General features: G+C 37.1%; 1 long non-coding RNA gene across 1 annotated transcript; it reads right to left on the bottom strand.

Moving 5' to 3' along the window:
• Positions 1–55,221: 55,221 nt before the first annotated feature.
• On the bottom strand, positions 55,222–238,180 carry LOC129145592 (uncharacterized). Its single transcript, XR_008551370.1, has 5 exons — positions 238,103–238,180; positions 202,660–202,769; positions 98,805–98,921; positions 75,057–75,130; positions 55,222–55,296 (listed from the first exon to the last, which is right to left on the bottom strand). It is a non-coding gene; the product is annotated as an uncharacterized LOC129145592 (long non-coding RNA).
• Between the last annotated feature and the right edge of the window lie 50,178 nt (positions 238,181–288,358).

Genomic DNA, 288,358 nt, shown 5'->3' with positions numbered 1-288,358 from the left:
AACTTTGTAACATTTGATACAGTTGATTCCTCTCTGTTTTGGAATATTTTTTCCATAAGTTTTTTTATATATATATATATTGCTCACTCTATTTTTTTCTCTTATATCAGAGGCTGTTTCTTCTCCATCCCCATCGCTGCCTTCTCTTTTGATCAACATCTAAATCTTAAAGAGCCCCAGGCTTAGGTTATATTCTTCTTCTCTATTCACAGTGTATCACAAAGTAAGATCACATAACTCCATAAACTTAAAATTCCACTCTATAATATCAAGTTCTTAAAAACATTTTTCTAGTTCAGTTGTTTGAGTTTTAAACTCATATGTCCAGTGAATGCGTAACACCACCTTTTGTTTATATGTGAGAGCTCAAAATCAATATATCTAATTCAGAGTTCTTGTATTTAACTCACAAAGCCTTTTTATTTTTTGGTCATTGTTATCCACCCATTGCTAGGAATCTTTATTGTATGCTTTTCCTCACTAGCTCTCCACCATCAACAAAGTTTACAAACCCTATTTCTATTATATATATATATATATATATATATATATAATCTGTTTACTATATACCATCTACATTTCTATAACTGAACTACCACCACCTGACATATGGACTATTGAAATTGCCTTCTACCTTGGTCTTCTTACTCCGCACCACAGTTCATTTGCCATTGGTTGTACACAAAAGTTATAATAATCTTTTGAGATAAGAGCACTTAGTATATCAACCCCACCCCCCATTTCCACATACTTAAATGACTTACTCTCCAAATTAAAATAAAAAATTTTCTTCCATAGACTAGAGGATATATATACATATAATCTACATATATAAAAACATTTATCCACACCTGTAATAGATTTATATTACAGCAAAATTACATGTAAGTAGGCCAAATGAAAATATTAAAGAAAATGTTTCCTTATTTCAAATAATTCTTTACTTCAAATAATTTTGAGTGCACAAAAATTATGTTCTTTTTGTTTTGAAATAGGTGTGGAAGAAAATCCAATTTAAGTCTTTTTTTTTAAAGATTTTTAATATTTATTTATACAAGCACTGGGTACAATCAGAAGCACAGGAAGGTGAGAGAATTCACCAGAGCCAGAGCGGGGAGCAGAACAGACAGACTGACAAAATACACTGCTGAGGGGAACAGTGGGTGGCAGGAGAGGTCTGCGCGCCATGTGGGACCCTCGCCCTGTGGCTGGGGATTGAACCAGCGCTGCACAGGCTGCAGGCAGTTTCGCAGCCCAGCGCTCAACCGCTGCGCCACCAGGGAGGCCCCCAATTTAAGTCTTGAGTGAACTAGTCTAATGGAGCATGAGGGTATAAAATAGATCTGAGGCATAGAGCAGGGGATGGGGAGGGAGGGAGGGAGGTCAAAACAGGAGAGAAGAGCACAAGGGGCAGGGGAGATGTATCACAAATGCTGTTGTGGTGGGAGAACTAAGGGAACTATACCTGAGGTATAGTTAGGTATACTGTCCAAGAATTAACAACAATGTAAGAAAATGTCAAAAATTAAAAAAAAAAATAAAAAATAAAAAGGAAGGCTGGGGGACAGAGGAGCTGGAGTACTGATTGTTTACAATGACAAGCAGTGAAATCTTGCCTGAGGTCATTGAAAAATATGAGTAATTGGGCATGAGAAATTTCTCACTTGCAGCTTCTATAGGTGTTTAAATTGCATTTACAGTATGAACATAATTGTGTTTATTTGCTCACCAACTTAAGACTTGCAAAAATTGTGGTCTAGAGACCAGTAAGGAAGAAACTCAGGTCACCAATGAGAATGCCTAATTATATTTCAGGTAGAACTCTATGGCTATAAAAACATGTTAGAGATTAATAAAATGTATTAAGAATAGTAATAACTACTCCTCATAAGCAGGCTGTTAAGTGCTACCCATTCTACAGGTACAAAGAAGAGGGAAGCTGCAAATAAGCTGAAGACAGGATCATACAACTTGCTGTGTACATTTAGAGCCCAGCTTATTTTGCTGATCATTTCAAATTGTTGTTCAATCTCAACATGGGAATAAATAGCTTTAAAGGGTTTCTCAAGTAAGGACACATAAAATGTCTGCTTTACAGTAGTTGGCAAATAATAATTTCACTCTCAGAAAAGCCTTCAGCAAAAGAGCAACTTAGCATATAGACAGTCTCCCAGTGACCTGCTACTTAGCTCAGAATAGGTTGGGTAAAGCATCCATGCCAATGAAATCTGCCTCAGATCTAAAACTTCCACTCTATTAATTCTTTTTTTTTTGGCAAACACAGAAGTGAAAGGCAGAGGGAAGAAAAGCTGAGAAGACAGTGAAGTATGAGAAACAAAGAACAGTGTGTCTCTTTATCCAGGACTTCGTCACAGCCTCCCTCATTTCCTGGGTATTGTTATCCAAGAAGCCAGGTGAAGTGCTGTGCAGGCAAATACAAGATTATCACAGACAATGAGTAGTAGAGCATCGGAGTTAATCTATGTGAAATGGATCAATAGTGTGATCCTTAAGATAGAGAAGTGGACACATCAAATGAGCTTTCTGTTTGCTTTGTTATTTAGGCTTTGAAGCTCTATTTTTAAAATATCACTTTGTCTTGCTTCTTAAAGGTGTTCATGCAAGTAAAAGACCATGCATTCTAGTCTGGACTAAATACCCCTGGGCCTAATAAAGGCAAGTCAGTACTAATTCGTAGCTTGGCTTTTTTAGACACAAAGGCACAGTTTGAGATAGACTGAGATGTACAGCTCTTGTTAAGTATCAAATAGAAGCTGATTTTTTGGGATATTCTTTGGAGATGTGTTTGGACTTTGAAAATATTTCCATTTTAACTTCTATAATTCCACCTCTCTTTGGGGTACTATCCTGAAAAGAAGAACCATATTTCTATCATGCACTCATTCTCCAACAAGCTGATTAAATTCATCTAGATTAAGCACATTTAACTTAGACATTTTGCAATTCAGCTCTGACAGACTCCAACTGGAAAAAAAATGTCACTCATTTTATGTGTCTCTATACCTTTTGCCATAAGTTTTGAATCTTTCGCTAGTCCCTTTGTGACTCCATCAAGCAGATCATGCAACTTGTAATCTGTAAGCATCTGTTCACATTCATCAGATTAAAACTGATTAGAGGATACAATGAAATTACAATTCCTCACATAAAATTTGCTATAGTTCATTAGGAAAGTAAAGGTGAGCATGCACTAAAGTGAAAAGAGATCTTGAAATCAAAGCAGATCTCCAAGAAGGCCCTTTTCACCTAAAATTCCACTAGTATTTTACTTAAATCACTGCACTGGGAAGCCACAGGTTCCATTCTGGTCTCAGATCTGCCATACCTGCCTTTCATCAGCTTAATTTTTTAAAGTCTTAAAGAAAGATTCAGCCATGACTTTTAGTAATCTACTCAATCTTTGAAGAAAATTTTAGTTATTATAATGGCAGAACATTTCAAACAACATATTTAGTAACTTTATTCCCCTAAAAATCATTAATTAAAACAGTGGTTCTCAAAAAGTGATATCTTAAATAACATCAGCACCACTTAGGAATCTATGAGAAAGCCAGGTTCTGGAACCCAATGGAGACCTGGTGAATAAGGAGCTCTGGGAACTGAACCAAACAAATTGTCTTTAGCAAATCCTCAGGTGACCCAGTCAAGTGTGAGAACCACCAGTCTATGACACAGGACCATGTTTAGCTGCAGGGGATGATTTATGTTTGCTTTCATTTTTAAATATATTTCTTGCATTTTCTGAGGTATTCATTCTCAATGGAAGCCACATTACCCCCAAGGACAGAAATTTGTTTTGAAGGGAAGGGAAGGAATAGGAAAAAATCTCAACTATTAAAATAGTCAATGTCCTCAGATGGCCACAATACATAAACAGATATAGTATATCTATGATATGAAAATTTTATGAGGATGGCAAGCAAATAGAGATGTCTAAAAAATGGGGTCAATAGAAAGAAAAAATGAATCTGTAATCTATGGAAACCCTTAATTAAAAATAAATGATATTCCTGAACGCTTCTCTTCCAGAGTTCATAGATTTGGATTTCTGTCAAGTGTCCATTTCATTAAATAAAATATATGTTAAATATATTTCAAAAACCATGTACATATAGATGTATATATGTATATAATCAAATTATCCCATGTTAGTAAGTCAAAGATCTGAAAGATTGAATTAATGAATCCATTCATTCCAAGTGAATGTACTGAGTTCCCAGTATATAATTAAAACTATTTCAGGCACTGGTGATTAGCAGCGAGCAAAATGGACAAAAATCCCTGCACTTTTATTTTTTTTTTTTTTTTTTTTTTTTTAAATTTGCCAAATAGGACTTTATTCATCTTTTCTTCTCTCTTACCATTTGTTTTTGGTGTGTCTTTTTTATGCAGATTTTATTATTTTTTTTTTTTTAATAAATTTTATTGTTATATTCCCCATACAATTGCAGCCCCCCATTCTGACCCAATCCCTCCCCTCCCACCCCCGCCCCCCTAAAAGTGTCTCTGGTTCATAGTTTTTGTTGATTTTGATTTTCACTTTCTTATAGTTATTCATTTTCCTGGTCCCTTATTTAAGTTTTCTAGATTCCTGCTATGAGTGAGACCATCCGGTATCTTTCTTTTTCTTTTTGGCTTATTTCGCTGAGCATGATCCCTTCCAGCGCCATCCATGTTGCTGCAAATTGCATGTGTTTATCTTTTTTGAATGCTGAGTAATATTCCATGGTATATATGTACCACATCTTCTTGATCCAGTCATCTATTTTTGGGCATTTGGGTTGTTTCCAAAGCTTAGCTATTGTAAACAGTGCTGCTATAAACATAGGGGTGCAGGTGTTCTTTGGAATTGATGTTTCTGTGTCCTTTGGGTAAATACCTAGGAGTGGAATTGCTGGATCATATGGAAGCTCTATGTTTAGTAGGTCCAGAAATCTCCATACAGCTTTCCACAGTGGTTGGACCAGTTTGCACTCCCACCAACAGTGCAGAAGAGTTCCTTTTTCTCCACACCCTCGCCAACATTTGTTGTTGCTAGTTTTTTTAATATGTGCCATTCTCACCGGTGTAAGATGGTATCTCATGGTAGTTTTGATTTGCATTTCCCTGATGACAAGTGATGTTGAACATTTTTTCATATGCCTGTTGGCCATTTGCATTTCCTCTTCAGAGAAGTTTCTTTTAAGCTCTTCTGCCCATTTTTTGACTGGATTATTTTCTTTGTTGTTGTTGAGTCTCATCAGCTCTTTGCAGATTTTTGTGATCAGTCCTTTATCATTAGTGTTGGGTGCAAAAATGTTCTCCCAGTTGGTGGGGTTTCTCTTTGTTTTTGTTATTGTCTCTTTTGCTGTGCAAAAGCTCTTTAATTTGATGTAGTCCCAGCTGTTTATCTTTGCCTTCACTATCACTGCTTTGGGTGATGTGTCTGTAAAGATGTCTTTGATGTGCAAATCCCGTAGTGTTTCGCCTATATTTCCTTCTATATATTTTATGGTTTCAGGTCTTATGTCTAGTTCTTTAATCCATTTTGAGTTGATTTTTGTGTATGGTGTGAGGTGGTGGTCAAGCTTCATTCTTTTGCATGTAGCGACCCAGTTTTCCCAGCACCATTTATTGAACAAACTTTCTTTGCTCCAATGCATAGTCTTTGCTCCTTTGTCAAAGATTAGTTGACCATAAATCTGTGGGTTTATTTCTGGATTTTCTATTCGATTCCATTGGTCTGTATGTCTGTTCTTGTTCCAATACCATGCAGTTTTGATGATTATGGCTTTGTAGTATAGTTTGAAGTCTGGGAGTCTGATGCCTCCATTCCCTTCTTTTTTTTTTCAGGAGAGCTTTGGCTATTCGGGTTTTTGGTGATTCCATATGAATTTCATCAATAATTGTTCTATTTCTTTGAAGAATGACATTGAAATTTTGATTGGAATAGCATTGAATCTGTATATTGCTTTTGGTAGGATGGCCATTTTAATAATGTTTATTCTTCCAATCCATGAGCAGGGGACGTCTCTCCATTTCTTTGTGTCTTCTTCTATTTCTTTAACAGTGTTTTATAGTTTTCTTTGTATAGGTCCTTTACCTCTTTTGTTAGATTTATTCCCAAATATTTGATTTTTTTTGTTTCAATAACAAAGGATGGTCTTTTTGATTTCTTCTTCTTCAGATTTATTGTTTGTGTATAGGAAGGCTACTGACTTTTGCGTGTTGATTTTGTATCCTGCCACTTTACTGAACCGATTGATGAGTTGAATTAGCTTTTCTGTGGAGTTTTTGGGGTTCTCTATGTATAATATCATATCGTCTGCAAATAGTGATAGTTTGACTTCTTCTTTTCCTATTTGGATTCCTTGGATGTCTTTCTCTTGTCTTATTGCCCTGGCTAGGACTTCCAGTATTATATTGAAAAGCAATGGTGAGAGTGGACATCCTTGTCTTGTTCCAGATCTTAATGGAATTGCTTTCAGCTTTTCACCATTGAGAATGATACTGGCTGTTGGCTCGTCATAGATGGCCTTTATGATGTTGAGGTATGTTCCTTGTATCCCCAGAATTTCAAGGGCTTTTATCATGAATGGGTGTTGCACTTTGTCGAAAGCTTTCTCAGCATCTATTGATATTATCATATGGTTTTTATATTTCTTTTTGTTGATGTGTTGGATAACGTTGATTGATTTTCGGATGTTAAACCATCCTTGTGCCCCTGGAATGAATCCAACTTGGTCGTGGTGAATTATCTTATGGATACATTGTTGGATTCTGATAGCTAAAATTTTATTGAGGATTTTTGCATCAGTGTTCATTAGGGAGATTGGCCTGTAGTTTTCCTTTTTTGTGTTGTCCTTGTTCGGTTTTGGTATTAGTGTAATGTTGGCTTCATAAAACGTGTTTGGTATTGTCCCTTCCTTCTCAATTTTTTGGAAGAGTTTGTGAAGGATAGGCACTAATTCGTCTCTGAATGTTTGGTAGAATTCATTTGTAAATCCATCAGGTCCTGGGCTTTTGTTTTTGGGGAGGTTTTTTATTACCATTTCAATTTCGCTGCTTGTAATTGGTCTGTTTAGGTGTTCTATTTCTTCTTTATCTAGCTTTGGGTGATTGTAGAGTTGTAGGAATTTGTCCATCTCCTCTAGATTGTTAAACTTGTTTCCATATAACTGTTCATAGTAGTTACTGATTATTCTTTTGATTTCTGCTGTGTCCGTTGTGATTTCTCCTCTTTCATTGATGATCCTGTTTATTTGTGCTTTCTCCCTTTTTCCTTTGTGAGCCTGGCTAGGGGTTTGTCTATTTTATTGATTTTTTCAAAAAACCAGCTCTTGGTTTCATTGATCTTTTGGATTGTTTTTTTAGTTTCAATTTCATTTATTTCTGCTTTGGTTTTTATTATTTCTTTTCTTCTACCGGTTTTGGGGTTTTTTTGTTGTTCTTTTTCTAGATCTTTGAGCTTCGAGATGAGGTTGTTTCTTTGCGTTCTTTCTTGTTTCTTGATGTGAGCTTCTATTGCTATATATTTTCCTCTTATTACTGCTTTTGCTGCATCCCATACATTTAGGATATTGGTGTCCTCCTTGTCGTTCAATTCAAAAAATTTTTTAATTTCTTCTTTGATCTCCTCATTAGTCCAATGGTCTTCCAGTAGTGTGGTTTTTAATCTCCATGAGGTAGGAAAGTTCCTTGCCTTCTTTTTATGGTTTATTTCTAGTTTGATGCCTTCATGGTCAGAAAAGATGGTTGATATGATTTCAATCTTGGTGTATCTGTTGATGTTTGTCTTGTGCCCCAGTATGTGATCGATCCTGGAGAATGATCCGTGTGCGCTTGAGAAAAATGTGTACTCCGTTTTTTTGGGGTTTAGTGTTCTATAGATGTCTGTTAAGCCTAATTGCTCTAGGTCCTTATTTAGAGCTTTGGTTTCTTTACTTATTTTTTGTCTTGTTGATCTATCCATTGTTGATAGTGGTGTGTTGAAGTCTCCCACTACGTATGTGTTTTCTCTGATGTCTGTTTTCAGAGAGGACAACAGTTGTCTGATATATTTTGGTGCTCCTTCGTTTGGTGAGTATATGTTAATGAGTGTTATTTCTTCTTGAAGTATTGTCCCCTTGATCATAATGTAGTGACCATTGGGGTCTCTTTTTATCTTTTTGAGTTTGAAATCTGTTTTATCTGATATAAGTATAGCTGTTCCTGCTTTCTTTTTTGGTCCATTTGCTTGTAGGATTGTTTTCCATCCTTTAACTTTGAGCCTATTTTTATCTTTTGTAGCTAAATGTGTTTCCTGGAGACAGCAAAAGGTTGGGTTTTGTTTCTTAATCCAGGCTGCCACTCTGTGTCTTTTTATTGAAGAGTTTAGTCCATTTACATTTAGAGTTAATATTGATATGTTAACATCTGTATTTGCCATTGTGTTTGTCTTTCCTTTGATTTTATTTATTTATTCTTTTAATAACTTTTTTTTTTTTTTGGCCTTCTTTCATTGTTATTCGTCCCTCTGAGGTTCTGGCTTTAGGACTCCTTGTAGTATTTTTTGGAGTGGGGGTTTAGTTGCAATGAAATTCCGGAGTTTCTGTTTGTCTGGGAAGGTCCATATTCTTTCTTCAAAGAGGAAGGAGAGCTTTGCGGGATAGAGTATTCTTGGTTGCATCTGTTTTCTTGGAGTCTGTTGACTATGTCCCTCCACTCTCTCCTTGCCCGTAGTGTTTCTTCGGAGAAGTCTGATGTCAGCCTGATTGGTTTTCCTTTGAATGTTATCTGTTTCTTCCCTCTTGCCAGCTTCATTATTTTTTCCTTGTCCGGGATTCTTGGGAGCTTTACTATTATGTGTCTTGCTGTATTTTTCCTTTCGTCGTAGAAGTTTGGTGTTCTTCTTGCTTCTTGTATATCAATTTTCAGCTCCTTCTTCACATTTGGGAAGTTCTCTTCAATTATCTCTTTGAATATTTTCTCTGTTCCTACATCTCTCTCCTCTCCTTCTGGGATTCCTATAACTCTTATATTTCCTTTCCTCATGGAGTCAGATAGTTCCCGAAGTCTTTCTTCGTTCTTTTTCCTTCGTACTTCTCTTTCCTTTTCTGTTTTGGTTCTTTTTATTTCTGTGTCTTCAAGATTACTTATTCGTTCTTCCATTTCATCTATTCTGCTTTCATTGCTTTTCCCAGAATTCTTTAGTTCTTCCATTAATTCTTTGATCTCCTGCATTTCTTTTACTTCCCTCTTTAGGGACTCAATTTCTTTCTTCTGACCATTGTTTTCCCTCTCTAGGGACTCAATTGCATTCTTCTGATCGTTGATTATTTTTCCCTTATCGTTGTTTTCCTTTATGACTTCTGTCAGTTTTTTAATCACGGCAATTTTAAATTCTCTTTCTGGAAGGCTCAGAAATTCTTCCAAGTTATTGTCTTTGCAATCTGGGGGCTGGCTTTCTTTTTGTGGTGTGCTTTTTCTCTGGAGAGTTGCTAGGTTGCGTGTGGTTCTTCTCCTCCCTACTGTCTGTTTTCTAATTTGCCGTATGCGTTGGGACACTGTGTTGTTGGGACTGGCCGGCATCTTGGGTGGGCTTCTCTGTTCCCCTCTGGTTCTTCCAGGAGTCATCTGTCAGTTTCAAGCAGCCTTTAATGGAGAAAGGTCCCTGTTCTAAAATGCCGATGTGGGGACACACTCCCCTGTGCGCCTGGTCTGCCCCGGCGGTGGGTTCCTGCTCCCCTCTGGGCTTGGACTGCAGGCCAGAGGGGGTCTGGCGTGGGCGAACTTCCCCCGCTCACCTCTGGCTCCTGAGGAAGCCTTCTGCAGGTAGTCTTTACTGAAGAAATGTCCCTGTTCTAAAATGGTGATGTGGGACACACTCCCTGCGCGTCTGGTCTCAGGCACACTCTTCTGCGCGCCTGGTCTGCCCCCGCTGTGGGTGCTCGCTCTCCCTGTGGGCTCAGACTACTTGTTCGGAAGGAGCCAGATGTGGGCTAACTCCCCAGCTGGCCACTAGCTCCTTCAGTAGCCTGTGCTGGGGTCAAGTCGCTAGGTGGCGCCAGAGATCTCTCCTGGAGCCCTTGGGGAGCTGATTTTCCACCCCGTGGGACAGGGAGCAGAGCGGGGATGGTAGGGTACACCTCAACGGCTTTGGGGTGCTGTGTCTGCCTTGTGCCCCACCGTCGTGGGGAACCCACGCCCCTAATTTCGTGCCCCGGGTCTCAGTTCCAAAGCCCTCAGTTCCAGGACGCGGGCTGTAGCCCAGATCAGTGGCGCGGGAATGGCGCCTTTTGAATCCCGCTCCCCTGCCTGGGCGCCTTGTTCCTGCTCACTCAGGGAGGGCCTCCGCCGTCTCCCCGCAAGCCTAGGTCGCAGGCGGGACCTGGGCAGCTGCGATCCGGTCTGGATCCGCGCCACTTTCCGCGCAGGCTTACCTGGCGGGCCGGGGCTGTGTGCTGGTGCTGGTCTCCTCCTGGGGGAATCCCTGCACTTTTAGAGTTCATAGCCTAACAGGCAAATATCACAAACAAAATAAGCAGTGAAGACACACAGATTTTTAAATAGTAACTTGCTAAGGAAAATAAAAATAAGAAAAGAAGGGCCAGTGTTGCTGGAATGGAGGACAAGGACAGACAACTGACTGGAAGATTGTTTAGATTGTTTAGGTCTGGAGGGTGGATTCTGTGGAAGAAGCAAGAGTATTAGATGCACATCAGTAATGACAAGTTGGTAATCAAAAACTCATAATGGTTTGTTATGAAGCAGTATGGTCTGCTTGAGGGACAAGGAGTAGATAATAACAGCAAATGCTATGGAGCAAAAGGAGGTTATATTCAGAGAATTATGTTGGGATAAAAATGTAGGAGTCTGCAAACACAAATAATAATTGACCTCCTAAAACAGATAAACATAAAAGTTGTTTAAAGCATGAGAGTAATATGATTCAAAGGGTATGTAGAACAAACAAGAAAGAGTAGTCAAGATGTATTAGAAAGAAGGGAGGTAGGAAAAAGAGTGAAATGAGATCACACAGTCTATCAGACTGTATTATGTTCCTTAGAGGGCAGAATCTAGAGTAGAATTTCCCACAACCCATAGAACTATGATCAAAGGTCATAGGTGCACAATAAATACTTGTCAAAAAAATAACCCATACAAAGATAGAAGGACTAGAGCTACTATTTTAGCAAAGGAAATGTGGCTAACAAATCCTTATAAATCAGTTATCTAAAAGACTCAGTAAATGAATATGGGAAACCAAGACCCCAATGTCTTGTATGTGATGGTGAATTATAAAGAGAGTATGAATACATTAACCAAAATTGTGACTCTTAAAGGGAGACTGGACAAAAACAAATTTAGGGTATCTTCATTTTGAGGTTGTTTTAAGAGCACCAAGGTGGAGAGTCCATTGGCTATCATTGCAAAACAAATGCTAAAGAAAATAAAATTTAGGGATTGCCTGCCATTATAAATCTGACAAAATGAAAAGTAATCTTCCATCACTTTCAGAAAATCTTTTCTTCTTCCTGACCTCAGTAGCATTTATAAAATAGAACCTCCTTAACATAAAATTTGGGATTAAAACTATGGTTTTTTCCTAATAGTACAAGGCCAGGGTCCTGAAAATTGTGGATATATTCATATGTGGAGGATACAAAAGGAAAGAGAAGGGGTAAAAGAAAGATCAGATATGTAGGCATATCAGAAAACTATCCTATCATTAAAGAAGAGAGTTTACAGAAAAGGAAGATGATTGAGAATATAAATGCCAAAGACAATGAAAAAGAAAAGAACAAAATCACGTCACAGGCAATTGCTTATTAGTCACCAGGGATCTTTGTAAAACCAGCAAGTGATTGGACAAAAACAGACCTCAGGGTGCAAAGGAACATACAGCAGGATTGAGAAGCCTTATTAATTATTCTGATTTCTTAAGCAAGTATCTACTATCTATCACTTCTTTTGAGTCTTCACTTGACATGATGATCATGATGATGATAAACAAATAAATGTATCTTAGAAAATAGTAAAAATTATATAAGATATGGGATGTCACTTCAGCTATCTAGCAACTTTATTTGAAGTCATTATTGACTGAAATTAGAGAACAGGATTCCTAAATTCCAAATAGTATGACTTTGTTCTGTTTGTGTCACCACCTTCTATGATTTTTACATATTCAATACTTCATATCCACACAGTGATGAGCAGTGTTTGCATTTGACTGACACAAGATGGTAAGTGCTTTGGAAGTCATTATCCTAATACAAAAAGACTTTGAATAATCCTTCAAAATGTCAAGACATGCATCATATAAGCAATTGTTAAATATTTTTTAAGGGAAAAATTTAATTTAGCATGCTTGTGATATTTAATCCCACTCAGGACAGCTAGGGAAAAAAAAACTAATACTCTGATGCACCTAACAACCCACATTGTCCTTTCCGAGGTCAGAAAAAGCTCCAGGCAAAATTATGTTGCCCTGAAGGTTCATATTTGATAGTCCTAGCTCCCAGCTTTCAAGATTTTGCTCCCTAGCTTTGGTCCCCTTTCCTTTTTTTAACCTATGTGCTCCCAGTTTACTCTTAAGTATTTTAGGGGATTTTTGACTGATAATGATTTAAAGTGTTTTTTTCATAGAAAGTGCTTGCATTTCAGAAAGAAATGCAGGAAGATTAAAGACTTTGAGATCCCAAGTGCATATGTACAATGATTTAATCTCAAGCATTTGTGACATTGTTGGGAAAGAGATTTGGAACAGTGAAGACTTTGGATACCCCCAAAATCATATCTTATAGGTGTCTTGAGTCTTCCTGAACCATCAGTTAGCAGACTAGAAATTGTTAATATTTGGGGGACAATATTTCACTCTCACCTGACCTTGAAAATGATTGAGGCCATCTTTCAATAACTAACTCCAAACAGCTCAGCTGAGTTTACATAAAAAGTAATTTCCACCTCAGGGGATGTCTATTAAAAAATTAAATTATTTCTTTCTATAAAAAGGAAAATCTACAGCATTCCCTACTCATTCAAAGGTTTAGACTTATTTCATTATAGTAGGCATTGGAATATATTCAACAGAGTCAATGGTATCTCTTGTTTTACCTTTCAAGGAGTTTCTGGCTTCTTAGATACCAAGGAATTAATTTCCATCATGAATTTCCTGCGTCATCGGTAAGAGCGAATCATGTACAAGGTTGATGCAGCATCAACAGAAAGTTTTATAGCTTTAATATAAAATCCTCAAGTTGTCCTTACATCTTTCTGGAAAAATATTGTTCCTTAGACTTTTTTTACAGGCAGTGTAATAGAGTGGAGTATCTGTTTGAAAATACTGTTACTGACTTGCTGTCACTTCATGCAGTTGACTAAACTTTGTCTGGACCTCAGTTTTCTCATTTAGTAGGTTAAAAAATAAATATTCATTAGAATAAAGTTAAAGACAAAAATGACTTTTTTAAAATGATACATGAGTCAGGCATTATCCCATTTAACAAGTAGAAATATACAGAAAGGAGTTGTATAAAATGAAGCTTTCATAATCAAAAAGAGGGTCATCTTTCCTTAGCCTAGGGGTCTTATCATACAGATTAGCTCATAGAGCTGATGGGGAAATTCTAGATTGATAGGTTTAAAATTTCATTTGGAGGACATACAAAAACTACAAATAAGTTAGGTAGTAAGCCTTGATGGAATTTTGGGTCTGGTGCTTCCTTTTTTAACAATATTAATTGTTAAAACCTCCTCAATAAAAATAAGTGGAAAGATGGAATAAATGCTCTCGATATTTTATTTTCTGCCCATGAGAAAAAAATTTCTGAAATTTAACAGTTCTAACAATTCTTTCAAAAAAAAAAAAAAAAAAACAACTCTGGAGATCAAGTGTCAGTCCTCTTACTCACTTGTTAATCTTTTGTTCAAGAAATGGCTGTGCTCCTGGAAGCAGTTTGCTATAGCCTACCACTGCTAGTTGAGTAAGAATGAAACCCAGTTGGCCCTGCATACCCAGGTCTACATCCAAGGATTCATCCAACAATGATGGGAAACTATGCAGATAGGCCTTCAGTGGTTGTGTTTGTATTGAACAGGTAGAGATTTAATTTAGTTCACTATTCCCCAAACAGTAGAGCATACCAACTATTTACATCACATTTTTCTTACATTAGATAATTAAGAAATCAAGAAATTACTTAATATGCATGAAAGCATCACACCATTTTGTATAAGGGCCTTGAATATCTTCAGATTTTGATATCCTTGAGGGTCCTGGAACCCATCCTAGATACAGAGGGACAACTGCAATTACTGTATCTCTAAGGCAAGGCTAAGGCAATGAAGTAAGATACTATTCCTAATTTAGTCTTCTTTTTGAAGTGGCCTTGCTTTGACAGAGACCTAGAATATACAAGAGCAGAACAGAATCAGGATATACTGTAACTGGGTAAATTTGTTATGTCATGTCTTCATTTTCTAATAATCTCTCACTATTATCATTCTTCTTCCAGGTGTCAAACACCCTAAAGTTTCTTCCCTATATGCACATCCATTCCCCATCCCACTCCAATGCTCAGCACACAGAAGTTTCTCCATCTAGACCTGCCAGGAAATGAATAATTCCCTTAAGGGGACCACCTCTACATTTCATTCTCTCTAGAATACTGGTTAGTTATACTTAATGGTAAATAGGAATATGCTTCCAATATAATATATATGGTGAATATTAGAATGTCTTATTTATTCTCCCTCAAATGCTACAATGGCAGCTGTGTATTGCTTTAGAGCAAATGATTCAGTTGTCAAAAGACCTAACAGTGTGGCTAATGTATTTTTTTTTTCCGACTCAAGTGCTTATTTGTATGGGCTTATTATAGTACTATAAGAGAAAATTTCTCTTCTAGGTTTATTAACAGTCTGTGCACTGCCTTACCCTTCAGTCAAACTAAACTAACTTAGATCCTAACTTTGACCTTAACCTTGACCTAACCCATAGCTATGAAAGCCATTTAAAAATCCAGTTTTCCCATATATTCATGCTCAAAATGCATCTAAAATGTAACTTACCATATCTATTTCATAGGATGAGACACTAATGGAATAAAAAATACATAAAACATTTATCAGTGTAATGGTAACCATTATTACACAACTTGCTATATATTCTTTTTTTCACTAGCTATATTTTCTCTTCATCCTGTTAAACTAAGAAAATATTTTACATAAATATTAGTCAAATTAATAATGAATTGAAATAACCCAGATTAACATTTGTTAATTGGCTATTTTAAAAGCACAGAAAATGACGTCCTATATGGGAGATGGAAAAACAAATACACTAGTCCAAATAAATATGAACAAAGCTAAGATTAATGTAGAAATTTCACCATGTCTCTGGCAGATTCTATGGAGAAAACACACAAAGAGGTAGCTGTCTTTGCTATTTCTGGATCAATTTTCTTTTCCAAAGAAATCCTAATAACTAAAAAAAAAGTGTTATAGACATGGCTGCTTTATTTTTGCAATAATTCTGTGCCTTTACATTTTTACAGAACTCAATCAACTTTTCAGCTTTTCTCTTAAAATCCTTTCCTTTTCCCATTAGTCTGTTAATAATCGTTGCTTTCCTGGCATCCCATTTTGTCAGGTTATTATGCATTCCTCAGCATTGTGAAAAATGAAAAGTGGAAAAATCACATATTTTTCAGCTGACTTAACACTGCGTAAAGTGCTGAAATTATTAATTGAACATCTTGATTATAAATTAGGTGGAAATAATGTTGAAGAAGCAGCCCCTAGTCATGTAGGATTATTATTAGGGCTACACACTGAATGATTTGAATTTCATTCTAGTAGTAGTAAATATAGTTAATACCAGTGAATATGAGCTCATAGATTTTGGCTGAATATCAACCAAATCAAGCAAGCAATTGCCTCTGCAATTTTGAGGTTTACATCCTAAAACCATGTGACTGCTGCATCTTTACCCCTTTAAATGCTTGAGAACTACATCAAGAGTTTAGAGCCAACCTAATAGTTATCTCCCTTCTGGAAACATTTAATCCAAAATCTCAACATTTTTAAAACCTCAGTAAAACTCACTCCACTAATTGGAAAGTGGTGATAATCCAAAATGAAGCCTAGTGGATATTCACCTTTAATAGTACTATGAAAAATGTGTTCATCTCAGGCAAATTAAAGAGTCATTCACATTTTAACAAGGTTTAACTTGCTAAAGATAATAAACCAACTTCAACCTCAGAGTAAAATTTACTGGCATATCAATATTTAAAGGTTAATTACAAGCAACTTTTATCTATTCTTTGAGATAGGTCTGGAAGTTCTCCATCTAGAAAGATCTTGTACAGTATTTGAGATTTGGCTGAGGTAACAAATCCCCAAATGGCAATGACTTAAACCAATAAGCTTTCAGTTCTTGTTTGCATAGCATTTCTGTGTGGCTGTCAAGAGAACCTCTCCTGTGTGTCATGTGGAAACCTCTGACAGTTTTCTGTCAGTTGCACTAGGTTACAGTATTCAGTTATTCCACTAAACACTAATCCATGTCCTTTGTTGTAAGGTACTTTGTAGATGGAGTTAACATCTATACCCAGTTAGGTTTAAGTAAAGGAGATTATCTTCCATAAGGTGGGTGAGAATCATGCATTCAGTAGAAAGGCCTTAAGGGCAAAACAAAGATTTTCGTGAAAGGAGAGGAAAATTTGCCTCAAGCCTACAGCATCTGCTCTTGCCTGAGTTTCCAACCCGAAGGCCTGCATTACTGTCTTCAGACTTGCCAGCCCTGAAATTCAAGTGAGCAACTCCTTAAACCAGGATGCCAGGTAGATAGGTAAGCAGGTAGGTAAGAAGGTAGGTAGGTAGGTAGGTAGGTAGGTAAATAGATACATAGATAGATAGGCAGACAGATAGGCAGACAGATAGGCAGGTAGGTAGGTAGGTAAGTAGGTAAGTAGGTAGGTAGGTAGGTAGGTAGGTAGGTAGGTAGATAGGTAGACCAGCTGGTTGGTAGGTAGGTAGGTAAGTAGGTAAGTAGGTAGGTAGGTAGGTAGGTAGGTAGGTAGATAGGTAGACCAGCTGGTTGGTAGGTAGGTAGGTAGGTAGGTAGGTAGATAGATGATAGATAGATAGATAGATAGATAGATAGATAGATAGATAGATAGATAGATAGGCAGACAGATAGGCAGGCAGATAGATAGCCTGATAGAGACAGATCAGTTCATGTCTTAACTCTTCTACCTCTTCAGTTTCCTTGGAGAAAACTGACTGATACAGACCACCCCAAATCCTTCCATCTGTTGTCCTTTCATTCTTGCTTTTTTACTAGGCAGAAAATACACACACACACATACACACACAAAGGGTCACACTCAAAAGATTTATAGATCTGCAAACAGCACATCTATTTACATTCCTTGTGAAAGAGTCAGTCACCTGACTGCCTAAATGTTAGGGAAGCTGCATTTAGAGGGATCCCTGAATAAAAAGGTTTTGTTGAATAGCTAGTAGTGCCTACCAAAATTTGCAGTAACTTGATTTACAACAGAATATTTATCAAATTGAGGTTCTATTAAGTAATTTTTAATTTTCTGTTTTATTATTCAATGAAGATTTTGAAGTGACTCATTTGGATGGAGAAAAGAGGAGGGAACATCAGTGTAGGTGGCAAGATTAGAGAAAATTTGAAGAAAGTGAGAAGGGTAGGGGGAAGAGGGACATGTAAGATATGAAGAAGAGATGCAACTCTCTGGAAACTATAAATTGATGCTTTTTACTGATCTGTCTCTGTTGGCAAATCATTACTTTGGTGAGCCAACATCACAGATGATAGTTGCATATGTTAGCTTCAACAACAAAAGTTGGAAATACTGATCTGAATTTCAGAGTAAGTGAAGGGACACAAAGAAACAAGGCTCAAGGAATATAATCACTTCAAATACATAGTGAAGAATTTGAAATTTACCATTCTGTCAATGAAGAGTTAATGTAAAGCTTTTACACAGGGCTGATGTGATTAATCTCAATGTGAGGCATTGGGCTTACCAGGCAGCTTTATTTAAAATGGATAGGATGATGGAGAAACATGAATTAGAATGGTTAGAAATAAGATTGCAGTAATTGTATAAGGAAGACTTAATTAGCTAAATTTTCATTAGTGGCAGTGGAATTAAAGGAAAAGAAAAAATGGGTAGAATATCATAACAATAGTATGGACAGAACTTAATACCTCATTGCATATAGAGATAAGAGGGAGAAAATTAAAAAGTACTGCCTAAGTTTCAATTCTGGTGAGGGGAGGTGGGTATGGCATAATTGAAAATAGGGGTTCTTTGCCTCTAACTTTCCCTCAAGAGATAGTGCAAGTGCTAGGTCCTGCTTGTAGTACAGAGTGCTGTGGGATCCCAGAGAAGTGGGTAAACCTTACAGAAATGCCCACTTTCCCTTGCCATCTTTTGACCTCTTATATTACTATCCCCCACTTCATCACTCCAGAAAGACATTTAATGTTCATTAAGGAGATATAAATAGGTTGCTCCCTTATCAACCCAGCAACTGGGTCAATTTCACACTGAGTCATTAAATGTCTTAAGAACTGGTAATCTATCATGTTTTAATGACAACTTTAAAATGGTATTTCAAAACCAAAAGATTTATATCCCATTAAGAGATGATTGTAATATACTAATATAAGACTTGACTCACCCATTGAGAGCTGCATTTTATGGAGGAAGGAGGGGGTGGTAACTACCTTGCAATATTGGAAACAGCTGACCATTGTGGATATTTAGTATAGAGTCAACATTCACATAATGAGTTGTTTGGCAGACGCATAGGTAGCTGATATATGATAATTTATGAATATTTAAGTGAGACATTTTAACCCAAAGGAGCACAATCAAAAACCAACCAATCAACAAACAGAAAATAGCAATTGCTAGTTGCTAAAAAAGTAAATTAAATTCATATATATGTGGACAAAATAGTTACATATGCAATTGATAGGGAAATATTTATCACACGATCTGTTCCCATGAAATCCTTTCTCTTCCCTTAGGGACTACAATGAATGAACAAAGACATTCTCAAAGACTGACTTGCTGACAGTCATGAGATTCATTTTGAGACATAGATATTGTATATGTATTCTAATAAGAACCCTCCAATATTTAATATATATAATAAAACTCTCTCCCTTAACTGTTCTTGTCAATATTGCTATCAATCTGTCACTATTTTCTTTTCTTCTACCAAAGTGCAATTGCACATGGGTGTAACATATTATATTTATGAGAAAATTCTGAGTTTTCAGGAAAATTATGGTTCTTCCTTTACTGTTTAACTTTCATTGATTCACTGTAACCATTACAAACTTAATTTCTCCTTGACACCCAAATTACTAATTTTTTCCTACTTTGTGCTAATCTTTGCATCAGTCTGATTAGTCTCTTCTTGGTGGGTGACTTGCCCTTTAAAGCAGGGCAAGGATTTGAAGCTTTACTTCTTATTTTTCCCTCTTTTTTATAAGTCTTCATTAATGACTATACTGTTTTGGTGCCTTTAGTACATTTTTTACCAGTCCAACTGTTGGATCATATGGATAGGGAAACTGTGGTATCCAGGTAATAGTTCCCTATATACTGTAGTGACTGTAGTGGTGTCTCATGGGCACACACACTTCTGCATGCTGTAAAACAGGGTACTCCTTTTAACTCAATGTCAAACCTTCACACAAAAAGGGAATTGACTAGGATTTAGGGTGTCTTGGTCTCTCCCTTTGAGGGTGTGATTCAAAACCTATCTTTAATTCACAGTGTCTTGTTTTATCATGTATAAAATAAAAAGGAATAAAATGTACAACTCATACTACTTCTGGACAAACTTGTTTGTTTCTCTTCTCAAGAAATGTTTTCCTATTCTTGATTATGGAGGGATGAATAAGATAATTTACAACATATGTAAAGTTTTTGACTTATGCTTAAATAGGTGATATACCTGAACAAGGGAAGGTTTAATAATCTTTAACCTTCCTTTTATCCTAGCATATACTTGAAAATTGAAGTAGGGGGAAAAAAAGTTTCATGAAATGATTTAGGTTGTGGACATGTAGCTACAATTCAATATTTGTAAGTGATAAGCGAAGAGGATAAGGTTTAAAATTCAAAATTAACTAGTAATATGATTTTAGATGATTAATTTAAGCTTTACATTTGAATTTTTTTTTTTAAATAGAGGCATGTTTTTTTATTTATTTATTTGTTTGTTTGTTTTGTTTATACATGCACTGGGTACAGTCAGAAGTGCGGGAGGGTGAGAGAATTCACCAGAGCCAGAGCGGGGAGCAGAGCAGGCAGAGGGACCGAAGTACACTGCTGAGGGGAGCAGCAGGCGGCACAGAGGTCTGCGCGCCATGTGGGACCATCCTCCGGTGGCCGGGGAGCAGCCGGGGATCGAACCGGCGCCTAGAGGCCGCGGGCAGCTTCGCAACCCAGCGCTCAACCGCTGCGCCACCAGGGAGGCCCTACATTTGAATTTTTAATTTTAAATAGTATGCTGCCAAAATGTATTCTAGTTGCAACATTTAGTATGTCTACAAAAATTTACATTACTGATACCAAATAAAATTTTAATGCCATTTTAATTGAAATATGTGTGTATATGTTATATCATATGATATATTACAGCATTCTCAAACTGTATAGGAAAAAATACCATTTTTTCATACAAAAGCATTGAACCAAGAAGTAAAAGAAATGACTCAAGCATGCAACTATGTTGTGATTGCAGTAAATATAATTCCCTACCTATCTTTTACTCCCTCTGTTTTTGTCTGATTCATTTTTCTACACCAGAAAAGAAAGTTTGGTAAATTCACCTAAGAAAGTGAACTCTATAGTGATTTGTATTTAATTCATAGTTCTGATTTAGTAATCAACTAATTTTATGCATCAAAGCTAACTGTAATCTCTGGTGTTTAGTCTTTAAGTGGAGATGCAAATGAACAAAAGAAAAAAAGTGATAGTCATGGCCAAATAATGATCCCAGTTTCTGATCACCATTTTCTATTTGTGAGTATGTGACTGGAAAGAAAACAGAATCATTAAACTGCTAAATTGAAAACCAAGAAAATCAATTTTAATTGTGCATACAGAATTATGCATACTGAAGAACAATGAAAAATGTGTATTGCTGAAGAACAATGCCACAGGTAAGTATTAGGTGCTACAGGTAAGTATTATGTTCTAATACTTACTTGAAGTATAAATAGCTAATCATATCAGTTAAATTTGACAGCATAAAACTGACATAAGTTACAGAAATATCACTCGTACTCTTTCTTGTATTTTTTTAATGTCCAAATTAGAAAATACTGCCAAATATATAAAGGACACCTTAAAAATTCAATAAAACAAGACAACTGAGCAGAAAAATGAGCAAAAAATGTGAACAGGCAATTAACAAAAGGACATTTAATAGACCAATGTAAAGAAGGGCTAACTTTATTAGACATCATGGAAAAGAAAAACAAAAACCATTTATGATGCCACTAACCATTTGCCAGTAGGCCTAGAACAACAGACTGACATACCAAATATAGGCATGGATGCAAATCAAGTAGCATCCTCACACAATGCTAGTGGAAATGTAAGTTAATACAACTGTGTTGGAAAACTCTTTGGCAATATGTAGTAAATGTGAATTCATGCATATCTTACAGCTATAAATTTTACTCTTGGGTATATATATCAAATGACATATTAAAGAGGAATGACATATTAAAGAGGAATACAATGGGGCCTCCCCGGTGGCGCAGTGGTTGAGCGCTGGGTTGCGAAGCTGCCCGCAGCCTCTGCGGCGCCGGTTCGATCCCCGGCTGCTTCCCGGCCACTGGAGGAGGGTCCCACATGGCGCGCAGACCTCTCCTGCCGCCCGCTGCTCCCCTCAGCAGTGTACTTCGGTCCTTCTGCCTGCTCTGCTGCCCGCTCTGGCTCTGGTGAATTCTCTCACCCTCCCACGCTTCTGACTGTACCCAGTGCATGTATAAACAAACCATCAAATAAATAAATAAAGAAATAAAGAAATAAAACATGCCTCTATTAAAAAAAAAAAAGAGGAATACAATGGACAATTGCAATAATGAAAAACTAGAAAAAACTCAATTATCATACAATAGGACACTATAAATAAAATGATCTTACAAAACTACAAGTAAAACTATACTTTTTTCCAAGCAAAATGTTGCAAAAATAAGCTAGTCTCAAAAAATAAATGATATGATTCCATTATATAAAACATCAAAAATAAGCAAAACTAATGTACAGTATTAGATGAATAGAGGGTATACCTAAAGGGAAAATAGGGACAGGAGAGGGCATGAAGGATCACCTGAATTAACAGTAGCATTCTATTTTTCTGGATGTTATTTGCATACTCTTGTCTATGTATATTATACTTCAATAAAAATCATACATTCATGTATACATGTGTGTTGCACATTTTTTAAGATATTCAAAAGTGCGCATTATTAAGCACCTAGAACTTTAACATCAACAGAGAGCCATAATTCGTTGGTATGTAATTAAAATGTAAGTTGAGATCAAATCAACTAACACGAGCTATGGAGATAATTTTTATGCCAATCTTTGAGTTACTAGTATCCTTTACAGTTTCATACTATTTTTTTCAAATGTTAGGACTTGTAACATCAATTAATTTCTTAAATTTACTTAATCCATTTCCTCCTGCATCAGTTTTGCCCCTCTACTCTGCATCATTCACATCTCTTTGGATGTTGCTGAGGAGGACAACTTTAGCAAAACAATGCATTGTGGAAAATAAGCAGCTATAGGCTTGTTATAAAAAAAGTTTAATGTAAATTAATACTTTCAAAATAATCCAGCTGTGGACAAAGTCAAATTTGGGGTGAAAACATAGTATTAAATAGAAAATCAGATATTACACGCTTTCTCATGGGAGCGTATAATACTACCTAATTTTAAGAGATCGAATATAAATTTAATTAAATATTTTGATTCAAAATGGAAAATGTTCATAAAATAGAAAAGAGAAATTATGAAACCTGACTATGGAAAACATGATGATCAACATTCAGACAACTACAGACCAAATAATTGGCTTCTTAAATAATTTTTTTAAGATTTTTTATTTTTATTTATTTATTTGTTTATTTGTTTGTTTGTTTGTTTGTTTATACAAGCACTGGATACAGTCAGAAGTGCAGGAGGGTGAGAGAATTCACCAGAGCCAGAGCAGGGAGCAGAGCAGGCAGAAGGAACAAAGTACACTGCTGAGGGGAGCAGCGGGCGGCAGGTGAGGTCTGCGCAACATGTGGGACCCTTCGGTGGCTGGGGAGCAGCTGGAGATCGAACCAGCACCGCAGAGGCTGCGGGCAGCTTCGCAACCCAGCGCTCGATCGCTGCGCCACCAGGGAGGCCCTTCTTAAATAATTTTCAACGGAAAAAATAATGAAGGAATGATTTATAGATGGGAAAAGGACTACATACATATCAGCTATCATGAGAACAGACTTTCCTTGAATTTGGATAAAACATTTAAATGTTTATTAAGATAATGGATATGATTACATGAAAGACATTAATATTTTAGGTAACATAAGTATAGCATAATTATTAAGATTTTATGATCCCTTATTTGCATATATATGATCAGAATATATATATATGTACATACATAAACATATTAGCAGATGATATACTATGGGATAGGGAAAGGAAAAAGCATGGTATAGAATGCAACAGGATTGGATGAGTTGATGTAAGTTGATCATTAGTTAAGTGTCCATGGTTACTACTAATACTATTCTCAATACTTTTTTATGTTTGAAACTTTGTATTTGAATCTATGATAAACTTAGAGAATGATAAAATTAAATTAAACTAAAGCACAGCAGTGGATCCTTGAGTGAATGTGAACTTATATGGCATTATCTGGATATATCATTATAGTGGTCAATATATGAAGACATAAATTCAATTATAGAACAATGCATAGATGCAAATCTTTGATTCAAAAACAACATATCTGGAAAGTGATTATTCATAAAAGTGAAGAGGTGAGACAAGGACAAATGAACATCCACATGGTTGCAAAAGCCAGGAACAAAACAACACGTTCCTCACTTTAAGCCTTTGTGGATTAGTCACAATATCAAGTTGTTGGAGAGGCACTTTAATTTGATACCTTTTGTGCTTTGGGGATGTTTTTGCTGGGTTAAAATTGCTGCTGTTAGAGAAATCAGTGTCAACCATGAAGTTATGCTGACCCTTAGGGCAAAGGTGAGATGAGAGGGTCAGGCTGAGAAATGAAGACAAGAGTGGAAACGAGCAAGGAGGGAAGCAAAATGTCAGAGAAAACTTTCTTTTTTTAATGAGCTGGATTTTCTTCCTTGTGCCCAGGAAGGCATGTTATGCTTTGTCTCTGGAGAGGAGTAGAGAAGTGCCTCTTGCTGCCCTCTGCTAGTATTCTGATCATCAGTGTCAACAGAGAAGCCCCACTAAGCCTTTAGTAGCAGAAGAGAAAGTGAGCTGATCCTGAGCTGCCCAATTACAGTTTATGGTGCCTGGCCCCCAAGGAAGCAAAAAATGAGTGAATTCTTTCATAGTCTGAAAAGGCTCACTATTTCCCAGATATTTTACCCTCTCAGAAGTATCCCTTGTAAGACTATTTTACTGAGAATCAAAAGATTTTGGTTCTGGTTTCAGATCTGCCACTTTTGCAAACATTTGCCAAGTTTGTATTCTTTCATTATCTCTGGTAATTATCGACAAAATTTATCTACAACCCTTTAGAGACTGAGTGACATCAGAGGGATAGAGAGAGAAACACTAAAATCATTCTCCTATTTGTTTAAGCTGTACAAAGTTTATTTGGTTCTATTATGTTTTTGTTTGCTTACTAGTTTGGCTTAGTCTTTTTTGTTGTTCTTGTTTGTTTTCCACAATTACCTTACCTATTAGATATAATGGAGCGAACAGAAGGTGATTTTCTAGAGAGGGTAGTAGACTATTGGAAATCTTACCTTGTGACTACAGAAGGTAAAAAAGAGCTTCTCTAGTCATTTCAATGCTAGGTGTTCACAGACATCTTGATCCCTGTGTACACCAGTTCTATACAGTGAGTGAGACAAAAACTTCCAAAATCACAATAATTCTGTCAATGTCACAGAGGTGATATGAAACAAGAGGGAAAAGAGAACATTACTTGTCTTCTGGGAATAACTGATGTTTCCCAGAACAGAAGTCACTTGGTTTGAGTATGAGAAATAAGTAGGGGTTATTTCTAGCTTGTTCTCCAATCCCATTGACAGATCCATTAAAGAGAAATTTGATTAAATATAACTGAAAGCTAACATCAATGTTAGTTTAAACAAAGAGATGTTCATGTTTCTCACAATAGTTTATAAGGATCAATCAAGAACAGGTTCAGTGGTTCCTAGTCACCAATGCAGGATTCTTTTTTCTACCATTCTCAGTGCTTGACTTTCATCATTAAGTTCACTTCATAACACCATATGGCTACTGAAGACATAGGCCTTTGGTTGGGACAACAGAAAATAACAGATAAAAGAGGAAATAAGGTGCGCCTCTTGGATAAGAAAATGTGGACTATGGGACGGGAATCAACTGATAGGAAGATGAGAGCATAGAAGGTACAAGAAATGAAAGAGAAAAAAAAATAAGATAGTGAGGGAAGAAGGAAGTCAGTGGTTATAAAAGCAATGCTGTGATTTTAGAAAGAATGATTCATACAAAGCAATATATTTCCCCAAGGTAAAACAACAACAAAACCATAAGCAACCAGTATACAATAAACTATATAAAATGAAAGTAGAGTTTTTCATTAATTAGGACAATAATTATGTCAGTGATAATTTCAATAGCAGTGTTTTCCTAAATTTATTTCCCCCAAATGGAAGTGGTCCAGAAATCCTCATTCACCTAAAAGGAATTGGACTCTATTTTGCCTCTGAACTGAAGAAACCGTTCAGAAACTTGGCCTGTGTATTTATGGGTTGCTTTGCCAATGTGCAGTGGCAATATCTTTTGAGACACTCAGCAGGGTTGACTTTGTCAAGTGTAACAAAGAATATTTCAAATATTGGGGGCATGGAAAAATCTTCAGTGTGGTTTGCCAGGTGCTGTTCCATCAATTTTTAACACCCATTTTTTTAAGAGACATTTAATCTATACTTATTTCTTACTGCTTTACTTTTTAACTCATCAAAATGTTATATTTCAAGAGCTCTTTGATGTGTACGATAGCCTTGGGCATTTCCCCCCTTCTTCAAAACAGAAAGTTATGTTAGCTAAGGGGATAAAAGAGGAGAGAAAACACTTGAATCTTGAAAAGGATTTTGGTTCTGGTTGCAAAAACTGAACACAATTGAACACAATTATCAAGGAAAACAGGAAATTGATGAGTGATTTTTTTTAAATATAATCACAGATGCTGCATCAGAAAGTATTATGGATGATCAATTCCATCTTCCACTTAAAGGATTTAATCACTGCCCCATCCCCTCACATCAGACCTCAGTTTGAATACCTTTGATAACAAGAAACTCAGTGCCTGCTAAGACCAACATATCATTTTTTCCCAAAATAAACATCAAATGTTTATAATGAACTCCTTTCCACTGTGTGGTTTCTCAACATCCCTCTCTCTGATGGGTGTTTCCAACATTCCTGTCTTAGCATTCCCTGGATTCCTCTCTTTAAGAGGAATATCAGGAGGAATCTTTCTGTCAAGAGGAATCTCTCATATCAAGAGGATTCTGTCTCTGAATACTGTTCCTAGCATGCCCATTCCCCAAGATCCCTCTGTCTTACCTCCTGTTTCCCATATTTCTCTCTGAGGCTCTGCATTCCTCTCTCTTAAGTCATGTTCTGAGGATTCCTCTCTCTCCTGATGTGTTAGAGAACGTCTTCCAGAGGAAGTGACTCCAGGTTAACCCTGGAGCTGTACCCAGGCAATAGGAGGCTCCTCATTTACTCCCTTGTACTTGGAATGTACATTCTGTTCCCTCTTTGCACAGTGGGAACTGTTTTAAGGACAGTCTGGAGTGAACCCTGTCTTAACCTCTTCCACATAAACTTTGTCCATCAAATACACAGACTTATTTGTGTGGCTGTCCCCAAAGTGGAGGATTCTCTGTAATGTTCTTAACTAAGTAAAGCTATCACCTACCCTTCTGGTGTAACCTGCTTCTTTCTTTGGTGTCTTTGCTCTGAGACCAATTCAGTTTTCTAATAAACAAGAGTTCCCAGGATGCCTCTCTCTGACAGGGGTTCCCAGATGCCTCTCTCTGATAGCATATTCTCAGATCCCTTTCTTTGATGATTGTTCCTGGTATCTCTTTTTCTGAGTGATTTCTGAAGCACTTCCTATAAAAATGTTTCCATTTTCCTTTCCTCTGTGGGTGTTTCTGGAGTTCACCCATCTATCTCTAACGTCTTTCTTTTGGTTTTAATATACTTTGCTGGGTCACACAGAATCCATGTTTTTCTTCTGTTACATAGCAGTGTTTCAAGTATTTGAAGACAGTTACATCACCTTCCTGATTCTCATGTTCTTGAAAAATAAAACGCCAAATTTGTAAAACTACTCATATGTCAATGTTTTATGTCTGTCCAATACTTAAGTGAATCCTCTCTATCCATCAATATTTATCAATATTACTTTTGAATTTTATCATGCACAATTAAATTATATAATTTAAATGTTTGGCACCTGTTAAGAGAGTTCAGTTGATGGAATACAAGCTGTTGGGGTTTTTGTTTTTGTTTCTGTATTTTTACTTTTTAAATGCAGATATTACATTTCTATAATTATCAATTCAGTCTAAATTCCTCCATATATCTCTATGTATGTGCCGACATACCACATATCAAGAAAGGGACAAGAAAAATAAGTCCAGTGGGCCTCCCCATTGGCACAGCAGGTTGAGGACAGCACTGTGAAGCTGTCCGCAGCCTCTGCAGCACAGTTCGATTCCCTGCCAGCCAGGAAGATTCCCACATGGCCTGGCAGACCTCTCTTGTCATGCCTGCTGCTCCCCTTAGCAGTGCTTTTGGTCTGTCAGCCTGTTCTGCTCCCCACTCTGTCTCTGGTGAATCCTCTCACCCTCCCACGCCTCTGGCCTGTACCCCAGCTATTGTATAAAAAAAAATAAGAAAAATAAGTTCAGCATATGGCATTAAAGGACTGCTTCCAGAATTTTACTTAAACCTATAATATACAAAATTCAATAATTAGAAGATAATGGTTAATAAGGAATACATATGTGCATAATCACATCTATGTATATACATGTTTGTATATGCGTACATAGAAAGTTTGAGTCTACAGATTCAGATTCATATCAGCTTGAATACCTCTGATAACAAGAAACTCAGCTAATGTCTTAAAGTTACTACTATACAATTATACTATACATTCACCATTTTAGTGTATCAACGTTTGAAATGTTGGTCTAAGTGTTGGGAAAATTTATAAGGAAAAGGATAACTAACTTACAGAGATTTATAGTACTCATCACACTGTGTTTACTTATCAGATTTCACAGATGCCTTGTGCACTTTTCAAATACAACTTTATATTCTCTTGGGTTAAGTATATGTTAATAGGATTCTAAAGTTTTTTTGTTTTTTTTTTTTTTTAGTATGTCCTTACTTTTGATCCACTCATAACCACTGCTGAAATCATTTTTTAGAATCTTAAATCGTACACAGGAAGTCTTCTTGAATTTCCTCAGATGAAATTATTCTTTCTTCCAGATATCCCCATAGCACAGTTTATTCTGGTTATCATATAAGTCAAATGTGGTACAGTGGCAGGAAGCTTATCTTACTGTGAAAATGACAGAATTTTGAATTCAGACACCTGCATTAATAACTAAGTAGCTATGTGCAAGTTACTTTAGTGTGTTACTTACTTGGTTTTCTGTAAAAAGAGAATATTATCTATGTCTCAGGGGTGTGGGTATGTGTGCGTGCGCATATATACCTGTTTATTATATGTGTGCTATAAGGTGAGGGAATTAAAGAGAAAACACGTCAACATTTGTCTTTCAAATGCTTGATGACAGCTATGTTGTCTACCATAAAGTATAGTCCATCATTATTTCTCAATAAATAATTATGTTTTATCTTTCCAAGCTCAATTAGTAGTTTGTGTAGTCATAGTAAGTCTCAGTATTTTTCAAGCAAACTGAAAAGTTGGTCATTCATTGAGTTATTGCCCTTTGACTATTTTCTAAATTTTAATCACAAATCTGACCCATTGTTCCTCTTAACCAAAACAATAGCAAAAAGCAAACTAACAAAACACTACTTATGGCTATACTGTCATCATGTCTACCCACCACAACTCCTCTTTATACCTTTTGACTCCACAGGCTTTACAGAAATTAAAATCAAATACTCCTAGTACTTTAGTAATATGGTTCACATCATTGCATAGATATTTAATCTCCAAGTTGCATATAATTTCAAATCTCCAGAGCCAATAATATTAAAATAAATGATAAAGGTATTTAGCAACATTTTTTTTAGTTTTTTTTTTTTTATTTCAACATATATGGCAAGAAAAATATTGGTGTATAAAAATCAGAAAGGAAAAAAAAAATAGTCAGCTTTTAGATGAATCAGTTATCTTTCAAAAAAGTAAAAATTATTTATTGTAAAAAAATAATAAGGTGTCCAAATGCAGAAAATTAAAAAAAATGTATTTCTATGTATTGGGGATAACCAATTAAAAATATAATAAAATTATATTTCAAAGTGCTCAAAAAAATATATAATAAGTATATATATATATATATTTTAAGAGAGTGAGAGAGAATAAATTTAAAATACAATGCTAGAAAGATGTCAATTCTTTCAAATTAATTTATAAGGACAATGCGATTTTAATAAGAATTAGGCAGGCATTTTTTAGAAGTTTAGAAGAAGTTAGAATTGTTTAGAACCTGAAAATGGGAAAAAGAACTTGGAAAGAAAACTACTATATTTTATTTTTTTATTTATTTTTTAAAGATTTATTTATTTTATTTATTTATACAAGCACTGGGTACAGTCAGAAGCGCGGGAGGGTGAGAGAATTCACCAGAGCCAGAGCAGGGAACAGAGCAGGCAGACTGATGAAATACAATGCTGAGGGGAGCAGCAGGTATGGCAGGAGAGGTCTGTCGCGCCATATGGGACTCCCGCCTGTGGCTGGGGATTGAACCGTTGCTGCAGAGGATGTGGGCAGCTTCGCAGCCCAGCTCTCAACCGCTGTGCCACCAGCGGAGGCCCTATATATATATATATATATTTTTTTTAAAGATTTATTTATACAAGAACCAGGATACAGTTAGAAGAGCGGGAGGGGGAGAGAATTCACCAGAGACAGAGCAGGGAGCAGAACAGGCAGAAAGACCGAAGTGCACTGCTGAGGGGAGCAGCGGGCGAGGCAGGAGAGGTCTGCCACGCCATGTGGGATCCGCCAGCAGGCTGGGATGCAACCAGCACTGCAGAGGCTGTAGACAGCTTCACAGTGCCGTGCTCAACCCGCTGTGCCACCAGGGAGGCCCTAACTACTATATTTTAAACAATTTATAAAGCTACAAGACTTCACACATGTATATACGATGGGAACAATAAGCTAAAAGAGCTGATAAATGTGTATTTGGGACCAAAAAGATGTGACTTAAGATATTTACTTCCAGAGAACATAATGCAGATGCCCAATGATACACTATGGGAAGTGGAACAAAGAGAAAACATTTAAGATTTGGGGACAGAATTCGGGGCATGTGGTAAATAAATCACAATAAACAGTATCTAACAAAAGTGATTAAACTTTTAAACTTGTCAAAGATTGGGATATTTGAGTTTTGCTGAAAAATAAAGTATTTTGGGGACAGAATGAATACTCTGAAATGGAATAGAATGATTTTCATACTGAAAGACAAGACTAAACAAATTACAGAAAAACAAAAATAAAAACAATTTGCCCACTCTCATTTATGATGGTGCAATTTAAGCCTCCTATATGTGTATATCAAATTCTCTATAATAAGCTCTACCCTTTTCATAAATAAGATATGTAAAAAATACTTTACAAGAATGTTATTTCTGGGGGTCCTGATCAAAAAAGCAAATCCATCTAACAATTTTAAACTTTCACAAATAGACAGATAAGGAAATACCTGTTATGTTCATAAAATAGTATCAAAGGGAGATAAATAAGCACTTGTCAAGCTTTTGCAAAACTATTCACAGAGTTGTCACATTTGGGTAAATGAATTAGAAAAGTGGATAAAGGAAGAATGCTTCTCTGATACATGCATTTATTTATTAGGCTAACAGAGAGAGCTAATCTCAAGGGATTCACTTAGTAGTAGAAATTATTGCAGAGCAGAAAGCTTACATAATCCATTATGAGTCAGAATTTTTATCAAACCACCTAATTAAAAGTCCTTTCTTTCTTAAACTGCTTAGTGAGGAATTGCATCATGACTCCTGGAGTGAGTCAGGGGTTTAGAGGATTTAAGGATGAAGTAAGCCAATGCATAGCATGATATATCTTCTGCTATCCTACACGTCCTCAGAAGTCAAAATTACACAAACATTATTATCTATGGCAATAAAATGTAGAAGCATTGCCAACTATCAGCACTTTTAAAGGAGACGTCCTTTTACTGACTTTTTCTCCCTCAGACACATATGTGTGTGTGTGTGTGTGTGTGTGTATATATATACACACACAGTGTATCTATACACACACACACACACTCATATTATAACTTCTGCCTACTATTGCCACTCCTCCTCCCTTTTCATTCCCCATGATTCATCTCTAAAAGCTAAAGCGCACTTTTTTTGTTGGTAATTCTTTTTGGTGAAATATATATGTTGATGTGTGAGCATGAGTTCATATCTGTTACTCACGCCTACCAGGCAGCCATGTTGCTCTATGAATGTGTAGTCCACTGTGTCTAGCGGCATGGTCCTCCATCACATTTTACCTGGTCACTCCCCAGGCTGTGTATGCTCTCCAACCTCCCATTGCCATGTATAATAATGATGTCCCAAGTATTTGCTTGCACATCCCACTTGGAAGCATGTGGAAATTTCTTGGGAATACAAATCTTTATGAGCCATGCTGCTAGCTTACAAGTCATGCAGATCATTTAACACATTCCTTGCAGAATGCTTTCTGGGAAAATTGCAACTGTGCCTGCATTTATTCTAATTCACCTCAACCTGTCTTCACTTATTTCCAAAATGTCTGGGAGGGGTCTTTTCAAAATTGGCTCTTTGGGGTCTTAACTGCGTGGCTGTCACCAGTGGGATTATCTCCGCCAGATCCTCTCCCACTTAGGAACTGACTTCAGAAGGTGGCAACTATTGAGGCAGCTCTCAGGGTGCCCAGACCCAGAAGGTGAGTATGACCCATCTCAAAGTAAAGACCCGTTCAGCTGAGCAGCACCACATGTTTCCCCCAGGGCCAGGACAAGAGCAGGAGGACCTTGAGTTGTTTCTGGTAACACCAAGAACCCCTATTCAATTGCAGAAAGCAAATAAATACTTTTAAAGGGATTCAGGCTGGCAGGCACAGTCCTCACTTAGCAACACTACAGCACCTTTGCATCCTCCATTAAACCTGGATCCACTGAACACACAAACAGACAAACATAACAGCTTTTCCCAGAAGCAAAGTGGCTATTTTGATAGTATTTGTTTGGTTGTTAATGAGTTTGAGCATTTCATCACATGGGTCTGCTTTTAGGGCTGCCTCTTCCCACATTACATGTTGTGACTTCTGTGATTTTTATTTCGTGGTGTATTTTTCTATTTTATTTTTAGCAACTTCTTTGTATTTTAGATATGAGTGTCCTGTTATTTTTAGAAGTGCAAACTATTTTCTCCCAATTTCTTATCCATTCATAAACTCTGTCCATGGTGTTTTCCATTGAATAAAAGCATAAACTAAGAAAAGCTTTAGGACCAATTATGGTTTAAAATTCTGGAATTTTTAATAAGTCTTTCCCCAGAACAGTATCACAAAGATGTTTTTCTATATTTGCTCCATTTTATTTAGAAGTTTTATTTTTTGTATATATCTTTAATTCACCTGGAGTCCATTTATAAATGATCTTTCTTGATACCTAAATTTATTATGGATATATAATGAGATATAGAAACCTCATTTGTCTTCCTTGTTATGTATCAGTTTTACTATGTATTAAGTTTCCAAAGTTCCCATATATAAGTGGTCTGTCACTAAACTCCCTAATCATTTCTCTGGATCTATTTATCTGTATTTGCACTAATGCCATATTGAATTGTATTGCTACATCATTTTAGTATAATTTCTGATAAGCAATCTCCCTAACCCAATTTCTACATTTTCAAAGTTAACTTTATTCTTCTATTTAAATATCAGAATGAGTTTATCAAACTCCTAGAAAAAAATCCAATTGAAAATTTGATTGAGATTACTTTTAACATCAAGGTTACTTATTAGAACCAATTAAAATGTCTTTCTATGAGTAGGGAATTAATTTTGACAATCTTTTATAACTTTTATTAGAATAGTAACATTTTTCTCTATAGAAATTTTTACATATTGTTGAGTAGGATCGATTGCAAGTAACTGATAGTTCATGTTGCTTTTGTAAAAAGTCTATTTTTGTGTGCAATTATATCTGGTTTACCCATCATTATAGCAGAGACTACAATATTCAATATTATGTTATGTTAAACAGTGATGATAGCTTCATCTACATATTGCTCCTAAACTTGAGAGCACATTTAATGTTTCGTTTTTTTTTTTTAAAGATTTCATTTATTTATTTATTTGTTTGTTTGTTTGTTTGTTTATTTATACAAGCACTGGGTACAGTCAGTAGCACAGCATGGGAGGGTGAGAGAATTCACCAGAGCCAGAGCAGGGAGCAAAACAGGCAAAAGGACCAAAGTACACTGCTGAGGGGAGCAGCGGGTGGCAGGAGAGGTCTGCACACCATGTGGGACCCTCACCCAGCGGCCGGGGATCAAACCAGCGCTGCAGAGGATGCGGGCAGATTTGCAACCCAGCACTCAAACGCTGCGCCACCAGGGAGGCCCCACATTTAATGTTTTCTTTTCATTTTTTACTGTAAGTTTTTGCTATAGAGCCCCACACATTAAGTATTCATTTCTAATCTTGTTTTTAAAGTTTCTTTTTAAATCATAATAAATGCTGAATTTTTAAAGTAAATATTAATTTAAATATAACATTTACAAGAATGGATAAATCACATGAATACCTAAAATGTGAACACCTCAAGAGCTTTATATCTATTTTATTTTTAAATATGATTATTATTGGAGCAATTTTAGATATGAAAAATTTCAGTGATAATACAAAGAACTCCCGAATGCATCTCTAATTTTTAGATTTTAATTATTGTGAGACATTTTTAAAATTAAGAACTATTTTATTGCATAATTTTAAATTAGATCCAACCTTTATTTGTGTTCGCCCCTTACAGTCATTTTTTTTCTTTTTATTTTCTAGATCCCATCCATGATGGGATTCTTCTAGATAGTGGTTCTTCTTGCTTTACTACAGTTAATGATTTTCTTAGTCATTCCTCAGTTTTCAGGATCTTGATGACTCTGAGTATTTTTTCAGTTATATTGTTAAATTTTCCTTTAGTGTATTTCTTTTTTTTTTCAAGATTTATTTATTTATGCATACAAGAACTAGAGTATGGGCCAGAGGTGTGGAGGATGAGAGGATTCACCAGAGACAGAGTGAGATGGAGTGGGGAACAGAACAAGGGGATCTGCTGAAATACACTGCTGAGGGGAGCAGCTGGCATGACAGGAGAGGTCAGCTGCACCATGTGGGTTAGCTCCAGGTTAGCTCCCTGGCCAGTCATCAACTTCTGCTGCAGTGGCTGGCCATAGCACTGAGACTTTAACCCCTCCACCACCAGGGGGACCCTTGGTTTATTTTCTCATGAGAGGCCTGGGTTAGTTTTGGGGCAAGAATACTACAGAAGTAAATTGTTCTCATCACATAATATCTTGTATACATAATAACTACAAGCTGTCACTGGGGATAATAATTGATCATCCAGTTAACAATCTATTGCCATGTTCTCCACTGTTATTAAATCCCTCTCCCTTCTCCTTTGCTCAGTTTTATATCCTATTTTATATCCTCCAAAGGAAGACACTAAGTTTAATTTTATTTATGTATTATTTATTTGTAGTGCTTTCTTACTTTCTCGTCCTAAAGCTTTTCCTAGTTCATCTTTTATTTTCCCTGCCTCAGCTTTAGCATAAGTGTTTACCATTGATTCTTTGATGTGTAGAATGGTATTTCAACATCCAGATCAGATACTAGCAATGATTATGAGATGCTCAATTTTATCAAAAGCTTATTCTGCACTTAATGAGATAATCACATAAGTTTTTAAAAGTTTATTCTACTATCAGGACAAATTATACTGATGGATTTTCTTTACTGAATCAGCCTTACAAATTTTGTATGAACAAACCTTGATTACAAAATATAATTTTAATATTTAGTATAATTTCCATTCTCTTCTTAAGTAAAACAAGCTTACATTTTCATTTTTTTCCACTGTCTTGAGGCTTCGTCAATTAATCCTACTTCTTTGGGATCAAACCAATACTGACCACACTCACAAGTCAGACATTTACTCTATATTTCCTGAAATATATATATATATATTATCAGCTGTATATGAATTGATAGGAAAGAGAGAATGTTGGTCAATATTTTGATTTCTTAACACTTTTCACTAGTTTCCTTTCTTCATGTTGAACATTTATTTTATTCTAGGAATTTAACATAATTTTAGGAATTCAAATGTAAAACCATGAAAAAAATTTTATAACAGCTCTCTATTCTATGACATGTGTAGTAAATTCATTTATTTTTCTATTTTGCTTATACTTTAACTTTGACCTTCTTATTCAATCTTATGTGAGTTCTATTTTCCTAAATTTTTTCAAATGCCAATATTTTTTGTTAATCTTCCCAATATTTTGATTCTTTATTATATAAACTTATGGCTTTAATCTTTATTATTCATTTTTTTCTCCTTGCATTAGCATTACTCTTTTCTCTAGCCCGTGTTTGAATTAGACACCAATTTCATTTTTACTTTCTCTTGCCCCTTATGTTTTTCCATCTCAAAGTTTTTGCTGCATTCCACAAATTTTGAATGTTTGTATTTTATTGCCGTTTGTAACTTTGTATTTCTTAATTACTTTATAATTTATAATTCAAGAGTAATTTAATTGTATGCCATTTAGTTTCCCCAACATATAGGCTCTATTTAGCTCTTTTTTGCTATTTTCCATTGTATTGTATTATGATTACACAATAATTGTGATATCATTTTAAATGTTTTGCGGCTTCCTTTGTAGCCTACTATCTTGCCTTTTTGGTAATTGATTCATAAGTATTTGAAATAAATATGAATTATCTCAATTAAGTGTATTTTATTTGTATCTATAGCTATAGCTCATTTATTGAGTATATTAATATTCAGAACATTATCTTCACTGCTTTCTTACTAAAATGTAGGGTCAAAAACCTCTTAGATTCCTGAACTGAGCCATTCTCAAATCATATCTATTATGCCTGGAGAGTGCATTTTTCCTAAAGTCATCCTTTTTAGAATGCTGATTTCCTGTTCTAATATGTTCCAATCATAGAGTCTCCCTGGTGCCACAGCGGGTTGAGGGCAGTGCTGTGAGCTGTCAACAGCCTCTGCAGTGTGGGTTCGATTTCCGACCAGCTAGGAAGATACCCACATGGCCTGGCAGACCTCTCCTGCCTCGCCCATTGCTCCCGTCAGCAGTGCTTTTGGTCTCTCTGCCTGTCCTGCTCCCCACTCTGTCTCTGGTGAATCTTCTCACCCTTCCGCGCCTCTGGCCTGTACCCCAGTTCTTTTATAAAAATAAATAAATCTTTAAAAAAAGTACCAATTATATTCTAGGAATATGCTCAGTTTTATGGAATTTCTTATTGAATTTTGATGTAATTTTTAACTTTTGTGATTTCTGTTTTCTTATGTATTTATTAAATTTATTAAATTTTATATTTTGCTGATATTTTGGTTAAATATAAAATTATTGCTTCATAAAGTGGTTCACTAAGAACATTAAAAGCCTTGGTAGGTTCATTTTGCATATTGCATACTGATGGAATGTCAATTAAAAAAAAAGTCTTCTATCATATGAAAGTTATTGTTTGTGGTTAGATTCAAAATGGCCCCCACCTCTGAATACCCGGAATCAAGAATATGTTGCTTTCAAAGGGACTTGAAGATGTGATTATATTAAGGGTATTTTTTTCTGTTTGTGACTTAATTTGCTCTTTTTTCTCATTTCTTAAGGTGGAAGTTGAGATTATTGATTTGAGACATTCTTGTTTTCTGAAATAATCATTTATTGCTATACATTTCCCTCTAAGTGCTTTAGTTGTATAACATAAATTTTGATATATTGACATTTTGTTGCTTATTAGTTCAAAATGCATTCTAATTTTCCTTTTGACCTTATTTTTGACTTCTGAGTTGTTATAAATGTGTTATTTAGTTTATAAATGTTTCATATTTTCCCATTATCTTTCTGCTATTCAGATCTAATTTAATTCATTGTGGTCTGAGAACATACTTTGAAAATATGAACACTATTAAATTGATTGAGAGTTGTTTTATGGCAAAGAATACAACTCTTAGTGGACACTGCTTGTGCATTTGACAACTCTGCTGCTTTGGAATGAAGGTTTTCATAAGTGTCAATTAGTTCAAGTGGAAATGATAATCGATTCAAATTGTTTATATTCTTATTGATTTTCTGACTACTTGTTCTTCATCAACATACTATTTCATCTTCCAGTTATTTTCTTCCCTTTTCATTTTGCATGCTTCTACTACTGTCATCAAGTTGTCTACTTTCTTCCTTCTTTAGCTAACTTGCTGATTAATCCTATCCACTATATTTTTTTTATTGTAAACATTGCAATTTTTATCTATTGGTGTTTAATTTGTGTCTTTACATACGTTCCTTATCTCTTAAATATATTCAAATCTTCTAATTTCTTGAACATATGGAATGTAGTTATGATAACTATTTTTATGACATTTTCTATCAGTTTTATCATCTGTTTAATTTCTGGCTCAGTTTTGATGGATAAAATTTTTCTTCCTTATTGATTATATTTTCCTATTTCTTTGCACGCCTGGTAATTTTTTATTCAATGTTAAACTTTATAGACTGTTACCTTCTTGAGTGCTCAATATTTTGTTTTTGTAAATATTTTTTGTGTATGCTAGATACAGTTATTTGAAAACAGTTTGATCCTTTTTGGTCATGTTTTTTTAAGTTTTGTGGTCAGTAACAAAACAGCCTTTACTTTAGGTTATTTTTTCCCTTCCTGTTGCAACAGATACTTCTTAATGCTCTAGAAGCTCCTATGAATTATGAGATTTAATCCTTTTAGATACAAAGAACAGTCACTATGCCCAAACTTGTGCCTGCCCTGTTCCATCTTGTTGGTGATTCTTTCTCAGTTATTCTGGAATTCACTCATACATGCTCTGAACTCAAGGTGAATTCTCTTTAAATTTCCAGAATTTCCTCTGTTTCATTTTTTTCCTCTTTCGTAAAACATTCTTCACCCCCTAGTTACATTTGCCTCTCTGAACTCCTAGGTCTCTTCAAAGAGACAACTAGCCATTGTCTGGATTGTTCCTGCCTTCATGACAATCTGGAAATTTTCTCCAGGCAGTAAACTGGAGTGATCATAGTGATCAACTTCCTCCCTTCTTCAACTCTATCTTGCATAGACTGCTGTCCATTGTTGCCTGATGGCTAATATCTTGAGAACAGTGTTTTCTTTTTTGTTTCTCTTATTTTTTTGTTATTTCAGATGGAAGGGTAAATCCAGTTCCTTTTACTCCATTTTGTTTGAAAGGGAAAGTTCTGAGCTGAGTATTCATAGAAAAAAATGTTTAATTTACTGATGGCCAAATCCAAGTTACAGTTTTATTAAGGGTCACAAAGGCTGCTATTCATATCATGTCTCCTACCAGCATAATTATAATGCAAATCAAGATGATACCTCATCACTCTTACCTGACTAATTGAGACAAGGATGATGGTGTTATAGTTAATTGACCTTAAATTATCTTTTATCTAAACCATTCAACAATAAAAGCCTTATGTAGATCATGGGTTATCCTTCCCTTTGACTTATCTGGTCAGAGAAAGTAGAGTCATTCTATCATGACCAGTGAGGAATCTTCCCATTACATTATGGACAATTCATTCAAAGGGCTACACCGTATTGATTTTTTTATTGTCAATTTTCCACATTTAAACAACAACAAATGTTTCTCGTTACTTCTTTTTCCTCATCTTTCACCTAATTGTGTATTCCCACCTGAGGGAAGAGATACGACTAGAAAAATAGGAAAGTATTTTCAGGGAGTTAAATAGTTATAGAGAGAAAATCCAAGATGTCAAGAAGAAAGAGAGAGCTGGAGAGAAGAGGGAGCTTGAGCTCTCATGTGAAGCATTCTCTGAAAGGTTAGGATCTCTAGAACTATGTGGGAAATGCCCTCCAGAAAATGCATAAAATAGGTAAGAAATTGTGGGTAAAATGTCTATTTCTTAGAAATAAATTAAGTTTTAATACAATGGTTGACACTGGTGATCTTTCTTGGTACCTGTATAAACAAGCCATGTGTAACATCATAGGAAGAGATTAATAAGATAATCAAGATATCCTAAAGCAATCATTCTCAAAAAGTACTCACTGGGCTAACTTTGGGGATGAGGTAACAACTCTGCATTTTAATAAGTTCTCCAAATTATTTGGATAATGTTATTATCACTATTATTATTAGTATTACCAGTTAAAATATATATACTCAGTATTCAAAAAAAGAGAGGAAATCTGAGATTAGATTATTCTGAAAAGTGCTTATTAGACTCTTCTGATAAAATTTCAGTGAAATTTCTTAACACCCATATAATTCCAACATTTGTTACTTTGTTTTCTTTATTGTAAATCTTTTAAACAAAAAGAGTTGGGCAACTAAAAATATATAGGTATGGATAGTCTGGAAATTATAGAGTAAGGTGATTCTGGAATCTAACTGTTCCGAGCAGCCCCGATATAGAATGGGTTGCCTGGCTGTGGGTCCTCACCAGCACGCTTAAAAAGGGACTTATTAATACTCTGCTACAGACACACACAAAAGGTTAAGAAAAGGTTTATTTACAAGGGAAAGGGAATTAAGGAAATATACAACTCAGGAAGAAAATAGGGAAATAAAGTCTTTAAAGCGTCCTACCAGATCCACAGACCTGGAAACCCAAAGGCACTCTCAGAGCTGGCTGCACACTGCGAGTTGGCAGGGAGCTAAAATCGGGGATCCCCCAAAGCCCACGTGTCTGGTTTTATACCAAACCTGGCCGCTTAACCCCACTCTCAGGTTCCAGCAACCTTCCCTTTGGTGGTGATAGGATTTGTAGTTCCCGGTGTCTTTTGGCTTTGGTCTGGAGTGGGGGTGGAGTCCACAAAGCCTGTATGGAATTAGCTTTAGGACATCCTTTTCCCCCTAACATATCTAGAGGGGGAAAGCTTCCTAGAATATATCAAAAGTGTGGACAATATAAGGGGGAGGTAGATACTGATATGGAAAAACTTAGAACCAATGATAGTTCACTAAGCATGGTTCCTTGCTATTTTTATGACTGACTTTGTTTTACATATTTCAAATATATTTTTCTTACTTATATTCAAATTATGTCTATGTAAATAAACAGTTTGACTATTTTAATTGCATTTACCCTCATTTTATTGCTGGGTTGGGTTTTCTAGGAATCAAAATTTGAGATAGATATTACAGTGCAGAATCTTTATCAAGGGGATTAGTATTACTTGTGGAGGGCCAAAAAGGAAAACAAGAATGGAAGTTTCACCTATGATGCAGGCCTGGTGAAGTCTTGGGAAACGCTGTGATAAGATTTGGAACAAAAATGGTCTTCCAGATTTACCATTATTTAGTCTAAGGGACCCAGTTTTAGAGCTCTTCATCAGTAATTACATACAGACTCTCCACCCTGACAGGTTGTCCTCTGTTGCTGAGTCAGTCCCTTGCCAGATCCAGCGACCATGTCCTTACTGAAAACATAACCTTGTACTGACCAAATTATAGACATTTTTTATTGTTTATATTCTGCCTCAGTCCTTTAGAATAAGGCTGATACAACTTGGAGCATTAAATATGGTCTCCTTGTAACCACTAAATCACTGAAAATGTTTTCAATTATTTTTAATCATCTGAAGATGCTTTCCTTTCCTCAGGATTAATTAGCAATTTAGGTTCCTATGGGTCATGTATAAACTCCATGTTCTCATAGCTTGCGTTTGGGCAAATTATTTAACTTTTCTGGGTCGCAATCATCTTATCAAGAAAATGGGAATAATTATAAATTTTCATAAGACTGGTGTGAGGATTAAATAAGATTGTCTTTTAAGTACTTTACAGTAAGCCTATATACTAATGGTGTGCACTAATGAAAAAAAATGTAACATAACTGCCCCTTCCAGAACCTGAAAAAAAGTAGAATTATTGGAGTAATACTGAGCTCAGTTACATATAAAACAAAAAAATATAAAATTCACATATGGTCTATGCTGTGTAGGGTTGATAGCTTCAACACGACACTACAGGAAATTAAGACTACTGCCTATTGTCTGCCTGCAGAATGACCACCATGGCTGAGCTACTAACAAAGCTCATAGCGCACATCATAAGGAATAGATGATGCTTTTGGCCTCGGGGATCCTTCATTTCATGTGCTAGTTGGACATTAAAGTGATTTTTTTTAAATATAAGAAACAGAACATTGCAAACAAAGTTGAAATTCCTTTTATTACTTTCTCCTCAGGAGGAATCACTGAGATAAACTTGCTGTGAACTTTTCCAGTGTGTTTTTGCACTTTTAGTATATGAACATATACAAATGCTATCTTGTATTGTTCTGTGCTTTAAAATTTATTTTATTCATACAATGTGCATTATTTAGCAAACTGAATTGTTGCTTAGTATTTGGAGATCTCTACCATTCATCTTGATAGGAATACACAGTGTTTATTTAAAAACCTGCCATATGGAATTTTGGGCTTCTGGCCCAGGTTGCAAGGACGGAAGAAAAGTTACTCTAACCCTTGCAAGGGAGAAGAGCCAGACTAAGTCCAAATTCATGGATATTTTGAACACTCTGGAGAGTCAAAGTTTGAGAGCAAATTATAGTCCCTAAATCTAAAAAGAGGCTGTGCCTGTGGAGACCAGTGTTCAGACAGAAAAAGCATTTTCTCATGTTGGGCAGAAGAAAGAGACACTGGAAAGAGTTACACCAGAAGAATTTATGATCTGGTGAAGGCCAAGTATGAGTTGACATGACAACGAAAAAATCTGAGTGACAGAAGTTGGGAGGTTGACACCCTCTCATTTTTTTTTAAGATTTATTTATTTTTATACAAGATTGGGGTACAGGCCAGAGGCATGGGATGGTGAGAGGATTCACCAGAGACAGAGAAGGGAGCAGAACAGGCAGACGGACTGAAATACACTGCTGAGGGGAGCAGCGGGTGAGACAGGAGAGGTCTGCTGTGCCATGTGGGAATCCCCCTGGTGAGCCGGAAATGGAACCTATGCTGCAGAGGCTGCAGACAGATTCATAGCACTGAGCTCAACCTACTGCACCACCGGGGAGGCCCGGTCCACACCCTCTTTGAGGCTATTTCTCCACAAATATTGTCAGGCAGGAAGTTTGTAAAGACCCTAAAAAGCATTCATTGTGGTGCAGAAGAAGCAGAGATTCTGACTAGTTTCTTGCCCCAGGTCCATTATGAAGGAAAAGTCAGCTTTTAAACTATGAGGGAAAAGTAACATGTGAAGCTGCCACAAGGATATCATTGGTTGAAAACCATTGTAGCTGGGGAAAAAAAAAAATCTAGGGAGTTGGTGGAGGTGAGGAGCAGAATAGTGAGCCAGACTCATAACATATCTGGGGAAACGGTAGGAGAACGGAGATGGCCACTGCCTAGATCCAAGGGCACACTGCTTCCCTGTGAGAGGATTAATCGTAATAACATAATGCATTCCCTCGAAGTTTCTACCACCAAGCTAAGAAGCTTCAAAAACAGCAGAATACTGTTGGAGACAGGAGGCAAAAAACAAACAAAAAAAAAAGCAATGAGACCCACTTAGAGTTACATCACAAAATGAAAACCTAAAATTCAAATTTAATTGGCATTGTTCTGATTAACCATTGAAGCTAAATATTACTAATGTGATGAAAGTTCTTAATGAGAAAAAATGATATTTTTTTTAAACTAGGGGGAAAAGGCATTCCAGATTTATGGGACAATATCTCATATCTAATATTTATAGGATTATATTCTCAGAAGAAAAAAAAAATAGACAATAGGTCAGAAAAAAAAATCTGAAGATATATTATCTTAGAATTATCCAAAATTAATAATAGACACCAAGCCACAGATCCTGGAAACTCAAAGAACACCAAGCAGATTAAGATAAATAACCATCCCAGCCACCAAAAATACCTCCTAGCAATACTCATTGCTGAACACAAAGACAAAAGAAGTATCTTGAAGACAATCAAAGGAAGAAAGGGGACTTACATTCTTACAGCAAGGCAAGATTTATAGCCGACTTCTTATCAGAAACCAAGCAAGACAGAAGACAATGGAATATTGTCCCATTATCAATTTATTTTCTCAGTTCCAAAGTGGCCTGCAATTTTTGATGTATGAAAATAGAAATAGGCCCTTAATTTTTGTTTGTGTTTTGCTCATTTGTGTGATGCTAAATTTTGTTAGTAGAAAGCATTCCAATGAATTATTTTAGCAGCCCCTGGCAGGGTTCATGGCTTCTCTTGTGTTCATTTCCTAAAGTATGTGATTTCTCAATTTATATGGCTGCCGATATGGATAGTGCTCAGTTCAGCAGCAACCAATGGCCTGGGGAGTCTCCAAGCAACTACCTTCAGTGGGTTAAGAGGAAAGTGCTCTCAGTGACGTATAATGCTCTCACAGCCTTTTCTAGTACCTTAGAGGCTGTTTTCGCAAAGTCCAGATAGTTCACTTCTATTACCTTCTGCAGGGTGCACTGTAACAACTTTTCTGACCATCAGTCAAGGCCATGACCTCTCCAATATGTTCTAGATCTTAGTCCTAAGTGGAAGACTGTTCTTTGGGTATTTTCTCTCAGTCCCAAGGATAGAGGGTACCCCTTATATTTGCTATCCATTCTTTACAAATGTCTTAGTTCTTTCTAGTCAAAGCTTGTTTCTCTTTGTTAATTCTCAAATTTACCTCTTGATATTACTGTGTGTTTTCTGCCTTGTTATCATTTCTGACTGATAAAATATAGATTAGAGTGAAGTGGTCTTCCACACTAGCTCTCCTTCAAGGGAACCCCTTCTGTAGTTTGTCTTTTCCATATTAAGTCTTTCACATTCAGGGGTTCAAAAAAGTAACAAAGAAACAGACAAAATCGATAGTTCAGAAGTGGATTACATTATTTCTTCCCACAATTGAAGGTACAGCCTAAACCCAAAGGAAGCTGAAAAATAAAGCATTGCTATATTCTTAGGATGAAGGGATGGGCTTGGTAAGTATCTAATCTGTCTTTGCAGCAACATATGAAACTTCCTATGATCTAAACTGAAGTATATAATGCCTTGCTCCACCACATACAAATCTTCTCACACTTTTATATTTCTCAATAAATGTTATAATCCTACTCTCACCCTATCACTGGTGTCCCATCATACACAAAGACTAAAATTTAAAGCCCTTTACATAGCTTACCTGTAGTATGACCCCCAGTTACATCCCCTAACCCTTCTCACCTGTTTATTCCACTCTAACTACAAGGAATTCTTGCAGTTTCATCTCTAGAACTGTTTCCTTGTTTCCTATTCCAGGAATGCTCATTTCTCTATTATTTTTTTTAAAGATTTATTTTATATTTATTTATACAAGCACTGGGTACAGTCAGAAGCGCAGGAGGGTGAGAGAATTCACCAAAGCCAGAGCGGGGAGCAGAGCAGGCAGAAGGACCAAAGTACACTGCTGAGGGGAGCAGCGGGCGGCAAGAGAGGTCTGTGTGCCATGTGGGACCCTCCTCTGGTGGCCGGGGAGCATCCGGGGATCGAACCAGCGCTGCAGAGGCTGTGGGCAGCTTCGCAACCCAGCACTCAACCGTTGCGCCACCAGGGAGGCCCTCTCTATTATTTTAAAAGGCAAATTTCCTATATTCAGACTCAAATTTTACCATCTCAGAAAACCCATCATGGCCAACAAATCTAAAATAGCACAATCCATTTTGATTGATTTATTCTTTGTCACATCACTACTTACTGCCAGACATTACTATATTAATTCTCCAATTATATTAATCTCTTAATTACCAGAATATAAGCTCCATGTAACAAGAACTTTGCTTTCTGGTTTTCCACTGTAAAACCAGGGCCTCTAATAGTTCTAGGAAATAAAGTGCTTAATTAATATAAGATGGATCAATGTGTGAATGTTAAACTTGAATAAAGAGAATCTGTCAACTATATTTGAAGGGTGAATGTGAGATGGAAAAGGAAATAGCTTTGAATCTTTTATGAACAAGGAAATAATACATAGCACATTTGGGAAAGTGTAAGTGTTTCAAGAAGGTAGAAAAAATAGAATGTGAAAGAACTAATGATAGAAGATGAGAGCTGTGGCATAGACAGGAGTCAGCTGCAGAAGAGGGGGGTTTGAATATTTATTATTTGAATTGCATTATACTAATGGAAGAAGTCCTTGGAAGTTAGGCTTTTGTAGGGAAGTTTCTTGATTCAACTTAGGAGGATCCTTGGCTTTAAAGTAAGAGCAATTTAGAAAGAATAGAAACTGAAGGAAAAAGACACCAATTTTAACCAGTAGCCTGGGTTAGATATGACCAGACTGGACTAAAATGATAGTAGTTGGAATAAAAAAGAACATGAATTTCAAGATATGGTTCAGAAATGAAATCATCAAACTATGTTTTGTGGTTGTTTTTCACATAAAAAGGAGAAAAAAATTCTAGTGATCTTCAGATAAGGCAATTTCAGACAACCCTAGTTAAAAAAAGTTTCCAAATTTTGCCCTCCCTCACATAGAAAAAAATAAAAAAATATTCTCTTTAAATATGATAACTATCTTGGTTGAAAATAAAAGTGATTTTCTTGGAGTCGTGAAAATGAAGGCAGTCATTCCATTTATTATTTTAAAAGAAAGATGTCTAGTGTTTTTCGCAGGTCAAGGGATGACCTTCCCAAGGACTCCCCAATAATCCACACCTAGCTACTACCTAAAGTGGTCTTAGAACAATATTCACAAACCCTGGAGAATAAAACAGATAAATGTCTGCCAAACACTGGGAGCTGTTTAAATATTATTATAACATGCAATGTAATTATAACAATTCAATCTTCTGGAAAATGCAATAACCACTTTCCCTGCTTGGTACAAGGAAAGTGAATGTGAACTGTCCAGGTTGTATGACTTTTTCTCTGGTATTCTGCCAAACAATGAACTGCTACTACATAAACTGCTGGGGATAGATTTTTAATTGAATTTTACATTCATAATTCCTATTTTGTTTTTATACACACACGCACACACACACACATGCAGATCAGAAAACCAAAGCAAAAATAAGCCTAAGGAATTTGTTATCTTTATAAGCCTAGATAATTAATTAGACCTTGGGAGGGAGTTGAATAGATTTTGAAGCCAATTGCATCATTTAGAAACAGTAATCAAAGGTGGCTTCAATATCAGGATCTTTTTTTCTTACACTTCCAACAATGATTGTTCCTCCTGACTATAACACTGGCTATGAAATTTGTGGAGCTCAGTACAAAATGAAAGTACAGTGCAAAATGAAATCTCTTGTTAAAAAAAAAAAAAAAGGAGTTTCAAATAACAACAGCCAAACATTAAACCAAGCATGGGGCCCATCTAAGCATGGAGTCATGTATAACCCCACAAAACCAGTCCTGTTCCCATGTTTGAAGAAAAATGAGTCCCTGACTTTAATCACTATTTGAAAATTACTGACAAAACAAGTGAATTTTCTTTTAAGTTTTGATAGCTTATCCTATAACTTTGCTTCTCCAGCCAGACTGACTATGTCTCTGGAAACACAATCTGATTCTAACATGGTTGACCAGAAACTTGGACATTTTTCCACCTCATTCACTATAAAAACAAACTTTAATAGTTTCTTATGAATTGAGTCATGTAAAAATATTATCTCTTTAACAAGACTCAAGGGATATATAGATGCCATACTGAGATATCCATGACCTCTTTCAAATCATCGGAAGAATTTGACCATTGCTACTTGGTCCACAATTATAATGGATGTGAGCAGTCACTCCAGCTAAAACATTGGTCGATTAAGCCGGTAGGTGTTAACAGTCAGATAAGCCAGTGTTGTATTGAATTTGCCGATCAATGCAATCCAAATGCCTAATCTAGCAATCCTTTGTTATGCCAGAGTTTGTGAAGTCATTGGCTGCTGCAGCAGCTCCACATAAGGAAGTGTGCTTGTTGAAGATGTCCTTGGAGGGGGCATCTTTTCTTTACACAGTCTTTCCCAGTAGATTGAGTTCCTCCTTGTCTCTTCCCTCTGGATTTATTGTGATTTCACAGGATACCTGGAGGACTCCACTTCCATCTGTATCCTATGACATAAAGTCCTCATTTTCCTTTTCCAATTTTCTTCTTGCCATGTCATTCTTTTCCATTTAAGCCTCATATAAGTTCTACCTACATCACCCCATTCAAGATAAACACAAACAAACACACACACACACACACACACCAGTCCTATAATAAACTCAATAGTTTAACCAGAATTAAGTATGTGAGTAGTTGAAGAGCAAGAACATAGAATGATATTCAAATATAACTTTCACATAGCCACAGAGGACAGCAGATAGGTGTAGCTTTTATTCAGCATGAGCTAAAGTAAAGAAAACTAGTCTATGGAGTTATATTTCTGCTCCTTTATTATTGAAACTACAAGTAGCAGCTTTTACCACTGTTATTTTCCTCTAATGAACCTCATTTAACCAATATCTTTAAACCCTGGTCTATTCAAGGAGAGATGAAGTGGAGATGTGTCAATGACTTAGTGTCTTTGAGTGTCATTGATCAGATGTCTTATTTTTTAAGTCAATTTATTCAAAAGTTTGTATTATGCAGACCTAAGTTGCTCTAATTCTCTGTTTTCTGTTTCAAAATAAAGTTTTGTTAACTTCACCCCAACTCTGAGCCATTTTGTCCTTCAGTTACAAAAGTCAATCTCTATGGTCCATAACTGACATTTCTTTTTCAAACTAGTAAACAATATAAAATAATCACTTGCAATTTATGTTCATTGTTCCCTATTCAAAAATAGGTCACAACATCATTCACACTTTAAGATAAATCAAACATTAATTATTCATAAGAGAGTTATGATCCCTGTTAGTGTGCAAACCAGTTCCTTACAAGTAAATCACTTATTTAATTTTAACTTATATAATAATTGTTTAAAAAGATTTGCTTGTCTCAGTTACTGAGATTTTCTTTTACCCTTATTTATGCAAACTATCATTTGTATATATTTATGTGTATCTATCAAATAAAATTCTTTGAAAATATAAACCACAAATCTAATTACATCATCATTTCTGTAGTCATGCATATATATGCAAACACCCTCAAAACAAAATGGAGAATTAATTCAATCTCATGTTTGTTTCAAATAAATCTGGGCACAAAATGTAACATCTCTTTCATATCTCAAGTTCTGCTAATTTTTTCAATTTTGGTAGTAAAGGACAATTTCTACTTCTTTATCTCCTTCTTTTTTCCCAAACTAAAATGGTGTGGAATAAATGACAGATAGGATAGAATTTATTACATCTTCTGGTTCTCAAAATCACTAGGCAGATGAAAATATCTACTCAAAAACTGATCAATTATAATTGAAAAAGTCTCATATCACTTTCTTTAAGGTAAAGACTATGTACTTAGTTGGAAATCTAAGATCTGTAGGAGGTTAAGTGACAGATAAAGATGCTATTGTACAATAAATGCTAATTTATTCTGTCAGCTAAAATGGTATGCTCAAAACTCCTTTGTTGCTTGCTTATCAAACATTCATGGAAGTTGTCTTCTGTTTATGTTTTGATAACTAGCCTGTTGATTTTTCTGTGGATACCATTATTTATATTTTTTTCTCAACTCTATCAACATATTATTTCTATAGCATTATAACTTAATTTAATCAATCAATTGAAATAATTCATCTTTCATTATTATATTAAACTTCCTTTATCAAGAAAAACACTCATGGTCATTTTCAAGACCTATCTTCATTTTATGGCTAAATATGTTGGGCTAAGCTAAGTAAAAATAGTTAAATTTTGTCTACATTTGCCTTACATTTAATTATTACTTTTGACGTCTGCTATGTTTTTAATTAGGACAATTCCCTGATTTTATGTTCATACGTGACATGTCAGGAAGAACCTACTTTAATCTGTTTGAACTGTTCTGAAAAAATACCATAGACTGGGTGACATTAACAACAAAATGTGTTGCTTATAATTCTGGAAATTGGGAAACACAAAACAAACTGGTATCTGTCTGGAGAAGGCCCACTTTCTAGATAGTCCCCTATTTGTGTAAATTCACATGGTGGTAGAGATGAGAGAGCTCTTTCTAGTCTCCTTTGTAATAAGAATACTATTCCCATTTGTGATTCAACCCTTATCACCTAATTATCTCTCAAAGGCACTACCTCCAAATTCTATCACCTTGGGTTAGGAAATTCAACACATGAACTTTGAGATAAAGGGAGGTAATAAATATTTATATCATAGCAAAACCTGAAAATCAAAAAACAAGAATTAAAAAATATATAGTCTCTTTCTGGGTTACAGCAGAGATTAGGTCTATGACCAAGGGTATCATGTAAAGTCTGAAATTTAGGCCCCATCTCTGACTAAAAGGGAAATTGGTACCGATTTCACTAGCTGGATGTGAAGAAGATTCAAGTGAGGAAATTATATTAAAGTGCTCTTATCAATTCTAAACCTAATATAAATTGTCTCCAAGAGGGTAATAATTAAAATATAAAGAGGGGAGAAATGGTTGTTCAGGGGAAGGGGACCAGCCATAACCAAGATTCTCTATTAAACACATTAGCACATATCAATCTAACTGACTACCTGTCCTCTCAAAAGAGGAGAGAAAGTGATTCCAAGGTCAACCAATGCATTAATAAGAGAATGAATTTAATCTTGAAAACCAAATCCAGAGCCACAAACCATGGGTTTGAATACTAGCCCTATCATTAACTGTGTGACTATATGCACATTAATTAGTCTCTCTTTGCCTCATAGTACCCATCTATACAATGTGGTAATAGACCTATCTGGTAGGTTTATAGGAGAATGTAATGAGTTGATAAGCTGAAAATGCTCCTAATAGAGTTTGACACACAGTAAGTGTTCTGTGCTGGTCATTATTATTACAATTAGCACAGGTTATGATTACCCATTAACACACAACATGCATGACATCCGGTAAAGATAGTGATACACAAAAATCAGACCACAGCTAATGGGGTAGCAAATAAAGAGACTGTAAAGACCACATTAAACCAGAGGGAAAAACAATTGTTGATGTTTTCCTGTATTACTTTTTTTCCAATGTTGTGGGAATATTTCTTTTAGGTTGACAGAGCTTTAGAGACAGCACAGATCTAGACATTAATGAGAAAAACTATTGAAACTATTAAATGATTATGAATACCAACAATTTTAATAGCATTTTGTCATAGAATTGTGGGAGTGGCTGTTATTACTTGTTCTTCAAATTCCAAAGTTCAAGAACTAAGATTTTTCTGCTCAATGTTATTTGACCTGTATAAGTGATATAGTAAGAAACACAAAATAAAACTTCCAAAAATTGCTGAAATATAATGAAACTTTGTGGGAGTTTCTGAAAGGTACATCAAAGAGGGAGTTAAATTCTTTGGTACTGGACAAACATCCCAAAGACCTTTTCCACCTTTCCCCTGACACTCTCCCAATCTACTTCTCATAATTCCCTTATTTCTTTTCTCATCCCCAAAGTTAGTTTTTCCTCTTCCATGTTCTTTATAATCTAAACCAACATAACATTTATCACAATTTTCCATTTTATCTTCTAATATTCTCCTCAAATGATGGAAGACAAAAGCTGTGAAAATATAGGTCAGTATGTAACAAATTGTGGAGTGATTGAGTTTAGAAGTACATATGCCTTTCAGCAAAGACTACTTTGGCCTGGATGCTTGGAACTACAATAAAACTCAATACCTGTCCCAGGGAGGAATAGAATGCACAAGTGGATTAGACATGAACTCAGAAAATTATTTCATATTGCAAAAAGTTCATATTTCAAGAACTAGGACTTCCTAGGAGTTAGTCTTCTATCTCATGTTAGATTCAAGCACTTTTTTTCACATCTGGTTTCAGCGCTCTGCCCTGTTTTCCAGCTCTCTCATTTCTTCCTCTCAGATATGTTACTGAGTCCTCACCAATTATTTGGACAAGATCAAAAATTCTAAATTCCTCTTTCATTTTCAACAGTAATGTGTTACATTTCCTTTTGGGTGTGTTAACTATGAAGGGATCATCCAAAAGCTATCTCCTACTCATTGGACGTTTTTCTTTTTAGATATAATAGCAATAGATTACTTATTCTTATAGTCTTTAGACATATCTGAAAACCATGCTTTTATATAAGATTCTGCAAAAGAACATACTAAATACCAAAATTGTTACAAAATTAAGTACAAAAATTATCTTGGTTTTGATTTTTTTCATTATAAGGTATTGTAAGTCCTTCCCCTGGAACTATATATATATATATATATATATATATATATATATATATATATAGAGAGAGAGAGAGAGAGAGAGAGAGAGAGAGAGAGAGAGTATCGTTCAGTGACTTTACACAAAATTTGAGGAAGGAGGAAGGGAGAAGTGTGAAGAGAGAAATTTAAGAAATCACACAATGACCAATACACAGAGAAACACTTTTGGGAAAACTTAAGATCTCTTACTTCATGCACAAAACATTAGGTCCTATACAGGAAAGGAATTATACCCTAATTACTAGCCTTTGGGCTCTTCCTAACAGAAGAATAGATTGTCCTACGTACCTCACTTTTGGTGCTTTGATTGAATTTAGTTGAATTAACCTGAATGCTTAGTGCATTCTGAATATTTGTTTTCATTTAATTTTCAGTCAAGAGGCTGGACATTGATTTCCTCTTGCATTTTATTTAAAGTGAATTCATGATCATGGATGAGAAAACCACAGCCACAATCTTTGCCCTGAGCACAAACCTAAGTAAAATCAAAGCATTTCTGAGAGTGTAGGTTGTTCAGTTAAATTTGCTTTAAAAAAAAAAAAATCATCAAGCAATTGCTCTGCTGAAATGGATCAGACATGGAGGCAGAACTCGGACGAGAAACTCTCACTGCACCACCTTGTGCAGTATAATTTTCACATCAAAGAACTTCAAAATAGGATTTTCGGAAGTATTTTAACTTTTAGCTAACTGAGTCAAATCCTTTCTGAAACGAAGCAGGTTATAAATCAACTACATAAATAAATATACCTCCTGGTAGTTTCCAGGTATCACATAGCAAGGTCCATTCTATCCCCACTGCATCCTCTGCCGTTAGGCTCAGTGCTTTCTTCACATCACAGCTCTACCCTTTCACAAAACTATGGATATATGTGACTCTCTAAACAAAAGAACTTCCTTAGAGAAGGACGAGCATGTGCTATGTATTGAAGTTCTAAAAAAGAGGTGCAGGAGCTCAGTAGCACTGAAAGCTCAATGTGAGGAGGGGGGCAAGTATTAAAGGGAAATGAGACCAGAAGAGAAAATTCCGATGAATTTAAGAAGAGTTTCCACGCCACTTTGAGGACTGTTTCCAGTGCACGATGCCATTTTAGAGGCTGGTTAATTCACACTCGGTTTACAGCTTGGCAATGTCACTAGTTACCTGTGACATTTTGTAAGAATCCCTTAATTATGTTAACATCAATTTAAGCTCTTTATGTCCATGATTTATATGTGCATACATATATGTATATATCATTTATACTTTTCCTTTTGAAAAAAATATCATATATAAAACATATATGTGTATAATATATTGTTACATTTGCCTACACACACACACACATACACCCACACATTCTGAAGGAAAATAATGAGTAAATTCTATACAACAGATTCAATTCCTAATAGTTATATAGAATAGAAGTTTCTCTATGATTTCTATATTTTCCAGTTGGATTTTTCACAAATTTATTAGTCCCAATAAATTACTCAATTTGTGCAATCTCTTAGGTCTTATGCTTTTTCTTAAACTATTCTAACCCCATAATATCTATTGGAATCATGGTTATTCGGATTCCAGTTCAAACTCTCCCTCCTCCAAACATTTTTCCATGTATTCTTACAATGAATTTAAATTGTCTTTCCATAAAGTCCTAGAGCAGATGACATTGTTAAAATATTCTGTCTTAAGCCAGAGCTCTGTGTGAGTCAGTGTGCTTTACTCGTGTCAACAACTATAGAAAGGGATAGTTCTACACTCGTATTTCCACACACTTCCCCTAGTGTCTCTAAAATATTTTGTACATAGAAGTTGTTCAATAATATTTTGTGAAATTATATTGAATGTATAATTTAGGTCACTGGATAGAGGAGGGTATAATGTTACTTACCAATGGTTAAATATAGGAAGGGTTTAACCTAAGCTAGATTTTATTTCATAATTAGAAAAGCATAAATAAATAGTGGCTATGAGGCAAGAAAGAAATTCTCAACAGAATTCAAGAGGGAAGATGGGTACATAATATTTCTGGAGATTTCTTCTGATTTTATGAACTAATAAATACTATATTACTTTATCAGAGTCCATCTTCTTCATACAATATGAATTAGGACAAGGTGGCATACACATAGAGTACCACATGAGAAGTCTGAAGGTCATGAATGTAGGAGCAGGTCTTCCCCTCTACTAAAGTTTGACTTGGGCAGGTAACTTAATCCCTTGAACATCACGACTTTTTCCATAAAAAGGAAAATAGAATAATATCTGTGCTTACCATTTGATAGGGCCTTTGAAAAATCAAAAGAGATGAGATATTTAAAAAAGAATCACAGGTTTTATTCCAACCATTATTTTAGCTTCTTGAATATATGTAGTATAAATCATATTCCATAACTATGTGCATATATTGTTTTCTGAGGGTAAAAGTCCATTCTCTTTTTTCAATTCCAATTCTCCTTGTAAAATGTAGCACAGTGCTCATATTCTCTAGGATAATGTCACAGATGTCGACCCTTGCTCTGTGCTCTACCATATCCCTTCTTTTGTTGGATCATAACCCTTGATTTAATTTTCAATCTCCTTCATCATGATGCAAAATCCTTAATTACAATGAATTAAGCCTAGAAAACCATTGAATCTTCAACACTTTGGTTTTCTTAAAATGTTTAGTGACTGAATAAACTTTGACTAACATCTCAGACTTGACTCAAACTCCTAGGAGTTGGGTACAGTGACCTCCTAAAATAAAGGAAGTTTAGACATAGTCTTGTTTACCGAATGTCATGCTTCCGTTGGTAACTTAACTTTTCTCAAATGTCTCCCTAATCATGCTTCAATGTGATAATATCCCATTTTTCTTCATCAAAACTGCTTTAGTTGTTTTACACACAATAGCCTCCCACAGTGAGGAGGTGACTAAATATTAATGGTTGCTTAAGTTTCCTCTGCATCATTTTTTTTCAAAAATGCAGAAATATCAAATGAGATATGCCAGAAGGATAAAATACATTATTAAGTGCCATTATTGTCATTGTTATTATTCTCCCATTGAACAAGGAGATGAAAAGCTGAATTGCACACCATATGGTAATTGCTTGGAAGATAACCACAACTTACGGTCACACCTTCAGCATCCAACGACATTGTTTGCTGCATTTCAGGTGCCAGTGTGGCAGAGGGCCAGTCCAGGAAAGATGAACTGGCAGAAAGAGAATGACAGACATTAGGCATAAGTACTTTTCATGTCAAGCCTTTGGCATGTTCATTGTCGAAAAAATCTGTTCTCATAAATGCTTTCCAAAATATGCAAGTTATGATATGAAGGCATATGATAACTTCTGCCATCCACAGTTATGTTAATATGAACTATCCTGGGAAATGCCAAATCATAGCCAAGATAATGGGTGATTCCAGATGTCTGTCCAATGCCACTCCTACTACCTAAGGGAAATTCAGGAATTAAAAAAGGAAAGTTTAGATAGAAATTTTCATTGTGCAATAATATTCTCCATCAGCAGTCGATTTGAAAGAGATAAACAGCACTATCAAATGAATAGTGTTATTCAATTTGTTCAATGTTAATTCAAATATTTTGTTACTTTATCAAATATTTACCAAGAAAATTATTGGGTAAATATTATTTTCCATTTTTTTTTCCAGATAAAACATCCCAAGGAAACAGAGAAATGAATTGGCCAAAGAGACTTAACTGGATTTTAGTAGGACGAGAGCCCAAATCTGCTGCCTATTATCAAGTCAACTGATCATTAGCAACTTTGGCTATGCTAACAAGCTATTACTTATTAATTTTTTATTTGAGAGCCAGTTTGGTTACTCCTAAATTGTTAAATTTTAAATCTAACAAGTAGTATGCTTTTCATAAAATATAGTTATGGGTTCAAGCCACATCTTCTTGATTGCTAGAAAAAAATAAATAAGACTGAGTCTCAGAATTTTCAAAGAGGAAAAGATTTAGTCTAGAAATGTTCCAAGGCCTGTATCACATGCCTGTATCACAACTATTTCTCCAACAGATATCTTTGACATAGTGCACACACCGGCCTTTTAGGAATCAGCAAATCAAACTCTTCTCTGTATAGTGAACTAGCCTTTCAAGATGTAACAGAGAGCCTTAAATGTAAAAATACTCTTGGAATTTATTCAGAACAGTAGAAATCACAATCCAAAAGCACAGCTGAATATTCATGGAGCGTTTTCATTTATCCAAACTTATCCTTGGAAAACACAATTTTGGAACGATCACCATAATATCTTGGGCAGCAAAATTACTTTATATATAAATGTTTGCTTCTATCATAACCATTGTTGTGTTATATGTACACACAAATACACATGTGAATATGCACATGAGATTAAAAACATATTTAGAGGTCTCATCGCATTTTATGAATCTTACATTATATCTTGAGTACGAAAATTTTACTAAAGGAGAAAGAAAAAATAAAATATCCATGTTGTGGGGGCATTTATTATTTAATATAACTGTTGATTTATATGTAATATTATTATTATTTCCTCTATGAACTCAGAGCAAGACTGGGTACTGTGGTTGTTGGGGCAAGGGGGTGTTACTTAAGGATTGCATACTTCAGTAAGGAGAATCAAAGCAGATTTACACGAAATACAACACAAGAGTACACATCTGAGAGGGCACTACCAGTGTTTTAATAAGTAACAGAGAAAAGTAGGTTTATTAGTGAATATGCATGTATGCTAATGTATAAGCACATATGCAAATAGCTCCTGACAAATCATTGAGGCCAGCTACAAATTGCCCTCCAGCTGCCTGGTCTTTGGGTTGCAGGAATCATTCCATAGCTACTTACCAGGATGTAGTGAATTCCAAGGCAATAATGTTCCACACTCTCTTAGAGCAGCCTTGCTCTGCTTGTTTGGGCTACTGTAGACCAAATTGTGTAGCTCCACAAATTCATGTTGAAGCATTAACCCACATTGTAACTGTTTATGGAGGTAAGTTCCATAAGGAGATAACTAAACTAAAATTAATTCATGAGAGTGGGACCCCGAGTCATTAAGCTTGGTAGCCTTATAAGAAGAGATGCCACGTGAGCCGATCACCATTTACAAATGAGGGAGAGAATTCTCATCAAGCCCTGAACCAGCCAGCACCTTGACTTAGACTTACCAGCTTCTGAACTTTGAAAAAGTAAATCTCTTGCTCTTTAAACCACCAGCCTCCACTATTGCTGCAGCAGTCCTAACAGACTAAGATAGGTTTTGTGAACAGGGCATGGTCAACTCATAGTCTATAATAACACTTGCTTCCTCTACATCAGTCAGATGGACTGGTTGTGAGAAACCTTTGGTTTTACTCAGATGTCAGGCAGATTCATATCATAGGCCAGTGAGTTTTCTGAATCCCCCATAAATTGCATAGCTCATCCCTCTGCTTTTTGAAGTTCTTTTGTAAATGGCACCTTCTTAGTGGGGACCTCACTGACCAACTTAAATTACAGCCCTGTTCAACACTCCCTATTCATTTTCCCTGCTTTCTCCTGTACATTTTTATCCTGTATATTTTACTTGATAATTTTGTTTATTTTCTCTCTTTCCTCACTGGAATGAAAGTATTAAGATAACAGAGTATTAATTGCTTTGTTAATTGAAACGCCCTCAGTACCTGGCACACTGTAAATGGTCAATAAATATGAATCACATTGAATATAATGTTATCATAGAGCTTACAAAATTCAGAAGGGGTAAGAGGAGCTTATTAAAAGCTGAAAACAAATGGCAAATGTGCAGATGGGTATTACAGTTTATGGCTCATTCCCTGATTCAACAATAAATTCTTGAGTACATACTATATATCTGGTACTGGAATTAGTGACCTTTAGAAGCTCAAGTCACAGAGGGCAGAGAGGAAAAGAGGATGAGAAAAAGAGTACGAGAGAAAGAAAACTAATGGAATAAGAATAAATGCAAAATAGATAATACTATTCTCACTTCTCATTCACTAATTATAAAAAAAATCAGTCAAAAGACCACCCTTTGCTATTATTGGTATCTTTATACAATTGTATTAAAAAAATAGACATTGTTTGTGGAGAGAGTGGCAAAAAAATGAAAGGAAAAAAGGGAAAAGATGAAAAAAATATTTAGATCACCTAACAAATTCAGATTTACTTCTTGATAATATAGAAAACCATAGCTAAAACTACAGGGAAATGTTTTGGGGGCGTGGGAAGAGGAAACCCTCAGTTATATAGATTAAGGAGCAGTCATAATTACCAGTCAAAATTAATTTAAAAAGACCACAGAAACCAAGAGCAAAATGAAAATCAGGTATAACAAATCCACGAGAGTAGGCTCCACCAAATGTACACAAGGAAAGAGTTTCCAGAATTGGAAGTAAGGTCATGAAGGAGAAGTGGATACTCCCAGAATTTAATTTTATTCACTTTGGAGGAGATAAATTAGGATTAACATAAACAGATCTAACATATATACTCTCCTTCTCCTTGATATATCTTTGTTGTTATTCTTTCAATCCTTGTCTTTCTGGGAATAGAAAACTTTATGGAGATATAGTAGGAAGAAAAGCTGCTTAATGGGGCACACTATAGCAAACATTATTGATCAATTTTGTTTTACTTGTAAGAATGATTGAATGTTCAAGTAATTGAGATGTCATTTTGTAGCTTGAACATTTTATTTTCTAGAATGTGTGTTTTCTCTGAGAGAATTTATTTGAAAGAAAATAAAGAACCAGAGATGATGTATTGAACAGGAAAAACATACCATTTGACAAGAAGATTTGTCTGGGTCACCCTCTTGATTTCATGGAACAATTTTATATCATCAGTAGTGAAATTTTGCCAACTCAAGGCTAAAGCAAAGATTCTCTTCCAGGGTCTCCCATTCCTGCTTCTTCCTAAATTTTTTATTCTAGTCCTTCAAACAAGTTCTTTCTGCTTCCTTGGGTGCTTTACTTCTCAAAACTTTCTGTAATAAAAAGGTCTAACAAACTCCTTTGCATTAAGGTACAAATGAATAGCTTTACCTAAAATGTGAATCCTCTCTGACTACACATTATTCACCTGTAAATATACAAAACAACCACCCCAAACTGCTATGAATTTTAAGAGTGAAGAAATAAAGAAAGTGAAGGATGATGCTCTGGCAGAAAGCAGAGTTGAGCAGGGCGAGGAGACTCACTCTTCTGCTGCAGATGTGTGGGGTTAGCAGAGACTTACAGATGGCTGCTGTTGCCGGAATAAAATTATGCAAGAATATTTCAACCATTTAATATAAGTAGACTGTCTCTTTCTTCAACATTGTAAAATTCCAACTGCTTTATATTTGTATATAATATGGAGGCAGTTGTTTGAAAAAAATTAAAAAAATAACAATATTGAACACATGTCTGACTTCAGATTGAAGACGAATAAGCAATTACTATGAGTGTGGTTGAAAGGGATCTCATTGAAAATTTCACCCTCATGTCTCTTTACCAAATTGTCTCAATTATATATCATTCCCTTCATGTTACATGACTTTTTCTAGTTAAATTGGAAACTTCTCTGAAAAGTGAAACAGTAAACCCAATCAACAATTAATACAGTGATCAAGGTTCTGGTTCAGTTCCTTTTTAACATAACCAGCTAATACCAGCTTCCTCAAAAGGAAATTCACAGATGAGAATATCTGAGAGGTTTAAGACAATTGACATTCTGGGCTTAGTTTTATAATCATGGGGACATGAAGATATGGGGACTAAGGAAAGAAGTAACACCAAGACAAAGGATTCTAACAAAGAGCAAATGGAAAAGAATGCTGACCCCACGATAGGATCAAGTGGAAACCATACAAAATGAAAAATGATATGAACTAGTTACTATGAAAATCCTAAACTTAATGTCAGGAAATCTGGGGCCAGATACATATACATTTAATTAGACCTTATAAAATACATTTTTTTTTAATCTGGAAGAGTAGATTTGCCCAAATTTCTCAAAATACTAGTGCTATTAAACTCCATATATGGAAAGAGAAAATGAAAATCTTAATGACTTTTCAAAGTATTACAATTATATTCTATATTATTATTTTTAGCACTTTACAACAGTTTTTAGAAAGTCCCAAGAACAGGATGGTCTTTCTTAATAGGAAGAAATGTGATACACTGTTTCTAAGGCCAAATTCTTGAAGCATGAATGACTAGTGGTCTATGTTAGCAAAATTTGCTGGGCTTGCAAATAGCATTCCTGCCTTTTCCCTCCCCTTTACATTTCCATTTATAAATGTATATAATTTGCTTGGTAGAATGGACCAAAGAGTGTTTTGGCAAAATTCCTAACTCTTCAGAAATGCATCCAGTTCCCTAAGAGTTTAGCTGAGGTCAGGTAAAGTACCAAATTGGTTTAGTTTAGTGATCAAAATAAATAAATAAATTTAGTAAGTACATCATTCAGCTTGATGTCCAATTTGTTATACATCATGGTCATATGAACACAAAAGCAATAATTTAAAGACTCCAATAAATACCACTGGTCAAAATGGATAAAAGAGTCAGCAGAAAAAGAGATTTCCTATATCAGCAATATTTCATTTCCTCTATACTGAAAACAGCTCAGCTCTATTGGGATAAAGTAAAAAATGGCCTTGAAAAAATGTATTCCAACTTCAAGAATAGTTAAATATTTAAAATGTAACCATAGGGTAAATAGAAAATAAATTGTTTTACTACAATAAATAAAGTAACTTAAAATTAAAAGGATTAGTTGCTATTGACAATGTAAGATGGTAATTGAGGGAAGAAACTTTTTCCCCCCAGTGGCAGTCATATAAGAATTTTAGTATACAATTGAAAATACTTGAAATTTGTCAGTCAAATTTTTGAAATTAATAGTAAAATTCATACTAACTTCATCAAAAACCTTATTAACTTTTAAAGTAGAATTTGCTAAGCTATACTTTGTATTTAACTGCACAGTGTATAAATATAAATATTCATTACTGCATCTTCATATTCTTAGTATTTAAGTAGGGACTGGTTTTCCTCTATTGTTAAATTGCTTTGAACTGTGACTATGTTTTGAATTCTGACTAACTCTTCCTTCAAGCTGCAGTTAATATGTTTACCTCTAGCAAAGTTATTCAACTTCCCATTTCCCTACTGAATTTGTTACTCTTATATCTCATAGACTAGAAAATTAGATTGAAAATGTGTTACATATGAGTATAATATTAAACATTCTTTGAATATCATCATGATCTGAGGTTAACCTACCATAAATAAAAGGGTATAAACACTTTTTTGATGTTTACTTTGTATGCTTCAGGTTGAGTTTCTGATTTTTAGAGAATGCAATTTATTTACTAAGAAATATTTAGAAAAGTGGGAAAAGTAGATTTTCATTTCTCATAGGAGTAGACTAGGTAATTCAGAATAAAATTCAAACTGATTACAATTAGAAATACTGGGCACAATTTAAATGTACATGATGTGCTTATGTTTGTATAAAGCACCAAAGAACTAATAAAATTGTGATGAATTACAATCGGTACCAGGGGATAATGGAAATAGTGGTAAAACATTGATTTCAGCATTTGTCTCTACTATTCCACAGAGGTGTATAGGTTCTAGTTTTGAAACCAGGTGGTGGAGAAGTACTTTTAGCACTCAGAGAAGTTAGGGATATAAATATTGATATCCATTGTCCTCCAAAGAGATTATCATGATTCCTCTTTTGGCTTGGGATACTACAAAAGAGCAGTGTAAAAGAAGTAAGAGTGAACCCAAAATGATAGATTTTTGTTCAAAGAACTGGAAATTTAACAAAAAAAAATTTAAATCATAAAACTAAAAAAAAAGCAATAACTGAAAATATAATCTCAGGAAAGTGTTTAGAAAATAGATATGAATGAAAAGATAGTCAATGAGAAAATAATAACTAAAATGAGTCATACACAGAAACAATAAATTTAAAATAGTATAATATGGGTAGAAAATGCAGGAAGGAAATTTTAAGAAAAAACTAAAATCAGGAGCAGAAAAGGCTTTCTAAACAGCTTCCCATAAATTGGCATTCAACTTCAAAACAAACAGCAAAAGCCAAAACATAATGAAATGACATTAAAGCATTAACTTCCTACCTAGATTTCAAATCCAGCAAGACACATTCTTGCTAAGTGAAGGAAATTGACACATGGAAGTGGGGAAGATACTGGGAAAAACTGGTCATCAGATTTGCACTAAAAGAAATACTAGCGGGGGCCTCCCGGGTGGCACAGTTGTTGAACGCTGAGCTGCGAATCTGCCCGCAGCCCCTTCAGCGCTGGTTCGATCTCCGGCCACCGGCACAGGTCCCACAGGGTGTGACAAACCTCTTCTGCCGCCCACTGCTCCCCTCAGCAGAGTATTTCATCAGTCTGCCTGTTCTGTTCCCTGCTCTGGCTCTGGTGAATTCTCTCACTCTCCCGTGCTTCTGACTGTACCCAGTGCTTGTATAGATAAATAAATAAATCTTTAAAAGAAAAAAAAAAATACTAGTGGTTTGTAGGCAGAAGAAAATCATTCTGAATGTATGCTAGAAATACAAGAAGAACAAGGAAGCTAGGAAATTGTGCAAAATATTGACCTAATAAAACAACTTTTGAGCTCACAATGGAGATAGATTTAAAATTCATGATCTACAACCATAGAATATATATATACACATGAAATACTGTTAAAATAAAGCATATTGTTCTTAAAGCCAGCCTCAGCCTCATCAAAATTAAAATAATTGGGATCATGCAGAGTTCATTCTGTGACCACAATGCAATTTAGCTAAATATCAATAATAAAAAAAAAACATACTGTAGAATCACTGTGTTTGGATTTAAGAAAAGTACTTATTAATAATTCATAGTTACACTGAAGAAACCAAAATGAAACTTAGAATATAGTTATATTTAATGTATCTTAAATGTATCTAATGAAAAATTTCACAGCCTAAAAATTGTGGTATACATCTAAGCATGTGCTTAGAGGGAAATTTATAGCCATTAGACTAGGGATATAATCAGCAATCTATTATACATTTTTAACTCTTCATTCACATATAATTAGCAAGAATCAGAGCATACATTTCAAAAGTAAAAAACATGATTTCAATACAAATGTAGAATGAATAAATGTCAAATATTTCTTAATGCACTGAGTAATTGATAAAGAACATTTGAAAAACTGGATACTACAAGTAATTAAAAATAAATATTAGAAATAAAATTTCTAGGTTAAACACACATCAATGACCAGCATAATAATAATCTTTAATGTTTTCTTTCATGCAATTTGTCAAACAAATACATAGCTTCAAAAGGTTTGGATTTCAGCTAGTAAACAAAACAAAGTAAAATTAAAGGTACATACTTTGAGAGAATTAAATAATTCTTAGATGAGTGTGTTGAAATTAAGCCCCAGAATAACATTGAAAGCACAAGCTCTTTGCTTTTATGTCTTATAGCCAAGCTTTGGATGACTTTTCTTGACACAGATATTTGCAAAATATAAAGTGCTATGGCAGATGGAACAAAGAAAGCATAATCCTGCCTCAAGGCATTTTAGTTGTAGTTCAGAAACCAAGAAAATAATTAAATACAGAGCAACACAAATTGTTTTAAATATAACATATATTTAATAGTTAAATTATTCAGTTTCAGTGAAAAGAAATGGGAAATCTTACAGACAATCAATGAGAGGGAATTTTCAGTTATTCACAAACTTACATAGATGAGTTAACGAGAAATTAAATCAAAGTGTTCAAATCTAAAATACCTTCCCCTACAAACTTTTCATCTTGCACTTCTACCATAGATCCTCTCTGTTAGGATTGAAATTCTAGAACATTAATAAGAAAGCTATATAATTAATTTTTGATATTCTTAGCACAATTCTTGGTTTAGAGTAGGTGCTTCACATATATTGAAATAATCATTATTATTTACATATGGCCCTCTTTTATTCTTATATCTTCACTTCCACACATGCTAAGTTTGTATTACATAGCTAGTTTCTTTTACTGTGGGAGAGACACTATTCTGAGGGATTTACATGTGTTAGCTTATCTAATCTTCCAAATAACCCTGAGATTGGTACTATTTTTCACTCATCATAGATGAAGTTTAGTTAAGAAATTCAATCAAAGCTATATATACCTTCTAATGGGAAAATCAGGATATTCCCTCAGATATTCTTTTTCCCACACATTTAATTATTTGTCATGGCCTTAAATGCCATCATATGACAAAATGGAATAAAGTAGATATTGAAACCTATTTAATGCTATCCAGTATCCTGACAGAAAGTATAAATAAAACTTAAAGCAGGATGTTGACTTGTGACAGATCAAAGAAAAAGGAACGGGATAACCTTAAACCTATTACCGCCGGTTTCAGTAGGGTTCCAAAAAGTAGCATATAATGCATAAGTTATTACCTCTTCTTCATAATCAAAATATTTTCTAAATTTGAAGAATACTCCAGAGTAATCTAAACAGAGGTAGAATAACTCCAGGGAGAAGAGACAGCCTGTGTAGAATATTGGAGTTAGAAACAGAAAACAGGGAGGATTCCAGAAAAGAAGGCCAGTATGCATGAGCACAATGAGTAAGTAGAATCCAGAAAGAGCAGGTCAACCCAGAAAGTCAGGGGATTAAATCTAGGCTAATGAGCTCAGTATTTACCCTAATGGCAGGGGAAAGACACTAACCTAGAGATAACTTATGTGTGTGTGGTTGGGGGGGTCATATTTTGGGGAAAAACATGTTAGGAAAATAATGGATAACAGATTGCAATAGTCTATTTGAGAAATTATAGCAAATTGGACTAGAGCAGTCGCTGGCATGTCAAGGAAGTTGGGCAGATTTAAACCTACTTCAGATAAACTGATAATCCTGGGTTTAAGAGGTCCAAAGAAGTTTATAAATGGATGTAGAAATTGAAAATTGAGTTGAATCTTGAGAAACAGGTAGGTAAAAAAGTAAATTTTTTCATGGGATGTTAAACATGTCAAGTAAGTAAAACAACTTATGAAAATACATACACTTTGGAATGTCTAAGGCCATGTTCTAGAGCTAAAAAGCAGAAGTGTTATTTTCTTCATTTAACTTGAAAGTGCTTGGCATTAGTCTACAGTTTGTGAACATTAACCTAAAAAGATTCCAACACAAATTTGGTTGTATCAAATAATCATATTTTCACATAATATTATTGTAATTTAGATGTAAATACAACAAGTTTTAATTATCATCTATTATTTATTAGATTTGTGATCTCAGAAAATTACATAAAATCCCTAGTATATGTCCCTAGATATAAACTTTTTTTTAATCTTTAAAAATGAGATAGTGGGGGCCTCCCTGGTGGTGCAGGTGGTTGAGCGCAGTGCTGTGAGGCTGTCCGCAGCCTCTACAGTGCCGGTTCGATCCCAGCCGGCCTCGGAGCAACCCACATGGTGAGCAGACCTCTCCTGTCTCGCCCGCTGCTCCCCTCAGCAGTGTATTTCATCAGTCTGCCTGTTATGTTCCCTGCTTTGTCTCTGGTGAATCCTCTCACCCTCCCACACATCTGGCCTGTACCCCAGTTTCTTGTATAAATAAAAAATAAATCTTAAAAAAAAATGAGGTAGTATCAATGCTATCACATGTAATTGGTGGGCAAATTAAATGGGATAATGCATACTTGATGCAGTGCCTGGCTGGAGAGCATGCTCATGAAAATTAATTATTACTATTACTATGATTATTATTAACACACATACTATTATATATTATCTTAAACCATTTAATTTGAGAATTTATGAAAGGAAGAAATATTAGATTGTTAGAATCAACATTTGCCGGCCTCCCCTGGTGGCACAGCGGTTGAGCGCAGGGCTGCGAAGCTGCCTGCAGCCTCTGCAGCACCTGTTCAATCCCCGGCGACCAGCAAGGGTCCCACATGGAATGCAGACCTCTCCTACGGCGCCTGCTGCTCCCCTCAGCAGTGTATTTCAGTCAGTCTGCCTGTTCTGTTCCCTGCTCTGGCTCTGGTGAATCCTCTCACCATCCCACACTTCTGACTGTACCCAGTACTTGTATAAAAAAGAAACATTTGCAAGAGGTGGAGTTTGAGTTGGACACGAAGTGATGAGCATGATGGGCGCATTAGTACCTAAAGGCATCAAATCTATTGACGGTATTAACATATGATCTGGACCTTCTAACTCTACCCCACGGCCACCTATCATGTGAACAACATTCATACCACTTTCTTTGTTGTCATTCTCTGTCTTTCCCCCAGGTTTTCTTAGTGTACCATATGGACCCAGTAAGTCTCATGATTATTCATTCAATTTCAAAAATACAAAGTATCAATGCCTCTGAAACATGGAGACATAAGAACTAAAATCCTGATTCCCTTGTTTCAAGGAAACTTGCTCAAATTCATTCATGTTAAAAAAGAAACCACTATAACCACAATAAACACAGAATGATAAAGACAAAATTCAGTGCAATCCCATGGAAAAGAAATGTAATGATGTGAAAATGCCAGGGATGTACAGTGAATGGATAACAATTTTGAACATCTGAATCGTATGTTTCATACAGAAAAATAGATTTAAAAGGGAAGAGTGTGTGGTGGTCACTAAAAACATTTCTTCTTTTCAACAGGTGATTGTAGGACTCATCACAGAGTAAATTGAAAGAACCAGAGCTGACACACAACATTACCTCCAATGAACCTTGAACAACACATCGCAGGGAGAGCGTAGACAATGTTAACATAAAACTATAAAAGAATTTCTTTCCCTGCTCTACTTAGGCAGTATTTGGGAACATTAGTTTGCTATTGGTACCTTTGGCAATCATCTTCCTTATAGGAGACAACTGACACCCAAGGAAAGAAGCTCTCAAATGACTTTCTAGCCTATAGCTTGATAATTTCAAAAAGTTTTGAGGTTTGTCAATATTCCAAAAGACACATACATATATATTAAAACAGTAAAAACTGAGTGTGTGTATGTGTGTGCTTTTTTTTTTTTTTACCTAAATTTTTCTTAGGGCTTTACGCACAGTGAAATAGACATGATCCCTTTTCCACAAAGATGGCTGCCTCTAGCACCACAAACAAAAAATGCAATTAAATGAAAATCTAATTTTCAAGTACATCTTGCAATTTATTCGAAGTGGAGAATAACTCACATTATGAGTTTTCAGACTCCAGGCAGAGCACATTAATGCTGCTTTCCTTTAATAATCCATTTTGAAAACTTGATTTTTATTTTATTTTATTTTTAGAAATGCTTGGGGACAGGAAGAAGTCTATAACTAATATGACCAGGTATAGCTCCTCTTTAGAATACATTACAAGACCAACAGATCCAGAATACAATCCTGGAGCAGGCTAATCTCCACTCACTTTTTGTTCCTAGCTTTCACCCTGATAGAATAGGATGTGATTTAAACTCTGCCACTTTAAATCAGCTTTCAATCTTGCATCTAACTCTTCTCCTGGGTTTTAGTGCCATATTGCAATGTTAAAGTGTAAAACTCTGCATCTGCCGAGGCATTTGGCTGGAAAAGCAAGTATGTCAATGGCCGTCCCTTGCTGCCATCACACATATGGAATTTCTGTGTTCAGTCCTGCCATCTGGTCGTTAGGTCTAGATTCACTCTTCATTGAATAAGGACCATCTACCATATCAGTGCCTCTTACAATATGCTCTCCGTTCCATGGTGTTATTTTGCAGCTCCTCTCTGATGACATTCTCTCTTTCCCACAACCCCATCTCCCCAACAAATGTTCTACAACGAGCAACCTTTAATGCCATTTGGAAACAAAACAACCTTCCCCCCAAACAGTGCACAATGAATCAATGTAATTGGAACAACAGCAATCAAAATTTCAAGTAATTGCAAATACAATGCTAAGAATTTCAAAATTGTGGTTGCTATAGACTATACAATGAATTATATGAGATAACCTGTAGACACAAGACAGTCTTAAAGAAGAACCAGTAACATTATGAAGAAAATACCGGTTCATTATCCCTGCTATTCCATTTCCCATATTTATGACAGATGCTAGCTTGGGACTGGATAACATTTCCTCTTGTATCACAAAGGCATGGCCCCAGGATGGAACATAATCCCTACAATATTCACTCTGTAGCTGCTGAACTAGCCCCACCTTGGGGAGATCTAAATACATTTCCTCCTCAAACACTTCAGTTTGGGGGGAAAATGAAGTTCTAGACTAGAAATAAACATCGACTTAATTTGAAAGTTTAAAGGAAAGCCTTCAGCGACCTCCCAACATGATTTCCAAGATAATCACAGAGCTGGGCTGAAACTTCACTAGCTTGATAGCAATAAGAAAAGAAAAGGAATTTAAAACCTGTAACCATATTGTGCAAGTAGGAAGATGATAGCTTAAAAGTGGCTTAAAAGAGAATTGTGTATAAATCAGGATTAAATTTCATATTCTGAATCTTTCCTAAACTCCTTGCCAACTCCACCCGCCCCTCCAACTACCAGACTACCCACATGCCCCATCAAATTTAACTAACACGTGTTTCATTCTATCAGAGATCTGCTAGGGCACCTGCTTAACCTTTATTATACATACAAAACACCTGAAGTTCTCTTTTCATTACCAAATTTGGGATGGAACTCAAGAGTCTGCATTTCCAACAATCTCTTAGGTAATGCCAATGTTGCTGGTCTGAAGAGGAGTCCTAAGTTTATCCAAATGTCTCTTGTTTCTAGCCCTCTAATCTCCCTTACATATGGGAGAAAGAAACTTCATAAAAATTTGAGTTATGTTAATTTAATTTAATAAGCATCTTCTGTATGTCAGGCATGAACTATTTTTCATCATTTAAATCTCACAAAAATCCTGGGCAATTATTGTCATTTCCCCACTGTATAGGAAAAGAAATCTGAGATTGGCAAAAGTAGAATTGAGCCAATTTCTGCCTGACTGCAAATCCTGAGCTATTTAGTCTTACTGTGGGTTAAAAAAAAATCATTCAGGACTGAGTTATCATTACTCCTATTTAGTAGTACATAGCTGATCATATATATATATATATATATATATTACACATTTAAATTGAAAAAATCAAAACAAAACATATTTATTAGAAATGCATTTCTCTTTATTTTCCCTCCATTGGAAATGCATTTCTCAAATGTTTTGGATAGAATATTTTTTCAGTGAGTTTATAACCCCCTGGATAAATATTATTTTGTGCTAGAAAGCAAACAAGCAAACAGAAAACCTCCCAAAAGGCCACGCAAAAAAACAATGTGTTTAATTCTACCCAAACAGGGAATCTTCTTATTTAGAGAGAAACTCCTTGGACCTCTGGAATGTTTGTGCATATTATTCTGTTCTTTTAATTTCTGCATGTCTGAAACCTAGTACAGTACCTATTACAATCTAGGCATGTTTGTCAAAATGAAATAAATAAACCCACTAAAGGCAAGTTGAACCCTTAAGGAGAAAGAAGAGATGGAGTGTGATTGGTAAAAGCAAATATTCTGGAGTCACAGATGCTAGGTTTGAATGTTTGCTTTTCCATTTACTGGTTGTGTGAATTGAGCCAGGTAATTCTTTGCCCTGAGTCTCAATTTCCTCCATCAGTATACTGTGAAAATATCATAAATTGCAGGGAGTTATTGTGATAATTATATTAAAATGCAAAGTTCTTAAAGCCATGATAGCATATATTACAGCTTCAGTAAGGCATGGTTTTATTATTAAAATAAGGGAGTAGCCTTGTTATGGAATAGTACACTCTGGGGTATGGAAGGACAGGGCACTGATTCTCAAACTTGCTGCACATTTAATCATCCGGAGAATTCTTAAATCTATCCATGCTGGATAATACTACTAGAGTTGCTGATTTAATTAGCATAGGGAGTGGCCTGAACTGGGCATCAGTTGGTTTGAAAATTCTCCAGGTAATTATAGTATTTTTAAATCATGATGCTTATGCTGCATTCCATATTAATTAAATCAGACTCTCTATGGGTGAGACCTAGATAATAGTATTTTTAAAGCTCCCCAGTTGATACAACGTAGAGCCAAGATTGAGAACCACTGCCTCACAAAAAATCTTCCAGGGGTTGTAAACCCTGTTGCAAGTTAGGATCATTTCAGGAAACAGAAAAGACTGACATGAGACCCCAACCTAGAGCAATTTATGTCCCAACTCTGGACTTGAGACTCAAAATGAGGTAGTCAGTAAAGGTTCCTGCAGGTGATTTTTAATTTACAGCCAGCTTCAGGACCCAGTATTCCAGAGATTCTTAAACTTTTGTACCGGTAACAACCAGCTAGAAAGGCAGGTAAGACATAAATAGCTAGACTCTACCACTGCAGCTTCAAAATAAGTAAATCTGGGCTGCAGCCTAGAAATTTGCTTTTCCAGAAAATTTTCAGAGATTTTGTTGCAGATGTTTCTATTAAATAAAATGTGTTTCTTGCAGTTTGTTTATACCTGAAGCAGCATATCCCTTCATATAGCTCTTTCTCTGCTCTCATATTTGGCAAGCATATTCCCTATATGTTTGTCATATCTCCCTACATGCTTGGTGGGGTCAACTTGGTGTTTTGACCCCCACTGTTCTGTTTTATATCAAACAATAAAAGCATTAAATTCTTTCTTGCTAGTTTGTTTTTCTCTTGATCTTGATGTTCACCATTGATAGTTATTTTCTCATGTAATCAATCTCATGTCTACTTTTCTCCTATTTTCTCTTTTCTTTTTAACCAAGCAAACATTTAAATGTAGTCCTAATACTATGATCATAGTGATCTTTCATCATTTATTCTTCCACTAATTTTTTCATTTGTTAAAACATTTCATGAACATGTTACACACTTTTAAAATGATGAAATACTGTGCTATGTACTACGAAAGTACAAATAAAGTACAAGAGGGCCCTTGGCTTCAGGAAGCCTGATATCTAATTGTAATTCTGCAATGCTGTTCAGGTGAGCAAAGCCAGGCAATCTGGCTGTTCCTTTCTCTGTAACTCTATGACCGTCTTGCATGCATCATTTACATCAGAAATGTTCTTGAAATACAGTAGAAGCTACCAGAGTTGTTCTTGAAACATGAATCTGAGTTTGCCAATTATAAAGTGATGAAATATATTCACACTGAGAACACAAGAGTAAGCATGGGGGTACTGTTAACTGGGTGTCTGGTATGGTTTGAATGGGGAGAACGATAGAAAGATGGGAGAGTCAGAATCTAAGACTAGGGCTATTAGGTAAATCTGTCCTAGATATAAGCTAAGGTGTTTGGACCTGAACCCACCTAAAATAAGGATGCATTATAAAGATTTTAAAATGGATGGTTAGTGTAATAAATTTTATGTATTAAAAAGACATGGACAGAGACCAGATTGGAAATGGAATAAATGAATCCAGTATATATACTGGACAACTCTGGCAAGAGTCCTGGAGGAAGAAGACCAAGACCTACACAAAGGTTGCAATGTCAGGGAGAAGGGCATCAGAGACATTGGGGAGACCCTCTGTGATTTGTGGGCTCTAGCTTCCCCTCCCCTGCCTCTGCCTAAGTTCAGAGTGCTTTGTGGATTCTTTCTGCTTAAGCTTTGTTTTCAAAGAGAGTCTTTGAAAGGCCAGGACTCTACTGAGGGATGTGACTGACTAGGACAAGTCCTGGTGCAAGGAAACAAGAGTTATGAGTGGATGCTACTGAGACCAACCCAGGGCAGTGAGTGCCTGACTTAGCACTAGTATGGCAGGTTTGAGAAAATCAGAAAAATCCAAGATTTTAAGAAAATCTGGAGTTCACTGGAGTTCATGATTCAATCATATGGTGGGGGAGTGAAGTACAAATAAATCTCATACATGGGTTTGGACTGAATTCTTATTTCAGTTTCCTGAAATTGTATGAAAAAATGTTAGTATAAGGAAGATGACCACACTATTCTATTCTGGACTCTTGAATTTTAGTCATCCATGGAGATTCAAATGAATGTGTTTAGGTGAAAAGCAGATGCATATGACAAAAGTCAAATGAATGTCTAGGAGGTTTAGACCTCCTAAAATTTTGGAATATATGTTATTTGTGCATTACAATTGCTTTTTACAAAAATACCATTTGAACACACTTCAAACCTAATTTATTCTTTATTCTAGTGTATAGCCTTTGCTTTTCTATCAATTAAAAAAGCTATAAATTATATTTTAAATGATTTATGAAAAATGGAACCAAATTTCATTGTTTATAAAAAATGTCATATGGAGTTATTCCGATCTAAATTTCTAAATTCCATAAACCAATATATTTTTAAATATATTTTAAAAGATTCTTCCAATGGATGAAAATTAACTCTGACTTATTTTTTTATTAAATTGATTTAAGTGATTCTAATGTCTTAACAATTTTAAAATTATTGCCTTTCAGTGACTGTTCTCATTTATTAGAAGGTATATTTTTCTGCAATAATTTTCCTCGGTATACATTTGAAAAACCATTTAGCATTTTTCATCTTTATCCCAATTTTATTAGCATTATCTCACACTGTTCTTTTCATTTTTCTATATGGCTGTTCCTAGATTTGATTTTGTGACATATGTCACTAATATATTAGGTTCAATTTTCAAAGCATAATCTCTAGACCAACAGTTTTCTAATTACATTTTTTGGCCAGGAAAGCATTTATTTGAACAAAATCATATGCTTAACTCTAAAATATAAAACAAGTAAATGAAGTTGTTTTGCTATAGAAGTTGAGACCAGCTTACTGCACATATCCCCACTCCTTTGATCCCACTGCTATCCAAGAAAGCTTCTAGGATTCCCTAGAAAAATTGTTGCTCACAGCATGAAAGTAACTATTATATATGCCAGTTCCTATCATCATAAGCTTTCAATTTTAGTATCTGCCATTGATAAAGCTCCAATATCTTTGCTTATGAAGCATTATCTGCCTTCATTTCCAGGAATAAAAGCCAGAAAACTGAAAAATGAAAAAAACATTCCCAATAACCCCCTCTACACACATATTATAGGCATTTGTTTAGTTTATCATATACAATGAACATTAAGAGATGGATTTATAGTAGGTACAGGTTCTCTTATTTAATACATTTGAGACCATATTTGATAATATAAGGTTCTGATAAGCTGGGAATCATGGAAATGATATGTCTATTTCTTTCACACTTTCACTTTAAGCATGTATGTATTGGAATCATTTACCAATTTCTCAAATGTAGAGCCAAAACCTTTACGTAGATTTTGAGTTTTCTAATTGAAGTTATATCTTTGTGTGTGTGTGTGTGTGTGTGTGTGTGCACGCGCGCGCGTGCGCGCACATGTGTGTTACCACTCACTACTCATTTTTGACAATTACTAGTGCTGATTTCTTTAAAATGGAGAGGAAAAGGTGATTAGAGTTTTTCCTTTTCTTATACAGTGTCTCTCCCACAATTAGCTAGACATGGGTTTTTTGGGTCAGATTTGCAGATATGGAGTAAAACTGCTATAATTATGACTTAGCATAAATTAATGCAGCACAAACTGAATACAGTGCTCATTCAGGGAAAATACTTGGCTCAATCCTTACTGATCATGAGCACCATAGGCACAAGGCATGCCATGGACATCAGTATCAATGTTTCCGTTTTTGACTGATGGACATTAGTTGTTATTCTAGAGTTGGTTAAGTAGCTTTTACAGTACACACAGGAATACCATATATCTAAAATCATTGATAAAAATGAGTGAAAAGAAAATTCTCTAGTCACAAAGTATACTGTGCTGAGCTTTTGGGTTGCAACAGGTTAAATGACATTATAAGTGATATCCAGGCATAAAACTATTAGAGTGGCAAATAGAGCACATGGGTGCAAAGTTAGGGTCTTGATCTGGCTGTGAGTTCTGACTCTTCCCATTCAACAACTGTGAGACTTTGTGTGATGCACAGAACCTCTCTGAGTCTCAACTTCCTCATCTAAAGGATAATTTTATTATCTACTTCATGGGGTTACTATGAACAAAATACAGGATTAAGTCAATGGGGACAGACAGGAGGAGGAAAGTGCCAGGACCAGGGCAAGATGAATTGTTGGTGCTTCTGTGGCAGAGCTTTCCTGTGAGCATTCGTTTTGGAATGGACTCACACATGCACCCTCGACAGCAGTCCCTGAGGACAGGGGTATGAACCAGTGACTATCTGAATAGAAGTTTTGAGTCAAGGTGGAAATATCAACCATGTTTACCAAACGTCTAAGGTGCCAAGTGTTTCACGAGAGGTGAATGGTAAATATCTGTAACAACCTGCTTGAGTATATAAGTTAAAAGTATGTCCTGATAAAATAGTATCCTAATTCCAATTTTATGTGTTATCAATCTCTATTTAGTATACTCTTCCAATAACCTTATTTTTTTTTAATTGAGGGTACCATGGATATGTCATTAAAATAGTTATTGGGGCCTCCCTGGTGGCGCAAGGGGTTAAGCACCACACTATGAAGCAATCAACAGTCTCTGTAGCACCATTTCGATCCCCGGCCAGCCAAGGAGCAACCCACATGGCACAGCAGGCCTTTCCTGTTTCGCCTGCTGCTCTCCTTGGCAGTGTATTTCAGTCAATCTGCCTATTCTGCTCCCCACTCTGTCTATGGTGAATCCTCACCCCCCCCCCACAATTTCTGGTTTTTACCCCAGCTCTTGAATGCATAAATAAATATTAAAAATTAAATTAATAAAATAAAATAAAATAGTTATTTAACAGACTTGGTTATTTTAATGACATATCACTGACAGGCAACACTATGTTATTAGGTTCAGTTGTACAACATAAAGATTTGATATTTGGATATATTGCGGAATGATAACTGCAATAAGTCTAGTTGACACCCACTATTTCACATAGTTATAATCATATAATAACTTACCAAGAAAATGAAGATACTCTTAAAAGACTGTCTGAAGGAAGTTTGAAGCAAGGAGAAAAATCCACAAGGAGATTCTGAAAGTAAAATTAAAACAAACACGACTGAAAATAGAGTAGTATTGAATAATCCATGGTTCAAACATGGGTAAGACTGATATTAGTAATGTTTATTTTTTTTATTTCATTTTAACATACTTCAGACATATGTTACCACACCCGCTACCAAGGCACCCATAGTACTTCCCTCCCCATCATAGCCCATTACACCTCCTCCCTCATTGTTTCTCCACCCTCCCTCTTCCTGTTTGGAAGCTTCAATTTTATAATCAGATTTCTTGGATTTGTTCTGGGTTTGGGTATGTCTGGTCCTTTGGATTTTTCTTTCTTTCTTTCTTTCTTTCTTTTTTTTTTTTTTTTTTTGCGCAATGTATTCCACATATAAAAGAAAAAAATCTGTTGTTTGTCTTTCCCCTTCTGGATTATTTCACTTAGTATAATTCCCTCTATTTCCTTCTATTCTGTTGCAAATGGCAAGCATGCTTTTTTTAAAGCTGCATAGTATTCCATTCAGAGAGCAAATTAAAGGAAAGGTTTAGCTGTCATTCTGGCACATCTATTTTGTAGCCTGACTTTAAATAAGATTAAAAGACTATTTTTAGAAAATTAGAACATTCTCTTGACCTCTACTCACTTATCTTTTCCCCACCTTTCTCAAATCTCTTGCAAGTGCTGATTTTTTTTAACTGTCACCATGTTTTTGCCTTTTCCAGAATATCATAGTTGGTATTATACATCATATGCCCTTTCCATAATGGCTTTTTTCACTTAACAATATGAATTTAGGGTTTTTCCATGTCTTTTCAGGGCGTGCTAGGACACTTCTTGCTTTCATTGCATAATGGTCCCTTGTAGACATACACAGAGTTCATTTATTTTTTTTTTTATTTTTTAAAGATTTATTTATGCATACAAGAACTGGGATACAGGTCAGAGGTGTGGTGGGGGGGGTGGCGGGAGGGTGAGAGGATTCATCAGAGACAGAGTGGGCAACAGAACAGGCAGATCTACTGGAACACACTGATGAGGGAAGCAGTGTGGGGGTCGGGAGAGGTCTGCTTTGCCCATATACAGAGTTTATTCATTCACCTGTCGAAGAGTGTTTTGTTTGCTGTGATTTTGCCTACTTAATTTAAGTCATGTATATTTATGATCTTCTACTGCCTAACACTAATGGCAAGATATTCCCTTTTAAAAACAATCTATGTAAAATCAGTTATTTTAACTTTCAAATATATTTGGATATCAAAATACTGTTCAATACAAAGTATCTCACAACTATGCTTAAATCATTTATTTTTGAAAACAGTAATAATTGAGTAATTGTTACAATGTAGGCTATCTATGAATATAGATTTCTACATAAGGACATAATTTCTATGACTCAACAAATATATTGGTAAAAATATGCATATTTTTAATCTTCATGTTCAGGAATTTGAGTCTTTAGAATGGAGATAGAGATAGCAACAATTTTTTAGAGCTGTATGTTCTTTTGTCTTCATATCTTATTCTTGGTTTCAGTTTATATTATTTGAAATACGATTTGATTGAGTGATATGTAAATCACATGCCTAAACTTGCTCACCCATCACATTTCCTAAAAAAGAAGCTAACAGCTTCCTGATTTCCTTTAGACAATTAGCTATTTTGCATAGAACTAGGAGTTAAGTCTCAGCACTCACCACTATAGCCTGAGTTTGATCCCTGGCCACCAGGGAACTAACAAACCTGCCTGTTTTGCTCCCCACTCAGTCTCTGGTGAATCCTGCCCCCTCCCCACCTCACACCTCTGGCCTACACCCCAGGTCTTCTAGGCAAAAATAAATTAAAAAAAAAAAAACTATTTAGCATGCTTCCAAACTGTGAATGTTACTGCACTCCTATAATATTTTCAGTTCCTTATTTCCCTCATTTTTTTAAAGAAGTATGTATATAAAAACTTTTATTGTTCCAATTTTGATTTTGTGAGGCCCTAAATCTTTATCTGACAATTCAGAATTTTTAAGGCTGCTTATATGACTCCTCTTCACAAGTTGGCCTTTAGAATCATAAAAAACAAAGAAGGAACGTTGCCTCCACCTTCAATGTGTGATGGCCACTCTATTTTCTCCCACAACCTACCACAGATAATTCCTTAGACTGTGGAAAAATTGAAGCTGCTAAACATCTTTCTTCTCTTGTTGTCTGCCTTAGATTTTAAATGCATGTAACATAATTGGCAGTAACAATGTATGTCTTCTGTGCTGGCTAGCAATCCTCAAAGCACATCTCACTAATTCATCACCATCCAATCAATAATGGCCCCTGCTGAGAGGGGACAAGAGAAGGATGTCTTTCTTTTTCTCATAAATATTTGAAATTGGCCTAATTATAATGTCCTATGCTTGCATGTAGTGACAATGCCCTTCTGTTTAGACGAGCAGAGAGATACACAGGTGGAGAAGTACCTAGCTAGGCAGATTAAATAGAAATGTTTCACTGAAGAGTGTAACTGCAGAAAAGATCACCAACCTATATACCAATTGCATAAAAACAAGTGCATGAAACAAAGGTGAGACCAGGCAGAAATCAATTAAACAGAACTTTGCCACCTTTCCACTGACGCATATGTAGTTATCTCCCTCTTGGTCTTCTTTTTGTTCTCTGCTTTTCTTCTATTTGTATCCCTATTTTCTCCTTAAGGAAACTTCTTTGCTCTCCTCTCACATTTCTGTTTATTTCCTTCCTTCTTTTTCTATCTCATTTTCTGCATTCTTTTCCTTTTTCTTTATTCTCTACTTTTAGATTTGGAAGTAACACAAGAAGGATAGTGATTTGGGACACCTAATCTTGCAGCACTAAGAACCATAAACTTCAAGGGGATTAGCCTGTATGTGTGCAAATGATTAGAAAAATATTACAATTTTCCAGGCAGGAGATAACGAGGTTCTGAAATGGTGGTCATGGGAAAGGTAAAGAGAGGATAGATGTGAAAGGTGTTGCAAAGATAGAATTGACAGCTTCACTATTATAGGGGAGACTAGAGCACACCTTCAGAACAAGCAGGGAATCATTTGCACATTATAACCGTGAATTTTTCAAGTGCTAATTCGGTCATTGCAATGTGAACTTCAGCAATCTGCCCTTTATATGCATAACAATATCATAAATAAATCAGGGGAAAGCTAATGAGAAAATATATATCAAAGAGCCAAGTAAGCTCCATGCAGAAAATCAACAACAGTTTGTAATTCAGTTCAATCATGTGCTGGGTAATTGCATATTATGCAATCCAAAAGCATGTGCACTTTCTATTGTAAAATCAGATTGCGTTCTGAATGTAGGCTATCTGTGAACGCAGACTTCTACACAGGGCATGGTAGCTTTGCATGTTGAGATGTGCTGAAATAAACACTTGAAAATAAAAAAAAGACACTTCTCTCCCATGACCTCTTTGGAAAAATAATACCATTGGGCATCACGCCTTGGAAACCCACATGGCACAGTTAATGAAAAGCCAGGAGTTTGGAGAGAATATTGAATTTGAAAGTCTCTGAGAGTGTTCCCCAAATGGGCTGTTAAGTCCCTGTGACAGAGAACATTAGTGCTAGATGATGACAGTCATTCGATTCTAAACACAAACCATATTGTCTGTGATTAAAGGCAGATGCTGGAGGAGGGCGTCCAGGGCATTGAGGCCAGAGCTGCACTAGAACTAACACTTGGCCATGGCAAGGCTATGACCAAATGCAGTAATAATAATCATCATAATAAAATAGACAAAATTTGCCTTCTTCCACATCTTGAAGGGTAGAGGGCCATGACTTTCCTGAAAGCTTAGAGTTCAAATTTTCCTCACATCTGGGCAAAGATACCAAGCCTTTTATATTGCTTTTATTCTGTAGCTAAGATGACCACAAAATAAACACACACCCTGCACACCATAACCACAAATGCATAACAACCATTTTAAACACATACATGAGTAAGGGTTGGTTTATCTGTAAATCTGTTAAATAGGAATTAGGGAGTATACAGCTGCTTAATCTACTTTTATGTCCCCTTTAATATGGAAAAAATACCTATTTTTCTATATTGACATTTTTTACAAGTGCTTGTGATTATTTTAGTGAACGATTGTTCGTTTTTTAAAATTATCAAGACAGCTTCATTGTATCACTTATGAAACCAATCATATTAGATTTATTAAAACTATTCATACACATCTCACAACTCTCTTGCTGGACCAAAATCACATTGGTAAAAGGCTATACCCATTTATCATTAATTAAATATTTATTTATACATCTAGAATTTTTTATACTTTTCATATCAACTTGATGAACAATTTCTTCAGTCTTACAGTGTAGGCAACTGAGGTTACAGAAAGGTTAATATTCCCAAAGATACATAGTTATTAAATAGCAAAGCTGAAATCTGAAAACAATCTGACATCAGAACCTATGAATTTGAGGAGGAGCATGAGGGAATGGAGGCAAAGCTTAAGGGATCTAAGTAGGAGGGATCTAATTAAACCATATTGCTCAAAAAAATTAGCTTCCAAAGGACTTCAAGTTCAATATAACTGTGAATCAGAAGTGTTTCTCCCTCCCCATGCAGCACATACACCCAGGGAATTATAAAAACATAAAAATAAAGGCAAGATGAAATGAAGTTTGATACTGAGAATAGGTTGGGAAAATCTAACATTTTTTTAATATTCAAGAAGAAGAAAGAAACAATGGAATAAATTCAGTATTTTATGAGACAGTGGCTAAAAGTTTTTCAAAACTAGTGAAAGACTGGGCCTCCCCAGTGGCGCAGTGGTTGAGCACTGGGCTGTGAAGCTGCCCACAGCCTCTGCAGCACCGTTTCAATCCCCGACCACCAGTGAGGCTCCCACATGATGCGCAGACCTCTCCTGCCCGCCCGCTGCTCCCCTCAGCAGTGTACTTCGTCAGTCTGCCTTTTCTGCTCTCCTCTCTGGCTCTGGTGAATTCTCTCACTCACCCCCGTGCTTCTGACTATACCCAGTGCTTGTATAAATAAATAAATCTTAAAAAAAAAAAAACTAGTGAAACATTGATTCCACAGATTCAAGAAGCCCTATAAATTCTAAAGTGTGTAAATAAAAAAGCAAATCTACACACATCATATCAAAATTAGAAGTAAAGTAATTATTCAAGAAAAAAATATTTCCTTCAAGGAATGAGTTATAAAGATAATTGGATTTTCTTTAATGTATGGAAGCAAGAAGATGATTGATATTTCCTGAATATGTTGAAAACTTCCTTTCTAGAATTTTATACTTATTATAATTACATACAAATATCACAATTAAAAAAAAAAAACACTTCAACGCAAACAAAAGACTAAGAAGGTTGGTCATTAGCAGGTCTTGATTTAGGGAAAAATAAAAGTGGGTGTACTTTAACATGAGCAAGATGACCCTTCAGAAACAATGTAAGAAAGAATAAAGAGGGCCTCCCTGGTGCCTAGGGGTTAAGTCTCAGTATTATCAACAGGATGGCCTGAGTTCAATACCAGCCAGGGAGCTAACCCACACCTCTCCTGCCTCGCCTACTGCTCCCCTAAGCAGTGCAGTTCAGTAACTCTGTCTGTTTTGCTCCCCAGTCTTTTTCCGGTGAATTCTTTCACCCCCATACCTCTGTTCTTCTATGCAAAAATAAATTAATTAAATAAAATTTTTTTAAAAAGAAATAATAAGGAGCAAAGAAAAACTTTCTGGGAAAAGCCTGAAGAAAAAAACTACACATATAAGAATATCATTGGAAGATACAAAAAAAAAAAAAAAAAGACCTAAATTATGATAAATTGGGAGTAGATAAAAGTAATTTATGGAATGATTAAAGTTTTATTTAAAAAAAAGGACTCAGATATTACACTGCTATAAATAGGTACAAATGTCATAGAATTTAGGGCAATACCTAAAAGAAAAACAGAATACTATTTCTGGAAGCCTGCTCATTGAGAGAGTATGGAGTGATGGAGAGAAAGAAGTCAGAAAAGCAAATATGTTCTTCTTGACTCTGTTAGTCTATAGGGAATTATGTGAAAGCATATTAAAATGTAGCATTTAAATATAAGTTCACTTATCATCGGCACAGTAATTTCAACTATAATCAAATTAAGTCAAGTCTCTTGCATGTCTGAACATCTTGCGAGACTCCTCAGCAATTCCTGGTGCTTTGTGTTTCTGTTAGATTTAGTGACCCATTTCCTGATGTAAGTATTCACCAGAAAGACAGTCTCTAGAATGTTTGGAATTTAGGAGGTAATATAGCAATTTTTCAAGCTCTGATCATTATATATATATTTTTTATTCATTGAGTCAGTCATTATTTGGGGGGAATTAAACTCCTTGCACCAAGCTCTTGAAAATGACTCCAAACTGAATAAAGGGTAAAACAGAGGTCTCATCCTTGTTTAGCATCTCTGCAAAAGCAAAGTGTTGTGTCTGGTTTCCATGTCTAAAAGCAGTTATTTCATATATTGTACTCAGCCATTTAGTTGTTCCAGAATGGGAGGGCTGATATCATAACCACTCTAGTTTCATGGACAAAAACCAACTTTCTTTGTACTGTTTTATTTTCATGTTTCACTTAATATACTTGAATTTCTTTCATCTAATCACCATGCATATTTATATCTAACCATAAAACCTGTCATATAATAGAAGCAGCATTAGCAACTAGTTAAATTAATGAGAAAATACATATATGCCAGTCATTAGGCTAAGCATTTTTTAGTTATTGTGCCATTTATTTCATATAGCCAATCCATATAATTTGTTGTTACACATCAGCTGACCATCTCTTGCTTTTCTAATTAAAATTTTATTGGAACGCAGCCACACCCAGTTGTTTACATAGAGACTTCAATGGCTTTGACACTCTAAGGGCAGAGCTAAGTAGTTGGAACAGAGAACATATAATCTAGAAAGTCTTTATTAACAAAGAAATAACCTATTCATTTTCTGGCCCTTTATAGAAAACAGTTGATAGACCCTAATGTATGCTCTTCCCCGGAAAAGGAAATTGAGGCATAAAGAGATTATTTCATTTGAACAAAATGAAATTAAAACATAGACCAGTCAGAACCTAAAGTCCTATTATTAACTCCTATATCCCATGACTTCAGACAATATTTTTCTGTCTAGATTGTGATTCTCTAACATTGCTTAAATGTTGAACTCAAAGAAGCTCAAACTGTTGAAATAATTGATAACCTCCTTTCCCTCCCAAAGATTATTTATTTTTTTCTCCTATTCTACTTGGTTTTGGTCTTTTTAGACCAACTATCCATATCCTTTCCAAGAAGCCTTCTTTAATGACCCCAGCATATATTTGCTTAATTCTTAAAAGTTTTGGTAATAATGTCACTCAACCTAAAAGATAATCAAAATCTACATAGGTTATGTTTGTATAACAACTCTTCCAGAAAACAAAACACTTTCATTAATTCATCTGTGTCCCGATAGTATACACTAAAGTTCATGGGTATAGCTTATTAAGTAACTTATGAACATGCAAACCAATAGTTAACCATCAATCAAGAAATGTTTTTTTAAAAGATTTATTTTTATTTATGCATTCAAGAACTGGGGTACAGACCAGAGGTACAGGGATGAGAGGATTCACCAGAGACAGAGTGGGGAGCAGAACAGGCAGATCTACTGAAATACACTGTGAGGGGAGCAGCAGACAGGAGAGGTCTGCTGAGCTATGTGAGTAGCTCCCTGCTGGGGAGCAAACTCGTGCTCATGCCACAGTGGCTGGTGAAAGCTTGATAGCACTGAAACTTTACCTCCTGCATCACCAGGGAGGCCCCAATCAAGAAATGTTGATGAAGAATCTCCAATAACACAGGACTAGAAATGTGTTGGTAATATAGTGTTGAGATGGATCAATTTTGTTTCTCTATTCATGTAACTTCATAGTTGAGTATAAAAGGAAGAATATTAAATAAGAAAATTAGGGTTCAAAGAAAGTTAAGCCATCTTGTGTCCCTCTGTAATTCTCTCATATGTCAGGTGCTCTAAAATCTCTTCTTTCCCATGCAAAACTCCCCATGAAACTATCTTCAATCCAATAGCCAGGCTTAAAATATGCTTCCCTCGTTTTCAGTGGCAATAAATTTCATTTCCTGTTCCAAGAGTAAGTCTGCCCTATACAATATAAATCAGGCTTGCTTCACCTATTTCCCCAATTCTCCACTTCACCAAATTCCACAATCAGCAGAATACAAGTTTAGAAACTGATGAGCAAGCAAAAATGGAATTTGCTTTGGTGTGTGAAAAGAGATAAGACTGTAACCATATATTAATTAATTATTTTACTCTGTTTGGAAAGAATAATCCCTGTATGTTGGTTATTGCAAAGGGACGTAGAGAATATTTGTTAATGTATAGCTGTTAGTCCGATGTTAAGAAAATACTTACTTTAGGTAAGGAAGTAGTGCTAGATTAAGAGAAGAGGGAATGTTAAATGTTGACTAAATAATTGGGTGTAAGTTCTGAGGCTAGATGTATGAATGCCAGAATCATTAACATAAGTTCTAACACAATTTTGATAATGCATTCATAATCTGAGAGTGTAAAATGAGAAGGGAAAAGGAATTAGGACATGAAGAAATGTATGTAATAGTTGAGTAGAAGAGAAGAAAAGCAGCAAAAACAAAGCACAGAGATATGTAAACAAATGAGTCCATGGAAATCACAGGGAAGGTGGTTCAGTAAGGGAGGGACAGACATTGCAAACACAGTGTATGAAAGGATGAGAGAATGAGAAACACCCAACATCCACACATACACGTGTGTTCTCTCTCTCTCTCTCTCTCCCTCTTGCTTTCCCTCTCTCTCTACCTCTCTCCTTAGTCCTTAATTTCTTAGTTCTTAGTTGAATATTTTCTTTGTCCAAAAATTCAGACTTTTAGGGAAGATTTCAAGAGACACATTTGGTATTACCTTCATATCTTTATATACTGCTAAGTGTTTTCAAACAAACAAGCAAAAAATGACAAATGAAGCACCTGAAAGAGTTGGAAACATGATTCAAGTGAGTCACACTTGCAAGAAAGTGAAGTAGAAGTTTGAGGACATTCCTCTTAAAGCAAGAATAACAGTTCAGTATGATAAACACAATATGTGGTGAAATGAATTTTGTTTAGGTTGTTGATAGTGATTTTGATATTGAAGAACTTGGACAGTAAATTGATTAGGGAGAAGAAACTCATGATGACTGTAGTTTTAATTGTACACTGGCATTTTTAAAGATTATTTTGGTCTCTGCTGTGAAATAATGCTAATGGGAACCTCTAAATTACATTATATAATAAAACACCTAAGCACTAATTTTCAAATCTGATCATCTGACAATGTCTGTGATATTTCTTTCAGTGAATACTATTCCATCTTATGAACCACCATTAAAAAACTGATATGCTCATGTGTCTGTTTATAAAATGATATCAATGTAAGTATGATTGACTATTTGCTTCTTTTTTTTCCTAGTAGGACAAGTTATGACATCAGGTGTTAAATTAAGATTTCTAGAAAAAATTAGATTTTGAGAAAATGCTGCCTACTGACTTCTTTGCTTTTGAAAACTATCCAAACTTAAATTTGGTGGGGAAACATCTGGATCAAAATTATATAGCCTGAATTTTTTTAAGGTTCATTAAAGGACATTGCATTAAAGAAGTAAGTAGTATTACTTACTGGGAGGGATATATTCCCTCCTATTATATGCAAAGGTACAGTTTCCCTCTACACACAGAGAAGAAAGACGGAGGCTTTTATCGTGTGATCTTCTGCAGATAGATTTCCCAGTCTCTACCCTGAGCAATGGACAATTTCAAACAATGGTTCCCCAAAAAGCATCATGTGTTGAGCTGTGTAGGTCCAGCCTTCATGAACCTTTTGCAGTAGACAAAAGGAGAAGACATTCCACTATCTCATTCTTCTTTTCTATCAGTCTTCTCAGATTTGTTCCATGGAGTATGAACCCTGCCCTTCTTTGTAGCCTTGGAAGAAAGGAATGGCAACAAAAAATGTATTTAAAGAAGAGTAGCTGGGCCTCCCGGTGGCGCAGCGGTTGAGCGCTGGGTTGTGAAGTTGCCCGCAGCCTCTGCAGCGCGGGTTCGATATCCGGCTGCTCCCGGGCCACTGGAGGAGGGTCCCACATGGCGCGCAGACCTCTCCTGCCGCCCGCTGCTCCCCTCAGCAGTGTACTTCAGTCCATCTGCCTGCTCTGCTCCCCGCTCTGTCTCTGGTGAATTCTCTCACCCTCCCGTGCTTCTGACTGTACCCAGTGCTTGTATAAATAAATAAATAAATCTTTTAAAAATAAATAAAGAAGAGTAGCTTTCCTCTATTTCCCCCTTTGAGACTAAAGCTTTATTTACTTTTTGTACTTTAATTATATCTGCATTTACTTATTTCATAATTGATTTTACAATTGTCTCACATACCCAATGTATCCCACTGTGTCAATGCCCATAAAAACCTCTGTGTAGATTGGTGGGATTCCCTTGATGAAGTTACTGAAGTTCCCATTTACAGATGCCTCCAAGCAGCCAAGGAAAACCACCACCATCCTCTAATAGTAGTCATAGGGCAAAGCCAGAAAGGTGAGCTATGCTTGTACAGAGGAGATCCAGTTTTCTCAGTGTCTGTATTACTAGCAAAGAAAAAATTTCTTCTGTGCCAATTTTGAAATGAATTAATTAATTGAAGACCAATCTTGGGTGAACTTTTCATTCCTTCATTTTCTATCATTTTTCTGCACAATAGTGCATGTGGGGAGACCCTCGGGGAGCAATAAGACACTTGGATCAGCCAGTTGTAGATTAAATATAGACTCCCTGTGGCAACTCTTATCTCCTGCCTTCCCTCCTGCTTGCAAAGATGCAGAGATGGGATTATTGCCACAGCTGTGCTTCCTAGAAGACTAATCAATGCGACTATAAGAAAGCCAGAAATGCTGCGGGATTTCCAATTTTTAAGGATTTTTTTTAAATGAGAAACAGTTCTGAAAGTTATAATACAGTTAAATCCAAATGCCCATTAAAGGCAAATTAAGTCATAAAAATTGACCTATTGTCCTGTCTTGGGTGCATTCAATCTGGGATTGCTAAGACCAGTCTATAGGATACCAAAAAAAAAAAAAAAAAAAAAAACAAAGGTCTCTCCAGTGGCACAAGGGGTTATATCTCAGCACTATGAACGTAACTGCAGCCACTGGCCAGGGAGCTGACCCATATGGTGCAGCTGACCTCTCCTGACTTGCCTGCTGCTCCAGCAGTCTATTTCAGTAGATCTACCTGTTCTGCTCCCCACTCTATCTCTGGTGAATCCTCTCCTTCCCCCACCTCTGCACTACACCCCAATTCTTGTATGTATAAATAAATAAAATCTTTAAAAAAAATAAGCAAGCCAAGTTCCCAGAGAACACTGATTCTCTACCAGAATCTTGTTCATCTGAGTCAAATTGCAGTTGGGTCTCACTCACTGAAAGAAGCATGGTTACAGCAATGAGACATCAAATTCACTTTTGCTGCCTCTTCATGAAACTTCAGTTGAAGCCTAATGTCATGGAAGCATTAAGGACAAATTCCATACAGTACAAAATAATAAAAATACATGTAGAAAATGAAGAAGGAGCTCCAGAGAAGATGTAGTGTGAATCACTCATACAGTAAAAATTAGAATTCTGTCTTCTTGTGGGGAGTCTGTAACCACCCATCTTTATAACAAGGAGTAGGATCCCATTATTTGACAGCATGCCCCACCCCATGGAAAGGTAGAATGAGGACATCCTGAGCAAATCAAGCTGAACTTGGGAATAAGCAGTTGGACAACAGTTAACCCAATTATCTCTTCCAGTCTACATCAGTTAATGTATATTTATTGAAAATCTAAACATGCCAGAAACCATGATAAGCATACTAGACTTGATCCTGTCTTGTTGGAGCTTCTTATAGTTGAGAATATTATATTAAATATTATACATGAAAATATGCATGTCATAGATCCAATCTAAGAGAAACAGATCCCAGCCTATGGAAAAGGTTGTTAAGTTTCCTACCAGCTTTTGGAAAAGGTATAGGTGCCACATGGTTTAGGTCAAAAACCAGACAAGGGGTGAACTCTGACAAATTCATGATGGATCAGGGCACCTTCCTGTGTGGAAATACATGCTAAAAGGCTGCTTGGGGTACTCAACTTGATGAAGGGGCCATTCAAAAACCCCCTTCACAGTTGTTTTTTTACCAGGCATCTGTCTATTGGTAAGTGTAGAAAAGAAAATTTGAGGTCCTCAAAGCTCACAGTCCCCCACCCTCATTTGCACAATTTGTCTTGATATTATCAAAAGAAAATATTCTATCTTGCTATGATTATGTTATACTGAGAAAAAAATAAGCAGCATATAGCTTAGCAAAAAAACAAAAATAGTGAATTTAGGACCCCACTGGTTTTAATAGAAATATATATGTTCAGGTTTTTATTCATTTATTGAATTACATTAATGAGGAATATGGTATCTTATGTATTTCTAAACAACATTTATGGGGAGGAAGATATTCACTATGACACCTTGCTCTGTACCACGAGAATTCAGGGGAAGGCAGTGAAAATGGAAGATTGTGAAAAGCCTAAAGTGTGATAAGGATAAGTTGGAATTCAGTAGGGCTGATTCAAGCCTTTAATGAATGTATCACACAGAAATCAGGACATTTAGTCATGTATACCTGACCCAGGGGTCAGAGAATATAAAGGAAAATTAAGGGAGAATGCAGAGCAATTCTGTCTTAGTTGCTGTTGTTATACAGTAATATTACAATAAACTAAATGACTTATATACACAATGGAATACATACAACTCAAGCTGTAAGAGGAAATGAAATCTTGTCACTTGTGACAACAGGCATAGAACTGGGGTAGGGGGTGTTGTTAAGTGAAATAACTCAGAAGAAGAAAAACAAATACCAATGATTTCACTAATATGTAGAGTGTAGAGAAATAAAACAAAGTAATAGACAAAACTAAACCAAAACAAACCTCGGATTTATGACTACAGAATTGAGACTATTAGAAGAAGGGAGAATAGGAACAAAGGGAGTGGGGGCCCAGTGGTCTATGGTGGAGGACAATAGGTATTTTGGTGGTAGGTGAGATGTAGTAACATAGATTTGAAGAGGTGTCAACCTATTAGCCTAAATCATATATGGTATTGTAATCTAATGATACATCAGAAAAAATAAAATGTAATATAAATTCAAATTAATCTATAATGGGTTGACAGTTTTACACACATACAAACACACATTTGTCAAAGATAGCTAGTAAGCATAAGGGAAATATTTGATGTTCTAGCATGGTGAGACTAAGATGATTTAATTGTGTTTTGTAAAAAAACAAAAACAAAGACAAAGTAAGACATATATTATACTGTCTGTGGTTCAGTAGTCTTATAACATGTTTTATTTTACATCTTTGTTTCAGAATCTCATACAGATGTCATACAGAATTGGCTCGGTCTGTAGTTACATCTGAGGTTCAACCGTGGAAGGACTATTTTCTCACTCCCATGACTGCTAGAAGGTTTCAGGTTCTTCCTGTCTATCATAGATTACCCTCAACCCCTAGACAGTACCCTCATGCCTTGCCATGTGAGCTGCCAATGTCTGGTTTCATCAATCCAGTGAGGGAAACAGAAAGAGAGAGAGGGACTAGCAAAATTGATGTTATATTTTAATTTAACATAACCATGTAATCACATATATGGAATCATGTACATACCATCCACTTTGCCATATTCTATTTGTTAGGGGAAAGTTACATATCCCACCTATCCTAAATGGAAAGGAGTATACAAAGGCTTGATCACCAGGAGGTGGGAATCATTAGAAGCCACCCTAGAGTATTTCTGCCACAATGCACCATCTAGTCCATAAAGATCTATGCCTCATATGTATGTCATGCTGATTTTTCCCAGAGTTTCTGAGTTTCATCCCATTAAAACATTCGCTTATAGTCCAGACTCCTCACCTAAATCAGGTACAAGCGAGGATGAGACCTCTGGAACATAGTGTCTGGAATGTAATAAGACTTAAATTTAGCTTACTATTTGGTTGTACATATTTTGAGCATTAGGTATAGAAACTTCTAAATTTCCTTGGTGATAGCTAAGGCTGACCACAACTACCCCATGTAATTAAGTTTGAGATCCTGGAGAGCAGGACCCTTTTATTTAATGTTGATGTCTCCACTAACTTATTCATTGAGTTGCAGTCTTAACAGTTCATAGATATGTAGATCAACTAATGACTGTGTTTGAATAGATGATTTGTAGATCATAGTCAAAAGACACAGTTGACTTGAAATTACAGCTGCAGTTCATAAGCCCATTTTTACTTGATATTCTGTTATATTTTTCTTGCTTGGTTGATGTCTGATATTTACTAAATTTCTTCCCTGAAATTCAAATCCCAACCAAGGCTTAAATGATGAGAAAACATCATGCTCAGTTGATTCCTCAGAAGTGCTATTAAGTTCTCTATTTTGAAACATTTTTCTCTAAAGGTTTTGTGCCTCTTGCATCAAATTAATGCACTATATATGAAAAATATCATTTACAAGGCTTGAGAGTACCAAGTCAGCTAAGCTAAGGTCTAGAGAGTATCTCACATAAGTATGACTTGGATTCTTTATTTCATTAATCATTCCTTAACTCAAAATGTATTTACTGGGTGCCAATTCTGTGCCAAAGTCTATGCTGGACACGAGGGATATGGCAGTAAAGAGATCATACCAAACTCCTCCTTCATGGAACTAACATTTTAATAGATCAGAGACAATAAAAAGATGAACCAAAGAACATTTGACATTGGGATAAAATGTCTGAAGGAACCAGTAAAATGTACTGAAAGAGATATAAATACTTCTAGAGATGATGATTGAGCAAAACCAAATAAGGAATAATATTTATGCTGAATGAAATATCAGCAATTATAAAAAAGTTAATTATATATCAAGAATGAACATACTGGGCTTTGGGTAGATATCTCAAATAAACCCATTTTTACATTGACAGTCAATCTATGACAAAGGGGCCACAAAAATACACTGGAACACAACATCCTCTTCAATAATGTGCTGGGAAAACTGGACAGCTCCATGCAAAAGAATCAAACTAGACAGTTACACTTCACAGCATACAGAAAAAAGCAACTCAAAATGGATAAAAGACTTGGATGTAAGACCTGAAACCACAAAATTCATAGAAGAAAACTTAGGGAAAACACTTCATGACCTATACTCTAGGGCTATCTTTAGAGATTTGTCCCCAGCAGAAATGAAAACAAAAGAGAACATAAACAACTGGGACCACAGTAAACTAAAAAGCTTTGGCACAGCAAAAGAAACCATGACAAAAACAAAAAGAAACCCTACTCAATGGGAGAAAGTATTTTCATGCCATAACTCTGACAAGAGAGTAATATACAAGGTCTAAAAAACCTCATAAAACCAACAGAGACAGCAAATAACCCAATCAAAAAAAAAAAAAAAAAAAAAGGCCAGAAAAACTAAACAGACACTTCTCTAAAGAACACATACACACTGAAATAGGAGTATGAAAAATATGTTCATTGTCATTTGTTATCAGGGAAGTGCAAATCAAGACCACAATGAGATACTATTTCACACCTGCGAGACTAGCTCATATCAAAAAGAACAGAATTGCGCCTCCCCAGTGGCTCAGTGGTTGAGTGGTGGGCTGCAAAGCTGCCGCAGCCTCTGCAGCACCGGTTCAATCCCTGGCTGCCGGCGAGGGTCCCACATGGTGCGCAGACCTCTCCTGCAGTACCCGCTGCTCCCCTCAGCAGTGTACTTCGGTCCATCTGCCTGTTCTGCTCCCCGCTCTGGCTCTAGTGAATTTTCTCATCCTCCCACACTTCTGACTGTACCCAGTGCTTGTATAAATAAATAAATCTATCTTAAAAAAAGAAAAAAAAAGACCAGAATCAACAAGGGCTAGTGAAGGTGTGGAGAAAAAGGAACTCTTCTACACTGGTTATGGGAATGCAGACTGGTCCAGCCCTTATGGAAAGCAGTATGGAGGATTCTCAAAACATTAAAAATGGAACTACCATAAGACCTAACAATTCCACTCATAGACATCTACCTGAAAAATTGAAAACACTAATTCAAAAGGAAACATGCACTCTCATGTTTAGTGCAGCCAACAACCAAATTATGAAAATAACCTAAATGCCCCCAAACAGATGAATGTATCAAGAAGGTATAGTATAGGGGCCTCCCTGGTGATACTAGGGTAAGCACAGCACCATGAAACTATCCACAGCCTCAGGAGCATGAGTTCAATCCCCAGCCAGGGAGCTACCCACATGGTGCAGCAGACCTCTCCTGTCTCACCCGCTGCTGCCCTCAGCAGTGTATTTCAGTAGATCCCCCTGTTCTGCTCCCCACTCTGTCTCTGATGAATCCTCTCACCCATCCACCTGTGGCCTGTACCCCAGTTTTTGTATTTATAAATAAATCTTAAAAAAAAACAAAGGTGTCAAATATATGCACAGTGGAATATTACTCAGCAATCAACAAAAGGCATGCTATATAGCAATATGGATGGATCTTGAAAGGATAACACTAAGTGAAATAAGTCAGAAGGAGACTGATAAATGCAAGATGTGTCACTAATGTGTGGAATACAAAGAATCAAAACTAAGGGTCACATATAAAAGCACAACCTGAAACACTTGAAAGCTAACTACAGACCTGAATCACCCAGTGAGGGAAGCAGATGAGGGCTGGGTAAGAGCAAGGAGATAAGGAAGAACAGTGGGCTATGGTGGAAGACTATGGGTGATTAGTGATAGGGGTGCTATGGCGGCAATACCTAGTAAGGGTATCTTAATGTTAATTAAAAATATTTTTTAAATAAAGCAGAAATTTGTTATCAAATTATAAATTCATTTGATTTAGTATTTACTATTTTTACTTTTTTTAAAGATTTATTTATTTATGCATACAAGAACCAGGGTACAGGCCAGATACGCGGGAGGGTGAGAGGATTCACCAGAGACACAGAAGGGAACAGAACAGGCATACTGACTGAAATACACTGCTGAAGGGAGCAGCAGGCAAGTCAAGAGAGGTCTGCTGTGCCATGTGGGTCACCTCCCTGCCGGGGATCGAACTCGTGCTGCAGTGGCTATAGACAGCCTCATAGGTTGCATCTTAATTAAACCTTTGAGCTACCCCATTTACTATTTTTACTTTTGGAAGATAAAATTGAAGTGAGCAAAGTACCTATTCAAAAAATCTTATGCTTTTTCTTTAAGTTAAATTTGTCTTACAATTTGTGAGGAAGAATTAAGTCTTTTATATGTGTTGCAAATTAATACTCTTACTGAAAATTGTTCAGTTTTGTATTTGATTACTTTTTAATAACTTCAAAAGTTTTCATGGATATTAATACTGTGTATGTTATAAATATTTTAAACTAGGTTGTTGTTTATCTTTCATTTGCTTGTGATATATTTTATAGTGAGATATTTAAAATTTTATGCATTAAAATATATCAATCTTTTTTTCTTTCTGGCCTCACAATTTTAAAACTTGTTTGGGATGACCTTATCATCCTGACATTCAAATATATATATGTTTTCTAATATTTTTCTAACACTTCCATAGATTTCCATATTTATCTTAATTGAGAAAATTATTTTTATAAATGATGAAGGGATTTAAGTTTATTCATTTTTCCTAATGTATAGCTAATTTTCCTGACACTATTTAAGTTGTTTTGTGTTGTTCTTCATATGATGTATTATATAAGTTCTGCAATATTTCGATTGTGCAGGTATTTTATATATTTCCTAGATGTTACATTTCCCCATGGTCTCCACAACTCACACTTAAATTGTACTTGCATAGAAAATAATAAATATTTTCTCACTGACAGAATAACCAGGTTGATTAAATTTTGGATATTAATAACAATAATGTCTCACATTTATATAACCCTTTGTCATACACAAAGCATTTGCACACATATATATTTAATTCCCATAACCACTGTGAGTTAAATGGGGCGGGTATTATATTCTTCAGTTTACAAATGAGGAAACCAAGGCTGAGGAAATGCAGTAATTTGTTCAAGGTCACATTGCTACTGTGAGATGAGTAATGATCCTGAAAAAAATTCCATATCCAGAGCTTTCATTCCCTTTCCTATTCAAATCCACTCAAAAATTATTCATATTTAGCCATTTGTTCTGTCAACAATTGAGGACTAAAGCTAAGAACTTTAGTTGCCTATCCAATTTCCATCTTTCACTTCATTTCTAAAAGAATCTCCATTATGATCAGGTACCTACGCTTTTCAAGACATAGCTCAAAAGAGTGGATTACGATGAGTTCATGTTTCGCAGTGACCATGTTCCCGTTCCAGGTAACTGGTTCTGTACTGGTATATTATTGCATTTGGACAATGCTTTATATGGGGAAGTGCTTTAACTAAAGGTCTTCTGAGTTCCTTTCACTATTCCAATGAAGAGACACGGACTGAAAGTCCTCTCTTTCTCCCCAGTATAGACCACTGTTGATAAAACCCCTACAGCCAATATAGCCATCCTGTGGCTGGACACTGGAAGCCACATGGAAGAAAGCAGAACAAGAGAATTCTGGGAGGGAGGCTGGGAACCTTTGAGCTTTTGTGATAAGAAATACAACTCCTAGAGAGCATGCCAATCAGGATCAGGGTTTCCTATGATTATAGGCAGAAGCAACCTTAACCACTAACAATGATCAGTGACTGTGCAGAAACAGAGAGATTAATAATACAGAGAACACCTATGTGACATGTTTTCAGAATCAGCTTTTAATCTGAGCTACTGAACAGCCTATTTACAAGTTCTGGAGCTGCCAATCCATACTAATTCTAGAAGTAGGGGATATGTGAGGATACCTATATATTAGTCAAATTTTGAGATATATATTTCTTTGAGAAATACATATTTAACAGAAACCAAAGTCTTTTTTTTTTTCCTGCAAGGGTGAAGTCTGAGCAATCAAAAGAGGACTTTCAAATCTTAAGACCCACTGTCCTCTAGCGAATGGAAGATCGGGTGACAGACTCGAGTGAAATCACAGCTCTTAGCTACGTGATCTTTGGCCAGTTCCATATTGGCTTTTAACGTCAATTGTCCTGCCTTCAAAACAAAGTCAATAACAGTAACATGTAACATGTATGTGTTGCCATAGGGTTGGATAAGATGGTATATGTAACATGTTAGGCAGAGCCTGACCATAGAAAACACCCAGGGAGTGAAGTTTCTATTCCCACCTTCCTTAAAATTTTAACAAGTAGGCTAAGGGGCTTGCTCTGCAATTTCTCTGAAATCCCTCAGGGAAAGGATCGATGTACACAGTGCAAGTATTTCCTGAGGTGAGGACTTGTAACAGGCACCCAGAACCCAAAGGCTACACATTCTTAAGATCAAAACTCAGTTGCCAGCAGCCCCACTAAGACCTGGTCCTGCTCTGAGGATAGTGTTTTCTCTGCTCAAGGATTTTCCCAGGTAAGGTTTGCCCAGTGTTCTCTCTGCTTCTGCATGTCACCGGCCGATGTCCTCTCGCCCCTCAGAACTGCCTCCTATTATTACCCTCCTGCTACCCTTTCCCCTGGTAATTGTCGGCGATGCCCTCCATCTGCCCTCTCCCCCGGGCTAATTGCCTTCTGTTTCTACCTCCTCATCGGTCTCATGCCTGGTCTGCCCTCCTGTCACCCCTCTTACCTGCTAACCTCTGCATGATTTGCTGCCTGGACTTAGGCAGCCTGGGCCTTTCTGCCCTTCAGACTGCCTGCTGCCTGCTGATTTCCTGAGCTGCTTGCCCCACCTGCTGCGTGCCTGGGGTCACCTTCCTGCTGCCTGCTCCACCTGTCCCAGGGCTGTTTGATTTCGCCCCCTGAAATGCACAGATGGGATCTCTCCAGCATCTCTGTGATTGTCTAATGGAGAAGTGAGATGCAAATGACTGTGTAGAATAAATGGAAAGGAAGAAAAAAATGAGATCAAACCAAAGCAAAACAAAATAACTCCACAAACACCCAGAGAGGTCTGAAGAATCTAGAATAATTGAACTAAATAAATTTGTCTGTCTCAAAATCCAAGACATAGATGAAAGATTAAAAGAGGGTAAACATACTTGAGAACTGGTTAAAATGTGCTTTCCACTGTGTAGGAAGCAGCCAAATATTGCAAGTAAGTGCCCAGAGGGTAAAGGTTTCCTCTTCCATGTCTATCCCTGAAAGGATCAAGCCTTGGTGATAGGCAGACCTGTTCATAGACAGCAATTGCATTTCACTGCTTGGCATATTGTAATTGAACACCAGAGACACTTACACCTGCTCCTGAATATCAGCAACCTCTACCTGGTTTTTAGTCTTCCATATCTATTTTAGAATCTTTCCTAGCACTGAGAATAGGAACTACTTTGGAGAGTGGCACCTTCTCTGATTTTCTCCAATTGTTTGTTTAAACTGCCACTAAATACTCACAAATTGGGCAAAATGATAAGTTAATAGAATCTTGTTGAGCACTTTACTCTCAAAGACAGAGTTCAATTTAGAGAAGAGAAATAGCTCTTAGGTCAAAACTCAGTTGTGTCATCCAGAATCCAGAGACCTTCTATTTTCAAATGGGAAATCACCACAGAAATCAGATGTCAGACTTCTAAACTCAGCTAAGAACTCAAGTTGAGGTAAGAAGGGGTGACATGAACACAGCTTTGGCTATGGTATCTAAGATTTGTTCTCCTTCTCCAAGCTAAAGAGTAGTTCTTCATTTACAGCCCTCTCAAGCAGGAGCTTTTTAAAATGCCTATGATTTCATTCCCACAGGTTGAACTATCAGTTACTGTCAATTTGTCTAAAAAGCTCCACTCTTCAATAAAATTTGTTACCTCCAATCAGAAATAGTGTTACCTTGTTATTGTTCTCAAACTCACAGTCAGAACAATAAGGTGATCATCACATTCCTTAGTTTTTAAAGTCATTTTTTCCCCTAAAAAAAAAAACATTCTTTGAGGCCTCCCCTGGTGGTGCAGTAGTTGAGCACTGGGCTGCAAAGCTGCCCGAAGCCTCTGCAGTGCCGGTTCAATCCCCAGACGCTGGCGAGGGTCCCACATGGTGTGACAGACCTCTCCTGCTGCACCCTCTGCTCCCCTCAGCAGCGTATTTTGTCAGTCTGCCTGTTCTGTTCCCTGCTCTGGCTCTGGTGAATTCTCTCACCCTCCCACACTTCTGACTGTACCCAGTGCTTGCATAAATAAATAAATAAATCTTTAAAAAAAAAAAAAAACATTCTTTGTATGTTAATAATGTTAATGAAGGCAACTGACCCCAGTCCACCTCCTTTGGGCCTCAGTTTCCTCATTTGTAAAGCATAATAAAGAGCAAAGAAAAGCAGACATTCTCTTGAGATTCTACTGAACTTGAAGATACTGAACTCCTAAGGCTTAAATGATCAAATTATTTCTGAACATGTCATGATCCCCATTGACAAAGATGCATTGTCAACATCTGCTGGGCCAGTTTCCTAGTTTTTATGGCCCTAGAATGTAAGGAGAAACAGCACTAGAGGATCCAGTCATTTTCTTTGGAAGATGAATATGTCTAAAAATCAATCTCCAAGGCTATAATGAGAGACACAGAATCTGTCGATATGAATCACAGAAAGTATGAGGTGAAGGAAATCTCAGTGATGCCGATTCCTACAGCTTTAAAGTAAGGAGCTTTAACTCCTATGTTTTTATGGCATTAATCTGCTGACCAAGGTCTCAAAAATGCAAGTGACTTGCTGAGTTAGTGACAGAGCTGGACTAGAGCCATTGCTTTCTAGTTTTGATCCATATAAGACTTTATATTTATGATCTTTACATAGAATTTTTAGATCACCCCCTTCATTCAACCCTTGATATTTGGGTGGGTGAGAGTCATAATTAATGCAATAAATTAAAAAGTCTTGCTGATTTGGCAGATGTGGAAAAAAAAAAAAAACATTTTGGAATTTTACTCCTTGGCTTAATTGAATAAATGTGAGATCAGGTCACAGTCCATATCATGTGAAAAATATGAGTGCTGATGTCTTCAAATTGACAGAAGAATCATTTACCATCTATTCCCATCTCATAGTAATTAAGCTCATTGCCTCCATTGCTCAGCACCATTTCAATTTTCCACCACAGGTATTTTTAATTGCCTCTATTCTTAAACTAAAGAAGAAAAAATAAAATAAGGAGCCAATAGCTTACTCCAGTGAGAAAGTGAGAGAGAACAAGAGAGAAAGAGAAAGAGAGAGAGAGAGAGAGAGAGAGACACTTAAATGTGATAGATTTCAACTCAAATTATTTTTAAAGAAATTTAAAGATGCTATTAGAGGTTCCTAGTCCCACCTACTACAGAAAATCTTATTATGATCACACATTCTTGAAACACCATTATAGTGAAAACAGTGCATAATGTAGGTTAATTTATAGGTGGTCAGAAAAAAATAGACAAATGAAACTAAGTTTATTGGACTTACTACAGTAAGGGAAAATACCAACTTTGTAGCATCTCAAATAGAAAAATTAGGCAGAAGTAATTATAGGTGCTTGACTGGGCGGTTTTGAGGGGAAGGTGGCCTTCAAAGTGAGCTGGCTAGAATTGGGCAGAAATTATGACATGATATTTTTGGATTGGTTGGTGCAGAGAGGTGAGGGTTTTGAAGTGAGGCTGAATAAGTAGATACTTTAGTCAGGTCACAGTTTTATTACTAACCCTTAATACAAGTACAGTGGAGGCCATGTGGGTGGGATATGAACTATGCTATCTATTTTGGAAGGCAATTTGCCAGTATTAACAAAAATTTAAGGTTTTGAATCAACAGCTTACATATTAAAGATATATTCTGCATCACATAATCACAAAATACACAAAAACTTCTAACCACAATGTGTTTAGTTGTAAGAACCTAAAAACAATTTAAATGCCTATTGACAAGGCATTGGTTAAATTAATGTCAGAAAAGACATATCATTTAATGATACAAATGAAAATATTAAGGTAGATTTTTATGTAGTGATATGGAAAGATATCTAAGCTTATTCTTCCCTTAAAAATACTATGAAGACGGGCCTTCCTGGCAGTGTAGAAGGTTGAGCACCATACTGTGACGCTGTTGACAGCCTCTGCAGCATGAGTTCAATTCCCGGCCGGCTAGCAAGCAACCCACATGGTGAGGTAGACCTCTCCTGACTCACCCGCTGCTCCCCTCAGCAGTTTATTAAGTCAGTTGGCCTGTTCTGCTCCCCGCTCTGTCTCTGGTGAATCCTTCTCACCCTTCCGTGCATCTTCCTGTACCCTGGTTCTTATATAAATCAATAAATCTTAAAAAAATACTATGAAGACATATGAAACACTTATGGTTTCTCTCTCCTTCTTTCTCTCCCCCTCCACACACACGTGTGCGCACACACACACACACATCTGTGTAAATAGTTAAATGATTTTGGTATCCAGGGTGATAAGCATAATGCAATATTCTGAAATAATTGGGGGTGTCTCTATGGGGAAGAAGTGTAGATTTTACACTAGTTTGATAACTACTTTTCAGTTCTTACCTGTTTCATGGACATGAATTGATTTTATAAATTCTGGCAATGGATCTCACAGTAACTCCAGAATGACTCATTAGCTTCCATTTTCTGATGCTCTGTTTGCAGGACCTGTAACTGGACCTGGAAATGAAATTTGTGAAAACTGAGATAGATTGTGAGTATAACACACCATATTTCAAAGCCTTAGTATAAAGAAAATAATATAAAATATTTCAATAATTGTAAATTAACTATATATTAATATGATATTTTGGCTATCTTGGATTACCTAAAATACATATTAAAATTTGTTTTAGCTTTTCTTTTTTTAATGTAGCTACTAAAAAAATAAATTATACTGGAGCTTATGTTTGTGACTCACTTTATATTTGTATTGGGTAGTACTGCTCTAGATCCTGAAATAATCTTTTTTTTTTTCTTTTTCAAGAGTACCTAGCTGAGAGTGTGTCGCTATCTGAAAACTGAGCTCTCTATTCTTCTAGCTTCCTAGATTTCTCACACCCCTACATTTTCTCTCACTTAAAACTAAGAGTTATGTGATAAGATAATTTATCTCAGTTGGGACATGGAGAATGAATATAAATCTGAGATTTCAATGCTGAGTGATGGACGTATGTCAGTGTATTAACAAATAACCAAGTAGAAAATGGTTTGAGGATGAAGGCAACCTGCTTGATTTTAAGTGCATATGTCCAGCAGGTATTCTACACAGAAAACGTTCAAATGGTGATCTAGGATGACAAGACTTCCAAAGTTAGTGTATGTTAGAAAACCATCCAATTAAATGCATTTTTAAATATTCTGTTCTTAAAGTTTGCCAGAATTCATTTGACTAAACTGCATTTAAAGTAAAATGTTACAGCTTTGGTACACATTTATTTATGTCTTTTATGGATATTAGAAAGTTGTTAAGAAAGTAGATCCTAAGAGTTCTCATCACAAAGGGTGGTGGGACAGGAAAAGGGAAAAATGAAGAGTTTTTAAATAAACTAATTTTTTTTTCCTAATAAGATATATTTATTATTTGTTTAAAGATTTATTTTATCCATTTATGCATATAAGAGCTGGGTCAGATATGGTAGGCACACTGAAATTAATAACAGGGATATTTTTTAAATTATGATTAATATGCTAGAACTTTAATGAAAAACAGACTAGGACATATAATAACACATGTATAAGTAGAGAAAGGAAATTCTAAGAAAGCATCTAAAAAAAAATACTGGAGGGCAAAATTACTGAAATAGAAATGAAGACTGCCTTTGAATGATTCATTATAAAGATGGGATATGACTGAGAAAAAGACCTTTCAGTTTGGTGATATGACAATAAAAAAATGCAAAACCAGAAAAAAAAAAAGAAGAGAAGAATGAAAAAAAGGTACAGAATATCCAAAAACTCTGGGGCAATTATAAAGTATTTAACATACACATAATATGAGTTCCTTAAGGTAAAATAAAGTAATAGAAACAATATTTGAAGCACTGAAATCCATTTCACCAAGTTAATGTTAGACATGAAGTCACAGATGCAGAAAGTTCAAAGAACACCAAGCAGGAAAAATGACAAGTAAAACTACACCACTTAGGTATATCCTATTCAAATATCAGAGTGTCAAAGATAAAGAAAAAATATTAGAAGAAGTCAGTTGAAGGGCAGGGCAGAACTTACCTAGAATCATATTTATATTATAATCACAGTGTAATCAGTTGAGATGAATATTATAATCCTTAAAGCAAACACTAAGAAAATATTTTGAAATAATAATATCACAATCAACAGGGGAATTAAAATGGTATATTATAAAATATGTATTTAACATCATGTTAAATATGTAACAAATAGATATTTAACAAAAATGGCAATAAAAAGAAAAAGATGAATAAAACAAATGAGATAATAGAAAGCAAAGAACAAAATGGCAGCAATAAATTTAACCATAGAAACAGTCACATGAAATGTGAATGAATTAAATACAAAAAACAAAAAGCAAAGACTGTCAGTCTGAATGAATAAAAAAGACACAATATTAGTTGGTCTCTATAAAGATCACACCTCCCATTCAAAGACGCAAATAAATGAAAAGCAAAAAGATGTAAAAAAGTTAACACAAATCATCACCTATGAAAACTAAAAGGGCTATATTTGTATTATACAAAATTTAGTTGAATATAAGAACTAATTACCAGAAAAAATATATAAATTTTATAATGTTAAAAAGTTTCAAGTATCAGGATGATGTAATAGTTGCATTTACACATTAAGCCATAGTGCTCCAAAATAAAACCAGCAAAAATTTCAAGAAATGAAATTATATAATTCAAACATATTAGTTTGAATTTTAAATAACCTATTTTCTGCAATGAATCTAGAAACTAAACAAAATTATTAACAAACATAAAGAAGAATTACATAACAGTATGAACCAAATCTTAGCTATCTGCAGAAAAGTCTGCCTAACAACAGTGAAATGTACATTCTTCTCAAGTGAACATGGAAACCACTCAAGGAAGGATGAATGTATAAATAACTATAACATATATAGTATATATTTAGATGAATTATATAGAATGTGTATTTTTTTGAATTCCACATATAAGTGAGATCATATGGTGTTTGTCCTGTCTGATTCACTTATCTTAGGATAATGTTCAAGGTCCATTCATGTTGTTGCAAATGGTAAACCACATTTTTCATGGCATAATAATATTTCATTATATATATATATGTGTGTATGTGTATCCAATCTCACATTACACATAAGTCTGCTATGAACTTAGTCTTTCTATAAACATATATTTTATTGTAGGTTTGTAAAAGCTTTTAAATAAATCAATCCAATGCAAATATCATCTATAGGTGAACAGTTAACCAAATCATGGCATATTTATCCACTGAAACACTATTCAGAAAAAAGAGTAATGAAGTTTGATAAATCTGAGGACACTGGGGAATCTCAAAATAGCAGTGGCTAGGTGAAAGAACACAACAAAAGTACCTACTGCGTAATTTAACTTACATAAAATTTAAAAAATATAAAAACTAATCTATAGTCATAGAAAGAAGATGACTTCTTGCCTGGGAGTCAGGGATTAAAGAGGATCAGGCGGGAGGGATTACAAAATGTCATGAAGAAACATGGGGTGATAGATATGCTTGTTATCGTGTGTTGATGATTTCACGGGTGTACGCATATGTCAGAAGTTATCAAATTGCAGACTTAAACATGCAGTTTATTGCATGTCCTTTATATCAATATATAGTTGTAAACCGTAAACATATGTATATACTAAGGAGAAGTGAATATTTAATTCACGATTATCACATTATTTTGGAAAAATCAATATGTCAAAGGAAGAGAAAGCATAAGGACGAGAGGAAAATTTCTTCATATCTAAGAGAAAAGAGCGGAGGAGGCTGGAGAAAAGAGGGTGATAATATAGGTATTCAGTGTTTGACATGTACAAATTATTAGGTCTTTCTGTCTAATCATCTGTTCCAATTAACTGGAAAAACCTCAAATTCAGTGAGGTTCTCCAAATAGCAATGGGAAGTTGATTACAGAAAACCAGAGTTACTATAAACAACTACATTGTACCTATATAAACCAGCTTTACATCAAAGATGTGTTAAAAGGCATATAAAGCAATATAATTCCAATGTATCAAAACATTTGGATTACTATAATTAATATAATGAGTAGTTGCCTCTAACTTATCTTACTCTAAAGTTTTTACTTGCTGCAAGAGAGGGGAACTGGCATTGGATATTGATTATTTGTCCTTTGCATTTGTTGACTTTTGAGGATATTCTTCATTACACATTTGGGTCTCAGTTTCTCCACTTGCAAAATTAGGTCATAGAGATATTTCTGTGCAGCCAGGTTATTGTAGGATAATGAATTACTTGATAATTCATTGTGATCTTTGGCACAAGTACAAAGCATTATTATTGTTATTAAATATTATTAGCTAGGGTATGGTGCTGGACTGATAATTACTTCAAGAAACACTTCATAAAATGCTAACTATAAAGTGTACATAAATTTATATATCCATTAATATCAAACTTGATATGAACAAATATTTTGGAAGCCTGCCAATGTTATCCCTTTCATAGTGTTAGTAAATTTCAATTTATATTCAAACCCATCCCCTAGGTCCTTCACATGCAACTCTCTTCGATAACCAATTTAAGTTCCTTGGGTTGAATAAAACTAATTCACTTACCTCTTTCATTAGAAGGCTAACAGCTTATGATTCAGTATTAAAAGGAGTTAGGAGGCCACCCCTTCCCCGCCATTTCCATACTACAGTTATGTTAGCTTTACATTGTAAACTTTGGTAAGAAAAATGACTGTAGAAATTAGGGAAGTGGGGAATTAAGATTTGGGAAAGTAAATAAAAACAATTTAGATATTGCTATGTTAACATAAGGGGTTGCACACATATTGAAATTGCCAAAAATAGTGCTCATCAGAAATTAACGTTATTGTCATTTCAGAATACCTATCACCAATGTTGCCCTTGGAACTGTGAGGGATCAACAGGGGGAAGAGGGTTGGGCCGCTGTGATAATTATTTGTAATTTATCATTTACATGTGTCTGTGTATGATTCAAAGGTCTGGTGTCTCATTTGTGAAGCACTAAGTGAGCCCTGTTGGCTACTGACCGTGCAGACCATTCTAATATCAAGGCTAATTCCCTATCTCTGCTCTCTTTATATTCTGAAGCATCCCAATTCTACAGGAAAAAAAATACAAGAACAATATAATGAATATTTCTATCTTATTCCATGATCCCCTATTCGATAATATCTTGCCACATTTGCATGTAGTCAACCTCTCTGAATTTACAGAACCATTTGAAAATGTCACATATAGGGCCTCCCCTGGTGGTGCAGTGGTTGAGCGCTGGACTGCAAAGCTTCCTGTAGCCTCTGCAGCGCCCGTTTGATCCCCTGCTGCCAGGCAGGGTCCCACATGGTGTGCAGACCTCTCCTGCCGTGCCCGCTGCTCCCCTCAGCAGTGTACTTTGTCAGTCTGTCAGTTCTGCTCCCCACTCTGGCTCTGGTGAATTCTCTCATCCTCCCACGCTTCTGACTGTACCCAGTGCTTGTATAAATAAATAAATAAATCTTTAAAAAATAATAATAAAAATAAAATAAAATGAAAATGTCACATATACTTCTAAGGTTTGTTACACATTCTGACCATGAGCAGATACTCTTAATAATTAAGGCAAAATTTCATGACCCCTTCCAACCCCCTACAACTGAGGAAAGAAATGAGTAAACTTAGGGCTTTTATTTAGACTGATGATGTGTGGAAATATCCTAAGAAGCCCCTGTAAGTTAAGACTGCTGTCTCAGTGTGTAGAAAGTTTCATTCTCAGATTTTACTCTTCAGATGGGCATCTACAATAGGGTGTCCCTTAATATTCCCTACACCACACTTCTGAGAGTGAAAGCAGGTACTGCACATAATTCCTTTAGGTCAACAGGCATAAAGTAGGACTGTCCGAGCATACTGGGTCCTTGGTCATTCTACCTTGAGTGTACAATGTAAGTGCAGATGTTGATGGGTAACTTGGGTATGAATTTAGGCACTTCATTTATCTGTAATGACATAATCCCAAAGGACAACAGGCTGCTCACCAGCTCAAGAATTTGGGACACAACATCCTGTCTGGGTCTGAGTAATCCTCCAAACAGTGTATACTAACAGTTTAGTCTTTTAAAAAGTAAGGGAATTTATTTAATAAAAATAAATCCAATGCAAGTAAGATATTCTTTATATCAACCATTAAATGGTGATGTTTAGGGTCAGCCTGAACTTGCGGGACACTAGAATTGTACGACTACTGCCAAGCCTCTAAGTCATTTGCCATGAATCCATTAGAAAATAGCTTGAGAAAGGACCAAAGTTCAGGTACCTGATTGCTAGACAACCTAAGAATCTTTATCGCCTTACTGGGTATTTCTTAGGAATGTGTTTATGTAAATCCAGCTTTATTTTTCCACTTGAATACAATTCTGCAAATCAAAATAACCATTTCCTCTCAACCATTGTTGGATCCTGCTCCACTCTGTAAGTCACTTTACCCCCACCAGGGCAAGAAATTTGGGAAATACTGTGTTACCTCCCAAAAAATAACAATATCACAGTAGTTGGCAAACTGAGCTGAATCATCACTAGCATCAAAACATCAGAAGAAAGTTTAAAAAAAAAAAAAGCATAAAAGAAGTGGTAAAATAAAAACTATCTGAATCCTTATGTGCTCCATCTCAAATCAGTATGGACTGGCTGGCTGAACAGAGAAGGAAGTTGGAAGCATGAGTGCATAACAGCAGCAGAAAGAACTAATGACTGAGCTTCTCTCTGATCTCAAAGAGAACTTCCTGTCAGGGTGAGAGCATCCCCTTGGCTACTGCTCAGACCACTTAGCCAGTGAGATCCGTGCCCCAGTGAGCATAAGGAAAGAAAGGCCAGATTTCCTAGGAAATATAAGAAACAGACATAAAAACACTTTTAACAGAACAATACAATAGCTGGTAGCATGGTGTCATGGTGTCATGTAAATATCCAGCTGAAGAAACCACTGAGCTCTCAGCTACTCAGGAAAGCTTCGAGGATGTGGTGCAGGTTAAGCTGAAGCTTGACATGTGGAAAATAAGGGTAGGTAATGGGGATGCTCAATCTCTGAAGGAAGAAAGTAACTTGAAGACATGGAGGCACAATGCAATTCCACAATGTGTAGAGTAGATGAATAAACCTGCATCATATGGTTTATCAATTGCTTTTATCTATATCATCTCATTTAATCAACACCATTTTCAGAGGTAAACTGAGCAATATCATTTCCAAATTATAAGTAAGGAAACTTAAACATGGTGAAAATAACTTTACTTAAGTTCCTTTGAGCTTTAGTGGCAGAGTTGGATTTACTAGATGCATGCTGGGTTTTTTGTTGTTGTTGTTGTTTTTTCATTTACTTTTTTTAATTTTTTAATTTTTTTTTATTTATACAAGCACTGGGTACATGCAAAAGTACGGGAGGGTGAGATAATTCACCAGAGCGGGAAACAGAACAGGCAGACTGACGATACAATGCTGAGGGGAGCAGTGGGCAGCAGGAGAGGTCTGCGTGCCATGTGGGACCCTCACCCGGCAGCCGGGGAAAGAACAGTCGCTGCAGAGGCTGCGGGCAGCTTTGCAACCCAGCGCTCAACAACTGTGCCACTGGGAAGGCCCTAAATGCATGCTGTTTTATTTGAATTTTACAGATGAAGAAAGTGGAATTCAGAAAAATCAGCACTCAAGTGACAGAACTCAAACCAGAAGTCTCAGATTCCATAATGCAGATTTCCTTATACCCTATTGATTGAAGAAAAAGAAAAGGAGGGTCAAAGCATCTATTTATTTTCATTTCTTATCTTTTGCATTTTTATTTAACATTGGTTTATAACATTGTGCATGATTTAGGGGGATAGGTGCACAGCTTTACAAATGTATGTAACAGCTCCACATCCACCTCCAAAGCTCCTATAGTACTTCACCAGAGACTACCGGGCCGTCTCCCCTCTGTAATCCCTACTTACATTTTCCCACTTTGGTGGCCTCAATTCTGCAGTTATATTTCTAATATTTGTTTTGGTTTAGTTTTGTCTGTCCCTTTGTTTGGCTTCTTTTTCCACATATGAATGAAATCATTATTTTCTTTGGAAAAACAGCAGGAGTGGACTTGATGAATCATATATCAACTTTTAGTATTTTGGGGAACCTACAGGTTTTCCATAGGGGCTGGAATGACCTGTTTTCCCATCACCAGCACAGGAGGGCTCCTTTATTCCCATGCCCTTGCCAATACGTGTTTCTGATTTTTTTTTTTTTAATAAGTGGTATCTAATAGTGGTTTTAAATTACATTCCCCTGTCTGCTGACAAAAGATACAATTTTTTTTTTTTTTATATGTTGGTTGGCCATCTGTATGTCTTATTTGGAGAAGTCTTTATTTAGCTATTCTTTTGATTGGGTTCTTTTGCTATTGTTGTTGAGTTATAGGAGTTCTTTGTAGATTGTGATGTTAGCCCCTTGTCAGATGTATGATGCGTAATTTTTGATAGAGTGTCTTTTTATGTTAATGAGAGTTTCTTTCACTATGTAGCAACTTTTTAGTTTAATACAGTCCCATTTGTTTATAAGGAGATGACTTTGAAAAACCCATCCCAGAGCACTTACTGAGGGGAGGGAAAGGAAGGACTTCAGAATCCTTGTTTACTATAAAAATAAGGTGTGATTTCAGGGAACACAAAAAACAGGCAAGCATCTAGGGCATAGATCAGAATTCCTTAACTTCTGTTCTTGCTCTAACTTGTATTCATTCCAAGATGCAAATATTGCATTTATTCTTTTCTCTCTTCTTCCTCTCAAGTTCTGTGCTTATTGATTCTTCCTCCTTCTACTCTTTCTCTACCCCTCAGGGTCTGGCTCCATGAACGCTGCTCAGAATGCTTATTCATCTTTGCTAACCTGAGCTTCTATGGCACTTGCCCCTGAAACACACATTAATGAGGCATCATTCTGTGTACATTGAAGAGGACCCATGTTCTAGTATTAACCTTTGTAACAAAGAAACATACAACATTGTTGTTTGGTATGGCTGAGAGCAGACTTTTGTTCCCAGTCCTCTTTACAGAAATCCAGGAGTCATTTCACTCTCCAAATTTTCTGCCTCCTGACTTCTAGTGATTGTTATTTCATGTTTTAAATAATTTTGAAGATAGACAAGTACATTTTGGAAATGTTGGTTCCACATTTTAGAAGTCTTCGAAAGTGAAGGAAGGCACACCAGTTTCCTGCATGTGGGGGCCTGAAATCTTGGCTCACTTGAGTCCACCTTCCCCTCAGGCCTAGAACACAATTGAATTTACATCCAGCACCAGTTTTGACTTCAAGCTGGGAGAGCACAGGTGTTTGGAAGCTGAATGCTTTCATTTTTTCACATGCAGGGAATGAACAATATCTCATGGTCCCTGGCACCCATCATCCTGCCCCTCCTAGCACTGAAGGAATCAATCGGTGATCACAGTGCCTTTTGGCTCCTTTCTCTTCATCCTTCTGGTTTAGATTAGACACCTGCCAAGTCTCTCTTCATTTGACTCTGCTCTTTGAAACTGGCAGAAATTTAAATATAAGATATTCATGCTTTATTTTCTAATCACTGTTAAGGGGATGCTGTTGTCCTGGTGCCATTTGGGGCACCAGCTTGGGTGTGTGTGTGTGTGTGCCCTAGAAATCTGCATTTCCAATGAAGCTTTGTGGTTTGGTGGTTATTTTTGAAATAAGCAGTTGTGATTCTAAAATTGCTCTTCAAAAGCCCTATTAGAGTTGTGAGTTGCTGAGTGTAATGTAAGGAATAGGGATATGCAGTCAGCCAAAAGTGGAGTCAATCTTACTATTGTCATACTATGTGACTTAGGACAAGTTTTTATTTAAACTTATTGATGCTATTATTTCCTTTTCACTATATGCTAAAATCATTTTTATATTTAACCATCAGAGAAATCTGATATTTACATCATTATTATTCTCAGTGTACAGATTATGAAATGGAGACTTAGAGATTTGAGGAAATTGTGAAAGAACTATATCTACCTAGTGTCAGCCAAAATATAAACCCAAATGTAAGTGATTTCAGAATCAAACTCTTAAACAGTATCCTAAATTATTTTCACCAATATGTAGCAATTTCTCCCTCACAATAAGGTCTAATTTCCATCTTCTCTCTGTCTAACTTTCTTGTTAACTATGCATTTTTCATCTTTCTTTATGATGCTACAATTTAAAGAAAGCACTCCTTTATCTAAAAGCATTTATTTTCTTACTTTATTGAGTAGCTTCTAGTCTGAGACACTGTACTAGGCATAAAATAATGAACAAATTGTTACTTCTTTGTAGAATAAGATTACTTTTTATTTGGGAAGACAAATAAGCATTAAGGGACAAGTATTTTTGATGACTGGTAGTTAAGGGGGACTTCTGCCTATTGTGCTTTAGAGAGGAGTACCTAACAAAGAGTGGCAGAGAATGGGGATGGGGGTTCTCTAGAGGAGGTCAGATTTATAAAGTATAGCACTGAGTTGAGAGAAAGAGAACAGAGTCACCTGAACAGCTACAACATTCAATGAGCCATTTGCTTTCTAAGGTACTTGACTTTAACACTCATTTGATTCAGTCACCTTGTTTCACAATGGATTACTTTCCTTATTTTTAAAATTTATTTTTATTTATGTATGCATGCAAGAACTGGAGTGTAGGTCAGAGACAGAGTGGGGAGCAGAACAGGCATTTCTATTGAAATACACTGCTAAGCGGGCCTCCCCGGTGGCGCAGCGGTTGGGTGCTGGGTTGCGAAGCTGCCTGCAGCCTCTACAGCACTGGTTCGATCCCCGGCTGCTCCCCGGCCACCGGAGGAGGGTCCCAAGTAGCGTGCAGACCTCTCCTGCCGCCCGCACTCCCCTCAGCAGTGTCCTTCGGTCCTTCTGCCTGCTCTGCTCCCCGCTCTGGCTCTGGTGAATTCTCTCACCCTCTCGCGCTTCTGACTGTACCCAGTGCTTGTATGTATGTATGTATCAATCAATCAATAAATAAATCTTTAAAAAAAAAAAAAGAAAAAGAAATACACTGCTAAGGGGAGCAGTGGGCAAGACAGGAGAGGTCTGCTGTGCCATGTGGGTAGCTCCCTGGCCGGCCATTGAACTCATGCCACAGTGGCTGGCAATAGTGTGATAGTGCTGAGACTTTAACCCCTGTGCCACCAGAGAGGCTCCAATGCATCATTTTTTGTGTAACTTCTCTCTCCCACCATCAGAGAGATGCCAATTAGCATGACCACAGTGCATTTTGGCTCCTTTCACTTTATTCTTCCCGTTTTAATGGGAGCAAAAACCAAGGCTTAGGACATTTTTCATTCTTTGGTTTCTGACACTGAGGGATCAATGGCTGTGAATGATGATGGGGTGGTGATGGTAGTGGTGTAAAGAAGGAGAAGGAAGAAGAGGGGGTGATGATAAGGGTATGTTGAAATGAGTAATGTATTGGGACAGATGCAAAACTTTAAACAAGATATTGAGTGCTTCCGTTTTCATGTCTAGAATGAAACTTTAAAGGGCCACCGCAGAGACTGAAGTATCTTCCACTCTTTTACTGCTCTTCTCTTAGACACAGAGGCATAGTTCTGAAATTAGTGACTAAAGGGCTGGTTTTGTACAGTCGGCACAAGAGCAAAGACAAATTTTTAAGCACTGAAAAACACTAGGAGTTAAGTAGTTAACCCACTTAAAGAAGCTCATATGTTACTCATGGTATCATTTCCCTGTGTTTCTACTCTATTCTTCTTCACTTAGGCAGTAACCTCTTTTCCTTTTGTTGTTGTTGTTTGTTTATTTTTCTTACTGGAATAAAGCAAACATAATAACATTCAATTCAATAATTAGGGCACTACATCCCTAAAAAGCTGAGTACAAATTCTTCTCAAGTGTACATGAAACATTCTCCAGGATAGATAACATGTTGGGTCATAAAACAAGTATCAATAAATTGATGAAGACTAAAACTATAGCAAACATTTTCTTTGATCACAATGGTATCAAACTGGAAGTTAACCACAATAAGAAAGCAAGGAATATCTCTAATATTTGGAAACTGAACAACATACTGCTGAGTGACTACTAGGTTCATGAAGAAATCAAAGAAGAAAATAAAATATGTTTGGAGACAAATGAAAGTAAAGATTTATGCACTCCTATGTTCATTGCAGCACAATTTGCAATATGCAAGTTATGGAAGCAACCAAAGTACTCAATGACAGACAAATGGATCAAGAAGATATGGCACATATACATGATGAAATACCATTCAGCAATAAAAATTAAAAAAAAGAGAGAAACTGCAATTGTCAAAAACTTGGATGGAATTGGAGGGAATTATGTTAAGTGAAATAAACCAGAGGTAGAAAGACAAATGTCAGATTTCACTGATATGTGAAATACAGAGAAACAATACAAAGGAGCAGACAGGACTAAACCAAAACAAATTCTAGAAATGACTACAGAATTAAGGCCACTAGACAGGGAGAGGGGTGGAAATAACATTGGAAGGGGGGTTAATGGCATACAATAAAGAGATATGGGTGCTCTGGGGTGTGTAGGGTGTTGTGATGTACACACGAGGGGGTGCAAATCTATTCTTCTGAATCACATATGGTAACATAAACCAATGTTATCTCAAATAAATCAATAGTTTTTTTTTAAACCTATGAAAATTATGAATTGGTGATGATATAAATATGAGTAAGTTAACTGAATGAAAGTGATTCCTATGGTAATTTAATGTACTCTGCTAAAACATGTTTAAAACTCAAATAATGATATTTGAATGCTAGACCGGAGAGATATATTTATTTTTCAGTGGCAATTATGAAAGAAGATTTTATGAATTGTAGGAACATATTAGCCATTTAAGCCTTCACCACACATACACACCAAACTATTTGGAATAAGAATCAAATTCATAATTCATGTTCTGTAGTAGTAGCATAAACCCTGAGATATACTCAACTCTGGTTACACTAGATTCTGCACTTTCATACTAATGTTGTTCATTAAAAACAATAGCAACAAAAACATATAACTTTATCCACTTACTTTGTAGAGGGTACTACATGAAGATATTTATGCAGCTATGCTTAGAATCTTTCTAGAACACTCGCTATCTTTCTTCTAGTACAGATACTATCTCCTTTAGGGTTTAGTTCACAACTATGATTCTCATTGTATCTTCTCTTGATTCCATTTATTTCCAAAAACTTTTCCATGTCAGTCTTGAATATTTATGAAAATTGTTATCTACATCACTCATTTGACCTTTCAGTGTTTTTTAACTGAGTCATATCTTCCCATCCAAACTATAAGTTCATGAAGGTCAGAAAAAATAAATTGTAAATATGGTTACAAAATATGAAATTTTATAAACTATTTTGAACATCAAAATGTATTCTTATTTATTTCATAAACATATATCTTTTTATTTGCATTTATTATTGTATACTGACTTGGAGATAAGAATATGTGGGGACCATAACGGATAACTCTTAACTCCTCATTGCAGTTAGCAGAGCATTTTGCAATGATTCTTATATAAAAAGTCAGCTACCTGCCTTCCATGGGCCAAATCCAGATGTATACATTTGTTTTTATTTTGTCTATACCTGCTTTCTTGTTGCAATGAGAGTTGAATAGTTGAGACAGAGACAACATGACTTATAAAGACAAAAATATTTACTATCTGGCCCTTCACAGGAAAAGGTTGCTAATCTATACTCTTAAAACCTATCTAGCAAAATGATCCAGATGAGTTGTCCATTTAGTGGTGCTACTAAGCTATATTTTTTTTTTTTTGTAAGTGAATGACTTGATTTATGACTGTGACTATGTGTGTCTATATCTCTCTTTATTTTTGATTAAATCAAATGAAATGGACATGATTACTGGGTATCCTTCCAGTGGAATACTGAACACTGACTAACAGACTCAGGGTTATCTGAATTTATAGGTGACCATTGCTTTGATCATTTTTGACTAATTTTATAATTCTGCCAATTGTACATAACTAATAGAAATGCAAATGCATTTGACTCTAAAAATGCAAAGGAATTTTTCCCAATGGAGAGATAATTGATTATCACTTTTGGCAAAGAAAATCAATGCTAAACAGTAGTTTAAAATTATTTGAAAATATTCAGGAATTACTGTAATGGAGCAAAAGAGAAATTCCTGGTTTAAATTCCCAATACAACATAGACAAGTGGCAATATTTAGCCAGGAACTGGGGTATGGGAGGGTAGGGACAGCATTAGTGGGTAGAAAATTCAAAGAGGAAACAAGGAGGTTAGGGGGGGAATAGGAGATTCTGGCTAAAACTACTTGATAAGATTTTGTTCAGGACTTACCTAGGTGATCAAATGGCAATGGTGAGAATCTTCTCTAAACTGATTCAAGATTCTTGCTAAAATCGGGGCCCAGATGCTGAACAATGATAAACAGTGAAGTCCAATAGTGAAGGGATTAGTGGAGTCTGATTCAAGTTTGGTGGTGACAGTTTTTGTAAATTCCCATAGAGAACACCTTACACTTATTAGGCCATTATTTGAGCATCCCTGATTACCTGTATCTACATATGAGTGTATGAGTGTGCGTATCAGATATGTATGTGTATATACACATATACATACATACATTCATATTAGATGTTCCCTTGAACTACTTTTAGCACCTACCTCACACTCTCATTAATTTATGTGTTGAATAAAATTTTTGACAAGCGTTCATTTTCTACTTCTATGAGAGCAATTGTTTTGCCTTTTATCATTTTTTAATCCACTATAACACAGATAAAGGAATACAAAGATAGGTTTTTATGCAGTCTTTTCTTGGTTGTATAAGTCTGCTATCCATCATTTTCATTTTGCAATTGGATTTGAATTTAGGAATCATTTATTTCATAGACTGATTAATCATCAATGTATACTTTTGGTTTCCATTGCAATTAGCTACAGTTTTCTTGAGTGATTTTCAATAAACTATTTGGTGTTTATAAAGGTGGTTCAGTACCCAAAAAGGGTCAGATTGGATTTTCTCCAAGTTTCTTCAGCTTTTCCTTGCAGGGAAGGAACCATGGAACCTGCCCTTTTTATGGAGCTACTCTGTAAAACATTCAGTGCAAGGACGATGTCACCCTTTTCTTGTCTGTCATGTCAAGTCTCCTACTCCCAATCTGATTCACCAATTCTAAAATGCAGAATAAATATTCCTTGTCTTCCCCTTTATTCTTTAGAATTTATTGATACCTTTATTTAGGTTTTCAGGTCTAGTCTCCCATCCAGGAATGGATACCAGGCTGCAGTGGCAGCGCTGAGTCCCAGCCACTAAACCACCACAGGTTGGTGCCTCATGAACCCATAGTAGGAAATTCACTAATGCTCAGGCAAGCAAATGAAATGAAGCAGATTTGTTTGGAGGAAAAAAAAAAAAAGTTTATTAAGGAGAAAAGGAACAGAAATAAAGCAGGATTCCCAGGCTGGGGGGACCAGGCCAGGGAGCGGCAAGGGTGCTAGGTGGAGTTGTGCCTCAGGGAATATAGACCTTTTTTCCTAATTATTCTATAGCTCCACCAGTCACTTTGCAATTGGTTAGCTCTCAGTGGTCTCATTCACTCTGCCTTAATGTCAAGGTTCCCAGAACTAAGCCTCTGTGTCCCGGCCCTTATTTTAGCATACTTTTCTTTATCATCCTTGTTCTAGAATGTCCTGTTGCCCCTAATCCTGGGGTGTTGTTAGATTATTCCCTTTGAAATTTGTTGCTCTTACATCTGGACCCCTCCTTAGTCCTCCCAGGCCTTTCCTATTCTTTTTTTTTTTTTTTTTGAAAACTTTTTTTTTTAAATTTATTTATTCATTTACACAAGATCCAGGCTACAGGCCAGATATGCGGGAGGGTGAGAGGATTCACCAGAGACAGAGCAGGGAACAGAACAGGCAGACTGACAAAATGCACTGCTGAGGGGGGCAGTGGGCATGACAGGAAAGGTCTGCTGAGCCATGTGGGACCCTCGCTGGCCGGCTTGGATCCAACCGGTGCTGCAGAGGCTGGGGACAGCTTCACAGCACGGCACTCAACCACCTGCGCCACCAGGGGAGGCCCAGGCCTTTCCTATTCTATTTTGACTCAAGAAGCTCTCCACTTGCCCTATTACTCATTATGACCATGTTAATTTTCCATATGCATGTTATAAATTGATTGCTATTCCTTTGATAACCATCTGATGTTATTTGGATTACTGGTCTAGCCTGACAAGAACCCAGAGGGGTACGGGTGATTTCTTTATTTCCTGCCAATAACTAAACATCTTGCAGTGACATTGTCACCCTTAAAAAAATGCATAAACTGGGCCTCCCTTGGTGGTGCAGCGGGTGAGCACCGGGCTGTGAAGCTGCCTGAAGCCTATGCAGCGCCAGTTCGATCCCGGGCCCCTGCCACTGGCCTCTGCCGCCGGCTGCTCCCCTCAGCAGTGTACTTTGGTCCCTCTGCCTGCTCTGCTCCCCGCTCTGGCTCTGGTGAATTCTCTCACCCTCCCATGCTTCTGACTGTACCCAGTGCTTGTATAAATAAATAAATAAATAAATCTTTTTTAAAAAATGCATAAACTTAGAGCTAAATCCTCTTCTCGAGGTAAATTTCTAGGAAACAAGTCTGCAGAAAGTAGATCAATCTAGAAAGAGGAAAAAGTGGGACACAAAGAAAAATTTTCAAACTTTGCATTTTTTATACACAACTATGAACAAGTTCAGAGGTATCTCTAACATGGGGTGCAGGATGAAAAAAAGGAAGATGAGAAGACAGAGTTGATGATAACAGTGAATTTGTCTGAGAACCTGGCTGGTTTCTTCCCTCTTAAAATTCATGCTGGAATTCTGCTTATTTTAATGTGCCCTTTTTTTTCTCTTTCAGCTTGGATAATAATAACATCAATATTTTCTTTAGGATGTTCTGCCTCAGAGCATGATAGAATGTAAGGCAATTGGAAGTCAAACTGAGGACCCCTTAGGTGGCCTTCAAGCAACTTAACCAAGTGGGAACCAATGTTACTGTTTCCCCTCAATTATGCTTGTTCTTTTTTGTTTTTCCTTTTCAAGTCTGTTTTGGATTGTAGAACCTTGAATTGGAAACTCAACATTAGCAATTCTAATTCTAAACTGAGCTTTTTTAATGCTAAATACTTGTGGATATCATTTGAGAAGATTGTCAAGTTAAACAATGTAGATTTTTCATATATACAGCAAAGTGACTTTGCAGATATTACTCTGTTAAGAGCCAAGCCATGATATTCATCTTGTGCTTACGCATTAAAATCCAGAACCAGCAAAGTATTTTGTAAATTCAGCATTTAGTTATCTCTTACCCATTAAGAGGAAGAAAAGCAAACATTTCCCCCTCCCCAATACTTTTATTCATGCCTGAAGCTAAGCAAGGAGAAAAGGAAAAGGTTTTTAGAATTACAAATAGAACCTTTAAATTGTAGAAACTTGCTAATTTCATTTATGAAAGCACTGCCTAACTTCTGCTTTCTCTCTCAGTTGTTATTCAAATATCTGTCCCTAGCTAAAGAGAAAGAGAGAGAATAATCCTACAAGGAATTTAGTGAGTTTTCTTTTAGAGATCAGACATAAATGCTGCATATTTGAATATGCAAATTTAATAGAACAGATTGCCAAGAAATGAAAAATGGCTGTATGTTTAGCCCTAGGAAGTTAGCCCAGCTTAATAGAGCTGACAAAGAGTTAAGGAGTGCCCACTTGCAAAACTCAAACCAGGAGGAAAGTGCATATAATTTGCTTACCTTACAGGAAGAGACTCTGAAAAGTAAGCTGGATTGTAGGTACCTAAAGTCTCCCAAATTAGCCAGAACACTCTTCATGAAGCCTCAATTTCCTTCTGTATAAAATAAAGAGGTCTTCTTAAGTGATCTCTGAGAGAATTTCCCCCTTGGAACATTGAAGACATCTTTCTAGTGCATCTAATAACTTCACACTATAGGGAAAATATCTCAATCCATAGCAGAGCACATATGAGTTATACTGTCTTGTGTAATCTGTGTATAAATAGGGATATATTCACCTTATAGTGAAGCAAAGTCTGCCACCCCACATCGTGTTTTTGACAAGGGTTTTATATCACGGGAAAGGTTCTGAAAATTGTGTGGAGATTACACTTTTGTGAAAGACAATTACCTGTAGAAAGGAAAATCCTCTCCCATAAGGGCATCTTCCTCACTGTACCAAGGGAGACCTAATTTCTTACAATATTCAATGGAAAAGGCAGTATTTAAAGTTGCATAACAGTCATTCCTGTTATGGCAACTTCCCTAATTGACCTTCCCATTTCTTGCTCCCACTCTTTGTCATAGCTTTTATTCAAGATAGCTGAAGCTATGTGGGCAGCAGAATCAGTGTTTCTGGGTCTCTCCCATGTGATAGAGGTCAAGAATAGAAGAACTGGAAAGGACATGCCATAAGACTAGAAATCTGCCTGACACAATGCCAAGAGCTGGAGTTGGGGGTAGAAGAGATTCGCAGAGCCATTGACCCAGCTATAGAAAACAACATCCTTCAGGGCCAATGCCTAGGTTACAAAGCATAAGATCCAAGCAGATATCAGACTGCTGTAGGGAGTGTCTAGAGCACAGGCCCAAGGGTAAAGATGTGGAGATTGAGTGCACTGTGTAATTTCCAGTCCCTTTCAGATTCTGCATAGTTATCTAAAATCAGCAACAAACCTAAGGCTCACAAGGAGTGAGCCCTCCCAAAGAGAGGACCTCTATATCAGTGCAGTCTCTGCACTGGCTTTGGGACAGCAGTCCCTCTCTCACCTGTGACTATGCAGGTGTTTCTTTTCACCAACTCTCTCCCTCTGCAGGGCAGCAGCTTCCTGCCTGCCCGCCCATGACCTATACCTGCCCGGGCTTCTCTTCACTGACCTCCCTCAGGGGAGGCAGCTTCCCTCAAGGCCACCTGCCTGCACCCATGCAGGTCTCTCTCAGCAAACCTGTCCCTTTCAGGGCAGCTCTTCCTGCCTGTGTCCATGCAAGCATCCTTTACTCTCTGTCCCTTTCCCTAATAAACTTGCTCTTTAAATATAACATCTCTCTGTCATGGAGAAATGAGCCATGTGCATCTGAAAGGGGAGCGCCAGTGAAATCTTTCCCAGAGTGAACCCAAGGACCCCACACTCCAAACCCACTGAGTCCAAAAAAACGACATCACAATGTATTTAGGAATATAGAAGATATGCACACTATTGTTAAATTTCTTTTTTACTTTGCCTCTTATTAATCTGCTACTTATTTTGTTATTGGCTAGCCTGGAAGCACTGAGATGGTATAGGATACGTTCCTTTGAACCCCAACAACTTATACCCCTATGGCCATCATTCATATATTAAAATCAGTCTTGTATAATTTTCCCTTTTTAAGCAGACCTAGTGAGTTTAACTAACAGAAGTGGGATATTCATCAAATTAATTCATATTTTAAGATCCCATGGGTTCTCTATTTGGCTGCTAACTAATCAAAGTTTGGGGTGTGTGTGTGTGTGTGTGTGTGTGTGTGTGTGTTTTGTGATAAGGCTCAGCCACCTCCTATTTGGAGGTTTGAGAAATTGAAAATTAGTTGCTGTTTTGGATTTACAGTAATCATTTGGGCAGGTTGTCAATATCAATTTCCAGCCTACATGACTCTTCCATACCACTCTAGGAAATAGGTCAAAACACTCCTTGGATAGAAAATTGGGCAAATAAACCAGTGGTGGCAAAAATAAAATAAAACAGACCCTAAATCAGTTTTAGGTGGAATTGAGTCATAGGGTAAGCAGACAGCTTCTAGGGTCAGAATAAAATAGGAAAAGCCTCAGAGGAATAAGGAAGTCTCCAAAGATAAGGGCAACAAATTCCAAAAGGGACTAATCAAACAGCCCCTGGACTAGGGGTAACAGGACATTCCACACAAGAAAAATAAAGAAAAAGGACCCTAATGTTAGGGGGAAAAGGATGTCCTGAGCTAATTCCATACAGGCTTTGTGGACTCCACCCCCACCCCAGGCCAAAGCCATCAAGACATTGGGAAAGACAAATCCCATCACCACCAAAGGGAAGGTGGCTGGGACCTGAGGGTGGGGTTAAGCAGCCAGGTTTGGTATAAAACCAGACACGTGAGCCTTGGGGGTGCCCCTTTTGGCTCTCCGCCAGCTTGTGTCTCTCAGCCAGTTCTCAGAGTGCCATTGGGTTTCCAGGTCGGCGGATCGGGTATGACACATTTAAGACTTTATTTCCCTATTTTCTCCCTGAGTTGTACATTTCCTCATTTCCCCTTCCCTTGTAAATAAACTTTTTATTAACCTTCTGTGTGTGCCTGTAGTGGAGTATTAATAAGTCCCTTTTAAGCGTGCCGGTGAGGACCCACAGCCAGGCAACCCGTTTTATATCAGGGCTGCCCTATAACACTAAGATAAGGGGTTGAGACGCAAGCTGTAATTCTGGCACAGGGAGATTAAGGCAGAGAGAGTAAGACCACCCAGAACTAACCAAGCACAAAGAGACTGGCGGGGGCTTTTGAATAATCAGGGAAAGTAGGTGTCTATTCCTTGGAGCATGGCTTCACTTTGCTTCCTTACCCCTCCTTGGCCTGGTTCCACCGACCTGGGAGTCCCACTTTATTTCTGTTCCATTTCTCTTTAATAACTTTTCCTTATATCTATTTCTCTAAACAAATCTGCCTCTTCTCTCTTGCTTGCCTGAGAGTCAGTAAACTTCTTGCTCTAGCTCATTGGACACCAACCTGCTGGTCTAGTGGCTGGACTCAGCACTGCCACTGGCAGCCTGGTTTCCATTCCTGGCTGGGGAAGTAGGCCTGAAAAAGGGGTATTAGAATGGCTTAAGGAAAATAACAATTTTTCCAGGACCAGTTTGAAGATCGAGAAATATAGTCATATTTTGATAATATGTTACACACCCTGACCTACCAGGTATACTATACTTTCATCCCTGTGTAACTAGAGAATAGCTTATATGCCACTTCTTTAATTCCAACATTTTTCAGGAGGGCATAATTTTCCACCCCACAATATGCCTCTTTGGCATAAGGGTTATTTTCAGTTGATTATTTTAAGAAATAGGCAATAGAAGCTTTGGAAATAGAGAAGAGATAACTCTTTAGAAAGGGATATTTATGGTAACAAAGGCATATCCATCTGTAAGTGTGTCTCCTTGTAACAGAAGAGAAGGGTAACTACATTACAAGAAACTCTTACCAGTGGAAAAAAGAATTAAACATTATCTGCATAAGAAATCTTACTTTTGTTTATAGTACTTTTCCTGACCTGCATTATACTTTTTTCCCTTTTGCCTTTAGCCAAAGAACTTATTTAAGCCTGAAATCTAAGCTACCTCTGAGAATTACTCATTTTTCTCTGGGTAGTTTCCCTTGCGTACATGAGATATACATATGTTAATAAATTTCAGTTTCTTTTTTTTTTTTTCTTGTTAACCTTTCTTTTGTTACAGGGTTCCATTAAGAGAAGGGAGAACATTATAATGAAAATTGCTTTGTCCCTCCCCTACAATTTGATGAAGATAGTTAGCCGAGAGACATGGGAAGCAGCTGCACTCGCTTCTTGGCCTTGTACTAGGATCAGGAACATGGGGAACATGCAAGGAAACACTTAAAAGACATGTGGGTGAGAGACCCATGGAGAGGATGACCATGCAGCCTTTGTCTTTATGTTTGATTTTGCTTGATAAAGAGAGCAGATGCAGGCCCCTCATAAACCAAGCATCAGGGAACCTGAGATAAGCTGAATCAGAGGTAAAGCTTAAAACAGTAAACAACTTCAGCAGATCCCCTCCAGCAGAAGAGACCCCCTCACGTACACCAAAACTTCCAGCAGTGGCCAACACTATAAAGGTCCGTGCTCGCATTTTGGGGCATGACTCTTTGTCTGCAGAGAGTTGTCACCTCATAGACTTTCAATAAAGCTTGCTTCAGTCTGATACCCTTGGTCTCCTCTTTCTTCTAACACTCTCTTCCTTCTAGATTTGTCTGGTCCCTTCTGCCCCTTCCCTTTGAGTCCCACCAGAGGGTGCCTTAGGCTTGTGGCAGGCTTTCAGTCTCAGTGCCCCTGCTTTGGGACAGCCTTGTTTGTCTGGGCATTTGCCCTCAAGGGATCAGTAGCTTTGGGTGCTTAATTGGAAACTTAACTATATTCTTTCTCTTCTCTTTATGGCACATTAAAGTTATTTTCTATTGAAAGTCTTACACACTAGAGTATTTTTTTTATATATATACAATGGCAGAGGTCATTTAGAGCAGGCAGGTTTGGGGGAACCAGGCTGCCCCTCATTCTGCCCCATAAATATTAGACCTCTCCCTCTCCCTCTATCCTGTTAGTTAGATTTTTTTTTCCTATTTGCTGCATCAAAGGCCTTTTTGTTTGCATTTGTGGTGGTGAGTGACCAGACCCAGAACTAGTGAGAGGTTCTGATACAGTGACAGTTTTTAGTCTCTTTACCTGGGAAAGTAATGATATTTTTATGATCTTCAAGAGCACAAAATGTGGCTTTAGAAAACCTGCAGACCAGTTACATTTCAACTCTATTGAACAGAAGCTAAAAGAGGGAATTAGAGTGATCTGTGATATAGTGAGAGAGTATTGCACTGTGCATGAGGGCAGTGGGAGTTTTAAGATACAGGGACGGGTTATAGGGAGGAGCTTGAGTTAGGCTGGTTGCTTCCCCAAAGCCAGGTAGATTTGGATTAAAGGGAAAATTGGGAAGAACATCTTAATTCTGTAGGTTGCTTTGGGCAAAGTGGTGTTTGTGAATTGCTCTTCTACTTATACCATTCTCAGAACAGAGTTAGTTCATTTTGGGAATGAGTCTGACCAGAGTAGAATAAGTGTACATATTTTTTATATAAGGCAACAGAATAAAGGCTGCGCTCCCTTCTTTCTCTCTACCTGGCATTGGATAGTACTATGCTTATTTGAACTTCAAGTCACCTATAACCAAAAAGAAAAGAAAGGAAAAAAATCTTAATCAACTGTTACAAAAATAAGTTTTCTAAATGAAGTACTTAACCAAATATCAAAACTGGATTTCTAATATAAAAATCTATGAATATTTAACAGAAACCCTTAGCTCTCATGTATTCATGTATATTTCCATATACAATTTAAGCAACTAGGTTCTGGAGCACTGAAGAGAAAAAGACCTAATTAGCAGTCATCTAAATTGGAGAAGAAATGTAAAGGAAAATCTAAATAATTCTAGGATCACATTACCTTTGAGGAATAAATTGAAACACAGTTTAAAAATAGTCAATTTATAAATATGATGCTATGAAATACTTAAGTTAGAGAACATTACAGGAAAGCAAAATGAATTTACCTGCAATACAAGTACTGTGTTTTATGCTGTGTTTTTCTCATTTTGAGAAACTTTTGGAAACCCATGAAGTCTTGAAATCCAAGACACTGGAAACATATCAAATTAATGCTTAAAAAAAGGGATACAAAAGCAACACAATCAATCCTTCCTAATAATCCATCAATGATGTGAAGATCTGTTAAATGACTAATATAAATGTAAAAACCAGCATTCCTTTTTCTTGATTGATTTCACACTCATGTTTCTCCCCATAATCCATCTATTGACTTACCCTTAGATTTTTCATGGCACTAGGAAATACCTTTGTTATTATATCCCAAAGTTTGTCTTCCTCTAGAACTTTTGTCCTTCCCTAGGGCTACATTGTTCTCTAATCCCCCATTCTAATTTCTTTTTTTTTCTCTTTTCAGGGATTTTACAATGTTACAAAAACATGTAGTTTGGGACACAATGCCAACCACTAAGAAAACTTTAAACCTAAGCCAAAAGGAATTATTGAATCATCTGGCAGGGTTGGTTTAAAAAATTAAGTGTGTGTATGATAGACCTTATACTAAATGTCACACTAGAGGACCTCTTGTTGGTGTGTTCAACTCTCCAGTTCAGGGGAGAGGCAAAATATTACTTCCACACAGCCTTTTAAAACATATTGGAAGGGCCTCCCCGGTGGCGCAGTGGTAGAGCGCTGGGTTGCGAAGCTGCCCGCGGCCTCTGCGGTGCCGGTTCAATCCCCGGCTGCTCCCCGGCCACCGGAGGAGGGTCCCACATGGCGCGCAGACCTCTCCTGCCGCCCGCTGCTCCCCTCAGCAGTGTACTTCGGTCCTTCTGCCTGCTCTGCTCCCCGCTCTGGCTCTGGTGAATTCTCTCACCCTCCCGCACTTCTGACTGTACCCAGTGCATGTATAAACAAAACAAACAAGCAAACAAATAAATAAAGAAAAACATGCCTCTATTAAAAAAAAAAATTAAAAAAAAAATAAAACACATTGGAAGATCAATTTTAAGTAACTCAGAGTTTTAAATTATTGAACATAGATGGAATTTTTATTTTAAAATTAAGACAGATATCTTTCGAATACAACAACGTGACTGACAACGGTGGTAGCACAGCTAAGCTTCCGCTTGCACCTCCTCCATTACTTCTAATTCACACACTTTCTGGAATTTCTGTAACATTCAGAGAAAATCATGGCAGAAAGTTTCAAATTCTGTACATTCACCACTGGGGGGATGGACAATAAATACTGTACTTGAATAGACTCAAAGGAGAGAAGGGAAAAAAAAGTATATATATATATATACACACACACACACAAAAAAGTATATATATATATATATACACACACACACATACACACACACAGAGTATATATACAATATTGTATACATATGTGTGTATGCATGTATATGTGTGTGTGTGTATGTATGTATGTATTTGTGTTGGATAGTTTTGGAAGTGGGTCCAGGAAGTTCCACAGTGATTGTCACTAGAAATTGTCCTCCACAAATGATTAAATGATAGTCTTTTTCAGTAACTCAAATCATTAAAACAAAGTTCAGTCATCCAGTTTATTTAAATGAAAAGCAAATGAATATAAAAATATTTGTAGCCTATTTTGTTGCAATTTCCCCGCTGTTTCAACACTTGGGAATCTATGGTCACATTTTGATATTTACCTTCCTCAACTCTAATGGGCTTGGTCTTCTAGACCTTTAATCCTCTATAACACTGTTAGCCCAAAATTATAGGATTTCATTTGTAAAGGTAGTCACTAATTGTCTTGCACTTAAGAGATGGTCATTTTCAAGCATTCAGTTTAAAAAGTTTAAATGGGGCTTCCCTGATATCACAAGAGGCTAAGTCTCAGCACTATCAATCTATCAGCAGCGACTGCTGTATGAGTTTGATTCCCAGACCTTTCCTGTCTCACCCGCTATTCCCCTCTGCAGTGTATTTTAGTAGATCTGCTTGTTCTGCTCCCCACTCTGTCTCTGGTGAATCCTCTCACCGACTCCCCACATTTCTGGCCTATACCCTGGCTTATTTATGCATAAATAAAATAAATCTTGAATAAAAAAGTTGAAATGCATCTGAAGGTATTAATATTTAGATTTTCTAAGCATCAAATAATCTTTCCAATGTCAAAGATTCTGACAAATTTCAGTTGAAATTTCTAAATGTTGAGAATGATCAATTAGAGAAATCTGTTATAAGAAAAAACTCTCATGAATCAATTCAAACCAGAATAATAAAAAAAAAAAAAACTGTTTCACATAGGACATATGAGTTAAGCTAATGGACATACACCAAGAAATGAAATACAGCTAAACCACATTAAAAAAAAAGAAAATACAGAAATCAAGTGTAGTATTTGAGCATGGAAAACATCTTTGACTTTGATCTTTGCTGACCACTTTCCCTTACCCCAAACCATGAAATACTTTTGCTTAAACAATAAGTTTTGTTATTATTGTATCATATATACTCTTTGCATAAGAAGGAATCATCTGTAGAAATAAACAAGACTCTTCTGTCAGTTTGGGAGAACAAAGTGTTTGCAGGGCAGGATAGAAGGGCTCACTAGCACAGATGACAGAGTTATAGTCTATGAATTCCCCACAGCAAAACTAGACCAAAAAAGGATAGGAGGAGTGCTTAGCCCACCTGCAAAGGGACAGATTTATTCAGAAATACTTCTGCTCACCTTTGAAAGTACCTTTCTGTACTCAAATATTTCTTGTAAGTAGTCTCTCCCTTCCCAATCAATCCCCCTGTGCCTTTCCCTTTCTCTCTTTTTCCTGTCCTCTTTTCCCTCTTCATACTTCTCATCCTTATTTATCAGTTTTAAATGGAAGGAATGGAAAATGGAGAAAGAAAAACATTTTATGAGTATTATGATCTCAGCCTCATCAGATTTCAATTTACTTTGATTTAATTTAGAAATTAAGCTTTCTTCTAAGCTAGCCAGGAACTGACAAATGTGTTGGATATGATATCAGGAACTACAACTTCCCCCAGTGCTCATGGAGCTGCTTGGAATTCTATCTTATGACAGCATCATCCCCTGTTTACCTCTGAAGTCCATCTTTTCCTATTTATGTATGATGTCTCTAATCTCACAAGAGATTTCTCTCTGAGCATGACCCATCATGGGATGATAATCTATCACTTTGGTTTCTCAAAATTGAATATGACTGGAACTTTTGAAGTGCCTTTGTTCTATGATCTGTGATCTAAATGTGTGTTTGAGTGCCAGACATGGAAATTGGAGGTAATTATGTAACCATTTGACTACTCACCTGAGATCATGGTTAAAATTTTTTCTTAAGAGATACCTAGTCAGGGCCTCCTAGGTGACACAGGGATTAAAGTCTCAGCACTATCAAGCTATCACAAGCCATTGCAGCCTGGATTTGATCCCTGGCCAGGTAGCTAACCCACATGGCACAGCAGACCTTTCCTATCTATCTTGTCTGCTGCTCCACTCAGCAGTATATTTCAGTAGATCTGCCTGTTCTGCGCCCCTACCCTGTCTTTGGTGAATCCTCTAAACCCCCACACCTCTGACCTACACCCCAGATCTTGTATGCATAAGTAAATCTTTTAAAAAAAGGAGATACCTAGTCAAGGAATTTATTATGATTGGCCCACAAGAAATATCTACTTCACATTCCTATTTCCTTATTATATATTTGCCAGATAGCTATCTAGCCTATATTTGAATATTCCAAATAATGGGAAGTTCATTATCTTTGATGTAGTCTATTGCACTTGAAAATATTCAAATTATTCAAAAGTTCAGCTGAGCTGAAATCTACTTACTGGTAAATTTGATCTATATATCCTACTTACACCCTCTAGGGCAGTAAAATCTCATTATAAGTTAATATGACAGAATTTCACATATTTGAAAAAGCTGTTTTCCCCCAAGTCTTTCCCATCTAAAGTAAATATTTTAATTATCATTTCTTTGGACAAAAGTAAAAATACAGGTTGACCCACATTTTATGTATAAGGATATTGAGTGAAAGAATCATGTATAATTCAATGTACTCATAATCACAAAGAACTACAGTCTGATACAAATGCCTTGGTGCATTTGATGGTAGGAGCCCTGATAGCAAATCCTGACAGAGTCATGTGAAGGTAAAATAATTAATTTTTTTATCCATTTGGCATTGAAAAAACAAAGATAAGATGGTTAACTAAGTGGTTCAAGGTCTTCCGGATTTTAAGAAAGTGGTAAAATCAGATGGCACAACATCGCTAAGGAAAACCTTAACCTCTCCTAGGAGGGCTTTCACAACCTAGCTTGCTTCCCTAAGTTTCCCTTCCAATCTTATGCCTCCCTTGTCCTTCCCTCTCCTGTTCTCTATACTCAAGACAGAATACATTTATTTAAGAACCTATAATAGAACATATGTTCCCTTTGGGCTAAGCCATCACACATGATGCTGCCTCCTGGAATATTCCTCCATACAATCTTCACCTGAACAACTTCTACTCACATTTCAATTCCTCAGATCATCTCCTTCAGAAAATCTTGTTTGAATGCTTGGAACTAAGTTGAGTGTCTCTACTATGTTCTTTTCTTGCATCCTATAGTTCTCTCATGGAAGTACATATCCATCTTTTTCTTATTTACAGGTCATTTTTTTACAAAAAAAGATTTATTTATTTATGCATACAAGAGCTGGGGTACAGGCCAGAGATGCAGGGGATGAAAGGATTCACCAGAGACAGAATGGAGAATAGAACAGGCAGACTGACTGAAATACACTGCTGACGGGAGCAGTGGGCGAGACAGGAGATGTCTGCTTCGCCATGTGGGTTTCTCTCTGGCTGGCCAGGGACTGAACTTGTGCTGCAGAGGCTGCATTTTGCTTCATAGTGTGTGCTTAACCCCTTGCGCCACCAGGGAGGCCCCCTACAGGTCTGTTGTCTCCACTAAATATTAAGTTCTATGCAGGCTGGTTTCCAACTGTTTGTATACTAAGAACCTAATTATAATGTTTAGCATATAATAGTCATACAAAACTATCTATTTAATTAATTAATCAATCAATCCAAGGATCAAGAAGACATACCTGTTTCTTAAAGGCTTTCAGTGTGTGTGTGTGTGTGTGTGTGTGTGTGTGTGTCTGTGTGTGTGTTTTGGATAGGACTTTGACTCATAAGCAAAGTCATATATGCAACCAATCCAAATTATAAGAGAAGTATGAGCTTTACTATAATAGACAGCATTAGGTACATTATGTCAATAAATGCTTTAGATAGGCAGGAAGTGTAACAGTTGCGAGAAGTAAAATAATACCTCATTTGTCAGATGCCTTAATATTTAGTCATACTTTTGTTTGAAAAAGTTAATATATCTCCAACAATAACCCCTTCACTAACATTTCCAGAGCAGAGAACAAATGGCTTATGGGTCTCACTATTAGGGCTGTCTTCATGCTGGCCCTGAGCTATTGCTTCTCTCCAGCTGAAATAAGACTAAGCACTTCTCTCCTCATGGCACCTCTACCTCACTGTTTACTAGTCAAAGTCTAGTCATACAGGAAGTACCTCTCTTTCTCTACTTGATCAAAGCAGTATGAAAGAGTCCTGGAGCAATTTAAATTTCTGATTTCTGAGCATTCTATTCAAAGGATGAAGAAAGCAAATTCAGGTGTTTCCCTCCAGGCACCCTTCCCACTGGAATAAACTGCCACCTTCCCCAATATTAAGCATGACTTGATATCCACAGCCCCTTGATTCATCCATTTCCTGGGTACCGCCTGGGACTCCACTTGAAGATGGACATTCTTCGGAAGTGTTTTGACAGATGAAAAAATTCTATGACTAAATTGGTTTTCCTAATATTTGACATTGCATTATAATCTGCTATATATTTTTTTCCAAAATAAGATGCAAGCAAAGATTCATGAATCATCTAGACCAAGCCAACAGTTATGCCAAGCTGACTCTGGGAAAGTTCACTTGCATTTCTGGCAAAGAGTGTGTCTATAATGGAATCCTCAATAACTAAATCAACATTTCCAGTCAGCAAATGTTAACACCCACATCTTACTTTTTCCACCCTGTCTGAGCCCCCAGAGTGGGAGATAAAGGAGGCAGGCTGTATGGCTGTTTCAGTGTTAAACTACTCTGCTCTATCCACTGTTCTTTGCTGGTTTGCCATGGCATTGAGGGAACTTCCTATGTGTGAAAACCACTGAGGTTCTGACAGGAGGGTCCATATGGTGGGACTGGTTCAATCCTTCTACATAACCAAATAGTAGCTTTTCTATCAGCATCCTTGCCTTCTTAATAAAACCATCCTTTTTTGGCTCTTGGTCAAAAATGTCTTCCCATATCACTTGCTCTTCCTGGCTTGCCCCAATAGGGATGTCACCTATTCTTAGCATCCTCAATCTTTTGACCAGTTGTAATACTATCCCCCAAATGCCATTGCTAACTATTTTTGGGTATCTGGTATTCACCTCTCTTTCTCTCTGATGAGAAAATACCTTGCCTTCCTCAAATATTGCTTTGTTATAACTCTACCTTTAGTTTGTCACTATTAGTTTTACCTGTGTTTTCCTTCTCAGTATATTTGGGTGACTGATGTCTGATTTAGACATCATTCAAATAAATTTCATTGAGAACAACTGCCCCTTCTACACATAAGACCTGTTGTCAGGCATTCATCACTAGTGGTTTTTTTAAAATTTTATGATTGTTTTCTCTTTCAAAAACAACTTAGCTTTCAAAAACTTTTTTCTTATTTTACAAGTCCATTCATATTATAACTGAGAAAAGCTGTAGATGGAAACTTATAAGGGTTCTTGATAGCAGGCAAATCATTGAATATAATTTTTCACATGGAATTTGTTAAATATACTCATACATACACAACATCTTGGTTCCTAATGCTTAACATTGCATATCTATCCTGTACTTATAATCAAGAAAATTGTCCTAAAAAAAGCACTGAGGAAACAACTCCAAAGTACAGGATAGAGTCCTATTCTTCCCCAAATCCTTTTATTATTTGTTCATCTTAACTACTTCTAGCTTGAACTTTGATGATATATGAAGATGTAAAAATTTCTATAGTTAACAGTTGCACTCATTAACTCCCATCTCCTCTACTCTCTATCTATCTATTGATTGATTAATCACCTGCATCACACATTTTTGTACAGACCACTGGGTATGTGGTAAAGTCTCACTGTGAGTGAGATACTTCCGTTCTGTAGAAAGAGTGTAATTGACCCATATGATTTGGGTGACCACCCATCAGATGGGAAGCCTCTGAATTTCCTTTCTTTGCTAAATTCCAAATACCAAGAACTGAAACTGTTAGCAACTCTTAGCAAATGACAAGAAAAGATCAGTAATAACAGTCTGAAGCTACCACAAGCTCATCCCATCTGACACATATCTATTATTAGATAAATCCCCTGATTAGTAAAAGTGTGTGATTGTTACTTTGTGTTTTAATAAACTCATAAGAACAATTAAACATATGTGGCTTCAATAGAGAAAGTTGAGAGATAACGAAGACCTGGAATTTATGTTTTCGTTGGTCTAATACTGAGATAAGAGAGGGTGTTTTGTCTGGGAAGTAGTAGAGATCATATCTAACTTGTTGAACTAGATAACAGCTTATTTGAGTTTTATTTCTTTAATTAACTTTAATTTTTTTTTTTTTTTGCATAGAAAAACTGGTGTATTAGCCAGAGGTGATGGGTTTGGGTGGAGGGGTGAGAAGATTCACCAGAGACAGTGAAGAGCAGAACAAGTGGAGTTACTGAAATACATTGCTAAGGGAGGCAGCAGAAAAGACAGGAGAGGTCTGCTGCACCATATGTGGCATAGTTCCTTGGCCAGGGATCAAAATCAGGCTATAGTGACTTTAGCACTAATACTTAACCCCTAGCCACCAAGGAGGCCCCTTACTTGTGGTTTTAGCTTTAACCCAGCTAAGAAGATATATATCCCTCAATATAATGACATTTCAAATTAGTTATTTTGTGTTCCTCTCCTTTCCTACTGCCAGATATCTTAATGCCACCATATTACAATTTTAACTCTTTAGTACAGGAGAATCTTAATTTTATCTAATATTGATTTTTTTGCATATTCAAGTTCCCTCCAACAATGCAGAAATAATAAAAAACTATAAATTTGGGGACTATTAAACTTGTCCTATATAGCAAATATGAACTAGTCTCGGAACATTTTGAAGATCAATCTGTATCCACTGATCTCATATAATGTTATATATCTTGCCATGTCAAAATAGCATTATTATCAAAAAGTAATATCTATCCTGGAAGTATAAGGACTGTGACTATTCTGTTAATATGTCTTAAGACATCTGTTTGAATTAAGAGTTGCCAATATGGAGAGAAGAAACTATTCCCAGAAATTCACAGTCCAGGGTTTAGTTCTATATCCTCTCCCCTGGGCAACTCATTTATCTATTTTAGGTCTCAGTTTCATTATGAAAAATAAGGGACTTCATATATTTATACTAGGTTTTATATACATCTGAAGTTATGTGATGCTATGATTTTTTTTTTGGTCAAAGAGACTTCCTATTTTTTATGACAAATGAGATCACAATCTTCAAAAAGTTGCTGAGGACAGCCTTTTAATTTCAATTTTGAAAGCAATATAATTGAAGTCCAGCAAATAGTGTTGACTCACGTAAGTCACACAGCTGCTTTAGCACCATGACCACATTTAAGAAGATTTCTGGATTTTACTGACATTAATATGCAAACATACAAAAGGCAGGTCGAGACAATGGGAAAATGGCAAATAATTTAACTGCAGCAATGATCATTTTTGTTTGTTTTCCATCTGAAAAATCAAGGTCATAATATCACTCCAGCTGTTTTCCCATGTTAATGTTAGATCCAAATGACTCGATATACAGTAAAGAAGTATGAAAGCTGAAAAATGTTATTCAAATATATTAACCCAACTGCATACTGATGGTGAAAGCACCAACATCAATTTTAACTGAGATGTTTTATTTGACTCTATACATTCATCATTATAACTAATTTCTTTCCTATATATAAAAATCAGATTATATACATACATACAAATATGTATACTATGCATTTATATTATATATGACTATATAAGTTTCACTTGAAGTTTTTTGGTAAAATTAAAACTCAGATTCATTAACTCATTCAGCATATATTTATTCAGCACCCACTATCTGTCAGGGGCTACTTAGGGTATTAAAAACATAGAAGTAAATAGTCCAGGCAAGCTTCTTGTGCCATGAAATATGTAATTTAGGGAGGATCAAGAATAATAGCAGTTAGTAATAATTTCTTTCAAGAAAAAAAAAAACAATGGGGTAGTTAAGGTATAATGGCTGAGGTTTTAAGTGCAGTGAAATTGGGGGAGAAGCACAATTCAGGCAAAAGGAAGGTGCATTGCAAACTATCTAAGAAAATAAAGACTGTGTATTGTGAAAGAAATTAAGTAGAATGTGAACTGAGGAGAAATTGTTGGATTTAATCATATGGGGGTAATTGGCAATCTTGACAAGTATAGTTTAGTGAAATTTTTCACTAAGCTATACTTGTCAAGATTGCCAAATTGGCTTGGAGAAATTTGAAGAGTTACTCCAAGACAAGGAAACAGGTTATATGGATAGACATTTATTTGCTATTATTTTGGAAGAATGCATTGCATTGTACTAAATATATAGTGATTAGTAATCAGGTTGATATAGACATCTAAAAAATAATAAACAAGTAAACTTAACCTACCAGGAAAAGGGACAAACTTTCAGGAATAAGATAAATATACTAGGTGAATTATATACAGTGTGATAGCTACAGTTAACACTGTATGATATACAGGAAAGAGAGTAAATACTGAGCATTCACAAGATTATTTCTTCCTATTTCCTTTTCTTTTTTTCTTCTCTGTATTATATCTATATGAGAAGATGAATATTAGCTAAACCTAGTATAGTAACCATTTCTCAATATATGTAAATCAAACCATCATGAGCTTTATACCTTAAACTTACACAGTGACGTACATCAATTATTTCTCAATAAAACTAAAAAAAAAATTACTATAATGATTATAAAAACAAAGAAATGAGTTATGTCCTTAATTCTTCTCCATTTAATAGCTATATCAATATGCCAAGTAACTCATTTTATTGGTGTATCTATATTGTTTAAAATCTAACAAACAACTAACATAAAAGAAAAAGCAAAATGATAAAGGGTGACATAAAATGAAAATACTATTAAAATATTCATGCAAACAAAAGCTACAGGCAATTAACACAAATGTTTGTTCTGAACATTCTAGAATTAGACAAAGGGGGAAATTCTGTGGGATATATATCATGCTGTGGTTTAAAAAAAAAAGATTATTTTTTTCCTGAGTTTATCCTTGCCCTAAACTCAGAACATATGAAAAGAACAAATGTGGAGATCTTATTGCGATGGTCTCAGGGGTCTTCATGAACCTATCCCTTAACAATAGAATGCCCGAGTGATGTGGTTAAATTATCTTTATAAAGAAGCTGGGGAGTCTTTGAGAAGGGTGTCCATGATGAGGTAATAATAGGATAAAGTGATTTTTGATACGCATCATCATGAGAACAGCTTAGTTTAATAGACAGGTAGAAACAAAACGGAGAAATTTATTTATTTATTTATTTATTTTAGAACATATATTCTTTTTTCAATTTTTTATAATTTTATTTTTTATTCCCTATACAATTGCAACCCCCTTATTTTGACCCCAATCCCTCCTTTCCCCGCCCCCCATCCCCCATAGAGTGTCTCTGGTTCATAGTTGTTTGTTGATTTTGATTTTTTTTTATTTTTTCTTTCTTATAGTTATTCTTTTTCTTGGTCTCTTATTTAAGTTTTCTAGATCCCTGCTATGAGTGAGACTATCTGGTATTTTTCTTTTTCTTTCTGGCTTATTTTGCTGAGCATGATCCCTTCCAGCTCCATCCATGTTGCTGCAAATTGCTTGTGTTTATCTTTTTTGAATGCTGAGTAATATTCCATAGTGTATATGTACCACATCTACTTGATCCAATCATCTATTTTGGGGCATTTGGGCTGTTTCCAAAGCTTAGCTATTGTAAACAGTGCTGCTGTAAACATAGGGGTGCAGGTGCTCTTTGGAATTGATGTTTCTGTGTCCTTTGGGTAAATACCTAGGAGTGGGATTGCTGGATCATATGGAAGTTCTATGTTTAGTAGGTCAAGAAATCTCCACACAGCTCTAAATTGGAGAAATTTATAGGAAGCAATGGTTCTACAATTTGTTGATGGCTTGCTGATGGAAGAGTTCAAGTATATTGGATTGCAGAATTGGAATCCAAGGAAATCTGACTATACAGAGGTAAAATTTAATGGGTATTATAATGCCAATTCCTAAAACTTTGAACCAATATATAGATACACAAAGCTAGGACTAGTTAGAGATGGGGTGGAGTAATATATAGCATTAGGGAATAAACTCGGTAAGAAGTGTCAAAATGTTAAATATGAAACATCTCCCAAATCACAAGTCAAAAAAGGTTTGGATAACAACCCTATAATAGTAAATAATGAATAATAATCCTATTTTATTCTTTATTTATCTGACTTTTATTTGCATGTGTAATGTAATTCTGAGTCCTAATTTTTTAAAGATTTATTTATTTATGCATAAAAGAACTGGGGTGTAAGCCAGAGGTGTGGGGGGTGAGAGGGAGTGGGGAGCAGAACAGGCAGATCTACTGAAATCCGCTGCTGACGGGAGGAGTGGATGAGACAGTAGAGGTCTGCTGTACCACATGGGTTTCGATCCCTGGCCGGCCTGGGATTGAACTCATGCTACACAGGCTGCCAATTGCTCCATAGCGCTGTCTTTAACCCCTGTGCCACCAGGGAGGCCCCCTGAGCCCTAAATATTAAAAGAAATAAACTAGGACTTGTCCAAATGATGGTTGTTGGAAGAAATTGAACTCATGACTTAGGATATTCACTAAATGACAAGGAAATGTTTAACTTGGAATAAGGAAGAATTAGTATACTATTGTGCGTTATCAAGATTAGTTTGCTTCAAAGAGTTGAGAAAAATTTAGTTACTACCTTTGACCACAAGAAGTCTGGTGCATAGAAGATAAAGAGATTAATTCTAGCTCTGAATGAGGAAACTAGTCAAAGGTATACCGGCAGACAGATTGCTTTTAGAAATGGGGGATCTTTTTCCCACAGGTCCTGAATATATGGTAGAGTAGAAAAAAAAGTGGTTAGACTAGAAAACCAAATCAATCTTTATTGTTTTCATCAAATGTAGATTAACTATTTTTTTTCCAAGAGAAAAAAAAATCCATACAGGAAGAAAGTGAAACCTCAGGAATCTCTAAGCAGAATTTAAAGATGTTTTATCAGAAACTTATATTCCTACAACCTCCCAAAGGGAGGCGATTTTAATTTCTACCATCAAATTCTGGCATTTTATCCTAAAAAGCAGGATATGTGAGCATCAAAATACTCACCAATACCGATGATATCCTTTAAGCAAAACAGTTCGTAAAATCACTTTGGTTTATTCCTGATGAAATATACCAAACTGAGTAAAGAAAGATTATTATCCATTTTTGGACAGTACACATTGCATTTGCTACCCCTGCTTTGATCACCTGGCGGTACTGTTCTTTCATTTCTCTCCCAGCAAGCCTGGCTTTCTGTAGGGCAACTGTTGGGTAGTACAGCAGCTGATCTCAGCTCTCAGAGGGTTCATGCTGAGCAGCTGGTAGGATTTTGCTTTAAACTTGTTTGCACAGAGCTGCTGTGTACAGCTGTTTACCCCATCAAGTTTATCTCCCAAACACAGCACAATATAATTTATTTTTATAGGGAATTCTTCATAATAGGGGATTGCAAATGGCTTCTCAGGGAGAGTCAATCATAGAATAAAGAGGAACAGAAGGATTGAAGGGGAGTTGTAAAGTGAGAAAGTGACACAGGAGAGGTGAGTATTCCAGGAAAGTGAGAATTCCAGCAGGCAAAAGGAAATACTGCAGGGGGAAAAAATGGGAAAGGTGATGCATGGTGGTGTGAAAGAGTGAGTCAAAGTGGCAGAGACCCAGGCATCAGAGGAGGGAGGGTAATGAGAAGCACCTGTGAAAAATTCTCAACTCTATATTCCCATTTGTTTACCTTAGGGCTGCATCGACCAGTACCAAGTGAAGAATAGACCCAAATTTCTAGATAGTAGACAATGTTTTGTTTATCAAATGCATTTCATCATGTAATTGACAGGAATGCTTGTTAAAATACACAAATGCTGACTTGCATCCCAAATCTACTGTGATAGAGTATTTAATTGAGAGACCTAGAAGACTCTATTTTGAACAATCATTCTGCGATTCATAAGAACTGTCCAATATGAGAAACAGTGGTTGAGGAATGTGTTTGGTTGCAAGTAACAGAATAGCTACCTGGCAATAGCTTAAGCCTAAAAGCATTTATTAATTTTATTAAAGGAATCTGGAAGCAGTTAGTCACTGACATTTAGTACCATAGTTTATAAATGTCATTAGGGACCCAGCCTTTTAATAGTGTCCTATAAAACCTACATTTCCCTGATTAGTACTCTGGTTCCAAGCCACAAATTTGTGAATGCATTATAGCTTATTGATAATCGAGATTTCCGACTCCAGTGTGAGATTAATTAAGTCACATGCTTGAAAGTAAGACTGGATTTTTTTTTAACAAATAAGTATGAATTTTTCAAAACTTTGAATGAACTGACACTATGTTATGGTTACCCAGGGAAGGTAAAACCAATCAACCTCTATTTTATTTTATTTTATTTCCATTATCAACAACTGAAAGAATTATCTTCAAATGAAAAAGAGTAGCATAGACTTGATTAAGAGAAAATTGAAACTCAGAAACTTTAGAAGGGGGTTAGGATGATTGCTCTAAATAATTTCAAACTTCCAAGATATAGTAGATTATATCATAGGAAAATAGAGAAATCTATAAACAATCAAGGTAAAGTATGTTGAGGGGAAAAAGAGAGAATTAATAGCAGAAATAGAAAAATAGTCCATTAAATAAAATCTTCTTGGAGCTTAGTATTTATCATTCTTCCACTGAAAAAATATTGACCTAAACATCTAAGGGAGATTAAGATAAAGATGGCACAAAAGGACTTAGTAGAAAATGGTGCTTATAAGGAATCAGGGTGAGTTCTTTATGAAGATTTTACATTCTTTCACCAGCATTTGTGATAGGATCTAGACATGCTTGGAGAAGATGCAGCTAAAGTAAGTCATGGAAGAGCATGGAAAAGGCAACCAAGAAATAGCTCTTTAAAAAAAAAAAATGACCAAGAACTAAATGTTTATTTTCTTAGGTATTTGATTTTTTTTTAAAAAAAGAGTTAACCTGTTTCATCTGTATATAACTAATTAATAGAGCTACATTCTCTTTAAATATTATGAATTCATTAATTCATAATTTATTATTCCTCAATTGTTTAGCTTTGCTACAAATTTTAAAGCACTCCTTATAGAAATCTTTTGTCTTCTAATCTATCCGACATATGAACTCCAGATTTTAGAATCATTATAAAGTATGGCCTCTGAGTGAGTGGGGTACTTGTGCCATGAACTTGGGCAAGGGTGTGTCTTTTGTAGGATCTTAAAATTCTCATTTACTTTTTCCTAAAATGGGTGATACTTTCCCAGGGAGCAGATTATATTTGAAAATATTCATTGCATTACCCTTGAAAATGTTTCCATAATAATCTGTAATCTGATTGATTGTTGAAAATTATAAGTCTTTTTTTTTTTTTATAGATTTATTTATTTATACATACAAGCACTGGGTACAGTCAGAAGCATGGGAGGGGGAGAGAATTCACCAGAGCCAGAGTGGGGAGCAGAGCAGGCAGAAGGACCAAAGTACACTGCTGAGGGAGCAGCGGGCGGCAGGGGAGGTCTGCGCGCCACGTGGGACCCTCCGCCCGTGGCAGGGGAGCAGCCGGGGATCGAACCGGCACTGCAGAGGCTGCGGGCAGCTTTGCAACCCAGCGCTCAACCACTGCGCCACCGGGAGGCCCTGAAAATTATAAGTCTTGTTCTGACAGGACTTTGTCTTAAAATAGCAAAAGTCTGAAATGTACAAAAACACAATTTTTATTTTATTTTATTTTATTTTAAACACAAAATTTTATTTTATTTTTTTTTTAAAGATTTATTTATTTATTTATTTATTTATTCAAGCACTGTGTACAGTCAGAAGCATGGGAGGGTGAGAGAATTCACCAGAGCCAGAGCGGGGAGCAGAGCAGGCAGAAGGACCGAAGTACACTGCTGAGGGGAGCAGCGGGCAGCAGGAGAGGTCTGCACGCCATGTGGGACCCTCGTCCGGTGGCCGGGGAGCGGGGATCGAACCGGTGCCTCAGAGGCCGCGGGTAGCTTCGCAACCCAGCGCTCAACCGCTGCACCACCGGGGAGGCCCCAAAAACACAAATTTTAAATTAACTATTTATTTTAAATCAAATTTATCAAATATTTTATATATGCACATTTTTAAATGTTTCTATTTCTTTTTTTTTAGATTTGATTTTTTTATTTATACAATAGCTGGGGTACAGGCCAGAGGCACAGGAGGGTGAGAGGATTCACCAGAGACAGAGCGGGGAGCAGAACAGGCAGAGAGACCAAAAGCACTGCTGAGGTGAGCAGTGGGCGAGACAGGAGAGGTCCGCCATGCCATATGGGAACCTCCCTGGACAGCCAGGAATCGGACCCAGCACTGCAGAGGCTTCGGACAGCTTCACAGCGCTGTGCTCAACCCGCTGCGCCACTGAGGAGGCTTACATACATAATTTTACTGGGAGAGTACTTAGATGTATGCATTGGTATGTATAGGTATGTGTAGGAGAGCAAGTGAGATTAAAAGATAGATGGATATTATTTATCTTTGCTCAGTATCAGCTCGGTTATCTTTAAAACAATTAGGCAGCTATTATTTTAATTAGGTGAATGATGAATTAATTACCTTTTTTTTACTCTTTTAATAGGAAGCAGTTATATTCTATTTCATGAAAGCTTGTAAAGGACTAAATTGGTTATGACAAAGTACTCCTACTTTAATTCAGGAGTCCATTAATAAAGCATGTATGTCATTTAAAGAATAGTGGGGGGCCTCCCCTGGTGGCGCAGCAGTTGAGCGCTGGACTGCAAAGCTGCCCGCAGCCTCTGCAGCACTGGTTCGATCCCTGGCCACCAGTGAGCGTGCCACATGGTGTGCAGACCTCTCCTGCCACGCCCGCTGCTCCCCTCAGCAGTGTATTTCGTCAGTCGCCTGTTCTGTTTCCCGCTCTGGCTCTGGTAAATTCTCTCACCCTCCCGCGCTTCTAACTGTACACAGTGTTTGTATAAATAAATAAATAATAAATCTTTAAAAAAAAAAAAAAGAATAGTGGGATATACGGTAAAACTTAAAGAAGGACAATGAAGCTTAGTATGAATGTACCATCCAAAGTCTAACATTGGTACTATTTGCATGTATTTTCTTCTGTTCTTTCTGCAATGACTATAAAACTAATGAGTTTATGCCACCGATGCTATTTTATCATTTGCTTATGTTTTTACTTCTTTTTTCTAAATTTTAGGGTAGCCAGTTTTTCTGGAAAAATATTAAACAAGGACATCTGGGCACCAGTTGTTTGCTCTCCTTTAGTGGGTGATGCCTTGCTGACACTGAGTCCAGAGCAAAACCAATAGGGCCGTAGATGTTGAATATTACCCTAAATAGAAGGTATAAATTATGAATCTAAGTGCTTCTGGAATTGGACAGAAACCGGGGTACTATAAGTTAGTGGAAAAGCAAGAATCCAGCCTTTGGATCATCATCAGCAGAACCTCCCTGGGAGGAGAATGCCTTCGGCAGTGAGTTTCCTTGTAGGGAAACCAAAGACAGGAGTAAACTGCACTAAGGCATGTGAGCCTCTCCTCTGTGCTGTCACCTCACTGTCCTTCAATCCTGCATCCTTGGGCAAATAGATTACAGCCTTAGGGCAAGCATAGACATTTCTCAATTCTGCAACCCATATGCAGAGCTGCGGAGCGTACCGTGAACATGGATTTCTGAATGTGCTTATGTGTTTGCCTTGTTGAAGAGATGCATACTACTGCTAGATAGTCATGCCATTTTCAGGTTTTCTTTATTACAAATAATTCTGTGTGAAACCTTCTTGTACATATATTTATGTATCTGCAGGGTGCATGCTTATGTTTGCAATTGATTTTAAATTTTAAAATGAGGCATGCTCATTTTAAATTTTGATACACACTTTATATTTAATTTGTACACTATCTTGAAATAACACAGGTTGCAAAATCCTTAAAAGAAGATGTGCCTTTTGGTATTGCACTATTTAAGTGGTATATAGTTAACAAAGTCACATTTAATAAAACTTAGATGAACAAGCTGAAATCTTCCACATTATTATTATTCACCATGAAAGTCCACCATTTATTTGCATTTTAAGTGCATGTGTGACACATCTCTAAGCCCAATTAATCAGCTGGCATCTTTGGTTAATGTTGATTTTAGTTAAAATGTGAAATTCTCTCATAATAGCACATAGGCAGACAAATAGAGAAACATGTTTAGTGCCATGCAAATTAATGCAAGGTCAAAGGCAAGACCCACAAAATAATTAAACCAGGTTAAGGGAGCCATGCTTTGGGAGACTAAGAATTTTAATTAAAACTGTTATTGAGTTCAAATGAGGGGGTTCTGTCTGTAATTAGTGAGTAATATCTTTCTGCATTAATCAACGTCACCAAAAACTGCCTAAATTAACACTTTGCTTTTCCTATATTGCTTCAGGTTTGTGGGGTTAGTGGGGAGTAAGTTATATAAAAAAGTAATTAAGATTAGAAGGACACTTTTAAAATCTTGCTTTTCTACCTGATTTAATCTCAGGCACCATACTTGACAGTAGTGAATTAACACATATTTATTGAATACTGACTACAAAAGAGTCAGCGGAAGAACTACAAAGGCAGTTCAGCTGCCACTTACAAAGGACACATGAAGTGTTAGGCACCAAATTAAGCACTTTAGAACCATCGTCTTCTTTTCTCCTTTCACAAAAATCTTTTTTATATTTGAAAACACCTTTAAAAAAAAAAAAGAAAGAAAGAAAGAAAGAAAGAAATGAGTGATTTACCCAAGGCTTTAGCAGAAAGTTTCAGTGGACAATAGGAAAGTGAGATTGGGAACCTGGCTTGGTTTTGCATTGATCATGGGCTCTGTCAGGACATGCTGGTTTGTCCCAACCAGTCATGGATGAGAGGGAGGCCTGACCGTCCCTCCCATCTGGTGCTCAAGTTCAGATCAGAGGATGCCGCTGAGAGCAAGTGCATCTGAGAGCAGGAGAGGACTGAGGTGAGTGCTCCCAGATGAAGCCTACATTTATTAGACAAAAGCACACATCACTTGGGGAACATTGAGTAATAGGTGGGGGAGAGATCTGGAAACTGGTCTTCACAGACACCCCATGGAAATGTGAGGCCAAGAAAGTGAAAGTGGTCTCTAAACAATTTGGATTCAAACTCAAGTCTCCTGCACTGCTGGTAGGAGTGCAAACAGGTCCAACCACTATGGAAAGCTGTCTGGAGATTCCTCAACCTGCTAAAGATGGAGCTTCCATATGATCCAGCAATTCCATTCCTAGGTATTTACCCAAAGGACAAATAAACATTAATTCAAAAGGGTACCTGCACCCCTATGTTTATAGCAGCACTATTTACAATAGCTAAACTATGGAAACAACCCAAATGCCTAAAAATAGATGACTGGATCAAGTAGATGTGGTACATATACACAATGGAATATTACTCAGCAATCAAAAAAGATAAACTCATGCAATTTGCAGCACCATGGATGGAGCTGGAAGGGATCATGCTTAGTGAAATAAGCCAGGAAGAAAAAGACAAATATTGGATTGTCTCACTCATAGTAGGAATTTAGAAAACCTAAATAAAGGGCCAGGAAAAAGACTAATTATAATAAAGTAAAAATCAAAATCAACAAGCAACTATAAACCAGAGACACACTAGGAGGGAAGTAGGATCAAAACAAGGGGGTGGAATTGTATGGGGACTATAACCAAGATGAAAATGCATACATTGTGCAAAAATGAAAAATGATGTAAAGATATATAAAATTTAAAAAATTAAAAAATAAAAACCTCGGTGAACTTCAAAGTCAATGGTTTTCTAGTACAATACTTCCTGACTGTAATATCACATTGTTCTCCAGCCAGAAGTAAATATCTGTACAAATCTTATTCCATATCCTTCTGTTATATTATGCACATCATCTTTGACCCTTTGATTAGGACTCCCTTTGGGGACCCAGTTTCACAATTGCTGGGTCAGAGGCTGAGGTGTTTGGAACAAGTTAAAATAAAGAACTGTAAAGAATTATAGAGGGCTGAAGATTTAGGATTCTCTTACTGACAAAGTGTTCTTGAAGTCCTAAAAGCAAACACAGTTGCTTCACTTTGCAAAGTCATTCCTTCTTCATGCTCCCTCTCTCATTTCTTCCTTTTGTTCCCCCCACATCATTCTCATCCCTTCCCTCCCTAGATCCCTCCCTTTCATCCATCCATTCATACAAATGTCCATTATGTCTGTTGTGTGCTGGGGTCAAAGCATCTATCATATTTCTAACCACCGCAGTTCACTTTGTCATGAAGACCTTTGCTATTTCTCCTGGATCCTTTCATTTTCCTCCCCACAACAATCTTACACTTGGTAATTCATCAAAATATTTGTTTCTTTTAATAACTGTTAAACTGTATCAAGCCCATTAAAAGGAACTGCAATAAATGGGTGAACATCAGGTCATTTTCCTCCGCTGAAAATCCGTATTAATACTCTGTAGGAATAAGATGAAACTCCACCCTGAGAAGCATTCCAATCACTTTGTAACTTTGAGAAATTTTCTGTTTTGCTTTGTTATGACAATATTGTGTTATGTGGCATTTATGAAAATAATTTTGGGGACAGATTTTGGAGGAAACTTATAAACTGATAGTGACAATATCTCTCTGCTTCATTAAGGCTGTATTTCTTCCTTTTTGTCCAGGAAAACTGCTCCTATCTCCAAAAGCACATTTGAAATTCTTCTGCATTTATACAGCTCAACTACTGCAGGATACACACACACACACACACACACACACACACACACACACACACATTTTGGGGGTGGGGGAAAAGACCAAGTGGTGAAAAGCATAATACATGAAAGAAGAGTGAAATTTAAAAAGAAGGAAAACAACCTGAGAAAGGAAGCAGCAGAGAACAAGGGAGCATGAATGCACAGTCAGCTTCTGAATCGGGAAGTCTGAAAGAGCAAATAGCTTCTGAAGCAAATACACATGACACTGCTATAGATTTCTGGATAATTAGGCATGAGGAATAGTAAATGATATATTCACCTACTGCATTTATGTTCTTTTTAAGGTACCCAGCTATTTTTTTTTAATCCGGTAGATGGTTTGAGGCTTCTGAAAAAGATAACAGAGATTTTGCTAAAAGAGTTTTTGGCCAGCCACAGGTCAATTAATTTGACTGCTGCTGTTGGCCTTTAAGTTGCACTAAGTACAGAACATAAGGTGCTGAAGTTTTAAAGGGCTCAGTTATTTCTTCCCTTAAGTTTAAAGAACAGGGCCTCCCTGGTGGCGCAGCAAGTTGAGCGCAGCGCTGGGAAGATGTCCACAGGCTCTGCAGTGTGGATTCAATCCCAACCAGCTGGCGAGAATCCCACATGGCATGGCAGACCTCTCCTGTCATGCTCATTCCTCCCCTCAGCAGTGTATTTCTGTCATCTGCCTGTTCTTCTCCCTTCTAGAACAGCTGGGAAGGATTAATCATGCTGTCCCTTAGAGAATGGTTGATATCAGAATGGGAAGGCAGTTGGTTGGACAGTTAGGGGACCCCCACCTCATGCCATCTGACTTCCTTACACATAGTAGCATAAGGGGTGAGTCCTGTTTCTTTTGTGAAATGGTCATTGGGCATTTTTCCCACTGTGTCCTTGAAAGAGGATACTGATTAGGTGATCTTCAGAATGAGCACTCTATGGTATACTATAAAACAGATAATAAAGAAAAGAAGCACATCTTTATAAAATAACTATTATTGTTCATTAGTGAGATACTCTATATCCTTGAAGCAGCTTCTATATACCCTTAACAACTGGAGTGAGGACCTAAGTGCATAAAAGAGAAGCATAAATGTCTTGAAATGTCACAGATAAAGAGGGCAAGGAAGCTAATACTGTTCACACACAGAACAGGAAGCAGAAGTCTCCCTAGCATTGAATATATTTAAGTTGTCATAACTTCCAGATTAAACTCTCATAAGAAGAACCTAAGCAGCACATGAGACAAGGGATACTAGATAATGCTAAGGAATCGTAGACAAGCAAGTGGAAATCCTTACTGTTTGCAACAAGTTCCATCTAGTCATTGTCCTGGGAGACCGATAAGGGCACCAACCCGAAGACCTGGTCTACATGTTTCTGTTCAGTGACAGCAGACAGTATGTAAGCTGATTGCTTGTGTTCCATGTCTTTGTGGGTGATTGGGCTGGGAGTGGAAATATGTCAACACTTCTATGAGGACACCCAGGCATTCCTTCTGCTGACTGTTCCTCGCCTCCTGCTCATCCAGTCTATCTTCCCTGTTGCTCAAGACTTCCTGGCACATTTTCTAAGGTGTCTCATCCTGTTTTCTTTTTCCATGGTTCTGTGGACTCTCTACATGAACAGAGACCATCCCTTATCATAGGAGAGGGTAAGTGCTCCTAACACAGAGTGCTGATCTTCTCTTTGCTCTCATTTTTTTATGGTTTTGAATAATGTTTTAATTGACAAACTAATTTACCCCTTATATTTAACTTCTTTTTAAAATTTTATTTAATTTTATATATTTTTACATCATTTTTCATTTTTGCAAAATGTATGCATTTTCATCTGGTTATAGTCCCCATACAATTCCCACCCAACCCTTATTTGACCCTACTCCCTTCTCACCTCCCCCCACCCATACTGTCTTTGCTGTCACTGAACAGAAACATGTAGACCAGGTCTTCGGGTTGGTGCCCTTAGCGGTCTCCCAGGACAATGACTAGATGAAACTTGTTGGAAACAGTAAGAATTTCAACTAGGCTCTCTGACTGTTCCATGCTTGTCTAAGATTCCTTAGCATTATCTAGTATCCCTTGTCTCATGTGCTGCTTAGGTTCTTCTTATGAGAGTTTAATCTGGAAGTTATGACAACTATGACATAGTGTGTCCCTGGTTTATAGTTGCTTGTTGATTTTGATTTTTATTCTTATGTGTACAAGTATATATGCATTCACTCATTCACTCAACAGACACTTACGAGAGCCTGTCACGAGGAGGTGCAATTCTAGAATCTTGGGTTACATCAGTGGACAAAAAAGGGAAAATCTTCATCTTGAGGAGTTGATAGTCCAGCACATGAAAAAGCCATTAACAATAAGTATATGACAGAATCTGCATAACAGCGAGATGAAACATTCAATGGAAAACAAAAGGAGAAAATGAGCAAAAGGAAGAAGTGGCTGCAGGTTGCAGAGTGAATAGGGTTGTCTTTAAATGTCACAGATAAAGATAGGACAAGGAAGCTCATACTGCTCATACACAGAACAGAAGCAGAAGTCTCCCTAGCATTGAATATATTTAAGTATGGTGACACTCTAAGATCAAATTAAAAGGATTTCCCTCTAGCAAGACAGAATACCACTCCTCAAAAATTTCAGAACTTTAACTTTTCCTGTGTACTTTCTATGACATTTCTAGAAGCATTTTATATAGATTATCTCAGATAGCACACACTATACTCAACCCTTTCAGTTCAGGTTTTATAGTATTCACTTTTAGAAGGGGCATATGAAACTATCCAAGGTCATAAAACTAGTGAAGACAGCACTATATAAATGTATATCCATCAAATTTTAAAACCTTTACATATTTGTTTTTGTCATTCTATACAGCTCTCAGAAAACAGAACCTGAAGTAGTCTTATAAACCACCTCATCTAATCACTATTTTACTTATTCCCAGAATTCATTCCTTCAACAGCCATATGCTAGGTTCCTTACAATCTTAAGGCATTGTTCTACGAGCTAGTGATTCACTGATGGGATATTCAGACCTAAAAGTTAATAATTACAGTGAGATGATCAGAGAAGGAGAACTACTTCTTGGGTACTATGATCTTGATCTTGAATCTATTTTCTGAACACAATCCATGATTTTTTTTTTTTATTCTTTTATGCTTTCCTTATTCAGTATATTTGCTTATTTTATCCACTCTAAAGGCCTAATTACCCATTTGATAAGTACCTTAAAAACCTTATTACTTACTCAATTGTAAATAAATGGAACAATATTGCTACTGGCTCCAATGAAAGTAAACAAACCAAAAAGGAAATGGATTACTAGGTTACGTAGTTACTAGGTTATGTAATGAGAAGGACAGTTTTGAAGTCGCCTCTGGCTCACTGGGTCCAGCATCTCAGACAATGTCCTCATGACCCATCTCTCCTGTTCCTTTTCTCATTCTCTTGATCTTGCTTCTCACCAGTCAGTCTCTCTGCCTGGTTTATCTCAACCTAGTTCAATTACCTCTTGTTACATACAACAAAGCATTTCCTGGACAGTGGGATCTAAGATCGTCAAGGGCTCTGACTTGACCTCCTTTTAACACATTGACTCCCAAAGTAGGGTCTCTGACTTTTCAGTACTGCATACTGAAAAATTTCCAAGGATGGGCACTGCAAATCCTAGTCTGGCCAGGTGAGTAAGACACTATGCATGGCCGGGCATAGATCATCTGGTCAATGTGAAAGCAGGGACTGTGGGAATGAAATTCCCACAAGAATTATGCAATTAAACTTGTAGAGAAGTTTCTCTTCAGGAAAAGGGAGCATGGTAGAGAAGACTAAACATTAAACAACTAATAAGGTCCACCACAAAACCATCTTAAATGCCATCTTCTTTATAATTATTTTAAACCTCCTAACATGTATAATCCTTCTTTCCTCCAAATCCCAACACGTTGGTCATCTCTAGTTTTGTCTCTTACAGTATATTTATTCCAAACAAGTGATGTTGTTTTACATGAAGTCCTACACCAGATTCATCATTTAATTCTTTGAAAACCATGAAAGAAGCCTCCCCACCCGACCCCCAACCCACCCCCACCAATGCAGTTTCATTAATAAGCACATGCTAATGGAAAACAGAGATAGGAGCATGAGCTTATAAAGCAGGACATGAACTCTTTTGTTGATCCACTAACACATTTATTTAAAAGTCTTCACCGAAGTTCCACCATTTTCCCGGCATTATGCTAAAGCTGATGGAACTACAACAACAAAACCAGGCATATTCCCTATTCTCTTGGAGTGTGCACACCCAGGGGACTAGACATTCCAAAAGAAGTAAACAAATACAAAATGCTGAAGTGTCTTTAGAACTAAGAATAAACTTCCTAGACTGCTATGTGTAGAGTAAATAAGACATATAAATTGGATTGTGGATTGAAAGAAAATCCAATTGAGTAAGAACAATTTGAACTGAGCCCCAAAAGCAGAGTAGTGAACATGTAGGGTAATAAATAGGAAGACGGTGGTTAGGTGAAGAAAGAACATCTTTAAAAGCTTACAGCCTTTCAGTGTTTTAAAGGAATCATGGGTGGTTAGAAACTTTGGAAGTAGGGCCTCCCCGGTAGCGCTGCGGTTGAGCGCTGGGTTGTGAAGCTGCCCGTAGCCTCCGTGGCGCCGGTTCGATCCCCGGCTGCTCCCCGGCCACCGGAGGAGGGACCCGCATGGCGCGCAGACCTCTCCTGCCGCCCGCTGCTCCCCTCAGCAGTGTACTTCGGTGCTTCTGCCTGCTCTGCATCCCGCTCTGGCTCTGGTGAATTCTCTCACCCTTCCGTGCTTCTGACTGTACCCAGTGTTTGTATGAATAAATAAATAAATAAATCTTAAAAAAAAAAAAAAAAGATGTTTAAAAAAAAAAAAGAAACTTTGGAAGTAAAATCAACACTTTGTTTACTATTATATTTTTTTACCCCCCCATGTGATGATTTTATCTAGTCTTTCCTGGGTCACCCTGAGAAGGAAGTACCCTGTGGGACATAGGAGAGGACAGCAAAGTCAACTAGATATCTAATTTAGTTATCTAGAACTGGAACAAATTACTAGTCATGTTTGATTTTTTCCTTATCTATAAATTGGGGATGATTACTAACAGTATATTTCATGATTTGCATGACATAGTGGATATAATTTTAATATATCTTAACTAAGACACCAATGCAAGTATATGGATTTGTTTGTTTTGTGTATCCAGGTTGTTGTTTTCATATACTGAGCATTCAAGCTAACCCCCTGCACACCTGCACGTGCTTACTGTCTCTATGTAAGAGCCCTCAAAGCAACACCCCTGGTGTTCCAGATCTACAGAAATAGAAGCTTTCTGTGTATATGTGTGTGTGTGTGTGTATGCAAACATGCACGCAATGAGTGTATAGTAGATGTGATGAGAGCATATGCTGCTTGTATGGTGTCTGTGGGATGTGGCTGTAGTGTGTGTGTGTCTGTGGTGGGGTCGGTATGAGATACTGATACTGGAAGATACATGCACGCTGAAAGTCAGAAATCATCTGAAAATATCCTGAGGGTTCCAGAGAGGATACATCACATAGACACAGAGATTGCTATATTTAAAATAAACCTAAATCAATGTTTGATACTTTGCCAAGTGTTGAAAGTGTTGAACCAGAATACCCTGGGGAGGGTAAAATGGGGACCCTGCTGACCAAGGTTGGTGTCACCAGCCCTCACAGGCTACAGATGTCTGTCTGAAAGGCTTCAAAGGAAAGAGATAGGTCATTGTCTGGGGCAGGCTCTCTCTCCAGGCCAAGGATGGGTCACTGGAAGTTGGGGAGAAAAGACTAAGTGCTTGGGAACACAGCCGGTGGGATGCCAGTCATGTGGGAAGCAAGTATATAGCTCAGGTTTGCTGTAATCACCCTCTACTCACTGTGCAGCAATCAGGAAACAGTTGTGTTCTGGTTCTGCACACCTTAGAAGAGGGGAGAACTACCTATGGAAAACTAAACGAGTCACAGAACCCAGGCAGCATCTTCTTCATTGTGTATCCCCTGGATTGTGGGGTGGAGGGGAGCCTTAAGGGGGAGTAGTGACAAGCATGGCCTCCTGAGTTTTCTGGACATACACTGCACTAACTGAACATCCAGGAGTTTTAAAATCCCAAACTCTACCTCAAAGTTCTATTCACCATACACTAGAGTGAGTGTCCAGATCTTCAGGGATAGGGGAGAAAATGAAATGTACTTCTTCTGTACAGGAAACCCACAGGCTGGCTGAGAAAACAAAGCCCACTTAGAAGAGAATTTTGGGAAAGTGTGATATTGCATTAAATTCCACTGTAGTTTCTCAGATTTAAAGTATGGAGATGGACGAAATCCCTAAGAACGACTATAATGAAGATTAAGTTTGACCTTAAATGGTATGCATTCCATACTTAGGAACATGTGACCATTTAAAAAAAAGGTGCTTTAGGGACTCTAATTAAGGTGTCTGGAACTTATGAGATTTCTAGAAACTGACAAAATTGATGCTTAAGACAAAAACAGTAATTGTAGATCCAAAATCCAAATATTAAAAAGTTGAAACTATAAATATTTCATGACATCTATAAGCCATAACTTCCATAAATAAGCTGCATTTCAACTCATACAAATGTGGTGTTTGATGTGGATGTTTTCTATGATGAGCAGTGAGACCTCCAAAGGAAAGTGTTGAGGACTCACAAAGGTCTCAAATCATCCCTATTTTAAAAGACATAGACTCCAAAGAAGTATCCAGAGATCATTTCTCTAGATACTGTTTATTTAGTCTAATTTAAAAAAGAACTTTCTATACTGGGTTTTCCATAGCCCTGAGCATCACAAAACCATAAGGTACAGGAAATAAAAATTCTACATATTTAATTGGAGATAATTTAATGCAACTCTTGGAATAAATCAATCAGATTAAGCAGTATTTGAGGGTTTTTCACAATGAGAATGTAGAGTCTATTCACATATTTATATTCATACTCAAAATGATATAGTCATGTGTTATTTGCATTAACACATTGTCCAGCAAATGCTTATGATTTGTAGTTAGTCTATATTTTTGTTTTTGCTTTGACTGAAAGAGAGATCAACACAGCAGAAATGTTTGTTAGTAACTCTGAAAGTTGATCAAATAGTGGGAATCTAAGGTATGTGGACAGTTATCAGGTATGTCTGTCTACCTGTTGACAACTTAACCAATAACAGGCATAGTAATTTAGAATGCAGGTCTTACAACCGCAATCTATCAAGTAGCATCAATCATTACCCATGTTTAAGGAAAAACCTTAAGAAAACAAGAGAATGTGCCAATATTTTTTTTTTCCTTTTTACAGCTCCAGGTGTCAATTGATACAATATAGCTGCCTGTTATGTCATGAATCTTGATTTGCCAAGATCTTGTTCTCTTCCAAACATCAAAAAGGTGTAGTATAAAAGTCTGATATAAGACAGTTACATAATTAAAAGAATAAATTATTTCACCAATTTCAGCATCATAATGTAACTACAATGGACTCAATCACCCCTATGTGGGGATAAATCTTGTATAATATTTAAGTGAATATACATTCAATTATACTTCTGGATTTATTTACATCAGCACAAGTCTAAATAGAAAAGATCCTAGCTAACTTACTAAAATACAATCTAGCGGACCTAATAAGCTGTAAAATGTTGTTCTGGTAAATGTTGTGTTAGGAATATGAGGGTTACAAACAACAGAAGAGCTTTCAGTGATATATATAAGAATTGTACTAGAGCCAAGATCAGGAAATTAAAAAAGTACACATGTATACATTGCTTTTAAACTTTAATGTGTTTTCAAGGCTATTTAACATTTGCTCTTTGTGCAAATTCTCTATTTTATCAGAAGTGGTATAATACTTTTACTTAACCTTGGCAAATAACAAACTGAGTCTGAGCAATAAAATTGAGGTCAAGGTCACAGAACTAGTTTTAGAGGAAGAGCTAGTCTCTTAAGTGCCAATCCCAGCTCTTCAGATAATGTCCTGATGTTCCTGAGTTCCACGGGGCAGTAATTCTCTTTTTTTGATATTATGTGTCCCAAGAAAAACAATTTAAATAGATTGAAAGGAGTCTGTCACACATAAAGAAATGTTTCTTTACTACAGGATTGTTCACAATCTTGAATACACTGGAATGTTGGTAAATTTCTAAGAGATAATCAATTATCTAAACAGTTATTCTAACAAAGATCCCTTTCTAGATAGTCAACATTTTTTGAGAAACTTATTATTCCCTATGGAATCTCTACCAATCTCAGAAGAAAGAGGTGCCTATCATAGCTTTTACTCTGTCTTGTATTATTGATAATAGTATTGATAAGGATACACAAGCATTTCAAATATTGTGTCTTCTCTCAAAAAATTTGCAAAAGCAAGTAAGGGATGCCTAATGCAGTTTGTTTAAGAAAGCCCGGTTAGTGGTTCAGACAGATGCTTTCTGGAATAACAACCAGTGAGCTGTGACTGGAACGCTGTGAAATGTTTTGCACATAAAATGAATCCTTATGCATAGAAAGTCAATATCTGTTGTGAGTGGTTATAGTCTGGTGGTTAGTTTGAAGGGCTGGGAATTACAGAAACTCATTCCAGCTGAGACTCTCCTCAATGAAGTAGTGGCAAAGAAGTTTACACAAACTCAAAAGTGTTGTATTGTGGCTTTGTCCCTAGTAGGTACAAAAGCATAGGCCTCTTATTTGGAACACATGCAAATGCAAAAATATTGACTTTGCCAAAAAGACAGCATGGCTTCTCATCAAAGGCAAATAATTAGAGTCTATATTTCATTCTGCATAGGGCAGGGGAAATGGTAGCCATTCTAAATAAAAAGTCTACTTCATTAATTAAGTAAATGTGAGCTTCCCTGTGTTGAGACAGAAAATACGCTATATGCATATATGGTTCTCTTATACCAATGAGATATATTTTAGAACAGAAGCCCTGACAAGCAGAGGCCGCAGGGTCTTCCTAAACCATTACAGAATGCATTCTCATGACAGGGGCAGGAGAGCTTGCTGTGGCCACAGGATCAGGCACCATTTTCCCTGACCCTACTTCTATGCCACCAACACATCATCTCAGAGACCTTGGATTTCAACTCCTGGCATGCTATGAACCAGACTTCCTGAGTGAGGGGCACCTGGGCATAAGACAGAGCAGTGGGGAGAAAGAAGGATGGAGAGAGAGACATGTGGGTGAGAGACACATGGGATTCTGGTAGTTTTAGCATTTGGCAGAGCAATGGCAGTCATTATCTTGGCCTCCTGATGCATGGATTATGTGGTACATTTTTTCAAAGATTTATTTATTTATATAAGAAATGGGGTACAGGCCAGAGGTGTGAGAGTGTGACAGAATTCTTTAGAGACACAACAGGGAGCAGAACAGGCAGACAGACTGAGGGGAGCAGTGGGCGAGGCAGGAGCAGTCTGCCGCGCCATATGGGTATCTCCCTTGCTGGTAGATACCCTCCTTCCTGGGAATTGAACCTGCGCTGCAGAGGCTGCGGACAGCTTCACAGTGCTGCACTCAACCTGCTGTGCCACCAGGGAGGCCCGTCATGTGGTACATTTGGATCTTGAGGTCTCTCTTTCTGTCCCAGCTCTCTGGGAACTGCCTAGCCCCTTTCTTGTGGTTTCCTGTGGGAAGTGACTTAGACTCAGCAAGATTTTGGGTCCCTGCCACTTTACTGTGAACTGAGACTGTTCAGCACAGTAAGAGTTTCCTTTCTTTCCCCTTGTATGCATGGATGACTGGGCCCTGTTAGAATGGAGAAAAAAATTTTTTTCTTTTTTTTTCCCCTTAAGAGTTTGGGAATCCCTGAGGAGCCCTCAGTGTCACATGGTTTCAACATCAAATTAAGTACTAGATTCAGCTTATTCGCATGAAGGCAGCAAATTGATATTATGAAACTTTGAAAGTCAGTAAAGAAGAACATCACCCTGTGGAGCTACTCAAATGATGAGCTTAATTTTTTAGCCATGTTAGATATATTAGAATTATGTGCTTATAAGTAACCAACTCCATCAAAACTTTTAATACGTGATCCCAAATATAGATCCTCATAGAATTTCATACATGGAAAGACAGGGGTTGTTGCCTTCTTTTTGTATCCCTTTTATGTAGTCTTTCCTATAATTATTTTCCTTTTCTCTCTGAATTTCTGCTATGTTGGGAATTGTATTTTTCTTACTTTCATCCCATCCCTCCCATCCACCCCTATATTTGCTGATGTCAAATGGTCAACCCTTATTGGGTTAATAACATGAGAAAAATGCCTGAGAAAGTAAGGAGTTAAAAATATTTTTAAAAAGTAGGCACTTGTGACTTCCCTGTGAACATGTGGTCATATCCTATTTCTCTTGTAACCCACATATTCACTGACAGAGAGCCTTATCTTTCCCCATTATTAAATGCAAGGTGTTCTGTGGTCCTAAATCAAACTAGCATAGAAAAATTAAAAAAGTCACAGAACTGGAAAGTAGATCAGTGTGCAGAAACTTTAGGGGACATCAAATCTAGTGCAAGGATGCAATGGTTGAGTATGGAATCTTGACTCAGGGCTGTGTTAGAATTATGTTATTTCCTAGTTCTGCCATCCCTTTCCAAAGGACTGTATTTTCTTTGCTCTGGCTTCATTTGTAAAATGTAGATAATCATAATACCTATCTCAGGAATTCCTTGGTCATCTGATATGTGGCAAACGTCGTAAATGTTAGTTGTTATTATAAATAGCAACTATTGTTATAATGGTAATAATTGAAGTATTATAAGAGGAAATGGAGGCAGAGAAAAGTTAAGTGATTTTTTTTTTACATAAAAATAGGAAGGGCTTGAGCAAGTTAATTTCAAAAGCCATGAATCATCTCAAACCTGTATCTGAGTGGTATCTATGGAATTTCTCCATCCATTTCTTATATTCCAAGGCTGCACCTGAGTTGTACATTTGCCATCCACTGGATCTGGGATTTCACTGTGATAGGGCGGGAGGCCCTCTATATGTATATAAATGAATGCAAACCAATTGCAGAGTTATACACTTGTCAGAGGGCTATGAAATCAGGGATCAAATGAATCATAAATTTGTACCTAAAGGACTTAAAAAAAAACACATTATACCTCATATTCTGATGATAGGAAATGATATCTGAGGACTTTAGAGTTCAGAGACATGAAGATAGTAGAATTGAAGAGTAAGTTAAAATTATAAAGAGAGAAACAGAAAGAAATGATGTATATTTTAAGGTGCCAAATCAGCAAAGCAGCAACAAATACATGAAAAGAAAATATAAGAATTTCAGATAAGCCAGTATTAGTCTGTGTTTTTTTAATTGCAAAACTTGAATTATATATGTAATATAATTTTGCATATAAACTTTGTTTTAGCTAGTGGTGATTGTTTTACTTAAGACCGTCATTTTCACTTTTTTTTCCTACTGCTATTACATGAAAATCTGCTAATAAAAATTCTGTTTTCATTTCAGGTAACTGTCAACTGAGGAGTTAAACAGTAACATCTACTTATGTCAATTTGGTAGTAACAGTATTTATCCTTTAATGTCCTGCTAATGAGGCAGAGTAAAAAATATCCAGCTAAATATGTTTAAAATTTATTTAATCAGGAGTTTACATATTACATTTACTTTTTAAAAAAATTGAAAATTAACTTGCAGTTAAAGAATAGACATGTAAATATTAAGGATTTTTGTTATTACTCTGGGTTCCACATATTTTAATATTAAAGCTATTTTCTGTCATCACCTGTATTATTCTAGAATTTACACTCTCAACAGAGGTACAAATTGGTTCTTGGGGATGAAATAAGTCTTATTTTCTATATAGCAATTACAGATATATAAATATATATATACACACACATAGTACATACACAGACATGCAGCACATTGTAAAATGAATATCTCCTGGGAAGAACAATTAAGAAAAAAAAATGTCTAAAATGGTGTCATGGAAGAGTAGAGGGAAAATGAAATAAAAAGATTAAGAACACTGGTGTAAATTTTTTTTTAATTAATAAATTTTATTTTTATATTCCCCATACAATTGCAATCCCCCCATTCTGACCCCAATCCCTCCCCTCCCCCCCCACCCCCAAAAAGTGTCTCTGGTTCATAGTTTTTGTTGATTTTGATTTTCACTTTCTTATAGTTATTCATTTTCCTGGTCCCTTATTTAAGTATTCTAGATTCGGTGTAAAATTTTATAACTCAAACTTCTGTGCCTCCCTGTTTTGATTCACAAAAACATTGTACTCAAAATTCCCACTATTCTGCAATTACTTGATTGTTCTTAACCCATCTCTACTAAGTTTTCCAGTGTTTAAAAATAGAGCTTGGGGTGGAGGAAATCTGAGTTTGAATCCTAGTTGCATTAAGTTCTAGTTGCATGCTCTGATGCAATGTAATTAACCTCTCTCACCTTGTTTTTTCTTTAAATCTGTGTAATGAAATAATAATAGCACTGAGGACCTAATAGCGATAAGAGTTAATAAGGAGCTAAGGGCCAATTCTTTAGCTTAGGGTTTGACATAGGTTGGGCACACTGGACAAGGGTAGATTTGTGTGTTATAATTGCTCTGTGTTCAGATTGCTATTTGCACATGGCGGTTGTTAACAATCCTATTTTTGAAACCCAACAAAAACTAATTTCCCACTGAATGAAAGGTGACTTCATTTTATAATGTGCCCCCCCAATCTAATTATTGTCTTATTTGGATGCAAACACATTACAAAAAAAACAAAAAACAAAAAACACACACACACAAACACATGAATGTGTGTATATGTGCATAGGCAGACATACACATATCTCTGCATATGTACATAATACTTAATATGAAACAAAAAGTGATCAAAGCAATAGAGCACTTTAGACCAAAATGATTAAAAAGAAAAAAAAATAATAAGCATTGTTTAAAAAATACCTGGGCATAAAAATAGAGTTTACTGCCTATTTTCTAATTCTGAATAAGGGAATAACATGGAAAGAAATAATAATCATATTTCATTAGAGCAAACACTACAAACATTCAAATTATTTAGTCTTCTAGGACTTTTTTCTGTAACCCATATTCCTTCTTGGCATAAGTTTGGAACTTGAACGAAGCAAAACAAACAACAAAAATAGCCATTCATCAAACATTTATAAAGTGATCATGTTCTAAAGTGACTTTAGAAATGACATCTTCTTATATAGTTAATTCCGCTATTTCTTTCTCATCTCCAGCACTGTTTATTATACCTAGGGTTTGCATAGCATTTTTTTTTTTTCTGGCAAAGTGGCAGATGAATGGAGAGAGATAGAAACTGAAAAAGGCTAAGTGGTTGAGAGAGGAAGCTAAACTCAGAAGACCTGAGCTGGAACAAAGCTGAAGTTTTCACCTTCTCACTTACAGTTCTAACAAAATTCAATCCTTCATTGACTGTTTTATTTTTTAAAACACTAATTAAACAACAATATGCAATAAACCAACAAGTATTTTAATTTTAGACACTGCATGGCTTATGAACAGCTAAGAGAAAAAGCATTTGTTATGTAGTGTTATTAATTGTTGATTATTTGTTGTGACCAGATCAACAAAATGCTATTACTGTAGACCATTCCCCCTGGGGTACAAGAATGACTTTGTTATGCAAAATGTTTCTCTGTAAAGCTTTATGCCAGAATCAAATTTTACTATGACAGCACTTTATTCTACATAGCTAGCAGTACAAAGCCTGCTCTTTGACCTGTACTGAAACATGAGGGGAAAAATATATTTTTTGCTCCCCTTATGACTCACTCTTAGAAAGAAAAAAAAAAAAAAACAGTAAGGTATGTTAGTGGAGCTCTGACCTAGGGCCTCAAGTTCCAGCTTCACAAAAATCCTTACAAAGCCAACTTACTGTATTGTGCTTCCATTTCTGCATCTGTATAATATAAATAACAGTAATTTAACAACTCCCTAGATGTATTGTAAAGAGCAAAAACATTTAATAAAAAATGGTTTATCCCAAAGTCAAAGTATGTAGTGACAGACATGTGTGAGAAGCTAAAAGTAATTCTTTTACTGAGCAATGAAATGGATGAAACAAGGGTAAGGACCAGGCTGCCCATCAGAGATGATACTGAAAATACACAAGAAGCACAGCTGCAGCGCAGACAGAATGGATGCTGGGAGACCCGATCAGTAGGAATCATCAGTATTCCAGCCCTGGCATTTTTGCCATTGTCGCTAACTCATAAAGCACATATTCTCAACTTCCTTGAATAATCAGTCCCTCTAGACATCCCTGTCATCCTCTCTCCTTTGGGTGGGGGTGTCATCTCCTTCAGTGTCTGCCAGACAAGAGAGCTTATTACATTACCCTTATTAAATTTCCTTTTGCTCTTCAACTCTCATTGCCTATGCCCTCTCATTTCTATCAGGCTTATAACATTTAATTTCTCTTTTCCTCTGCTATTATTGAGTCCAATTTTCATCCCAATTGTGAAGCCAAAGGATGTAGCTTCCATTCCGGTGGGAGTTCTACATGGAGGCCTGTGGAGTGACAACCTGATTTATTAATATCATTACTGATTAATCATTTTAAGCACAAGAAATATGTTGAACACTCATGTTTGAACTTTCCAAGTATCTATGACTTCTGACTTAAATGAGGCATGGTTTTACTCCTGATTGGTAAAAACTTCTTTTTTATTTCCTCTTATCAAATATTCTTCAATTTATGATCATCCACTGGTAATGTGTTCCATAGCAGACTGAACTCTTGGTTGGTCCACATTGGAAACCTAAAATAGTCTTTCCATATCCTCTAGATAAAGGTAAAAATTGTCAGGCTAGCTTTCTGGGTTCTTTGCAATCAATTCAACAAAACAACAATAACTATGCATGAATCTAGAAGAGATTATTTTGCAGGTTGTCTTTTATTCATTTTAGCATCTTTTCACATGCATTTTCCCTAATCATGTTCTCTCTTTTCTTAAAATCCTATGTACCACAAAAGCACTATTAAAATCTCAATTTGCCTTGTTATATTGAGGTTTTTCTCTTCCTGTACATTTTTTTAATTTAATTTAATTTTTAATTGTATTTAATTTTTTGTGTAGAAGAACTGGGGTGTAGGCCAGAGGCGCAGAGGGTGAGAGGATTCAATAGAGACAGAGTGGGGAGCAGTGGGCAAGACAGGAGAGGTTTGCTGAGCCCTATATGGCTTAGCTCCCTGGCCGGGGATTGAACTCAGGCCAATGCAGTGATAATATTGAGACTTAATACCTAGGCCACCAGGGAATCCCCCTGCACATATTTCTTGCACTACATTCAGTACCTAGTCACTTACTGTCCTACAATATTATCTAAATTGTCCACTGGTATTGCCTCCCTCACGTAATACTGCAAATTCTTTGAGATCAGAAACCATATAGTGGAATAGTCTTTTCTCCTCTCTTACAAGTCTCACAGAGATGAGCACATAATAGGCACAGGATACTGGACACTTACCAGAGTGCAATTAAGTGTGACCACTAGCCCTTGTGAAGTGCTTGCTTTGCAGGCTGGCTCAGAATCCTTAACCAGTAGACTGTTTTGCTCCATCATCACTATAGGTTGATTCACTGAATCTTTTTAAAATATGTATACACAATCAATGGGCTTAAGTGAGGTTATAGTTGGAAATCTTAACTTCACATCAAAGAGCCTTTCGAGTATTGAAGGACGGGTTTCAAAGATCTTATTAACACATTAAAATTGATTGTAAAATGTTGTGTGCATTTGATTCTGTCCCCTATCCTTCACGTGTCCCATGTCCAATAATTCAGTTTCAAAATAGGAGTTTATGACTTTCTGAAAGATTAGGAACCTCCACACTTAGCCCAGCAGGAATATTGCCAAAGCCAACCATTGCTTAACTGGGTAGAGCCATCAACATGCAGCAAATTAGATTGAAAAGGACTATTTCCAAGCTCTACCCTTATTTTTTAGTGAATTTAAACTGTTATATCAGGTAACATCCCTATACTACTCTTATAACAGGTTTCTATAGTGGTCTAGGCAGAGATGTTCTTATTTGCTGACTCTCCTTCTTTTTCCCACTCCATCACTCCCCAAAGCTTATCAGTAGAGCTGTGCCCCAGGCTGAGTACTGGTGGGGCAGAATGCCGAAAGCAAATCCAGAATTAAGGAGCTCCATGGGGAATGGTCCTAGGCAGGGGAGCAAGTAAACAGGTCTCTGATTTCCCCTGTAGCAACAATCCCGTTTCACCACCAACCTTCTGGGTGAAAAGTGAGGCTCAGCGCGAATTAGTATCTCAAAGCAAGCCTGCCAACCAGGTTCACAGTAATTGTCTTCCCTACTTGTTTTAGGAAAAGAAAACCTCATTTGATTTTCCCTGGACTACGGCTCTCATTCTGCTCCTATTCGCCCGGGCTAATGTAGTCCAAAATTGCTTTTTTTCTCATACTTCTGATGTTTGTCCTTTACTTGGCTTCCCTCTAGGTTAACTCTGACTTTCTGAGAGTCTAGGGTAGGGGAGGAATAGATGCTTTATGCTAATATATTTCTATCTTTCTTTCCTCTTACAATGGCAAATCCCAGTTCTCAGGAAAGCTTTTCCACAAGGCTTTTAAACACCTGAACTGCTCCTTTGAGGATCAGTGAATGTAGAACACAGCCTTAGACTATAAAACATGGAAGTAGAGACAAAGTAAAGTTTGCAAAATGTGTCCTGTTAAACTCAGATTAGGGTTTTAGTTGCCCTTAATCACACCTAGTCTTCATTGTACCTCTAGTTCTCAAGACCTTATCTGCTTTCTGGTCTGAGAATATTATGTCTCATGAAAAACCTGACTAATTCCATATCCTGCCACTAGCAAGGCCATAAGAAAATATTCCAGTAGAACATGTTTCCAGGATCCTGTGGTCATATACACATGTTTTGTAAAGGGATCAATAGATTGAGAACTCCCCAGATCTACGAGTCTGGATTTTATAATTTCTCTAGTCACCCTACTATGTGACATATAACTGTTACAGAATGCATCCTGAAAAGGTGGGGGGAACGAGAATGGGTGTCATTTCCTCTTCCCTACTTACAGGCAGTTGTCCCAGCGGGCAATGAATTAAACCTCCTGAATGTGGGGGCAGCAGGGAAGTAAAAAGGAGCCATACATGTATGTGAGCAATGGAAGGAGAGACGTAGGGGTAGCTGCATGTGGGGAGGCTGCTCCTTGTCCTTGATGGTGGGGGTTTAGTGTTATAGCAGAGACTATGGCAGCTGTTATTTTGACCTCACAGTGGATTACAGAGTACCTTTTCAATTCTAGGTTACTTCTGTCACAGCTCTTTGGGACCTGCCTAGTCCCTTTCTTGTGGAGAGAATTTATGGCAAACTGTTGGGCCTCAGCTGCCCTAATTTGGGCTGAGTCTTTTTGGCTGGATATTTGCCCATGAGGGAATGGGTGATTTTGGGGGTTTGACTGGTAATCTGTTATTATCTGAAGTCCTTCTTTTCTCTCTCTTTATCTCTCTCCCTCCACACCAATTAAACATCTTTGAGTATCTAAGAGTCTTTTTCTTTTGCACACGGATGGTCAACCCCTTTTAGAATGGGCAAAATGAGTTTTTACCCTTTATAGTTTGGGGTCCCTGGATACCCCTTGGTTGTACAGTTATAATTCAGAGCCACCTTTGTAAAACTATGTTTAAAATGATGTTTTAGAGAAAAGCAGAATCTCTATGAAGGTGAATTCTTGCTTTGATCTATGGTTAGCTAGACATCAAACACAGAACTATTCTTATTTGCTTCTCCTGGCCCTACTTAGTTTTCCCCAGTAGATGCCAGGCAGAGGCTCCAGGACTCATCTGGTAACTTATTATAGTTTGTGGTATTTCAGCCATTTTTACCTGAAAGATATTTTCACACTTCAGAAGATATAGAATTACCTAAAATATGGGCAAGTTTATAATTAATAAGATGATAAAGGAAGTAAAATGTGTATAGTGAGGTAATACTATGAGATTTACAAATGTGTTCTCATCAGATCTCTTTTTAGGGTAAATATGCAAGTTGAATATGAATTGTGACAAATCAAACTAATATATATTCCATTTTTTAATTGCAATTTATTTCTTAAATAATTACTGAATCCTGACTAGCATGGTATGGATGGTAAAGGCATGGTAAAGGAATTCCAAGATCTGCAAATATGGTAAACATTCTCAAAGAGAAAAGAAACTGAAACTATATAAATAATGGCTATAGTATATATTTCTCAGAAGAGTGAAAATTTCTTCCAGCTAAATTTCAGCAAATTCATGATCTATTTAAGCATGTATATTAAATTGATTTATATCCACATTCTTAATGACTGGAGCTTCTTTGATTATTGATTATTTTACCTTGTTATTCTAACAAAGATAACTTAATCATAGGACTTTGAAATGCCAGTAGACCTATTTCTTTCTAAAATGTTTACCCTATTTGGTATAAGCACAAGCAGAAAAATGTCATAAATAGTGGACTATAAACATATTTGAGTATATTGTCAAAATGACTCCAATACATTTAGAAGCACATCATTGCTCATCCCTAAGTTATTTTTTGGGGGGGCCTTTTCCCTATTTAGTGTGGGATTGGGAATGAGTTAAGAAATTTATTGAACAGACCACCAAATATCAGAAGTCACCTTGTGATATGCAACATGTAAAGGACTCTAGGGGCAAAAAAATCCCACAATTCAGCTTGGGTTACATTTCCAAACAACCTGACAATATGGTGGCTTGCCAGGTTAACTTAGTTAAAACTTAGGGAAAAGAAAATGTACTCTTTCCACACTCTAAGTTTGTGGACTAAGTGTTCTCCATCTCCCTGAGTATCTCCCAAATCTTTATAGATGGCAAAGTGTAATACTACTCCTGACAGTTTTAATGTCTCAACCTGCCTGTATCTTTGATTTTCCCAGTCCAAACTTCGATATCATAAAATAGTTTTGTGGTGTACCCTCTTCATCTTATTAAATGAATAGACAGCAATTTTAAAGAAGTTTACCATGAAAAATGCAGTAAGAGTTGTGATCCTATCTCAAGTAAGAAAAACAATGAAATTGTAGATCAATTGATAACTTCTCACCCAACCTAGATGCTGAACAAAACTATATTTAGAACAACGAACCAGTGCTGGGGAACTAAGAAGTGCTCTGCTTTTTGGCTGAGTAAATAGGTGTTTTTAGTGAGAGAAGACTTGCGTTTAGCAAAGAGACTGTGAATGTGGCTCCATTATTCCAGATGTGGAAAGGAAAGAGAGTTGGGATAAGGGCCAGACTATCATCCAAGGCTACCTCAAAATATGTTGTACCTAAGTTAACCCACTAGAGAGAGCTTCTCTTCTTTATCATCTACTGCCACAGATTCATTCTCCTAAATGCCAATTTGCTAAATAACACTGAACAAAAAGTCTATGTTGAAGTGAAACTGCAAAATTAAAAGTTTGCTTTTTTAATCTACCTTCCATTTCTACACCTCCATCTACCACTATGTTGCTGATTGTTTGATCTATGAATAACTTGTGAGATATGTCTCAGGCCCTTAACATGTGTTCAACATTTTGATATGTACTTTGATGGATAGTAAGAATAGGGCATAGTCCTTCATCACAGGAAAATGAAGAACTGTATGCAATTTGACAATATCCCTGGTGCCCATTTTAAAGCTGAGGTGAACTGAGAGAGTATGCTACCCAGAGGGAGGGAGCAGGGGAAGTTACAGGGCTCTGAAGGGAACAGCACAGACCCAGGGGGTTCCGGGAAGGGTCACCAGAGGAGGAGCATCTGCCCAAGGCAGTGGAGTTAGCACCACTGGGGGGAGAACTGGAATGACAGTGCAACACATCAAGAATAAAGGGCGAGACAAGGTGATGCTAGAAAGGAGAGAATGAGCAATGAGGGATGAGACTGAGATGATCAAAGGCAGACTGGATTGCGGCACAAAAAAATGGGTCAAGACCAACGGTTCAGAACTAAGGCTGTGAACAGCAAGAGAGCGCCTCAGTTCTCTTTTCATGTGGTGCCCAGTGTGTCGCCCTGGTGTGAGGATGGAGGTGTACAGCAGCCATTAAGGGCTGAAGTGAAGCTAATTTATATTGCGTGCTTAAGGAACAGAACTTATTATAGGACAAATAATCATAATAAAGCACATGATTGTACTTTTTTAGAATAATTTACCAAAGATTCATGTACATGACTTGTGTAGGAAAAACATTTTGACAAGAATTAAACAATTCAAGAACCTTTATTTGTGTGCTTTGTCTGCAGTAATTCTCCTATTAAGGCTTACTTGCCAATCAGAAATTATATTCCTGGCACTTGTCCCCAACTGCTCATAGTTCTCTGTCCTGCAGGGTATTTTCTTTTCTGTATTTTACCTCTCATACCAATTACTATGTACCCTAGTCTTTAAAATCCCAGATACCAATTCACTGCTATCTTTGGATCAGAATCTTAGATTTTTCCAAGTCTACAACTTGTTTTACTCTTTGAATGACTGTACACTGAAAGTCTTGCAAACAGGTTTGACAGGGCCAGATTCTAGAGAGCCTTGGTGAATGTTGTCCAGTTACCTAGGTTCCAAACCCTCTTGACTTCATCATTGTTCAAGATGCCAGGTTTTGTCTCAAAGTCCTCTATATAACATCAATATATATTCACCCATAATGTGATACTCCTTATTTGATAAAAACATCATCTTTTTCTCCATTGACTGAGAAAACAGGGAGTCAATTATTATATCAAAAAAATTCTCCACATTTCAAAATCAAATTGCAAAACTATCTTCATTAAGGATACTCAAAATCATGAATAGTTACAAGCAAGTCTATTTGTAGGTGGGGCTGCCACACTTATTCAACCAAATAGTGGATTATTAATGCAAGCACTGGACAGTCTCCAGTGCACAAAATTGAATTGCTCTAGTAAAATTTATTTTAAACACCTTTCTTGGATAGAAAGGTAAATATAGAATGCATGAAAAGTTAAACAATAATATAAAGAAATGGGTATGAGTAATGTACATAGTATTTGATTAATTAGCCAAGGAGCTTTATAAGCAATAAGTCTTACAGTTTAGAGGAGAGATTAATCAGGACAGGAGTGTATTAGAGAGGTCCATTGAAGAAGGTAGTATGTGACTAGGCCTTGAAAAATGGTACAAATTTTTAAAAGGGCAGAAAGGAAGCATTCTGGGAAGAAAAACAGAGGACACTGACTGAGGAACAAATGGGTGTTTTGAGGCTAGAGACTTGCATATAAAAGAAGTTGTTAGAAATGTGCTTCAGATCTGTCCTCAACACTCATAAAGATGATTTAATAGGAGCATTTTTTATAAATTGTGAGTGTCCTCCTCTATAGATAAATACTATTGCATCGACATTAGCTGTCTCAATAAGGTAATGTGGTACCTGGTCCTTAGTTCCTCCTACTGCTCTTGTATTACTTTGTTTCTCCTTTTTCAAATATCAATCCAAACTTCCCTTTTCACATGCAACAACTTAGTCCTATTCCTCTAAAGATTTGTTTCATATAAAAGTTAACTTTGGTGGTAACTAATGAGGAAAAGTTTTGATCTTTCCAAACCTTTCCAAACTCTAAAAAGATTCATAGGTTTTCTATAAACAGTATAAAGTGTGGGCCTCCCCGGTGGCGCAGCGGTTGAGCACTGGGTTGCGAAGCTGCCTGCGGCCTCTGCGGCGCGGTTCAATCCCCGGCTGCTCCCCGGCCACAGGAGGAGGATCCCACATGGTGCGCAGACCTCTCCTGCCGCCCGCTGCTCCCCTCAGCAGTGTACTTCAGTCCTTCTGCCTGCTCTGCTCCCCACTCTGGCTCTGGTGAATTCTCTCACCCTCCCGCGCTTCTGACTGTACCCAGTGCATGTATAAACAAAACAAACAAACAAATATAATAAATAAAAAAATAAAAACATGCCTCTATAAAAAAAAAAAACAATAAACAGTATAAAGTGCTCACTGCTTTTTAAAGGGATTGTAAAGCAAGTAGATTTCATAAGAGATAATTTGCAGGAAGTCAATTATATGATAGTATATGACAGAAATAAGGAAAGAGAATACTTACTCTTTCACTTAGGTAATGAATCAAAAATAAAAATTGGCTATATCAAAATAAGAAAATATGATGAATTCATATAAGAAGATATCATGAATCATGTATAGTAATTTTACTGAGTAATAAAATAAAATTAATTGAATAGTGCCATGATCAGTGGAAGCATGAGTGAGATACATTCTTTGAGTAGTATGAGGAGATACATGGTATTACAGAATCAAAGGAAAGCAAGATTCTATGCCCGGGAATCACATCATATATAGATAACAATATTCATGGAATAAAAGTTCAAATAGGGCCTCCCTGGTGGCACTGGTGGTAAAGACAGTGATGTCAACCTATTGCCAGCCACTGCAGCACAAGTTTGATCCCTGACTGCCAGGGAGCTAACCACAGCAGACCTCTCCTACCTCGCCTGCTGCTCCCCTCAGCAGTGTATTTCAGTACATCTGTCTGTTCTGCTCTCTACTCTCTCTGGTGAATGCTCTCTCCCGCCGCACCTCTGGCTCACACCCCAGTTCTTATATGCATAAATAAATAAATCTTTAAAAAATAAAAAAATAAAAGTTCAAATATACTGATAGATTACTTACAATATAAAAATGATACCACACATATTATGAATATGTAAAATGATACTTCACCAAAGTTATAAAAGAATGTCTACATGCTAGATGTATTTAAATGTTTCTATAAGCAATTTTTCTTTTTTCTCAAAGTTTATTTATTTATGATTACAAGTACTGGGGTACCTACTGACCAGAGGTGTGTGTGTGGGGGGGCGTTTGAGAGGATTCACCAGAGACAGAGCAGGGAACAGAACAGGCATATAGACCAAGTACACTGCTGAGGGGAGCAGTGGGCATGTCAGGAGGGGTCTGTGCCATGTGAGTAGCTCCCTGGCCGGGAATTAAACTTGTGCTACAGAGGCTGCACTGCAGACAGCTTCATAGGTTGCATCTTGACCATTTGCCCACCAGGGAGGCCCTCAAATCTATTTCTTTAAGTTGCTCATTGGGTTAAGATTCTTCCCACACTTGGCTCTCCATGCTTGCCTAATACCTCATATATACCTGTACCATTATGCTTCTGTAAAAATAACACAAGGCTCCACTAACCTAACTTAAAGAGTTATACACTTACAGGGTTTTTTGTTTGCTTGTTTGTTTTTGTTTTTGCATGAAGGTAAACATAGAATCTTGTAACTTGGGTTAAGATCCTTACTCATCTTTAACAGAATTTTTCTGATCCTTGGATTATTTCTCTAACAATGTTCATGTTCTAAAAGTTTTCCCAAAGAAGACAAAGTCATTTTCTTAAATAATGACTCTATGTTCTCAGGGGATAAACTCTCTTGTAGTTGGCTGATATTTGAGGCTTATTTAATTTTGATTCCAGACTCTTTTATATCTTCCTCTAATCAAAATCCAACAAAAATCAGAAGTAGAACCCAAATTTAAGATATAATTTGCTAAATTTGGTATTTTAATAAATTAACCAGCAATTCAGTAGAATATTTATTTCAATAATATCTCCAGGATTTTTTTGGTGATAGGTGGTAAAAGCAGGAAGAAAGGTTCCTACCACAGAGGTACTAACAATCAAATTGAACAAGACTGATACACTTGAGACAATTAGTTAATAGTACAAGATGGTATACGAAAGCATTCTTAATGGGGTGATACAGACTTTAAGAGCTTTGGGAGCTCAGAGAAGAGAGAAATCAATAAAGCATAGAGTATTCCAGGAAGGCTTTAGCTTGAGGGAGCATACAGTTTATATTTTGGAGTGGAAGGTTTTAAGGCTGTGTTTATCCTGAGGCTTTGGCAGTGTCTCTCTAAATATATGCCACTCACAGATGGAAGAGGCAATAACATACAACAGTATCTACCAGTCATCCATCTTCTATAATACACAATGTCCACACTGTTGGAGCTTGGGGAGTTTCACAATTGGCATCTATGTGATTCAATGTACCAGAATCACAGAAAAATTACTAGATGAGAAATCAGGAGCCCTCTCTCTCTTCTTTGTATCCTTCTACACATGTAATAAGAACAAATGATAGTGACCTTTCTTTGTAGGAGTCTCTGTGTAAGGTTTAATACAAATCTCTTTACACTGAAATTCTGGCAGGGTATTCATTTAGAACACCTCTAAAGTCTATGTGGAAGGCTTAATAGCTAAAACAAGGGATAAGAATTAGTCAGTCATTCTATAATTGAATTTTCCATGAATCTTCTTCTAGATTTAAGTAAAATTTCTGGAGGCATTCTCTTTGCCACACAATAGAATATCACTCAGAATTGTAAACACAGTACGTCTTGTCAATATTTATAGTTTCAAAAACACTTATTTATAGATAGTTAACAAGTATTTATGTATAATGATGATATTACAGACAGATTGGTTCAGGTTGAAACTAAATAGCAAACACCATAAATCTTGGATTAAGTGAGATTTATTGAATTTTTGAGCAATAAGGTTTTAAATTGAAATCCTTTCACTTCCTCATTGAAAGTACTGACTCTCTTTACAAACAGCTTGACACATGCATGTGTATATGTGTATGTATATATGTAGTACTTATTGAGCAGCTATCATAAGCGATCTGAAAGGCCCCAATGATGCTTTAATCAGGGCAATTAGATGACTGTAAATGCATATTTGATGATGATGTAATCACAGGTTCATCCTAGCCACCATTTGTCAACTTAAAAGTTGATGGTAAGATAGAATGGATAGCATCTAATGGGAATAATTTACATGAGGGTTATCTAGGCAGAAGGAGAGAACTGACCGTATCGTCTTTACCAGGAGAGGAAGGATCTATGGATAGTACACTCACTGCAAGGAGGGATAGGAGAACATACCTGCTTTCATACACAGGGAGCCTATGTCTGAGGTCAATGTTCTGCTCATTCCAGTAGCAACTGGAATGGCTATGGTTCTTGGTGAGAAGACATTGTGACATCAGGCAGCCACCATACATGTTTTCTATCATAAGCACGGATGATATTTCTTTGCAAAAATCTGGTTTAGATCACTGACCAGTGTGTGTGTGTGTGTGTGTGTGTGTGTGTGTGTGTGTGTATTAAGAAGTTGTGTTTAACAAAACAAAATTTAAATCCCTAATAGTATTTCTTTCTTTGTAACTTGCCCCTCTGTATCCTAATGTTGAATAATTAAGAAAAAGAATTGAGGTTTTTTGCTATAGTACCAGGAGTATGAATATTGTTGATTTCAAGTTGCTATTAAACACTTACAATGAAAAGAATGGAAACCACTGGGACTCCCTAAACACTACCAGTTGTCCTGTTGAAATAAAGGAGTCTTCCTTAGGTCAAGGTCAAAGACAGGTTAAAACTAAAATACACCTCCCTCTTACCCTCAAAAGTTTCACTTATGATATTACCGTGAGGCACAAAACCTTAGATGATGGAATAAAATGCCCCAAAATAGATTTTTTTCTTGCTTGTTTCAATTGCTTTAAATTGTTCTACATCTGAGAAAAGACAATTTATTCAAATCTCAAAAGAATTCGGGGGCAATGAAATGTACTCTGAAATGTAAAACTATGGACTTCCTTTGGAGATTATCATAAGACTTATTAAAACTACAGCAATAAAAAGGAAGATGACAATTATCAGTGGTCAGCAACACCTTGATTTCAGAGAGTAGCTTTCCTACCAGAATGGCTACACATTTATTTATGCACATGCACACAAAAATTTAAGTGCCTATTAATATTTATGTATATATGTAGATATAGTTTAGTAGAGATGGTTACATGCTATATATACACGGACATATACACACAGTGTGTATAAACACATACATAATGTGTATATGTGTGTGTACATAAATTTGTAAACAAACTAACACAATATCAAGGTCATTGATGCCAATAAATTCCTCCATTATGCCTCTCACTTTGAAGATGAGCAATAATAAAATCCAGAAAATTTAACTCTGCAAATCAGCAGGTCCTTGGATTTGCAGTCACATGTTTTGCCTAATATTCACATTATTTTTTCTGAATTATGGAAACATGCCATTTCTTTTCCCTACAGTCCCTGGTATTTTCTGGAATTCATCTATACAACCATGTTAGTTTTTTAGACCATGGAAATATAACCACTTGATTCCTCTTTTATTTCTGCAATTTCTTCTTCTACCACTGTTGCGTCTTAGCTACTAATGATTGCTTTGGACAATTTTCTGGTAGCGATGCTTAAACTGGACAGTAGCTATGTGAGCATATTTCTGTTTTTTTTCTTTAAACAAGCTCAGTGGAGTACATGTCCTATTCACATGAGTTTCATGTTGAGGAAATACAGCTACCCCAGTAAGACTGTCACTGATCAGATCTTTCAGCAATTCTTTATGCTAAGTTACCTGGACAACCGTTTCAGAATTCACCCAAGAAAGATATGAATGCAATTGCTTCTCCTCCAGTTCCTTGCCTCATTCTCACTGCTATTGTTTTATAATCACATATCATCTAATGAAATCTCCTGTTATATAATATTTGACTATTAATTTTCATTAATTTGAATTTATTCCTTAAAAATCTCAAATTATCTATCTACACAAGGAAAACAGATCTCAGTGTCATTAAGCCATTTCTCATTGTAACTGAGAGAAGATTAATAACATTTTCAAAAATATGTATCAATTCTTCTAATATAATTAAGATTGTTGAACTCAGTTATTTGTTTCTTTGTTGCAAGTTTATGACTAATTAAATCCTGGAAGTTACTGGTTTGTAGAAAGTTACCAGTCAAGATTTTCCATAATATTTCTTGAAAGGTAGATACTTTCATTATATTATTGTTTCAAAAAATTGTTTTGTCAGCTTTGCCTTTTTTTAAAAGATTTGTTTACATATGCATAAAAGAACTGGGGTACCTGCCTGAGGTGTGGGGGTGAGAGGATTCACCAAAGAGAATGGGGAGCAGAGGAGGAGGATCTACTGAAATACGCTGCTGAGGGGAATAGTAGGCAAGACAGGAGAGGTCTGCTGTGTCATGTGGGTCACCTCCCTGGCCGGGGATTGAACTCATGCTGTAGTGGCTGCGGATAGCTTCATAGTGCTGTGTCTTAACCCCTTGTGCCACCAGGGATGTCCCAGCTTTGCATTTTTCCCTAAGTTATTTTTGCTGAAGTACTCTTGCTAAAGAATAGAAAGTTGGTAGATCCAGAAGGAAAATGGAGAACTTATTTTCATTTTGATTTAGATGAGCAAAATGTCACCAATGGATACTAAATGTGTAAATTCTTCCATGTATTTCCACGCTCTTTGGCTGTCAGTTCATAGATATTGGGATTGAGACACCAAAGCACCAACCCCTCATTTCATAAAATTAAGATGTCTGAGAAAGTTCTTCGATTGTAATACATTGGGTGGGAATATTCAGTTATTTTGAAAATACATACAGAAACTTTTGAAATCAGAACAGTGTATTTTTCAACTTTGAAGAAATTCAAAAAATGTAATTAGAAATTACATTTTTGTTCAAAGTGAAGGTAGTAGGGTAGAAGGAAGATTTGGGAGCAAGCATTTAAATAGATATCCCATCGCTGGGCCATCTTGGTGCAATACAAGAATTCGAGGCTAGAAAAGCACCTGAGTTATTACAAGAAGAAACCAAGATGGGTCAGGTGCCCCATTCCTATTAATATCCATTAGAACATAATGCAGCCACCCAAACAATCTGCTACAATGATGCAAATCATTTCTACCTTCGTTTCTGCATTATGCTTTTGGCGCTCATTTGATACCTCCTCAAAGGAGTAAACTAAGTGGGACTGAGAGAATATCTTCAAATGATATGATGTTATCCTGTCCATTTGTCCGTCTTGCTTTTAGACTCATATTTATCAGTGCAGGAGACCTCAGCCAGAGGCTCAGCTGCTGTAGTGTGCTGTCCACAAACATAAACACACTGTGTCCAGCTGCCTGATGGGGGACTCTGCTAATTGGAGAAGTCTGCTCTGGTCCCCTGTCACCAGTTGGCAGACAGAATAGTCTGGACCGAAGCTGATTTCCAGAGTCAGGCATTCATTTATCTCCATGATAACAGGGTATGTGTAAAGAGAGGTAGCAAAGAAAGGAGAGGGCAGCTGCTGTTGAGGAGGGGGCACTTCTTATGCCCCAGCATCAAGGACATGCTGTGTGAAGGGGCTTGGCTGCTTATTTCCCTTTCCAAAGTTTAATTAGTCACTAATTACAAACAACTCTCTTCTATTATGGATGCATTTGGCCAGTGCTGTAATTTTTTTAAGAAACATGTTCTAATCTCAACCAAGTTCCAAATGCTAACGTATCAATGTCAGAAACTGCAGTCAAGCACAACCTGTCCCCAAATCCCAGCCCCTTGAAACACGATGGCTCATTAATAACTTAAAAAGGATGATGACACCGATACTATTTATAGGGCCCTGCCAGGCAGGTCTGCCAGCGTTAAAGAAATTAACATGGAGAAATTGTCAACTGGAAAACATTAGTGTTTATCAACAGATCAATCAAACTTCAACAACTGTAAACTGTGCTTTTAGCTAAGTGAAATGTATTGACAATGACAGCCACTTACCCACCTTGCTGAGGAGCCCGGTATCCCCATGTCAGCCCCATACAGGCAGACTGTCCCTTGACACTGCAGCCATGAGCCCACAGCTGCCTTTGAGGGAAGAGTCTGCCTGCCTTTGTCCCACATCCACAAGCAAACTGGAAAGGACTGGTGGTGGTTTCAGTTGTGTATTAATGAGCTTTGACGACCAGTTTGTAAAGTCTCAAGCAGACTAAATTAAAGATCAATGTTAATGGTGCAGGAACCAAAGTTTAGATTCATGTATACTTTATGAAAGGAAGTCTGTAATTTAAGGAGTTTTTCTTGGTTCTCTCATCCTTTTAAAGCAGTGCTTGACTCTCATTGTTGTATATTTAGAGATGGTTCTATTTTCATTTCTGGGCTACATAGGCGATGATGACATGGCTTCGGAACCTGAACAAAGCTGGAGAGCTCTGATTGGCTGCTGGTGATGTCATCCCTGTGCCTCTAATGCCCAGGAAAAGCACCAGGGACTGACTGTTTTCCTGACTTTCTTTTCTTTCTTCTTCTTCTTCTTTATTTTTTTTTTCAAATATGAAATCCCACTTTCACACTAAGAGTGCATTTGGAGTCTCATATCCTAGCAACGTTATCACTAAAGGTAGCCGGTGACCGCTCCTCGCAGCCGACTCTGCTTTGGCTTCATGAACTCTCAGCTCTCACAGAGAGGATTTTGTGCTGCATCACAGTGAATATTGCTGCTCCGTAATTTCTTGTCATTATAGCAAACCCTTTCACATGCTCCCTTTCTGTAACCGAGATGATCAACACATGTCAAATCCTCTGCTCATACAAAACCCTAACCGGAGGAGCCAAACGGCAATAGGAAGGCTGGGAAACCAAAGATGACAGCCAATGTGGCCAGGGCACCTGGCCTCAACCTTACAGTCACCCCACTCATCCCACAGGATTCTCCTTCTGTATCCTCAGGCCTCACCAACTGCCACCTTCCCTTCTGTCTATGCATTCATTCCTTAGATGGCAACATACTAGAAAAGGGATTTTGTTGGAGGTGGGTGGGAAGGCCTGAGAGCACCACGAGCAAAATAAAGGAACACTCTTTCCCTGGGATTAGAGGGGGGTATTTTTATACTTAACATATAAAAAATTCAATATGCTTTTAAAACACCACCCACCCCCCAAAAAAGATGAATTTGCAGTTGTAGTTTGCTCATCCTAGGCAACACACTCTCTTAGTCGCAAGTTCTCCTCTGCAGGGACAATCAACACAGCTCTTGAGGTGCAGTGCACCCTGGCCCTTGGAGCACATTGCCTGCAGGGAGCAAAACTGAAACCTGCTTCTGCCAAGAGATCCTGTGCTCTGTGACACAGGTGGCTTGGGATAAACAGGAAAGGTAAAAAGGAAGCACACCAGAAAGCAGGAAAGTTGAGAACTGCTAAGCATTCTCCGTGGCAGGCCAAGGAATTGCAAGAAAAGTGTTACTTGACTCCTATGTCACCTCAACTGGTTTTCACCTAGGAATAAAATCTACAAAGTTGAATTTAAGAGGAAGTGGAAAGATTGGAAAAAAAAAAAAATCAGATGTGCCTCTACCTGAAGCAAAAGTGTTTCGAGAATTTGAAGCAAAATCCACTCTCTGGATTTTCTATACAGGAAATTTAGCATGTCTAGGAGGCAGAAAAAAAAAAAAAAAGAAAGAAAGAAAGAAGAAAGGAAACTAGCCAGTTGTAAATAGATGTCTGCAAAACATTAGGTTGAATTTTGTGAGAATTACTAAGTGAGAATCAATCATGCGACTTGGCAGAAACACTTACACTCTGATTTTAACATCTAAACATATATTTGTGAAGTTAATGAAAATAATAGTTCAACATACAAATATGAGCTCAAGATAGAAATAAAAGATGTTAAAAGTCAGCATGTGATTAAATGTCAACTGTGCTGTATGTTTAATTATTTTACAGGAATTCAAAAGAGCAACATTTTCACTCTAAGTGAAATGGCCAGAAAAGTGTTGATAAAAGGGTAGGAACTACCCTCTGGGCCACAGGGGAAGGTATAATTTGAAGAGACAGTGAGAAGAGAGGAATATTGAATATGGGAGGAAAGAGAGTGGCCGCAGCAGCTTGGCACAGCTACTCAGAGGAAGAGGAGAGAAAGTGTGATGTGTGTAAAAGGTACAGTAGAAATAAGGTTGGAAAGCTCTGAGCGTCCCAGTAAGGGACAGCTGGTCCTGGAATGTAACCCAATGGCTTGCTCATTTAATGTGGAAGAAGACAGACGTTTGCTCTTAAACTCATTTTATTTGAGGATTTAAAATGTTCCACGTGAACAGAGCACACACTGCTTTTGCTCTGTCCCATATTCTTGACACTATATATTGTTACCCACTTTCTACCCGAGAGCAAGATCTGGCCCAGATTCCAATTAAAGCTCATCAATTAATCACATTCTAATACTTTGGTTTTCAATGTGTTTGGTATTTATACATTGTATTAATTTATACATCTGTCTAATTTTTTCAGAATGAAAGATGTCCTTGTATCCTTGTATCTGTTGCAGAATCCCATATTTTTTTTTCATAAGGACAATGTTATTTTTTTAAAGATTAATTTATGCATGAAAGAACCCGGTGTCAGCCAGAGATGTGGGGGGTTGACAGAATTCACCAGAGACAGAATGGGGAGCAGAACAGAAAGGGCTACTGAAATACACTGCTGAGGGGAACAGTGAGCAAGACAGGAGTGGTCTGCTGGGCCATGTGTGTCAGCTCCTTGGCTGGGAATCGAACTCATGGTGCAGTGGCTACCAATAGCTTCATTGTGCTGAGCCTTAACCCCTTGCACCATTAGGGAGGCCCCTGTGGGACAATGTTATTTTAACTGTGAAAAAGTTAATGCATTAGCTATTTAATGTGTGTGCATGGGTTAAAAGAATATACTTTTTTTCACGTGACTTGATTAGGAACTTCAGCTTCATATTTATTTTGTTTTATGCCCTCTTCCAAGTGAAGCTTTTCTTAGCATATTCGTAATGTAAGCCCCACTTTCCCCTTAGAGCAAAACAAAGGTCAAATTTTATAGATTGCCATAGTAATTCCAATACAACCCCCCCCCCAAAAGGATGGAAACATGGGTGGTGAGGCTGGTATCATGCAGACTACACAGTAGACCATCTTCTCGCCTGGCTTTCATTTTGAAAATTTCTGACCCATTCTGAAGTCTTTAGCATTTGGATCAAATCTGGCTGAATTCCTTGTTACTTCATCTTTTCTTTTTTTTAGATTGATCCTGTACTATTCACATCTCAATTAATCCAGTGAGGCATTTAAAAAATGGTTGGGCTATGTAGATGAATAAGACACCATCCCAGTGGGAAACAGCTACTGCAACTCAGGCACAGCCTGAGAATGGAGGGGGCAATCACTGACCCCCCAAATAGGAGCCTGGCCAAATAAGCTCTATTTTAAGTGATTGTTTCTGTCACATTAGGGATACAATTTTGAATTAATATCTTCATTTCAGAATTAACTAAATATTTGCTCCAACATAGTAAAATGTTTTCAAGCAGAAAAGAATTCTTATCTTTGTATCTTCAAAAAACCTCCACTGTCTCCATATCGCAAGATGATTATCCCTGCCTGGTCTGACCAAGAGAGAATAGTTTATATGTTAACTACTGCAAACCAAAAAAGCTACTTTGTTCTATAAATAAGGCTATGTGTATGGCTGGAAGAGAGCCCTGTCTCATTTATTAAGGAAATTTATCCTTTTCAAGTCTGTCTTCAAAAGTACCTGTCCACATTATGAAGGGTTTATCCATGCCTTCCTTCTTTTTAACATTTCTCCCTTTAATACATATTTATTGAGGGAATAATATGTAACAGGCACTGTTAGACTCTGAGTGAAAACTTAGTGAATAAAACACACATGGTCTCAGTTCTCTATGGTGTCGGGAAAGCAAAATAGGGTACAGTGATATAGGAAAAACGGGGTGGGGCTAGTGTTGGGTAAAGAATTGACATGAGATTTACACATGAAGACTAACAAGTAGCCATTCTAGGGTAGAGCAAAGAGAATAGTATGTGTGGAAACTCTGAATTAGAACATAATTTGGCAAGTATGTACAAAGGAAGTCTGAGCAGCTGTAGCAGAGGGGAAGATGAGGGCAGAGAGTCATGAAATGGACTTGGAAAGTAAGACAGTGTATAGAAGAAAAATAATTCAAAGGGAAAATGCTGAAGTAGTTAAAGCAGGGCTGCAAAATGATCAGGCAACTATTTTAAAAGATTACTCTGATTGTGATAGAAAGAAGTGAAGAGGCTAAGAATATAAACAGGGGCCTCCCTGGTGGCGCAAGGGGTTAAGACGCAACCTATGAAGCTACCCACAGCCACTGCAGCACGAGTTCAATCCCCAGCCAGGGAGCTACCCACATGGCGCAGCAGACCTATCCTGACTTGCCTGCTGCTCCCCTCAGCAGTGTATTTCAGTTGATCTGCCTGTTCTGTTCCCTGCTCTGTTTCTGGTGAATTCTCTTACCACCCACACCTCTGGCCTGTACCCCAGTTCTTGTATGCATAAATAAATAAATCTTTAAAAATATATATAATAGTTAATATTATATATATATAATATATAATAGGAAGAATAGTTAGGACACTTAAAATTATCTGGGTGAGAGTGATGGTACTGTCTTAGAAAGGGTCAGAGCAGTGGAGATGGGGAAACAAGTGAAATACACATATGCATACAGACACCTGGCCTTGGCCATGCAGGTGAAACAGGGTTGTGGAATGAGTTAGAGAGAGGAAACAAATTGAGCAGACACCTGAATGGTGGTAGCCTGGCTGGAAAAGATTTGAGGGGAAACAGAGAAATTGGAACTACCATTTGGGTCCTTTAAACCTGAGATGTCTATGAATCATTCTTGTGGGGTCATCAGGTAAATAGTCACTTTACAAATCAGGAGCTTAAAGGAGAGGTTGGGGTGACTGAAACTCAGAAACCCACAACATATAGCTTCCGTAGAAGAGGAAAAATCTTTCATCTAGCTAGGGCTCTATAGATTGGACTTACAAATATTGAATATAAGTTATATGTAATACAGAAACTTCACAAGGAAATGAAGACACACACAAGGAAATGGTTAAACCTGAGTTTTTATATTAGGTTGATGAAGAGTGGAAAACATGGTAAAATCAAAGGGCATGAGCTAAGAATAGTAAACTGGAGGGAAATGAGCAAGTCTGTTGATCAGATTCCTCTCAGTAGCCCTTTGTGTCATGAAATAAGGATATTTCTTTCCTCTGAGTAAAGGACACTTCTCACGTGAGGGTCTTTGTGCCGCTTTGGGGGACATGGGGTTATCAGAGAGTTCTCCTTGCACCTGTTCTTTCTCAAATTCCTTCAGTTTAAAATATGCAGCAAACTAGGTGCCATGTTATTAGTCGTGTGCCCAGAACCCCACCAATGCCATATCACTGCCTGGCGATGGGTGAGATCACCTAGGGAAAAATTCCTGAAGAGACATGCCCAGAATGAATGCTGCTGGTATTTTAATATTCAGATGCTGGGGAAAGGTGTTGGGGAAGAAAGAGGAATAGAAGGAGACTGAGCAAAAGTGGTCAGAGAAGTGGAAAGAAAATCAGGAGTATGTATTTAAAAAGCCAAGAAATAGAATATTTTGAGAAGGAAAGCAGTCATTTGGGGAGAATGTTCTGTCCAGCAACAGAAAGTTAAAAACTGCTAGGGACAAGGTTACCCCTGATGCAGGGTTAGGGCAGAGCCAGCCCTATCCCTGGAATCCCACATAGGATTTGATACAATGGCATCATTTTAGTTTTAAGGACAAGTCTCAAATTTTCCCAAATACATGTCACTATCTTTCCATATAGTTGATTTGTTGGTTAATTTTGAGACAATAATTCATACTGGTTGTTTAATTGAACTTTTCAGTCATCCTTACTTGATAATTTCTTTGTGTGTCTAAATATATACTCAGCCACAGACTGGGGCCCGTGTACTCAACAAACAACAGAAACCATTCAGTGAAGAGGAAAAAAGCATCCTGTTCCTGAGAGGGAAAGAAAGATTTGAATTTATTTTATGTTTTTATTCGTTAGCTTTTTGAACTCTGTTGCTCAAATTCAGCAGCTAATTGTTAACGTTTCCACAAGAGTCACCCTGTGGAGTCTCAGTGTAAAGCTGGCCATACAAAATGTGCAAAATTTAGACTCTCTGGAAATTTCATCCCCGCACATCATCAGACTTACAACAGCTTCATGACTAGAGATTTGCTTTTGTCTCTTGTGTCTCTCACTCTGTGAATCTCCCACCCCAACAAAGTAGGCAGGATTCTGAAAGTTGAAATATGTATAGGTCACCTAAAGCTTGGAGCATGTAAAATATAAAAGCAATTAAATAATGTCCCCAATGTACACACAAACACACATACAACATATCATTCCCTAAGACAAGTCATCCCCATACAACTTCTAATAAAAAATTGCCAACAAGCAAGCTATGAAAGCATTGCACATTGTCTGCATAAAAGCCTCCTTTTGACGAGAAAATGACTATTAATGAGAACATGTTCATTTCTGGCATCAGGCTAGCAGAGACACAGGTCATCAATCTCTTTGATCTTCTTGCTAAAGCTAGAATCAAGCAAAGAAGCAAGTTCATTCATTTAAAAAAAATGCTTTTGATTGAAATGATTCCATTTAGTTACAAGTAATTTATCATGTTTTTCTTTCCTTTCCCAGGTTTGGTTTGTTTCCATTCTCAACTCCATCATCACAGTTAAATCTTTGCAAGGGTTCCAGTTAGATGTTACTTTAAGGTTTCTTATTTGACGGGGGTCAGGCAAAACTTCCAAGAGAAATGTGGAAGGGGGAGTATAGTTTGGAGGGTGAGACAAACAACAATGAGAATTCATAAATTTTGAACAAAAAAAAAAAAAGGTCTCATAGCTCAGCCTGTAAGCCTCCAGGATTTGCTTTAGATGTGCCAACACTGCCCTCTCTTGCTTATTCCCAGCTTAGATTGAAATCTTGGTCTTAGTGCACAGCCTTACACATCCAGCACCTTTCTTTCTTCCCACTGCTGTTCGACAATCATCATCAAAAGAGAATGCAAAATTCTTAAAAGGGGCTTTTCAAACTAAATTTATTCACTTTTTCATTAAATGAATTTTCTTCTGTATTTCTTTTCCCTGATCCCTCGGTGCCAGTTCATGCCTTAAAACAAAGCACCTCAAAGGAGCAAACCTCTTACTAGCAAAGTCCCTTTAGAGATGTAAAGCAAGTGGTCCTGGCAGGATAACAGGCATATCCCCTTCCTGTAAGGAGACCTAATTTTATTCCCAGAACCCTCTGAGAATGCATGTTTGAATCACAATCCTGGATGCAAGATGAAATTAGGAGTCCTTTATTGATCATCTCAACCAAAGTCCCTTACACTCTGGAACTCCTCAGAGAACTATGTGTTCATGGTGCAAAGTCAGGAATGTCTGCCACACAGAAAAGGCAGGAAATTAACATTCACATGTAGGACATAATTTAGTTTTCAACGAATGGAATTTAAGGAAGATTTTTCCTCTCACTCTCTGAGAAATTCAGAGAATATGGGAGCGATTAGACTCAAGGCAATGATATATAAAGTTCCTTATCCCTCTTGCTCTCCTGCTTAGCATTCTGATTTTAGTCACATGAGTTAGCATTGCAGCACCCAAAAAAAGTATTAAAACAAAGTGCTTATGTGTGTAGAAATTGTTAATTTTTTTATATGCAAGATTTGGAACCCTCACTTTCATTCATGCAGGGATATTCTTTTAGTGTTTCTGAATATACTGGTCTGACATGGCCTAGAAAGAGGCTAAGAAAAGGAAAGTACAAATAGCTATTGTCTTCCAGGTGAAATACATGGTTGTATTTTAGTGGGAAAATGGTTATGGCAAAGTTCCCTATCCGGGCCACTCATAGGATATTTGATTGAACAAGGATGTTAAGTAGATTCTTTCTCTCCTGCTTCTTTTTGTTAATTTTTGTCAACTAATTCAAATGTTGGGTAAAGAAAGTCTCTACTACCTTGATGGAGCTCAGCAGGAGAAAATAAGGGTTGGGATCTTTTGATGGAGCACAGCAGGATTGAAATAAGGAAGGATGGCATCCATGATGGTGATCTGTCATAGTAGCCTCAGACTTGGTAATTCTTCATAGTATGCTAGCACATGACCTGACTTCAGTATCGCTTTAAGAGTGGGTTGGCTCATTTATTTAGCAGAGGGCAAAGGGTTTCAGGAATGAGACAGGACGGTCATTTCAAGGAAGAGAAAGGAGGGGCAAAATTTAATTCATTTACCCAAGGAGAAAGAACCAGACCTTGGGGCTTCTTGGTAGTCAAGAAATATCAAGAATTATCTCAAATCATCAGTAGATGAGAAATGACTATAAAATGGATTGGAGGGTGAGGCCACTGTTCAGTAGTTTAGAGTATAAGATCAAGAAGTATGTTATTAGTATTGTGGTTTTATTTACTATCAGTTTCCTTTCTTTTTTCTCTTGTGGCCATCATCATGTTTCAGTATCCATTTATCTCACTTCCTTTGCTTTCTGTGTATTCAGAATTGCTTTTGAGGAAACCTATCACATTGACCATCCAAGTGAGAGATGTTTTGTTATAATCATTCTCAAAATACACCTGTTCATCTCTAAGCCTTTGGAAATGGCAAGGCAAGAGACACACAATTTTGTTAAATGTTACTGCATTTTCCTGCCTGATTCTACAGTCTAGACATTTATGACCAGAAATGGCCAACAATATTGCTGAATAGACATTATTAGCTTCTGTTTACTTGTTGCAATAAAACAAATATTGAACTTGAAGTCAGAAAGTATGTATTCAAATCCTATGATTCTGTCGCATGCCATCTGGGTGACCTTGGCCAAGTCACTTAACCTCCCTGAGATTACTTTCCTGTTCTATAAAATGAGGATAATAATTCCTGCCTTGTCAACTTCACAATGTTGCTGTGATGATCAAATGAGATACTGTATGTGAAAGTTCTTTGAAATCCTACAAAACACTACACAGATGCAACCTATTGTTACAAAGCTGAATCCCAGTGAGTCCCTGTGGTTTTTGAGCCATACATGTGCATGCTGGGCCTGGTCTATCATTATTTCTAAATATGGCTGGTCTATTGGCTTCTGAAGTTTCCACATGAAACATAGTCTGTGTATTTGCTGGAAGCCTCTGCTCTATGTCCTCAAATAATGGGCCATTAAGTGATACATTCCAAGCCAGCAGAACCAGTATTTCTGACCTTGTATCAGTGACCTGCAGAAGTACTATTGTATCTCAGAGATAAACGTACCTGAACTGCAAGGTGTTTAAAAGATATATTTAGTGCGTAGGCATTTCATTTGTCACTGAGCAATTTTACAGTGTCTGATATAAGTTGGAGATTTTATGATCTATAATCAAAGGTTTTTGCAGGCACCTCTACTTAATTTGGATTTGTGACAGTATTAAAAAAATGGAGCTTTCATCTTTGGATCCATTTCACTTACTTGGATGAAACAGCCATGTATGCTTTTAAGTGCAAGTCACTTAAAATTTCAGACTGTCCTTAGTAGCACAGGAACTCTTGACACATACTTGTACTATTGACATAAGGCAAAAGTATTCTATTTTCTGCCCTTTTGATCATACTGGAACCTTCCTTGAACCAGGCTGTTTTCAGTCTATTAGACCCAGTATGCTAAAGATCTAATGGGCAAAGGTGGCAGAGGCTATTTCTCTTGTTGTAATTATAGATGGAGGTTCTATGACTGAAAGAACTATGGCATCATGGAGACAAAATTCCAGAGTGTTAGAACTAACAAGAACTTTCAGAGCATTTCTTGAAAGAGTCCGATTTTACTTCTGTAAAATCGGACTCTCAAATAGATTTACGGGTTTACCAAAATGCACATTTAACAATTGGCAAAGCAAGCACCTGAATCAAAACCTGGTTAAAGTATCTTCCCTACTGTACAAAAGATAGTCTGTTATATTATGAGCAATATCCCATTTCTGCATAATTTCATAAATCACTACAGATAATTTGAGCCACAGAGCCATGCTTTGTGGATATATCTTTTCCAGCCCTACTGGAAGTGCCATGAAATAATGAAGATGCCTTTCTTTCTTCTGAAGATCTACTTGAAGAAGTTCAATCCATATAAAAACTCTACCATGCATTTGCCTCCTATCGTGTGAATAGACTGTGTGCATATACAAACTGAGGAAAAACAACCGACTTCACTCATAAGAGACATCCTTCCTTCTCTTTCATCTTTTATGCTTTTTCATGAGCTAATATTTAAGACCTTGTGATGTAATCAATTCTGTGTCCATTCCCCAGTTTTCTAGGACTTTGGTGTCATAGAAACATCAAAAGGGTCTAGAAATTTCCTTTTAATTTGGTCTCAGTAAAAATATCTCCCCTCTGCTCCATCATCATCTTATCCTAGTGACTCTGTCCTTTCTTTCTGGATTATCAGTCTGTGCTTGAGCCAAAGATGACCCACCAACAGTTATCAACCCAATAACTCAATCACCCATACAGAATGGGGGAGGACACTGTACAGTGTGCAAATACTTAGGAGACACAGAATATTGAGGCATCTTTCTGTCTGGCTGCTACAACTAACAAGCATATATATACATACATACACACACCAATCAAGGGATTGATAGAGTGAAGAAATGTTTAAGATTTTTTTTTTTCCCCAGGGACCTGTATAACAAGCGTCTGCTTTTAAAATAAGTGGAGATGCTTAGTACATGGAGTCTGGGCCACATTACATTGCCAAGTCCAGCTAAAATGTTTTGGTTTTGTTTTTATGTTGCATGTGGATTGTCTGAAAACATCATGGGTGGGAAATAGGACCAGAAGAGGATGAAACGCTGGTAGGCACACCAAGTTCACTGCTGTAACAGAATGAGCCCTGAGGACCTGACACTGACCACTGGAACCTCGTGTCACCACAGATCAATACCTCTGCCTTCACATACTACTTCTGGGGCAAGTTTCACCTGACATTAGTGCTTATGAAAAATGCTCATCTTCTCTGAGCAGGGGCCAGCCTGAACTACATGCATGCCCAAAAAATAAGATGACATTTTCTCAGTTTTTTTTTTTTATTCTCTCTGTATCTTTAGTGTCTCACTGTTGCCTGTATCTAAATAATTCTTCTCTTAACGATAACTGAACAAATCTAGTAAGAGAACTGGTTCATTTGATGATGCTTCAGAAGCCATGCTCTGCCTCCGAAGCCCTGTTTTCAGGCACAATTTTATTAGCAATGTCAACGATTCACTTGGGTACAAGGGAGGTTTTCCCTTGGCTTGAGTTCAAGTTTCGATCTTGAGACAGACTGTGACCAAGCTGACGGTGTGTATATGCCAACAGTGAAAGAGGAGATGTCTCTCCTCTACACAGGATCAAGGAAAGTGAAATTCATTGTAATTTGGCTCAGAACCCCTCACACCTGAGCAATTGATCAGCATTTTAAATGGGCATTTTAATGGAAAGCTGAACACAATGGAAAATGGATTATAGGATCCAAGGAGAATCCTCAGGTGACCAGATGCTTTTAGAAGGTGAGTTGTTTACAACATATTTTCTTTCTGGGTATCCATCTTTTCCAAGTTGATTTGGAAAACCATCAGAATAAAATAATTAAAAGAACTGTAGGGACACATATCAGAAAGCAATTCAACTGGCTTAATATAAGTGCAAGTCCTGAAGTGGATCAGCCTTCAAGGCTGGATTGATTCAACCCTGGGTCTTTTCTCCCTCCCCACAGACTTTTGCAGTGTCTGCCTCATCCTATAACTGGATTCCCCCAGGAGGACAAATTTGTTGCTGCAGTTCCAGACTTACATCAGCATACCAGCTACCATCTTTAGGGAAATAAAGAAAAATTTTCCCCAATACTGGTAAAATAGAGACAACAAATAAAGATAATAATATCCCCAAATTGACTCTAATTTGATTGCTTAAAACAGAAGCTTAATGAGTCTGGTCAGGAGAATACAATGTTTATGCTAACCCAGTCTCTGGATTGAGGCAGAGGTAGGGTCAGAGTACTTTAAAGAATAAATTGCAAGAGGAGAGTAAGAAAACCCAATTAAAATTTGATCTATCTTCTAGAGAGGTGATTGGTGAGACTGGAGCAAACAGTGGATTCTGGGTAAACAAAGATGGAATATAGAAATGAACAATGAACTGGGCCACATGTACAAACAGAACTTTGGTCTATACCTGCAGCAACATGCACAGGAAAAGAACCCTCTTATCTACAATAAAAAATCCAAGAAACAAATCTACCATAAGTCTGACTTACAGAGATAGCACCAGATTTCTATCTCCAATGGCAATCCTGGAAGCTAAACAATAACTTTTGTGATAATTCATCCTAATGGCCAGAAACTGATGAATAATTGACAGCTTCCCTATTTCTGTTTCTGTTTCCAATTTAGGACCAATCAGAGAAAGCCAAATATGCATCATCAACCCAGTGCACAGATGCTTTGTTTTTAATAATCCCCATGCAACAGCCTCCAATCAGGCCAAACCTGAAGTCTTCCCTTTTTCCTACTATAAAATGTTCCCTCTGCTCTGTCTGCCTTTAAGTTCCTGCCCAAGTCCAAGTGGCTGACTCCCTTGCTATAGTAAGCTCAAAATAACTAGGCTTTGCTTTTCTCATTTATTTATTTATGGTCTCTATTTATTTCCACAAGAATGAGGGGGTGTGGAAGAAAAGAAGAAGAGAAAAAGGAGAGGAGAAGAAGGTAAAGAAGGGAGTAGTTACTATGCTTGATTTCACATAATTTGTAAACTTACAGAGCAGACACATAGTTAAGGCCTGAAATGATGAAAAAAATATTATAGAGGATGGACTCAAAGACAAAAAATTATGTGGCACAGGCTGTAACATAATTGAAATTCAGAAGAAGTTCATAACCGTGGACCAAGTCAGGCTTTCATCTAAAAACAAAAACAAATATGGCACTTTGTCTTTGTGTTTTCAGGGAAATCATGCCTTATTTATCCTTTGGCGAGAGACTCCATAGCCAAAAGCTGATATTCACACACATTGTGTGTGAAATGGAAAAAAAAAGAAAGAAAAATAATGTTTGACTCTCACTTTATGGACTTCTCTCCACCTCCACATTTTTTTAACACAGATTTTGTTGGAAACTCCACTCCCTCCTTCATGGAAAAGGCTGAAAAAAAATGAAGCCCTGACCCTGAAGGGTTGACTGAAGATTCAAAGTAATTATGTTGCTTTTTATGTAAGTCTACAGGGTGAAGTGAGCTGATTGATGCATCCAGGATATTATAATGATTCTTTTTATTGTGAGCATTCAGAAGTGACACACTGCGGGGAAAACCAGAACCTTTAGCTCCAACAGCCCACGATTCATTGTTCAGGAACACTCGTTGCCTGCTCTGTACATAGTTTCCTCAAGAACACTTACCCACTGAACCAAAATGGTTGCTTGGTGGTTAACATGAGGATTCTTTAACACGCAACATCATTTGGTGTAAATACCAAACTGGCCATGCTTTGTATTGATGCATTTTCCAAATGAATAAAAACTTGAGCTAAATCCTCAATTTCATTTACAAGATAAAATCTTGGAAAAGACATTTAACTTCTCTAAGCTCAATGTCATAATCTGTAAAATAAATTTCATGGTACTCAGTTCAAGCTTGTTGAGTGAATTAAATGAGGAAATATAAACTAAACATCACATTATGTACTGCTTTATTTTCTTCCTTTTCACCTTCTATTTCCAACAAAAAAAAGGAAAAAGAAGGGCATTTTTCAATCACTGTACATGAGAATTTCTTATGATCGGGGCTACAAAACCAAGAATGTGTTTGAGTTGTATGCAAATAAAAAAATACTAAAAGATGGAAAAGAAAAAGTGGGAATAGATCTGGCATTTTCATGTCAATATTTTGTTTTCATCTGAGAAAAAGTTTTCTGAAAAGAGATGATGGAGGAACTTTCTCATACTCTCAGCTTCTGTGAAACTAGCAGCCATTTCTTATGCTTAAACTTGCAAAAAATAAGTAATGCAGAAGAAATACATATTCTTAAGTGTCTTCAACACCTGCCTTCATCTGATTTCTGAAATCTAGAGGAATATGTCTACACAAATCTAATTTTTTCTTCTGTAGCAGAGGGTTGGCAACTAAAAGTTTGGAATTACCAACTTGCTGTGACATTTTCTTATAATGTTACTTTGGGTTAGGCTAAAGGAAGAAAAAAAAGAAACCCAAGATCTATATAATTTATTTGACTCTCTCCTTATAATTTTATAGAGGAAAGAATTCCCCCATTTTTTTTGAGGGGAGGGGACTGAAACTTAATGATGTAACTTCCCGACTTCCAGATGCCACACAGCAGACATGAGCAAATAAGGTTTGACCCCAGATCCTTCTGCCATAACCACCCTCCTTGTGCAACATTCATTCTCAACTACATCATGTAGCTTCTTGGACTTTTTTGGCTTTTCTTTCCTAATGTGTTGAAAAAAGTGATAGCTTTATATGCTAAAATTCTGTGTTCTCTATAAACAAAGGCTATTTTTTTCCCCTTGAAAATCTATATGTCTTAGTATTTGCTGGTCAAGAATAAATGCCATCTTGTTTGTATTAACTAAACTGGGTATTTAACTCAACTAGGAGACATAATCAAAAAGAATGTGAAACTAAGAGTGTGCCTGAGATCCATTTATTTAGCCATTCACTCATTTATTGGTAAATGTTTATTGAGTGTTTACTATTTGCCAAGCAATATTCAAGTAGCGGAGTAGGGAGTCTTGCTACAAGTGTGGTCTCTGGACCAACAGCTCTGGCATCTCCTGAGAGCATACTGGAAATGCAGCAAATCAAGCCTCACCTCAGGCCTCCAAATCAGAATATGCATTTTAAATAAGATATCCAGTTGATTTATATATATGTACAAAGAAGCTGTAGAAGCACCATAGAAGAAAACACATCTTAAGGAAAAAAAGAAAATTAAAAATTATTATAGTATTTAATACAGATAGAAAAATACCTATTTATGAATGTTATGATTGTATTATAATTTTTCTAATTCTTAACACTGAATTATCCACTTTGGGGAAAAATAAGCTGCTGTTTCTCTTATTATGAACATCCAAAATTCCTGCATGCATTCCGATTTATCTTTCAAAATGTTCAATTACTTCTTGCTTACAAAATATTTAAACATTGGGGGGAAATTGTCTTAGGTAATATGTGTAGCATTAGAAAACATCACTAGTTTAACTAGAAGGAATTCTTGGGCAGTACTGCAGAGTTATCAGAAAGGCCAGCCACTGTGAGGGCTATGTGTGGCATCTACCATTTCTTATTTGGAAAACATTTTCTTCTGGCTCATATATGATGAGGAAAAGAAGCCTTTTTCTGGCTCTTCATAATGAGGCTTTGGATAGTTACATATTCTGGAATACAGCTGGTTAAATGAAATATTCATTTTATCTTTCAAAATACAGACTGGAAATGTACCCAATGCCCACTGGAAGTATCAAAGAAGATAAATTATTGGGAAAAGCAGATTTTGCCTTCTTCTTTTCTCTGGTCTCTATGCATTCCAAATCCGGGCTCTCTTTTCCTTTTCTTCTCCTCTGGGAGCATTTTAAGAAGATAAATACAGATTTATCATTTTTAGCCCAAATGAATGTTTTCAAAATAAGTTGTGGTTCTGTCTGCCAGCAGTAAGCACCCTGTGTTCACTAGTACATTCTGCCAAGCCCTCAGTCCTCATGGGCACCTTTGCACTCTAATTGCCAAAAAGGAAGGAAAAAAGGACTCGTGTCAATATGTGGCACCCAAGGGATAGCAAAGCAAAGAATATACACATAAACCTTAACATTTTTCAAAGAATAAACATAATTTCCTAGAGCAATAATAGGTGAATGGAGTTTTCTATAGATATTCTCTTTAAACCTTGGGCATTGGGCCTCCCCGGTGGCGCAGCGGTTGAGTGCTGGGTTGCGAAGCTGCCCGTAGCCTCTGCAGCGCCGGTTCGATCCCCGGCCACTTGGTGAGGGTCCCACATGGCGCGCAGACCTCTCCTGCTGCCCGCTGCTCCCCTCAGCAGTGTCCTTCGGTCCTTCTGCCTGTTCTGCTCTCCGCTCTGGCTCTGGTGGATTCTCTCACCCTCCCGCGCTTCTGACTGTACCCAGTGCTTGTATAAATAAATAAATAAATCTTAAAAAAAATTAAAAAAAAAAAATAAATAAACCTTGGGCATTAATAACATCACTGCCCTGGACAGAAACTTTCACATGAGACCTCAAAGTGGTGGTAGTAGTGACAACCAGATATCAACCCTAAGGTCAGAACCAGATAACCAGCAGAACAGCCGGCAGGCTGGGTCGTTGCACATGCACTGCAGCAACTTCCCCACCAACTCTGACACCAGAGGCAGCTCCAGGGACAGGAATACATCCACCTGGCATCCTAGCTCTCTTTTTAGCAACAGTCCCTCACTCATTAGAACTCCCTCACTCATTAGAAACAGTCCCTCACTCATTAGAAACTCACTGCACTGCTCTGACATTACTCCTTTTATCACCACCCCATTCTTATCACAGGTAACTCTAGGTAAAATGATTCAAAATTTTGTAGTGTAACTCTTTTTTCATCTATTTCTTCTTTTGATCAAAGTCAGCTAAAATGTACTTCAAACTTGTGACTAAGATATCTCTGATCTAGGACATCCACAAAGGAAACAAAATATAATTCTTGAAGACTGTTTCTGAAATCCAATAAAAATAGTGGAATGACCAGTGAATAAAAAAGATGTTTCTGGTAAACAGTATCCTGGCTTTTTCAAACCAATGACATGCATTTACAAGCATGCTATCTTGCCAGTCACAAATTTAGTGTAGAACTTCCTGGGGCCTCCCTAGTGCCACAAGGGGTTAAGATGAAGCAATATAAAGCTATCTGCAGCCTCTGCAGCACAAGTTCAATTCCTGGTCAGGGAGCCATGGCACAGCATCCCTCTCCTGTCTTGCCCACTGCTCCCCTCAGCAGTGTATTTCATTCAATCTACCTGTTCTGTTCCCCACTCTGTCTTTGGTGAATCCTCTCATGCCCCACACCTCTGGCCTGTACCCCAGTTCTTGTATGCATAAATAAATAAATCTTTAAAAAAAATAAAAGAACTTTCTGGAGGGTTTGGAGGACTCTGCTAATATCTGTCATGACCATAGACAATGGTGCTTCTTGAAGTTTCTCTCCCTTCTATCCTGATTGGAGGACACTCAGCTTCATTCTGTGAAAGTATTTTTCTTTCCATATATATTTTATTGCTTTAAATATCTCAACTAAGTGAATGTAAGCACTTATTCCACTTTCAATAAGCAATGCGAACAGGCACTTGATGATGTAGGAGGAACAAATAAGCAAATACACAAATGAGTAAGCGGTGATGTGACACATGGTGCCAAGGACTTGGAGCAGGAAGGAAAATGTAAGACCACGTCTCAGTCACTGAGTTGTTTAGCATTTACTTGAAAGCTCAGAACTAAGTCTACTTAAGGTCTAAGTCATGTTAAGATTCAAATAGATAGCAGAGACACAATAATGCTCTAAGAATTGAGGATAGTTGAATTCAAGATGGTGGAATAGAAAGATGCTTTGGACTTCTTCTAATGGACATACATATACGCAGCTCTATACGGAATAATTCTGAGAAACATCTGAGACCAAGCTGAACAGCTTCTCCACAGGGGAAAAAAGGACCACAGTAAAATGGGTAGGCAAGGCAGAAATGGAGTCACCAAGAAACCTCAACCCTGACCTGGTGACCCACATAGGAAGGAAACTCACAAATATAGGCTTCTCCCTGAGGAGTCAACAATCTTGCACCACATCGGGCACCCCAATTCTTGGCACTTATATCTGCAAGAGCTTTGAAAATCAACAAGGTGGGCAGGAAAGCCAAGAGATGGAGAGGAGGGAAAGTCTTGATTTTGAAGGTCAGATTCACTCACCCAAGGGCCTAGAAAAAAAGCATTTTGAAAAGTATGCGTGTGGTACATCAAAGAGGCTCATTAGTAAAATTAAAGCATCAGCCAGGGTGGCAAAGTCTGTTGTAACTTTCTCCAGGGGTGGAGGCATTCACAGATGTGATGTTAGTGCTTTTACTTCATCTTACTACCAGGGGAGTTGGCGGGCACCATTGTAGGACACCCCCATTCTGCTAGAGCCAGAAGACTGGCTGCAACCTACCCAGTCAACCTTGATGAAGGCAGTGAGATTCACCACACCCAAAACTACTTCTGATTTGCATGCTGCACTGCTAATTGCTGTTCCTTGGCCTACCAAGCAGCATTGGCCTCACCATCTCCTTCACACCAGCCCACTGAGGCATCGCTGAGGTTCTCAGGGAACATAGCTGGAGGACAATATCTTTGTGCTCACTACTGACCTCCTTACAGCTCAGAGAAATGAGGGGACACACTTGTCTAGAGCTCCACCTCTTTTTTTTTTTTATTTTATATATCTTTTACATCATTCTTCCTTTTTATACATTGTATGCTTTCTCTTTTCAGGTGTAGTCCCCGCAAAATTCCCATCACCAATTCACCCATTCACTGTAATCATAGCCCCTTGTGCAAGAACACATTCCCTCCCCTGTGTAACCTCACTTCTTGTAGTAATTCCCAAAAGAACACCTCCATAGCATTGGGGTAAAAGGTCAGCCTCGTTTATGACTGTGGCCCTCCAGGGCCATACTTTAAAAGCTGAGGTGTCAGGGTCTGACCTTCAGTTGGCCTTAAACGAGATGATAAAACAGATTTCTCCCCAGCCTCACTGGTGGTGCAAGGGATTAAGTCTCAGCACTATGAAGCTATTGGCAGCCACTGCAACACAAGTTCAGTCCTAGGCCAGGGAGGTGACCCACATGGCACCGCAGACCTCTCCTGTCTCACTCACTGCTCCCCTCAGCAGTGTAATTCAGTCAATCTGCCTGTTCGCTCCCCAATTTGTCACTGGTAAATCCTTCCTCTTCCCCCTGCACCTCTGGCTTACACCCCAGCTCTTGTATGCATAAATAAAATAAATCTTTAAAAAAATAAATAAAACACACCTCTCCCTCTGAAACACTGACAGATCTCAGAACCCCAACAATAGGGCTGTATCAAGAACTAACCATGCTCCCTAGAAAACCATAAAAGTTCAAAAGTAATCAAAACACAAAGCAATGTTGAAGTATATGATTCCATACTTAAAGAAGGCCATGCTGAAGGCAGGGAGAGGAAGCTATTTCACCTAGTACACAGATTCAAATACAGAGAATCAAGCAAAGGGAAGAAATTAAGGAATAGATCCCACCAAAAGAGCAATATAAAGCCTCAGGAAAAGACTTTAATGAAACAGAGATAAGCCATCTACAAGATAAAGAATTCAAAGCAATGATCATAAAGATGTTCAGGAAGGTGGAAAAACTCTTTCAAGCAATTATAAAGTTTGTATAATCAAATGAGCTGAGAGGGACTCAAACAGATAGGAATGTCCCAGATCAGGATTCTGAAAATTGATGTAATCAGTAGGCATACATGTAATGGTCTTCTCAACAATGGTGTGTAGTCACATCATATATGTGATGATCAGCTTAATATTCTCAAATGTAGAATTTCTATTAAAGCCAAGCACCTCATTCCAACCCATCCATCTCCCCTTAACCCATTTTAAATCTTTCTTGATCCAGGTCTCCAAACAATAATCAGATTGGAAAAAATAAACAAATAAAAAATGTATTTGAGTATATTTATTTCTCTAAAATAGTAGCTTTGAGGCTCTCTATGTTGTCCAGGCAATACAGTAACTGTCTAAACACCCTGTGTTCTGTTAAAACAAAATTGTGTGATAGTGTGTGTATGTGTCTTTTTTAAAGTATTATCTCTTTAACAATAGTGATTCTGTAATGATTTAATGATGGGTGCTGATGGTTAGGGACTGCCTTTCTCCCTTAACAGTATGAATAAAGCAACAGGGCATCTGTGATATGCAGACTTATAAATCTCAAGACAACAAGGGTCGTTTGGGTTTCCCATTGCTCAGAAAGCACTGTTTATATCTCCCCTATATTTTATTTATTTGTCTGAATGTTTCATTGCACTTTTTTCTATTTCCTTTACTTTTGAGGGCATTGACCCATCTCTTTTCTAAAAGCATAAAAAATGAGACCAGAGATTAAAAAATAATAATAATTCAACAACAGGTACTTTACTTCTTCTCAGTCTTCAGTGAAAATTTAATAAATTTGAAATCTGATTCTATCCCTCATGTCCAGGAGGGTGTTAGCAACTTACCCTTTTATTTCCCCATTCAGTGCAAATTCTTTCTTTGCTAAGGGAGGATTAGACATGAATTGAGCAAAACAATCTTATTCCACTTTAGAGACAGTCCTTGGAGAGCACTCTAGGGCATGGTTCCTTCAGACTGCCCAGTCCTCAGCCTGGTCCTTGTGAGGACTCTGTGAGAATTTTCTCTATTCCCACAACCAAATGAACTCACCAAATCTATCTTTGCCTCTTTGTCCTTCACTTTCATCCTTGGCTTTCTTGGGATTTTAATCATGCAAGTTTGCTAAAATCTCAGGAAGGATAAACCAGTGAAACAGCTTTCCCAATAAACTAATACATTAAAGTAAGTTTTTAAGCATGAAACCACATTGATCTTAGTCATCTGAGCCTCAGTTTCTTCATGTGTAAAACAAAATAACAATACTTGCACTGTGTTTTGAGAGAACTTTATGAGATTCAACAGCCTGACACATATAAGACATTGTTCCTGACACTGAGCAAGAACTCAATTCCCTCAAAAAGTCCAGTTTCTTTGTTGTTGCTAGTTTGTTTGTTTTTTGTAATATGTGCCATTCTCACTGGTTTAAGATGGTATCTCATTGGAGTTTTGATTTGCATTTCCCTGATTACAAGTGATGTTGAACATTTTTTCATATGCCTGTTGGCCATTTGCATTTCCTCTTTGGAAAATGTGGAGAAAAGGAACTCTCCTGCACTGATGGTAGGAGTGCAAACTGGTCCAACCACTATGGAAAGCTGTGTGGAGATTCCTCAACCTCCTAAAGACAGAGCTTCCATAACATCCAGCAACTCCCCTCCTAGGTATTTACCCAAAGGACACAGAAACATTAATTCCAAAGGGCACCTGCACCCCTATGTTTATTGCAGCACTATTTACAAGAGCAAAGTTATGGAAACAACCCAAATGTCCAAAAATAGATGACTGGATCAAGAAGATGTGGTACATACACACAATGGAATATTACTCAGCAATCGAAAAAGATAAACTCATGCAATTTGCAGCGACATGGTTGGAGCTGGAAGGGATCATGCTCAGCAAAATAAGCCAAAAAGAAAAAGAAAAATACCAGATGGTCTCACTCATAGCAGGAATATAGAAAACCTAAATAAGGGACCAGGAAAAAGACTAATTATAATAAAGTAAAAATCAAAATCAACAAGTAACTATAAACCAGAGACACTCTATGGTGGGGGGGGGCGGGGTGCAGTGAGTAGGATCAAAACAAGGGCGGGTAGGAATTGTATGGGGATTATAACCAAGATGAAAATGCATACATTGCTCAAAAATGAAAAATGATGTAAAAAATATATAAAATTAAAAAAAAACCCTCCAATTTCTTTCCCTACTTCAGACCTCGATGTGCTTCTACCATTATACTAGCCATGGATATCACATAGCATGGAAAGCTCTTTGGAATTTACAGAAAATGTTAATATTTCTCACATGTGACTAATGATACCTCTTGAACCAAAGCTGAACTCTAAGATCCTTTTGGAACTTTCTCCCTCCTTGTTCATTATTACAGCTGCTCATATCAGAGCATCTGTCAAAAATTGTTAAGGGACACATTTGGCAGTGACTTTCCCCCTCGTTCATTTAATGTTATCAATTAAGAGGCAACTATAATCAAAGAAGTAATGGTGTAAATGAAGATATTGAGCCAAGTGAAGTTTATTTTTTTAAGTCAAATCTATTTCCATCACTGTCCAATACTTGTGAAATATGATTTCTGTCATTATAGGATGCACTTGAATTTGTGCATTTTCAGTATATCCACCAAGAGTCCCTGAAATGTGAGTTTATTACTAGAAGTGCTGAGAGAACCACACAGTACCATGGGATTAACTCTACCTCAGTCATAAGGCAGGGACCCCAAGGAGAATTTTGCAAATACAAATGTGTAAATGGATTTCTCTGTTCATGGTGGATTAGATCAATCTTATCTGCAAACTTTAGCAAGTCTGCCATTTTGTTGAGAAAGGGCTTTTCAGAATACCCATGTTCTCTGATCTCTTAAACAACTTCCTCTCTGTTTTGTCAGTGAGTCCGTTCTTTCACAGGATGAAGCCAGTAATGGCAATGACCTAAAAAGCATTGCCACCTGAGGTAGCTGGGCACATTATCAGAGAAGTGAGAGAGTCAGTCACATTAGATTCATTTTACATCAGTGATATTTCACAGCATAGACTATAGCAGCAAAGTGAGGCGAAGGTGGCCCTGCCTGCCAGCCTCTGCGCCGCATGGGGTACCACCTAACATCAGCACACGGGCTGTCGGGGGCAACCCCATGCTATGCCCACCTCTCCTTTGGAGGCCATGCTCTCAGCACTAACAGTGCCCTTTAGCACTAATTCAGGTGGTAAAATAATACTGCCTCTGCCGTGCATAATCAAAGAGCAGAAGGAACATGGCACCAAGAAGCCCAGGCATGAGGAAGTAATAAATATGTTTCGCGATGACAGCTTCAAGGAGCCTGAGTGTGCACGGCAGAGTTGAAGGCAGACAGCTCCAGATGGCAAAAGCTGCCGAGGAGATGTCTTGGAGACCAGCAGTGTCTGAAAGGAAGGAAGAGAACATAGGCCAGGTCTGGATCAGAGGAAAAACCCCAGAGACTTGCGATGAGAGATGCCTTTTGAAACAGCTGGGGGAGAATAAGAAATAAGGAAGGGACGGAGGCAGTTCAAGTATTCTTATAGTTGGATGAAGTTGCTTTATTTCTGTATCTGAAATCAGTTCCTTTTCAAGGCATTTCTTTTTACTCCACTTTGCTTCAGCCACTGCTTGCTAAGTCCTTTTTCAGATGCACCATAACTGCATAAATAAAGCCCTTTTGGAAACTCCCTCCACAGTCATCTTGGGGGCATACACGATCGACAGTGTTGGTCTAACTCAGCCTTTTATATATTTTTAACTATCCAACATAAACCCACATTTAAATGTCACCAGTAGCAAAGTCAAGAATAAATTCACAAGCATGCTTGCACTTAAGCATAGCAGCATAAGAACCCATGCATACGTACACACACATACACACACAAATAGTACTGAAAACAAATCTGCCAATTTGCAAATGGCACAACAGAATCCATTAGGATAAAGGTGGCTCTATGGTATAAAAAGAGTAAATAATTGGTTTCTGTCCTGTGTCATGTTTTAATTAAAGATAGCAATGCAATCTACAATATATCTGGAAATTATTAGAAACCTTTTTTCCAGAGGCAAAAAGGATCAATACCTTTTTGTCTCTGTGGCATAAAACATCTCAGGTTACTTTGTCCCTGTTTATTCCAGCATCTCAGAGTAGGAAGTAAACGTTAAAGTGATGAAGGCAAAATCATATTTTGGGAGTAAATGGGGCATTTTGAAATTAGCTGAACTGTTTGCTTTTAAGACATCAGTTTGAAGGTCTTTGCTTTTAGGGATAGAGACAAAGGAAGAAGGAAACAATCCAAAGGGAGCTTTCAGTTTTTCAAGCAGAACAGTCAAAACTGTTAGACAAAGTCAACAGCTGAGTCTAGGCAAACGAAGATTAAAAATTCACCCACCCCCCAGGAGGACCTAAAACAATTAAGCAGGCTCTGTACATGTTTCTCTCCATAAAATGGGTTTTCAAAATGTGTTACTTCTTAGAATGAGGAAAGCAAACTGTCGTGTTTCGATCCCGAAAGACAAATGCTGCTTCTATGGGAAATACTGTGAAAGGTCACCAAATGCAGAGGCAGAAAGCTCCTTTTCAGTGGTGGAAATGAGCATTTGTCTAGGTTTTCTCTCACTGAAATGTAACTATCCCAACTATCCCGACAGCATTTCAGCTCACTATACAGAAGTGTAGAAATGGAGAAAACAGAATGACCCTCCAATCATTATCTATAGGACGTTACGCTGATAAATGGTGGTATTAATGAACCCAGATGAATTTGAATCTTCTCTCCCTGCAGTTATTTTGATAATACTGAAATCTACTAAAGTGCATGGAATTAACAATTAAAGGGGGTTAAGCAGACACTTAATACTTGTTCTATTTTGCACAATTTGGCAGTAATGCATCTGCTGTAATCAGGATTTTTATTTCTCTTTGGGAAAAAAAAGGAAATGTTTATGTTTTGGAAGCAAAGCCTCCAGGATCTGCGGCTCTGGCTCATCGGCACAGCCCTGCGTGTGTGTTTGCCTGGTGTGTTGGCGGCCCCTCCCGGCACGGCTGGTGTGTCTGACTTTCTCCTTTTGCAACAGCTCCACCTTTGGGCTACAAAAGGGAAAGGTCTTTTTTGCTAAAAGATATGAAAACCGGGCATCAACTAGAAATATGCACTTCGTCGTCAAATCTTTGTTCAGTGAAACTTAAGGATACACTCATTCTCCTCATCAAAAAAGACACGAAGAAAAAAAGGAATGATGGAGGGAGAAAAGAGGGGTAACGAGGGAGTGAGGAGAAAGGAAGAGAGGAAAGAGGGAAAGAAAGGAAGAACAGAAAGAAAAAGAGTTAAGTTTGTCTAGAGGAAGATGCAGCAGTTCATGGAATTGTTCTTCCTCGTATGCTTCCCTGTCTGCTTTGCAGACTTCTATGACATTCTCATTGACCCTGGATCCTGGATCGCTGTGTCAGATATCCTCAGTCTTGCTATTTTCCTTACTGCTTGTTTCTAAACTAAAGCACCAGGTTAATGAACAAAAAGCTAAGAGAGAATTTGGATTTCCGTAAAGCCCACTCTTTTCAAAATGAGAATTAAATACAAGGTGCACACTTTGTAAGTTTCTTATTATTTCTTTCTGAAAGCTCAACAGTCTTAGCTTTTTTCCACTCAGGTACAGCCTCACTTTAGGAAAGCTTGACCTTGGTTAACTGGGGATGGGGGAATGAAGACAGAGAAACCTTCTAAAATCCCGCCTTCTTTGAGTTTTTAGCTTTTTATATTATTATTAAACACCATTGTTTACTATTGTTTCATGTCCTTGTTAATATTTGACAATAGGATTTCTATTTGACAAATCCTATTTGACAATAGAATTTCTCTCCTTAGGTGTGGTCATCGTGGCTCTCCCACTGCCCCCAGTCCTCACCAGTCATTGTGCTCTCTCTTCCCCTCCCTCTTTTTTAAGATTTTATTTATTCATGCATACAAGAACTGGGGTACAGGCCAGATGTGTGGGAGGGTGAGAGGATTCACGAGAGACAGAGCGGGGAACAGAACAGGCAGACTGACCGAAATACACTGCTGAGAGGAGAAGCGGGTGAGACAGGAGAGGTCTGCGGCACCATGTGGGTATCTCTATGGCAGGCCGGGATCAAACCTGTGCTGTGGAGGCTGTGGACAGCTTCACAGCACTACACTCAACTGCCTGCGCCACCCCTCCTTTCTTGAATGCCTCAGAACTAAGGTCATTTTCCAAAGACTGGCTTCATAGTTTGTCTTTGTTTGAACCTTTGGTTTCTCTATATTCCACATGTAAGTGATACCAACTGTCAACTAAATCCCAATCTTTAGTGATGTGGGGTTCATTTAGGGAGGCATTTTGTGAATGTATAATCTATAGAATATATAATCTATGAATATATAATTTATAGTCCATGCTTTTTGCTTTGGAATCTTTAACTTTGGATTTCACAACTTCAATTTTGGTTTAGTTCTTGTCATTTCAACACTTGCTATCTCCTCTCTGAAAATCACTTACATGGTCCACCCAGTTGCAAAATTCTAAAGTGTCTCCTTCAACAAATAACTCCTTGCTCAAAGGAGTTCACACATTAAAATTCATATTTCTTAGTCCTAATACCAAGGTGTTTGCAGTTCTACTTCTAAGTCCCTTTTCCAATAATCCCATACAGGGATTGTCCTCTCTATCATGGTAGTCATTCATGCCTCATTTCAAACAACACTCTGAACTTTCTTTCCACACTAGTTCCCTTGAAGAACCAACTGCAATGTTATGTCTTGCAGAGGGTGTTTCTGACAATCCCATTCATAAAAAAATCCCTCCCTTCTTATATAAATCTATAGTGCTGATTGCGTATATGCTTGCTGAGGGTGTATACCTTATAGAAAATGATGCCAACATATCTCAGTACATATGTATATATGTATGTCCCATATTTTCAGCTTCTTGGCTGGGTTTTAAGCTTTTTGAAGGCACATCTGATGCCTATTTGAATCTCCTTATGACAACTAGCATAGTGCTTTGTACATATGAGGTGTGAAGTTAAAAAATATATGTCTCAATTGGTTGACAGTAAAATGAGTGTTCCAAATTTTGTGTACCCAAATACTTCTGAATGGCATCTTTTTTGACAGTTTTAGGAGCCAGTAATTGAATAAATCTAACCTGCGAAAGAGCAAAGCTCTTTTACTTTTAAATCTTTACTATTTAATATTTAGCCAGTCTCTATTGCAGAAATAAGTAGGTTCTTTATATTATCTCTTGTCTTACACCTCCAAGCTATATTTACATGCTTTTTACATTTATTTCAAGTGTCTATAAATCTTACATAAGCTGAAACCAGGAAATAGGAGTCTTCTTTTGGTGCATAATTTTATATACCCTATTTTACTGGAAGCAAACTAAGCTCCGAGAACTCTTGTAACTCCTAACAATCACTTAGGACAGGAATGTCTCCAATTTATTCCTATCTCTACTTATTATGCACATCCACATTTTATTATTTTTGAATTTGGCTAAAGAATAATGAGTACTCAAAAATCATCTTTTATATATTCTCCATTTAGAAGGTACTCTGTTTCTTTTATGTTCTAAGGAAATGCTCTTTTCTTAGAACTGAATAGCAAATTACTTCTTAAATAGGACCTTTATGGTTCTAATGGTCACACACACCATCACAGTGGACTGCAGAGCCTTGGATCAGGATGAAAAAGCCCTGAGATATTTTCATAGCATGGAGGGTAGGAAGGGTGGGCTTTAAATGTGTATGTCATCACTGCCAAGAAGGTGGGCTTTGAAATGTTTATATCATGGAGGAAAACTTGTCTTTGTCACTCAACAGGTATCTATCCTGTTCATTTGGTATAAAAATCTTGTGGTGACTGCAGAAGACATATTTGCCATGGTCTTTGCAATCAAATTCCAAGCAAGGTCATAGGCAGTCTTGAGACTAAGAATTTATGAAGGAACAGTGGTTTATAAGAGACAAATCATAACAAAAAGGTTATCCATGCTGAAGGAGCTTGGAAGAAAACATTTTCCAGATTTGGAGTTAGAAGATCTTGTATGTGGGCTAACTAGATCCTTGGAAGCTGGCCAATACCCTCCTTGCTGGGATTGAATTCAAGCGATTTTTCTTTCCCTGTACACGGTATGCTTTTTCTTTTTAATGTGAATTTTAAAAGGTATTGGACTCAGGGTTACCCATCTCCCCATTCTCTCATGCTCATATTTTATTTGTAATCTAGTCTTTTTCCTCTTTCAGACTTTAATTGTTCAGACTTAATTATTCATTCTTCACTCTGGATTGCTTGTATATAGCTGTATTTTGCACAAATTATTAAATTTGTGGTATCTTCCTTAGTGGGTCAATATTGCTCAAAAGCAGTATTTCTCAAAAGTGTCATCTATGTCTATGTATACCTTTCACCTAGAACACAACCTGGCCTGTAAGAGTGATCAATAAATGCTTGTTAAAATGTTCCAGTGAATTGTAAGCTGCTTTGAGAGAGGGGATTATATCTTGATCACATTTACATCCTTAACACACTTAAAACAATGTTTGGTAAATAGATGGGACTCAATGACTATTTGTAGCTTTAACATAAGGAGGAGATAGATGAGATAAACTCTACAAATAAATGTTCTGTTTGGGCAGAGCATACATCGGGCAGAGCATACCTCATTTCCAGGCTGGGGCTCAGATCAGGCTGGAGCTCAGATCAGTACCTGGGCCATTAGTTGATATAAGAAATATATCAGACAGCATAAATTTATCTTTCCATCATCAGAATAGCAGATCTCAAAAATTTTCTTTTAAAGAAAGTAGTTGTCATTTATTATCATGGCATTTCATGTTTGCTTTCAACTTGCATTTCTCTGCATCAGATTCAGTACGACACCGATTCCCTGGGAATCTGTACCACGCTCGAAAGTGCTAACTGCCTGTCGATGGACAGTTTGAATGTGTCTGAGGAATAATTGAACTTGGCCTTTCACCTTACTGCCTTTAAAATGTTCTCTACTTTGTTTTTAAAGGTGACTAAGACAGTTTGATATCATAAAAGGCTGAGTAAGGATCCAAGGCAAACACATTTCAAGCCAGAGATGGGCTGACCCCCTACCGTTCACATTATAAATTCATCTTGTGGTTCTCTGGAATAGAGAAGTAATTGTTTCTTGGTGCAGTTTTATCCACCCGCCCCCCCAGGCTATTTACTCCATGACTACTCAGTATATGTAAATAAATATGTCATTATACTTTTTATTTTCAGGAAACAGCACTAAGGTAAGAATCACAGCAAACATCAGGACACAGGCCTGGAATTTATGAGTTGTTGGTACCCAGAAATGCAGAAAATTCCTCTTTTCCTATATTGTGATCTATGAGAACTTTAGTAAATGGCCAAAGTTGCAGAGTCTTAGTGAAGTAGTTAGGATTCTCCAGAGAAAACAGAACCAGTAGGATATTTAGAGAGAGAAAGAGTGTTGTCATAATAAAAAGGGATTCCTGTCATTCAGATGCTCAGAAGTCCCAAAACCTGCAGTCAGCAAACTAAAGACCCAGAGAGCTGTAGATAGAGTTTCATTTCAACTCAGTTGACTTGTATCCCAAAACAAATAGGTTTTTCAGTTCAGGTCCAACGGTAGGAAGGGACATGTCCCCATCAAGTGAGTGCCTGGAGAAGTTACCTCTTTCTCAGACTTTTTTTGTTCTACTCCGTTACTGTGTAAAATGTGAGGGATGCAGATCGAGTGGTTAGCACACGGCACGTGTCTGTTGAACTGAAGCTATATTTCTCATGGGATTGTTTCATTGGAGCTGCAGGCAAGGAAGGCATTACCATGGGTCTTTAAGGAATTGGATAAGCTCCCATATCAGGGAGGGCAGTCTGCCTTACTCAGTTTACTGATTCAGGTATTAGTCTCATTGGGAAATACCCTCACAGACACACCCAGAATATCTGACCCTCTGGCCCAGTGAAGGTGACATAGAAGTTAAAACAATGTGGGTGCTTGAGACCATGATTTGCTCTTGAATATAAGTGTACAAATACACACACACACATACATATATATATAAATATTTTCTCAATTTAACCCATTTTTATCTCATCGTATATATTTGTGTTAATATATGAAAAAAAGTAAACATCTGTTCAATGTTCAGCAAGTCCCTGGGGCTCTGCTAAATGCTTCAATTACATTTATCTCGCAAAAGAATCCTATAATATAGGTATTCTCATGATTCCACTTTTACAGTGTGAACTAAGTTTGAAACAGGTAAAATAAATTGCTTCAAGTCACAAAATGTGTAATCCTCATGACACGATTAGAATACAGACCTATTTGACACCAAAGCTTTACATTCTTTATTTTGTACAACATACTTGAACATCATAGTACTCTGAAAATCTACATTAGATGCAGAATGCGTAGGTTTAAATATACTGGTCCTGTTTTGAGGAACGATCATTCTGCCTTAAGAAGCCAATTTGCAAGAAAATATTATAAATAACACTACTTACTCCTTTGTACATGTGGAGGAATAGCAATGAGAAGGGAGCATTTGCAAGATATAAATCTTAGAATGCAGCATGTGGAATTAAATTCATGGACAAAGGACAACTGCTTTTCTCTAAGAGAAATACATAATAATGAAAGCAGAGAAGTCCACTTTCACTTCTCTAAATAATTTCTGGGCCTCGTATAATTCTGGTCATCCTGCAGAAAGCACCATTAAATAGATAAGCTATGCTAAAATTATTGTGATGTCAAATGTTTATACAATAAACTATCTAAACTAGATACTGTTCTAATTTTGGAGGGAAATCCATCTAAAAGTATATATAAAAAAACATGAGTTTTTTTGTCTTCCAAACTTTTATACTGCTTTTCCATGGTAAAGTTCAAACAATAAATCCAATGACATATGATCCTTATAGTCCATATGTGATAATGATTCCAGTTACCAACATTTTCTGTCAAATAACCTGTGAAAGATTCACTACTGAGTTCACTAAGTTAGTTATGGTTGGTTCATTATCATAATTCTCTAGCCCTAGAACATAGCACTAGTTTTGATGTCATCTAATAAAACCCAATGTTCAAGTATATAAAGAAAACTATGAATATATCAGAAGAACAAATTAAAGAATTGAATAATATACAATAAAATATATCATGTGGCTATAAATAGAAATGCTGAAAAACTAATAAAATAACAGAAGAAAAAGATCAGCGAACTTGAAGATTTAAAGAAACTAAGCTTTTAAGAAATTACAGAAAAAGAGACTACTTCCCAACTTACTTATTTTGTGGTCAACATAACTCTGATTCAACACAGACATTGTTATAAGAAACAAAATTATACAAAACTATCCCTGCTGAACCTGCATAAAAATTAATAACTATCAAGTTGAATCCAGAAATATTTATAACGTTATACATAATGTTATGTTATGTATAACATAAGTTAATGCTAGAAATGCTTAGTTTGAATAAGATTCAAAAACTACATACCACATTAAACAAGCAAGAAAAAAAAAAAACATGTCATCTCAATAGTCTCAATAGTTGCAGAAAAATACTGGAAAACTTAAATATCTCTTTATAATATTAAAAAAAACTATCATGACACTAAAATAGAAATGAACTTCCTCTACCTGATAAAGGGCATCTATGCAAAACCATGGCAAATTTAATAGTTAATGGTGCAAGACTGATTGCCTTTTAAGATCAAGAGTGGTAAAAGAAGTTAACTTCTCACCACTTCTATTCAATATTTTACTAGGTGAGCACATTCAAAAAGATGGGAATATAAATAAAATGCATAAAGATTTGAAAGATAAAATGAAATACATGAAATAGTGCTTTAATCACAGAAAACTGATATTATATGTAGAAAATGTTAAGGAGTCAGTTAAAATAACTCTAAGAACTAATAAGTAAATTGGCATAGTCACAAAACACACATTTGGCATAGTTACAAAATACCCTATCCAAAAGGATAACATACTTATGAAAGTTTTTCTAAACTGAAATGACATAGAGCAAAGAAACAATTACCATTAATTTACATGGAAAAATATTCGAGTGTTCCCAGACTCAACCGAATCATACAAGATAATGTATAAAAGCTAAAGTAACACTAACATAGGGTAAAAGCAGTAGTGATAGGATAAATGCAAAACACACAATCCATAAAAGTAGAAATAATGGATGTTGAGAGCAGTTTCACTTACCAGAGTGGGGATACGGTGTGTGTACACACTAGAAAGATGAGAGGTGACAATGATGGTGTTAGACCGAGTTGTTGGTAGCCGAGATAGGGGAAGATGCAGAATAGTAGGATCTAAGAGAGAGCAGAAAAGTGTCATCTCTTAAGATCTTATCATCAAATTCTATCAGCGCAGGCATTTCACTAATGTCTACACCTTCCTCTATGTCTCCCTGCCTCCAGGTTGAAGGTTGAAGTTCATCATCTGCTGTGGCCGGTGTGGAAGATATGAAGGACAGCAGCATGCCTGGCTGTTTAGACTCCTGTATTTTTCTATCATACAGTTTTTTGTAGGCATTCAAAACATCCTGCATAACTGCCCTAAACCATTGTGGTCTGGTCTTTCAAAATTAAAGTCACAGTTTTCTGATATCCACACAGCAGTGTCACTTACAATGAAATTCTTTCACAAGTGCTTTGCATTCATTTCTGGGAAGACTTCACTCCCAGCCATTAGCTAATGCCTATAGTAACACTCTCATGAGTTCCCTCAGGCTTTTCTGATACCTTAGGACACATCTAGCTAATATATGTGCAAAATAAATCAAGATAAAGCATAGACACAATTCACAGCAATGGCGACCTAATGTTGAAGGTAATTGGGGGAAGGAGCTTGGAGGTGCCCCTCTTGATGTTCAAGTTGTGCGTTTTCTCTTAAATGGTTTCCTGCAAAACAAACTCTGAAAGCTATCTCCTTTTGTGTATTGTTGTAAATGTGAAATCCTTTTTGAATTTTTTTTTTCCTTCACTTAAGAAAGTACTAATGTAGGCTTTTAGTAAAAGCTAAGTGTTGTAATACAAACTTTTGAAAATTGGGGATATGTGTATATTAAATTCACTTGCAAATCTAAGCATATCTTAAAATTTAAAAAAAATAAAATTTACTATATTTCATAGAACCAAAGCCCATGGATATAAATAGATTAACTTTAACAAAAGCTGTGCAATAGTTGTACACAGGAGACTACAAAACATTGCTGAGATAAATTCAAGGTGATCTAAATAAATGTTCATGGGCTAAAAATCAATGTCAAGATGCCTGCTCACCACAAAATGTTTCTATGGAGTCAATGGAATTTCAGATAAAAAAATTGCAGTGGTCATTTTGTAGAAATTGATAAACTATAACTAAAACTTATGCAGAAATGCAAATGGACCTTATATAACCCAAGTAATCTCAAGAAAGAAAAAATATGGAGGATTTAACCCATATTGTTTCCAGAAAAGTAATCTAGGCAATGTGGTATTATATAGAGAAACACACATAGACTAATGGAAGAGTGTTTGCTAATTTGATTTTAAAGTGTCAAAGTAATTCTGCAGAAAAACAAACAAACAAACATTCCAAAAATATTTGGGAACTATGGCATAGTTATATGGGATAGGGGGAAGGAAGAGAGAGAGAGAGAGAGAAGGAAAGGCAAGAACCTAAAAAACTACTTCACATGATGCAAACATTAAAATTCTAGAAGATTCTTACTCCTAAACTTAAAGCAAAATCTATAAAACACTAGAAGAAAACATGAGATTATAGGGTGGGTAATGATTCCTTATAACATAGCAAGCATTAACCATAATTAAAAGCTGATCAATTTTACTTTATCAAAATTAAAACATCCCCTCATTAAGAAACATTGTTAAGAAAATGAGAAGATAAACATTATATTGTAAAAATATTTGTAATACATATAGTTGACGAAACATTTATCTAGAATAAACAACTTAGAAAAGTCAATATAAAAGGAAACAATCCAATTTTTAGGATGCATAAAAGATCTTAATAGGCATTTCACAAATGAAGACATACAAATGTATAATAAAAGCATTAAAAAGCACTCAACATTATTTCTTATCAGGGAAATGTAAAATGAAATCCCAATGAGACACTACTATACATCCACCAAAATGGCTAAAATTAAAAATACTGACAGCACCATATGTTGGTTGGCAAGAAAGTTGAGCATCCAGATCTCTCAAACATTGCTGGTGGAAGTGTGAAATTGTTCACTCTTTGGAAATAGTTTTGGCAATTTCTCATGAAGTTAAACATACTTGATGACACAATAATTGCACTATAGCTATTTATCAAAAAGAAATTATATGACCTAAAAAAAATGCACAAGAATGTACATAGCAATTATAGTCTAACAAAAAACGAAAATCAATAGTTACCCAACAACAGAAAACAGCTTACAAAAATAACTGTGTTTTATTCAGACCAGGGAATAATATGCAACCATAAAAAAGAGTTCCTAATATAAGAGTTTACTAAGGTATGAAAGCGTACAGTATGATTCCACAATAAATGGAATCCAATAAATATTAGATTAAGCAGAGTAAATCCATCATAAATCAGATGAGTACATTCTCTAAAGTGAAATGGGGATATACATGGAAGAAACAATACTTAGGTGATGGAAATCATCTACATCTTGATGGAGGTATCAAATGAGCAGGTAAACACATATGCCAAAACTGACAAAATTACACTCTTTGGATTTGTACACTACATATTAGAATTGGGCATATATTATATCTAGAGCCAGTATTTTTGATCCACATAAAAGCAATGGCTAGTATAATTCAGTACATAGTAAGACTCACTAACTGTGTTGGATGATATTCCAAAAACAAAAACAAAACAGAAAAAATCTCAGATAGTAAATTTTTCCTGCAAAGAACCACACCCAATATTGAGGAAACAACTCAGAGATTGTCAGTTCCATTAGCCTTTATCATAATGGATAGCAGAATTATTTTTTGCAACATTAATTTCTGCTTCAAGTGAAACTAAAACAGACCAATCATTCAATATTCAGACAGATTTAGGCAGTGCTAAAGTGACTCATTGGAAGAATAAAAGCCTAAGCAATCACAGATCTTTTGGCATGACCTCTTTCTTTATCAAACCCAAGTCAAAGACTGTGGTTGCATTCCTCAAAGTCCATTTGACAGACAAAAGTGTCAGGAACAGTCATACTTAGCAGAAATTCATTAACCTGCAGACCTTTCTCCTTTGGGAAAATACTTTCTCAGTCTATTGAAAACATACTCATTTTTCTAAGAACAACTACACATACACTTCCTCCTTGAAGTCTTTTTCAAGCTTTGCAGCCTGAAATGATCACTACATCTTCCAGATCTTATGGCAATTTCCTAGTGCCTCTATTATAAAACCCATCACCTTCCACTTTATATTACAGCAATTTGGGTACCTGTTTTATCCCCTTTGGATTGCAAACTGCTTTAGAGGAGAGATTGTTATTCATTTTATATTTGCTCAGAACATACCACACAGTATTTTCTACCCACATATTTACCAAATTGTGAATGAATAAATGGAAAAATGTTTCAATAAATGGGAGAGGAAAATTTCACAATTACAAACAAGACAATTTTGAACAGCTTTTTTTTTTAGTAATATTATTAATTATTTTCAAATGTATTTATTGGGCCTTATCATTTGGCATTGTTCTAGCTGGGTATTAAGGTAAAAGTGGAATTAGTCCCTGAAGCAGGTATGAAAAGGAAATGGATACATAACTAAATAATTATAAAGCAATGTAATAGGAGATCTAATGGAGGAGAGTTCAGGAGAGTGGCAGCAGGAAAGAAAAAAGTAATCTTATTAAGTAGAGGTTTAGAGAATTTATGGGAGAAATTCCAGATGACTTCACAAGGTAATAATAACTGGCTCGATAAAATGCTTACTAGGCTATGTTCAACCCCTTTAATCCTCTCAATGTTGAAGTGAGAAACTGAGGTGCTGAAATTCTTTTGACAGTTAATGTTGGGATCAGGATTTGGGAAGTGAAAACCCATATTCTTCTGCCTCAGTCAGTAGATCTGGGTCTTGAAAAAAAAATGAACAGGTAATAGATCTACTCCGCAAGTCTGGTATGTGTGTGAGGATGCACTTGTGAGCTGAGAGTGGTTTTCTCAGTCAGTGATCTACATTGTCTGACTCTAGTTGAATTACTGAATCTTGCTACATTTTGTAGCAACAGATAGTCTATCAGAAAGATAGGAGGGTGTCTCAGAGAATCTCGGCAGGTATGGGATATCCAAATACCAGGAAGGGAAGAACAATGTCAAACTATGGGTCTTAGCAAGTAGAGAAAAATGGTATCTTGGTCTCTCTTAATTCTCAGATCATGTATAAATTCCTGGGTCAAGGAATTGTGGTCAAGGGGAGGGTCATATTTTACCAGGGTTACCACCTACATAATCATGCAGGGTACTGTGTGTATTATAAACTGCATATAGCATGTCTTCATACTGTTTCACTGGTAGTCACTTAAAACAGGGCTATAGGGGTACTACAGCAGGTCAAAAGACAGTGCCCAACTGAAGACAGGTTCACTGTGGGTTTTCACCCACATGCACAACTCTAAGACCATTCAGGCACAGGGAACAATACCAATGGGGTTTATTTAACAAACAAGGCTAACAAAGAGCGTCTAAGGCTACAAATGGCTGAGGAGCTCACTCTAGTTAGCGTCCAAGGTGTCTAGAAGTCTCAAACAAAAGGTTGCTCACTCAAAATGGCACCATGGGACACCCACAAGTAGAGGGCCAGGATCCAACTCACCACAGCAGGTGGCAACCACAGCAGCCCACAGCCATAGCCTGAAGGTCAGGATGGACCAGGGAGCATCACCGGAAGCTGGTGCTGGACGATCAGATACAGCTCTGAGTCATTGGCCTGAGCCAACAACAGCTCTTTGAGATGCCAGGCACGGAGGGCCTTTGGTGCTCCTTACAGGCAGTGGCAGTGGAGCTACCTGGTGTTTATGAAGGAGTTTTGGCTTCTTTCTTCTTTCCTTGGAGGGTGTCTGGGTGTAGTGTCAGCAAGGCACGGAGCAGGTTTTCTATGATCCAGGCAGGATAAAGGAGAGTCCTAGAGCCCTCGGTGGCTTTTCAGGCTTTTAATGACCTTTCTACACCATTCGTAGTAAGGCAACCAGGTGCAGGGCAGGCAGGGAGGCCTGGGGGCCAGGAGACTGGCAGGCCTTCCACTCCTTGGGGAATCTTCACTCTTTCTGGACTTTCTGGCGTTCTCTCCCAGTCTTTCGGCTGGTCTCTACTGCTCTCTGTTGCACAATCCTCTGGCCTTACACACCCTCTGCTACCGCCCTTATATGCTCTGCCTCCAGGCTCAGGTGTGTCCACTCATGCACGCCCACACCTGCTCCAGGTACCGCCACAGGCATGCGTGTAAGGCCACAGGTGTTGATCACAGATGCTAATGGCGGGAGGGCAGAAAAAACATCATTTCTTCCATTTACCCTACACTGGGCTTCCCAAGCTGGCTCCTGCCCTGCCTTATATCCTCTTTCTGGGTCCCCCACCATACTTGATACCTGCCTGATTGGACCATTTTTGGACCAATTAATCCATCCGGCACCAAGTAATTAACTAATGAGATGATGAACACTCTTGTACCTCTTCAGTGCATTCTATGATCCAGGGACCAAATATAAAAAGGCTTGCGCCTGGCCAGCCATCAAGCCCTGACAGTACTGGTCGTTTGGGTAGCTGTCCTGGAGGCTGCAGAACCAACCTGTTTGCGGCTCAAAGGCAGCACTCTAGACACCAGGGGAAACTCCCTCTCAGGCTTCACACCCAAACCGGCTGGCACCTGGGGACAGTGCTGCCCACAGGCAGCAATTTCTGGCCTGGGTGCTCTTTTCCAAGAGCTCTTGCTACTTAGCCTGCAGTGGGGGAGTGCAAGTCTTGCTCCCCAGCCCACGCTCTGGGGCCTCCATTTTCAATTTAACAGGCGGCAATTTCCAAAAGAAAGGGAAGATGTAGGAAAACAAAGCAAAATGAAGTAATAGATGTTTACTGTAGGTACTGAAGTGGGGACAAACTCAGAATTCTCATATGCATGAGTCTCAAGTATTTTATACTATCTAAAAGTCAGGTTTTTTTTTTTTTTTCTTTTTAGTCCCTGTTTGGATCCTATACCATGTAGCATTTCTGACAAGATCCCATTTCAGGCTGTTTTTTTTTTTTAAAGCAAAGATTTAGACTGATTTCACCTGGATCAAAATACATAACATTTCCTCCCTGACTCAACACATCACTCAGAATTGTACTGGCCATCACATGCTCAGCTATTTTGCATCATGCCTCAGTGGGATGGGTAACTAATTAACTGAATAACCCATGATATCCGTCTATAGGTAGAAGATTCCAGATTTTAGCATATTTCCAAAGGAATGTCTAGAAAAAGGCGGTTCCTTAGTACTAATGGTGTCACTATTTCTTAGTGACTTCACCTAATTTGTATTTGTAGAAAAAGGGAGAATGCAGAGAGAAAATAATGATATTATGCTAGTATGTATTTATTAAACTTTAAATCCTGTGTGTGGTAATTCCACTTATCCACAAGGTTTCTTTTCCTTATTTTACAAATATGAAAACAAACTCAGGGTGATTAAGTTACATGGCAAGAAAATTGCACAGGTGGAACTAATCCTCACAATTGTATTTTTCCTTTTATGTCAGAGCCACCTGAAAAAATATAAGACCACTGACCCAGAATTTGTGGCCACCGGAGAGGCAGTGGGCACTGCAGGTTAATTGCCACATGAGCGCATTCACCAAAACTCAATCCACTAGCACAATCACTGTAGGGTAAATAGTTTTCAGGCTTTTCTGCCCTCCCACCATTAGAATTGCTCTTCGGATGGGGCACCTGCAGTTGTTACATTGTTATAAGCTGTCTTGTTTACTTCTGTGGGTCATGGGAGGGGTATTGAAATAGTCACCAAGAGAAATAGAAGCAGAGGCAGGAGAGAGAAGAGGAGATAGAAGCCCAGAGTAAGGATTTGCCAGGGGCTAGGAGCCCTGCCTACCATGTAGCTGATTGCTGCAATACATGTAAAGCTCAAAGCCTGAGAAAGCCACCAAGGGCTCCAGGATTCCTCCTTTACTGGTCTGGTCTGCCGAATCATAAAGAACCCGCCCTGTGACCATCCTGCCCCTGCAATCACCTTTCCAGGTCAGTATTTCCTTCGCTCCAAGATGGTATTTTAAATATTGGTATTTAATCATTCCAATCCAACTTAATAGAGAAATTGAGATTTTTATTTGGAAAGCTCAGTTACTAAATGCTGTCCTAATTTTTTTTTAAGTGGTAGAATTATTGTATACTAATTTCAGAATCTCTGCCATCAGCAGCTTTTGTCCAGCACACCTCCTGTTCTCTTCTTGAGTGTCTTTCTGTCTCCATAGGGGCCATATTCCTCAACTCAGTGTTGGATATAATAAAAATAATAAGCAATTTATATGAAGAAGTCATTTCTTCAGTCATTAATATGGTCTAGACTTGAAAACAGAGAGGAATGTCCATTCAAGGAGTTTAGAAGTTCTATACATGTTGTTTTTTATCAGTGACTTATAAGGTGAAGCTGTACAAATAATACAACCACTCAGGACTTCTTATGCTTCATCAATGAATTAGAACACTGGTTCTATTTCATATAAGAGAGAGGAAAGACTTAAATGAGTTAATGTCTGTGCCAAGATTTTTGGCTAAATACAAAACACACTATTACACATTGTTAGGCTTTGCCTTGACATTTTATAAGAATACATTAATTCTTCACATTTTTCAAAGTTGAAAAATCAGGAAACAGGAGGGTAAAAATAGAAGACATAACTTCCAAGAGCCTGGCAGTGGAATTTAAGGCTAGAGAGAGTCCTAGAGGCCAAATGGACGAGTGGACTTTGTGCTGAGGCAGACAGCTGTGGCTGGCACTGATTTTCTAAGACAACAAAAATAAAAGAGCCCACTAACTTCAGTTAATAATGTCTAGGATTAAATACCCCAAAATACCAAGCTCTGCTATCCTCATCTGTTCTACTATCCTCAACTGCCTGTTGGCCTTTGCACCCTATATGATATTTGGAAAAATCCTGCCTGACATTCTGCTTATGGTGTAGCTCTCAAGAATGTGAAGCTATATTGATAAACGTGCAGTCTAATGAAAAAGAGATCAGAGGCAAGAATCTCTTCTGGCCTGCTAATAGAGCTCCAAACTGAAGGACTCACTAGTCCCTTTGAGATTTTGTTTTATGTAAATGTTCCCACCTCCTGGAGAGTTCTCCCTTACGACTTTGTTAGAAAGGCCATATATTTCCAGATTTCATTTAGGGAAAACATTTGTTCATTCAGGGAAAGAGAAAAACTAATTCCCTGGGGCACACTGACATTGATGAGAAATAAAACCAGAACTCAACAATGGTACGAGACCAGGAAAAAGCCAACAAAGTAGAATGAAAGTCACAAGATATTTCAAATGCACACAAAGGAGAAGGCAGAACCTCGGGAGAAAGTAAAACCACCCACTGGAAAGTTCTCTTTGTTTGCATTTTAGGAACAGAAGAAGTTGGGTGGGGGTGTCACTGATAGCACAATAGCATCTTCAGAGGCAATCTTTTGGTGCAGCCATTTTGTTGAAGAGGGTTAAGTCTGTCTGAAACAGCGTCATCTGCTTGGAAAACTATTTGACCTTCATTGGATCATCAGTCATTCTTTTGCTTGAGTGACTGAATGAAGAGTATGTCATTCTGTCATAGCAAAATCCGGAGAAGGGGAAAAAATTAAATCGATCCTCTCCATCTCAGAAAGGCTTAGTTTCATTGGCATCTAACTGACACAAATACTCTTCACTGGGTTTCTGTTTACTGATAGTAATTAAATATTCCTGTCTTTGACTTCACAGCCAAATTCCCTGGCTGAGTGGGACAATGCTCTACACTCTCAAAGGATGCAGTTGGAATTATGATCATATGAAATACCCCAATCACATCACAGACATGAGTCTGTCCTCTTTTTTATAGACATATCTGTTTTATATATATGTATATACATACATATTCCAAATGCAAGAAAATAAAAGACAATAAAGTCTGTAGTGCACAATACATTGATGTTATCATCCCTTCATGGCAATGAATTAGATCCTATCTGTACATAAATCTGGATTACAGATGAACAATTTAAACAATTTATAAACTTGCATGTTTTCAGTTTTTATTAAAAGCTAAAAAATGAATGTAAAAGACTAGAATGACAGTAAGGCAGCAAGAAATCTGGATGACATGACCTACCATCATTTTACCACAAAATGTTCCAACAATGAGACCTTGATTGCCCTACATTTTTGTTGCCTGCCTGCTTGGTTCTTTTTGTGTCCCTGAAGTTAGATGGCAGTGAAATGGTACTGTGACTGACCACAGTTTTTATCCAAGACAATGGTAAGATACGGGGTCTTCTCTCCCTTAAGAAAAGAGTGAATAGCAATTGTCCCGTGTGGCTTTCAATAACTAGTAAGATTAACCCCAGAGAAACCTCCTGTAGCTGGGACATTGATTGTTCTTTCTCATCTGGGCCACAGTCTATTTGAGGAGCCTCAGGCCCATCTTTAAAAGGGAAGGAGATGTGGTAGAGGTCAGGAGTTACGCAGTCTCATTTTCTTCTTTAGAATTCTTGTGCTCAGGACAGGTCCCTACATACAGTCTAGCTGGGAATTGGGGGCATCACCCAGAGCCTTTAGACCCAAAAATGCTTTATTTAGAGCATATATTCTTTAGTTTAGAGAGGTTTGCTTTTTATTTCTTGCTTCAACTTACTTGAAAATTACCTTAGGACTCCATTCTGCCTTGCTACAATTGATCAAACCATAGTCTTCCTACTTTATTCAAGAAACCAAAGGTCTGAACAAAGCAGCAGGAAATGAAGAAATATGACAAATACTAGAAGCTAGATAAATGGAATTAAGTTTATCAAGGTCTCAAAATGAGACTTTTCTTTTTTTCCTGCTTTTTTCCTTTTCTTTCCAATTTGACAACCTTTAATTTTCAGAAACAAAGTATGTCACTTGAATCATCTTTCTTGTCAATATTCACATTTAAAAAACCTATGATGAAGCTATTATGATGTTCTGAGCCCTGGCTTATATATTATAGTCAATAATATAAGCATGACAATGCACATGGTTGGATTCAGAAGATTTGGAATTTGAGTGGGGTTGGGAAGAAACTGGTGTGAGGAAAAAAAAGGAGAGACTGTGTATAGTCCTTTCTGTTAGCTTAAGTAGCCACAAGCTTAATTTATCTGAATAGGACCTGATTTCTACTTTCTGTCCTCATAAATTGATTTGCTTTTACTAGGTTGACTTTTGTCCAGATTGTATGCTAGATATGTTCTATCTTATCTCTGTTTTTCATCACAACCCTAAAAGTCAATATGCATCAACCAAAGTTATAAAACTTGTAACACAACTTGGAATTTATCCATCTTACCTCAAAGTTAGTACTGTCCAATGCATCATAGTGCTTCTTTGTGATCAATGATATGGCAACAGAGGTAAACACGGGCGTTTAAGAAATGCAAAGACTCCATGATGGTTAGATTGAGCATGTATGTTGGAGAGTAGGTGAGTCAACTTTGAATTGATTAACATCAGTTAAGAGAGGTCCTCAAATAACAGAGATGAAGACTAAAAGTCTATCTGGAGGGCCTACCCTATGGCTCAGCGGTTGAGCACTGGGTTGCGAAGCTGCCCGTAGCCTCTGCAGTGCTGGTTTGGTTCCCGGCCACCGGACGAGGGTCCCACATGGTGCGCAGACCTCTCCTGTCACCTGCTGCTCCCCTCAGCAGTGTACTTCATCAGTCTGCCTGCTCTGCTCCCCGCTCTGACTCTGCTGAATTCTCTCACCCTCCCGCGCTTCTGACTGCACCCAGTGCTTGTATAAATAAATAAATAAATCTTAAAAATAAATAAATAAAAGTCTATCTGGAGCCTTTCAAGAAGAGCCAGGGTATGATGGCCACTGATTTTAAAAAGAAATTGAATGTGTTCACTACAACTTTCATTTTTATAAGTAGTTTCTTACAAAGAGCCAGAATATAATAGGTATTGTTCAATAAATATTTATGAAAGAATAGAACTCAGTTATGCATCCATTTACTGAGCTAATTAAAAATTAAATCAGGAACCACAATTGGTTCTATTCATGGACTAGAATTCATTGATCAATTTTGATGCCAGAGGCAGTATTTAAATGAAAGTTCTTCTGCCTTCTGGAAACTTTCTGAACAATTACATGTTAAATACTTGTTTCTCACAACAAAAATCTATTAAATGTTTGCTCTTCACAGTAAATATATCGAACAAACGCTATTTAAAAAAAAAAACAAACACTTTGGGGGCCTCCCTGGCGGCGCAGGCCGTTGAGCACCGCACTGTGAAGCTGTCCACAGCCTCTGTCCACCCCCTCTGCGCAGGTTCAATCCCGGCCGGCCAATGAGAGTCCCACATGGTGCGGCAGACCTCTCCTGTCTTGCCCGCTGCTCCCCTCAGCAGTGTATTTCATCAGTCTACCAAAAGATTTTTAAGATGTATTTATTTATGCATAAAAGAGCTAGGTTACAGGCTAGAGATTTGGGGGCTGAGAGGATTCACCAGAGACAGTGGGGAACAGAACAGGCAGACAGACCGAAGTACACTGCTGAGGGGAGCAGCAGGTGAGTCAGGAGAGGTCTGCTGTGCCATGTGGGTTCCTCGCTGGCCGGCCAGGGATCGAACTTGTGCTGCAGAGGCTGCATATTGCTTCATGGTATGATGCTTAACCCCTTGCACCACCAGGGAGGCCCTGTCTCCCATATTTAAAGGCAAATTTCAATATGCCTATTAGAGATGTCCCAATGTTAAATTTATAATCTGTAGATTTATTTGTGCATTGGATGCTTAGTGTGTTTCTTACCGATATATTACAATTGCATACAACCAAATATGAAAAATCATATATCTGCTTGGTAAGCTCCATGTAAGGAGAATATTACATTTTCATTTAGACACTGACTGTTAAAATCAGATCACAATGGGAATGATTTGTAGAAGTGAAAGAGATATCTAGCTTTACCCCTGTGACTTGGCAACCACACCCTGAATGAAGAACAAAAGTGTCCAGAAGCCAGCCCCATCAGTTTCTACCTGAAGGTTTCTTATTGTTCTCTTTCCTTTACATTTTTTTCCAAGGTCCATACTTTTTTTCATATGTTGAGAGACCTTCTTATTATTTGTACTTCTGAGATAACCATAAATGTACTTTTGAGGAAAGCTAATTTCTGCTTCTGGTTTCTTCTTCAAGCTGAGTGTAACCATTTTTGAAGAAACCACCCCTCTCTGGACCTCAGGCATAAGTATTACTTGTGTCTTGATACGCAGTCTGGTCCTTCCTGGCTGTAAGTTCACCCCGGTTCTCATGGTGGAACAATCACTTTACTAAAGAAAACATCTCAGCAATGAAGAGACTGGTCCTGTACACCTGCTTCATTTTAAAAAAGCAGGGATTTGTGTGCTCCATCCTATCTCAAATCCAGGGCTAGCTTTGCATATTGGTGGAGAAGGTTACTGTGTATTATAAAGGTATTATGAAGTGACTGTGTATTATTAGGGACTGTGTACAGTGGTACACATATCTCTAAATGATCTGGGATAGTGTAGTTCCCTCCAGTTAGAAGTCCCTGCATTAGCCACCCAGCATGATCTACATATATAAATACAAATAATTTCCCCTTAAGGTGACATCCACATGCACCAATAACTTCAATTATTGATCAACATAAAACCTATGTGTTACCTAACCTATAGTTAGAGGCAGCTTATAAGTCAAGTAAATATTAATAAGATTGAAGGATCAGAAAAGATATAGCTCAGTTTTTTCTGTGTGTGTGTGTGTGTGTGTTTGTTTTTGTTTTTTGAATACTACATCTGGAATTGGGATGGATTCAAAAGACCATTTCATGGGTTTCTGGAAGGGAGGTATTATTAAAAGAAAGTGTTTAGTGTTGTCATGACTCTTTTTTTTTTTTTAATTCCACAATCTGGGCAGTGGGCAGCCTATACAGTTTACCTGAAATATCAGAGGTTTATGGTATTTAGAGATGAGTCATTGCATAATTCAATGCATCTGCCCTTCTAAAGGTTAACAACATTGCGTTATTTCTAGATTTTTAGATACTCTTTCACCCTTAACACCACTGATAAGACACAACAGATGCCTTCAATGCAGGTGAAACTCAAGGAAAACCCATTGGCTCTGCTAATGGATGAGTGTTGGTTAAAGGATTCAGACCTAAATCTGCCTTTTTACTTTAATTCATTATGTAAATCCTGAAGCTCTTCTTCAGAAATATTCATACTCTTCTTTATGCTGTAATCTATATGATAATGCCATGAAAATCCTATCAAATATTTTATCCTGCTCCATTCTTTGATGATTTACAAACTGATGGTACTTACTCTGCTAGAGGACACTTCCTTCCAACTATCATCAAAAGACAGTCATTTTCAAGGTGGCTGGATTACATGTTTCTACTACATATCAGCCAAGAAAAAGTGTGAGTATATTTGCTGGTAAAAATACATGAAAGCAAAAAGTTAGCATAATCATTCAATTCACTGATAATTTATTGGATTAATTTTTGCTTAACACTGATTTAAGGGTGCACTTTATTGTTATTGGAAAAGAGAGAGGCTTAATGACAGTTAACATTTACTTTGTCTCAAGCACTTTAGAAAATTCTTTTAAGAATCTAAGTAACCATGTGAAATGGAAATTATCATAGTTATTTTTTTTAATGAAGAGACTGAAACTTAGTAAGATTAAGTTTTTGTTTTTTGTTTGTTTTTTGTTTTTTGTTTTTTTTTTGCCTCAAACCACAGAGTTATCTAGTGGATTAAAACTAGATCTAAGACCCAAAAGTCAAGTGAATTTTTGCTAACATACCTCACTAAATATCTCTCTTACCATTGTCAGAGTTCAAACTCTAACAATACTTGATGGTTATTTCTGACATGGTGAAGATGTAGAAGTGGTGAGTGATCAGCTGAAGCCCCATCTTTTCAGTATTTTTTTCTCACATAAATTATATCAGCCAAGTGCACCTTCAGTATACCCAATCCACTTCAGTTTCCTTATCACAGTCAGGAAAGAGGAATTGGTAAGCACAGGGAGGTTTAATAACTTCTTCCTACAGACAGACAGCGTCTACTTTTTTTTTTTTAAAGAAATGACAGCAAAAGCTTCTCAGTTTCTTTACCCCTTTACCCACTCTCTCTGTACCTAGAACTATACCCTGATCAAACTAGTAGCCTTAGCATGCTGCCTACCTTGAATCCCATCTTATCACCCTTCAAATTCACTCCTCTTCCTGTACTATCGAGGCCAGTTCAGGCTCTGTAACCAGTATAGCTAAGAGAAATATATATCAGGATACATATCCCTCTTGTTCCTTCAAGTCTGGCAAATAACCAAACAAGTATCGGAGAGGTTGGTAATAGAAAATGTCAAAAAGAAGCTTAATAATAATGGGCATAGCTCTTATATACATAGAAGAGACCCAGCATGACTATCTCACCACATACCTTCAGATGCCATCTTAAATAGCTTAGCTAAGACAAGAGTGGCTATAGGAAAAAAAGAAGTTCAGTTTGGGAATTTACCAAGGAAGATACCATAATATAGCCATGCAGATTCAAGTGTGCCATCTCCATTGAAAAAAGGTAAAGAGATTAGGTCTTCTCAGGATACAGAAAGGGAGCTACTGTTTTAGTGATAAAATTACATGTAATTTTTTTTTCAAAGGCAACTTCCACCCAGCCTTTAGAGCACCTTCCATGAAATCAAACTGTTGCCTTAGACATATTTTTTGGGTGGCAGATATTTGCTCTGTACATATGTCTACCTAGCCCTCACTAGCTCCCCTAAATAGAATAGCATGTCTCATACAGTTCATCAGAATCACCATGGAAAAGTGCTGCCTTCCTGTGTACCATCCATTCCTTACTCATCCCATTCTGGTTTGCAGCCCTGAATTGGTTTTTGATTTTCTCAGAATGCATCAAAATTTGAGAATCAAAACCTAAGAGATTCTAGTTTCACAACTCTCGCTATGATATGCAATAATGTTGTGAGTGGAAAAATTATTGTAACCTTGACATGTTTCTGTCGGATAACATTAACCATCAAGTGGAAAATTCACTTTGAAAAACTATGTTACCTGTGGAAAAAGTCCATCTGTCTTTTTACTGGTATAGCTTAAAGCTATTTATGGAGCATGGTACATAATAAATACTCAATAAAAATTTCTTTGAGTCAAAGGTTGGAAATGTGACTGGATAAATGAATAGCCTGACAACCCCTTGGTTTCCTTTCCACAACACATACCTTGTCTACATGATAATAACTAAATTGGGACCTTGTCACAAAATATCAAACCAGTTTACTTGCTGGGAAGCCTGGGTAAAACCTAAGTAAAGTCACACATCCTTCTATTTCTCATCTTTATCTCCTAGAAAAGTGAATTTGTGTTTCATACAACATATTTATGTAGCTGATAAACATTCAATCACATATTTTCTTATCCAAGTTCTAATTTTTTTTTTTTGTTTTTCTTTTTCCATTAAAAGTTCTCATCCTGAGGGACCTCCCTCGTGGTGCAGGCAGTTGAGCGCCGCACTGTGAAGCTGTCCACAGCCTCTGCAGTGCGGGTTCAATCCCGGCCGGCTGATGAGAGTCCCACATGGCGCGGCAGACCTCTCCTGTCTCGCCCGCTGCTCCCCTCAGCAGTGTATTTCATCAGTCTGCCTGTTCCATTCCCCGCTCTGTCTCTGGTGAATCATCTCACCCTCCCGTGCATCTGGCCTATACCCTGGTTCTTGTATAAATAAATAAATCTTTAAAAAAAGTTCCACCCTGAAACTATAATTCAAAATTACAATTGAGTATACCATCTCACACCTGTACACCTGTGAAAATGGTCATATCAAAAAGACAAAAAACAACAATTATTTACTGCATTCCTATGTTCATTCCAATACTTTTTACAACAGCTAAGTTATAGAAACAACATAAGTATCAAAAATAGATGAGTAGATTAAGAAGATATAGTATATATACACCATGGAATACTACTTTGCTGTAAAAAAAAAAAAAAAGTTGAATTCTTGCCATTTGAAACAACATGAACAGAACTGGAGGGGATAATGCTAAGTGAAATGAACCAGAAGGAGAAAGACAAATACCAGATGGTTTTACTCATATGTGCAATAAAGAAACAAAACAAAGGGTCAGATAAAACCAAACCAAAAAAAAACCCCTACAAATCTGATTAGAAAATTGAAGCTACCAGAGTGGGATGTGGGGGTAGGTAGAGAGTAATATGGGGAAGGGTTCCAATGAACTATGGTTGAGGATTATGGATGCTTGGGTAATGACTGTGGTGAGCTTACATATAACAGAAGAGCTATGAATCTATATCTACGCATCATATCTAGTGTTATACAACCAATGTTACCACAATACAAAAATAATAGAATTAAAAAATAATCCTCTTTGACTCAGTTCATTTTCATTTGGTTTATAAAACCTTATAAGATTTTAGCTAGAAGGGCATGATCACAGGCTAGAGTATATGAGAAATAGTATAAGTAAGAATATCACTTTGGTTTTTACAATAGTTTGGAATGAGATTTTCGATGACTTAAAGTTTTCTTAAAATGTGTACCATGTGCCTATTTTTTTTTTTGACATTTATAAAGAAGGTTATTCTATACCTGAGCTCTTTGGTTATCTGATGACTAGAGAATATGGTGCAGAGAACACTTACAGCAAAGAAAATGTTCTTTTATAGTATCCTTTAGTATGTGTTATAGCTCTAAAAGAAATGGGAGTGAAGATTTCCAAATATATTAAGTTACCAAAGTTATAACTCAACAATATTTGACACAAAAGAGATGATAGGTGAAGTTTGCACAGTCCTTGTTAAACTCTGGATTTAATGATTTTTTTTAAGGACAGTCATATTAAATCGGGATCGTTAAAAATACACTGCCATTCCAGTAGCATAAAAAATGCATACGATAAGTTCACACAATGCATTCCGATAATGACTCAACAAAATAAATGGTGAAATGAAACTAGCATTGCTCACACTGTGTTTAAAATAACCTTTAGGCATTTAGGATTTTTATTGGTTACAATTTGGTGGCAAACTACTCTGTAAAAGAACAGTTTAAAGCTAATAGGAAAAATCTGGCAATAATAATGTGGTAGATTACAGTGAGAACAATAGTGAGGTTAGTCCTAGAGCAATGTATCTAGACAATTAAACTTAAACCATTTTGGTCCTACGGCAGTGCAATATATACCCGCTGGGAACATGAGAAGTCCCATATGCAAAGCTGAGTACAAGAGGAGGAAGCTGACTTCCCAGTTACACAAGTAGATTGAAATGGAGAGGTGAGCAATGCTGAGAGAGAGGGCAACCTCTGCATTCACTAATCATCTTCTACCAGAGTTACTTTTTCTTTAACTCCAAAGGTCATTATTATCATTTTAAACCTGAATTATGATCATAAACATTGTACCTCCTTCTTAACTCTTATAGAATTATGAATAAACTTAAGCGTGTAAAAGACCTTGGAGATTCAGCCTGAAATGAGTTATAGATAGAACTGCCCAAAGCTTGAAAGCACAGTTACAATCCTGGTGCATCTTTGCCTCTCAGTTTCTTAATATGCATAATAAAGAAGCAACTGATAACCGTGATCTAAGATGCAGAGTGACTAATTATTAAGTAATTAGGTGTTATCATATCTACACGATGTTCTTGGCAGTCTCAGATATGTGTTCATTAGAAGTTTGCTGCTGTGTGAAATATATATACACATAGATTACATAGATACATATTTATATACATATGCATATATATACATATATATATATATATATATAAAAAGTATTTTCTAAATCACCAAGCTGTAACAGGAATGGACCTTGGCTGAGCCAATTCATAGTATATGATCCCCAGAGTTTAAACATCAATGTAAAATACACAGTTAAAACCCACTTGATAGCTGTTGTGCAACATTAACAACTGTAGGAGAGTCCTATTTATCACATTCAATTTATTCTTTGAAAGTGTTATTTTTTTTAATTTGTGATCTTTTGTTTTGTTCATTTTATTTTTTATTTTCCATTATTTTAACATTGTCAAAATCCTCGATGAGAGATAGACTATGTTGGACACATTTTAAAGTGTGGGAGCCTTGTTCTCCATATTTGAAGATGAGAGGACGAATATATTTTGATTCAAGTTAGTCTGCACATCCTGAGTTCAAAATTTGTCAGAGTCAGTAATTCCTCATACCTCAAGATCACGTGAAACTTTTCAGTATGTATTATTTATTGTAGTATTTCACTTGGTCATCACAACAGCCTTCCAAAGCAGTGGGATAGAGAGGTGCTAAGCCCTTGAGTGTTAACAAAGAGATGTCAGCCCAGGTTGCTCAGGGAATTTGTTCATATAAAAAGTTAGGGTCTTAGACACGGAGACCATGAATGGGAAATGAAACATAATGCCATCTGCCATAAAATAGGGAAAATTTGAATTTAGATAACTATTCTACGTTATAATTTCACAAAAAGTTTCACCAAAATATTTCAAATAGAGAAATCTGAAAACAGGATTTAAATATCTGAATCCCACCCACATCATAGAGGTGCGCACACATACATACACAAATCCTCACACATAAACATACCAGCAAACTTGAACCATGCCAGGGAAGAAGCATAAGAGGATCTGACCCTGCTTCACATTGACCAATGACTCCTCATTCAGACGTGTGATGCTAACTTTCAACAACTTTGACTTAGGAATTACCAGTCAGAAAAAAGTGCTTTTTATTCCCTGGGCGCTACCTCAATAAATTATGCTTATTTTATATCCTATAAGTCATCCCCACAAAACTAAGAAATAGCAAAACAGAGAAGCAGAATAGAAAGGAGAAGAAAACGATGCAGAAAGAGGAGAGGAAGAGGAAGAAAAAAAGACCTCCCAGCATCCTCATGTTCCAGAACTTTTCAGCCAAAGACATAGCACCATGACACTCTTTAGATTCAGTTCAATGAAGTCTGGATGTTAACACAGAGGGCCCAGAAAGTGCTCTGTTGGCCCAAGAAGGCAACCGCCAGTAAGGATCACCTCTTGATACTCTCATTGCTCTTTATTCGTGTCCTCTGCCTTTATTTTCATACAGCAAGAAACATCTGAAGAATTGGGGGAGGGGGTAACTGCTAGATGGGAGAAGTGAAGGGGGTGGGGGAAGTAGCCTGACTGCAGCTTAGCTTTGTGAATTCAAGAAGTGTGTGTTTGAAAAATGAAGGTGCATAAGTTAGCGTAGCTCCAGGGCGCCGGCTTCCCTAGTGTTAGCATAGCTGACACACTGACAGTTTATATGGAATTTATGTGCCTATTTCCTCAGCTTTTTATGGGAAAACATGTTGTTACCTTACAGCTGCCCACATCACATGCCGCCAATCCGCCTCTGAGCCATAGAGCACCTTTCTCAAGGAAACGTACATACATCAAGGGCTTATGTATTTTTTACAATGTTGTAAGGGGAAAATAATAAAATATGGGTTATTGTGTACACCATTGCATGGTTTAATTTTTTTTATTTCACTGGTTTAATTGACTCTGACCATTTTTATTGCCCTTTTCCCCACCTCATCTCGCCATTTTAATTGTTTATGTGTTTGTGTACAATTGGATCGCATCTGGAAAAGGACAGGAGCTGTAACCACAACTTAAAAGCCAATTGTAGAGCTTTAAAAAGTAAATAAAGCATTTAAGCTGCCACATCAGTGGGAAGATATATGCAGATGTAAACAGAGGGAATGTAGGTTTTAAAGTAAAATGCTTAAAAATCAGCTCTTCTTTTCAATCACCTGCAGGAGCCCCGGATTCTTTGTGCTCTCTGGCTGGTGGAAGGCAGTCCCAGGAAACATGGACTGTGGCAGGCGCCTCTTTCTGTCTCTCACTTGAATAATGAGGAACTCTGCAGGGGTCAGAGCCTCACCTGAGCACTCCTGGGGTGCCCTCTTGCCCACATTCCTTGTGTCTGCCACAGGCCACCCCGATACGATACCATCAATGTGAAGTTGTAGCCTTTCTTCCAGGGAGCTAAGCATTTTCTCCTTTACTTGTTCCTGTTTTCCAATGAGATTATAGAGAAAAAGAAATATTTTATAGCAATTTACATTCCCCAGTGTTATGAACTCTCGCAAATATAATCTTATTATTATACAGGGGATATGAAGAATGTAAAAAGTGGGTCAGAATCCAAAGCATAGCAGTACCATTTTTTTGCAATAGAGCCAGCTTTGGATCGTTCAATAGGCAATAAATGATTCAGTATTCAACTTGTCAAGCTTGTCTGCTCTTGAACTTGTTTCCTGAAGCTTCTAAGGCCACCTCTGCTATGGGAATATTACTAATATGAAGGAGATGTTCGCTCTAAAGGAGAAAGATAAGGTATGTGAACTTCACCTTCTGATGGGTAGGTTGGACCCTGAATGGTGTAAGGAATTCTTACTTTTATACTTTGGAGTGTGTGTGTGTGTGTGTAAATGCATCTTAAATATCCCTATTTGGTAATCACATAGCGTGATGGTAGTTTTAAACAGGCTAATTCATTGGATACATGGAGATATTCTGAATATCGTACTCCTCCACCAAACAACCATTTGAAAAATATTGTCCAAGTGTAAAGGAAAAAAAATATCATAACCTAAAATGCTGGCACAAGAAGAAATACCTTTTAGTGCTAAGAAGCACAAGATATGTGCCTACTGCAATCTGCTTGTTGATATTCCTTTTCCTCCTGTGGTGTCTAGTGAATTATGGCAAAATCAATGATGTCTTCTAGTGTTTGTTCTTCTCTCTGCAATGCTCTATCCCCCCAAATGACACATCACTTTCCTTTAGTGCTTCTAAAAAAAAAAAAAGAACCAGAACTGAAACAAAGCTAAACTACCAAATATATATATATAGCAACAAATATCAAATAAATGCAGATTTGTTTATGCATTATGCTGTCCATTTTATAAGATATGGCTTATTCTTCTTTGTGTTCAGCCCACTGTGGGGATCATCCCCACTCTAACTTCCAACCTGCCTCTACAAGGCAGAGGACTTCTTCAACTCTCATTGAGGGGAGGCCTCAAATTCTATGAAGTCAGGAAGTTCAGGTACTGCTTAAACTATGAGCCTACCATAAGAAGGGAGATTTGAACTACTCAGTGTAGTTCTGTTCTGTGAAATTATGATCAATGAAAAGGGACATGGAGATAGATTTCAGCCACGAAGGAAAAAGAACGCTCTAAAGAATAACTCTGGGTTACAATCGAAAGAGATCCATTAGAACACTGAGAGTCAGAAACAGAATTTGGAAGAAAAGTAAGGACATAGAACATTCGCATTTAAGGGCTAGAGGGTTCATAACATTGCCTAAGCCTATCACCCCCTCTTTATCTGAAGACCAATGACTTTACCGTGTTTTAAGTTTGATGTTAAGATTCTTAAATAGTTCCAAAAAAAGAGACCCTGCAGTGACACCACTCATTTAACTCTTAAGTAATGATGGCCCAATTTTAAGTTTAAATGAATCTCTAACTAAGAGATAAATGCTAGGAGGACTCAGTTGAGGACACCATTACCTGCAGTATGTAAGTCTTTTTGATATCAGAGAAAGAAGTAGCATTTGTTTCCTTCTATAGTTACTTTGATCATGTTTGGGATAAATTCTCAGTTTGGGTTTGTTATAATTAGTGTTAGGCTTCCTACACACATCCTATTTATAAAAGGGTGTGTATGTCATATCTCATGGCTCTCAGCATAGTTTCTGAGGAAAAGAAATATATTGTCCATTTTTACTTTTACCCTGCAGTTGTTCCCCTGGACCAGGAATATATATGAGAACAAACATGACAAATGTAATTAGCTCTCATATCAACCTGCATTTATTTGGGTGAAAGTCAGATATCAACAGCCTATAAACCAAAATCTGTATAATCAGTGCTGCCTGACACTGATACAGAAAGAACAGGAAACAGCTTCAACTTCCTGCCATAAGAAATGTGAGAAACAAAGAGAACATGGGGCAAGGTATGATGTGTGCTTATACTTGTCACTGAAGGAAATGAAAGCATCTATATGACCATATTTTTGCCCATATTTCTAACTTAGTCTAATGGCAATAAAAGCATAGAAAGGTTGACCTAAAAGGAATCCTAGAGAATCTTCCATTTAATTCCCTCATTTTACTTCTGGAAAGCCTAAAACCCAAGTAGGCTAGGGACACATAGGAACAGTGAAATATCTGGTCTTGCCATTAGTAGCAGAACCAGAGCTTAGCAATAGTTCATTGATTTTTTTCTCTCATAACAGCCCTTAGACAAACCACTGATGGCCTTCCCGGTGGTTAAAGATTGATGATTTAATGAAAAATCACTAGTGAAGTTAATTTTTACATATACCTTAGTGAATTATGGGTTTTAGGACACTGATAGCCAGTCTTAGAAAGTTCCTTTTCATAGTGCTCCTAGTGTGCTGCTGATGAAGAATGAGACTCAATAAACTGGTCTAGCAAACTAACATTTTGTGAATGCTTCTTCTATCAGATTAAATTCTAAATGTTTTCATATATCTCCCTTACACAATCATTAATACAGAGAAATAATATCCCTAACACAATTATTTCACTTTACAGAATAAGAAAATTGAGACCAGGATGTACAAACATCATAATTAGTAAGGACTGACATAAAGTCACAGTCCAAGAGATTTCATTCCAAAGACCATTTATTTAACCATCAAGTTATTTTGTCTCTCTATAGGTACAATATACTCTGCATGGCTACCTAGGCCATGTAATTTGAAAAGCTCCAGAATTCCTTGTTTTCTTTCTTTTCTGTCTTCTTTAGTTCCCAACACTTCTAGGGAATCTAGGTAGTATTCTCAACAAGAAAATATATATCTAGGGCTCAAATATGCACATAAGAAAAGTGCTACTTAAACATTATCGCTGTATAATTTATTATAAATAATTGTCACTTTGGAAATCAGAATTCTAATAAAAGGTACTCAAAACAGATAAGTTTTTAAATGTGTTTGATAACAGCGCTAGAAAAATCTAGACCCTGCAAGGACTCATCAAAAAAATCAGAGTCAGATTAAAGTAGGCCATTGAGAAGGTTCAGCATCTAGAGACAAAAAGAAGACCCTCAGTTTCTGAGGGAATGAAATGAAAATGGCAGAATGGGCCAATACATACAGCACGCACATGCATTTCTATAGGCATAATGAAAATGTACATGATTTACCTCATAGCATATACACATATAGAATCTATTTCATGATAAATGCTCTCACATACAGTTGATTAATTCTCAGATGCTATAGCACATGTCCACCCCTCTTAGCCTTCATTAATTGAAGTCTAAGTTGAAACTCAGTGTCTCTTCAGTCTTTTCTTTAAATTTCCTTTACTCTTATTGAGGTCCTTAACCCCTCAGCACTGATTTGGTCCATTAGCTTGGATACTGTTTCATAAATTCCTCTTTGAAACACTACTTTTTTCTTTAATCCCTCTGATTCCATTTTAATCAAGTCACTTGCTTGCTTAAATATCTTCCTTAAGTGTCCCCTTCTTAAAAAACAAACCTATTTATTTTAGCTTTGAAGCCCATTCACAGTCTAACCTCAACCCATCTTTTCAATCTACAACTCTTTGACAACTGCAGTCAGATGGTTCGTTGATTAGTCTCAGAATGTTCTACCTTCCTGCTTCTGATAGTATTCCCTCTACTCAGAGTTCCCTCTCCTACCCCCAACGTCAAAATTATACACCTTCTCCAGGCACAGTTCCATCTCTGTCTCCTTCTGGGGCCTTTACTATCAAAAACTTATCAGAGCTTAATCCTAGCACCTCATTGTGTTGACCATTTTCCTTCCTCCTTTACTTTATATTCATATTCTGAATTCAAGAATGATTCTGTATGCTCAGTGCCTTATCATTTGCTGCTTAGGGAACCTTAAGAATACCACCCTTTGAATTTTCTCACTGGGAAGAAGGAGAGGGAGGAAACAGAAAAAGAAAAAGCAAAGAAGGAAAGAATGAACAGAGAGAGCTAGGAAAAAGCAACCCACACCTACATTTTCTCTGTGTCCGTTTGTCCTACTCTGGGTGAGAAAGAATGCATGAGTGGGATCTTAGTAAAGATTATGTTTATTCACTTATTTTCCAAAAGCAGAACATTTTTGGTCCTCAAACAGCATTAAGGACAATTAAAGCAATGAAGAAATGTATTGATTGCTTCTGCATTTTCTCACAAGAATGATTAATTGCTTTGTGGACTTTGAGAAATTCCAAGGGAGATTGCAAAAGAAGAGATCTTGATTTTGGGTTATATGTAGCTTTTTTCTTTTTTCTTCCCCTTTTCCCTTTTTACTGATGTTCAAACTGCAGCTCTGCATCCAAAAAGACAGAAAATGGACACCATGCTCAAGAAGATGAAAAGAATGACCCCACCACATCACTGCACAACAGCAGACATTTTACAATGTGCTGGACACAACCAGTCAGTGATTTAGAAGAAAAAAATATGTGGTTACTACATAAGCCCATGGCCAGAGCACCTTTTGGAAATCTTGGCAGAGTCTCTAAAGGCATGAAGTGGCAGGATTGCAAATTTTTTTTTTTTGTTCTCTTGACACTGTAAAAAACTTATTTTAACATGTGCACAGTTTCAATCTTCTGCTACTAGACCATCAGCTGGGTCGTGGAGTTAGTGTTCCACAGCAAGGGTACTTATTAGGGAATAAACTGAGTAGAATACAGAGAAAAAAGATGATTTTTTTTCTCCCAGGGAATAGCAGTTCTAGTAGCTTCTTCAGCTCTTTTCCCTGGCCTGAAAAGTATGTTGGATCATATCCCTAAACAGGCAGATTGTATCTGACCAGAAATCTAGGACCCTTCTCTCTGTCATTAAAACAATAGCTAATATAGAATGTGTGCTCTAACAATGCTAGAGACTAAACAAAGGCCTCAGATTTAATCCTCCCCACAATCCTATGCAGGTGCCATCACCACTACATGCACATAAAGACAGGCTACTGGGCCTCCCTGGTGGCGCAGGCAATTGAGCACCACACTGTGAAGCGGTCTGCAGATCCTGGCCAGCAAGTGAGAATCCCACATGGCGCGGCAGACCTCTCCTGTCTCACCTGCTGCTTCCCTCAGCAGTGTGTTTTGTCAGTCTGCCTGTTCTGTTCCCCACTCTGTCTCTGGTGAATCCTCTCACCCTCCCGCACATCTGGACTGTACCCCAGTTCTTGTATGGATAGATAAATCTTTTAAAAAAACAAAATAAAGACAGGCTACTGGACTCAGCACACTGATCTCAGCCGGAAACAGAGGGAGTTTTTAACTCAGCAAACTCCATGCTCTAAAAGCAAGCTACCTCACCGTTTGTGATACTAACAAAGTTGAAAATCATTCCTCAAGTGTTCAAACATCACACATGTGAAACCCTATTAATGAGCCTTTGACATGATACTGAGGGAAGAATGTAGTTCTATAGCATAGGGCTATAGATGAATCTAAAATTTGAGGTCAGGAACACATATTTACTAGCTATCTGATCTTGAATAAATTCTCCTTATTTTCTCTATTCCTCCTTTTCCTCATCAATAATATGGACACTTAGTTCACACAGTGGTGTGAAGAACTGAAATGGCACATATGAAAGCTTATCATCTACTCTAATGGATCACAGGATTATGAGCAATATATGAGGAGAAAAGTGAGGCCAAGAACACCACAACTGATTAAGCTAGTTAATAATTGAGCTAAAAATCCAAATCTTTTTATGAACTTTCTCTCAAAAACCATTATTATTATTATTATTATTATTATTAGGACTTTTACAGTTAAAAAGTAAATATTTATTTATTAGCACTGAACTTGGCACACTGGCTACAATAAATGTTAGATAGTATTATCATTTTATTTTCTCAGCTTTGTTGTAAAAAAGGCATTAAATATAAAAATATTTTTTAGAAATATGATAATAATATAAAGCAAAGTTAAGAGATTATGTTCAGTACTATGTTCAAATTTAATAGCTCTTTACTCGACATCTACACTGTATCCAACATTGTTTGGCTATAATACTATCAGAAAAACAAAAACAAAAACAAAAACGCTTCCTTCTGTTAAGGGATTTATTTTCTGACCCAACCCAATTTTTAATATCTAAGTATATCTTATAACCCCAATCAATGTATATATTCAATACCTGTCTTTTATTCTCACAAGCTAATATAGGGTTTAACGGCTCTGATGGAATTATTTTCACCTATTGTCATCACCATGACGGTGTCTATTTCAGACTCTGGGAAAGGGTGTTAGGCTAGTAGTCTGTTTCCACCCAAACAAATGATTCCTTTCATTGTTCCTTGAATCAAAGGAAGGCCACTTGCAGGAGTCCACTGAATTAACCACTCCCTGAGGACACTCTGACACTCCACCTGCCCCTATTGGTATCATTTTTGTGCTAGTAAAACAGAGTCAAGTTAAAAAAAAAAAAAAAAAAGGATAGGAATTAAGGCATTGGTAGAAGGTAGGCAGGAGGCAGGAAAATAGCAAAATTAGCAGTTAACTAGAGTAAAGGCAATTCTCATAACTTAGTGTAAGTCTCTGATGTATGCAGGGCCAGAGCGACAAAGTGTTAGAACTTTTTAAAGATCTCGTCACCTCCTCATGAAGATTCCCCTGGTGATTTGAGTATCCTTACCTCTGGCTCCTGGTGTTGACTTGTGATCTGGGCTACCCTCTCTGGGCTGCCCCAAACTGCACAAGAGCTGCAAACAGCAACTGAACTCCTTGTGAATCAGATACAGGTGCATCTAAATCAATTGGCCTGACTCCTCTCTAGGAGGCAATGCCTTTGCTCTTTCAGCCTGCACAAAATAAAAGCCAGTGCAGGTGCTGTACTCCTCTGTGAACAGGAGATGGCTGTGCAGCGGGGTGAAGCCAGTGGCAGCCTCTCCAGAGAGCGGGGGGCTTTTCTTGCTTGTTTTCTTTTTTAATTTGTCAACCTAAATTGTCTCTCTGTTTTTTGATAAGGATATAAGAAGTCAGAGCCCAGGGAGCTTCTACCAGTAGTGCCTGCCAGGAGCTGAAAGGGCCAATTAGCAGGGTCCCCTGTCCTGTATCTCTCCTCCTCTGGCTGCCTTGCTGGGGACTCATAAATTACCCATGCTGAGGCAGACGCTGAGACCCAGGGCACCTGCTGAAAGCTCTTCAGACACCACAAGCTGAACGCCAGCTTCCCTCTGAGAGGACCTGAGGGACTTTCACTAGCCTTGCCTCAATGGGAAATCAGTGGTTAACTAGGTCATAGGCGGCTGATAGAAACTATAAAGGGAGTGGGTCTGCCTGGGACTAGCTTGCTTGGAGAAAAAGTTTGTTCTTCAGACAAACAGAAAGGGTTGGGGGAGGCTAGGAAGGGAGAAAGGGGGGAAGAAGTAGGAACTATAATTCTGCATGTTCTCTGAAGCCTGGTGCCCCAAATAAACAGAGACCAGAGATGTTTTGGGAACTTGAAATGACAGAACTTGATCATCATATTAGCACTGGACTCTAGATGTGTAAGTTTACATGGAGTCATCTCATCTCTGACTGCCACGGACATGACTTGGATATAGGTCCTCTCGCTTTGAATTAGGTTTCTTTTTCAAACCACCAAAGTGATGTACTGCTCGAAGTTCCCTATCTCAGTAAGTATTTAGACTAATTCATTTGTTTTCAATGACCTTTATGGCCTTACTAAAAATAACATTAGGTTCCTTTTAGATATATATCTCAAACTAAGTATGTTTGCAAGTAAACTTCTAGCTTTCCCTTACACCTGATTCCTCGGCTTGCATCCCCACTCTCAGGAAGAGTCTCATTTGCTCTGTTGCTCAGCCCTTGACCTAGGATTCATTCTTCCCCTTCAACCTCATCACAACCTGCATTCTGCCAAGTCCAGGTCTCTGATGCCCCCACGCCTGCTGCCACCGTTGTCGCTCTGAATGCCTGTGTGGTTCCCTCATCAACTCTGGTAGCACCGCTGACACTGTTTCTAGGGGGTCAACCCCCATTTGTGTCCTTTTCTGCCTATGCTACACCACAGACAAAAATCATATAATACCCTCAGAAAATAATGATGCAGATGGACACAATCACAAATAATCAGGTTGTCCCTTAAGTTCTATATTCTGTCCCAGCTTTTCCTCTTTGCCAACATTTCTCCCCTGACCCAATAAACTGCCTGGCCAGCCACAGGACACTTACTGCATTTCTCTCTTCCATGCTCTTCCCAGTTCCTCAATGCTTTTCCTGCTAGCTCACTCTGCTCTTATTGGCACTGCTCAAGCTCCCTGTCCTCTGAGAGAATTTCCAGGCCCCCCAATATCAAAATAAACCTTTCAACTCCTTTAATATTATTTAGGTTCTATTTGTAGCCATGCTTCTGTTTGGTGGAATATCTATGTTGCTATGGAACCCTTATCTAGCACATGGAGCTGTGCTCCCAGTGTAACATACACAGTTGTCTTAGTAGTTGAAATGCAAAATATCTCATTCATTGTTTTATATAGGTAACATCAAAATGATAATATTTGAAAAAAAAATGGGAAAAAAGAAATCATTAAAATGAATCTCCTTGGGCCTCCCCGGTGGCGCAGCGGTTGAGCGCTGGGTTGCGAAGCTGCCCGCAGCCTCTGCGGCACCAGTTCGATCCCTGGCTGCTCCCCGGCCACAAGAGGAGGGTCCCACATGGTGCGCAGACCTCTCCTGCTGCCCGCTGCTCCCCTCAGCAGTGTACTTCGGTCATTCTGTCTGCTCTGCCCCCCGCTCTGGCTCTGGTGAATTCTCTCACCCTCCCACGCTTCTGACTGTACCCAGTGCTTGTATAAATAAACAAACAAGCAAATAAATAAATAAATCTTTTAAAAAAATAAAATGAATCTCCTTTACTTGCTTTTATAAGACTATTAGAAAATTTAAAATTATATATACGGCATACCTTTATGTTTTTATTGGACAGCACCACTGCAGAACATTTGTGTTTTTTTTAAACTCTGTGACACTTTATTCCATAATCAGTTGTGATAGAGGATGGAATCTCAAATGCTATTTTTGAAAGAAAAAAAAAAACTTAACAAAATATATCCAATTATCAACCCAAAGATTATGTAGATACAATGCCATGTAGGATAAGCTAAAGGATTAGCTTCTCATAAACTTGTCAACATCCACAGTAGATTGCAAACCCCAGAAAAGAGGAAGCAAATCACCGTGTTTTACCCACAGTAGTTGTACATGGCAGTAACTCAATAGTTTGTGTAAATGAAATTTGGTATGGAGGTGGGACCTTTGTTTTTCTTAATCATTTTGGTTTTTACAAAGTGTGCTTAGTAGTTGTGAATTCTTTTTTGTTTGTTTATTTCTTTTGGATATTTTTTGGTCCTTGTTGATTGGCAAGAGTCTTTTATATATTCTGGATGCATATCTTGCTTACAAATACTGGAAACATCTCCTTCCTGTTTATGCATTACTTTTTCAGTCTCTGGTGAAACAAGTGTCTTGTGATGAAGGGGAAGTCTAATTGCAATGCGATTGAGTATATTAAATTTTTTCTTTAAAGTTTGTGATCATTTTAAGTCCATTCAAAGCTATGTATTACCTACCCTACATGATCACAATATTCTCAATTTTCTTTGAAAATGTTTAAAATTTTGATTTTCAGCTTTAATTTCTTTGATTTTTGAAATGATGTGAGACATATCTTTGTTTGTGCTTTTCTTGTTTAGTTCTGCAATACAGCTTTTATAAAATATCAAATTTAGCATAAAATTTCTAGTAGATAAAGACATAGCTTACTTCTCTGGAATTACTATGAGAAGATAGACTGGACTGGGCAGTTCTTTCTGAAAAGTAAAGATATCAGAGGCTCACCTCACCTTCTTTTTATGGAGAAGAGGATTTCATAGCTCAAAAAGCAACCAAATGGTTTTAAATTTGTACAAAGCCAAAGTAACTAGTTAGGCCTTTGTGCTTCTGCTTTTTCCATTCGTGTGGCAGGCAACCTAAAGTCTTCCTCACATAATTTCAAGAAACCCTAATGGCACCTGATTGTCCATCACCATTGTTTCTTAACTGTGCTCTCACAGCTAAGGGCTTCTTGGAAATAACTCAGAGTAAAGGCAAAGAGAGAGAAAATGACCTTTCCTATGTAGGACAGTGGCAAAAAAACTGCATTTTGCTGACAGTTGGGTATGTTGTGTGGGTGGATTATACAGTGACAAATCTTGCATATTTATCAGAAATCTAGCAAGAGCAAACCAAAAAAAATTTTAAATATAGGCATATTCACGTTCATATTTTTAAATGTGAAAATCATGGATAAATATTAAATATAAGATTCAAATTATACATATATATCATGATTTGACTAAAAACTAAAATATTACTATTTATAATATATTTGTATATCATGAGCATTTTGCATGTCCATGCAAATTATTAAAAATTGTTTCTTGCTATGAATACACCATTTTTTAATTGTATTTCTTTTCCTCAGCATGTTTCTTTTTGCAAACAGACTTGCAAATATGTATATATTTTCAACATATTTTGGTTGTATCATATAATTTTCCTTAGAAGTAACTCTTATAACCAGAATCTTTAGATCAAAGGGAATGCATATTTTCAAAGCTTTTGATACACGCAAATTAGGACAAATACACAGACTTGTACTTTAGTAAAAGGCAAACAAACAAAACACTCTTTTTCTTCTTTTTTACTCTTATTCCAGAAGGACAGACTCAACATACTCTCATTTACATTGCAGGGACAAGAGATTATATCCACCTTCCTTTGCTATATGGATTGTCAATGATTGGGGATCTGTTGTCTAAAAAACAGTGAAAGCTATGGTAAAAACACAGAGAGAGAAAAGGGTTTTAAGGAGAAGAGAAAAGGATGCAACTGCCCTTCAGAGAGTAGGAGGGAAGTTCCAAATAGTAAACAAATTCAGATTTGTTCTACAGATTTTCTTTGAAAGGGCTATCATAAGGTGGGGAAAGAGACTATTGCTGAAAGAACACGGGACTATTACAATATTAAACCATAAAATCATCAATCATCTCTAGGGGTAGGCCAAAAGAATTTCTTTTTTTTTTCTTTTTGGGGAGGCATAAATAAGATTAAAAAGGAAAATAGGGGACTGGATTAAAAGTTTGAGGGACAGATCAGAGATTTATTGCCACTCTGTTGTCAAGAGGAGTAGTTAAGACTGGGTTGTCTTATGACCCAGTGGCTCAAATTCAGGACCTGGGTTGTTGGAGAAGGGGAGACACTTAACAAAAGTTTGGTTAACAGGCATTTGATTTCAGCTGCTCAATGAGTACAAAACAGACTTTCTAGTCATTCATGAGTCAAAGGGAATTTGGAGGGACCCTCTTTGTCTTAGGTAAAGAAGGGGGTATATGGAAAGAGAACTGGGTTTTTTCAGTCAGATGTCTCCAGGATCAAACATGTGGCAGGGGTTCTTAACTTTTTCTATTTTCTAAGAACTTGGGGTTCATGTAAAATTAACATTTTAGAAGAAAGGAATTTGCAAAACCACATGGTCAGAGAATGGTGGAAGGTGGGAGAGCAAATAGTTTTGTAAAAGACTGAATGTGGTACTCTATTGCCTTTATGAGGGAGGACCTATATGAGTTATGGTGATGACTCCCAATGACTCCAGGGAGCACAGGGTCAACTTCATCAGCCTCTCAGGGCTGTATGGGATGTCTCTGCAGTAAGCATTCACCCATATCCGACAATTTCTCTAGCAAAAGTGATCAAGTACAAGCTCCACTTTGGTGAATTTTCTGTTGGCTCCTTGTAAATATCTAGACCTCAGAGTTGAAAGCCTAGTGAAACAGATGACAGAAGGGCAGTTGAGTGCAGTGCACTGAGCAAGCAGGATGGTTAGGACCTTGAGATATGGAGAGGAGTTTAGATAATAATCTAAGTGCTTGAGAAGCAACCATGTATCGTGAAATGAAAGTGTTATAGGGCAGCCCCGATATTGAACAGGTTGCCTGGCTGTGGGTCCTCACCCGCGCGCTTACAAGGGACTTAATACTCCACTACAGGCATACACAAAAGGTTAATAAAAGGTTTATTTACAAGGGAAAAGGAAATAAGGAAAATGTACAACTCAGGGAGAAAATAGGGAAATAAAGTCTTTAATGCGTCCTACCCGATCCGCCGACCTGGAAACCCAAAAGCACTCTCTGAGCTGGCCGGACGCTGCGAGCTGGCGGAGAGTCAAAATGGGGGACCCCTCCAAAGCCCACATGTCTGGCTTTATACCAACCTGGCTGTTTAACCCCACCGTCAGGTCCCAGCCACCTTCCCTTTGGTGGTGATGGGATTTGGAGTTCCCAGTGTCTTTGGCTTTGGTCTGGGGTGGGGGTGGAGTCCACAAAGCCTGTATGGAATTAGCTTTAGGACATCCTTTTCCCCCTAACAAAAGAACTGTACAATCTGCATTCAAATTCAATTCTAATAATGCTGCCAGCTGCCGGATGGAGGGCAGACTGCAGGAGCACAGAGATGAAAAAGATGGGGAGTTCTATGGTAGAGATGGTGATGGCTTGAATAACAATTACATCCTCATATCTAGATGAAGTTATTTTAATTGTTCTTCTCTATGGTAGTTGGGAAAAAGTTTTTCACATAGCGAGAGTATACAGCATGTTGGGCAGAGCAAAGGTATAAATATTTGAATGATAGGCTGTATCCTCACTTATGAGAAAAGCTTAACTGTGGGTAACTGGAGGACAGAGATAGGTGAAATTAAGGAAAGCCTTGGATATCATATGAACATCTGACTATATTCCTAACAAATAATTGGAAAGACACTTTTCACTGAAGAATATATCTTTGTGCTTCTTCTCATATTGATATTTATGATATGTGATTTATAGTAAACATATATTTGGTCTTCATCTCTGGTCCTGGCACTAGAGTTACAAAGGTGTGTTTCATTATGTGAATGAGGTGACTGCTAGAAAGCACCTGAGGATGGGGCTGATCAATATTGGAGTTCCAATCCTGTAATTAGAGGGTTGGAACTTTCAGTCCCATCCTCTTCCACTCCATCTGGGGAAAGAGGAGGGAGTGGACATTGAGTTCAATCACCAAATGCCCAATGACTTAATAGGTTAGGCCTATGTAATAAAGCCTCCAAAAAATTCCCCAAAGGTCAGGGATTTGAGAACTTTAAGTATGAGGAACAAGTGGAGGTTTGGGGAGAATGGTGTACCTTAAAAAGGCATGGGAGCTCTACACCTGTTAACCATACCTTATGTATATCTGCCATTTGAATGTTTCTGAGTTATATTCTTCTGTAATAAATCAGGAATCCAGTGATTAACTGGTTTCTTGAGTTCTGTAACTCTCTCCAGCAAATAAATCCAACACAAAGAAAGCATCATGGGAACATGTGACTTAGTCAGAAGCAGAGGCAACACCCTGGGTTTGCAATTTTCATTGCAAATCATGGGATAAGTCTTATGGGACTGAGGTCTTAACCGGTGAAATTAGATACTATCACCGGTGGAATTAGATACTATCTCTGGGTTGATAGTGTCAGAATTGAACTGAATTTTGTAGAACATGAAACTGATAACAGAATGGCTTGTAGGTATGGGGAAAATCTGATGCATTATAATCATGTTCATAATTATACCTTTTTGCATACATTCAGTGATATTTTTAAAAAGGCAAAATTCAAGTGACCACTAGAATATGAGAAGGTAGAATTATTGGCATGAATGTAAAGTGTATAGTTACAATGGAAGAAAATTTGGTGATTCTTCCAAAAGTTAGACATAAAATTAACATGATCCATTAATTTCATTTCTGGGAATATAGACAAAGAAATTTAAAGTAGGGACACAAACAGATATTTGTAGATCCATGTTCATAACAACATCATTCATAGTAGTCAAAAGGTAGAAATAACCCAAATATCTAACAATTAATAAGTAAAGTGTGTTATGTATATGCAATGGTTTATTATTTCACTTTAAAAATTCTGATGCATGCTGCAGAGTGACTGAATTTTGAAAACAGAGCAAGTGAAATAAGTTAGGCACAAAAAGGGCAAATATTGTATGTTATAATTTATATGAAGTATCTATAATATGCAAATTCATATAAACAGAAAGCAGATAATTATTACTAGGCGTTGGGAGAAATGAGGGAATGGGGAGTTACTATTTAATGGGCTTCAGGTTTCTGTACGGGACGGTGAAAAAACACTGAAAACGGTTATTGGTGATAATTGCATATTATGAATATACTAATTTGCCACTGAATTGTATACTTAAAATTGTTAAAACAGTTGATTTTTTGCTTTGTATATTTTACCAGATTAAAAAGGGCAATATTTTTGTATGAATTTTATAAGTCAATTTTTAATATCGCTTTTTGCTTTGTGTTTGTTTTGTTCAGATTTATTTTATAGGAAATGACCATGTGTGTGTATCATTTAGGTCCCCATGCATGAAAAATTCAATCCTTTTGTCTGCCCATTGAATGTGCTGAATTGGCAATCCCCATCACCATTCCCTCACTTTCATATTCTGCTGCCTTAATATTGACTGACTAGGGCCTCCGTGGTGGTCTAGGGGTTAAGCTCAGCGCTATCACTGCTAAGGATTGAGTTCAATCCCTGCCAGCGAGCTGACCCACATGGCACAGCAGACCTCTCCCGTCTCGCCAGCTGCTCCCCTCAGCAGTGTATTTCTGTAGATCTGCCTGTTTTGCTCCCCACTCTTTCTCTGGTGAATCCTCTCACCCCTACACCTCTGACCTACACCCCACTTCATCTATGCATACATAAATAAATCTTTAAAAATATTAACTCCCTCACTCCTAACCACACACTACAGGAGTTGAAGTTTAACAGTGATTACCACATATACATGTATACCAAACAAAATGTTATCATAATTAAGAATCTATGTTACAAATGAAATGAGACTTTCTATACAGTTGCTACCTTGTAACATGGTTAATTTGTTCAAGACTTTATAGATTTGACTTATAGTTTCTCACTTAAATCTTATCTAACTAACTACATTTGAGATTTTTTTTAAACTAATTCTTTTCATTCCAACAAAACTCCGTTTCCAAATTTTTAAATTAATCTAGAATTGGGTCTTCTATTTCTCAGTTCAAACAAATCTACTCAGATTATATTACCTGTCAATCTGAAAAAAAAAGAAACATAACTTTATGTACCTATTTATTTGCTTCTCAGATAAAAATCCATCATTCATTATAAGATAGCCTTCAAAATTGTAGGCAGTTCCAGTATTTTCTCCATATGACCAGAAACTAAAGTAATTATGTTTTAGACTTTGTTACCTGATTGATAGATCTTCAATGAGTGGCTAAAGTTCCTTTATCCTTCATAGAAGCTCCTAGACTTCCATCCATTTTCTGGAAAAAAAAAATAGTCAATGCTCTCTTACCATAATGAATATACTTACATCTCCCCCCATCATTAAATACTTTCTAAATGTTACAGCAGAAGCAAAACTGATTATAAAGCCAAACTTGTTATATAAACAAATGTGACTCTAGCTTAACTGTTATTTATCCATAATGTTAACTTTGAAATTCCATTAACTTAATATGACTCCAAGGAGTAACTATTAAGAAAATATATATTGATAGTAAAACTGTGCACAAACTCATTTTAATAAATAAAAAGTTTTGTTATGACAAAAGATCACATTATCATGAACCACATATACAGAATGTGAAAGGCATGGAGAATGGGGAAGAGGAAGAGTCAATTTAAAAAAAACTCAGTCATAACAAATTAAACAATAATACAGGGGGGGAATCAGTCAATAAGTTTATACTATTAAGTACACAATTCATACAAATGACCCCAAAAGCTCTTAAAATATAGTGGGGCAGAAAAAATCATGAGAACCAGAGGTTTGCCCTTTAAATTGTTGGGGGGGGGGGCATTCCCCAGTGGCACGGCGAGTTTAGCACAGTGCTATGAAGCTTTCCACAGCCTCTGAAACATGAGTTTTATTCCTGGCTGGCCATGGAGATACCCACATGGTATGGCAGACCTCTCCTGTCACACCTGCTGCTCCCCTCAACAGTGTACTTCAGTCCTTCTGCCTGTTCTGCTCCCCACTCTGTCTCTGGTGAATCCTTTCACCCTACCTTGCCTCTGGCCTGTACGCAGCTCTTGTATAAAATAAATTGTTGTGGGGTCATCTCTACACAAACTAGACACAGAGGAGCCTTTGTTAAGGGGTAGGTATCCAGCACCATCTTAAAGGTCTATAGGATTGGATAAGCATATAGAACTGGAAGATCCACAGCACAGTGGAACCTGTATCAGATACTACAGGAGGTGATCATAAGAACTCTGAACTAATAGAAAGAATTAAATTGATTCTAAAAGGAAACCCCACCAACTGGGAGAACATTTTTGCACCCAACACTAATGATAAAGGACTGATCACAAAAATCTGCAAAGAGCTGATGAGACTCAACAACAACAAAGAAAATAACCCAGTCAAAAAATGGGCAGAAGAGCTAAAAAGAAACTTCTCTGAAGAGGAAATGCAAATGGCCAACAGACATATGAAAAAATGTTCAACATCACTTGTAATCAGGGAAATGCAAATCAAAACTACCATGAGATACCATCTTACACCAGTGAGAATGGCACACATTAAAAAAACTAGCAACAACAAATGTTGGTGAGGTTGTGGAGAAAAAGGAACTCTTCTGCACTGCTGGTGGGAGTGCAAACTGGTCCAACCACTATGGAGAGCTGTGTGGAGATTTCTGGACCTACTAAACATAGAGCTTCCATATGATCCAGCAATTCCACTCCTAGGTATTTACCCAAAGGACACAGAAACATCAATTCCAAAGAACACCTGCACCCCTATGTTTATAGCAGCACTATTTACAATAGCTAAGCTTTGGAAACAGCCCAAATGCCCAAAAATAGATGACTGGATCAAGAAGATGTGGTACATATATACCATGGAATATTACTCAGCATTCAAAAAAGATAAACACATGCAATTTGCAGCAACATGGATGGCGCTGGAAGGGATCATGCTCAGCGAAATAAGCCAAAAAGAAAAAGAAAAATACCGGATGGTCTCACTCATAGTAGGAATCTAGAAAACTTAAATAAGGGATCAGGAAAATGAATAACTATAAGAAAGTGAAAATCAAAATCAACAAAAAACTATGAACCAGAGACACTTTTTGGGGGGTGGGGGCCGGGAGGGGAGGGATTGGGTTCAGAAAGGGGCATGTGCAGTTGTATGGGGGAATATAAAAATAAAATTTATTATTTTAAAAAAAATAATTAAAAAAAAATAAATTGATTCTAAAAGGAATAGCAATGACTCAGATGTAGTTAATTTGTGGGTGCAGAGAGCCTAGTATGTTTTGAAGTTTACACTCTGTGTATGAGAAGAGGAAAACTAACTGTGGAAGGGCCATTTTTGGAAGACAGAAGTGATGACAACATGCAAAATGTTCTGAAGGGAGAGTATAGAAAAAGAGAGTGGAGGACAAAAACAGTAATAAAGACTGTATATTCACAGCCACAAATTTGTTATGGGGAGAAGAAGTAGTGGAGGGCATATTAGCTTCTTGCTGTGTGAATGGGCTGGACAAAGAATTTTGTCTCACTCTCTGATATGTTTTAAATCATAAGACTTATTGTGAGATTTTATAAATATTAGGGTTTGCTATATTTTACAATGGGGGATTCTTTAAAGGTTAAGATCTACTGCTAAGAAAACACTATTTTTATTAGTGGGCTCTTCATAATCATGAAGGAAATAACAAAATTTACAATTAATCATTGGAAGTTTAAGTACACATATTTAGGACTAATTCAAAGGAAAATTAAATAAAATAATAACAACATAATAGTGTTTATGGAGCGTTTACTTATATACCAACTAATATTCAAATCGATTTCCCTGTGGAGTCATTTTATTTAGCATTAAAAATTCTATAAGGTAGGTACTATTATTATACACATACAAGTGGAGACACACAGTTAAATCACAGAGTAAATAAGTTTGCAGAAAATCTCCACATTAGGAAGTGATAGAATCAGGATGAAAGCCTGGTCGGCCTACCTCCAGTCCATGCTGGTAACCATCAGGCAACATGGCCCAAAAAAGCAATCATAAATGATAATAATATAGTTAACAACTGTGATGTTGTAGAATCTTAGTAATTTCCTACGAAGTATTGAGAGCAAAAAATGTTATGGGCTGTTACATTAATTAGGTGACTTTTGGAAATCACATAAGGATGAGGCTTGATTGCTGAAGAAGCCAATCATGTGATTAAAGGTTTGGAATGTTTGTTCACACCCAAGAACTACCTAGAGGAGTGGAGGTTGAATTTATCACCAATGGCTAATGATTGAATTATGTCTCTGTAATTTAACCTCCATGAAAATCCAAAAGGAAGTGAGTCAGACAAATTCTGGATGGATGGGTTGTTGAACATGTAGAGGTTCTGGGAGAAGTGAAGCTTGAAGTGGTCAGAGAAGCTCCGGGCCTCTTCCTTTATGCTTCACCTGCTCATCTTCTATCAGGATTTTCATATGTATCCCTTATCATATTGTTTTATATTAAACTGATAATTATAAATGTTTCATTGAGTTCTGTGAGTGGCTTTAGCAAATTAATCTAACCCAAGGAGGAGGTCATTTTAATTTCTGATCTATAGTGGCTGGTCAGAAGCACAGATGGTAACCTGGACTTGCAACTGGCTTCTGAAGTAGAAGGAAGTTTTGTGTGACTCAGCTCTTAACCTATGGCAACTCTGGGTAGAGCATATTAGAGTTGTATTAAATTGCAGGACACCAGCTAGTGTCACAGAGATTGCTTAGTGTGGGGAAAAGTCTCCACACATGTGGAAACCAGAAATATAAGAAGTAAAGTGTTCTGTGTAAACATAAAGCAGGGTGGGGGGGCACACAGTAGGGAAGAACTATGGTTTTTCCCTGCTCAGAGAAAGAGGAAAATCTGATTTTTTCCTATTTAGTCAGTCATATTGTATTATGTATTTAAAATTTGTTAAGAGGATAGATTTTAAGTACTCTCATCATTTAAAAAAAGGTAATGCGAAGTGGTGAATATATTAATTATCTTGAGTGATATATGCATACATCCCACACATTATACATAAAGCAACGGGTGCCAACCTTACTAATATATAATTACTATAAAAAGGAGATAAAAAAGTCACTCTATTGATCAATAATAATAATAGTGATAATAAGGATGTAGAGTCTTTCAAAGAATGTATTCAGCACTATATTATTGCATGAAGTTTTCAATCCTAAGCAGGAAAAACTAAGGCATGAAGAGATTATTTGATAGAATATTTCAGAAGTACTGGCTTTAAGCTTAAATGTCTCAGAACTTCAATAGCCTTCTCCTTTACATAGCAGACACACAATTACCACTACAATTTAGCAAGTAACAGCAAAAAAAAATGTAAAACGTCCCCTAAGAGAGGAAAGTCACTAGCAATCAAAACTGAAGGGGATGTCAAAATTAACAAATAGCACCTACAGAAAATGAATAAATTAGGTACTTATAATGCTTTATTATTTTAAATTATGGTACCACTAGCTGAGCTGGGGTGGCTTTTTTTTTTTTCCTGGTTATTGTGTCTTTAAAAATATGAATTCCATCTCAACTGCCTCTTTAAATAAGATTAATTCATAGCATTTCCCATTTAATTGCTTTATCTGTTTTGGTCCATTAGATTCTATTCGAGAATATAGCTTTTATGATAAATTAAATTCTAGGGTTTTATTTTGACATCTAAGTTAATTTTTAATTCTGGAAAAAGTTCTGCTTATGCAATTTAATTCTTTCAGAGTGTTAAAAAATGAGATTTGGAGCATTATATAAGTTATCTATGAAAGAAGTATTTCACAGCTAACTAGGTTGGACTTTATTTGTGCTGTCTTAGGCCCACGTCTCACTAACAAAAGGCCTCTTTAAGACATATTTGAGTATTAGCTTTTCCTGAGAATTCCCAAGAGAACTTTCATCACAGCAAATGTTTCCTTGGTATATTCCTGTCTATCACAATGGAATTGAATCCCCATACTGCCTTCATTTATATACATGAAAAGGCATTTGTGGGTTTCATATGCATTATTCCCTATGAATTGGTCTGAGTTTGGCCATGGAATCAGAATCCATCTAAGAATGACAGGGACAAAAACAAACAATATGAGAATGATGACTGACACATGTAAGAGAGCAGGTCAGAAAGGATGTAGTTGCAAAATTGGTGAAACAGGCATTGATGACTTCAATTTGAAAGTCATCAACCACACTGAGGTGAGTAGTTAGCTGAGAAGCTGCTTCAATTCTCATGTTTACAAAAAGATTCTACCCCCATCTCAATCTTCTTCATCAGAGTGGGAGATCACAGATGAGTCTGAGAAGCTACCCATGCTTTTCCAAGAATATCCTCTGTTCTTCCATCTTCTAAATCTGGGAAATCTATAAAAATGAGATTCTGCAATTGCTTTCTTATATGCAAATAATGAGCAAGCAAACAGGGAAGAAGTTGAGAAAATAGCCCCATTTATAATTACACAAACAAAATATTCTTAAATACCCAGGAGTAAAATCAGCAAAGGAGGGGAATGATCTATGCAAAAGAACTATAAGACATTGTTAAAAGAAATAGAAAAGGACAACAAAATGAAAGATATTCTCTGCTCACAGATTTGATGAACCAACATTGTCAAGACGGATATCCTACCCAAAGCAATATACAGATGCAATGAAATCTTTATCAAAATTTCAGTGGTATTCCTCAGACAAAGAACAAACATTGATAGTCACATGGATCCACAAATGATCCCATATAGGCAAGGCAATCCTGACAAAATAAAAAAAGGAGGAAGGGTCTCATCACAGTCCCAATTTCAAACTATTCTGCAAAGCTATAATAATCAAACAACACAGTACTGGAACAAAAACACACAGAGACTAATGGAATAGAATTGAGAACTCAGAAATAAATCCACAACTACATGGACAGTTAATCTACAAAAAGGGAGCCAAGAACATATACTGGAGCAAGGAACGCCTCTTCAAGAAGTGGCATTGAGAAAACTGGACAGCCACATGCAAAAGGATGAAACTAGATCACTACTTATACACAAAAATAACCTAAAAATAGAAGACTTGGATGTAAGACCTAGAACCATAAAATATAGAAGAAAACATAGGCAAAACACTCTACAATATAGGTTTCAGAGATGTAATTCATCTTCATTAGCAAAGAAAACAAAAGATAAGCAGTTGGGACTGTATCAAACTAAACGGTTCTTGCAGAGTGGGAAAAAAAAAAAGCCATCACTAAAAAAAAAAGTTTCTGGGCCTCCCTGGTGGCGCAGCGCTGCAAAGCTGTCCACAGCCTCTGCAGCACGGGTTGGATCCAGGCCAGCCCGGGAGATACCCACATGGTGCAGCAGACCTTTCCTGTCCTGCCCGCTACTCCCCTCATCAGTGTATTTCAGTCATCTGCCTGTTCTGCTCCACACTCTGTCTCTGGTGAATCCTCTCACCCTCCTGCACATCTGGCCTGTACCCTGGTTCTTGTATGCATGGATAAATAAATCTTTAAAAAAATAACCAAAAATTTCCTTACTGAATGGGAGACAATATTTGCACACCACATATCTTACAAGGGACTGATACCAAAGACCTAAGAAGAAATCATACAACTAAACAAAAAAGAAAACAAATAACCCAATCAAAATAAGCACAGAAAAGCTAAATAGCTCACTTCTCCAAAGAAGACATGCAGATGGCCAACAGGCACATGAAAAAATGTTCATTGTCATTTATTGTCAGAGAAATGAAAATTAAAACCATAAGGAGCTACCACCTCACAACTCTGGGAATGGTCCACATCAAAAAGATCAGAAACAAGTGCTGGTAAAGATGTAGAGAAAAAGGAGCCCTCTAACACTATTGCTAGGTATGTAGATTAGTCCAACCCCTATGGAAGACAGTGTGGAGGTTTCTCAAAAAAATTAAAAATGGATATGCCAAATAACCCAGCGAGTACACTCTCGGTACCTGTCCAAAGAATACAACAACACTTATTTGAAGGGAAATATGCACACCCACGTTCACTTCAGCACTATTCATAATATAGCCAAGTTATGGAAACAATCTAATTGCCCAAATACAAATAAGTAGATCAGAAAGAAGTGACATATATACACAATGGACTAATACTCAGAAATAAAAAAAAAAAGATAATCTTCAACCATTTGAGGCAACATGGAAGGAGATGGAGGGATTATGCTAAGTGAAATACATGAGAAGAAGAAAGACAAATACCAGATGGTATAACTTATATGTAAAATATAGAGAAACCAAGCAGTCAGATAACGCCAAACTAAGAACTAATTCTAGAAAGCTGATTATAGAAATGAGGCTACCAGAGGAGGAAGGGGTGAGGTGAGAACTAAGTGAGGAGGGAGCACAATAGTCTCTGGTGGTGGAATATGGATGTTTTAGTGTTGGGTGAGTGAGGTGTGGTAACAAATGAAGCTGGAGATGCTATACTTTAAAAATATAGAAAAAAATGCAACCCAAAGTTACCGCAATATAAAAAAATGGGATTCAAGGAAATGTAGTCCCTGGCATTTCCTCAGTGTCAGAATAAAGGTAGTTAGAAGTTGGCTGTAGTGGTGTCCAAGTAAAGACAGCCCAGGCTCTTCTAGGAGATACAGAATCAATTGCATCATGTAACACAACAGTGAGAGTCAAGTACCTTTCGCTGTCTTTAAAAAGACTATCTTAAATTACTTTTAAGACATAGTGTATGTATAACCTAGGAGAAGCAAGAGAGGAAATAATCCCACTACTTATATTTGAATTATTTGCACCTGAACAATTCTCCATGGGAAGTTGAACCTTCTAGAGAATATGACATGCACTTTTGTGACTGAAAACTATTTGTTTCTAGTTTTGAATATATATAATTCTCATCAATAGCCATCTGCCTCCACAATAGCTTTGCTGACAAGTAGTCTGGTAAACTTGAAGTTTTTGGAGGAAGATACTATATTTAGGACATCTATCCTCATCGACTAACAAAATGCTAGTACATAGTAGAGACTAAGCAAAAGTACACAGGATTAATATTTACAGTAATACAGAGGAAGATAGTCCTAGACAATATTAAGGCTATATGCCTGTGACCTGTGAGAAATAGATGGTAATGTCTCTTTCAAGATAACTCACAGGGTAATATCTGTGCTCTTGGTAAATATTTTTTCAATGTCTTAAATGGAGACCCTTATACTTGCAGCCTCTGAAACATGCCTTTGTCAGCCCTATCTATCTATATTGAGAAAGCCCACCTTTCTCAACATACTGACTTTAACAAAATTTGTGAGACTGTGGAATAAGCCCAGAATGTCAGTTTATTTACTGGAAATAATACCTGTTTACTAAGAAAATAAATTCCACTCAAAGGAAATGAAATATGAAAGTCTGTATGACCAATACCTTTCTTCTTAGCAGGCAGGTACATGTGGGGAACCAGATCATCAGCATTGGTGAATATGAGGATCAATTAGGTCATGTTACACAATAGTGAGAATCAAGTACTCTTCCCTGTCTTTAAAAAAGACTATCTTAAATTATCATATTAAAACCCAGTTCTTGTCAGTTACTGTTTGGATATCTATTATGTAACTGGAATTAATATCAGTGTGAGATTGTAATGGTCTTGTCAAAAAGACCAGAACACATGAAATCTACTGGTTACCTATTTTGTCATACACTCCCACAAAATGGCCCTGCAAGGGGAATTTTTATCTAAATTCTCCCCATAGAGGTGTGTGGTGAATGGCATTGCAATATATATCTATGTGGCTCTTTTATTTTTTTCAACTGTATCTCTCCATTGCAGACCTAATTTATTTTATTTTTTTTCAGATTACTGTCAAATGTTGCCAACTTAGCAAAGCCTTTATCTCTTTCAGGAAGACTTGATCCCTCTAATCTAAGCCACTATAATACCATTAAGCTCTTGGGCATTCTTATTTTCCTCAAAGCCAAATGATCTCTCTCTCTCTCTCTCTCTCTCTCTCTCTCTCTCTCTCTATCTGTGTGTCTATCTATCTATCCCTTCCAGAAGCTTTGTCAGTTGGACACCATCCACATCCTTTGCTGATGAGAACAGTGATGTTCAGTGGTTAACTCTGAAACAAATCATAACACATTGGACGTTGTATTTGAGGAACCCCAACCAAGAAGTGGTCTGTCAACTCTAAAACCTGTGCTCTACAAACATCAACAAGACACAATCCAAATACCATCTTTCTTTGGGCATAAGTTAACAGTTTTCTTACTCTATTTGGAATCAAATTTTATTGAACCCAGAATAAACCAAATACTAACTTACATATTTAAATCTCTAATAATATCCATTTATATCTATAACAAAAACTGCAATAAAATTTAAATTTTCTTGGGCCTCTCTGGTGGCACAAGGGGTTGGGATGCACTCAATGAAGCTGTCTGCAGCCACTGAAGCATGAGTTCAATCCCCAGCCAGGGAGCTGCCCACATGGCACAGCAGACCTCTCTCCTGTCTCACCTGCTGCTCCCCTCAGCAGTGTACTTCAGTTAATCTGCCTGTTCTGCTCCCAGCTCAGTCTCTGGTGAATCCTCTCACTGCCCGCATCTCTGGCCTATACCTCAGCTCTTGTATGCATAAATAAATAAATCTTTAAAAAAATTCAAATTTTCTCAATTGAGCATCTTTTCAGAAAGAAATGCTAAAATAGAATTAAAGTAATTGAAAATAGATTCCAAGCATTCTATGGACTTCCTGCTGGGTCCAGTCTCCAAAGGTTAAAAGTGCTATGAATAAATATCATAGGCTTAAAGTCCATGAGGGCTAGTTGAAAGGGAAGCTGGGGTGACCATATGTGGTGCAGAAGACATACCAAACTCCCCCAAAGCTATTCTTCTCACTCAGAATAAAACTATACTATGACTTGCCTTCTGTACTATGACTACATGAATTGACCACCTGTTACCCTCTGTGCCCCACTATGCTCTTCATCATAAAAATAACCTCTGCCAGGAAAGTTCCTCCTCAAGATATTATCTTCATGGAAGGGTGCTTAGCTTCTTCCTCCTTCCCTCCCTCCCTCTATCCCTCCCTCTCCCTATGTCCTTTCACCTTATGTCCTTTCCTGCTTCTCTCTCTTCACCATCAGGCAATCCAAAATGTCATCACCCTCCATCTAACACCCTTTCCTTTTAAGAGATTCCTGACATATAAAAGTACAATACATGCTGTTTAATTAATAAATGAATGAACATTTGATTTCAATTAACAATGTTATTCAATCACAGTGAATAGTTAGACAGCGTGACCTCCGCATTTGATCAGGTGCCCCCTATGATCTCTGCAGTTGTCACCAAACAAGGGTTTCCCTGCCTGTATTTTCTTTTTTTTAAAGATTTATTTATTTATGTATACAAAAGCTGGGGTACAGGCCAGAGATGCAGGGTGGGCAGTGGGTGAGAGGATTCACCAGAGACAGAGCGGGGAACAGAACAGGTAGATCAACTGAAATACACTGCTGAGGGGAGCAGTGGAGGAGAAAGGAGAGGTCTGCCTCGCCATGTGGGTGGCTCCCTGGCCAGCCGGGGATCAAAATTGTGCTGCAGATGCTGCAGATTGCTTCATAGTGTGGTGCTGAACCCCTTGTGCCACCAGGGAGGCCCCCAACCCCTGCCTGTATTTTCAACATTGATGGGATTGTTAATTCTGAGAAACCTTACATAATAGAATGCTATCACTAAGAAGTTTATACCTAGTTTTGACGCTTTGGGAGACTGACTCACAGACCTATTTGGAAGAAACATATCTGAGGATACTAGGCTTCAAACCTTTTAAGATAACCTTGAACTTTAAAAAAGCTTTTCAGAAACTCATCTTTTTAACTAATTAGACATTTAATCCTATACTAGATTGTGGCTTCTTTCAAATTTTGTCTCATACTACTATTCCCTGTACAATTAATTCACTTTGCAGATAGGTGATTTTTTTTTCCCTAAGAAGAGCTTAAATAACTTGAAGCCAGAAATAAAATCTGATCACATTTCTTTGCTATTAGGTTATGTCCAACCCAATTCAAAATAAAGAGATTAGTCAAGAAATATCTTTCAGCCAATTCCTTCTGTATTAATTCAACTCATTCAAACAAAAGTTGATTTAATGGTTATTGCGGGTTTAGCATTGTTCTTTGAGTTATAAGGTCAAGAACCTATGGGTATTCAGCATACTTAGATAAGAAAAAAAAAAACAGTCAAGTTTCAGAGGTTTTCATCCAGCCTCTATATCAAACACAAAGAGGTATTTGGAAATGTGGCATATTTATCTCAGGGCTAGGTCCCATTGGTACCATTAAATACTGGGTATGTAGGCATGTTCAAAGCTGGCAAGGCATAGAACAGAAACAAGAATCAAGTTGCCCAAAATTTAGAGTAATCCTAGTTGTAAAATCTATGAATTAGGTAATAGGAAATGATAAGTTATACTGAAGAAATTCAACATTATCCTTTAGGCAATGGGGGTTATTAAATGTATTTAAGTATGATGAGCTTTGGGCTTTAAAAAGGCATCTCGAAACTAGCATAGGCACAAAGAGGGAATAGGAAGACCACATAGTGGGAAATTGCAGTAATGCATACCAAGAAGGAGTTAGATTTTTTACATCTTGTTTCTCATCTTTAGTGTGGTTCCACTCAGGGCACTGTAGCAAAAAAAAAAAAAAATCACCACCAGAACAGAAAAATCTGTGACCCAGAAATCCTAGATAAAGTGGCGTTCACATCTTTAAGCAGATTAGCATGCCTAGATAATGGCACATGTTGATTGGCTTATTCTAATCAGACCCACTTCCACAATTGAGAGTGTAGCTAGTGTTAAACAATCTGAGAATCCAGTGATATTCTAAGGAAATTCAGTGTTCTTTAAGACTTTCAGAGGAAGAGAGAATAGGATCATGTAATGAGAAGATTACACACAAATTGTAGAACAGTATACAAGAGTACATATGGGAAGTTCGAAAACTGTTCTATGCTGAAAGGTCTGGTAGTTCTTGTGACATTTTTGCATAGAACCAATCGTGTTAGTGAGCATTCATCAAAAACTTGCTCCACCATGTGGTGATAGGTGTAATATATCCAAATTTTAGGTTTTGAAAAAGAAAGATCTACACTTGCTCAATCAATTAATTGCCTAAAATATATTGAGAAATCTATGTAATCAACAATGCAGTAAATATTATGCTTTCCGTAGATAAATTATAAGAGTAATGTTTATGTAATGCCCAAGATGGAAATGTAAACTCAAATATGTGGAAAAAGTAGAAACTTAGTGATAAACTGGAGGCATTTGATAATAAGGGCAAAAGCAATTCAAAACAAGTTTGATATAAACTGCCACCAAGGAAGTCTTCCCCCAAGACAGAAGACAAAGAACAACAGAGAACTTGGGTAAGGTGGTAAAGAATTACTAAAATCAAAAGTGACTACAATAAACAAATGCATCAAAAATGATGAACTAAACCTATTTCAAATGTTGGGTTTTTCATCTCTACAATTCATAACATTTAGTCTCATATATATGATCCATAAAATTCAACTTATCTTCCAAAACTTATGAAAATTTTTTCTGAGATGACGTGTGACACGAGTAGTGGAGCTGTGCTCAGAATGTTTACTCACATAGCTCTTGGAAGATGCATGTTTCTACTGTACAAAGGGTATGCATTTAGGGAATAAAAAATGAGAAATCAAGGTAGACTTGTAGCTACCTTGACAAATGTGAGATGTGTATTTCAAGTTAGGATCAGCCTGTATCATTACAACTTCATCCAGCCAGTTAGCTTTGCTGTCTACACTGTGCAATTGGATGTAATATTCCTTGGAAATATATTTTATTTAGAATTATGTGTCTACACTTATCATGAAAATTTGGGGGAAATAAATCTATTCTCACTATTCCATAGACATTACCTAGAGTCCTTGCACGATATCCCTGGTCAGTAATGAATTCTATACAAGTCCTGACCTACTTTGCCAACAAGTCTCCTTAGATAAATGTATCAGCTAAATATTTGCATTGTCCACCCATCCAGCTACATTTCAAGTGCTGAAGCCCTAACACCCAATCACCTGGTTTGCTGGTATTGGGTGAGGGCTTTGGGAAGTGATTTGATGTGGATGAGGTCATCAGATTCTTGAGATGAGATTAAAGAGACAGGAAAATCAGTCTCTCTTGCTCTCTCTCTCTCTCCCCCCCCCCCGCCTTCTCTGCACATCTTACTTTTTTCAGAATACATCATAAAGGCAGCTCTCTGCTAGTCAAAAACAGGGATTCACCAGGAATCGAAAAGGCCAGAACCTTGATCTTGGACTACCTAGGCTTCAGAACTGTGAGAAATAAATATCTGTTTTTATAAATACACACATTCTGTGGTATTTTCTTATAGCAGCCAGAGCTAATTAAAACAAAGTTCTTGAGGAAACCACAGCCATCACGCCATGGACTGCAGATGACTGGAATAGGATCCAGCACTGAACCTTCTATTGTGTTTCCTAGACTTTTAACTTGACAAAATCTTTGGAAAGTCTACTCATGAAAGTTGCTTTTTTTCCTCCAATTGAATAATTTTAATCTATATTTTTATCCTTTTATAACCTTTTCAAAGAATGATTGGCTTACTTTTTTTCTTTTTTTAATTTTTTACATATTTTTTTTTTATTTTTTACATCATTGTTCATTTTTAAACAATATTTTCTTCCCCCCACCCGTAAGGTGTAGTCCCCCATAGAGTTTCCTTCACCAATGCACCCGTGCACCATCACCTCAGTCCCCTGTGCTCCTCCCTTCTCCTCCCCTGCAGGATGTCTCTGATTTATAATTGTTTTTGCTTTGTTGTGTTTTGCACTGTTATTATTTTTTACACTGATGTCTTATTTGGTTCCCCTATATTTCTGCTATTACTTTTCTAACCACAAAGTACATATGAGTTCCGGAATTAAGACAAGTGACCTTAATTCTCTTGCCTTAACCATGTACTATTTCATGTCCGCTTACCTCAATTTCTTTTTCTCAATCTCCACCCTACAACTCTCACTGCATGTGAACCCAAATGGAAATTTCTATTTTTTAATTTAATTTTTCGTGGTGACACTATCCTTTTCTGGTGGACCCTATTCATCATTGGAAGGATGACAGTAGAATAGAATTGGACCAAATTCTAGGGACAGAAATGGCTCCTTGTTCAGAACAAGTGCATGGGAAGCCAGAGGGACATTTCATGCAGACAGTGTCATCAGCTCCCTCGCTGTAGAGGCAGCTACCACTGCCTTGCTCAGAGCGCTTTGCTTTAAGTGAAAGTTGGCTTTAACCATCCATTCAGATCAATTTATTCAAAAGTGTTTAAGGTTGAGCTGAATTTATTACTACAGATGTGGTTGGGGCCTTTACAACTCAGCATAATGTTTCATCACTTACAATGTCAAATACACCCAGGTGACACATGGGGGCTATTGACAGAGGGGTCCAGGGGTCTTTCACAGCAAAGCAGAGCATGGGGGAGGTTTGTTGGAGAATTGTTTTCATAATATTCTGAGGGGGTTAAAGTTGATGAAGATTTTAAATCTTTGCTCTTGGCTTTTATTAACTTTTTTTTTTTTCCTTTTTGCCTACCCCTGTCTCCAAAGAAAGCAATAAGCCTGTCAAAGGAGGAATTAATTAAGCAAATCAATCAGTCAGTTTTATTAAGGAATTACAAAGCCCAAGTGGAGCATTAATTATTCAGATAATGGGACATCTCTGAGCCTTTCTTTTCAATTATTGATAAGCTGCTATCTATCATCCAGACTGCTTTAGTACTGATTTAGTTGTGAATGAAGCCAGGTCATTCAGCAGGAGCATATGCTAATTATGAGCACTGTCATGAGGATAGGGGTGAAGGATGGGCTGGGGCTCTGTGTTCCCCCAGTGTGCGTGCAAACAGTGACCGTCACAGAGAAGGACCAGGCTATCCTGCGGACACCTCAGGGAAAGCTTTTCCAGGCTGGGGTCACCCAGCTCATCAACTGGGTACTGTAGCAATGATGCTGGCCCCCTCTGCCCTTACAACCTTTCAGTGTCTTGTTGGCCCTTTACAGACAGCTAAGCACGGTAGCATATATAATAGAGTGAACATTATTGTTTAATAGCTAAGAGGAAAAATACTGCTCACTCATTTTACATCTAGAAAATACTGTATATATTTTTTCTCTAATATCAGGGAGGAAAAACACTTCTTCCACTTCAGAATGATTTGTAATATCCATGGGTTTAGTGTTTACGGGTATGTTTATATGGATAAATGATATGAATTATATGATATGATAGAATTCATATGAATATACTTGAATATTCAAGTATAGGATTAAAAGTTTCACTCACCATTTTTTTTTATTTGTGTCAGGAGTTCAACCATTTATTATTTCTTTCCTCAAAGCTTTCTGAGTACCTATTAGATGCTGAACACAGACCGTGTGAAGACTGAGATCTCAAGGCACTTATGATGCTACAATAAAGACATTTACTAATAAAAACTTATTTTTTAAATCACACAAACCACCAGTCTCTCAAAAGGAACTTCAAAATGAATATAATCAAAGATCAATATAGCAAAGATGATCACAGAAATAAGTAAAATAGATAACATTTCCCTTATAAACCATAGAAGAAGATATATAAAACCCAACAGGTTCTTGAAATTTTAAAGAAACACTTATGGAGTAAAAGAATATGACTGGCACAGGGACAAGAGGGGTTGCTGGGCAGAGCTGAAACAGTTAGGAACAAGTTTGGTTCTTTATATCACTAATGTTTTTGTTTAGGGTTCACCTGCCACAGATGAATATGTTTCTTAAACTTTAAGTGCTCAAGTGAAATCTTGAAACATTAACAATATATCTCAATACTTAAGAAATTCAGGAGTCAGCAATAGCTTATTGGAAAACTGTTAAGCAAAACTATCTACTAAGTGATACGTTCCTCCCCTGAACTCTTACAGAACTTTATATTACTCACGAATCACTTCTCATATCTTATTGATATTCAGACTTTAAATATGGTGCCATATTAAAAACTCCTTGAGGCAACACCAAAAGTATAAGCCATAAGAGAAAACATTGATAAGCTGAATTTCATTAAAATTAAAAATGTTTGCTATGTGGGCAAGCTCTTCTAGTTGAAGGTGATGGATCAATAGCCTTTAACTCATCTCTTCAACATCCCTCTAAAATTAAAAATGTTTTTTTTAAGGGATATGAAAAGCTACACAAAATGTAAAACAGAGTAGATATAATATCAGTGGAATAAATTTTAAAGAAATACTTGGAAATTTCTTGTAGCTGGAAAGCAAGCAGAGGAAATGTAACTGACACCATAATACGGAGGACGCCACTAGTTTGGGAGCACAAAAAAGGATCTGAGGGCAAGACTAGCACTTTTTGTTTTCTTTCTGTAAAATCTAAAGAAATTCCAGATTCAGAGAAAGGCTGGCTTTGGAAGAGTTTGTCTTCAACTCCCTCAACTAGTCTCTCCTACACACGGGGGTTTGCCTACAAACTTTATCTCCATTCCTGATTCCTCTCGCCAACATTTTGACATTGCACTGTTGTAGAGACAATAGTACTTCTTTGCCTTTTAATTATTCGTATAATAACAGATCCATGACTCATTCTTTTCACTCTATATGCAGCCTCCTCTGGAACCCATCTCATTTGAGCAATCAGATCATTCGACCAGTATTTTGAAATACCACAGTGTACTGGACAGCGAGCTCAGTTTGTTAAAGTAATTCATATTAAGACAATTAATGTGAAAATGTACAATTCCATTCAAAGTTCAGTGGCAGCAGCATCAGGTTTTGTGATTTGCTCTGTGAAAAGGAGCCTTAGTAGTACATGATAGGGAGGCAGGTGTATTGGTGGCCTCCCCATCACACAGAAATCAAACCCAATCCCTTACATTCCTAGACTATTTTCTGTTTCCTCCCTCTGCTCCTGATGATAGATCAATAGCAATGCCTTTGTTGATGAAATATGACTTCTATGTATCTATTTGAAATAGAATTGTAGTGTGGAAGGACTGGGTAGAAAGATAGCTGTGTTCTTTGCTTTTTTGCTCACAAAGTGCCATTTACCTTCATCTCTCCCCCTCTATCTGGGCATGCTAAGCCTCTGTGACCAGCATGGCAACTCATCAGAAATCTCATGGAAATCTCATGGAAATCTCATCAGACTCATGAAATCTCAACTCATGGAAATCTCATCAGACTCATGATCTTCCCAGCTCTTCTTGTATCTTGCCTCTGGTTTCTCCAAATGACTTGGTCCTTCTCTTCCTTTTTAACTTGAGATAATCCCCATTGTTTACTTTTGCTTTGATTTCCCTTGACATTCAGGTCAAGTTTCAAAAACATCTATATCCACTGCTATTACAGAACACATCACCAATATTTTCTTCTCTGTAATTTATTGTTGCAGTTTCTAGTTCTAAGTCTTTAATCCATTAGGAATTTTTGTGTATTAAGTTATAGAGTGATCTGACTTCATTATTTTATGTATGGCTTTCCAGTTTCCCAGCACCATTTATTAGAGACTGCCTTTCCCCCATTGTCTGGTCATAGCTGCCTTATCGTAGATTAGGTAGTGAAGTGCATCTGGATTTATTTCTGGGCTTTCGATCAGGCCCATTGATCCATGTGTCTATTTTTTGTGCCAATACCATATTGTCTTCAGTACTATTGCTTTATAGACAAGTTTGAAGTCAGGTAATGTGATGCCTCCATTTCTGCCCCTTTTTCTCAGGATTGTTCTTACAGTTGGAAGACTTCTCTGGTTCTATATAAATGCCATTTTTTTTTTTGCTCAATTTATTTGCAAAATATTGTTCATATTTTGATGGGGGCTTTGTTAAAATTTATATATCTTTTTTAGGCAGGATTGTGATTTGGGTTATATTGTTTCTCCCCTTCCATGAGCAAGGGATCTGCTTCCTGCTCCTTGTGTGAATACCTAAGTCTTTTATTAACATTCTGCAGTTTTCATTTCATAGGTCTTCACCTCCTTAGTTTGATTAATTCTTAATGATTTGATTCTTTTTGAAGCAATTGTAAGTGGAGTTAATTTGATTCCTTTAAATGGTGACACTTCAGTGTCTTGTGTCTCATTGTAAGGGGAAAGCATTACGTTTTTCACCATTAAGTATTTTATTGCCTGTTGGTGTCTAAGGTATGGCATTTTTATGCTCTGTTTAACTTATGCTCCACTACTTCTAAGAGATATAGTTTTGGTTGAGTTACTTCATCTCTCTGAGACTCAGTTTCTTCATCTATAAAACAGGCAAAATATTATTTAAATCAAAGTTCAAATTAAGAAGATGATTTCACAGTATTAAGATCCCTTGGTAGTCAATGCTAAATATGTATTATTTCCAATATTATCTGTCCTTATACCTTTGTTTTGTTTTCAGTCCTCTTTTCTTGATTCTCATTTGCCTGAAAAGTGGCTAAATTCTCACTTTGCCCTCCCTAGTCTTGCCACATTTCCAAGGCACTGGCAATATTTAATAAATAACTACTATACTATTTTGGTTCATTTTCTGATATTTATACAGCCTCAAGCATGGAGTTTTGGAAAGAACACTGGAGTTTAAGTCAGAAATTCTTGACATAGTCCTTAACTCAACCATTAGCTCTCCCTGAACTTTGGGCTATGATGGCCAGGCTAAACTTTGGCTCAGTTTGACCCTTCGTTCTGAATCATACCTGTTGAGTGTTTGACTTTTAAAACATTTCTCCAAAGAGCCATGTACTTATCCAAGCAATTTGTTTATAAATTTCATGTAGTTTCCTGACATAGCTCCATGGAAGTTTTGGAATTTCAGAGCATGACTTAAGAAATCACTGCCATGAAATAATGAAACAGACTTTAAAAACCTCATTATTTTTCTATTATTCCACAAATATTTACTTTCAATGACTAAGTGCCCCATTTGATTGGAAGTCAATAAAAATGATCCTAGGGGCCTCCCTGGTGGTGCAGGGGGTTGAGTGCCATACTGTGAAGCTGTCCACAGCCTCTGCAGCACTGGTTCGATCCCTGCTGGCCTCGGAGCAACCCACATGGCGAGCAGACCTCTCCTGCCTTGCCCGCTGCTCCCCTCAGCAGTGTATTTCGCCAGTCTGCCTGTTCTCTTCCCCACTCTGTCTGTCTCTGGTGAATCCTCTGACCTTCCCGCACATCTGGCCTGTACCCCAGCTCTTGTATAAATAAAATAAATCTTTAAAAAATTATTTAAAAAATGATCCTAGGGATAGAAGATAATTGTTTCTTTGCCTTCGATGTTTTATGATTCTCAAGTCTGCAAAAGAAAAACAAAATTTCTCCCTCAATCCACATTACCCCCTAAATACATTCCCTCTCTCTCTCTCTCTCTCTCTCTCTCTCTCTCTCTCTCTCTCTCTCTCTCTCTCTCTCTCTCTCTCTCTCTCACACACACACACACACATCACCAACCATAACTGCAAAGCTTCACAACTTCCTCTACCTCGGCAGCGTCTTTATTAAAAAATGCCCCTCAGTGGCATTGAAACCAGGCCTGGGCTTCATAGTCATTCTCAATTTGTCTCAGCCATATTATTTCTCCTACCAGCCATTTCAGAGCACATCGCAGCCCCTCTGCTTTCCCTCCATCATTTCTCCATCTCATTTATTTTTTAGTATTTTTCAACAGTTCCTCCAGACGCTCTCATTAAGCGCTGAGCTAATTAACCTCCTGTTTCCGAGCAGTGGAGCTGTGGTGAGCTGCATGGCCCTGCAGGAGGGCTCCCCCTCCATGGGAGGAAACGGGCCCAGCTCCAGTCAGCTCACACACCTGCAACAGCTCACAACCAGACCTGGCACCTACTCAGCAAGGTCTTTTTTGTTGTTTTTTTTTTTTAAGCTTCTGCTCTTTTTTCCAGACAAGGGTACACCATGGCCCCAATCATCCCCACTTACTGACAATACCAGTGATTGAAATCTCTCAGCCCCCAGAAGCGGAAGCTCTCTATTAACTTTGCAGACATGTTTTCCATGCTATAGACCCAGTAGGCACTTAGTAGATCCTCTCCAATGCACTCTGGTTCATGGCTAAGAGCAGCTGATGCAGCCAATGCCGCAGGGAGTCGTGCACTGAATCAAGAGTGAGGGATCACTGGGTTGTTCTGGAAATCAGAAGTACCTGAAATGGCACCTCACCACAGCATAGATTTCCTCCCCATTTTTATATCAAGCCAAAGTGTATTTTATTCTCCTCTCTTAGATCCTAGCATAGCAAACTTTTTGGATCACAGTTGTTAGAACAAGTATTCAGGTCTGAGTTTCACATTTATAGGAAGGAAAGATGTAAAATAAAATTCTCTCTGAGCCATTCTCCTAATGGCTAAGACATGAATCTCATATTTTGTCCAATCCTGTCTGAATCTGTACAGGTTGAGATAATTGATGAGATATTCTTCAATTCATCTATCTTTGTACAGCCCTGATACATTTTTTACAACAATAACATTATATATTGTTAGATGTTTTCTAAGTTTCCTTTCTTATTTGAAGTAACATCAGTGCATCACTTTATAGTTAGCAAAACACTTTCAAATCTACCAGTCTGTTTATTCTTCAATTGCATGAAAGTGTCATCATTATCTAAGATTTAGGAAGACTTATCTAAAATTACCTAAATAATAGTGAGAAAACCACAATTAGAAGACAGACCCTCAAATTCAAAGTCCTAGATTGTTGTTCTTCTACCAAACTGCCTTCCTCCTTCTCTGAGCCTTAAAAAATGTTCTAGTATGTGGTATTTTCTATTTTCAGGACACTTGCACAGTTAAGATTATCATGTCCCACCAAATGCAAGAACCCCCATCTGTATATGCTTGAGAGAGAGCTAGTCCCTCTTTTGAGGGATAGAAGTCCCTCTTTGGGATAGAAGGGTATTATAAGAAGTTATAGAAATAAACCATCTTGACTCTACTACCTTTCTGGTTCCATTTCCAGCACATGCATAAATATTCTTTGCAACCTGCTGTCCATATTTAATATGATGGTCATTGATAGCCAAGCAGAAAGGGATGTTCCTATTTCTTCAAAGGAAAATCATGACATTTGTTCAAAGGAATGTTTCAGAACTTTATATGCAAATATTTAAGTCTCAGTTTCAAAGACATGCAAGGTAGAGTAAGAAAAGAAATTATGCTACTATTTTAGTTACTTATTTTTTTTTTTTGTGACACTAAAAAGGAGAGTGAGTTTACAAAGTCTGGAGGATATAATGGATGGTCTCAGGGCTCTCGGTTTAGCCATAATGTTCTCTCTCCTCCCTATCTGTCACTTCATCTCAGCATTCTGAAGCCCTCTGCCTTCTCCCATCACTCTCCCTTGCCTTCTTTGTTCCTTCCCAGAGCAAGACATTTTCAAAGCCCAATCTATTTATGCATCTATTGGTTGCCTTAGCCTCCTTTGATAATTGTCAAATTTAGCCTTCACCCAGTTTCTGACAAAAAGAGGACAATGCTTGATTTTCATTATAGTTGAGTTAGTCGAGAATTTATATATATAGATGAAAAATTAATGTTATTCCCACTCCTATACATCTTTGCTTTTATTACAAGTGAACCAATGAAGTTAATATCATGATTTAAAAACAACTATGAATGAGAGACACTATGGGGGGGGGCGGGGAAAGGAAGGGTAGGGGTCAAAATAAGGGGGTTGTAATTGTATGGGGACTATAAAAATAAAATTAAAAAAAATCATGATTTCAAAGTCTCACTGGTCCTTTCTCTCATTTCATCTCTGAGTTTTCCCAGACATACCTTTGATGAAGGGAAATGGGCTCGTAGTCAGTGTGTCAAGATCTTAAACTTCCCTCAGGACTATGATAGCAGAACTAGGGAGTAAATGGTCACAGAAACATTTACAGAAAGAGAACAGAGGAGCACAGGCTAATACCAGGTTTTCTAATTCTGTATCCCTCCTGTACTTCTCTGTAACAGTCAATTGAGAAGAAAAACTAACATTTTAAAAATTCCTTCTGGAAATAAAATTCCATAATTTCCTTCATAAGTTACGCTGTTTCATTGTTGAATGATTCATAGCATAATATAAAGTTATCTTTCCCATTGAGTTAATGTTAGCTCCCTCTCTACCCATTAGTACCAAATACATTGCTCTCCGAATCCCTCCCCTACACAACAGTGACTCAAATATGTGAGGAAGCATCTGCTTTCCCTGCTTACCCCCCCACCCCAAACACAGGCCAGTTATTTTCTCAGCAGTGTGTATGGCTTGGCCTTGGTATTTTATGTTAACCTCTTAAACAGCATTTGATGCATCCCTTAAAATACACTATGACTTTTTGGGCTGGATTTTTTTTTTATATAAGGCACAATTACAACTTAAAGAAAGCTTTGCTTTTTATTGTTATATTATTCCTCCTTCTAGAGGATTAGAATTTTTTCCTGATGAATCAGAACCACAGGAAAATGCCATCATTCAATCCAAGCTATGAAATCTCTGGTCTCCTGGACATCCAAATTCTCTCCACCCTAGATGCTTGCTCCTTTCAGAAGGACTGAGTACATGAGAGACCAATGTCTCATCAATATTGATGATGTCTTGGAGAAGAGAAATTGATTAAGATGTATTTCTTGGAATTTAGAGACCTATTAATGTCATATTTGGGTGAAATAATTAAAAAATATCATTTTTAAACATGTACAGTATTCTTCCTTCTTAGACATTTAATCCTTACAACAGTATGAATTATTTTGTTAACCCCATCATAATAAAGCATTAGAGGGTCAACTTTTCTAAGCCCTCTAACTAGGCAGTGATGAGGCTGGGATTCAACCTCATACTTTTCTGACTCCAAATGCCAGGGTTTAATTTAAAAGTTAGAATATGAAAGGGGATGAAACATGGAACTAAATTCAAGAGTAGAACAGCAATATTTCTGGCACCATTTTAAACTAGATAATTGGAGATATCCCAACTTCTAGCAAGAAGACTATTAAGGAAAGATTGAGGTATCACTAATAGTAATGAGGACAGAAGAATAAGAACATATCAACAGCTTTCCGTGGATCACTCGTCTGTCTGTGATCCACATTCAGGCTTCTACCTAAATGGATTGGATATAGGGTGACCTTATGGATCAATATCTTGGTTTTCTTTCATTCTGTTAGCTGTTCCTTCTCGGGCCTCTACTCCATTCCCTGGCTCATAAATGCCTGAGGTTTTAAAATAGTCTCAACTTAAAATCTCACCCTCATTGTCCTTTGGTCCAAGTTGAAATCTGCCCTCTGGTCTAAAATCATGGCACTCTAATTTGAGAGTTATATAATATATACTCACCACTGATCAATCACTAATGTCTTATTTTTTCCTTTCTTGCCATTAAAAGTCCACCTATTAATTTGTTACTTTTAATTAAAATACATTTTTTTAAGAATAACATTAACTAGGTTTTCAGTTATCAATATGTTAGTTTGAATTTGTTTATCTCGGACTTTTCTTAAGATAAGAGAGTGTGGAAAAAAAAAAAAAAAAGATGAGAGAGTGTGGGACTCCCTGGTGGCACAGGGGTTAAAGTCTCAGTGCTATCAATCTATCACCAGCCACTGCACCATGTTTGATCCCCGGCTAAGGAGCTAACCCCACATGGTGCAGCAGACCTCACCTGTCTCACCCGCTGTTCCCCTCAGCAGTGTATTTCAGTAGATCTGCCTGTTTTGCACTTCACTCTTTCTCTGTTGAATCTTCTCACCATCCCCCCACACCTCTAGCCTATACCCCAGTTCTTGTATGCATAAATAAATGAATAAATAAATAAATAAATCTATAAAAAAAGATAAGAGACTGTGATGATAGAAAGTTCAACCAACGTGCAAAGCCCAGTCTCAGATCTGCAGGACTCAAGAGAAAGTCATCAGAATAGCAGAATGCAGCATGTGGAAGATATAAGGATGACAGGTAAAGCAGGCCAGGCGGCAGGAAGGAAGGAAGTGGGGAATATAAATTCTATTGTGTATCGTTAAGTAGGTTCTCTGTTGAGCATCCTCTGGACTCTACGTCATTTGATCTTAAAAAAATTCCTACAACATAAACACTGTTTTTCATATGTAACACATTATAGTAGAAATTCTCAGAGAGGTTAATAAATTTCCTCAGATTACTGAGCTGATCCATGAAGAAGCAGAGATTCTGTCTAACTTTTCTTCCATGCTCAACCTATTTCCCCCCATTAGCCTGCCTCCTTAAAAAGGAAGATGCTGACCACCTTGTGGTGATATTTCAAGTGGACTTGAGGTCTAAATGACACAGCAGATGCTACCAAGTAAAGGTTAACTCCGATTCCATCACTGCATTTAGAAGACTCATCGTTGTAAAATTGTGAAGCCACAGGAAGTTGTGGGGTAATTTCCCCCCTCCTTCTCCCTTTGGTTCCAAGTGTCAATAGATCTCCTTTCCCTTCACACTGAGTTCCCTTCTTGATAGTGTGGTGTCCTATTTTCTTTCCATCAAGTCACCCCTAAAACTTGGATGTCCTTCACAATTAGAAGTTTTGAGAACATTTCACCATCACTGTCATGAATTACAGTTGCTGAAGGGAATGTGGCATATTTTTCAGATGTGCTAGGTTTAAAAAAAAGTCTGAGAATCATTGCTATTATATGAAATGCTTCTGAAGAAGAATTTACAGATTAACCAGGATGATCATACAAGCTGAGGAATAAAGCTGGACACATGACATTGGGAAGGGTGAGGGATTCACATGGGCCTACCAAGAACCCTGAGATCATATCACAGAAGCATGATTTTAGTTTTTGGATTAAATTATGATTCTTCAATATATGTCCTTGCACCATAGAAAATTTAGCTTACTTTGCATCTTGTAGAGTTGTTTTCTAAAGAGCAAAAGATAAGCTTTGCTTTCCTCTACCTTGAGTTCACCCCTAGAAGCCTGGGTTCCTTACCTATGCTGTGGAGCAAGCAGTCACATTTGAAAGAGCTGAAACCAGTGTTTTACCCCAAGGGTTTATGCCACTTTGCTTCTTGTTTTCTCTGCTTATCACTTGAGCCACATCTGAGGCTGTGTGGATTAGCTTCTTTACCTTCAATAATTTCTTTCACAGTGTGATTATAGCAGCCAGTCACATCAGAATCACCTGAGACTGGCTGCCTACCAAGTTTCTTGGGACTTTGATTTGCACCTAAGGAGGTTACTCTGGGGGCTTCAATCCTCACTTGGCAGGGTGAGGATTGTTATTTAACCTCCCTGGGATACAATTTCTTCATCTATAAAATCAAGGTAATTGTGCTTGGAAATACCTCACATCACATCCATTTCGGCTTAAAGCATTCTCTAACTTTTCGAGGCAGCTCAACATATCAAGACTTTCTTTGTATTAGTCCCAGTCTTCTACTTTGGACACATAAGAGATCTTACAGATGTATCCCTATGCCTTCCCATGATATTATATAGGATTTTATTTGCTGACCACGGAGTTTTCACATAGACCATTTTAAATCGGATTGTTGGCACAAAGTTGTGCGACATTTATATGATGGATGTTATCTGTGGCAAAACCAACTTTGCTCTGTTTGTATTTGACCCAAAATGTCTAAACATGAATCACATTGATGTGTATTTGTCACAAACCTGACAGAGGCCTCGCTACAACTTTTTTTTTTTTTTTTTTGCATTAGACACATACATCTCAAGAAGCTAACAGAGGATGTGGAGCTTATGACTTCAGAATTCCTGCTCAGAACATGAAACAATATAAGCAGCCCATTCCTTCCAGTATGGTATGAATACCATAAAAAAGAACTGCAGGGGCATAGCCCAAATTACACCTTGGCTGAATCCAAGGATGTTAAAATTCTGTTCTCTTAAATGTCTGTTTATTTTGACCTAAGCATACTACCTTTGAGCAATTGTTTAATTTTTGTCTTAAGTTACAGGGTATCATGGAATATTTGTTATAAAATCATTAATATTATGAGGACTACCATATTAAAAAAAAAGTCATTCTGCTCTTTCTCCTTTTAGGCATCTACACAGAACTTCAAAAACACTAATTCGAAAGGAAACTAACTATCCAATGTTTATTGCAGTTCTATTTACTATAGATAAATTATGTAACTAACCCAAGCATTCTAAAATAGATGAGAGGATCAAGAAGATATGGTATATATACACGGTGGAATATTACTCAGCAATCAAAAAGATAAATTGATGCCATTTTTAGCAACATGAATGGAGCTCGAAGGCAAACTTTTAAGTGAAAGAAGTCAGAAGGAGAAAGATAAATACCAGATGGTGTCACTAATATGTTGAATATAGAGTAACTAACTCAAAAATCATATAAAGGTAAGCTTAAAAACTAACCTTTGATACCTGCTATAGAATTGAAACACCAAGGGGGAGAAGGGATAGGTAGGGGCAAGAAGAACGAAGGAAGGAAGCACATTGGTCTATGCCAGTAGACTATGGGTGAGTGGGTGGTGAGTGCCCTACAGAGGTGATACCTGATGGGGGTTTCCAACTATTTCCTCAATTAAACGTAAATATTAAAAAAATAAGAAAAAAGATATCCTAGTTCTATCTATAAACCCACTAAGCCAAATACAAGAAAAAAAGTAGAGAAAAGAAAGAGGAGTTTGGATAGGGCAGTGGGTATTCAAAAGCAGTAAAGATCAACAGAATTACAGACAATAATCGGTGAGATGTTTGAAGACAGGTGAATTCAAAGATCTCTTAAAACTCAAAAATAAGAAAACAATTCAATTTAAAAAATGAATCAAAGACAATAGACACTTCATCAAAGGAGATATATAACTGGCAAACAATCATGTGAAAATGTTTTTCACAGCAAACAGTCAGGAAAATTCAAATTAAAACAACAAGGAGATTCCACTACAACTCTATTTGAATAACTAGAATTGATAACATCAAAATGCTGTCAAGGAAATAGGGTAACAGCAACTTTAACTGTTGGTGGGAATACAAGATATTAAAGCTCCTTTGGGATAAAGACTGGTTGTTTCTTACAAAAAGTAAGCAAGCTCTTATTATATGATCCAGTTACATACACTTGGTTATTTACATTGAATAGTATGCAAAAACCTACACATATATGTGTATAGTATATAGCTTTATTCATAGTTGTTGAAACATGAAAGTAATTAAAATGCCCTTGAATAGATGAATGAATAAACTGTGGTATATCTAGACAATGGGATATTATTTAGTGCAAAAGAAAATGTTCAAGACATGAAAAGATTTGGAGGAAACTGAAAGGCAAATTACTGAGTGAAATAATCTAATCTGAAAGCTACATGATTTTTAATATATGACATTCTAGAAAAGACAAAACTGTAAGGACAGTAATAGGCAGTGGTTCCAGGGCTAAGGGAGAGAGAGAAATAGAGCATGCACAGAGGATTCTTAAAGCAGTGAAACAACTCTGTTTGATACCATAATGGTACATACATGTCATTATGAATTTGCTCAAAAGTCACAGATGTCCACAGCCTAGAGTGAACACTAATGTAAACCATGGTCTCTGGGTACTAGTGTTGTGTCAGTGTAGGTTCATCAATCGTAACAAATGTACTCCTCAATTAGGGGTGCTGATAATAGGGGAGATTATGCATGTTTGAGGGCAGAAGGTAAATGGGAAATTTCTTGGCCTGCTATGAATATAAATAAAGTTTATTTTTAAAATGGAAACAAAAAGGAATTTTTATTTATGGGGGAAGGTGAAGAAGTTGTTCTATAGTTTTGATTGTGATGTTGACTGTAAACCACATATTTGTCTCAGCACTATTAAGCCATCATCAGCCACTGCAGCATGGGTTCGATCCCCGGCCAGGGAGGTGACCCACATAGCACAGAAGACCCGTCCTGTCTCACCCGCTGTTCCCCTCAGCAGTGTATTTCAGTCAATCTGTCTGTTCTGCTCCCCACTCTGTCTCTGGTGAATCCTCTCACTCCCCCCACACCTCTGGCCTATGCCCCAGTTCTTGTATTAATAAACAAATCTTTAAAAAAAAATCATTCAGGGCCTCCCCAGTGGCTCAGTGGTTGAGCGCTGGGTTGCGAAGCTGCCCGCAGCCTCTGCGGCACCAGTTCGATCCCCGGCTGCTCCCCGGCCACCGGAGGAGGGTCCCACATGGCCCGCAGACCTCTCCTGCCACCCGCTGCTCCCCTCAGCAGTGTACTTCGGTCCTTTTGCCTGCTCTGCTCCCCGCTCTGGCTCTGGTGAATTCTCTCACCCTCCCACGCTTCTGACTGTACCCAGTGCTTGTATAAATAAATAAATAAATCTTTAAAAAAAAATCATTCAAAACTGTCATTCCTCCATATGAAATTAAAGTTATAGGATAGCTAGAATAAGAATACAAGATACTGGTGGTTCAGGTATTTAAGCACATAACTGAAAACATATCTATCATTACTTCAGAAGAAAAGTTATGAATATATGGGCATAAATAAATATGTGTGTATATAAAAGAGAAATAACTAGAGCATGATAAAAATGCATCCATATATAATTATATTGTTAATGTTGAAAATAAATTACAATCATAAAAGAACTAAGAGAGTTGGGAAAAAATTGAACAAATTTGTCCCCAAAGAACAGCACAGAGAAATAAAGGGATAAAACTAGACTGAAAGTCTGATAAGAAGAGAGACCCTGATGATAGTTTGACAATAACTCTAAGTCATAAGTTCAGATGCAAAAATCCCAAATTATTAGCAAATTGAATTCACTATCATATAGAAGTTATACCATGACAAACACATTTATCTTTGAAATAAGTATTAATAAATTAAGAGAATATTCAGATAATTACATCAATAAATTCTATAAGATATTAAACAAATTTAAATATAAATTCTTATTAAAATTTTCTACACAACTAGAAAGTAAAGGCAATTTCCTAACAGAAAGAAAGTGTATGTGTGTGATTAAAAGTAAAATTCTAAAAACATGTATGACAAAGAGTATACTGTTACAATGGAAATTATAAAATATTTAATAATTAATGATAATTAAAGCATGATATAACCAAATTTGGGGCATACGATCAACATGAAGATATTGACATATTTACCCTTAGCCACAATAATTTAGAAAAAGTAAAAAAGGAAGGGAAATAATAAAAATGAGTTGAGAATAAAAGAGACAAATATATTTAAATGCAATGCAATTACAATTTCTAGTCAGATCACTAGCAAGACTGATTAATTTTAAAAAGAGCAAAGAAACAAAGAGGAGAGGAAAGAGTAAAAGCATTTATCTATAATATTAGCATTTAAATTAATAAAATACAGATACAAGGACTTTAAAAATCAGCAGAGATTAATACAATAAATTTATGTTAATACATAATTCAGATGATATGTTTAATTTTTTAAATGATATGTACTCAATAACAATTCAATAACAAAAAATGTAAATTGTAATAAAAAATCATTCAAAAAGAAAGCAGTCCCAGATGGAGGAAAAGCAAGGTTGCCAAACTCTTAAAAAAATAATAAGTCTGATCTTTAGTATTTCTCAAAGACTAGGAAATGTGATTAAGTTTGTCAACTCATTTTTCAAAGCTAATTTAATCTCCCTAAATCTATACAAAGGTAAGTGAAAGAAAAATAATTATAGATGAATCGTATTGTTGAATATATTGACAAATTCCTAAATAAAATGTTAACAAACCAATTTCATTATCATGTTCATGTATTATTTATCTTAAGAATACAATGACCTTTTAAATCTGATCATTTATTAAAATAATCCCAAAGTAATCCAGTATATTAACAATTATAAGAAGAAATGAAAGATAGGATCTTCTCACTCTACTTATTTCTCAGTACAGCCAGAAAAGCAATGGATTAAACTTTAGACTTGTTCATTATAAACTCATGGCCTACAAAAATAAAGGCGAACTTCTTACACCTCATAAAGAGAGCTGTACTACTGTGATTATTCTCTAGAGCTGCTGTAACAAATTGTGGCAAATATAATGGCTTAAAACCATACACTTGGATTATTTTTACAGTCCTGTGTGTTAAAATTTGATACGGATGTATATTCTTATATTTAAATGTCACCAGGACTGAGTTCCTGCTGGAGGTTCAAGGGGTGACTCAACTGCCTTGTTTTTGCCATGTTCTGGCACTTGCTTCTTTCTTTGACTTACGGTCCATTCCTTCCTTTTTAAAGAAAACAATCACTGGTGAAGTCCTTCTCATACCCCATCCCTCTAACCTCTTCTGCTTTCCTATTTCACTTCTAAGATTCCTTATAATTACATTAGAGCCATCTTCTTTACTTAGGACACTCTTTTCATTTTAAAGATAGTTTTAAATAGCAAATCTACCTGAAATTCTAATTTCCCTTTGCCAAGCATCTAATATATTTACAGATTCTGAGAATTAGAATGTGAATGTCTTTGGGAGACCATTACTGTCACAAAATCAAATGTTACATTTGTTTTTAGCTTAGAATAACCAAATGTATATCAGAAAGAACTAACATAAGTAAGCTTTTTATTTGTTTCATGCTAAAAGAACCATTAGCTCAGAACAACATTGCAATCAATAATGCCATCTGGGTCTCATGATCTTTCATTATCTGCCACAAAAAATTTTTAAAATTCTCATTACATTCTATTCAGGGAGAAGGAAGAAGAAGGGGATAGGACAGTGATCTTTTGGGCTGTATAACCTTTTCCAGAAATCCAGAATTTGTGTCCTTATCCACAATTGTGTTTTTTACTGCAATGGAATTTTGTTGGTTTGTTTTTAAGTTGTGGACATATTGCTGCCCTTCTCAAAAGCAGTCATCTGTTAGTAAGGTAGAAGAGATTAATGAATATTACATAGGTAACTAGCAGTGCCAGCTACTGGATTACTATCACATGCAATGGTGATGTTTTAGAACCACTCCAATTAAATTCAGGAACAGGTTAGGAATGCCAACTATCACCGCTTCTACTCATTCTATTGGAAGTTTCAGCCAATGCAATAACAAGAAAAATAGTGGGTATGAGGGAAAAAGAGACAACAATAGTAGATGAGTATATTGGCAGTAGGAGAATGATGCAGTTTTGCACAAGAGTTGAGGCATCCATGAAATGAAAATTGGAACTATTATTTAAGTGATTAGATATAATGGTATGAAGTTTAGAGGAAATAACTAGGTGTGATAGTAAATTTGAGTCATAAGGAACAAATGAAAAAGCTCTATGATTTAATAAAATTGCCTAAGAGGGAGAGAAGATTAAGACTTAAAAAGGGAGGAATATTTAAGACTAGACATTAAAGAGTTGTGATTTTTAAAGGCAAAACTAAAGAGGAAATTCCAGGAAAAAAAAGGGAGAAAATGCACAAAAAGTAGGATGTCAGTGTTACGAATGTCAAGAACATTTCTAAGGAAAGAAGTAGAAATGGCTAATTTTCCTTGGAATTCAAGAAAAATAAGGAAACAAAAAATGTGAAATTGATTTTAGGCTATAGTGGAATTTGGTAATAAAGGTAATTGGTGAAGTAATGGGAGTCTTGGTTAAGCCTGATAAAAATGAGGCTTAAGTGTTCATGAGAAAATTTGGGCCTCCCGGTGGCCCAGCGGGTTGAACACAGAGCTGTGAAGCTGTCCGCAGCCACTACAGCACTGGTTTGATTCCCAGCCAGCCAGGGAGATTACCACATGGTGAGACAGACCTCTCCTGTCTCGCCTGCTGTTCCCCTCAGCAGTGTACTTCAGTCCTTCTGCCTGTTCTGCTCCCTGCTCTGTCTCTGGTGAATCCTCTCACTCTCCTCCACCTCTAGCCTGTACCCCAGTGCTTGTATAAATAAATGAATCTTAAAAAAAAAGAGTTCATGAGAAATAGAGAAGTTAAATGGCATGAAAAATCTATAACATATCAGTTTTAAGTTAAGGATAGATCTAAAGGGTACAATTGGAGGTGAGACTGGACAATTGGAACGATCCTAAAAAAATAATCTGGTGAAATTTCCATTAGAGGGAAATAGTATGACCAAGTATAACCAAGAATATACTATTCCTAAATGTGTAGGAAGAAATTAATAATACAAGAAGATGGTTGTACCCTCTCTTTTTTACCAAATCATAGGGAGAAAATGATGTAGATAGGCAGAGAGATGGAAAGACATCCCATTTTATGACTTCAATTTCTCCTGTTAAGCGAGGATTAACATAATCCACTGAGAGGTCACAGGACAGGTGGGGAAAGCTATTCCCTATGGCAAAGTTTCTCAAAACATTTTAAAAAATTCTCCCATATGATCCAGCAATTCCATTCCTCATTATCTAGCCAAAGAATACAAAAAATATTAATTCAGAGGGTAACATGCATCCCTACGTTCATTGTAGCAATATTTACAATAGTTATTGAAACAACCTCAGTGCCAATGACAGATAAGTGGATGAAGATGTGAGACATACACACACAAACAACACAACACATGCACACAGTAGAATACTATGCAGCTATACAAAAAAGATGAAAGTTGCCATTTGAGAGAAAAATGGGTAAAAATGGAAAAGATTATGCTAAGCAAAATAAGTCAGAAGGAGAAAGACAAATATCAGATGATTTCACGCATATGTGACATATAAAAGAACAAAACAATGGAAAAGACAAAACTAAACCAAAACAAACCTAGAAATCTGATTGCAAAATTGAGGTTAGTAGAGGAGGGATGGAGGTTGGGAGGTAAAGGAATAGGGGTCCATAGACTATGGTGGAGGATTATGGGCACTTTGGTGGTAGGGGTATGGTAACATACATCTGTACCCTAAATTATACATATATATATATCACACACACATACACAAATATACAGTGTTGTAAACCAACATCACCTCAATGAAAATGATACTATTAAAAATTAATGGCTGCAAGTTATAAATAAAAAAAGATTAGAGAAATTGGAATAGGTTTTATATAACTACTGTAAAGATTAGAAAGATTAGAGAGAAAATTGATCAAATACATGTAATAGAATTATTGAGTAGTACTATTATTAGAATTCAATTGAGGCGGAAAATCAATAATTCACATCGCTCTATTATGTAAACTTTTTCCCAGCAATTGTTCCATTTAAAAGCTGAGTTTGGGGGGCGGAGCAACATGGCGGCGAGGAGACGCTGCAAGTAAGATCTCCCATTAAAAAAAGTTAATAGGGAGGAAAAGCGGCAGGTCCCAGTGAGAACTGGGACATGGAAGATAAACGGACGACTCCAGCAAACTGCCCGAAGAAGAAAGTTGCCATAAAAGAGGACGAGAAGGGAGGAAAGCGCAGAACCCTGCTCCCCTCCCCCGCCCACAAAGTCGGCACTCTCCGACCGGCAGAGAGGAGGGAAACAACAAACCACAACGGCCCACAAGAAAAACGGACACAGCAAGCGGGACTGTGAGTGGAAAGGAACTATTGCAGCCACCACACCCCGTGAACGGGAGCTGAGGCGAACCCTGCAGGATCCGCCGAGGAGGTGAGCTCCAGGCGCCATTAAAGAGAGCCCCGCCCCCCAGGAGGAGACCAGCACCAGCACACAGCCCCGGCCACCTGGATGCTTGAAACTGACAGATGACTCCTGGAAGAACCAGAGCGGAACAGAGAAGCCCACCCAAGATGCCGGCCAGTCCCAACAACACAGTGTCCCAACGCATACGGCAAATTAGAAAACAGACAGTAGGGAGGAGAAGAACCACACGCAACCTAGCAACTCTCCAGAGAAAAAGCACACCACAAAAAGAAAGCCAGCCCCCAGATTGCAAAGACAATAACTTGGAAGAATTTCTGAGCCTTCCAGAAAGAGAATTTAAAATTGCCGTGATTAAAAAACTGACAGAAGTCATAAAGGAAAACAACGATAAGGGAAAAATAATCAACGATCAGAAGAATGCAATTGAGTCCCTAGAGAGGGAAAACAATGGTCAGAAGAAAGAAATTGAGTCCCTAAAGAGGGAAGTAAAAGAAATGCAGGAGATCAAAGAATTAATGGAAGAACTAAAGAATTCTGGGAAAAGCAATGAAAGCAGAATAGATGAAATGGAAGAACGAATAAGTAATCTTGAAGACACAGAAATAAAAAGAACCAAAACAGAAAAGGAAAGAGAAGTACGAAGGAAAAAGAACGAAGAAAGACTTCGGGAACTATCTGACTCCATGAGGAAAGGAAATATAAGAGTTATAGGAATACCAGAAGGAGAGGAGAGAGATGTAGGAACAGAGAAAATATTCAAAGAGATAATTGAAGAGAACTTCCCAAATGTGAAGAAGGAGCTGAAAATTGATATACAAGAAGCAAGAAGAACACCAAACTTCCACGACGAAAGGAAAAATACAGCAAGACACATAATAGTAAAGCTCCCAAGAATCCAGGACAAGGAAAAAATAATGAAGCTGGCAAGAGGGAAGAAACAGATAACATTCAAAGGAAAACCAATCAGGCTGACATCAGACTTCTCCGAAGAAACACTACGGGCAAGGAGAGAGTGGAGGGACATAGTCAACAGACTCCAAGAAAACAGATGCCAACCAAGAATACTCTATTCCGCAAAGCTCTCCTTCCTCTTTGAAGAAAGAATATGGACCTTCCCAGACAAACAGAAACTCCGGAATTTCATTGCAACTAAACCCCCACTCCAAAAAATACTACAAGGAGTCCTAAAGCCAGAACCTCAGAGGGACGAATAACAATGAAAGAAGGCCAAAAAAAAAAAAAAAGTTATTAAAAGAATAAATAAATAAAATCAAAGGAAAGACAAACACAATGGCAAATACAGATGTTAACATATAAATATTAACTCTAAATGTAAATGGACTAAACTCTTCAATAAAAAGACACAGAGTGGCAGCCTGGATTAAGAAACAAAACCCAACCTTTTGCTGTCTCCAGGAAACACATTTAGCTACAAAAGATAAAAATAGGCTCAAAGTTAAAGGATGGAAAACAATCCTACAAGCAAATGGACCAAAAAAGAAAGCAGGAACAGCTATACTTATATCAGATAAAACAGATTTCAAACTCAAAAAGATAAAAAGAGACCCCAATGGTCACTACATTATGATCAAGGGGACAATACTTCAAGAAGAAATAACACTCATTAACATATACTCACCAAACGAAGGAGCACCAAAATATATCAGACAACTGTTGTCCTCTCTGAAAACAGACATCAGAGAAAACACATACGTAGTGGGAGACTTCAACACACCACTATCAACAATGGATAGATCAACAAGACAAAAAATAAGTAAAGAAACCAAAGCTCTAAATAAGGACCTAGAGCAATTAGGCTTAACAGACATCTATAGAACACTAAACCCCAAAAAAACGGAGTACACATTTTTCTCAAGCGCACACGGATCATTCTCCAGGATCGATCACATACTGGGGCACAAGACAAACATCAACAGATACACCAAGATTGAAATCATATCAACCATCTTTTCTGACCATGAAGGCATCAAACTAGAAATAAACCATAAAAAGAAGGCAAGGAACTTTCCTACCTCATGGAGATTAAAAACCACACTACTGGAAGACCATTGGACTAATGAGGAGATCAAAGAAGAAATTAAAAAATTTTTTGAATTGAACGACAAGGAGGACACTAATATCCTAAATGTATGGGATGCAGCAAAAGCAGTAATAAGAGGAAAATATATAGCAATAGAAGCTCACATCAAGAAACAAGAAAGAACGCAAAGAAACAACCTCATCTCGAAGCTCAAAGATCTAGAAAAAGAACAACAAAAAAACCCCAAAACCAGTAGAAGAAAAGAAATAATAAAAACCAAAGCAGAAATAAATGAAATTGAAACTAAAAAAACAATCCAAAAGATCAATGAAACCAAGAGCTGGTTTTTTGAAAAAATCAATAAAATAGACAAACCCTTAGCCAGGCTCACAAAGGAAAAAAGGGAGAAAGCACAAATAAACAGGATCATCAATGAAAGAGGAGAAATCACAACGGACACAGCAGAAATCAAAAGAATAATCAGTAACTACTATGAACAGTTATATGGAAACAAGTTTAACAATCTAGAGGAGATGGACAAATTCCTACAACTCTACAATCACCCAAAGCTAGATAAAGAAGAAATAGAACACCTAAACAGACCAATTACAATTAGCGAAATTGAAATGGTAATAAAAAACCTCCCCAAAAACAAAAGCCCAGGACCTGATGGATTTACAAATGAATTCTACCAAACATTCAGAGACGAATTAGTGCCTATCCTTCACAAACTCTTCCAAAAAATTGAGAAGGAAGGGACAATACCAAACACGTTTTATGAAGCCAACATTACACTAATACCAAAACCGAACAAGGACAACACAAAAAAGGAAAACTACAGGCCAATCTCCCTAATGAACACTGATGCAAAAATCCTCAATAAAATTTTAGCTATCAGAATCCAACAATGTATCCATAAGATAATTCACCACGACCAAGTTGGATTCATTCCAGGGGCACAAGGATGGTTTAACATCCGAAAATCAATCAACGTTATCCAACACATCAACAAAAAGAAATATAAAAACCATATGATAATATCAATAGATGCGGAGAAAGCTTTCGACAAAGTGCAACACCCATTCATGATAAAAGCCCTTGAAATTCTGGGGATACAAGGAACATACCTCAACATCATAAAGGCCATCTATGACAAGCCAACAGCCAGTATCATTCTCAATGGTGAAAAGCTGAAAGCAATTCCATTAAGATCTGGAACAAGACAAGGATGTCCACTCTCACCATTGCTTTTCAATATAATACTGGAAGTCCTAGCCAGGGCAATAAGACAAGAGAAAGACATCCAAGGAATCCAAATAGGAAAAGAAGAAGTCAAACTATCACTATTTGCAGACGATATGATATTATACATAGAGAACCCCAAAAACTCCACAGAAAAGCTAATTCAACTCATCAATCAGTTCAGTAAAGTGGCAGGATACAAAATCAACACGCAAAAGTCAGTAGCCTTCCTATACACAAACAATAAATCTGAAGAAGAAGAAATCAAAAAGACCATCCCTTTTGTTATTGAAACAAAAAAAATCAAATATTTGGGAATAAATCTAACAAAAGAGGTAAAGGACCTATACAAAGAAAACTATAAAACACTGTTAAAAGAAATAGAAGAAGACACAAAGAAATGGAGAGACGTCCCCTGCTCATGGATTGGAAGAATAAACATTATTAAAATGGCCATCCTACCAAAAGCAATATACAGATTCAATGCTATTCCAATCAAAATTTCAATGTCATTCTTCAAAGAAATAGAACAATTATTGATGAAATTCATATGGAATCACCAAAAACCCCGAATAGCCAAAGCTCTCCTGAAAAAAAAAGAAGGGAATGGAGGCATCAGACTCCCAGACTTCAAACTATACTACAAAGCCATAATCATCAAAACTGCATGGTATTGGAACAAGAACAGACATACAGACCAATGGAATCGAATAGAAAATCCAGAAATAAACCCACAGATTTATGGTCAACTAATCTTTGACAAAGGAGCAAAGAATATGCATTGGAGCAAAGAAAGTTTGTTCAATAAATGGTGCTGGGAAAACTGGGTCGCTACATGCAAAAGAATGAAGCTTGACCACCACCTCACACCATACACAAAAATCAACTCAAAATGGATTAAAGAACTAGACATAAGACCTGAAACCATAAAATATATAGAAGGAAATATAGGCGAAACACTACGTGATTTGCACATCAAAGACATCTTTACAGACACATCACCCAAAGCAGTGATAGTGAAGGCAAAGATAAACAGCTGGGACTACATCAAATTAAAGAGCTTTTGCACAGCAAAAGAGACAATAACAAAAACAAAGAGAAACCCCACCAACTGGGAGAACATTTTTGCACCCAACACTAATGATAAAGGACTGATCACAAAAATATGCAAAGAGCTGATGAGACTCAACAACAACAAAGAAAATAATCCAGTCAAAAAATGGGCAGAAGAGCTTAAAAGAAACTTCTCTGAAGAGGAAATGCAAATGGCCAACAGGCATATGAAAAAATGTTCAACATCACTTGTCATCAGGGAAATGCAAATCAAAACTACCATGAGATACCATCTTACACCAGTGAGAATGGCACATATTAAAAAAACTAGCAACAACAAATGTTGGCGAGGGTGTGGAGAAAAAGGAACTCTTCTGCACTGTTGGTGGGAGTGCAAACTGGTCCAACCACTGTGGAAAGCTGTGTGGAGATTTCTGGACCTACTAAACATAGAGCTTCCATATGATCCAGCAATTCCACTCCTAGGTATTTACCCAAAGGACACAGAAACATCAATTCCAAAGAACACCTGCACCCCTATGTTTATAGCAGCACTGTTTACAATAGCTAAGCTTTGGAAACAACCCAAATGCCCAAAAATAGATGACTGGATCAAGAAGATGTGGTACATATATACCATGGAATATTACTCAGCATTCAAAAAAGATAAACACATGCAATTTGCAGCAACATGGATGGCGCTGGAAGGGATCATGCTCAGCGAAATAAGCCAAAAAGAAAAAGAAAAATACCGGATGGTCTCACTCATAGCAGGAATCTAGAAAACTTAAATAAGGGACCAGGAAAATGAATAACTATAAGAAAGTGAAAATCAAAATCAACAAAAAACTATGAACCAGAGACACTTTTAGGGGGGCGGGGGTGGGAGGGGAGGGATTGGGGTCAGAATGGGGGGGCTGCAATTGTATGGGGAATATAACAATAAAATTTATTAAAAAAAAAAAAAAAAGCTGAGTTTGTCCACATGAGAGTGATAAATGACAGAGAAGTCAGGGAATTTACCATTTGCATAAGGTTTAATTGTAATGATAGGTCAAACAACTTAAACTAGAAAGAGGATAGTGAAAGCAGATTAAAACACATAGATAACAAAAAAGGGGGGAGAGGATAAAAGAAGAAATATTGGACTATTCATAGTAAGACTACTTACTTAATGAAGCTGGAAAGATGAAAAAAGGAAGTAAAGAGCAGTAAATTTGAATGAGTGATTTTAGAAATAAAACTATTTGAAAATTAATGTTAAGGGCCTCCCCGGTGGCGCAGCGGTTGAGCGCTGGGTTGCGAAGCTGCCCGCAGCCTCTGCAGCGCCGGTTCAATCCCCGGCTGCTCCGCGGCCACAGGAGGAGGGTCCCACATGGCGCGCAGACCTCTCCTGCCGCCCGCTGCTCCCCTCAGCAGTGTACCTCGGTCCTTCTGCCTGCTCTGCTCCCCGCTCTGGCTCTGGTGAATTCTCTCACCCTCCCGCGCTTCTGACTGTACCCAGTGCATGTATAAATAAACAAACAAACAAATAAATAAAAAAAAAACCATGCCTCTATTAAAAAAAAAGATTAAAAAAAAAGAAAATTAATGTTAAGATCTGGAAAGAATATTAAGAAACTAATATTTAGGAAAGAATTTGAGAGTATGAAGAAATATGCTGATCATAGATATTCCAAAGAGTAAAAAAATGGATGTTGGTTATAGTCAAGGCAAGACATTTCAGTATATTTGGGCAAAATTATGTCATATCCAGTGTGGACCAAGAGCAAGATGGACTTATCCCTTGGGCACTGACAACTGGTAGGATTAGTCATACCATGATGTCCCTGCTGGCTATGTTCCCTCTGGAATGAAAAGTGGCATATTCTATTATTCATCAATCTGGAGAAGGCTATATATATCAAACTGGGGAATACAAGCAATGCTAAGTGACAGCCTGATGTCTGATGTGTGGTTCTAAATCTGGCTTCAGAAACAGTTTTTGAGATACCAAGGGTTTGGGTGCAATTGACTTCCTTGACTACCTCCAACACATGCACACACACACACACACACACACACAGATTGGCTTTGGATATCTTGATTCTACACTTTACAGACTTTCCCCCTGCTGTCTCCAAGAGTTCTGGAAAACATGTCCCAAATGCTCTGGAATTTACCATATTAACTTTACCAAGTGATAACTACTAGTCTAGATTCTTATTGGTGAATGGTAAGTCAACAGATCAGAACAACTTTTGCAGAGGCACAAATAGCTGAAGGTAGTTTTGTGTGTTATAATGTCCTTGCAACCAATCCTTAACCCAGGTTATCAAAGCTTTAATCTAAAAGATGATTAATGGTATGATCTTCAAGCACTGTATGAGAGACAGCTGGAGACTCCTTTCAATGAAGGAAAGATTCTAAATTCTTTCTTCCCTTTATCCAGCATCAGAGAGCCTGTTATATCCCAGACATTACTCAAGACATGAGAGATGACTGTGCTAGTGCTGCATGCCTTAAACAATTTATAATATGGAAAGACAGACATGTAAACAAAAATATTAGGGTAATAGATTTGCAACAGAAATCTGTAAGTGCACAAGAAACATAAAGGAGAAAGTGTGTAATCCTCATTCTCTGCTTCCCTTGGGAACTTGTTCCACTAATGATAACTTCTCTTCCGTTTCCATTATGTTTCTTCTCTACTGGCCCTGACTACTCATCCTATAACTCAAGTCTCTTTCACCAAATAACAAAATAAAATAGCACCATATTATTAACTCTCAATATATTTTAATTTCTCTACTTCTTGTCCAAGTTTTTTCTTATCAAAAATGTTCCTTTGCACATTGAAATCACCTGGGGAGCTTAAAAAAATACTGACAACTGCCCCCCACCATCCCCAACCCCTCAGATTCTGATTTTATTGATCTGCAAGGTGGACAGAACGGTTCTTAAAGTTTCCCTAGGTATGTTCCAGTAGACAGCCAATGATAAGAGCACAAGTTTAAAGGACTATGGAGAGCACTAGCATCTGCACAGTGTGATACACATTAAGCACTTAATAGTGATAACACTTATTGTTGCATTAATCTCTAAAAGCCAGGATGCTTCTCATGCCAGGATATCACCATTTGATTAACAGAAAGCTGGAAGGCAGATTTGTCTTAGTGGAGATTGAAATGACCCAAAATTGTGATAGGGTGGGCCCCAGGGAAAGGGAGGTGCTGGGTTCCCTGCCCAACCCAATAAAGGGAGGATCTGAGCAGGGTAGAGAAGCAGCTGGAGAGGAGACTGAAGAAGGTAGAAAGAAATATGGAGAGTCAGAGAATACCTGGAGGAGGTACATGGAGCAGAGAGACATGTGAAGAAGCTGTGCTTGCTTCTTGGTCCTGGACTGGTTGAAACAGATGTGATGAGATACCTGTGGGCAGTTAATATTGGCAGCTTTTATCTTGCTTTTGCTCCTTCTGTCCCACATATGCTGGGTCCTTTTTATAGAACCCTTTCCTGTGGGTCCCCACCAGAAGGTGACTTAAACTTGTGGGAGGCTTTCTGGCCTCAATGGTCCTGCTTTGGGCCAACCCTGTTTGGCTGGACATTTACCCACAAGCGGGTGGGTAACTTCAAGTGCTAGGTTTGGAAATTTTATTCTTTCCCTTTTCTGTATTGCACACTAATTGTACTAAAGTTCCTTTCCATTGAAGCTTTTCACACTAGAGTATGTTTTGCCTTGATGCAGCAGATGGCAGAACCTGTTTAGACAGACAGGTTTGGAGGATCCCTACCCTGTAACAAAAATGTCTGTTTTAGATTTGTCTCATCTTCGAAATGTTGACATCTATAAAATCATGTAAAAAGCAAGACCCCTGGCACTGTCTTCACCTATAAAATGGGAAAATCACTTTATCTGAAATCACTGGATTGGTGAGATTAATTAGTTCATCTTTGTAAAATGTTCTTCAGAGGAGAAAAAAAAATCTATAAGAACTAAGGATTATGATCTCCTGGAAGTATCTATAATTGGTAGAGACTTTTATAGGCAGTCTGGTCAGTGAAGCCTGCAGTTTGGAGCCTCACCCTGCTTCTCAGCCTTAGAGCACAGATGTAGCTAAACTCATCAGCCTCCATTAAGCCTCTGGCAAAATGGCTATGATCTAGTTGCTGCTGAAAACATCCGTGACCTTTGCTCTTTCTGCTCTGGGGGTGGATATTGAATCCTCCATGCTCCTAAAATGCCAGTGTTTACTCCTTTATACACTTTCCCAAGTGTGTTGGGGTAAGCAGAAGAAGGGAAAGTAGAAGGATAAATAGGAATGCCCCCCCCCACACACACATTAATTGAATGACATTTCTTGACAACTAAACTGAACTTTGACCTGCTTTCCTGGAGGACGGCCTAGTGGCAGTTTTCATATCCCATTCCAGTAATGCTGAATGTCTCCTCACCTTCCCATTGTGCTCAAAGGTCTTCATAAGGACACCGAAATTAAAAAAGGGACGGTTCCTGGCATCTGCGCAAAGCGAAGCAAGAGAATATTACAAATGAGAACACAGAGCCGGGGTCTGCTTCCTTTCTTTTGGCAAAAAACCTGCTATAGAAACTAATGTAGATGAGGGGGCACTGAGCCATATATAAGTGAGTAATTATCTACTGTTATAGGCCTTATTATCTCTCCAAATGTTTGCTAAAATTCTGTTGGGCTACCATCTGGACCCAGAGATTTACCCGTGGATAGAGAGTGGATTGTTGTTTTAACTTGAGATGGGAAAATTTCTTTCTCTAATTCTTTTCTGTCATCTTCTGTTAAATAATTTAACTGAATGTCTCTTAGATAGCTCTCTGTGAATCCTTGGAGTAAGTGTATTCTGTGTGATATACTCACATAAAATATTCTTTGAAAGTTTTTTTTTTGTTCCTTTTCCCCCACCAGAGGATCCAACGACAGTTTGCCATCTGTTGTAAGAATTTCATTAATGTACCTATTTTCTCTTCCTTTTTGCAAGAGTGGTCAGTCCAAATAATTTGTAGCCCTCTCCTGTTACGGGCAGGATTGGCTGCCCAGAAGCCTCACCCCATCATAGCTAAGTCCCTGCTCTCTCATTATGACTTTCTCTCAGGTGGCTTTGTTAGCTCAGAACAACAAAGCCCATGTCCCAAAGCCTGGCTGGGTATCAATAATTTAACAACATGTCATAGACAACAGTGAACCATGCTGCTAGGGTTGAAATATTCCTAGGGCTCACCATCTATTATCCGCTGCTTCCTCAGTGCGCAGTGAATGGAGTACAGGTGGGCCCAGCATTTTCCCTACTCAGAAACTTACAAGTTAATAGAATGGCACCAGGGAGGAGTTATTTGCATTACAAAAGAATTCCTTGCTTTACCAGAGGTTCACTTTAGATTTTCTTTAAATTAAGAGCTCCTCTGCAGCATTTAAAAGTTTATAAGCTTAATTAGTTTGGAGCTTTCAGGAAAACACTCCCAAAGAAGAGACTCCTTATTCAGACAGGATGATCCTTCTTCAGACCTGACAGATTAAAAGTGTGTGCACAAAACATTTGAAACATAGCATTCTCTAAAACAAGGGTTTTTGCTTCAGACTCTCTCCTGTCTAGATTTTATCTCAGTCTGTTATATACAAGTATGAACCTGAGTCAGCTTCATCTGTTCTCTACGTCCTCACAGACCTCACTTAGCCACAAGACCCAGCTCCTCCACATAGTGCCCAGAAATAGTGCCCAGGCAGCAAAAGCATCAGCAGTGTGGAATGTTATGTCCTAGTTGTTATCTTTGGGAGAGAAAGGTCTGTAGTGCATAGTCATAGAGCACAACTATGTAATGCAACAGTTGGGGTTAATGTTCCTTAAAAGCCCTCTGGAAACATCGCAGGTCCTCTCCTGTCTGCCACACCACAACACACTGCCCAGATGCCAGTATGGTTTCCACAACTTTGGAGTCTACCCTCCTTGATCTATGTAGATTATGCAGAATGTTCTGCCCTCTTTGGTCCAGCTTCTACCTGCTAATCCATCAGCATTCAGTTAAGGAAGAGCTGGTCTATCACCAAAAGCCCTCAGTCTATCCTCCTGCCTTTTTTCTTTTATAGAAGAAGCAGATTTTTTTTTTTTTCTAAGTTAAACTATCCCACCTCTACTTGAGGTGTTAATCCCTTTGAGACTGACACGCTCTGAGTATCAAAAAGGGCAGACCCAAGCTGGGAGCGTGACATGGGGTCACTTAGCATAAATGTTCAGAGTAGCTTGGACAGGGTGCAGTTTTCATACACATGAAAATCAGAGAATCATCGCAGAAGAGTTATTTCTTACTTAGTTCTGAGTTGTTTAAGTCACTCATCTTAGATCAAGTCGGAGTGATTTGGAGTTTCAGCTTCCCATCTCAGGATGGACTGGCGTGGGCTCCCAATCATAGGGTTTCCATCCATAAAGGATATGATTCTCTGCAGGCATTGCACTAAGAAGGGTTTGAGAACTAAGTGAAGAATGTAAGGGGCCAAGGGTCAGATCAGGAAGAAGAAAGTGTTCCTTTCCTCCTGGGCCTCGCTTTTGTTCCTAGCAAATATCTGAACTCTCTGCTCTCATCACTCTCATTATTATCTGGGTCAAGACTTCCATCAGTAAAAGCAGTTTCCTGGCTTTTTATTCCTGCCTTTACCCTCTCTATGCCTCATGGATGCCATGGCCATAGGAATGTTCCTAAAACACTGCTCCCACCCCATCCTTCCTACTGCTCAAAAGGCTACAGTGTTCTTTGTTGTCCTGCATTGGTTATAAGAGATATGACCATAGAGTTTATTTGTCAAATGAGAATAATTTTGAGAGTGAAAAAACACAGCATTTTAAATATGTCAGGAGCACAGGTGTAAGTGGAGGATGTCACAGATAAACAGGGTATATGGTCACCTTAGATACATGCTTCTGACCTTATATTTGAGACTTGATGTGTGTAACCATACCCCATGCCACTTAAAATCAATCTACTCTTATTTAGAGGTCAGAACACTACTAGAACTACTAAAAATAATAACTGCAATGACAATCATAATACTAACAACCACTCCTAGGTTACCTTCCATACAACAAGCACTATGTCTCACTTATATTAATGTGTTCACACTTCAAAATTCCATTGAGATTCCTATGAGGCACATTATTACTGCCATTTTAGAAATGAGTAAAGCAATACAGAGAGCTTTAAATCCATTGGCCAAGATCACTCAGCTAAGGGGCAGAGTTAAAATTTAAGGCCAGGACTGTTTGATTCCACAGTCTTACCACTACTTGGACAAATCCAATCTTCTTATGTCTTAAGTGCTTTTTAAAATATAAAAAGAATATTGGGAACAATGAACAATAGAATGTTTTCCTGATCTGAATCTTGTCTCAGCCACATTGCTTACTGGCATGTATAAATGCTATTGTTAACACTAGCTTGCTTCTTCCAACCTTGCATCTTTTCTTATATATGGTTTGCCTCTGTGCTTTCAATGTCAATCATAATCAATCTATCTGGCAAAACCCAGTTTACTTCACATATCCTCTGTGAAATCATAGCTGGCTACTCAATGGATATTAATCTCTCCCACCTATACTGCCCCCACGTAGTCATCCTCAGTGTTATACCAACTAGCACTAGATTATAATTTTCCTTTTTGGTTCTCTAATAGTATTCTGTTTGTTATTCTTTTCTCCCTAATCTGTTTGCAAACCCATTAAAGAAAGGGGACCCTCTAGAACCTTGTTTAAATTGAAGTTTGGCAAGATTAATAGCACTTGTGCTTTTTTTTAAAAGGTAAATAACTCACAAGAGATCAACTCATCCACAATTTCATACCCAAATTGATAGTCCTCAAGGGATTTTAAAAACTTAGTATATTTCTGCTAAAAAAAATTCTCACCTCTGACTGTGGGATCAAAACAAGGGGGTGTGGGAATTGTATGGGGACTATAATCAAGATGAAAATGCATACATTGTGCAGAAATGAAAAATGATGTAAAAATATATAAAATAAAAAGTAAAAGGAATAAAAAAAGATATTCTTCATTGCATTATTGAGAGATTTTGAAACAAGATTTTTACTTTATTTTAAATGAATGGAGACACACTAAACCAATTATCTTCAGGGGAAATACTTTTTAATTTTGAATAAATATTTCAAACTGATTTGTCTCATCCACTGGCAGGACAAAAATAACTTCCAGCATTTTCCACATACCTTCATTGGGAAACAAAACAAAACAAAAAATACAATAGCAAGGATGTTCTGAAGTCTCAAGTTCATTAGAAGTTTATTTAGAGAGACCAAGGAGGGAGCAGGCCTCAAAAAGCTGCTTTGGCTCCATTGTCCCAGCCATAATACATTGAAATTCCTGACGAAGCTGAATAATGCCCACACCATTATCTGTGAACTGGCTTCATCCTTTCGCTATTAAATCAGTGTGGCTTCTGCTGGCAGTGCTAGGAGCATCTGCCAGCCTGTGACTGATGATTCCACGTGAGGAAATAACTCAATGTGGACCACTCAGATGGTCAGTCTCCTTCTGCTACCTCTGTCCCACAGCCAAGGACCCTGTGTGAGCTTGAGCTGCTTGGGGATGATGGCTTCAGGCTTGGAGGAGTAGATAGATGTAGGGTATGTTACCCTTCACAGAGGCTGAGATTGTCACAAAGAAATAGAAGGGACAAAAGAAGGCATTCTAGAATAACATAGGTGCTGGATATTATAGCTACTGATTTACAAATATTATAAGAGTAGGAAATCATATGAATCACTCATAAAGCATGTCTCTGAGTAACTGTGCCAAATTAGCCAAATTTTCTTTCCTTCCTTCCATCCTTCCTCTCTTCTTCTCTCTCCTCTCCCCTCTCCCTCCCTCCTTTCCCTTTCTTCTATGTCCTTTTGCCCCTCAGTATTCTTTCTCTAACTTTCTATCAACTACACTAAATAATTTTCATCTGTTACCCCTTTGATCCTTACACTCCAATTTGATATTCTTTTTTCTTGACTTCAGACAGTGAACAAAACTAGGTTTAAAGTGGTTGAGGAATTAGCCCAGAGACATGGCTACATAAGTGACAGAGCTGAGATATAAATCCTGGCACGTCCACCAAGTCCTAAGCATCTGAGCCACACACTGCATGTGCCCAGTCATTCACGCAGCTATTTCTGCCAAGAAGGAAAGTGATTTTAGAAACTAGTTTACTCTGAGATTACAGACATAATTGATCCTCCTTCCCAAGTTATTTGCATTGAATTTTTTTTCAGAGAGAAAACACTGCATAAACAATGTCTTTTGTAATATCATCCCCATGGTAGGTAAGACTTTTCTTGTATGTAAGGCCAGTCTTAATCAGGTTATAAATTATTCTAAAATGAGTTTAGCCTATCACAAGAGTAGCTCAGGAGATTGCAATAGACTTTTCTCTCTTTTCTCATATCCCACATTCAAATCCTAATACGATGAGTTGTATGTTTGTGACTGCACTCCACATACTCACCATCCACACCTTTAATTTGCAAAGAATTCTCCTGGTTTAAGACCAACATTTTGGAGTTAGTCTAATGCATCATTGATTGCTTCTGTGAATTTACCATACATCTATAACCCTTAGTCTATATCTGAGACTTATACTTGATTAAATCTATTATGAGGTATTTGAGAAAATTTGTTTTTACCTTATTTTCTGTCACAACTATTAATTCTGCACTGAGCAGGAGAGGAGTAGATTGGGATCAACATTTCTGATAACTTCCAGTACAAATTAAGTACAGAGGATTTTTAAATGAGATAATAGATGAAAATTACCTATGGGTAGTTGGCACATAGAAACTTAAAAAACACAATTTGTTCTTTCTTCTTTTTTTTCTTAAAAAGAACTTTTCAGTAAACAAAAGCTAAACTTTTTGATAGATCAAATGTATGCATGTAGTACAATTTTGAGTTGTGTTTGCCTTATAATCCATGTTTATAACCAGACTGAATGGATGATCAAGGGACTGTTCTCAGGCACTGTTCTGCCTTTCATTGAAATAAGACACCCTTTCATTTAAGAAAAGAAACTCTTGGGAGTTCAGTTCCATGAATAGGTTAGTCTAATTGTGCAACTCAAGAAGTTTCTAGAATGTACACCAAGATAATCAGCTATCCTCACTTGGACCACAATCATCTTTGAGATCAGTGGAGCCTGTCTCAGTAATTTATTACAGGAAGTATGCTTTCTGTAGGGCAGCCTAGTTAAGTATTTACCATGTGGATAAACTAGTCCTTTCAGGTTCATTGTGTCATTACAAACAACCAAAATTAAATTATTTAATACACATAAAAATATATTTAATGAAAAATTATTTGGGCACTGTGTTTGAATTGTTAATTATATCAGATTTTTTTTCTTTTATTATAAATATCATTTTATCTCAAGCATATGTTTTTGGTCTTATCACCATGTTCTCATAACATCTGTGATAAAACAGTCACCAGGAGTCTCTGGCAGGTAGATGTTCCATAATTGTGTAACTTTACCTACAGTTATTTTATAACTCATGAACCAAGTGGGACACTCTGGAGCTTTCCATTGTCCCACCCGCAGGTAAAAGACAGGAGAGTGAATGGTTGGGGTCTTATAGCACAAGGCTAAGGTTAAAAGATGGGAATCAATAAAATACTAGAAGAGACTTGTTTTTACATGAACATTCTCCCATGAGCAGGAACTGTTTAATAATGCAACTAAATATGTCAAGATTTTAAACATGTTATAAGAGAGTAAACCATTAAACATACAAAATGATACCTTTTTTGCTAATTTCTGAATCATTTGTAGTGACTATTAATAATTAGTTTTATTTATGATTTTATTTATGAAGTTGCAATGGCTATAGGAATTCAATGCTAGAAAAAAGCATTTCTTCACTTACAATGACAAATAACAAAGCAGCCTTTTTCTAATTCTTACAGAGAATATTAGATTAGGAAATTATAGACAAAAACAGAGCAGTTCTTTAGAATATATTGTATGGTCTTGTGTTTCATCCTGATATCAGATGCTTTAGTTTGTTCTAGTAAGAAATTGGGAATAGAAATTACCATTATTTTTAGACCAATATTATTACTCAGGTATCAAGGTCACATTTAATTGTATCCAGTTTTTCTTTTCAAATGAATACCTAGACTTAATCAATTGGTTCCATGTTTATTGATATCCACCTTTCCAGGTAATATCCTTTCTCAAGCTACACATGCCTATGAGTTCCCCATCTCAAAAAGTCTCCCACTTCCATCTTGCACCCTAAACTTTGACCTACCAGTAACTTCACCCCCTTCCAATTTTTTGCTGTAAGCCCACATCATGAATCCCAATATTTTATGCTACTACCTCCAAGGTGATAACTAATTAACACTTCTCTTATTCATAACCCAACACTTTTCATATTCCCCAAGATCTGCTGTGATGTCTGCTCTCCCTTCCTTTCCCCTTACTCTCCAGGGTCAACTACTTCCTCATTCCCTAGCATACACCCCCGTCTCCTGTGTGTTCTCTTTCCCCCTTTCTGAAACTTACTTCCTCTTCTACCCACCTGTTCACTAGAACTATGGAATGTGGTTTGGCAAAATGAATTAGAACGCTGTTGGTTTCCCTTTATGTTAACAGTTATTCCCCTCCTGTGGATCCTCAGAATATTTCTGCAGTCTCTATTTCCCTAGCTCCTTCATTATGAATTTTTTTCTCTAGAACACTGTCACCATAATTCCTTTCTCCTCAAACTTTAAACACTCCTTCACCTTCTTCATCCTGTTGGTCACACCTTACTTTTGGTGAGAAAACAGAAATCAGAAGAGAATAATAATTTTATTTTCCACCAAGAAAGTCACCAAAACACCTGCTCTCATTTCACAATGCTTTTCTTCTGTTTCAGTGAATGAACTTTTCCAGCCCCCTTTTGAAAGCCAAACATTCCCCTTAAATACTGGTGCTATCTTCTCCTTACTCAAAGGGATTTATTCCTGCAATTTCACTGCTATCTCCTTACTGCACCATCAATCATGTTCTCTATGTATTGCATTATATAACGTTCTGATACCTCTATTTTGACAAGTTTCTTGATCCCACATTCCCCTTTAGCATGTCTCTCTTCCTCTTTGTAGGAAAACTCATTCTTTTCATTTTCTCAAACTTAAATCTATCTTGAAGTCATTCCAGTCAATCTTTCACCCAGTCAAGTCACCAAATGCACTCATGTTGCAGAATCATTAGTTTAATTCTCAGTTCTAAACTCACCTGTAAGCATCATTTGACACAGTCAGTTACTCCCTCATTCTTAAAACACTTTATTCACTTAGCTTCCAGGAAACTTCACCCTCCTGACTTTCCATTTACCTCATTGGCTGCTTTCTCAGTGATCCTGGCTGACTTTTCCTCATCTTCCTAACCTGTGATTAGATTGCTCTCTCTCTTCTTCTCAAATATCACTCTCCTGCTTGGAGCAGGCACCAAGTCCATGACTTTGAGCATCATCTGTCCTCTCAGACCTTCATATGTATATCT

The sequence above is a fragment of the Talpa occidentalis genome, unplaced genomic scaffold (assembly GCF_014898055.3).
Source record: "Talpa occidentalis isolate TD23 unplaced genomic scaffold, MPIMG_talOcc4v2.1 talOcc4.13, whole genome shotgun sequence".
NCBI classification, from domain to species: domain Eukaryota; kingdom Metazoa; phylum Chordata; class Mammalia; order Eulipotyphla; family Talpidae; genus Talpa; species Talpa occidentalis.
Note: the sequence above shows the minus strand (reverse complement) of the source record. Positions and strands in the feature narration are given on the sequence as shown.